The sequence below is a fragment of the Thunnus albacares genome, chromosome 5 (assembly GCF_914725855.1).
Source record: "Thunnus albacares chromosome 5, fThuAlb1.1, whole genome shotgun sequence".
NCBI classification, from domain to species: Eukaryota; Metazoa; Chordata; class Actinopteri; order Scombriformes; family Scombridae; genus Thunnus; species Thunnus albacares.
The window spans coordinates 22,154,133-22,442,490 of NC_058110.1; the positions used below are offsets into that span (position 1 = coordinate 22,154,133).

Sequence of the window (288,358 nt, forward strand, 5' to 3'; positions counted from 1 at the left end):
TCTGGTTTCAAGTCCATGTACTGATAAGCATCTGAACTACTTAAGTGTCCTTAAGCAAAACACTGAATCCCTGCAAGCTCCAGAAGTGCAATTCTGCAACTGACCTTCACCTTTGACCTTGCTGTGCAGGGTGGAGAGTAAAATGAACTTGTGTTACAGTCTCTTGAATATTAACAATTCCCCACCTTTAATTGTTTGTGTAGTAATGTAACACATTTAAACTAAAGCTAAACTAGCTAACTTTAGCTAAACTAAAGCTAATGTAAAAGCAGATGTTCCCAGTCTTTTAAAAACTCAGAATCTAAATCATTTTGTCTGAGTCACTAAAACATTAAGCCCCAGCCAACCGTGCTGCATTGTCAGACTATTGAGTCAGCAACATACTGTGTACAGAGACTTTTTGATATAATTAATACTCTGAATGCCCACTTTGTATTAAAACCTTGTATCCACCGCCTGAAAGTGATGATGACCTTTTTAAAACCCCATTAAAGGGGAGAACGGGGTAACATGAGCCACTTTTTATGTTTGATGATTTTACTGCAAAATGAAAATGTATTTGTTTCAAATAATAGTTACTATATATACCTCAGGTTGTTGTGTACCCATGGAAATTAAAACAAGTTATCTAATTATTATGGTTTTAGAACAATGACCCATCAAAAAAAGTTAGTCCTATGGCACAACTTACCCCAAGGAAGGGGTAAAATGAGCATGGGGATGGGGTAAATTGAGCACTCTATGGGTAAATAGTGTTACCATTAAATTCTGTCCCCTGTCCAGGGGTGAATGCTTGACCCCTACAGTGAGGGGATCTGGTGGCTCTGTTATGCTTTGGGGGGCATTTTGCTGGCATGGTTTGGGTCTACTTGCCCCCTTAGAGGGAAAGGTCACTGCTAATCAATACAAAGTTGTTGTGAGTGATCACCTTTATCCTATGATCAAACATTTCTACCTTGATGGGAGTTGTTTCTTCCAGGATGACTGCAGTGGGAATTTAAGATGAATTCACAGAGAGCAAGTTGTCTTTCAGAGTTTTATTGCAATATCCAGAATACATATTTGCAAGTCCAGATCTCCCAGTTTGTTAGGCTGAAGAGATGTTGAATAAAGTTCAGTGTTGGTACTTGCATATACAGCCACATGCATCACAATCATCACATATTACCCTAACCCTAACAGTTATTTTTAATTAATTCACTGTATCTCTAGGGAGTTTCTTTCAGTCTCTGCTGAGAATTAAGAGTTAAAGGCCAAATCCTTATCTGCCTTTCCTCCCTGGATATTCCCCCTAAAGTTACAGTGACTGAGTCCCACATCTCACCTTTGATAATAACTGTTAGGAACATTTTCATAAGGGAAGCAGAGATCATAAAGTCTTACAATGAGCTTTTGACTATAAGGCAGTGTAACATAATCTTAAGACAATAACATAAGTATATAGTGTATATGTTTCCATTTCAATGACAATGCCCCCATTCACAGGGCACGAGGGGTCACTGAATGTATGAAAATGATGTGAATCATATTCTATGGCCTTCACAGTCACCAGATCTCAACCTATGTGAACCCCTATGGGAGATTTTGAACCGATGTGTTAGACAGCATTCTGCACCACCATCATCAAAACACCAAATGAGGGAGTATCTTTTGGATGAATTGTGTTCATCCCCCTAGAAGAGTTCAGAGACTTGTAGAATCAATGTCAAGGTGTATTGATGCTGTTCTGGTGGCCCAACACCTTACTAAGACACTTTATATCAGCTTTTCCTTTAATTTGCCATCCGTCTGTATGTACAGCATGTTTGTGTGTGGCTTAAACTTAACATCAGTCAACAATTAGGTTTTTATTCATCAAGACTGTAATACTTGTAACAGTGATCAAACATAAACATGAACAGGGTCTCTAGTCTCTAGAAAATCAGAAAATAATTTTTTGGGGTAAATTGAGCCATTGACTCATCTTGCCCCCACATCACTGGTACGTTTTACCCCACTACCCCCATTTTGACAAAACTGTTTCACACAGTGGCTCAGATCCACAGTTATGCTAAGTTTATGACCTTGTTTTGTAGCTTACATTGACTTAAATTTACATGTAATAATGTCCAAAACTTATCTTTTTTAATTAAGATACAAGACTGATAACTTTAGCAATATGATGAATTCACTTGGCATGACAAAAAACATTTTTTTTGCTCTGTTTTGCTGACCACTCTCTCCATGTATTTGAGTCCTAGATGGATTGAGTAATGTGAACTATACTTTCTTAATTTGTGATCCCATGATTACTTTTGCTTATGGTTACCTAGATAAAGGGGGTGGCTCATTTTACCCACTGGCTCTATTTACCCCGTTCTCCCCTACTATGAAAATGTGATGCAACCGCTCATATACAGCGTGTTTCTGGAAAAAACACTGTTATACATGTGTCTACATTAATTATCTTATTTCATTTATTTTTTCCATCACTTCATTTATAGAAAGTGTCACATGTGTGACATCAATACAACAACAGAAAACAATTAGGCATCATAATGAAATAAAGATAACATAAAGCACATGACTTCACTCCCAGTTTGTTGATACAGTCAACATGGTGACAGGACAAAGGCTAAAAGTAATAATAATACATAAACAGACAGAAAAATAACCATAACAGAAAAGGTAGGCTACAAAATCTGATTTCCTGGAAAAAAACCCAAAACCTTAGAGCATACTAACTGTATGTGCTCGTTTTATTTCATAGTATTAGTATTACATTCTTTGGTGTCAAACAATCCTCTTTTTGTCCAGAGTCCTGATGTATAATTAATGATCTTATTTAGTGCTTTTGAGCAGTGGTTGCATTACGTAAGGCAGATGTGGTGGGAAAAAGAGGAAATACAAGTGCCAGTGTAGCGGAAGTGGTACTGCCCTGAACGAGACGCTGAGCGAGACGGAGGACGGAGGCTGAATCGTCCAGAGAGAGAGTGAGAGAAAAAAGCAGGACTAAACGTCGCCAATATTGTAAGTATAATAATCTCACGTTTATGATTAACGCACTCTAGTATCAGATTTCCTCCGTGTGTCAGCGTTAAACGCGCTGCTTCCATCGTGTCCGGTCGGATCCTTTCGAGCAGCCATCATGCTAACGGAGCAGGCTAACTAGCATTAGCTGCTAGCTAGCGAGCTAATCGACGGATTCCATGACACTTTGTTCCGACAGGCTCGGCAGCCTGGGCGGGCCGTGCTACCGCTGCTCGAAATGAATTAAACGCGAAAGTAAAACACAGCAATAACAGATTTTCTTATCTGTTTGTTTTTTAAATAATGGCCCCTGTTGGTTGCCAACACCCTAACCGTGGTTTTTAAATGAAAGTCGCTGGCCTAGCTAACGGGACGTTACAGTCAGTTAGCGAGTGCATTAGACAACGGCGGCTAACTAACCGTTAGCCACCGCACTCGCTTTGCGTTATCATGAATACGACAGATTAGCACTAGAAACGTTATCTAATCCAGTTAGGTTGCCAGCGTCAGTGCGAACAAAACATGATGATGATGATAAATCGGATCGGTCGCATTTTTTTAACCGGTTAAATGTGTGATATTATCAGGGGGGATCCGGGGAGGCTTCGGCTGCTGGAGCAAGTGTCGATTGAAACTTAATGTTAAACGAGTCGGTAAAAACCTGCTGTGCATGTTACATTTTCCATCACGGCAGCTGCCAAGACTGTTGACGAATTGGATTCAGACCTGTTCAGACATAATTAGGTGTAAAGACGATATGAACGAGACAGGATTGGAGGACGCTTTCAGTTAGCCAGCAGCTAACCTTAACAAGTGTATGGTTGACCCACTTGCCAAGGGGCCCAGTGTGCAGTGCTTCCTCCTCACTTCCATTTGAATGCAGTGGTTTGCTTGCATTAATACTGGTGTGTCAGCGCTAAAATAAAGTTCATAGCACATAATTCAAAGCACACAGAAGAGAAATAGACAATATGAAGACAACTGTGAAACAATATTCCTTGTCTTTTTGATAAACCACATATAACTTCTTCTAATAATGCTTTTTTTCTCTGTCCCTCAGTCTAGAAAATGGATAAGAACGACCTGGTACAGAAGGCCAAGCTTGCTGAGCAGGCTGAGCGCTATGATGACATGGCTGCAGCCATGAAGTCGGTGACAGAGCAAGGTGCAGAGCTGTCAAACGAGGAGCGCAACCTTCTCTCTGTTGCCTACAAGAATGTGGTAGGAGCACGCCGCTCATCCTGGCGCGTCATCTCCAGCATCGAGCAGAAGACTGAGGGTAATGACAAAAAACAGCAGATGGCACGTGAATACCGGGAGAAGATTGAATCTGAGCTGCAGGAAATCTGCCATGATGTGCTTGTAAGGGTTTCTGATTTTTTTTCTGTCTTTCTTTTTTTTCTTTTGGTGTTAACACTCCTAATTCATACACCTGTGAAGACAGTGCTTATGTGTAATATAGCCTGATTGTCACAACACTGAAAAATTTAACTATTTTTTCAGGGGCTACTGGACAAGTATCTCATTACCAATGCATCTGCTGCTGAAAGCAAGGTGTTCTATCTGAAAATGAAAGGCGACTATTATAGATACCTGTCTGAGGTTGCATCTGGGGATGCTAAGAAGGGTAAGTGAGAACATCATAAGTTTTTTGCAAAGTAATTTATGACACATAGTAATTTATGTTGCACTAATCAATTTCTCAGTGACAATGGGCAAAATATATTTATGTAATGTGAAAGTGGTTGCTCATTGTAACTATCCTGCCGAGAATTATTCCCCAGCTGGAGTTCCTTTTAGGTATACGTGGCTCCACGTAGCATTTTGTTCACTCTCACCATTCATCAGCTTTGTTTCTAGCAGTTAGAGACAGTTGTTTTTTAGCAAAACAAACAAAAAAACCCTTTTATATACAGACTGTAGGCTATATGCCCTGCATCAAACAGTAGACAGACAAAGTCTGCCCCTAGTTGGTGAACATAGAGGAGCATTTAGCAGGCAAAGGGCCAGATATATCCCTCAGGAAAACTAAAAGGAGAGTGAATATCAGACTTAACATTTTCCAGGTGGACACAAACATGACTCCAAATCATTGCTACTGTTAGTCTGTGTCCACTCAACATGTAATAGACAACTTTTTGCTAACATGTTGTTTGCCATTTCAATACAAGGTGATGTGTCAATTAGCCAAAAAAATATTTAATACTGTTTTAAAATGTACTATAAATAGTGAATGTTAATCCTTTTTGTTCATGTTATTATGCCTACAGATACAGTGGATAACTCCCAGCAGGCGTACCAGCAAGCTTTTGACATTAGCAAGGGGGAGATGCAGCCAACACACCCCATCAGGCTTGGCCTGGCCCTCAACTTCTCAGTCTTCTTCTATGAAATCCTCAACAACCCGGACAAGGCCTGCAGCCTGGCTAAGACGGTACAAACTGAAGACATAGTTTTGAAGCTGTTTAAATGCGGATCAGTTCAAATATTTTTTATTTGTTTTGCTTAGTCACTGCCAAACTATGTTTAGAGGATGATTCAGTATTAAGTCTAATCTCTGTATTTCAGGCATTTGATGAAGCCATCGCTGAACTTGACACTTTGAACGAGGATTCTTACAAAGACAGCACCCTGATCATGCAACTACTAAGGGACAACCTGACTGTGAGTTCAAGGCCAAATGCTGTTTTGCTTCTGATTAATCTCTATTATTCACAGCGAATCATAACATTGTTCCTTCTCTGTTCTCAGCTGTGGACATCAGAAAACCAGGGAGATGAGGGAGAGACCGGAGAAGGGGAAAACTAATGGAATTGCACTGTTAATCCACCTACACTCTTATCTTAAACACAGACAGCTTATATACATCCCCCTCCACTCCATCAGCCCCTCCCTCTTCTGTATGACAAGCAGCCTGAATTGCTCCCGACCAACTAGTTTACCCCTCTCAGTTCACTGTGAGGTGACAGGGTAATTTTCAGTTGTTAGCAAATTCAGTCACTTTTGTGGAAACATGTTGTATTGATTAGTGAGTCCATGTTGCTGTTGTTTTTTTTTTTTGTTTTTTTTTTGTTGGCTTTGTGTGTATGTCTGCTCGTTTGTATGTGACGAGTGAGGACGTGTGAATGGATGTGAAAGATATAGTGTGTGTGTGTATGTGTGTGTGTATGTATGTGTGGTCTGAGGGGGGGAGGGGGGTGTTGTGAATTCTAATCGTCCTTCCAAATTCCTTTGTCCCAGCTAGTTTGTTGTGCATTTTTCATCCCCCCTTCTTTTTTTTTTTTTTTTTTTGTTACTTTTCTTATTTGTGATTCCTCATGATATTTACAGGTTTTATTGTATGGTAATTAAACTGGCAGTTGATTTCCACCAAACACTGTGATGGTAGGTGTTCCATTTGCTTCACAAACCCCCCCTGAAACAGTTTTTGCGTTTTGAATTTTCCAGACACACGTATACAATCCTCTATTCAACTAACTGCAATTCTGCTGTGGGCTCATACAGAAAGGAGGCAGGCTGTATTGTGACACTGACATCTTGGTGTAATGCTCCTCGATCATGTTCATAAATTCACAGTTTTAAAGTTTTAAGGGACCCCTTAAATTGTCATGTTAGATTTGTTCAGACATAAGACATTCCGCATTATTAGGCTTTCGGAAAGGCAGTGCTCCTTTTTGGTTTTTTTTTTTTTTTTTTTTTTTTTTTTTTTTTTTTTTGGAACTAAGTATGGATTGTCTTTATAGTTTTACTCACTGTTCAGGTGCTGCTTGATCTCAGTACAATGAAAATTGTATGTGCGTAACTGTGGTTCCATGTATTTTGCAAGATTGACTATCATCTGTATGTAAAACCTAAAGTAACCTTTTATTGATGTTAATTGAAAATGTCTTACCACACTGTATCAACCCTGCTTGCAAAATATCCCTCTTAAAAGCGGTTGTTTTCTCCAAAAAAAAAAAAAAAAAAAAAAAAAAAAAATTGTGCCTGGCTTTCTCTTTGCAGCCTTTATTTTCATTTTGGTGGCATCATCTGCTTGTTGTTTTCAGAAAACGAACGAGTTAGACCAGACAAACTTTAAAATTGGTCAATCCTGACTTCAGTTTTTAAGTGAGATGCATCACTCTGCTGTTAAAGGTAGCTGATGTGAATTGATCGCCTCAGAAATCAGGTCTGTTGTGAAGGTGCAATTTGGAGAAGCCCAGTCCTCCCAGTTTGGAAAGAAGCTCAGTGTCACAATACCATGTTTATCACCACTACATTCCACATATTGTAGTTGAAGACACCATTCCACATTATAGCTGACAGTCTGTTTACTCTGACAATGCTCCGATGAATTGAAATAATATTCTGTTGAAAAAAAATAATGTCAGTTTATTATTATGCTTGATGAAAATGCAGTTAGTGAATGTGGAACGAAGCCTGTCTGTATATCAGGTATCTACTTGCTTTGTTTTTACTGACAAGTCTTATGGCTAAAAAAAAAAAAAATTTTTGCTTCTGTAACAGTCTATTACCCAGTGCACACACGTGGTTGTGAAAATTTTAGAATAGCTCTAAAAAGCAATGACGAAATGGAGATAAACAATGGTTGGTGTAATTCTAGCTTTGTGTTTATGTATCTTAAAACCATTCTAGTTTCACTATACATGTAAGAAATAGGAAAGTGTCAAAGACCATTCAGTGAAATAAAGTTTCGTTTAAGATAACAGGCAAATTACGTCTTCATTTTTATTCATGAGGAATGCTTTTTATTTGTTCAATCGTGCGTGGCAAGAGATTTTAAGATTAAGCAGAGATTTGATGACAAAGTGTATATGTGCTGTGATTGTAGTCAGGGCCTTGCTAATGTTATGCCTTTTTTGTATGTCACCAATACAAAATAAATGTTACAATTGGGGAAATAACGATTTTGAACCCCTGTTCAGCGGGAACTAGTTTTCCTCGCGGAGCGTCACATCAGTTTCTCTGCCCTCTCACAGTACAACTGAAACAGAACTGCGCGGAGGAGAGATGCAGGTGTTCCACGGTCCTAATTAAACGAAAACAACCTCCCGCCCATGTGTGAAGTGTGAACTCACAACCTGCTACACTGAAAATCACATCGAAACCCAGACGAATCGGCTAGTTAAAAGCTGTAAGTATCGTCAATCCAGGTGATTTTGATTGGATTGTTTGATTGAGATTTACTTGCTTCACCTTCAGCTAATTTTGAGGTGAAATGCTCAAACAATTTATGTAAATTTAGCCAACTTTAAGTTAGCAAAGTTAGCCATCGATAGTTTTTTTTGTTTGTTTTTGGGAACATGGCAGCTAATATTTTTTAAGCTGAATTTTGAACTCAATTTTCCGTAGTCGTGTAAATTGAAGCAAACGTCAAACTTTGGCTAATGTAAGAAGCTAAACATTTTAGTCACACCTTTTTCTCTTGACACAAAGCTAATTTAAACAATCAACGATTATAAATTTTACAATCAAATAGAGCTGCAACGATTAGTCCATCTACAGAAAATCTGACATTGTATAAACAAAGTGACTTGATTGAGAAAATAGATTAGTCGATAATGAAAATAACCATTAGCAAAACTTCATATGACTTGTATTTATCTCCTGGTCTGTGTATTTGCACTCAGTAGCTTTGATAAATTTGTTTGTCTCAAACAACTTTTGTTGAAACTGTATTAAAAATGTATTGATTCAACTTTGTGGTCATTTTGGAAACTGTAGTCAGTGGTGTTGAATTTTATTTAGAGCTGCAAGGATTAGTCGATTGATTAGTTGCCAACTATTAAATTAATCACCAACCATTATGGTAATTGATAATAATTTTGAGTCCTTTTTTTTGGTTAAAGGTTAAATTATCTGATTCCAGCTCCTCAAACATGAATATTTTCCGTTTTCTTGAGTCTTCTCTGATAGTAAACTGTATATCTGCGTTGTGGACAAAACTGGTCATTCGAGGATTTCATCTTGAGCTTTGGGAGACAGAGATCAACATTTTTCACCATTTTCTGACATTTTATAGATGAAACAACTGATCGTTGTATCGAGAAAATAATCGACAGGTTAATCGATAATGAGAATAATTTAGTCGCAGTCCTAATTTTATTGCATTATGTTTAGAGGTATTCTAGATATTTTATCTACCCTCATTAATATAAATGGGGTGGACACAATATTAGAAACAAGCTGCAGCCTCATGTGAGCCTGTTGAGCACACGTAGGAGATGGACAGATGGAAATAGTGAAGGGTGTTTCTGATGTTAGTGTGGCTGTAAAGTCAAATCAACACTTCTTTGTCAACTAAAATTCAATACGATGATCTTTATAAATATAGAAATGAATGCAGGGTTGTTTCGTAGGTTTGCATTAGATGTAACTTGGTGTATTAGTATCAGTTTTTATACAAGTTTACTGTTTAAAAAAAAAAAAAGACTTTTGAGCAGCATTGTTGGCTTTTGTCCAGACTAACAGTCCACAACCCAAAGATATTTAGTTTACCATCATAGAGGACTTAAGAAACCAGAAAATATTCATATTTAAGAAGCTGGAATCAGCAAAGTTGGATATTATTTCTCTTTAAAAAAGACTCAAAACAATTAATTGATTATCAAAATAGCTGTTGATTAATTTTCTGTTCATTCGATTAACTGACTAATCGCTCTAAATCCAACACTCATAACATTTCTTCCTGTCTCTTGAACCAGCTGTTACCCAAGATGAACAGCAGTGGACCAGCATATCCCCTCGCCTCTTTGTATGTAGGGGATCTGCATCCTGATGTTACGGAGGCCATGCTTTACCAGAAATTTTCTCCTGCTGGGCCCATCATGTCAATCCGTGTGTGCCGTGACATTATCACTCGCAGATCTCTGGGATACGCCTACATAAACTTCCAGCAACCAGCTGATGGTAAATTACCCACTTTTTGGCCAAATCCATCTAAGTTAGAAGTTAAAGGACAGGTTCACAATTTTTCATGTCTGTCTTAAAACAATAGTCAGGTGCCCAAATGAACATTGAAATAGGTTTTTCTTCCCATAATCATTCCTCCTCTTCATACTGACCATAAGAAGATCCCTTCATAATGCACTTACAATGTAAGTGATGGAGGCCAAAATCCACAAGCCTCCTTCTGTCCAAAAATGTATTTAAAGGTTTATCTGACACTGATATGAAGCTTCAGCTGTCCAAATGAATCAAATCAAGTAGATACCTTTCAACATTAGTCTTTTTAGTGCCAAAGTCCCTCTTTTTGTTACTATATTTCCAGCACAGCTCAACACTGTCAGAGGAAACACAAAGAGATAATTTTATGCTAAAAATAATGTAAATGTGGCAGATATCCCCTTGATATGAGTGACTCAGACTGCTGAAGCCTCATATAAGCTTCAGATAAACTTTTTAAATGCATTTTGGCATAAAATGACTGTGTGGACACACTTTGGCCCCCATCAATTACATTGAAAGCACATTTGAGGAGATCTATTAATAGCCAGTATGAACAGTAGGAATGTTTACAGTGAGGAAAACCTCTTTCAGTGTTCATATGGACACCTGATTATTGTTTTAAGGCAGACTTGAAAAATTGTGAACCTCTCCTTAAATGCAATTTTTATCACTGAAAAATGGGGAAAAAACAGACATTCTCTTTCAAAGGTCCTTGCTAGTGTGATGAATGTATGAAGTTGATTTTGCTTGGCAGGTACTATGAAATGTGCTGCAATACACTGTGCAAGAAAGTGTCACCCGCTATGGATCTACAACAACGATGTAGAAATACAGAAATGAGACTTTCCTTTTGTCAAGAGACATAAGCAACGGCGTGAAATATGTGATGAGAAGAAAGAAACTCTCTGAAGCTGAATTTTCAAATGAATAAATGTCAGATGTTGTCATCATAGTCTGAGGATGAGGCTGCAAATTAATGAGCAGCTTGCATAACAGTGAAAATTGGGAAATGAAACAGAACATGAAGTCAAACTGGAATTCACCTGATATCCTCAAGTAATTCAGAAATGACCCTGGGAGAAATCTGACATATTGTGGGTACTTATGGGTGGAGCTTTTAGTAGCACAACGTGTTATCAGACATGCACTTGCCTGATAAATGAAATATAGTGGAAAGTACATTCTTAATGGAATTAGAGGCAGAAGTTCAATCCTCTGTGGAGCTGTGACATAGTTTTGCATTGTAAGGAGCTGTGGTACTTTATGACATGTATTGAAAACTTAGTTAAATAGAGATGTATTATTTTAACTAAAATGGACTCTTGGCAATAAGACATGTATTTTGTTTTAGCGGAGTGTGCCCTCGATACAATGAACTACGATGTTATCAAGGGTCGGCCTATCCGAATAATGTGGTCTCAGCGTGACCCCGGACTTAGGAAGTCTGGTGTGGGTAACATCTTTATCAAGAACATGGATGAGTCTATTGACAACAAGGCCCTGTATGATACCTTCTCAGCCTTTGGGAATATTTTGTCCTGCAAGGTAAGTGGCCTTCATCATCATCATCATCATCATTATCTGTCTGACTATATTGCCTGGTTGCCAAAGCTCTGTGGTCTTAGACAGCTTTGTTTGTTCACTGATTATTAAGCTGATGTTTGTATACAAGGGTAGAGCTGGACAGTATGTTTTTAATCAGTGTAAATATAAATATTTTATTTAGCAGTTTATCCCAATATGGAAAATTTCTGAAAAATCACACAAAAAATACTCAGGTAAACCCCTTTTTATACAAGTATACAAGTGTTTAGAATATTTGATTATCACTAACTTTATTGAAAGGTTAATTGTGGAGTTTTTGACCTCGAGTAGTGCTTAACTTTTTATGAGTGGGTCCCAGTTTTGTTTGTCTGGTGCACGCATGTCGGCAGCGCAATATAGTCATAAACTTTTTTTTTTTTTTTTTTTTAAAAAGGATGTTGCCACTGTGACGTCACCCATTAGTTTGTAGACTTCTGTTTTGAAGCCTCAAGTTTGCATTTTGACCGTCGCTATCTTGGATTTTTGGAGCCAGAAGTGACCATACTTGGATGAGAGGGTGGAGCTGACCCTAATGCTAGCTGCTAGCTTGGTTAGCACAGTGCTTTTACAGTTTATGGTTAGCTGTGATAATTCCAATGCTAATTTTTGCTAGCAAAAAACAGGCTTGAAACCATTAAAACAAAATGTACTTACTGGAAAAACTGAACATCCAGCTCCTTAGAGGGTGTTTTAACAACCAACCACTGAACAAGACTTTTTAGTTGACTAAAATGTTACAATTTACTGTCATGAACTAAAAATATACTGAAACAGTGACGGCTACGCCTATACTCTGTGAATCTGAGGTTACACCATGGTTACGTTACCTAACCAACGTTGTCGCCGTGGTAGCGACTTGTCAATCACAACGTAGCTACGCCCTAAAGCATATCCTGCTTTGTTGTCTATTTTACTCTAAATGGTACAATAATTTACAAAAGGAACATCATGATATATTGAAAAAGAGTTGAAACTAGCGATTGAGACCATCAACTCATTAGGAAACTATTTACTGAGGTAATAAATCAAGTGAGAAGGAGGGTCATTTTCTCATAGACTTCCATACAATCAGACTTGTTTTTGGAGCCAGTGGAGTCGCCCCCCTGCTGGCCATTAGAGAAAATGCAGGTTTAAGTCACTACCCACTTGAATACAATCGTACTGATCTACACGGAGCTCAAATGCACCGAGAAACACAGCAGCGCATCAGCAAAGGTAGAGAAGCAGCTCGTAAACAATCAGTTTTGCAAATGTTTAATGAAGAGGGAAACTGATTCAACACGTTTCTTAGATAACAAGGCCACACACAATGAGTTTTGGTGAGTAAGAGTGAATGTAAACAACTTTTTGTTTGTATAAAGGAAAACTCTACAGGGCGCCTTTAACCTGTAATGCAAGGAACATTTTTGCAGCAGAAGTGTGGTGTGATTTAAAGCTTTTGTCTTTGTAGGTTGTTTGCGATGACAAAGGATCCAAAGGCTACGGCTTTGTTCACTTTGAGACTCAGGAGGCTGCAAACCGGGCCATTGACACCATGAATGGGATGCTGCTGAATGACAGGAAAGTGTAAGTAAACTAAATACTCTGATTTGACCAGATAGGTTTTTCAAACAATGGCCAAACAATGCTTTAAACAATATACAATGTAAGAAAAGTAAGTTGAGGCAAAGAGTAGTGCAGAACATATTTGTATGTTAACTATATTAATTGCTGGTGACTCTGTTGAAGACATCAGACTTTTTGCAGATGACTTTCCCGTGTTTTGTTTTTTGCACAGTCGAGAGAAAGGTAAACAGTTGGCATCTGGCATTGTCAACCCAAAGGCCCATATCCTGGGGACAAATTGTCAGTACACCCTGTTTAGGTCAGTGAATTGGTAGGATCTACGTCGAGGTTTGTCGTCTTTGTGTGTGTTTGTAATTTTAGGGCTAAACAGGCAACAGCATTGCGCAAAGCAAGCTCACAAGAGAGCCATCATGTGTTAATACAGTGTAGATTTTTCTTTACTTAATTTAATTTGCAATGGAAGGAGAAATAAAGCCTTCTTATTTGTCCTTAAATGTTGTGATCTGGTGTGAACGATATTTATAGATCTACATTTTTTTTTTTTTTTTGTGATCGTTGTCTGTAAAAGGTTGTCATTAGTGTTTTTTTTGTTTTTGTTTTTCTTTTGATGCTGTGTGGTTAAGCCAAAGCCAATTTTCTACACTGTGGATGATAAAGTTTGGAACTTACTTTCTTTTACCACTTTATTCTCCCCTTGGTGACGGGTGTCATTATGTCTCTAGTTTTGTCGGCCACTTTAAATCCCGCAAGGAGCGAGAGGTGGAATTTGGCACCAAAGCCATGAAGTTCACCAATGTCTACATTAAAAACTTTGGTGAAGACTACACTGATGACAAACTCAAAGAAGTCTTCTCTACATTCGGTAATAAAGAATTTTTTTTTTTAATTATTTTGATGAATTGGTAAAGTAGTCTGTTTATATAAATATCAGAGTGGTTTGTGCTCACGTTCTCAGGGAGGACTCTGAGTGTGCGAGTGATGAAGGACGACAAAGGCCGTTCACGTGGATTTGGCTTTGTAAACTACGCAAACCATGAGGATGCTCAAAAGGTAGAGTGTGGCAAGTTTCTGTCCACTCAGACTGGATGTTGCGTTGAGTTATTGTTTTAGGTTAGTTTAATTTCAGTGCATTGTCAAAGAGTGATGTGCAAATAATACAAACTGTGTTCACACACATTCAAGAATTCAAGTTTCATGGAGTGATGTTTGACTACCAGGAGGCAGAAAGACAAAACAAACCTGCAGTCCTGATACCAATCTGTTTTTATCTGTTTTAGAGAAGAAGTAGCATTAGGGGCTGCAACTAATGATAATTTTAGGTTTGATGACTTTGTCCAGAGCAAGGAACAGACCTGAACGTTATTGAAACCCACAAAGATGAAGCTCTACACTCATATTTACTTATTTCCACCAACATACACATCAGGAGTTAAGAGGCACACACTAAATTAGTGACTACAGCAGACAACAGGAAGTCTGATTCACTTTGTGTAGTGGTTAAACATTTTGGTAAACCCTGCAAGTTCTAAAATAAAACTAACTGGGTGTGGCTGTTAACAGTTTTTCTTTCTCATTCATGTTGCAATTTGTGCGGAAAAAATGTGCAGAATCAGGAAAAAAGAAACAGTGAAATATTATTTGAAGACAAGTGGGCAATAATGACTGTAAACTCTGCAACATTTTAAATCTTAAATGGAATTGATAATAATAATATGATTGTGTTGAAATGAAAAAATTCACTTGATTCAGTTTCAAGTCTTGTTAAAAAAATGTGTAACCTACCCAGAGCTGTAGGAACAATGTGACTTTCTCCCGTAAAGGTAGCGTGTTGATGATCTTGAACTCTTGCTCTGTTTCCAGGCAGTTGATGAAATGAATGGAAAAGAGATCAATGGGAAAATCATCTACGTGGGGCGGGCTCAGAAGCGGCTGGAGCGCCAGGGAGAGCTCAAGCGCAAGTTTGACCAGATCAAACAGGACCGCATCCAGCGCTATCAGGTGCTGCTGCATTATATGTCTATGAGCATTTCAAGACTTGTTAATGACTTTTATTGTTATTGATCTGTGTTCACCTCTTTAGAATGTTGAATGTTTACAGATTATGATGAGATTACAGCGAGTACAAGGGTTTGTTCAGTTGATAAGTTTGGTAATTTGAAGCTTTTATGTCGATCACTTTGACTTACAGAACGGTTCAGAAGCATGAAACTCAGCATTTCTTACTCTTACTGATTCCAGGGAGTGAATCTCTACGTGAAGAACTTGGACGACAGCATAGATGACGACAGATTGCGGAAGGAGTTTTCCCCCTACGGCACCATCACGAGTGCTAAGGTATTGTCATGAGTGGAGACGACTTCTTCCTCCCTCAGAAAACACCAGCTCTGGTTTATTTGAACCAGCTACAGTGTACATGAGCAGTAACAAGTTTTCACAGCGGAGGGGGAAAAAAAATCATCAAAACACAATACAAACTTCTGAAACCCTCCCGCTGCATAATCAGCCTCCATGTCCGTTTATATGCTCGGCAACGATCATATAACAGAAATATATCAAAATATGGACCGAACGTCAACTGTAGAATAAAGTCTGTGCTGCCTTTGTCATCCTGAAGTTCTCCTGCCTTCTTTGCAAGTTGTTATGATTGTTTTTTTTTATACTTTGTGAAGACGTGATGGCTACAGAAAGGATAAATACAGAGCTTCCATACATTGTTCAGTCACCATGTTTGACAGCTGATTGAACAATAGCTGTTTGCACACATTCTGCCTGATAATTTCTATGGAAATGGCCAAATTTGAGGTGACTGTGGAGCCCTGGAAACCAAAGAACTTCTGTTGAAACAATTTTTGACCCCTTTTTTAAAGGTTATCAATGAGCCTTATAGACATACAGTAGTCTAATATAACTTGGCTCAGGAAACACGACTTAAACTTTGACCCCTGTCGGTTCCTTCGGTGTCAATTATCTCGAATGTTTTCTGAACTGGGGCTTCTTTGTTTCCCGTAGGTCATGACAGATGGCTCCCAGAGCAAAGGCTTTGGCTTTGTCTGTTTCTCTTCGCCCGAGGAAGCAACAAAAGCAGTGACTGAAATGAATGGAAGAATTGTTGCAACAAAGCCGCTGTACGTGGCTCTGGCTCAGCGGAGGGAGGAGCGTAAAGCAATCCTCACCAATAAGTACATGCAGAGACTCGCCACCATGAGGACCGTGTCGAGTCCGATCATTGACTCGTACCAGCAGGCTGCATACTACATGAGCGTACCGCAGGTATGCAGGTGTGAACGCTGACGGAGGAGGAGAATTTTTCATTTTTTAATTTGTTGATTGTGTTGTCTTACATTGCATATAGAAGACATTTGGTCAGCTGCATTCCAGCTTATTGATGGGCGACTCTCAAAAACTAGTCAATGTTATGATGACCTTTTTTGATATATCTGCCATAAACACATTTCACCGGACTTTTGTCCTTGGCAGGTCTTCATAATATCTGTTTATTATCGACCAATAATTAGAAATCCCTCAAAGAATCAGGGAAATTTGACCCCATGCAGTTATTTAAGATAAGATAATATTTATCTTTCAGCCTCCCTCTCGCTCCTACTACAACCACAATGCTGTCAGCAACATGAGACCGGTGCCTTGTTGGACGGGACAAGCACCCAGACCGCAGGGTGAATGAATAACTTGTTTGTGTACATATAGATGTATACAGTAAATATGTATTTGCTGTAAATATGCAATATGTGTACAGCTTGTTTCCCATGTTTTTTTTGGGTTTTTTTTAGGCCCGTACTCATCCCAGTTTGGAGGTTCTGTTCCTCGACGCGGGTCGACTCCCATCGCTACAGTCAGACAGGCCTCCACCCAGGCGCCGCGTGTTGTAAGTTCATCACAAAAGACAAGTGAGTACCTGAATCTGCACTGACAGCAGGACGAGCTCCCACCTTCTAAAATGTGCCATTCATATGAGTGGTTGTGTCTTTGATTCAGGTAACATCGGGACTCAGACTGTAGGAGGGCGTACTGACATGCCTGGTGTGACCAGAAGCGGTCAGTACAAGTACTCATCTGCAGTGAGGAACCCGCAGCAGGTCATCACTGTACCTGCACCCATGACAAGACTACAGGTGCTGCTGTTTGTACTGTATTCTCTCTAATTCTGAAAAAAAGGAAACATCTGTCGAACCCAAACAGCCATGTAGTCAAACTCAGTCTGGAGTTTTCTTGTAAACTAAAGTTATGTTTACATTCAGACGCCTTCTGTGTATCCTTGAGGTCTGATAAACATGTTGATATCCTTCCTCCATCATCAGTGTGTTTACATGAACTTAATTAACCCGGTTACAGTCGGTGTTTCTCCAGAAAGCTGATATCTTAACTGTCATGTAAACGAGGTAATCGGGGTAGAGGATTAGAGAAACCAGATTTCTACCAGAAAATGCCAGTTTCTATGTCATGTATACACGTAACTGGGTTTCTAACTGGCTTTTTACAAGTACGCATGCGCATAACAAAAGACTGCAGACAGGGAGCGATGTGTCATTGTAAAACTGAAACTAAAACAAAGTAGTCTGTAGAAGTTTTAAACAAGTCCGTTTCCACTGCTGAACATCTGTTAAGTTCAGACACTTTCGTGCTTAGAGGAAGAACTCTGCTCCGTCTCCCAGACTACTTCGTCAAGCTGTTTCAAAACAGACACCAAAAAAAGGGAAGTGTCTTCTATCACTAATACAGTTTAAGTCTATAAGCCATGTGTCCAAAATAAGGTTGATGGTAGAGGAGAAGTCTGGTTACTGATCTGCTGCATGTATTCAAAGTTTTACAGTAACCGAGTTATTACAGTGCATGTAAACTCGTTACCTGATTAGCCATATAACCTGGTTTCTCTGAATAAACTGGTTACTTAAGTGCATGTAAACACATGGTGTAAAACATTTACAAAGCTGATTTTATGAATATTCCAAATCCTGCATTGTACATCCATGTTTGCCAGCTTGCAGTCTTCTTTGGGTGTCACTGCTGCCAACTGTTGGATTAGTTGAATAGTGTGACACTGGTGGCAGGAATGTGTAGTGTGTCGCCTGTATGCTTGCAAGTGTGCGTCGTCATGCATGTGTCCTGGAGACCTACTTGTAAAAACATTGCTCCATAGCACTACTGAGTATTTTTTTTTTTTTTTTTTTAAAGCATTAAAAGATTAAAGCTGATTTACCATTGATAAGGGCACAAAAAATCTGACTTTTCAGCACAATAAGGACTTAAAGTGCAGTTCTTTAATAAACCAGTACAAATGTTTGAGATGAGTTTGGCCTTGTGGCTGAATGTTAGCTTGAAAATGAAAGAATTTCATCATGATGGCAAAAAACTGACAAAATGTGACTCAAATTCAAAAGAAACAGATTTGACCTTTAATCGTCTCTACATACAACTGTTTTGGCACACAGAATGAAATGGGTCTAATCAATAGCTTTTCTTATTTCTTGTGTAACTTGAATCGATTTTACAGTAAAATTTCACTTGGTATCTCAGGGTGAAAATGTATTTTAAGAGAAACTCTTCAGCTCATTATTATATTACAGAACATCTGTGTTGTACTTGATGTTGTCAGGTTATTCCTGCACCTGTGATGGAGCCACCAGTGCACGTTCAAGGCCACGAGCCACTCACCGCCTCGATGCTGGCCGCAGCTCCACTCATGGATCAGAAACAGCTTCTCGGTGTGGCATCGCTCGCTTCTCCCACCCCCCACTGTTCATTAATGTAGATCGAAACAACTTGGCTGTTTTAGGTTGTTGAGGTTGTTTCTCTGCTGTGATACACAGGTGAGCGATTGTACCCGCTGATTCACGCCGTTCACCCAAACCTGGCTGGAAAAATCACAGGAATGCTGTTAGAGATCGACAACTCTGAGCTGCTGCACATGCTGGAGTCGCCCGAGTCCCTGCACTCTAAGGCATGTAGTTAAGTTCACTTTTCTAAGGGCTTTTTTGTTCTTACCGCAGCAGGGCCGCCGCTAAGCAAAGTGAAGCAAACCTTTTTATAGTTTTTTTTTTTTCAACAAGTGGTAAACATTTTGTTCATATCAGGTCTGTTATTTATTGATTATGCAGTTCATAAAAGTAAGCTGTTTTGTAAAAAATCTAACTGTGAAATGATTTACATGTTGAACATTAATTTAACCCTGCTGATATTTACATTATTCTTACTACTACTACTTTCACAATTGTAATTTTATCCAAGCAATGATCATCACTTAGTGAGGTTGATGGAAAATAACTTCCTTTGGGGTGCAGCTCCACCACTAACGTTGGCCTCAAACTTACTGCAGCTGAAGTTTGGTGAAAGTTCATTCTTGACCTTTTTAATAATAATTTTTACAAAAAAACTGGGTTGGGATGTTCTTTTGTGTGTATATGTCAAACCACAAAGTCCACTTATTAGCTTTTTCCATAGCTTTCAACTGCATCTCATAGTCTTCATGAGCACATGCAAAGTAACAATTGAAGTCTCCATATTTAATATTTATAATCAGTGTATAGACAGTTAATAAATGGTTAATAACACACTATAATGTAGTTTTAGCAGATATGAAACGTGTTAATCAATGAATAGAAGTTTTTGTCAACAATTATAACTTCTCCAATGTTGACATATTTTACATTATTACAAATTTGTTTTGTTTTATTGTCATTCATGATCTGTTCATACAGCAGCTTCCACTTATAGATGTCCACATTTTATTCTATTAGTAATAGAATAACATTGATAAACACTTATAACTGCTTACAACTAAGTCACTGTTACAACCAATTTACTTTGTGTGTATAAATTCACAACAAGGGAATTGTTAACAGAGAGGGATGTGCAGTGGAAAGCTCTGGAGAAAACCTGCAAGTGGACTTCAAGCTATAAATCCTTGAAAGTTTGTGCATTTGAGAAAAAAATCTTAATTAATAGACATGGGTCATTGAAAGTGCATGAACTCATATATTTTGTGCAAGAAATGAATATTGTTTAGCTGTGTTAGAGAAGGAAAGAGACCACATAGTCTGTGAGCTTCTGTAAAGCCTGCTAGTTCTCATTATAATGATTCTGTGTCTTAATACTAATTAACCTTGATTCATGTCTCAAACTATGCCTTGTTTGGGCCTTGAATTTGAGGGAGTTGGGCCTGAAAAGTCCTTGAATTTTTTGCAGTTTACCAGATTTGTTTCACTTAATTTGAGGGGGAAAGACATGAATCTGCCAAGAAATTTGTTTGCACTGTTTAAAACTTTGTTCTTTTATTTTTACATTAATGATCCGATCGTCTTCTGTCCCTCTCCCGTGGACAGGTGGACGAGGCGATCGCTGTCCTGCAGGCCCACCAGGCGAAGGAATGCTCTCCCAAAAAGTGAAGAGCCCTTCCAGGTCAGCAACAGCTTCTCTTCCTCTGTTGAGACGTTCTTTCAGCAGCGGAGGGATCTTTACAGTCTGTTGCTGTATATGTAGTGTGTGTGCACGCAGTATTCAAGGGTTACAGTCAGTGTTTTTTGGTCGTTGAGACTGACCTCACATCATTCAGCACCAACAGGGCTGTGGTGGTTTTCTAATTAACGTCCTGTTGTGGAAAACCTAACACACACGTGCTACTAAGTCCCTCATACCAAATGTCTTGAAAACATCTAAATATTAGAAAAATTAATTCAATTTGACAGCATTGATGAGCGGAACATCAACAAGAGAAATCGATTCTTCCCGACAATCATAATTTGCCATTTCAGAAAAAAAAAATCCTGCACAGCTGTTTCATGGAAAGTGTGCTGTGTTGCCACAAAACATTTAACCATGTCATGTTTTTTCCAGATGTCAACGACTTTCTGGAGGAGGAAAAAAAATATATAAAAAGAGTAAAATTTGGAAAAAAGAGAGGAAAAAAAAAAAGTAAAGAGAAAATGTTCTATGTAGATTAAATTGACAATTAAGAAATATGTGAAGTTAAAGCTATTTTGTTGTTGTAATACCTTTTGTTAGAAGATAAAGTTTACAATATATGCATCAAACCTGTCTTGTGTCATTTGTTTAACACAAACAGTAAATGCAAAAAGTACAGCAGCCACAAGCAGCACTTACAGGATAACGGTACGTTGAATTTCCCATAATTATCCAAGATTGTGTCACGCCTGCTGCTTTAAAGACCACCTGACTGAGAGCGAATCCATGTCTGAAATCACTCCCTATTTTGTTAGCTGGTGATTTATTTTTACTTTCCACCATATAGTCCCCTGAAACATCTTGCTCTCCACATGTTTCCTGTCTGCCTCTTCAGGGATCAATATCTAATAAAAGCATAAATGTCAAATCTTGAAAACAATTGGAACAAATGAGGGATTGTGGCATTAACACTTATTTTTAATACTAAATTCAACAATATGATCCCCACCTTTTGATAGATATGAAAGTTTGTAACATATCTGTGCAGCGAGGATGCAAAATGATCCATTAGTGTCCAACAATCTCAATTTACTACATAATAAATTAAGTGTTTTATTATGTAGGGAATAGTGAACGACACAGTGCAGTAAACATGTCTCAGTGTGTGTGTGTGTGTGTGTGTTCTTTTTGTGCTAACCTGTTGCATGCTGAAACATGGACATCATAAAGTCAGCAGTCTGACTCACACACGTCATTCACACTGCAGTATCTCATGTTTCCTAATACAAACTGCTGGTTACGTCATTGCAAGCTGAAGCATAAAAACCACAGAGTACTGCACTGAGGAAGGGTGTTTTATTTCTTATGAATTCAAAGTAAATTTGTAATCTTTCATAGTCTCATTCCTAGAAGTGTTACTGAATTGTAAGATTATGTGGTGGATGAGATGTTTGGTAAAAGTAAACCGATGTTAATACAATACATATATAATTTTTTACCTGTTTGTATTGTCCATAAGCTCTCTATATAACATGGCTATAACCGGTTAAAATTAAGTTAGCCGTGTCAATTATGAACCTAATTAAACCTCATCAGACCTGTGTAAGTATTATGTTCATGATCCTGATGGAAAACTACACATATGTGGTTTCCATTATTCAAACTCGTGCCTGTGAATTTGATAAATGCCAAACAACCCATATGTGGACATCAACCATGATCTCTATTCAAGTGCCTGTGTAAAATGGTGCAGGTCAGCAGCTCATGTTGTGGGAATGTTACTTGTATCTTGTTAGATGTTTCCATTTATATAAATATGGACAATTCGCACATTAAATGTAAAAAAAATGTTAAATTAGAAACTAAGGATGTTGAAAACCACAATTCTGCAGCTCCCCATCAGCCGCTCCATTTAACTTCTCACAATCTATGATATTAACACTTTCCACATATTATATGTTTTTATATATGATACAATTCAAAGAGGGAAATATTCCAGATCACTCCAAGTCATATTTTAAAACTAACTCTCAGATTCACTCTTACTCAACCAGACAATCATTTAATCTTCATCTTCCCAAACATCAACAACCGGAAGTCAATTTTCAGTCAGATACAGGGGTCCTAATTTATGAAACTGTTGTTCTCATTGGGTTAAAATTTCTTTGTCCTTACAAGTCTCCCTCCACTCAAAAATGTGTTTTTCTTCCTGCTCCTACAGTTGAATGTTTGCATATCATTCTGCTTTCACATTCATCTGCTGAAATTGGAAAGTTTCTCTGTGCTCATTTAAAGTCCAATTTTCAGGGATGCGCCTCTAAGCATGATTTGTGACTTAACAAATAGTTTGGAAGCCAGTCCTGGTCCAATATTCAACTTGGACAGGTGTGCCTCCAGTGCACGAACACTTGAGAATTTACTTAACAGGGAACTAGGAGACATCTTGTGTCCAGCGGGAAAATGAAATGAAATATATTTGCACATTCATGAAGTCTGGAATTTTTAATGTGGTAGAAGGAGTAGATGCCGTTTTAATGACTTTAACAAGATAATTGTTTGTGGAAAAAACTAACAAAACTATTTTATGTACATCTTAAAACATGTATGGAGGGGATCTTTAAAGTTCTTTAGAATATATTTTAAAAAGACCTTCAATTTTGGTTTTATAATCCTATTTTTTTGAATAGTCTGCCTTTGTTCTTGTATATTATTTAGGTAGGTCATCAATAAGCCTAATAGGCTATTTTCCTCTCCCTGCACAATGTTTTTTTTACTTTATTTTGATTTATTTGCACAGGTTAAAATAAAAAAAAATAAAAAAAAACTCCCCTCAAACTTAACCACGTCACTATTCAAAAAGTTGAAACACTGAATAGGTGCAAAGTCCAAAGTATTCTGAGTCACACCCAGCCGCTGCTGTGGTTTTATACAGCTGATAGCAGCCTCATAATGTTGGGCAGCAAGTACTGAGTGAGAAGAGTCGCAGCTCAAACTTAATCTCAGACAAACCAAAAGAGATTTGTTTTGTCTTCTTCTGATTATCTGCGGTGACGTTTTAGCTTGTTTAGTCACATTCATGTCCAGTTATTGAAGGTTACTAAGAAACTCCATGGCAACAAGTAAGAGAGCAGGGCCTCCATTTAAATACAGTGGAGTTACAAATATGAATGCATGTGTGTGAACTAATTACATTATAATAAAAAAATGTATATATTTATTAGCATGGTCCACGTATTCATTTAATAGGCTTGGTGGTTGAATGTTACTGTATATTATAGAGTAAATTTTACATGTATTCATCTATGACCCGACAGACAAAACAATTAAGTGTAATATTTGAATATAAGGACAGATTCAAATAAATGAGTATGATAAGTAAAGACTGTCCTTCTAAAGAACGAACCTCCAACTGGGACATTTATCTTCCTCTTCCTGATATGAGCTTAGATCGACTGTGAAACAGCGTGTTCCACTGATCTTTAACTTTTTATTTCTTGTAAACATTAACATTTCAATGTGTCAAACAAGTTGAGTATGTTCACACTGATTCACTAAGCCCAGAGGCCGACTTTTTTTGTACCCATTTTCCATCAAAATTAAGAGGCTACTCCACTCTGCTGAAGAAATTAAACCATCAACAGAGAAATGTGGCGTCCAACATTGTAAATCAAAGACATTTTCTGAAATTAAACACAAGACTGACAAACCACTTCCAAAAAAGTGACAGAATGACAAAATGAATTGTCAAATTTGCCAAAGTTTATTGGGAGCCTTCATACAAAAAATGAAATTATGGCTGTAAAAAGTTACAAAGGATTATTGTTGACATTGATATACTTTTGGCATTAAGGCCTATTAACCCAACACATTTTTGTAACTCTCTGCAAACCTAAAAGTGTTGTTTTAAACAAGCAGATAAGACGGGAATATTTAAAAACATACAGACCAATAGATACCTGCAGATTACTTCAGTGGTAGTTTTACAACACAAACCCACAAAAAATCTGAAAGCCAACTCAAAAACTGCCTAATTTTCAATGGTGAACACGTGAACTTGAGGCAACTTTTATTACACACAGCCAACTAATTTCAATGCATCTGTTTCAATGACATTTTCATGAATGCAAACAAATGTATGTACACTGACTTTCATAAGCTTGTCTCAGACTATCGACGTGCCGGCATTAGAAGTTGCTTTGCCGTCACTGAATCAGGGAAAAGGTTGTGGTAGGTCGGTAAGGGAACGTAGGCGGCTGTTATCATTTTGCCTGGAAGTCAAACAAGAAGAAATATTAAAGTTAAAACCTGGAACATTTTCTCCACATTATATTTTAACTTATGAGGATTCAAAACTAAAAACAGCATTAATTTATACCTGCAAACCAGCGGCCATGAAGAGCGTTTACAGTTGCCATCGCTGCTGGTATTGAGGGGCACTTCACATACACGTTACCCTGTGTGAACAACAAAGAAGAGTGAAGATTAAAACATTTATCGACAGTTTTCCCTCTGAACAATTTCTACCAAATGATTTTCACAGTGAGGTCAAACGGGACAGACATTCTGGCCACTGCTGTCAATCTTCAACTTACTTGAGCAGAGTTCTTATCGACATAAATGTGAACGATTCCGCCATGTTTGTTGCACTCCTCGATGACATCATCTTGGATCTCGATGGCCCAGCTGGGATCGTTTTCCCTGAAAAAAAAACAAAACCAAAACATGTTCAGTAATGTGAAATTCAGTGGCTTCAAAAGCTTTAAGATTGTTCTTGAAACAAACTGGAGCTTTCGATCATTAATGAATATTAATGATTTATATCCTTACGATTGTGGGTTGAACAGGTTGGACAGCTGAAGGCAGTGTGTGGCCAGCGGCTGTGAAGGGAGGTTCAAGGCTTGGCTTGGAGCTGGGGTTGGAACAGCTGAAGGTGAAAAAAAAATTTATGAGGGTGTCAGTAAATTTTCTAAAAATGAAACAACATCAACAACCCCTCCCCCCGTGGTTTCCATTATCCAGACTCACCTGTTGTGGCGGCTATGTTTCCGAAGGGTATGGACCCAGTCATCTGTAGAGCCTGCTGAGCTGCAGGAGGAATCTTCAGACCAGTTCCTGCAGAGAGAAAATGAAAAATGGTTTAATAAAAGCTAAATATAAGGCATTTAACTAATAGTCTGACAGTTTGGGAAGTAGGCTCGTTTGCATCAAATCCACTGCTGGAAAGGAATAATGGATATTCTGTGTTATGTACATGTTGAGTCCTGTTTACTACACAAAGATAATCATGGTTAGGCATCAAATGAAACTTCTCCAATTAGTCACCCTGACCGCAGACAAGTGCGCCATTGTACTGTTCATAAAAAAAGAAAAGAAAAAAGAAACAGGTTGTAACAAACCTTCTGCTAGACGAGCCATGAGCTGTAGACGCCCTGTGGTGCCGAGGTCGATGCCAGTCCTCTCTAATTCGTCATTGTCCAGGAACGAGCTGGCTGTCGATGAATCTGAGCGCTCTGTAACGTGCCCCACCTTCATCGGACGCCCGGCCAGCTCAAAGCCGTTTAGTTGCTCCAAGGCCTTTTTCGCACACTCTGCATCTGAAAACTAAAAAAAAAAAAAAAGAAGCGGTTAGAGTCAAATACAGGTATCAGCTCACAATATATTCCTCCATGTGTTTATTAATTACCGATATGAAGCCATATCCTTTGGACCGTCCAGTTTCACTGTCCATCATGAGCTGTATTCCTTCAATCTATGGAGACAAAACACACCGAGAGAGAGGAATGTAATGAATGCATCTGCACAAGCAATTAAAACAATTCTCACTTGGTACTGAGACTTGTTCCTGACCTTTCCAAAAGGCTCAAAGATCCCTCGAAGCATTTCTTCAGTAATGTTGAAGTGCAGAGAGCCCACATACAGCCGCATCGGACCTGAGCTGCCCTTCTGTAGATTATTGGCAGCAGCTGCAGCTCTATTTTTCTCTGCCTGTAATTGGATGTAGATAGTGTTACATATTTACATTAATTCAGTGTACAATGTAGAAAAACCTGACGTACTCTGCAGTAAACTAGCTTTCATTTGTAAAAATCTCTTAAATATGTGTGTATTGGCTAACAAGGTATTTCACATTTTATTTAAATAGGCTCATCACTACCTTTTCAGCATGGCTTTGTTCAATTACAAACATTTCATCACATAATAAGTGTCACATCCAGTTGTAGTCTAAATTACCATGATCAACACCCACCTGAGAGGCCTGGACGATGATGGGCACGCCTAAAAGCCGCTGGCCAGTCAGTCCGATTGCCAGCGGTACTGAGGAAGCCTCCACAAACTCAATGTATGCAATGCCCTTTGATCTCCTGGAGTTTCTGTCAGAGATCATTCTCACATCTCTTACCTACAGAGAGAAACAAGTGACAACCTTCAGGGATCGTTTCTACATTCGTTGAATTACACGACAACTGATTGCAAATTGAACTGACTTTTCCAACAGCTGAGAAGAAATCCTCCAGGTCTCGAGCTCTAATTCTAGCAGCGAGCTGCATGCAGAAAACTGTGCGGGCATCCCTCTCTTCTGGTGTTAGATTGTCAATTGGTTGCCTGAAAAAGAGAAAAATTAAGTTTACATGCATCTGGAAACATTGAAACAAGCCATTTAAAGTTACTACAAGGAACTTTCATTTTGTGTTGTTTTTGGTGGCCCCTGTGGACAAAAGCAGTAGTGTTTCCCAGAATAAAGACTGCATTTCCCATGAGCATTACTGCCTCGTTTTGTAAAGATCTGGCTAGTGTGTGCATTTCTTTAGGAAGCGATTGAAAGAAAGACTATTTTTCTGTTTTAAAGTTACTACAAGGAACTTTTAAAACTTTTGGTTATGAAACAGTCTCATGATGCCTCTATATGACCTACATAAGCAAACGAGACCATCAGTGAGAAGATTGGCTGTTTCTATTTAGTTATTCTAAATGCCTGCAACCAGGTCGGATTTCTCATGAAATCAGGTTAAATGATTTACGGCACGCAGACCAGAGGAGCCATGTTTACATTACATGTAGCATTGTAGCATGAGAGAATACAAAGACATTACTAAGACAAGGGGAGGATATTCTCTTCGTTTGATAACGTTAAAAGCAAAGTTAAAACTTGTTTTCAGCTTCTTGACTCATTTTAAAAAAGACAAGAAAAAGAGCGTGAGAAAGATGAGAGCACAAGCAAGAGAGACAGCAGCGGTGGTTGAGCGAGCTAAAGAGTGAATGAAGAGAGCGAGCGGTGGTGTGGAACAAAGGAGTGAATCTGAGAAATAAAATCCTATTTTCTGAGTGTTTCACAGCAGTTATGATCAATATTAAACTGAGACTGTTTCATAACCAAATAAAAACTCCCTGTAGTTTCTTTAATACATAACTGGTTATTAATACATATGACTGTGAATCAGACACGCTCCCTGATTTTGTTACAGTGCCCAACAGCACCCTCATTTCCAGCTTATTTGTATGTGTATATGTCTGATCCAACCAGGGCTTTAATGTTTGGTTCCTGTTTATTTACTGATGATAAAGATTAATGATTAAAGATCTGTAAAATGAGTTAGGAGGAAATCTTTGGATTTGGGGCTGCTGTAACAAAAATCAGGCAACGTAACCTTCGACCCAAAAATAGTAATATTCATATTATATATATAGAATATTCATCTCACCTGATGGGACTCTTCTCTTTTTTGAAGGGGCTGCGACTTTTGGAACGTTTCCGGCTAAAATATAAAGAATAATAATTAACTTTAATATTTTTTTTTTTTTAGACAGAGTCAAAAACATTTAGATGCACACGCACAGTGTGAGAAGATGAACAGGGTTCTGTTTCAGCCTGTTACATGCGCGACTGTGAAAGTACCAACATGTACAAAGATTTTTTTTAAGCCATATTGATTTAATTCAATTTAACACCACTAATAACTACTGTTTTCAATGTTTTCTGAACACTTTTGTTTCTCTGTCCAGGTTAAGTGCAGAAAGTTAAGAAGACAAGTTTATTCTATCCTGTTGAAAAATACAACCAACAAACCAGACAGGCTCACTAGTGATTAATACTTATACACCATCAAGTTTAAAGGGTTACATACACAGGGCTCCTGCGTGCTCTGTACCGCCCAGAACGTTCTTTGCTTCGGGAGCGGCTGCGATGACGCTCTTTGCTGCGGCTTCGTTTTCTTTCTCTGCTCCTGCTCCTCTTCTTGCTCTTCTTTTTGTCTTTGCTTCTGCTTCTTTTCTTCCTAGAGCCTGGGCTCCGGCTCCTGCTTCGGCTCCTCCTTTTCCTGAAACACGTTACGACACGGCTATTCTCGTGCAAACTTAACAATTTTCAATCCAATTAAAACAAATTGCTTTTGGCAGTTTAGAAACAACATGTTGCATGTAAAACTTACTTCTTGTGTTGGTCGTCATGTCCGTTTGCATGAGAGGACTTGATCTCATCCTAAGCAAGGTTGATAGAAGAACATCATGAGGACGTAGATGAAACATTTCAAGTCGTCATGGTAAAGAGGATGGGGTGGGACAAGAGAAAATGCAGAATATATTCAATTAATAATAATACTTCAAACTTCCTACTGTCATGCCTGGACAGTGTCCTTCCACCACCCCAATAGCTTCCCATCCCACTCCTGTCTTTTACAAGACTGCTCAGTACTTAATGCAACAAAGCAAAGTTAAGGGAGAGTGTCCAACATATTAGCTGAGTTCAGGAAGCTTTGACAATAGCCAGGTCATCTCCACCATTCCCCTTCTAATAGGTCGTACCAATGCCACTATTTGTGCCTAATCATGTGACCACGCATGGCCCACGGCCACTAAAAGAGATCCTGTGTGGTTGGTGTCAGTCCAGTGATCTTCACCCATTTTCGTTCTTGGACTGTAAGAGCTCGATGCCACCTCTGTCACACATCTTGCCCTGAAGCAAACAGGGATTCACACTTCTTAGTAATATTGACGCCCAAGAAAATAAATTAATAAAAAAAAAAAAAATTAAAAAAATGAAATAAATCCATTAATTCAGCCACGTGTTACACTACCATTATCTTAAGTTTGCAAAATGAAGTCATATTTTTAACCTTTTGACTTAAAGAAGATTAACTGAAAAGTAACTCACTTTAAAATACAATGATGCTAGATAGAAGTATTTATTTTACAGTCATTCTAGTAATATATCAATATCTGTGGTGTTGTGTAGCATGCAAAATCAAGATGCTGATTCACATTACAGTTGACTAATGCAAAGAGGCAGTATTCATATTTACGAGCAAGAGAATATTGTTCGCCAGTATTTTACCATAAAATCTTGACAAAGCACTATGACGCTGTGCAATGAATTTCTACATTTTCAAGCATACTGTTACACAACTACAACTGTAATTAGAACAGTTATAGTTTCATACGCATATAATTCAGTATCTATTAATTTGGGGGGAGGGGATTACACATAAACACAGAACTCTATCCATTAAGATTCTTGCTTAATTAAAAATCAAATCACTTGATGTGATTGATTCATTCTTGTAAAAACCACAGAGTTCAAGACATTTTCTCTTATTTCAGACCAGGGGTTTAATTCTGATTTCTAAATGTCTATACATTCAGAAACAGTGACAGTATGCAGGTTGTAAATCTGAATACTGCCTCCTTTGCTGGACAGGTAAAGATGGGCTTATCAACCAATTGGCATTCACCTTGTTGCAACCGAATAGGGATTGGATGTTCTAGGTTGAATCTCTTTTAGTCCTAAGGTGAACCACAGTACATCAGTATATGCGCAATAACTACCTTCCTTTTTTTCACAGTTCACAGTGGAATCAAAGATGAATTCATGGGAGTAGAGGTGAGATATCATTAGGGAAGTCTATAAAGAGAGATAGATGCGGATTTATTTATAATTCTGTATTGCGTTTTAAATACTCAATCACACCACACAACATTCAAGTAAACTTTGTCACAGTAGCAAATATAAAAAAGGACTCAAGAGTAAATCATAACAGTGAAACAAGCTTCATTTCTATAACTTTCAACCCACCTTTCGGTATGGAGCCTCCAGCATGGCCTCAACGTCAAAATCATCAGCCATGATGAACCTATGAAGAGAAACAATGACTTTGTTAACATGCAAACGAGAGACTGGATTACTGCGAGTTATCACCTACCCGCAAAGAATCTGATGTTTTGATTAGATTAAAGGATAGGTTCACAATTTTTCAAGCCTGCCTTAAAACAATAATCAGGTTTTTCTTGCTGTAATCGTTCCTCCTGTTCATGCTGGCTATTACAACATACACTTCAAATGCGCTTTCAATGTAAGTGAGGGGGGCCAAAATCCACAGCGTTTAGTACAAAAATGCATTTAAAAGTTTATAAGAAGCTTCAACTGTCATATCAAGTTAGTCATATCAAGTGTATATCTACCACATTCAAAATCCCTCTTTGTGTTTCCCTGTTGAGCTGCAGTGGAAGAATAGTAACCAAAAGTGGGACTCTGGCACTAAAGAGACTGTAACATTGAAAGATATCTACTCGATTTGACTCATTTGGACGGCTGAAGCTTCACATTAGCTTCAGATAAACTGTTACACACACAAAAGGAGGCTTGTGAATTAACCTCCCTCACTTAAATGTAAGTGGATTATGAGGAGATCTCCTAATAGTATGAACAGGAGGAATAATTATGGCAATTTCAGTGTTCAGTTGAGCACCTGACTGTTGTCTTAAGACAGACTTAAAAAACTGTGAGCTCATGTTTTATCCCCTTATTTACACGCAGCTGGTCTGATATCAACCTTGCCTCTGTGATACTTCCGATGTCTTCAGGGTGTTTGTTGTGCAATTGTACATACGTTTTAGAAGAAGCAGCCAAACAAGCGCATTACACAAACAGAAATATCTGGTACCAGCTTTCACGTAACCTAATAAACGATCCCAACGTTTTAGCTTACATGATGTGTTTGCATTTGGTGCCGAAAACAAACAAACAAATAAACAATGCCTGATTGGATAAATTGGTAGTGGGTTAAACGCTGTGAATGAACATCTAGGTTTGCTAAAAATATACATAAATAAGTGAGATGGCAACGATAAAGATTTTCTTTCAGATAACATCATAAATAGACACATATGACCCCGAAAGCGGTAACACTCAAGTTAAGATAAAAGTCATCTAAATTATACCAACATCGATGGTACACGTTCAGCAGAACATGGTATATTGAATGCTAGATGTAGCATAAAGGATAAACATGCGTTGAAGCTAACGCTAACTAGCCACATCAGGAAGCTACATCGCCGTCGTCTCAACGCGAGCTACCGTTAGCTTAATTTCACGGCCCATATTCATAATTAACCGCTAGATTTCTCTAAATTGATAATATCAACATCAACAGTCATGTAGCATGGCGTAGTAAGAATTGATTTGAGACATCTTTACCCCCCAAAATATTTACAGTAGTCCAAGTACGTTAGAAAAATAAGCGCTCAGGTTAACAGTCAATATGGCTAACAGCGTTTCGGCGGCAGCTGGAGTAGCAAACATTGACGTTACCGTTTGAAAAATGCTGAAAATGATGTGCCAAAGTCTAAATATCACGGAAATGTGCTGCTGAAGAGACTCGTCTCGACGCCTCCCTCTTGGCAGATCATACAAAGCGACGATGAAATCACACTTTTCGACAGTTATATAACCTTTTTTATAAAACTGTCGACGGCAGGCGGGTCGTGGCCTGGTTCCTCTTCGTCCTCCTTCTGCTTCCTCTTCTTCTTCTTTAGTATTTATTGCAGGTCGGTAAACCAGCTTAGAGGCGCATTACCGCCACCAACTGGACTGGAGTGTGCAACAAGAGATAATGCAGGAAATTAAAAAAACCCAAACAAATCTAGATTCTTTTAGTTAAATCGGTTTATTTTAAATACTTATTAATGCCGCAGTATATTTTGCCTGCTGTTTTCCCCAAAGACACGTGAAAAGTTATGGTGTTTTGCCTTTTTTTAGTGACTTAAGAAGGTGATTATTTCCCACAATGAAGTAGTACAGGTTTGAGTGTTTCTAGTTGGCTACAGTGAGTGCATTTTCCAGTTGGGTGCTTGCATATTTTATATAATGTATGATTGAGACATGTGTGATCTATTCTCAGATGAGTGATGACATTTTCTTCCCTTCATTCCCAGCCCACCATCCTCCCAGCACCGACGTGTCTTATATACTGTAGATGTCTTCCAGTCTCATTATCATCACCAGTACTCCTGCCATACTGATTGTGCACATGTCCTAATGAATGTCTTAGTTTCAGCTTTGCTTGATGGAAGTTGTAGGTCTATATGCTTAATTCTGAGTATGTTTGGCCAGAATATCCACCTGCTCATTTCCCTCCACACCAACATGAGCAGGAACCCAAATGGAAAGTTTCCCTGACCTCACCTTCAATCTGAGTTTAAGGTATGTACATTTGAGCATGATTTGTCACATCACAACCTTATTTATACAACACAATTCATGCAGAAAATGTAACACAAATTGATTAACACAAAAACAGGCAATCATAACATTTACAATAAAACAATGATAAATACAAATGATAAAAGGATAAAATTAAAATTCATCTTAAAATATGTTTGGAAAGGATCTTTAAGGTACACAACCACTCAGTTCTTTTAGATTGAGGCTTAAAATTCAAATTTATCTTGCACTGTAATATTTTATTCATCTGTTTCTTCTAAAATCATATGTATATGTGTCTTTTCATAATATATTATATTCCTTTTATATTTTGTCTTAAACAGGCTACTTTTTATGTGTTCGGTAAAGCACTTTGAACTGCCTTCACTACCTTTTGCTTTTAGACCCTGTGACGTTTAAGCTGTTGCTTTCGCGCCTTCTGCGAGGCCGCAAACAGACTCTGAATGGCGTCTGACCTTGTATGGCATCATGAGGATGTAAATTCAAAGCCTCTCGTTCAATCTGACCCTCCTCTTGTTCTCCTGTAGAACAATACTGAGGGCATAAAAGCCCCGGACTTTAAAATATCGTTCCTCCTCGCGAGAACACAGTCAGGTCAGTTCGTTTCACGGCCCTCTGTCGCCATCTAGTGACCGTTGAAAGAAATGTTTTTTGTTTGTTTTAAAAATTTTTTTATTTTTTTAAATCGGGTTTAGGTTTATTGACAACATTTGAAACATCAGACTTTGTTAGGGACAAGAAATAAAACTTATTTCCATTGTTGTCCCATTTTCTTCGGTTGATTTTTGCTTTTGTTTTTCCTTTTCCAGAATATTTTCATTAAGCAAATGTCACATAGAAAACAGTGAAGGAATATCAACATAGATTTTTCTTTTAATTGGGCCTATTAACCCTTTCTCCTCCAGCCTTCATATACACTGCTGTTACCATTAACATAGTACAAAAATAATGTTAGATAGGCCATTTTAATATGTAGTAATACAGTTAGAGAAAAAAGAAAGAAAGAGAAGTCATTTATGAAAAAAGTTAAAATTAAAATGAAATACAATTTAAAAAAAGAAGAATAAGAACTTAAGTAGAAAATAAATAAATGCATATATAAGTAGAACCCTTCACACACAGACGGGAAGACTCCTAATTTTATGAAGGTATTGGATCAGGCAGTACCTCTCTGTGCAAACTTTATTTTCTCACGATTCATGATCATCAAAAGTCTTTGAGCCAGAGGGCGGCTGAAAGTTTCCAGTTTAATAATGTTCCTCTTCTTGCCAGTAATGATGCAAATGCTAAAATGTTCTTTAATTTAATGTAATTAACTTAAATGTTGTGATTGATCTTTGTCTGGAACATCAAAGATAACCATCCAAATGTTTAGCCTCAAGCTTCTCATTTGTAGCTTTGGAGAGATGCTCAAAAACACTTTTTGTTTTCAAGTGAATTTGCTTTAACTATCTTTCAAATTTAAAACAGCTTTTAGTTTACTTAGACCGACATGTTCACAACATAGTCATAATTTTTTATGTTGCTGTAATTTAAAACTTTAAATTTAAAACACCATTGGGCTGGACTAACTTGCTCAGCTCATCAGAATTTAATACTTCTTTTCATTAATTTAAATGACTGTTTTACTTGTTAACTTCAGCTGTGTTTTTATGTTTTTGACTGGTTTACTTTCACCTTTCATCATTCATTCATCTGTTCCTTTTGCGGTATTTTAACAGGTTTCATTTCTCAGTACTAAATTTAACACAATTTGGCAGTTTTTACCTCATTTTATGCCTTGTTAGTTGTTTGCAGATGATAGAGATGTGTGGTGGTTATGTGTGTTTGTTATTGCACCTTTTATTTTTATTGTTATTGTTTTTTTAATCTAATTTTACTTCTTTGTTTTGTAGCTGTGGTTGACGATTCTCCCTCTGCACAATTTGAATGATAGATATAATCAATACAAAAATAGTGTGCACAGCTTAAAAACAGTTTATTTCACATCACAAACTTATGACATATAGGAGAAGCGCCATATTGGCCAAGAGAGCCCTCATAATCAATTTCCTTTTATGTTTGCATGTAGGACAATAAATAACACCTTTACTGTTAGATAGTGGTGGACAGTGTCACTGCACTGGCATTGTTCTTCATTTCTATCTATGATCACATGCTCAACCTATTTACAATGCATTTGAAGCAATAGCTACTGTAACACACTGTCAAAGTGATGGTATTGCGAGGGGGGGACATTTGCAACAGTGTCTAATTCCTCCAATCAGAAATGTCATTTTGCACATGCCCAGTTAACCCCTCCCTTTAGCAGGAAGACGGTGGCTAACTGTGACTTTTCCTTTTCCCTCTGGACTTAAAAGATGTTTTAGTGGTATGAAAATGGGAATGAAAAATAAAAAAAACAAATTAAGCTTTCCTGAATTTTCCATTTGCCTGGAGTATTTAAAGAAAATAATGTTGTAGCTTCAAATTTTTGTAACCGTTCAAAAGTTTGAATGTAATTACATTGAAAATTATTGTCCTATCTTAATGAAACATGGTAAGATTAACTGCCAGACAATAGTAAAAGGCCTTCTCTATGCACAAACAAAACAAATTAACTGCAGTTTTCATAGATATAGTACATTGTTTGTAAAAACAGTTAAAATTAAAACTAAGTTAATTAGTACCATTTTAATGGATGTTGCAACCCTCCCTGGAGACTGTTGCAACTGTCCTCAGGCATGGTTTCAGTTGCAATACCTTACTTCTTCTCTTCAAATGCAAATTCTGAATTTATTATCATATGTGGAAATATTTTAATAATGTGGGTACTGAGCTAACATATGGGTTGTATATATTAAAATTCTGTTGTTCTAGTGTAAATAGTCTCAGAATAACAACTGCCCCCACTCTACCCTAAATTCTACTATTAATAAAGGAAAATATAGGCATATTTACATTTTCTTCTTCAGTCAAATGCATTTACAGCACTTGGTATGTGTGGCATGTCAGGCAGCAGAGTCCTCTGTTGTAATGGAGTTATTGAGTGTTGCATCATAGTCCGATGGAACATCAAAAAACAACTCGTCGTCAAAACACGAATCGTCGGATGGTGGTGCGAGGTATGACAGCTTCAAGATGAAGCCTGTAAGGACACCTCCTATCGCTGACACTCCTATGGTGGAGAAAATAGCTGCAACCTGGAAGAGAGCCTGTTCGCAAGCAGTCCTTCCTAAGCCCGGCTGTAAACTGGGAATCAACATCTGGAGCTCAAGCAGCTTCGGGTCCCCTTCCACAGGTGCTCTGTAGGAAAAGATCTCATACAAACTGGGGCCATAAACTTCCTCACTAGCCATCAGTATAGCGCATATCCCTGCAGCACAAGATATCAGTCCCGTTAGACCGTGCAAGTTGTGTATTCCACATTGATCCTGGATCTTGAGGCGCTGTGCCAGGAAGGGGCTCAAGTACTTGTAGCCGAGCATGCATGCAATGCAGCCCATTATACCCAGAGCATACGCAGCTGCAGGCGATATCATCATATCCACAGATGCGCCGACCGTCACGCCTCCAGCCAGGGTGACATTCTGAACATCGGCCATGGTGAGCTTCCCATTTTTGTTGAGCATCGCAGAGAGAGCGAAGGCTGTGAGCGTGGAGGCACTGAGGCCGATGAAGGTGTGGAGGATGGCCCTGTGCTGGTCGTCTCCTTTCAGGGTTAACGCTGAGTTGAAAGAGGGCCAGAACACCCAGAGGAACAAGGTGCCCATCACAGACAGCATGTCAGACTGGTAGCTGGTGTTCTCCTTCACGTGGCCTTCATTTAACCGAGGCCTGTACAACACAAAAGTGACACCCAAGCCAAAATAACAGGCAAAGAGGTGAATCAGAATAGACCCTCCTGCATCGTTTATCTTCAGATACTTCAGCACGGCCCATTCTGTGACTGCAAACACCGGCACTTCCAGCAGAGCCATGACCAGCAACTGCAATGGACTCGTCTTCCCAAGCACTGCCCCAAAAGATATCAGCACCACAGCGCAGGCGAACTCTGCATTTATGAGGTTGATCACTCCAAGGTGGATCTTACCGTCATGGCTGAACTGGAAGTAGCCCTGCACTAGAATGGCCCACTGGATGGCAAAAGTAGCAGTGAGGAAGTTAAAAACCATCCCACCAAAGCCATAGAGGCGGAAAAATGCCAGGAGGCACCCAAAGCCGAGGAATATCATCACCTGTATGTCCGTAAAAAAAGGGTAGTCCCTGTACATTGCATTGTCCAAGGGGTTAGTTTGGTTGGTTTGAAATTTGGCATCAGCATGGTCATCGTAGGTGACAAAGATGGCATAAAGGGCAACAATAACCACCTCTGTGACAAACACAAACACGGGTAACCTCACTCGGAGGCTGGTCGAGCGCGTCTTCATCCTGAGAGCTCTTTGGAACAAATGCCTGTCATTTCTTTTCCAGCCTGGATTATCTCTGTTTAGATAAGACAGGTCCAGGGCCATTGATCAGGCGTGCTTTCTCTCAAACAAACACAAGCAATATCCCCCTCACAGAGAAATACTGCTGTGTGAACTTTGACCAGTGTAATAAGACATTTAACAGCTCTGCTGTTAGAGCAGCATTTTTGTGGTTATTTTACAGCACAATACACCATGTGTGTGTATCTATAAATCCACAATGGCTTGTTTCATAAAGTGTATATGCACCTGACATCAGAAACATTTTTTAAATAAATAAAGTGATAACAACATTAATGCATTTACCACAAAATGAGTGTCCTCTAACCTAAAAATCGTAATGTTTTTACAGAAAAAAATCACAATTTATTTTTGCTTTAAATTTTTTTAAATCATGCTAATTTCTTTTGGAAATATCAAAGAAAGTTTGCTGACCTATGAACAGGCCTCTGGCACATTGTCTCTTAAATTACGGAGTTGGTGATAAAAGCTGCAACTGGCATTTCACAATCAGTGCAGTTCAGCATGTTTTGTCCAGATCAGTCACTTTGACTGAAACATTTTCACAAGAGGTGAGGTGAAAACAAGATTGTGATACAACAGCGGGTCTCCCATAATACATTTATGTAGCCTCATTGATAGCTGCTTCAAGCTACAATTTTCTTTTATTGGGAACATTCAGCTGAACATGCATACTGTTCTCCAGAAATGCTCCACTTAACTGGAAATTGGGAGGTTCTGTGCTTCGCTAAATGATTACTCCACAGGAGGTGTTTAGTGAGGGGAAAATGTAACTTATTTCATCTGTTCAATGCGCAATGGAAAAACCTCCAGGTCAAGCATCATGTCCTCCTGTTTTTATACTAATAGTATAATTATTTGTTATTGTCAACAAATTTCATGTGCATAACCAAACCAACAATGAACTCATCCTACTGTGTGAGTATCCAAACCCTTATTCCTTTCTGCTATATACCTCTGTTGTTGTCCAAAAACTATTAAAAACATGTCAGTGAGCCACACTGTTTCACAGGGTGATATGTTCCTTCACCCCACAAATTTATGTTTGTTTAGAAACAGCTCCAAAGACTTTTAACAGTAAAGTTTTCAGTCTCTGGAGAGTAAGGCAAGTCTCTGTGCAAGGCAGGCGGACAGTACTGTGCATGCACGGGAACATGGTTCTGTTTACAGAGCTTTGCTAGCTTGTGCTACTACATATCACAACCTCTTGGCTTTGTACTAATTTTTGTTTTAGAAATTTACAGTGTACAGTGTACTAAAAAAAAGTCAAAGTCAAGTGATTTGTAGCACAACAAGTTAATGAAGCACTATATATCTGCTGTACACGGAACTACTCTCTGGAGACTGAAAATGCAATCACTGTTATTAGTCTTTGGAGCCGTTTCTGAACAAACTAATGTGCCCATACTCTTCGCGGTGAAGGAACATGTCACCCAGTGCAACGCTGTGGCTCACTGACATTTTTTAAATAATTTTTGGATGACAATGGAGGTCTACGGCACAGAAGAATAAGATATATCAGGGTTTGAATACAAGAACATCACCTAAATAAGTAGATCAATTCATTGTTGGTTTGGCTCTGCACCGCAATATCCTTTAACCATCAAACTACTCTAGTAGAGCTGCTCAGTGGTCATCAGATCAGACTGTGCAGCTTCCAGGTGTGAATGTGTGTTAACTGTGAGTGTGAACAAGTCGTTACTGACAAACGGAGGATTGTTTTCAGTGATTAATTATGAATAATTAATCATATAAATAACAATTAATAACAATAACAAAATGACTTTAAAAATAATGATATTAATACTTATTTCCATATATAGGAGGCTGTGGTAACTGTCTTGTCAAAAACAGGACATCATTTAACCTTTATTGGAAACGTAGCACAGTTAACACACAAATCTATCTGTTCTTGCTCAGATGCAGTTTGTGTTTATGTGTGATGTCATTTCAACTCCAAGCACTATCAAATCTTTATTGTGTGACTGATGAGTTTAGTGATGCTGGGAAAGACGCATGTACAGTCAACATGTGCAAATTTTCAAACCATAAATGTAAATAATCTTGTTACAGACACAGTAAGAAAAGACAGATTCTGAGCTCTCACTCTCGTATTAAAATGATTTGAATTTATTGTGTTTTGTGCCGACATACAAAATGGTTTCTGTTAACCATTACTTGCACGTAATTGTATAAGACATGGTAGAACATAAAATAAAGTTTATCATTTTAGAAGACAATACAAACTGCCTATTTTAGATCTATAAAATGTGTATTGACACATGTTACACTTGTTACCTCTAAGCCTAAAATCACAGATGTATTTACAAGTGTCCCATCTTCACTCGATCTTGTTGTTCAATTACACACATTGTCCTCACTCAAACAAGTGTCAGGTTCACACACACAGACACACACAAAGGAGTAAGAGAGTGTAAAAATTGTGACTTTTGCAGACCAGTGACCAATATATCTACCTGTAAGACTACATCATGTTATTTTGAGTCAAAAATAAACACAAGACTATTCAGATTTGGAAATGTAGTTCTTGTTTTTTCTTGTTGCTAATGTTCTGCACCCACACAGTTATAAGGGAAACATTGAGGGCTGTACAGATTCACCAAACAGAGATGTAATGATGAAATTAGATTCTGTATGCTACAGTACTGAAAACAATACAATACTTACAAGTCTTATGATTTTCTGAAGGATACTGAAGGCTAATAGTTTTCTTTTTGCTAGAAATTGTTGCAGAATGTCCTAATCAGCCAAAGGAAAGAAGGAAATGAAACCAAACTACTGTAAGCATACATTTTTGGACTAAAGCTTCCATCATGAACTATTAATACTAAATGCTTTGTTTGCATATTCTTGGGCCAGATAATACACACTGGCCCAGCTCCTAGTTGATTTTGACAAGTGTTAATGTCTATGAAAAAACAACACATGTGCATCAATTAATGTGTGTTCAAAAATTGCAAAACAATACACAAAAAGAAACTAAACATCTGTTGTATGTACACATACTCACACACACACATAAACAAAAAAAATTCTGGGAGCTGCTTTGCAGGAAAATGTGACTCAGCATAATTCATGCTATAACGATGTAATATGCACAGTTTAATATTTCTTCTGATCTGTAGGTATTATTCTATGTCAAAATCTGTTAGTCTCATCATCACCACAGCTCATTCATTTTAATTTTTAAATGGCATGCATTAGTACAGCAACAGATGACAATAATGAACATTTTAAAGGTGCAGTGTGCAGAATTTAGTGGCATCTAGCAGAACGGACTTGGCAGAAATGGAATATAATATTCATAAGTATCTTTTAATTAGTATATAATCACCTGAAAATAAGAATCATTGTGTTTTTGTTAACTTGGAATGAGCCCTTTATATCTACATTGGGAGTGTCCCCTTCCATGGAGGCCACCATGTGCACTGCCATGTTTCTAGAATGGACAAACCAAACACTGGCTCCAGGGAGGGTTTAGACTTTCGTGTTTTTCGTGAGTTTCGTGGCTACCGTAGGTTCTCCTACACGTTTGGAAGGGGATGGTGAGGGGAAAGGTATTCAGTTGGTTGCAATTTGTAACCTCACCAGTAGATGCCACTAAATCCTACACACTGGTCCTTTAAAGTAGTTGGACATTTTGGGAAATATTCACCTTTTTGCCAAGAAATAGACTCTTAACTGTATAAAATACACTATATTTCAAATTATTTAAATAAATTACATTTATAAACCTTTTTTCTGCTCCACACTGTTGAAAAAAATAAATTCTCTGAGATAAAATTTGTGACGTACTGTTGGAGCATCTCTCTCATCTTACACTTGCTTATTCTGTATAATATCTGTTTACAAACAAAACAAATGTAAATATGGGTAAACATAGTTCATGTTTTCACTGAACTGTCAAAATGAAGTAAATAAAAAAAAACCCTAAAATCCACTAAGTTTCTGCTGAAGACTTGAAGAAGATAGATTGCCTGGTTCAAAATCTTTTGCAATATAACATTTAATTTCTACTTAAAATGTTTGTTTTCACCTGTTTGACTTTATTCTAAAAAACAAAACAAAACGTTGGTATCAAAAACATGTTTACATTATATATTGGCACATTTTGTTCATGAGTATTCAGTAAAGAGTTTAAAGGATTTATCAATCAGAAGAGTTGTAAAGAGGATAACTTACTGAACTTTTTTGTAAATAGATACCATGTGTAGATTTCATATGCTATTAGAAATCATGTATCAAAGACATGTTTTATCCCTCATATATACTTAACAATTTACACATATATTTGAAATATTTCACCATGAAAACAACAGAGAAGATTGAGATCCCAGTGCACCCTCATCAACTAACACAACATCTACCGCGGGATATTTTCTGGGCTTTCTGAGAAGCATGACTACATAACCAGAAGTAATAAATATCAAACGATTAGTGAATGTGCTCAAAAACTGAGTTCATATTGTATTGCAGCATGTCACTGAGTCCATTAAATCTATATGATCCCTGTGCAGCTCTGGGGATAATGAAGTCAGGTTTGGGATCATGATAATCTGCATCAAATCATTTTTTATTTGATTTTAATTTCTGTTGAGCTCTCTGCACCAAGAGAGTGATGTGTATGAATAAATAAAACAGATAAACAGATAAAACAGATAAATCCTTGCTACAGTAACAAGAACGGGCCAGAGATGATACTATTGTTGTTGTCATATTTCCACTGTGAATTAACATCTTTACTCTTCTCTCATCACCTGTGTGCTTACAAACATAGGATTAAAGACGAAAAAGAGACCAGACAGAGACAGACATGATTAGATGAATAAATACATAAATAACATCTATAATAAATAATAGAAAACAAGAAAAAAAAAACATTCTTCATTTACAAATGACCGGGAACGAAAGCAAAGTTGATTAAACACATCAGAATGAGGAGAGAAATTATCGAAAAACTTCCATTTCTGTGAGTAAGTGAAAAGCTTCAGAACTAACCATAAACTCATCTGCTGCTATCAGCTGACAAGTCGAGAACAGAAAGGTGACTGTTGCATAACTCTTTATGTACTCTAACGGATGAAAGGTAAAAGATACAGCGAGGTCCACATAAGGAGATGTCACCTGGAAAACACTGCAGTCTGAGGACAACACGTGGCGACAGGTGACAGGAGGTGTTTTCCTGGAATGACACAAAGCTGGAGGGAGGAGAGGGCAGAGTCCGTTAAAAGACCTTAAAAGCCCTTCAGGAGTAGATGGTGATGACCTCACGTCCGCCTCCGCGCACCAGGAGGACCCGATTGAGACCTTCAGTGAGCACCTCGAGGAACTCCATGTCTGAGAGACGCTCGCAGTGAAGGAAGGTTTTCTTACATAAGTGAGAAAGCGATACATCAATACAACATGCTTCATATTCTTCAAATATGTTATCAATCTATCAATCATTTTGTAATCCTGTTTTTCCATACTGTAATTTTGTATAGTTTGTTATCTTGGGGTGAGTTTTTCCTTATTTGAATCAAGGGTGTGAGGATAGAGGATGCTGTATTATGTACAGATTGTAAAGCCCCTGAGTCACATCTGTGATTTGTGATATTTGGCTATATAATATATATAAAAACTGACTTGGAGAACATCACAAGCTGCTACATCAAGGTACAGAGAATAAGTGATGATCACTTTCAAAGACTGCACATTTCTAAAATGGCACGGTTAATGACTTCAGAAAAGCATCACTTCCATTTTCTTTGACCATTGTTCAATAGTAAGTGGAATCAGAAACTGTGGAGAGCTTTAAGTACTTATATTGAGCTTTGACACTGCACAAGCACACAAATTGATGGTGTTATTTTACAGATACATCAGTAAAACAGTCCTGACCCTCTCACTGATTTGTTGAAATGGGTGGTAATGGAATTTTAAAAAAGTACTGCACTTGTACAGTACAATTTGGTACTTTAAACTAGTACAGAGAAAAAAAAATCTATGTGCAGGGAGGAAAAATCCCAGTAGATGTATTGATTACATCCACCAAAATAATATACATACATAAATATAAAAGAAAACAAAGTCACACTGTTAACTTTTGTTGAGTATTTCCATTTTCTGCTGCTTGACATTTCTACTCTGCCACATTTCAGAGGGAAATATTGTATTTTTCTCCAGTACTCCACTTATTTGACAGCTGTACTTACTAGCTACTTTGCAGATTACACACAGAAATACATGATAAGCTTAATATTACATACATTACAATTACATATCACACATAGACATCTATGAGAGTTATTTCTACTGTAAATGTCTCAGATGGTTTTATTAAATTTTGAGGCCCAAAGAGGTAAAAATCATCTAATATTTCACAAAAAAGCAAAGATTAGAGAAAAGTCTGAAAAACTGTACAAATTTGTTTTGCAGAACTTTCTTTTTTTTCCTTTTTCCTACCTCATTAGTTATCTCACAACCCCTCAGATTTATCTTGTGACCCTTTGAGGGGGCCTGACCCCCTGAGCCACTGGACTAAACTACCTAACTGCAGATACAGTAGCTAAAATGACTTTCACCTCAACCATGCTGCTTACTCACTGACTTTTCAATATTAAAAATCTGATATTATAATATATAATAATACAGTATATCAGTTACTTTTTATGCAGAATGAGTACTTTAACTTTTGATATCTTAAGTACATTTTGGGAATTTCTCCCCTCTGCTCAGGTTTAAATAGGGGCAATAGATTCAAGTTTTTGCTTATTTAGTGTTCAAAAATGCCCTTAATTGTAATATTCCATAAACTGCCTGATTCCTATTCTTATTGTTGCAGTTTTTCTTTGCTCTTATCACATGAAATCTTTATTGTGTTCCCTATTGCATATATAGAGCCAGAACCTTTCTTCAGTTGTCTGATTGTGTTATTATTATGTGTTAATAAGTACATAAGACGAAGGATACAATTTTCATTGCCAACACGGTTCTTGGGTGGTCCAGGCATGTTAAGCAGGACGAGTTTTGCCTCCCTGGACTTCTTCAAGATGACCTCATTGAGTCGCATCGCTGTGTGCATGCGCCTCACGTCTGTCTGGTTCCTGATGCAAGAAACATTCGGCCACATTGGGGTTTAGTTTGGTTTACAAATCAGTCTTTTAGCTGCTCAGCTCACACAGTATGTCTCACAGCAAAATGTTAATACTTACAAGTTCTCCCATTCCCTGTAGCAGCATGCCAGGAGGGAAATAACAATGAGTGAATTACATAAAGGGCACGTGTTCACACGGGAAGCTGCATTTGTTAGTGGTTTAAGTTCAAAGTTTTATTTGTTTATTTATCACGTGCACATGTAACTCTTCAAAACCTGGAGCATGGGTCGATGTACACAAATATTTACCAATGGCCCACGTCATGTCTGCTTCCTGTGCGGCATAATGAGTTGAGAGAAACTGATGGGTCACTCACGGCTTCATGTTGAAGAGGTCTTTGCCTGCCTCAACATTCGCTGCTGTCAGGTTCTTCCCTTTGTCTGCACCCTTGTTGTCTGTCCAGGTGGCAGCGCCCCCTGCAGGCGCAACGGGGGATGTTGGGCTTGTGGGGCTGGCAGGTATGGAGGTGTTCTTACTATGGATCAGCTGAACCTGTTTTGGGTTGGAGACAGCCACAGACTGAGAGAGGGACACCGTGACGCAACATTGTGACAGGGTGAAAGACAGAAAAGAGACACCTGTTAGTAAAGGTGAAGGTGACAAGCCAGTGGCCAGTTGGAAATCACTGAGCAGCCACTGGAAAGAGTAAAACACTGTGTGAAAGCTGCTCTGATGAGATGAAACATGTCTGTTTAAGCCGGGGCGCAGGGAGACAGCAGGTGGAGGGATTGAGGACAAAGGTGTAGGGTCGTGAAGCGGGAGGAGCTATTTCAGATGTCTCTGGATCCAGGAGTAAAAGTCCCCTTCATTTTTCCCATAGACAATATTACATGACTCACTTCTACGGCTTGGATCGGCATGAAACTCTTGCAGTTGAATCATCAGTACAGGAGATGAACAAGAAAATATCTGTTTCTTTGATAAAAAGTGGAAGGTACAAGCCTGTGTACATAAAAACTTTGGGAGAGAATGTGATCCTTACATTATCTGGGTGTGTCCTGTGTTTCTATCTTAGGCAACATTGAGGAGATCGTTTTAAGGAAAAAAATTAAATTGGAATACAGAAAAACACTTCAGAAACCAGCGACTATTGTAAATACAGATGCTTATTTCTATGACAGTACCTCCTCTTCTGGTCTTTCTGCCACGCTGGCTCCTTCGTCAGCGCTGTGTAGGGAGCGCACAGCAGACGAGTTTTTGCGTCGGATGGACCCACGGGATGAATCTGTAATGCTCTGGATCTGTAAAGTTAAAAAAATAGAAAAAGGATATGGTTAAATTTCTGATTTCCCTCTGGAATTTATTCTGTCTTCCCTCAAATCAGTGAGGACAAGTCCAGACTCAGACACCAACACTTCATTATAAACCAACTCACTGCCACAGAGCTGATATTTGCAGCGCACAGAGCAATAATGAAGATGTAAAATTAATGTCACGTTCTTTACCGGCCAGTATGGCTGCATGCAAACTTTTTCTGGCTCACCTCTCTCTCCATCTCATTCTTGGTCAGATGCATTTGTTTGAGGATCTGTGAGCGTTGTTCCATTACCAGTGTCTTTTCATAGGTGTAGGCTGAGATGTCACTGTCATGCTTTGAAAGGAAAACACATTTCCATGCATCATATGAGAGTAAAATACCAAAACATGCATCCTGCAGTATTATGGGACAAGTTTGTTCTGTGCATAAGAGATTATTTCAGACCACAAAACACTTTTTCAACAAAGTTTCCAGAACAAAAATCCTCCCCTTGCAGAATTAGTTTGTGAACTCTGATAATGTGTCAGACAAGTCTCTCACCATCTCCACCACTTCCACTGCAGCATCTATACGCAGGTGATAAAGGAAGGTGATGAGGTCTTTCTTCATCTGGATACTATTGTCATCCAGCTCAGCCACAGTGAAAATGCGCATCTTGCACTTCCTCCACACCTACAGGACAAAAAAGGGAACACTAAGTCTGCTTTCTTTTGTTTAACCTGCTCTAATACAATTTTAACTTTAACTGTTCATTAAAGTTTTCTGCAGACAAAATCACTTTAAACTTTTTTTAATGTAAAGAATATTTCATAGTGTCTTGTTTCCGACCTTGTGCTGGCGCAGCAGGAAGGGCAGAAGCATCAGCATGCCTCCATCGTGGACAATCCACCACACATCTATGTGGCCTTCAGTGAAGCGCTCACCGTTGGACGGGTAGCTGGAGATGTTCTTAGGAACCAACAAGGCCAGACTGGCCACAGTCGTCTCTCTGACCACCTCTGCAGAGCGACAGAACAAATGCATTTACTGTAAAATATAATGGAGTGCCTGGAAATTACTCTGCTTTAGTTAATTTGTTGAATTAATCTCAAGGAAGGGAGAGGATTGTTTCTCTGGCACTGGTGTTAATTATTCATCATAATTAACAAATTATCTTACAAATTATTAATTAAAACATTATTAAATGAATTACTAGCCCTTACTAGCTGCTACTCTCTCACAGGCCTTGACACCTTAAACCCTCAACAGGGGACAAGAAGAAAGTCCCTCAAAAATCAAAGAGATGCCCGTAGGGTAACTCAAAGTGAGACTCCCCTTACTGTATTTATTCATGGATTGGTTGTTGTTGAATGACAGAGGAATACACTTAAATAATTCACAAACTTTTTAGCTGGTTATAGTCATTTTAGGGTTAAAATTAGATTAGTCTGTCCTCCTATTTCTGGCTGCTATTAACACCAATATGTTTTGCTTAGTTCTTTAATGAGACCATTTTGAGCCTAACATTTGAAGTATCTGTTATGTCACTGATATTTACCGATAAAGTTCCTAAATTGCTGGTGGTACTCGGGCTGTTTCCAGTTACGAGGCCAGCTGACCATCACAGTGTTGTGCTTCAGACCTCCCAGTCCTCCGACCTGGATCAGGTGGGACGTCGCATCTCTCAGATTCGAGGAGATGACCACCTGAGAGAAGCCCTTCACCTTCTCTGTCTCCATCAACTTACGCAAAGACTGCAAAGATACAAACGAGTGAGGGCAGTTAGGGGCGGTGCAAAAACATGCGGTATTACATGTCATACTTGTCATTACATGCAGTAACTGGAAATGTGTGTTGTACACACAGTAAGGGGAGTGTGTGGTGCACAAGTCAGAGTTTATGATAGAGATTAGAGGACAGACCTGGTCTGCCCTCTGAGCCTCAGTATAGTTGTCGAGGAAGGTTCCTTGGACTGAGGTGCCAACGATGGTGAGACCCTTCCCTGCTTTCAACTGATTGGTCAGAGAAAGCAGACGAGGCTGCTCCACGTTCTGCTCAGCGTCCACACTCACCAGAACCAGGATCTGAGGCCTGAAGAAACATAAACCACCAAGTCAGTGACTTAGCTCAGACATGATAAACTAGCTACATTTACATTCATCAGGTAAAAGCCATCTGATCATCACATTTCCTTTTATAATTATAACTCAAAACAAGCATCTCAAAATACAAGCTTAACTGGGACTGTTTACTGACCTCCAGTTCTTGGTGTGTGGTGGTCCCTCCTCCAGCCTCATGAGAGCGAATCGTGCAGCGCTGAGAGAGATGCCACGTATCCCATCGCCCCATTCCTTCTCAGCTCTGCCACACAGCACATTAATGAGTTATTTGTATGATTATATATATGATTATTAACATGGCCTCATGTTAAACTCAGTTCAGCTCTGTCATTCAATTAACACAATAACCTCAAGCAGAATAATTGGAAACTAAAGTTAAAGGGGAACTCCTGGGTGTAAAAAGTAGTACGAAGCCTTTTGTTGCTCCAGAAGGAGTTACACGAAAACAAATAAATTTCACTTGTCACTTGAGTCAGCGTTGATTGTGGCTGAAAAAACTCAAGGGGTGTTGAGCTAGAAAGAGGTGAAGACCTCTGTAGTCGTTCCTCATCTCTACTTGAGGCTACATTAGTCGCTACTCACATAATACACCCAAATCTCGGACTGAACTGTCTGTGGTCAAGTTGAATTGTAGGTAATGGAGACGACTGGTTTGGACAAGGAGGAAGAAAATAGACACTATCTCTGGTTGTACTGTATTGATTTTGATCCTTTTTTCGCCGTCAACAACATTATAATGCAATGCTAAATTGGTGGAGTACTCCTTTAAAGATAGCTGGTGAAATACCTATGATTGGCCTAAGCTAAAAGTACTATTCACCCCTTTCTCTCTGTACTTGAAAAAGACACATTTTGATGATTTATTTACAAAATTTGGTGTACTTAAGTTACCTTTAAGCCACATATTTAAGTGTATCAAATTGTTTTTATTACATTTTAAAAACTAATTTTTTAACTGTCCATCAGCCTGACAATGTTATTGGGTGCAATGTTAAATTGGTAGAGTACTGTTTTAAGCTGAATGCTGAAGTACAATCCTATTCTGTGCTGTCATGATGATTACTTACCCACAGAACTCAATGTATTTGTAGATGCAGGTGGCGATGCCCATGGCGACTATTGCGTAATACCAGGAACAGATGAACATAAGCGACAGGCACAAACTCATACCCAGGAAAGACAGAGCCCTGCAGGGGACAGGACGTCACATATTTGGCCCAACTGTGAATTTCAGCCAGCTTCACACTGCTGGCTGGAACACAGCAATGACCACAGCTGTAAACTGGAGATTTTGTATTAATTAATTAAGTCTGCTGCTGCTGCTGCTGAGCCAAGACCAGAACACAGACAGACAGTTTCAGCTTGCACACTGCTCCACTATCATTAGCAAAACTGACCTCACAGATGCCTGCTGTGTCTGATCTTGCTCATTTAAACCAGCTAGAATTTGCATTAAATGCAGGGGAGACAGCATATCTTTCAGCAGGGGTGTAGTCTGAAAACCTGGCTTCAAATCTTAAGCATTTCTCTGAAACAATGAATATTCATGAAAACAACAACGTTAAAAACACATCTTGGTATTAATTATTAAAAGTTTAATGCTCAAAAACTCAATTAAAGTAGCATATTGAAAAAATATGCAATTTTGGTTTTAAGGGCCTTTAAAGTGTGTAACTGTATCAGTATACTGAACTGAATATTTGTGGTTGTGCTGGCTGAGCATGACTTGACAGCATATGTGATGAAATAACCTTTTATTACATAGAGACTTGATGTGTTGTACATATTAAATAGCATTCATGTATGCAAAGGTTTTTAACAGTGACTGGGGGCGGCTGTGCCTCACAGCTGGTTGAGTGGGTTGTCCATTAATTGGAAGATCAGCAGTTCGATCCCTAGCTCTTCCAGTCTGTATGTCAAAGTGTCCTTGGGCAAGATATTGAACCCCAAATAGCTCCCAAAGGCTGTGCCATCGGTGTGCGAATGTGTGTGTGTGAATGGGTGAATGTTGGCATGTAGTGTAAAGCACTTTGACTGGTTGATAAGACTAGAAAGGTGCTATATAAATACAGCCCATTTACCATATAAACTCACCAGTGGTAGAACTTGAAGCGCGGCCTCCAGTTTGGTGTCCTCAGTAAAGTCTGCAGTGCACAGGCAAGATTGACAAACATATAGCACATCAAGAAGAACCTAAAGGAAGATGGACAGATGAAGGGAGAGAGAATCAGAGAGAGAAAGATATAGAAGAGAAGAAAGAGAGAGACAGACAAAGTGAGACAGTGAGACGGATCTGTGTAGCAATGAAGATACAGTACGTACATGTGAATTTACTTACATGGAGAGGATTGGTGCGACTGCATCCAGAGAGGCAATGATGATGCCAATCTCACAGATGCAAGCTGTAAGCAGGAGGGCCCAGGTGGGCTCCCCGTTGGCTTTGCCATGTCCGAACACCTGCAGCAGCAGGAAATGATTAAATTAAGTCAAATTTTCCAGCACATTCTTGAACAGTTAATGTTATACTAATAAATTATGAGATTTAAATAATGCAATAATAATAATTAGTTTCTGCAGCATAAGGCTATAGAAAATGAACGAGCCTCCACAAACAGCCTGGTGCAATTGATACAATATGTTAGTGACAGACATCTGAAATATTTTCTGCTTTTGAATGCTTCAATAACACACTCACTCTAAGGAATGGGATGATGCCATCCCTTGAGATGGCCTGTAGGAGACGTGGAGCTCCAGTCAGACTCTGAAGCCCCGCTCCACAGGTGGAAAAGAAAGAGCCAAACACAATGACCCACGGGGACGGCCATGCCAGAGTCCCAATCACCAGATTACCATTGACCCCTTCACCAAACCTGTGGAGGGAGGTGAAGACAAATGAGCACACTAATAAGACACACACTGACTTGTTCAACAGTCACTTCAGCACATAATCTAAAATAGAGTTAATGCTCTTAATCTGATAATACATAATTTACCGTTTGCTAAACCTCACCCTCTTTGTTGCTGTTGCTACACTTGTCAAGTTTTATTCTATATTATAGGTTATAGGTTATATTGCTTTTGTTATTGCAGATTACATATGCAGTTTAAAATGATAATATATTTCACACTGGGAGCGAGTAACAGTGGTACTGTAGGGTTGCAGTGTTTACATCACATTTTTCTAAGGTAAGAAGTTGAAACCAGGAGTGATTACGATGACTGTTAATTAGCAGTAACTATCACAGGATATTAGCACTATGATTAAAGTATTTGATCTGGAGCTGAATGATGGTTGTCTTTTGTATAGGTTACTCAGTGAATAATGACTTTAATCAATCAATAATCAATATTAATATTGATATCTGAAAGTCACAAAGATTAGGAAACAACACGATGTGATACCAACTATCACATAAGATGTTTCTTCCATTATTAATAACTAAATAATATAGATATTTGAAACACTGATTTGCAATACACAAAATTAGTTTGCAAGGCTGTAAAAGTCATTAAAAGTTGTTTGCTGGTAAATCCAGCTGTTTCCTGTAGAAAACAATGAAAAACAATTCAAAGCAACATGAGTCACATGACCTGCTGTGTTTTTGATCCCTTGTTAGCTAATTAAACTTATGTTAGCTCCATGAGTTGTTTAATGTCCCCAGTTGACTCTTTTGGAACGAGAACCCTGTAAAGGGCTCTTATGTGTGTACTTGATGGCTAGATACATGATATCATATTAAAAGACTGAAGCTAAAGCTAGATGACAGCATAACAGCATCCTCTCCAGCAGATGATCCATGTCAAAACCATACAAATAAAGACACAGCATTGTTCTTGTGTTGTATTGTAGAGCTAGTTAGTCCTCCTAGTAATATAAGTATCATAAGGAAAATCTAAGACGAGACTTATACTTGGACAAGCAACAGGTTAGTTGTTTTGGAGATAATAAAACCAATCCAAACTATGGAGTATCATATACAAATTACTACAGCCCCATACTCACTGCTTTAACGTGTGGAGAAACCCAAAGCTTTACAGGCCCACTGTGCTGAGTTACAGTAGCTAAATTATCATTGGACAATCCCCATTAGAGGGAGGGGTTTCACGAATGCTTGACTCTTTTGGACTTTGATGAAATAGATGAAATTAACACACATTTACAGACTTACTTGTCTCTTAGGACTACTCCTTCTATACAGGCACCAAACAGCACCACACAGGACATGTCTGGGAAACAAACTGTTAAGGAACACATTGTTGGAAATGTTTGAGCCAAATACCAATATAAAATTCATCAATAGTCATTGACTTTTTTCACTTTTTAGCAACCTTGGCTCAGTGAAGGATACACACAGTAGATGTGGTGGTGATGGCTGCAATGGTGCCGATGGGTATCGACTTCTGAGCATCACGCAGGTCTCCAGAGCGGTTGGAGCCCGCCATGATACCTGTGAGTGGAGCAAGATGAAATAATCAGGAGCTTTGCACTTTTAGACTCACAAATCACAAGGTATCACCATTAGGTTCTCAACGGGGACATATCTTCCTTTTGAAAGATGATACAGCTGTGGAATACTTAAAAACTTTATGAATCATTTTTTTCAAAAACTGTTTGGTGCTGGGCAGGTAGTGCCTTCAGAAGTCTCGTCCTACACTTGTCTGGTGCTAACCTGTGACAGACGGGAAGTATATCCCCACCAGCAGGGTGAAGAAGCTGGTGATGTCAGCCAGGACGTAGCGGTTGGAGTTGGTTACGGGACTGTCTGGATCCGCGTCTGATGCAATTCCACGCTTCTCCAGTAACATCCCTTTTTCCAGGTAGTTACCAAACAGGTTTTCTGAAAGACAGAGGAGCATGTAAAACGTAAAACACATGAGATGGACTGATCCTTTATCATATTGATGAGATATTGTCATTTACATTGATGAGGCACCCCCTACCTGCCAGGATGCCACTAGTGACCCCGGGGATGCCCTGTATCTCTGTGACATTGTTATTGATGAAGTATTCATCACAAGTGGCGTTGAGAGAGTCAGAATCACAGAAGGACCTCCACAGTTTGGTGGTGACGGTGTCATTGTCTATTTCGATGACCTTTGCACAGACGTCATAGCTTTTAGAGAGAAGAGTTCGATTTCCCAGAATGCAGACGCTGCAAAGAAAGTCAACAGAGGCATCGTCGTCACATACGACATACAATCAAATCTGTTTTCAAACAACAATGTGGAGCATGTCACTTACGGGAAGACAGGGGGGTCGATGGCAGTCTTGATGACTCCAGCGTAGACAGCCAAGATGGAGAGGATAACACAGGCCAGGAAGACCAGCGCCAGCTTGTTAACATATTTCACCCCCACAAACACCACCAGTGCCATAAAACTCAATACAATGGTGCCGTACACCCGCATGTTATTCAGGAGAGCAAGCTCTGCCTCTGGCCCCTCCAGGCCCTCAATCTTGAAGATGGCTGCCTGAGGAATGATGTAAATCTGACAGAATGGAAAGGTGTAGGAAGAGGACGTAGAGGGAAGGGAATGAATAAGGTGTGGTGGAATATGGTGGAGAAGGGTGGAGGCACAAGGAAATAATAATAAATGAGAATTAAACACAGTACATCCATGCTACATTTTTATACCATATTATTTTATCAATAATTTTGATAAATACATTCCTTCCTTAAAAATTGTATTAGACAGAAACCAAATATTATTTTATTATGTCTCTTTTATGTGCAGCTGACTCATGTGCTTCTAGATAACTTGATTTATTAGATGTGGGCACTCCTCTTAGCTCCTGAATGTGCATTTTCTTACTGTCATCTGAATGTAACTGTAATAATGTATGCTCGATCCTATATATTTGTTCATTATGTGGAAATGAAATAAAACCATCAAAACATCTGAGATCTATCAAGTCATCTACGTGTACAGGATGGCCAGTCAAGTGTGTCCCAGTGAGCTAAAATAACAAGTGGGCACTCTGGCAGTTACCAGAAATATGTCTTACAAGTAGTGTGGGCATCCGGGTGGGAAATAATAAGTGTCTTTTCCTGTGACATGTTTTCCATATTTATAAGGAAAAAAGTATCTCAGCTGCAACAATGACTGAAGGTTAGAGAGAAAAAAATAGAGAAAAGACAGAATAAACTCTTCCATTAGGAATAATGCAAAATATTACTTTGGACAGTCATCTAAGCACACACAGCAATATGTGGTGTCCATCTACTAATGATAATCACATTTAACATCGCATTGCTTAAAAAGAGCAAACTGTAATTTTATATTTATACCAAAAAGGAAGACTTTTAATTCTTTAACAATGTAAGTTGTGATTTACTCCACAAGTTCAGATAACGATTGTATCTTATTTAAAAGAAGATCGAATGTCCTTTGTTCATCCAATATTTCTGTTTTTAGTGGCCTTTAACAAACACCATTTTCCATAAACCCTAGATTATCAGGGATTAAATGTCATGGCTCAACAAAAGAGATGAGTCCATGAGCAACTTGACGAGTCGTTAGTTTAGAAATTTTTGTGATACCAGCAGGAAAGGGATTGATTTATATAGAAAGCAGAGATTACAGCTAAAATGCCAGAAAATTTACTTTAGACAAAAGTGTTTGTGAATACTATGGACATGGATGAAACTAAGTTGCGATGACTTAAGTAACATTATATTTTTATGGGAGCTGTAATGTTTTTTGTGAAACAGAGGATATGCCGGAGATCACGTCATGATTTTGGCAATAGATTTATTAAAATGCTCAATTTCTGCAATATAGCGGTGAAAACACTATTTGATGTGTAATTTTCTCATTATAACAAGGCATTTTATCATTATAACAAGGCAGGTTTTCTTGTTATAATGGCAAACTGTGTTGCAGTAGTGAAAAAAATGTTTTTTTTTTTCTAATGACGCCAATGCAGCTTGATGTATCCATTGGTTCTAATAATGTTAATTTAATAATATATATTATTTAAAGCTATTTATTTATCTCAGTGTAATTGTAACCCACTTATTAATAAGTTCATATTGTGTTCACTGTTTTGTAGAGCAGATGTTATTCCTGAAATCAGGTTTTTATACACACCCATAATGATCATAATGATTTTGTAGTCTGTTGCAGCATCATCTGCCACAGATTAAAGGCAGGACAAGACATGAGCTTATAAGGCCTTAGCAATAAGATCACAGGTGTGAGTAATTAAATTAATGATGCATCTGTTGCATTTAGGCCTCCCAGGGAGTCACATCAGTGAGCTAGCAGCATTAGATAATAGCAGGACCTGGGACTGATGCTACCTGAATGGAATGCAGCCATTAATTAATTATGAGTTACACCTGTGCTTTTCCTGCTAAAATCAACACAGACCACAAGAGCACACAAAGCAAAAAATGTGTGAGTTTGGGCCACTTACCAGCAGAATTTCAATACAGCCAAGAATGTACATGGCACCTGCAAAAGTGGTGCCTAAGTAGAAGCAGATCCCAACAGCTCCACCAAACTCCGGCCCCAGGGAGCGAGAGATCATGTAATATGAACCTCCAGCTGTGAGTCACAAACACACACAAGAGTCAGTGCACTGCTCTGTCACACACACACACACACACACACACACACACACACACACACACACACACACACACACACACAAACACACTAATACGTTCCCTCAGAGGTCCACTCACCTGGAACAACTCCATTTGTTGCGATGGCACTCATGGAAATGGCTGTGAGCATAGTCTGAAAAAAAGAGCAGCACACGACAAAGTCTGGGAGGCAGCAGGAGGAAATTTGAAATTAAGTATGTCTGACAGCGAGCGCTTGGTGAACTGAGGGAGTGAGCAGTGAGAAACATCCAACAGTAGAGAAGTCTCACTCATCAGGTTATGTTGGATGGTTTGGTGCAGGGATGACTGTGTGATACAGCCAGAGTTGGAAAACAACTGATTATTTCAGTTATTCAGTATTAGATAGAAAACAGTTTTGTCATGTGCAAATTGGTTGCTAGGAAACATTTGTAGCGCTGTCCAATAAGAAGCAAACAACTATGTAAAAAGAAAGTCACTGTAGCATCACAAGCTGTAACAAAACCCAAACAGTTTTAGAGGCTAAAAGATAAAATAAATTAACTGCCAATCCTTTATTAATGTGGGTATGACTTTGGCGAAATACTGTATATGTGTTTTATTTAGTAGTATTAAGCATGCCAGCATTATTTGGCCAATTGGTCTAACTTTATTGGCATAAAGTTTTGTAATTTCAGGTTGTCTGTGTTTTTTCTGTGAAATTTAAAGCGTCAGGTCAGATATATTGACATTATTCTATATTACCTCTTTTACTCTTGAACCTAAACTGGTCAGATATAAGCTAACGTTATCTTTGTCGGTTCATCTTACACAACAGTTCCACCTGGTACCTAAAAGGTATAAATATTTAACAGCTAATCTCTACTATACTCTAAGAACTAGTTTGTTTGGTGCAACCAATTTTAATTTAGTGATTCATAAATCTCAACTTAGTAAACACTTGCGTCATAACTAGGCTAAGATTGAACTTATGAATAGCTGATGCAACTGGCTCCTGCACAGTATTTGAGTTGTCTATTTCCATTTTGTAAAACCTTTATTCCACTATATTTCAGAGGGATTTATTTTGAGCCATGCTGGTGGCCATGAGTGTCAATCAGTCTGGTTTGGTCCAGACCGAAATATCTCAACAACTATTGGTTTGATTGTCATGAATGTTTTCTACATAACATCCATGGCCATCAGAGGATGAATCCTTTTGACATGTGTGATTCCCTGACTTTTCCTCTTAATGCTGTTTAGATGATTTAAAATTCATTATAGTCAAAGTGCAATGCTGATTACGTTGTTACGTCTTTTGTCATGCTGGATGGGACATAAAGCAGCATACAAGGAATTCTTCTTTACTTGTAAAATTTACTGTACATTATGAACTACATTTTCTAAACCAGGCTGTAGACAGAGCAGCATATGACAGATTCAAACGGGGAAAAGGTCGTGTTGGGGGTGTTAGTGGGTTTATTGGCAGGATGCCTTATACCAGGATTTACTATGTCACCTTCAGCATCTGCGTAATGCAAATTATAATTATATAGCCTGTTATAGTAGTTTAATCTATACGCCCCTAATTGGGTATGTGTGTGCTGAGGAACCACTTTAGGTTGATAGAAGCTTGTGGATGGATGTTTGTGGCTCTACTGTACAGCATTAAATCAAACAAACATATTTTAATGTAACATCTGTTTCCTGAGTCGACCACAGCCGTCAGCCTACAGAGTGCAGTCGTGTTACACAACAGAAGCAGGGACGTCTGCACTTTCACTCACTGTGGAACAACACATGAAGACAATTATGAAGGAACCAAAGACGCCTCCAATCCCGACCATCCAGGTCATCCGCAGGAAGAGGATCACGCCAAAAATATTCTGGATACACGGCAAGTACACTCCCATCAGAGTGCCGAGCTGTGGAGCCTGAGACACACAAAACAATCAAATGTGAAAAATTATGAACCACATTTTTGATGTCTTAGTTTTCCATCAAATTTTTCTTATTTTCTATGTGAATGGATTGAATTGAGCTATAATCTGTTCGTGTGCACTTTATTGTTCAGTCTTTGTCTCCTTAAATCTATTCTGGCATTTAAATTCATGAAAAGAGGTCTGATTCTTTCATTAGAAAGAAAGGGGTTTATTCTTTTCAAACATATAGAGATGGTAATCCTGCAAAGAGGAAGACAATCTCTTTGTTCATTTGAAATGGGGCTGTTTCCTCTAAGTAACCTTTCTGAAGAGAGGTAGGAAGATAAATGTTTATTGTCCTTTTTCCTCATTGTTTCCGACAGCAAATCTGTAGCTTTAAAATGATTGAGAAATGATATTGTTTTGATGTAGCTGAACAGAAAATCAAATTGTGTGTCTGACAGGTCTCAAATTCTGCGTGAATATTGATGTGTACAAGAAAATACAAAGTCTACAAATGGGGCCAAATGTGTTTTGGCTTCTGTTTGTGTAAGATTAATGTCCCTTTCAGCCCTAAATCACAATAATTAATTAACTACTGTTTGTGGTTTCAGTTCTCACTTGGAAGTAGAAGGCAGTAAATTTAATAGTAACACATTTTAAACTGTCAAAAAGCGACAGTGTAAAGAATACATACAGAAAATGAAATAATTTGTCACGTAAGTCCTTGTTTGCCCCTCTAACGTCCTGATTAAGTGTTTGGGAGTCCGCATTTAAATTCTGCAGAGCACGTTATGGGGATATGTGTGTGATAAAGAGGACTTGAAAGATGAGCTGACGGATGAAAGTCACAGCTCTTGTTCTGTCCTCAGGGGAGAGCTGGTGTGAGTGAGCCCAGTGATGCTCTGACTGCCAGCACTGCAGGAGCCTTCGGATGACTCAGTCTTCACACTGAGTGACCTGCTCCTCTCACAGTGACATTCTCAAATGAGAGCAAAGAGTAACAACAAGCCTATCTGTGTGCAAATATGCACAAACATGTTGAATGATTTACCTGTTTAATTGTCTTGCACATCTATTCTAAATGAATTATGGGCTGTTTTTGTAACATGTAACTTTTAAAAAATATATATTTTTGGCATTTTTTGCCTCATAGGACAGGTTAACAATTTTTCTGTTTATATATAGGTTTTGTATTGAATAGTTTCTAGTTGCATCATATGCCCAGTGAGACAGTGAGTATAACCTGAAAAGGGCAAGTCATTTTAAATGTGAAAAGGGTTTTTACAGAGTAGAATTATTAATTAATAATTCACCTATCCAGTATCCATGAGGTTTTTAATAGACAGACACTCACTGAAGGCAGCGGAGTCAGCTGAGCTTCAGCTAATGAGCTCACTACCTGCAGGTGTATGACCTCAGGTCACTGCCTCCAGTGCTCTGCATGTAGGAACACACAGCAGCTCTTCACCACAACACCGCACATACATTTGTAGGTTGTGAAAATAAAAGACAACATCTGTAACACACCTGAAAATGTCCTTAAAAGCAAAATGCAAACTCCTTACATATCCCTACAAACCTATATGGATAGCTTGGCTACCAGTTGTATCACATGTGGTTCAAATCTGGTCACAATTTTTCTTTTTCATGCATGCTAGGATACTTTTGTGTATAAACTTTGAAAATTCAATAAATTATCTATCTATCTATCTCTCTCTCTCTCTCTTTCTCTCTCTCTCTCTCTCTCTCTCTCTCTCTCTCTCTCTCTCTATATATATATATATATATATATATATATATACATATATATATTATATAAAGTAAGATTTATCTGACTTGTGTTGGTCTATTTTAGATCCTCTGCTAATATCAGTTCACATTTGGTCAGTTTACAGTTTTGAAGCCAAATGACAGATTAGGGCCACCAAAGTAAACAAGAGTAGAGAAAATCCGGAGAGGATGCAGGTTATTGTGCAGCTAACTCTGTCTTATGCTCCACTGAGCACATGCAGGATAACCAACATAAACTCTGATGAGGGCCAATGTGAAATAAGTCCATGGAAGGCCGATTTAGAGCTTCAGCGAACAAATCAGATACAACATAAGCCAGTCAGAAGAAAAAAAGGTCAGAACAGTCAGGTGTCAAAAACAGGATTTAATGAAACTTCTGTAAGAGGACTCAAAAGTCAAATAAACAACTATTAGTAAATATTTACTTAGTTCCCCACATTTTCCATGGAAATTAGAGAGTTCTGTGACAACAAGTATTAGAAAATGCAGACTGTAATCCATCAATTATATGAGACCTCCACCGTAAATTTCCTGTGAAAACCCTGTGCGGTTTTCAGGATTTCCTGTGTCAAAAAGTTAATGAGAAATTAAAGGCATCTGGCTAAATTACACATCATGTAACATCCGGTGACTTACTCCAACGCAGGATTTTTAATCACTTGCATTGTAAGAAAGTTTGTCCTGATGCTCTCTTTCTTTGAAATAACCACACTGAGCAATAACTTGCCACTGCTGTAGCGGATGTCTGCTGGTTTTCATGAACAGAAACTGAACAGAAACTGAGGACAGTGGAAAAAATATTGACCGTTCTTTGACCCTCCACTGACAGCTTATAAAAGTAATAGAAAAGTAATAAAGCCTTTGAACTAAATCCTAACTCTTTTTTTTGAGAAATGGTTAAATTAGGAAGTCAGTGAGGCATGCAACTGTTCATGCACATTGGCATGGTGTGTAATTTTTACTATATTATTAGTAGATAATATTTGTTTGGCAAACACTGATCTTTCTCATATTTCTTCCAATACGAAACCTCCTACATGAAGACAAAAGCTTGCAGACATATTAAAGAAGACATGTAACCCTTCCTGTCTACTGCCTGTCAGTTTCATGATTTTTAATAAAGCTATGTTGTGGTTCAAATGACTGCAGGATGGGTTGAAAGGATCACATGCAGAACTCTACCGTGACAGGTTTTTTAGACGGACGCGCTCCCTCCTCATTATTCTCAGCCTCTTCGTGCTCTTTGCTGCCTGTTGGCAGGTTGGAGTAGTTGGCCAGACTGCTGAGAAGAGAGGAGACCATTGGACTGGTATCCATCTCCTCCTGCAAGCACAAACACACACACACACACACACACACACACACACACACACACACACACACACATACAGATATATTAGTCCTGGGGATCCACTGTTATGAAACTCTCTGCAATTCAGAGGCCCTGAAGGACTGATTTTACATCCAGTGATCACTGATCCCAGTGTGTTTGCTACTTGGATTTGAAAACTGCCCTCACCTCAAACAGAGCCATATTCTTGCCGTCATACTGCTGGCTCTTCTCCACATCACTGGCTGCACTGCTGTTAATGAAAGGACTGCTCTCTTTGGGGTTCCCATCACCTGAAACACAGAAACACCAACCAGCAGCTTTAGAGTCGACTCCTCTTCACACACAGCTGCACATAGACTTTGTAATTAGGTTGCCAATAAAATTAACAGTAGTCCACCTCAATTATTTTGATAGTTATCATGCTACACAAGATGACCCAAAGAGAAACGTCTTTTCAGTCATTTTTAAGAACTATGAACTATTTTTGCACATACATATACCTACATGCACGCACATTACATCCTTGTATTGTTTTCATTTGTCCAGTCAGCACTTTGTTGGAATGCTTGGCTTGTTTGCATCTCATTCAGGCTCATGATTGGTATGACTGTATCTGATCCCTGCAGTGTTCATGCTGCCTGCCACACACACTCAAAGCTCATTTAAATGTGTATCTACAGCAGCAGAGATGGACTCAGCCTGCATGTAATTCCCAGGAAAAACTCTCCTCAGTGCACCAGAGCCACTTCAATAAAAAGTTATTCCACTTTATTCATTTCTGACTTCTTATGTAAGATGATGTTATGATGTAGGCTACAGTAGCAACAAAAATAAGTGCTCTATCTATTCAAAGCATGTAACTACATCTTCTTTTGTCCAGTTGGTCAGAATTGAACAACACATAAACAGAGCCGTTTGCAGTCTGAACTGCCCGTTAATCCCACAGGGAAACCTCTCCACAGATGGCAGGGTCCAACATAATCCATGGCCCGATGGCCCGGGGCCAGTAAAAGTTTATGCAGGGAAAGTTGATTCAGAGTCATTTTAGGAGATGTCAACGTTTTCAAGACATGTGACCAATGAAATGCATTGTGATTCACTGAAATACACATGGGGAAGGCTGCGCTCTTAGCCCACTAGCCTCTTACCGGTGAATCTGATGGGTCACCAAATATGGTGTAACACCATGTCAGCAAAAGAAACTAAGGAGGCTACGAAAAGAAAGTGGGGTTTTCTACTTCCATGGAAGCAACAATACTGCTGGTGGGAAAACAGTGACTGTGTTAGGTCTTGTACAGTTTGCCGGCTAACTCGCTAGCTGGTTAGGATCCTTACTGCGTAGTTTGAAGCTGGCACAGCTGGCATTCAGTCAGCACTGGTATTAGGCATATGAACCGAACATGGCCCGAGTGTGGCAGGGGTGGCACCATCTTTAAGGCGGCAAACAAGATACGGGCCGGTTATTGAGCGTAGTATTTGGCCCAGATGTTAAATTAGAAGTGTGGGCCACATATGTATGGCTGGTCTTGTCCTGCAGTTAAGATGTAATTTTAGATCTTTTTAGGGAAAGGCAAATATTTTCATACACACAGTCAGTTGTTTTCCCCTTCCTGTTTGCAACATGGGTTTAATGCCTTCAAGCTAATCGATCCAACAATGTTGCATCAAATAAAATGCAAGATAAAATAAGTAATAAGTGCAGTCATATGCCTTCCTGGGTTCCATACTCTGACACTACAGAACCTGGGAAGGGACGAATGACTGTACTTTTTTTTAAATTGAGCATGGCTCTGCGATACAACTCACAGATAGGCTTTCTCCTGGAGCCACATTGGAGCCTGATAGGAGGAAGTAGTATGTCTCTATGTGTAGATATCACACCAGAATGTCTGTCAATAGGGCCTGGGTTCAGTTTTAGTGGAATTGTCCTTTAAAATCCAGTATCCACATTAGCTGATGATACAAAAAGTTAATTTCAAACCATGTTTGCATGTATGTTTTAGCTGCTGTGAAGCGTAACCAACCGTCTGACGTCTGGGGCCACAGACCAAGAAATAGACTTCACCATGAAAAGATGGCTACATCTGGCTCCACACAGGGATGAAGGCAGGAGAGAGAGGATGAGGAGAAAAGCGTGTGAGGAAAGTATAGCTGGTTAATGGACTGAATGGCATGGCATGGATGTTCAAGAGTTGCAATGATTAGTTGATTAATCAATGTAGTCCATTGAAAGAAAATTACTTTTTTGATTATTGATTAATTGTTAGTCATTTTTCAAGCAAAAATGCCAAACATTTGATGGTTAAAGTTTCCCAAATGTGATGATTTGCTGTTTTTCTTTATCATAGTTGACAGTAAATTGAATATATTAAAATTTCAGACTGTTAGAACAAGCAGATTGAAGACATCACTGTGGCCTCTAGGAAATTGTGAATGCCACATTTTCAATGTTTTTAAAATTGAACATTTCATAGACTAAATGATTAATTAATGAATTGAGAAAATAATCGTCAGATTATCTGATAATGAAAGTAATTGTTACTTGCAGCTCTAGTTCATTGTCTTATATTGTGCAAACTTTTAAGGCTCTGAAAACATCTTTTCTAAGCCAGATTCTCACTATAGGTGATGAACAGATAATATGTGCCAAAGTTATAAAAGTCAAAATTACTTCCCTTGAGGGATTTCTGGGTGTGTTGTGTTTTTCACTGAGCTCTTCTCACTGGTTTGAAGTGGGTGGAACTTGGAAAAGAGTCGATGTCACATATTTCCATGAAAAATCAATAAATATTTGTTCGTAATGCTGTTGTCATTGAAGCATTTTTCATCTGGGCCAAATATGGCAAGTGTGTGTATTAATGAAGTGGCTTGGTTGAGGTTTAGTTGAGGCTGACATCTGGAGCCAGTGCTGAAACTTGTCTGGTCCAACATTGGGCCAGAATATGGCCAGTTATGGTCATACTGTTTGCTGAGATAGGGCTCTGTCATGGGCCCTATGTGGCCTGTGTTCTAACTACCAGATCTGGATCACTCGTGGACTGTAATTCATTGCTGTATTTGGACCAATTGTAAGTAGGCTGTGTAGCCTGTCACTAGGCCAGAACAATTTGCTATGTGAGTATGTGCAAGTCTTCTGTGTGACAGCTGTCTGTATAAGTGTTAATCACCAAGCATGAAAACATATACAGTTTAGTTAAAACCAACAAAAATGTTTGCTGCTGATCATTTATTCCCAGTTTTGCTTATGTGACAATTTCACACAAATAATATTGTTTACATGGTTTATTGTGTTTGTTTATTTATTTATTTTTTTGATGTGCTGGTACAGCACTTTTTATGTCCTGTAATGAATATTGTTTGGTGTAGTTTATTGTGTTTTTTTTGCTCCTAAGTTGCTGGTTAGGTATTCAACCATCTGACCAACTGCTATTGTTTTGGAGAGTGTTTCTTTAGTTTAGTTTAGTTTGTTTGTTTGTTTCTTTCTTCATTCTTCATTTTTGTTTGCTTGGTTGAATACTCCACTAATTGTATATATTCCTTTTTTTTTTTAATTTTTCAGAATCTGAGAGCCCAAGGTGGTGGGGTTGATGTTTGTAGGTGTTGGTACCTCTTTTCCTGTGTGCTATGTTCATCTGAGCATCCCTGGGTTTTACCCTTCACCACTGTGTGTGCATGTGTGATTCGTGGTCTATTCTGGATACCTCTCCTTCTCCCCGTCCACTGGTAAGCCTCAACAAACAACAATTCATCTGCTCCTTTTTAATGAGTGGATAGTATGTTTATTGGCTCTTTTACTACTTTCTTTGCTATTGTTAAATACAGAATTATTGCTGGATGGAACCACATCTCCTGCTTCCTAGTATAACAAACCTGATTGCCTCTTAGGTTATTGGCACTGGCATGAGGTAACATTTGTCCTTGAGTAAAACCCCCAGGGTGGTGTAGATTCCTTTGATTACACTGATTAATGCCCTACATCTCATTCTCATGCCACACATGGTTTTCATCTGGTTTGATTTTCAAAGCCGTACTGGTCGGCTTCATGGGTTACCTCAAGCAATGCTAACAAACACTCATTGAAAGGCGCCTTGACCCCCACTTGTCTTTTTGTCTAAAGGACTGGGAAGACTTTGACTGGGCTGGAGGTAGCATTGTTGCATTTTATTTTAGTGTGAGTTCATTTTTGAAATTCTAGGACTGGAGGTACTATTGTTGCACATTTTGGGTGCTCCAATGTAAAATCTCGCCTGGGGTACCAAAAGGGCACAACAAGCTGTAAAAACATTATCCTGTTATAAACTTGAAAAATTGTTAGCAATCAGTTGCCAGTTTACACTTTCAGCAGACGTAAGGCAACATTCATTTGGAGTCGTGTTACTGGCCTTCTGATTAACATCAATATTCACTCTTTTAGCTCTGTTTGGTCTCCATCAACTCTTGAGGCGAAATATCCAGCTCTTTATCTGCTAAATGTGCAGCTATGTTCACCAGCTAGTCTCTAACTTTGTTTGTCTGCCATTTGGAGATAGTGTACAGTGCACTGATCAGAGTTTTTTCATTTAAAACAGCTGCTATTTTCAAATTGCACATGGTCATTTGATCCATTGTGAAAATTAAAATATTGATCAAAGCAGCTTTAACTTTTGTGGTCAGGTTTGTAAGTCACCATGACATCTATTGTCTAAATTTCAGATGTCATGATGGATTCATTACAGTTTCCTGATGTAAGCCACGAAAAGCATCCATATTCGTTTTTACTTAGTCCAGATACAACATGGTTTGGACTGTATAGCTCACCAAATGTTGGTATCATTAATCATCTGTTCAGGGATCACAAACCAATAAATAACTTTAAGCACCTCCTCTTTAATCAAAGCCTAACAATCTTATATTTATCTTTACATTTTGGGCATTTAGCACAAACGCCTGTTCCGACTTTGACAAATCAGTTTCTCTTTCTCTAGTATAATGTCATTTAAAAGCTTACAGGAGTCATGAAGAGAGCCACATGAGGTGACTTTTTGGTTGGTCAAAGCCACACAATCAAGTTACCCTCCCAACTCCCCAAGCTGCAGCAGTGTTATACACTAATCTTTAAAGCAAAGAGGAGAGTCAGATGCCAGCCAAACTGCTCGCACACAGCACGTAATCCTTTGAACGACGGACCGTTCTCCTAGAGTTGCGTTGCCTGTCAAATTGGATTAGAAAACATTTCAATTTTATGTCATTCTGAGTTTGCATGAAGGATTAGAGCGTTTATCAGCATTCAGTCAATACCTGAAGACAACACACCCAAAATCACCTGTATGATTGTAAATGTGAAAAGACAATGTGACATTACTTTAACACCAATGTGAACGCCTCATTTTAAAGAAAATAAAACACTTCAGTTCTAGGAGAAGGAACATTTTTGCAACTGCTCTGTATAATAACATGATCTCATGTTTTTATAGCAGACAATAATAAAGAAACCTATTTATTAGCTGCTGTGATGAAGCAACTGGAACTGCATTTTGTAAGATTGGACCCACAGCAGGTCTTCTATTTCAACTCTTAGTTGTAGTTTTATGTTAATCCACCATGATTTTTAAATCTGCATTTTAAAGCTCATTTCAGCTCTTAGCTTAGAGTGAAATCAGCTTTTAAAAAATTGCGATTTAACCATGTTTTACTAAATGCCTTTGTGTGTGTGTGTTTGCATGTGTGTCTGAAAACTACTCTGTGTGCATGTATAAGTACAGTATTGTATGTGTTTGACTTATTTTGTACAGTATAGGTTGTTCATATCCCTCCTTGTGCTGTCTTACTCTCCTCCTGCCTTTAGCTGTGAGCTGTGAGCAACATCCTTCACATCATGAAACTAAAAATATCTCTGTCTGTGTGGCAGAGGAGGCAGATTATCTGAGCCATCAAACCAAACACTTCACAGTCTGGATCTGACCTCTGTATTCTGCCTCCTGACCCTAAAACATTTTCATGTTTCTCACGCAACAAAGCCATGTGTCAAAGTCAGTGAATATGCAATGATTGATCCTCGCCAGTTGCCCCGAGATATTACCCTTGGGAGTGTTGTATAATAAATATCCTTGATTAGACTGCAGAACATTATTACAATAGTAAGAGCTTTCCAGAGCTGATACATTTGGGGGGATTTTTCTACTCAAATTGTCAATATCAGTGTTGGTTTTTCTGCAGCTGTTATTTATGAGCTGGACAAAAAACAGACCTCGTGTGTATTTCTTTCCTCAGATTAGAGACCACCACCTCCTCCTCATCCTTCACTGCGAGTGACCTTGGAGTGTAACCATCCAGTCTCTCTGAAATCAATTCTGATCCATCACTGTGACAGGCAAGGTTACAAAAATATTATGTTTTTCTCTTGTGCTCCTATTATACCACTTTATAATAAGGGTCATGCAGCAACATGTAGATGTCTTCATCTGACTACCAGTTTTATAAAAACAGCTCCATATTTCTATGAGAACAGGTAATATTCTGCTTTCACAGAGGCTGATCACATGCAGTCGGTCTGAAATACCCTTTTCTATAAAACTGGATTCCAGCTATTTTGGAGGCATATCAATTAATGTTTGGTGATGCATTACCTTTTAAATTATCACATAACCCAAAGTGACTTGATCATCTGTTAATGGTGAGGAATTCAGCAGGAATTCATGATACATCCTGCATTGATTCATATTAAATCGTCATAAATAATGTTAAGCATGTGTTTTTATAACCTTATTATAAAGTGTTTTTACTTAACATTGTCACATTGCTGCAACTGTTTGTTTTATGTTTAAAAATGAACAATAAAAAGCAGCTTACTACTTCAAGACATAATGCCTCTCATGCCTTAAGGATGTACATATTTATACATTTACAGCAAATGCCCAGACAATAAATGAAGATTAAATAAATATTTGGTTGCACAGTAGTAATCCTGCACAGGTAAGACACAGTCTAGACTCATTTTCATCCAATTAAACCTGCCTCTTCTCCCTGTCTTCACAAATCCTCCTGCCCAGAGGGGAAAGATGTGCTCCCTGTGAGGGCTCAGCTGTGTGAAACCTCACATATATGAATCTCGTTGTCCTTCATCTTCTGAAGCAAACTACAACTCAATCCTTTACTCCTGCGGGTCTACTTTTGTTTTTCTACAGAGCACAAAGACATGGACTTAGTATTAATTGGACCACTGACATGCAGTGTGAAGACCTCTGAATTTCTGAAGTAAACTTGCATTTCCCAGCCAGAGAAACTCTCTGCATTTCTTTCCAAAGGAATGAAACTGTTGTTGCTGATATAATCAAAAATATTAGACCTGCAACTAACTAATATTTTTATTATTGATAAATCTGTCAATTATTTTCTCTATTAAGTGATTTGTTTTTTGGTCTATAAAATGTCAAATAATAGTGAAAAATGTCAATGTCGGATCACCATTTCACAGCCCAAGATGCAACCTAAAATGTTCTTGTTTTGTCCTGATTAACAGTCCACAACCCAAAGATGTTCAGTTCACTATCATAGAAGACTAAAGAAACCAGAAAATATTCACATTTAAGAAGATAGAATAAGAGAAGTTTAGCATTTATTCTTAAAAAATGACTCAAAACAATGAATCAATTATCTAAATAGCTGATTAATTTTCTGCCAATTACCAATAATATGTGAGGACCAGTTGTAACAGTTATGCTGATGACATGTATTTTTTAAAATTTTCCCAAGCAGGGTGAGTCCTGTAGAAAAAACAGAAAATCTTCACATTTTAGATGTTGTAACAAGAAAATGTTACTGGATAAATTACATGGAATGACTGATTTATAAAACTGTCATTGATTAATCTGATTTGTTTAATCAAGTTATCACTTATACTACCCTGACATTTTGCAGCCCCATTACAAGCTCTGAGTCCTTCTATCATTTGAGTAATATTTCCAAAATGTTTCTAAAATCTGATTCTACATAACTTGCTCTGACCTTTGTGACAGCAGGCTGTTTAAAGCACTTTTCCAGACTTTTAAAAGAAGATCACGTTGTGTTTTTAACTAGACATGATAAAAATGCAGACCACAGATTATGTAGAGGTCATCTTGTAAAAAATATGTTCCCAAAATGTTTTAAAAGTGAGTCAGCTAGTCTGGTAGTGCTGTAGGGGGCTATAATGCAAGAACAAGAAAGCATTTTTGTTTTTTAACCTTGACTATAAAACAACCAGAAGTGCACTGCCGGAGGATTTCAGCCTTTGCTTGAGCCCATAAAAGGCATCTTGGTATAGTAGCTTGGGACTAATCCAAGAAATGTCTTAAAGGTGTTGCCAAAGTGACAAGGTGAACCCAGTAAAGCAATATACCGGTCAGTCTGTCCGAGGCACTCTGGACCACCTGTAGTCTTGGTAAGCCCTGTGAAATTTAGTGCAGATCTGATGAAATCAAAGCACAGACAATTTCCTTTTGATTACACAACACAAAAGAATCATTGCCCGGGTGATTAAAGAGTATTGAAAATGACCCACATAGATAAATTCCCACAACTGAAGAGCACTAAGAGGTTTATAGGGGTGTGAACAGCACTTAAGATTCAGCTGTAAAAGATGGCTGCAATATCTCTGAATATCCGGACATGTTAAGTCGCCACGAAGAGCTACAGCTGCTAAACATCATCACAGCAATGAAAGCGTCAGTTAAGAGCTGGAGCGAAATATAATCTGGAATCAGAAAATAACCCACATAAGGTGCTCATTAAAGCAGCAGGGAACAGACCCTGTGAGTGTATTCGAGGTGATATGTTGCTGACTGTGGGGCTGATGTGGACATGTGAAGCAGCATGCACCACTGTGCGGACTTTGTCTTTAACATATGGGTCAGATCACGACGAGCCACCCTGTCTGACCTATATTCATTGTTTCCACGGCAAATTACTGCTCCAGGAAAGGCTCTTTTGTATTCTTGTGTCGGTACACATGCACTAAAACACTAAAACACACACAATTTCTAAAGCACCTCTAAAACACAAAAATGTATTAATTTTTAGTCTGTATCTTAAAGGTTGGAATGAAAAAGTCAGATTTATTGGCTTATATGAAATTCAATTTCTGCTATAATTAAATGACACATCTTTGACGGTACAATGAACACTCTCAGTATTTAAGTTCAGCTTTTAGTGGCTTGATCAGTCAATTTTTGACCATGAAAATTTGAACATAATTATGTAAATGTTCATGCACAAAATTTTAAAAGTTTCAGTTACAGATAAGATAAGATATACTTATTGTCCCTGAAGGGAAATTTGTAAAGTTTTGAATACAGCTACATATAGAAAAATACAAGGTAAACACAATATAGGTACATAATCTCCATATGTGCATGATACCAAACAGACACAGAAAATACACTATTGTGCTACTGTAGATGGAACATTAGCATCTCATTTGTTTTCAGCTGATCATGACATGAAGATATAGGCTTATGTTACACAAATGTTTTAAAGATGACTGAAATCTCAGATATTCATTCCTCTTAAACTTCAAGCTCATTTGTTCACACAGTGAAAAACTATCTGACCTCCTTGGATGCTGTGGGTGGTGAGACAAGGAAGGAGAACTAAAGGTTGATCACCCAGAAAGAACAATGAATCTCCACCTTTGTGTCGTGATGCCCTAACCGTTACGATTATGCGAAAGAAGTTTTAAAATCTAAGGATTTCAAATAAAGAATGAGCTGTTATCACAACCTGTTAAACCACAGATTGTGTAAATGAAGAGTACAGAGTTTATTAGCTGGATCCAGGCTCTGCTTCTAAATTAAACTGCAACATTTACTACACACAAGATTACAGAAATAAATTGCCCAAATGCACCTCCTTCCTTTAAGCAACACACTTGTTCCTGAAAACAAAACAAAATTTGCAGATAAGTTTGTGACAAACTCAAATGTTCAGGAGCTTTAAATGATTTGTTTGCCACTAATGGATAACCCTTCTGTTTTAGCCTCAGAACAGGCAGCCATTATTGATAAGAAGTGATCAGCTCAGAAAGATGACATCAATGCAGAATTACAAGATCTGAAAATATTTATACTGATGCTGCCGCAGCAGGCGCGACTTGACCGAAGCACGCAGATGAAAGGCAGTGGGTGGTGCAGATTTGTACCCTTGATGTGACATGGCTATTACAAAATGGACAGTTTATACCGGCTTTTAAAAGCTTAATAGGACACAGGCTCAAGGGGATTATCCAGCAGCTGCTGGAGGCCACAGAGGAAGGCAGACATTAACTTCTGCATGGCAGAGAGCTGCACCAATCAGCTGCACAGCAATCTCACAGCTACATCAACCGCACATATACCTTATTCATTTTCACCTCGCCTGCTGTAACTGGGAATTAAAGCTAATTCCATGAAGTCATTTGTCTAATTTAAATTTATCTCTTTACTGACTCTCTTTCACACACAGCCTGTTGACTCTTCGTCTCCCACTGAAATGTGACACTGAAATGTGTTGCATTCTGCCAGAAATGGATCGACTTTAAATATAAAACCATCAAAACAGGAATGAGGATAGAATATTGACTATTATTATTTTCAATAGGGGCAATACTATATGATGAATTATGTCACTTGGATCAGGCAAATACCATCTTCTTTGTATAATGTAAGCAAATATAATCAGTGTTTTTAGTCATGCTTGCAGCATGGATCTATGGATGTCAGTGTTGGTCAGTCGGTTGGTCCACCACTTTGGTCCCTGACTGAAATATCTAAACAACTACTGTGCAAAAGTTTCAGGCACTTTAGATGTTTAGACTCTTATCCATTATGTAATACCATCATAAATGCATCTGATTGGTCCTAAATTTATTCTGCAGCATGAGAATGACCTCAAACACACAGAGTCATGAGGAACTGTCTTCATCAACAAGAGGAACAAGGAGTCCTGCAACAGATGGTCTGGCCCCCACAGAGCCCTGATTTCAACATCATTGAGTCAGTCTGGATTACATGAAGAGACAGAAGCAACTGAGATGTCTAAATTCACAGAGAGACCTGTGGCAAGTTCTCTAAGATACTTAGAACAACTTACCTGCCAAGTACCTTGAAAAACTGTGCGTGGGTATACCAAGGAGAACTGCTGCTGTTTTAAAGGCAGAGCATGGTCACACCAAATATTGATTTCATCTAGGTTTCTTCTTTTTTTTTTGAACTTTGTATTACTATTTATGGTATTATCTTTGAAAGCATTCTCACTTTAATTTTAGTGCCTAAAAGCTTTGCACAATACTGTTGACTGTTGCTTAAGTTTGTACATTCATGGTTTCCAGAGGATGAATCCTACTAACTATGGTGATTCCCTGACTTTTCCTTTAGCACCACCATGAGGTTCACATTTGTGTTTTTTAGTGAAATGTCTCAACAAGTATTGGATGAAGTACCATGAAATTCGGTACAGGTTGGTACAGGTATTCAGGTACCTCTGATGAATTGCAGTTACTTTTGTGATTCCCTGACTGTCACATAGTACCAACATCAGGTCAAACTTTTAATTTGTCCAATACTTTGGTTTATCACTAAATACATGCAAAACTAGTGACACTCCCATCAGCCTCAGCTGTACTTTGTGTTTTACGCTAATTAGCAAAAGTTAGCATGCTCACATGCTAAACTAAAATGGTGAACATGGTAAACTATACCTGCTTAGCATCAGCATTTTAGCATTGTCCAGATGAGTATTTGTCGTCTGACGGAGGTTTGAGAGTGGCTGTCAATTATGACGTAACACCGCCTTTTTATATTGTCAAATAACTAATTAAAAACAAACTTATCAGAAAAATGAGCACCTGGGCAAGGATCAGTTTGATAAGAGCTACCTAAAATGACAGAAACCATCTTTAGGAATAATTTATTTGATGTGATTTGATCTCATGTCCCATCCACTAATTGCTGCCAGCCACCAGGGGGCGATCGAGATGTTTTGGCTTCACTTTTGGGGAGCTGTCATGACGTCCATATTTATATACAGTCAATGGTAAAGATGAACAGAACTGAGGAGTGGAATCCATGAATCTGCATTCAGTAACTACATGCAGGTTATAAAATCACAGTGAGTGTTTCACATTAGCCGTCTCATAGCCATTTGCATAAGGTCCTGATGTCTGTGTGATGGCTATATATAATTTAATCATCAACAACACATCACCAATTCCAAGATGCATGAACAGAGGTGTATAAATTTAAGAGCATCCATCATCTTATCAACAGATTTCATCATGCTGAGTCCAAAAAGGAAAATAAAAGGAAGCAAGGAACTGCTTAAAATACAAACCAGCCTCAGCATTTCCAGATGTGACGCTTTTTCGTGCTGAACAAAACAATGTTGTTGTCTCTGAAATCAATTTGCACTTTTGCTGCTCCAACACATTCAAGCATGTTTGCCAAAGAGAATAGTGCCGAGTTACTGGTGAAAATTGGCATTCCTTGTATAACTTAATGAAATGTGTGTAAATACAGGCATAGCCGATATCTGGAGTTACAGCATACACAGTCAAAGATTAAACAAAATCAAAATTATGTTTCTAAGCCAATATCACATATTTTAACACTTTAAAACATGATGTGTTGATGATACAAACGGCTGCACAGCCAACTGCAACTATGAGCTGAAGCTGCAGAAGACTCACAACCACTGAAGACTATACAGATTTTTATTTGATAATGCAGTTTTATGAGGAGCTTGTGTCCTGTATGTCCTGGTGCACCATTAGCATTGAAGGGAATGTATTATGTTTTTTGTCATTTTCTGTCATTTTTATACTGTTATGATGTTGGATGTCTATGTTAAACATGGTTGAAGGTCCAAAACATGAAGTGAATATATGTAAAAATGCTCCCTATGAGTCAAAAGTCTGGGCTCTGAACACTCCATTTGCAAAGTTGCCTCTACTTCCTCCTCAAGATCATAACAATGAGTCGTCTCTATTCATCCCATTAATGTGGAGTTGGGGTGGGGGGGGTGGGGGTGGGGGGTTGACGGAGAAAGAAACATACACATAATGATGATATAATGACTTGAACTGAGCTTCTCAATCACGATACTTCCCTGCATACCTTACACATGCATTTATCGTCTTGCACATACTGTACAATTAGACTGTCCACAACAAATTTACATTTGTATCTAATTTTGCATTTGTATTTTATCTTGTAAAGTTTGTATATGTTGTGCTTATAGTTTAAATTTTCATAGTTTTATATTTAATTCTCAACTCTTTGGGTCTTGGCTGGAAGGGAGCACCAAGAATTTCATTGTACAGTGCAGTTCACTGTTCCCTGTGCATATGACAACAAAGATTTGATGTAATATACAATATAGACATAGTCATACAATCACAACTGAGGCTGGTAGACAAACAGCTCACAACAACATACCCAAACTTTAACGTATATATATTAACGTATTCTTTGCTTCAGTGACACTGGCACACTTTAACAAAAGCTTCTTTTCATAATTATTAAATATCTTTATGTTTATAAATTCATTGGTACCTCACAGCAAATCTGTCATTACGCAACAGCATGACTAATCTCAAGGATGCTTGAAAAAATGAGTCACCCATCCACCCTGATCTCAATACCAACACTTCCCACAGTGGTATAAGAAAGTGACACCACTTGCTCCTTGAATGTGTACAGCAGGTGGTTTTAAGTCACTTGAATAACAAACCAATGCTGCTGAGAAAAGAGACTTTTGTTTTTGTTTATAACCCTCTGTTTGTTTATCCTAATTCAGGTCTTTCAGCCCCTAAGTCTCTATGTCAGACGGATTAGTGTTTCTCCCTTTGAGCTTTAGCTGGTGATAGAGCTCAGCGGGGCACAGATTCAGCGCAGGAAGTAACAACAACAGCTGCAGATTTTCAACTGGACTGAACTGTACTTTATGTGCAACACCGAAAGGTTCATGAAAACAACAAATTTTGCTGTTAGGTTTGACATTGACCTTTCATGCTCACAAGCAGGATTAGAGATGCATATGTGCATGGAACATAAGATTGCAGTTATGACGCAAGATTTAAACATCCATAAGCAGGGACATGAATGTGGGAAGCAGATTTATCAGTACTTTTGTGGTAAATCATTTACTCTCAATTTTGGATTTTTACCATTTCATCATGTGTGACATAATACAAATGTTTTATATTACAATGTAGAAGTATTACATATGTTTAGTAATGTTTTCACAGACCCTTTAAGTCATAATTTTGTGCATGGATTTTCATATCAAAATGTAATCTTAAGGTTTTGGAGAAATTATGAATCCAATTGCTTTTCAGGCCTCAGACACCTTTTAATAATCATACTACAGCTGCGAAATCTACAGACAAAAATGAAAACAAAACATCCCTTTTACACAGTTTTATACAGCATCACTGAGCAGTAGATGGTGAGAAACTGAGGTATCAGCACATCAGTCCAACTCTGAACCAATAAAAGGAAAAAGCTCTAAAGCTAATTTTCCTTTAATGAATTGTCCATCAACTTATTTGTTACAGAAAAATAAAAATGAGAAAATAAATTAGAGTAATTTTACCACATGAGGTGAATTAAAGGGATCCTCATTATTTACTGAATTACAAATCATCGTCATCTTTCTCTGTTTCTGACGTGCAGTTTGGCATTTATACAATGAACGGGTGCCGATGAAGGCACTATAGCAGTGTGAGAGTCAAAGGAAATGTTTCTGTTAATGCATGTAAAGAATATGACAGAGTTGAGAAAGTAACGTAGAAAGAGTATGCAGCGATAAAGATGAGTAAACTGATGGAGAAAAGAGAAAGAGAAGAGAAAGACAGACAAGTGTTTGTTCGGATATACTCGTCATATGGAGCCAGAACAATATTAAAGCTGCAGCCAACAACTCAGCGACCAGCCTGCGGTCTAATTTACAGAGTAAATACTGGAAATTAAAAGTTTGAGTATGAGTAGATTCTTATGTATGAAGGGTATGATCATTTTAATATGGTTCGCTACAGGCTTCCATACTTATTTATGGCTATTGTGTTCTCAATATATTCCAGGACAAAGTGCATGTCTCATAAATGTTCCTGTTTACTTACTATGTCTTTGTCTCTACAGTCAATTAACACTAATTTGATTATAGATCTGAAGTGAAGTTGTGATTTAACCAAATTACATATATACTAATAATAAGCAACAGAGAAAAGTAATGCTGCCTGCAAACCATTTTTTAAAAATCAATATGACAAAAAAAATGTTTTAATGAAGGTATCTGCTGAGTCACAAAATGTTCAAACAGAACACTGACAAAATATTTCTTCTCAACGACAATGTTTTTTGCGATTATGTTTAGGCACTCAAAGCACTTGATTAAAGACTGTAGCCTTGGTTAAGAAAAAGTCTTAACCAAAAAAAAGAAAAAGAAAAAGTCAAGAGTGAAGCCCAGGGCAGGAAGTGTTAATTAACTAAAGTTATTTATTAACTTTATTAACTTCTAACTGAAGTCACAATCTTTCCCTAACCTTCACCAAAATACTTTTGTCACCAAACTTAGAGAGTCGATCGTAGAGAGATGACAGGAAATGAGGGAAGAGAGAGATGAGGAATGACATGCAACAAAGGTCTCTGTCTGATCTCACACTGGGGACGCTGTTGTTCACAGTCAGCCTCTAGACTACCAGAGTGCTCCCCTTGGCCCTTAAATAAACGTCAACTGACAAGAGTTCACACAAAGTTTGAGCATTAACTCAGGTTTTAACAGCACTAACACTAGACAGTCTAGCTATTTTGAACACTAATGACAGAAAATCTGTGTGATGGGAAACACTGATGCTCTGTTTCATCACTGAAAGTAATGAGGAAGAAAGGATTAGACCGCACTGTATTTCATAATCTCCAATCTCAGAAGACTGGGTGGGAGAGATGTTGTAGCTCAGTGGGAGGATTAGAGGAGAGCTCTGTCACTGTTCTCTTTCTCCAGTTCAACTGCTTCTGGATCTCCAAGTGTTGGCCTCTGCAATGTGATCATGATCTTAGTAAAGCCATCAAAGCTCCAGTTAGTCACTGTGAACTGACTTATATAGGAGGATCTCACAGGGGAGCACAAGAAAGACACGTCTGAGACTGTCCTTACCAGGAAAATGAGAGCGTTGGTTGTTTCTCCAAACGCTTAAATTAACCTGCAAGTGTTTATATTTTTGTGGTCATGCAAATACTGACTGTTGGCAAAGGCAGACATGGTTGTTAGACTGCAGCAAATGGTCTTAGGAGGACGTCTGAGTGGAAGATTTAGTGTGTGAGTTTGACACTGTAGATGCTGGTTTCTTTCAGCTGTAGATTAGCTTTCCACAACCTTAAAGGATAGGTTCACAATTTTTCAAGTCTGTCTGAAAACAGGTCAGGTGCCCATATGAACAATTAACAGTTTATCTGAAGATAACATGAGTTAGTCAAATAAAGTGGATATGCTCCACGGTTACAATCTTTTAAGTAAAATATCCCCTCTTTGTGTCTCGATGGACGGTGTTTTGCTGTTCAGCTGCAGTGGAAGGATCTTTTTTTTAACCTTTATTTATTCAAGGGAATTTCACTGAGAGTAATGCTCTCTTTTTCAGGAAAGTCCTGATCACATTCATACAGTTACACATTCACACCTGGAAGCTGCCCAGTACAATCACAGTCTGATCAGCCGGCCACTGAGCAGCTCCACTGGAGCAGTTGAGGTTAAGGGTCTTGCTCAAGTGCACCTCAGTGGCAGTAATGAGCGAGGGGCAACTTCACTTTCCCCACAATCCCTTGGACCAGCAGATTTATCCTGCCGTTTTTGAAACTTTCAAATGGGTCTTTTTGGAAAACACTGACAAACGTCTAATTTGTCATTTAGTTCCTTATAGTGTCTCTCTTGATATATTTTTGTGACAAGAAACTAAATTGACATCTATAGAATGCACTTGCAACCAAAGGAACCAAAGGTAAGTGCCAAAATAAAGATAATATTTGAGTCATAAGGTAAGACTTACTTTCAGTCCATATTAACATTGTGTCATGCAGTGACAACAAAGTAGTGATGTTACATCATCTACAGTAGGTTATTGATGATGTACTGAAGCTTGTCCAGTAAGAAGACATGACAGTAAATGTGATGTAGGACTGTTTATTTAGATAGAAAATGCAGCATATACACACATTAAACATATTGAATTGGATGAATCTATATAAATGTGTACAATATGTGAAGACCTTCTTAATCCAACTTGGACATTCTGACCTCCTCACTCTGTATGGATTAAAGTCAGCACACTATACAGTCAGAGGTCAGTAATTGATGAGGCAGGACAACACGTCAGAGGATTACTGGCAATCACTTACGGTTGTAAACTTCCGTCACACACTGGAGGTAAAACGCATTAGCCTGACATGTCAAACCTGTATCAGTACTGTTACTGCAGACAAATGGTCAGTATCTTCTGTGCTGAGCCAGTTTATTAAAGCTGTAAATCAGCTGAGAATACATCAGTGAAATTACCAGGAAGCAGCAATATTAAAATTCTTTATATGATATTAAGAGGGCAGCTTTACATAACGCAGCACTACACTACAATGAGATTATACCTGATGCAAAATTACATTGCTGCTCATGTCCACTACAACTTGGTCATAGACGCAAAAGATGAATGAAACACAAACTGGTAAAAGGATTTGGCTGTCAATTTTCTATACATTTCTTATTGTCAACAAATCTCATGTGCAGAGCCAAACCAACAATAAACTCATCCTACTTAGAATTTTTTTTTTCTGTTTGTATGAACACAGCTGTAACAATGAGGAGAGTCTAACTGCCTCGCTTGTCTTGATGCTTTCAATAGCATTTTGCTTTTTCTGCTGCCAGACAGCTGAGACATAAATCTGCATGTCCAATGTCACAATGAAGTGGATTTATTCGAAGCAGGGCTACAGCTCCACTGTAAAACCCTGTGATACAAATGTGAACATGCATATTTGGTCTGTCTGTTTATTTACTTGTACGTTACTTGAGTATTTTTCCACTGTGTGCAACTTATAGTTTCTTATAGATTAGTTCTACTACACTACATTTCAGACAGTGATGTACCTTTTCACTTCACTGCATTTATTTGACAGCTATAGTCACTAGTTACTTTCCAGATTAAAATTTGAAATGTTATAAACTACCAAAAACTAGCTATATAAAGTCGTTAGAATTAGGTTCACCACGGCAGCACTAAAATGCTGATTACATCTCACATGTCCAGTAATATTTATGTTTAAATATATACATCTTTTTTTGTATGAGTAAACATGAATGAAGCATTATTTCTAATTGAAGACAGAGTAAGTTAAGTGTAAGAAATTGAGAAAGTGTCTTAGTTTCTGGTAGAAATGTTGTACCCCGATCAATTTAATAATGATACTACTGCTCTCACCAGATTAATAATAGCCCAGTAATGTGATAATACAACAATGCAACTACAGAGGTGACATATTTGTCCTTCTTTAATTGTCAACAAAGTAAATTAAGGTTATTTTTTCAGCTGCACATTATTCATTCACCTATAATAATGTGTCAGGTGACCCCTCTCTCTCAGTGAAATTACAATGGTGGACAGATTGCATTAACGTATGGGCAATCAGACAAATTGATTCAGATTCAAACACCAGTGGATGAGCTAACGACATCTGGCAAGCAGATTAGTCCATCTCAGTGGGCTGTTAGAGGGCAGGAGGTGCGTATGTATCAGTAACTTTAAAGGACGAGTTCAGCATTTTGTGAAATACACTTACTCGCTATTTTGACAAGTTAGAAGATTTCCCAAAGTGTTGAACCAGTCCTTTAAAGAAAAACTATTATTTATATTTTGGAAATATGTTTGTTTGCATTCTTACACACAGTGAGATGAAAATCAGTATTAATTTAATCTTTGATACTAAAAATCTATTATCATACATATTATCATACAAAATGTTGCAGTATTACTTTAGGTAGAAATAATCGATTTGTTCTCTGTTTATCTTGATGTGTCAACCATTAATCATTCGCCTGAGTGAGGGAGAGCAAGAGTGACTTTGCTGACTGAGAAGCAATTTAGTTAAAACAATCCTGTTGGAAGTGATTAATTTCAGTAACATGCAGTGACTGATAAAAGCAACCAGCATGCTGTGAGGCAGTGGTTCCCAACCTGGAGGTTCGGGACCTTCAATAAGGGTCACAGGATAAATCGGAGAGGTTGCAAAGTAATTAATTAGATTCAATTAACTTGCTCCCGAACATCTATGTTGTTTCTGGCACTTTGTGCACTTAAATGTCTATTTTTAAAGGGGACCTATTATGTTTTCCTTATTTTCAGTCATATATATAATGTTACAATGTCAGATGTTCATATTAAATGTGGCGTCAAAGTGTCAAATAATGAGGTAAATGTATGTAGAAGTAATCTCTGTGAGCAAAAAGCACCGGCTTCAGACTGCTCTGAACACTTGATTTCCAAAGGTTTTTTCTACTTTCAGTCTGATCCGACGTCAGCTTGTAATGGATTATATTTATACGGTCATCTGCTCCACACACATCGTGCAAGTTCACTGCTCCGCTCCGCTAACATTATGGCATTTTCCTGTTGTTTGGGGGGTAGTCACACTAAGCCATGACTCCATTACACAGCACAGCAAAGTAAAATATGTTATCTACCTGTTGGAGGCATGCTGGTCGTGTGCAACTCTTCATCAAACATCATCATCACTGTGGCCGTTTCTGCTTGTACTATTCCTCCTTGAATTATTTCTTACTGATCCGCTGAACAAAGAGCTCCAAATATCTCCATATGTTGTTGTGCCGACTGGTTTTTAGCGCCGCTAACGCCGCAAAAGCGGGAAATGTTGAGTTTTTATCAGCAGTAACTTAACACGACTCTGATACAGCTGCCCCTCAGCAGGCTTTTGGAAAGCTGGTCAATCAGAGCAGAGTGGGCTCATCAAGCAGGGGGCCTTAAAGATATAGGAAATAAGACTGCCTGTTAGAGACAGAGGCTGAACTGAAGGGCTGCGTAAACGGCCAGTATAAGATAAATAAGGAGTTTTTTGAACTATGAATCATGTAAAGCCACTCTAGTGGAGTCCCAGAATAAAAATATAGATCTGGAAATGAGCATAATAGGTTGACTTTACTGTATTTTCATGTTTATTCTTGTGAATTACAGGATATTTTTACTTGTTCATGTCTTTAAAAACATATTCAAATAAAGCAAGGAGAAAAATAACCTTTTGGTCAAATCTGCATGCAACCAGTGAGGAGGGCTGCAAGAAGACATCGCTTTGTTCTATGGAGTCACAAGCCAAAAGGGTTGGAAATCACTGGGATTAAGTCTAACAGAGACTGCTGTACTGTTTTTTGAAGTCCTGTGGTCAATTTGCTCTGACCATACACTATACTATACAATATACTGACAAAACTACTGGCACATTTCTCTGGCTCCTGGACATTTAAAGCCGTTTGTTTGATGATGAGCACCTAGCCAATAGCATGTTTCCTCCATGTAGTGTGTTGTGAGTGTGTATATACTATACTGTTTAGTGTATGTGTGTGTACATGTGTGTGCATTCATCTCCAACCAAGGTTTAATCTCTCAGTCTAAACAGCCCCAAGAGGACAATTCCACACCATCTGCCCCCAGCGCTCATACTGACCAACCAAAACGACAAGGTCACAGAGGTGGCTAGCAGCTTCTGTAGTCCTACAAATGTTAGTAAATGGATTAAAATAAACGGCTGTTCATCCAAACATCTAAAACACACACTTGATACGGAGAGCACTGATCATGAAAACTCAATTTTAAAGTGAAAATGAGATGGAAAATTGTTGTACTAGTATATAACTATACTTTGAATTTTTTAATGATGTATTCTTTTGAGATGAAAGTTTTTTTTCCGTTTGTAAGAACACAACTGTAACAATGAGGATACGCTTTCAAAAGCATCTTGCTTTTTCTGCCGTCAGATAGCCAATACATAAGTCTACATGTCACAATGACGTTATTTATTTGAAGCAGGGCTATTTGTTAACTTAAACAGTATATTTGTTAGAGCTCTTCTGTTTTCATTTGTGTCCTGCATGTTTATTTGTTTTCATCTATCAGCTCCAGTTGTATGATAGAGGCCTCACCTCTGACCCTGCATTGCTCACACATGGTGTCATTACATGCTTTTATATACACTGCCAAAAATTTGACATTGACATGACCTTTGTTTATCTCCTGCACCAGCTGCCTCTGAAATGCAGTATTTTGGTGGCTACAGCTCCATTGTAAAACCCTGTGACACTAATGTGAATATGCAACATGCATATGCATTTTGTCTGCCTTCTTTTGTTTGTATTTTACTTTTTATTTCCAGTATTTCCAGTATACAGTATTTCCACTGTGTGCAACTTTACACTTCTACTCCACTACATTTCAAAATGTAATTTTGTACTTTTTCACTTCACTACATTTATTTGAAAGCTACAGTTACCACTTTTCAGATTAAGATTTGAATTGTTATAGACTAAACTACCAAAACTATATAAAGTAGTTAATATGCTGATTAAATGTCACATGCACAATAGTATTATGTATTATAAATATAACTTTCTAAATGGTTTATACTGTGATATTGCTACTTTTATTTGGTCAGCATTAGTATAAATATTAAATGAAAGATTAAAATACTTCATGCCCCTCTGTGCAGCACCACTAACAACAGCCTAAAATATTACTATGAAGTTTCATCCACAACTTTCAGTGTCAAAAAACAAAAGAAACACAGAATATTTAGTCTACTTAAGCAGATAAACTGGTAACTCTGAGTATATTACTCTGTTGCAACCCAGTCTCAAAAATTATTTTATATTATACTAATTTCCAACAGCAAATATGTTTTAGGTTGTGTTGTTTGTTCTGTATTTGCAAAACATTTACCGAAAACATATTATGGCTGCAACTAATGATTATTTTAATTATCGATCATTCTGCCGATTATGTTCTCGATTATTTGATTAATCACTTTGTCTATAAAACATAAGAACACTATGAAACATGTTCTTTATAATTTTACTTTTACTTTATCAGATGTCTTGTTTGCCAAACCAACAGTCTAAAACCCAACCCAGATAGCATATGGAAGTGGCCGCTTCAGGCAATGATGCGGCACTGCTGGCCTTCTTCTGGCCTGGACAAAATGGATCTGAGCCTGAAATGGCCCACATGTAAAATAGCAAACATGGCTCAAATATCCCAAATCAAACGTGGGCCTTTTTTTGATAAAGATGCAATGCTCTCAGGTATGTGTGTTCTATATGTGGGCCAGTTCTGGTTTATCTGGTTTGTTCTCGGTTGACATACAGCTTGCTTGTGGCCCAGATCTGGGAAACAGGAGCGGACCGCCCAAGTGCCATCATTCCACGCGGTATGTGAGCCAGGTGAAAGTGCCAAAAGTGTTGGGTGTGGGTTGGATCTGGACCACAGCAATTTTGCTATCTGGAAATGGCTCTGAATTTACTATAATGTTAAGACAAAGAAAAGTGGACAATTCTCAAATTTAAGGGGCTAAAACCATCAAATGTTTGGCATTTTTTGTTTGACATTGTTGCTTGAAAACCAATGAATGATTAAATGATGAATCAATTATTGAAATAGTTGCAGATTAAGTTAATGTATTTAATTTGTTTTTCCTACAATATCCACTCTTATAATACAATATTTGCTTGTAGCAACTTAAGGAAAGAGGGAAAGATCATGGTCTTGGTGGAATATTGAAAAAGTAAAAAATGACTTGAAGCAGGAGACACGGCGTGTTAAATTTCTGAACATTTAAACCGAAACCACAACTTAGAACAAAATGCTCTTATTGCCTAAACATAACCATAGTCCTGCACTTTGTACGCCCACCATCCACTCTGACCACCCTCCTAAACCTTGCATCTAGTACAAAAATAAAATATAGTAAAGTAGACATAATTTCTGGGAGACATGATTGTCTATTTCCATGTGATCCCTCTCAGGCGACCATGAGGCAGCTCCCACCCACATGCTACTCATCCATTCTTAAAGACTCTGCCGCCTGTTGTACAAAATGCGAAAATGATAATGTTTATTAATGGATACTCCAGGGTGATTACCAGATTAAAAAGTAATTTATGAATCACAGGATAGAGCTAGCGGTGTAGACACATCAATATGGAGCTGAACAGAAAAATCATTTACAAGAAAAGTCAAAATATAATAAACTTAAATGGTTTTAGGAGGAAACCTGAACCAAGATTGAACCCTATGACAAATTCCTCTTTTAACCTCACAATCACTCCTCTTGAGATTATTGATTAGTATTGATCAATTTTCGTCACAAGTGGACAGTGTGCAGCCTTCGGGGACCTCATAAATCTGCAGTTGTCGAAATCTGTCACCTTGCCCTCTCTGTTAAAACAGGCAGGAATGTAATAAGGTGGTATTTGTATCCAGGTGTGATCCCAGTATGCTCTTGTTCTGTGTGCTCTGTTCATGACACGATAACACTCCAGTGTGCCTACACTTGGATCTCAGAAGCCACCTCATTATTCCCCCCTGTGGTGTGATGGTGTGGCTAAAATCATGACCTTCAAAAAGGAAAAGGTCATTGTTCTCTGTTGTGTGGTCTAATGCACACAAGGAGTTGAAATTCCCGACATATACAGTAATGATCCCATGCAACGCTATTTGTTAAGCAGTTAATCCAAAAATGTCTCTTATAGTTCCAGATCTGGCTCAAGAAATAATGAGGAATTAAATGCGACAGATGTACGTAGGTATCCCAGATACATTTACATTGACAATTTCTTGTGTCATTGTCAGTGCTGATTAATTAGTTCTTTCCCTTGGTTCAAATACTGTTACATGTAAATACATGTTTACATGTTACCAAAATTCAAAGGTTTGTGCCTGAGTGTTCCTCTGGGATATTCATGGTAAATAAAGCATATTAATAATTAATTTGTATTGCTATTACCGGGGATGCACATAACCGAGGCAAAGGCGTGCATGCATGGTCAAAATAAAGGATGTGCAGCACATAATACGAAAAGAGGTGACATTTTTGAGACACAGTTACTTACTGAAACATTAGGATTTTCTCCATATATCACTGGTTAGATAGCCATTATGTGTAAATGTTAATAATCAGTTGTTAATCGTGTAACTTTTAGCCTTTGTTTTTTATTAAGTGGATGTGTTTTTTCCAAGTAAGCAAGATTAAACCTTTAGCTCCAGCAAATAGGTAGCTTACATTACAACTAGTTATTACAACTAGCTTACACTTTCTCATTTTTGGACTTTCATCCATTCACCAAAATGTCCAGGAAACAAGCAAAATTATATAATTACTTTGGTATTTCAATACCTTCAAAGAAACGTCAGACTGAACCTGGACATAAAAAACGTGCATTTACAGAAAAGTAGCTGCAGGACGTAGCCTGGCCAAGATGTGATGCAAAATATGCCGTGAAAATCCCAATCTTGCCGATAAAAGCAGTGCCTTTTATATAGAGGCAATATATAGGGGCAAAAATTTCATCAAAGTCATCCAAACCACATGAGTGTAAACTAGTGTAAACTATTGATAAGAGGCATAGCCAGGATCAGAAATCCAGTCACTCTCTTGACAGGTGGCAGAACAAACTGAATAACAGTGTCAAGCACTGTGCAAGATTTTTCTGTTGGCCTTTCACAAAGTGAAACATGCACATCCTATGCATTTATATGAGGAGGATATTGTGCTTTTCAAGAGGCTTGGAGTTAATGTCGGGAGTGCATATTATTCATGAGAAGGGGGGGGCCACATCATGAAGAGCATCGCACAGGCATTCAGTGCAGAGTTGAGTGAAAAATTGAAGGCAGCTGAATTTTGGGGTGTGCTCTTTGATGGATCAGACATAACAAAGTGGAGCAGGAAATTGTGTACATTGTGTCTGTGTCTAGTAACAGAGATTTTACCTCAGATTTCCTTGGATTATTCATTTGGGTGTGAATCAAACGGCAAAAAGTCGGAAGTCCTTCTGTTGTCCCTTATACTGCCCTTGAGCAGTGCTGCATGTGAAGGAGATTTTCACATCTCAGTATAATAAAAAGCAAGTACAGATCCTGCCTGTCAGACTCTTGCCTCTCATCCCTCATGCACGTCGACTTGTCTAAGATGACAACAGAGACTTTTGACCCAAAGCTGACTTATGGATGCAAACAGCTGATCGCAGGCTCAACCAGGGAGAAAGAAGTAGGCCTGCATCATCATCTACCATGTTTGAAAGGGAGGAAGATAGTGAGGAGAGCAGTCAGCAGGGTAGTGAGGATGACAGCTTGTAGGATAACCCTGCCATGTAAAGGGTGAGTACCAATCAAAATATCTCCAGATGCTCTCTTGAGAACCAGACTAAAAAAGTTATGTGCAGCCCTGGCTATTACAGTCTACTGTGTGGTCAACTACAGTAGCTTTACAAGTTAGTTTCAGTTAAACACTTTGTTGCTAGTAGCAACCACTGCTAAAATAGATCCATAGTACTTTAACTGACATTGTACATCCACCATTTTGTCAGTTACCAAGCAAATATTAATCATCTTTGAACTTATCTAGCCTATAGGTCCTTTATTCTTACTATTCTTATAGCTACTCTGCAATATTAACTGTTAATTATGCTTGGCTGATTGTAACGTTATTTTGTTTTTTGTTTTTTTACTTTAACTCTTATGGATTCCATGTGCTAGATTAATTGCTGTGTTGTACTTCTTGCGAGACTAGGCTATGTAAAGAAGGAAGAAAGAAGAAATACAATTTTCCACTTACAAGCAAACTAAAAGTTGAATTCATAAGCAGTAAAATGCATTCTTGCTCAATTCAATACACTCAAGTTTTGCCGCTACAGCCTGATGTTGGCTAACATTAGCTAATTAGCTACAGTACCATAAGCGACGGGTCATTTTGGTCACTTATGGTAGCTAATGTTAGCGAAATTAATATAGATATTGCTTTACAGCCAGTCTGCTACTGTTACACTGCATTTTATCAATTAGGCTTTGTGGATCGTGTCTAAATGGTAACCCTAGATTTGCGAAACTCTAGCACATGCGCACTTGATTCAGCATAGTAGTGCTTGATTCTGTATGCGCTAGCAATGGCAGATATCCTGGGAGCCACTTCAAAATATTCTTGTCTTGTCGAGTTTGAAGGACAGCTGCATTCGTACGAGGAGAAAACCAAGACTATATTTGTTGCAAAAAGTGAACTTAGTGGACTTTGCTGCAGGAGACTGTTGTTTGCTTCCAGGTGTTTTTTGTACCTAAACCTAACCTTAACCACAGCGTTGTCACAACATAAAACATAATTGTTTTGTACAATGAAAAACAACGCGCACAATGAAGAAAAAACACGTACAAATCTCCTGAGAGTTTCACAGATCTAAATTTACCATCTAGACATGAACTTCTTTGCGTTAATTGTCATTTGTGGCCACAGTGGCCATTGTTGAGCAAAACTTAGTTTCTTTAATGGTTCCTTCACTGAGGATACTTCCTGGTATGATCAGAACACCTCAATGTAAGTTAGTTTAAACATGTATACTTTTCTGAATCCAGTTTACTGTATTAATTCCTTTTTGTAATACCTTCTGGTTTCCAATGCTATAGCCTATGTTATATTTCACTCTCGAACACGTGCTGGGTTTGGTGTCTGCAAACAAAAAGCTGAAATTTATTAAAACCATTAGTCTACCAGAGGCTAAAATGAGAACAGCATTAAACTTCTGCTTCTAATGTGTAACATAATTAAACCCACTGAGCAATTATCATTAGGTAGATGGAAGAGTATGCAAGATAATTACATGTTTTCTGGAGCAACCATGCTTTTTGTTTTCATTAACAGATACATTTGGCCTAGTACTACTAAATAAGTACTACTAAACCTACAGGAGGTGAAAGAATGTGTTTTTCATATATGATCCACTCTACAGTTGGTTATTTTTGAAAGACAAAAAGACTACACTTAATCATCATTAAACCCACACAGCACTAGTGTGTATGCACAGAATATAGATCTTTTTCACAGAAGACATTTTGACATGTCACGCTAAGAAAAGCACAGGTATGAATAATAAAATTAAAAAAGGATGAATTCCATTTAGCTGCTTTAGTTTCAGGGTCCTAAACCATCATTAATGTTACCAGTAAGCTCTGTTCTATCCACTATGACAAGTCAAAATGCACCTGTGCATTGACTTGCAAGTATTTACATCAATAAACAGCTCTTAGAAAATGAGGACTGAATTTCCACTGAGTATAATGTGCATAACTGCTTGTAATCCAATTTTCTGCCTTTATCATTTTAAACAACAGGCCACGGGGGAATGCCAAGTCAGCCAGTCGATACACTAGAACAGAACAAAATCCTCCAATAACAGAAAAGTGTTCCTCTGGCAAATATTAGACATTTCTGGACATCATATTAAAAACTGAACCCACCTAAAACACCCAACAAAATTTACTTTAAACAAGAACCCACAACAAGCAAAAAACAGTCAAAATGTCTGTGACACCTCAAATGATCACACTATATGATGTTAAAATGAATTGTCTCTCTCTTTTCTTTTTGTCTGACAGTGTGGCTCTTTTCAATAAAACAAACTTTTTGAAATGCGCCATGAGGGTGAAATGATGTGAGCAGTACAGTAGTGTTATAAAGTGTGTCTGACAGCTGTGTGAAAAATGAAATGATCAATAGACACTTTAATAACTTGGATTCAAATGATTAAAAACATGTGATACCAACACTGGCTAGGTGGCTCATTGTATTTGGGAAAATCCCTTTGGTTTAAAACAGCACTGGCGTATTTTTATAATTTCCCTTGTTGACCTTACACAGCCTACATAGACACACACTGGAAAAAAATAATTGTTCATAACTAATGAAAGCAAACAGAAAATAAACATACTCTGGTGAATACAAGTGGTTATGTATCCTGAATGTATATCATACACACGTACACAAACACTCAGAGCCACACACTTGCATTACCATTATGAAAGGCAGAAATTGCCCCTGGCGGGATGTTCTTGATGGCAGAGAGACATGAATGAGTTTAAGAATGAAAAGCTGGTTTCCCCAGACTCTCTGTAGGGGCTGCACTCAGTACACTGTAAACCTTTTTGGAGAGTGCTAAAAGTGTTGGACATGGATGTATGAATTTACAGATACAGGCTTAGAACCTCTGGTGGACCGCATCTACTCAAACAGCAAGTCACGAACATGCGGCTCCTGATAAAAACAGCTCATTTTGAAAACCAGCACAAAGGAAGGAAAAAGTCTGAGCTGGTTGAGGTTGATATAATGTATGTAACCCCAGGAGGTGCTCTGTGTGAGAGCCAAGTGAAGGTGCCATGACGGACAGATCCTTGACTGCGCAGGGAGCACCTGTTTCCATTCGCTCAACATGTGGAAAATTAATATGTGTTCCACCAACCTTTAAGACATCAAACCAGGACTGAAAGTCAACTCTTCTTTCCATCTCTGTGTTGTTTTTTACACAAACAAGGCAGATGCAACTCTTATCTTCTTCGCATCCCTCAAATGACATAACACTGTCTTCCTAACTTTGAGCACAAGCGCACACACATGCATATGTGCGCTCACACATTCAACACCCACTCTGACACTCACACACTTACGCAAATTGACACACACTCACACACACACGCTTCTCTCTCATCAGTCTGTGGCAGGTTTCGTCACTCACCCTGGCTGTTGGGTCCCCCCTCTCCCTCCTCACAGTCCGTCATGTTGTTCAGCATCCTCTCTCCTCCTCAGGCTGTGTGCACTGAGCACGGCTCTTGATCTTGTTGCTTAGAATAAGATCTCTGTGGGCTGGAGCCAATGACAAGATGCTCTTTACTTCAGTTTCTCACTGCTTCTTTTCTTGCCACTGGTAGCTCAGTTTTCGTTTTTTTTTGTTTTTTTTAAAAAAGCAGCAGAGAGAGGAGAGCAATATTTTATCCTCTCTTTCACTTGTCTTGTCTGTTGCATGAGTCCCTCTGTCTCTCTTCAGGAGGAGGATAGAGAGACTGAGAGGCTGCAGGGGAGAGTTGATGATGGTGCTCCTCTGAGCACGGTGTCACCCACATGTACTCTCTCTGTTTCTGTGCACCACTCGCCCCCCAGTCAGTTTAAGCCCGATGACTACATTCATCATGTATTCAGATGGTATTATCCCTCTCTTCCTCCCTCCCTCCCTCCCTCCCTATTGCTCTACACGTTCATCATCATCCATCTCATCATGAGAAAGGGATGGATGGAGAGGGATTGTGAGACAGGGGATGCACGTCAGATGACAAAGTACTGCCTCCTGAGATTAAGCATCTCCTTTGATGTTCTTTTCAGATGGAGGACAAGATTCCATTTCATTACTGTGTATTCATCCTTCTTTTGTTATTTTTCCCCCACCCTGCTTCTCTCTTTTATATTTCTCTGCATGGTCATGTCCCATTATCTGTGGGAAGCGCTGCAGGCTTCACTTGTATAACTCTGTGAGCTTAAAATGCAAGTCTCTCACCGTTACCACACACACAGACACACACATTGGTTGAACTGGCCTGGTGTGAGCACACTTTTGGTCTCCTGGATAAGTGTGTGGGAGCTGCTGTTTTATAAATTGTAACTTTTATGTTTGCTTTTCATTTTAAATCTTAATCTAAATGACATCACTGAAAGGTAAAGACAAGTACGTGGCTGCAGGCAGCAGTGTTGTGTTCATTATTTCATCTCTAAATTTAATGGATTCTGTTTTAAAAAAGGAAAGGAACCTTAACTTTGCATTAAGAAGTTGTGTCAAATGAGCGCCCACTGGATCACTCTTCTCAGTACATACTGTGAAGACTTAACCTTTCTGACTGTGAGTGAGAAAAATATCCATCAATGTCAACGAGATGACCCTGAGCTCCAGTGAAATTGCAATTTGTGTGGAAGGCAGCATCACACAGCTGGGGTGAGACGGCTTAATGAGTGGAAATGACAGATTGTTAGAGTAGAAGACGAAGGGGAGGAAAAAAGATGTGGCAGAGGCAAGAAGATGAGGCAATTAAGGAAAAGATGGACAAAAGAAAAACATGCAGGTGGCTGTTAAAGACTAAACTGCAGGATTGTGGATTATACATTCTTGTATGTTGCGTGTATCATCCAATACTGAAGTTTAGAGAGCCCCACTAATCCACACCACCTGCCTAGTGATAAAGATAGCATGGCCAAAAACACAACTGGCATTAAATGGATGAAAGGAGGGGAAAAAAGCTTTTTTAAACCATTAGTATTTGTGTGCTTGATGTTATGTCACAGTTAACTGTGCGCCCATCTCTAGTTAGATGATCTCTGAGTTTTGGCAGATGTTCACATAGACTTTATCCTCATTGACTGAAACCACAGCTACAGACTCCATCATGCATGTTCACTCGTGTCACGTCTTGGTCTCTGGGCCTCCTATCATACATTTTTTTTTAGCTCCACTGCAATTACTGCAAGACAAGAAAATCACATAATAATACATGAATGACAGACAGATGATGGAGGAGAAAGGAATACTAATGTAGGGAAGGACAACTGGGTTGAAATTAGAAAAAGGTTTACAGAGTGGGTCATAAGAGGGAAAGAGGCAATTTATAAGAATAATGGAGCATTTTAGATTATAATCAAGCATCTTACCCCACTGAGAGAAGCACATTCAACAGAAGAATAGACAGCATGCTAGACATGAAATTATGGATATGCGTGAGGTGAATAAAGAAGAAGAACGTGATCATCGACAGCACACTGATCTCAAGCTTTCTTTTCCACAGTGTAAATTCCAGATTTAAAGTGGGGCTAGTTTTATGATACCTGGGTTTACAGTACAAAGTATAACCCTATTTCACTGGTATTTATTATATATTTATTATTATTATTATTATCATTGAAGCCTATATTTATTTTCTGCTCTGTGATCCAATTTAAACAGTACCACCTAAACATGCAAAAAACACTTTTCTCAGTTATCAACCTCTTCCTGCCTGTAATTGCATTAATTGAGACTGTACCTTGTTTATTATGTTATTCTGTTCTGTTAGTGAATCTGTTACTGTTATTTCTCAATGTACCTGTTAACAGGGTGTTGCTGGAAAAGATAATATTTTCTCTGCTTACCCTGTGAGAATAAAGCTTAATATGTAAATACATTTCACTTCTACACATAATGGACAATGTTTAGTGTAAATACCTCCTTATATTATGTCCATATGACATAAAAATCTCTGTACTGCTCTGTGGTGAACCACATATCCAGTCTGCTAACAACATGACACAAGACTTAACAGGTTAGCAAAGGTTGCCTGAAAGATAACTGGTGAATACGAGTTTATGAACTAAGGGTTGCGAAGGATACCCTAGTTCGGTACATGAAATTTGAGCAAATGAACGCTGTATTTCAAAATATTTCAAAAAGTGAAATAGTATGGACTGGACTGAAGAACGCATCCCCTGAACTGGGATGGTCTCAATTTCATCATGGGGTCTTTAAACCTACAGTAACTGATGTTTTGGCTACTTGAGGACAATAAAGATAAGCTGTAAACACCACTTCAACAACCACATTTCAAGTTGACATATTGAACTTAGTAAACAGTTAGCTATTTACACATCCAGCAGCTACAGAGCAAAATTAACAGTCATTTGGAGTTATATCATGTCCAATATTCACTCTCTTTTTAGCTCTGTTTTGTTCTCCACTAACTCTTGAGGAAAATATCTGACTCTTAAGCTGCAAAATACTTTTCATTTCTAACTTTGTCTGTCTGCCGTTCAGTGCTGAGCAGGTAGCTAGTGGGTTTTTACAGCTTTTTTTTCTGAAAACTCTTGCCTGCTCTTCCTGAAAACATTGCGATGAGAGCTGTGTGAATAAACCAAGATAATAAGTTGCCTAAAAATCAAAACAATGAGCTGAAAGATTCTATAAAGCTCTGTAGGCCTGCAGAATTGGGTGATACATTTTTTTGGGTTTCTCACCAAGAATGACACCTTTCCTATACATTTAGTTATTCCATCCATTTTGATATAAAGATATTGATTATAGCAGCTTTAAGTGAATGCCATTTCAAGTACAGCCCTCAGTCTTCGTCTCTGTCCCTGTAATGCTCTGTTACAACTTGTCATATATACTGAACGTGTACATCAAGTATGCGTGTGGCCTAACTCCCCATTTCCCTGCCCTGTCAGTGAGAGTGGGCTGTTGGCTAGGCTTTCATTGGCAGAGAGCCCGAGAGCCATCTTCATCTGGGCCAAGCGGCTTTAGCGCTTAACCCATGGGCACCTCCCTCCCTCCCAGCCTGCCTGCTGCTGCTCCTGCACATGTGGCTCAGGATACTACTGTTCACACACTCATTCACACCTATGTTGGTTTAAAAAAACACTCAAAACACATGCCACACACACACACACACAAACACAATACCTCTAAAGAAAGCCATGCAAGCACACAAATACACACACAAGGATAGACACAAACACACTGCAGGGAACTTTCTGATGCCCTAATCCTGCAGATTAAGGCCATGGAGCGCCGGGCTGAAATCCACTTTTTCTTTTTCCTGATCAGCTCCTCTGGCAGCTGAGCCTGGACTGACATCTAACCTATGTCACACCTGAAAAAGATGATGCTTGTCAGAGCTGAACAACTTTTCCGCCAACTGTTGCCACTAGGAACAAAACACAGGCCAGGTTTAAAGCAATGATAAGTGATAATAAAGAGATTTGAAAGAAACACCTGACGTTGTATCATTTGTCTTAACATTTTAAGACAAATGTTGCAAATACTGTCAATGAGCAATTATATCAAGTCACAAGGTTTGGGGAAAAATATTTTTAAAAATTAACAAAACTCACTGTAATCAGTTATACAATTTATAATGTGTGTTGAGTAGTGTGTCAAACATATTGCAGTTTACAGTAAAAGGTACAAAGTACATTATTATGGCTCACACTGACTCCCCTTTCTCTCCTTATAATTTCATGTTAACATTTTTAAAGCTCAGAAAATTCTGACCCATCACCTCTTCTCTTTTTAATGCCTGATTGTTATCCCATGACTAAATCCTGGTTTACTCATAAGGCAAGTGCTTCTTAAATATGGTCCATGTTTGGCCTCTGACGGCCTTTAGCCTCCTTCACAGAATTTCTATCTCTCCCCTCTTTTCCATCTTAATTCCTAACAATTGTTCATGTAGGTGAATCACTCCTATTGCTGATTATGTTTACTGTGTAATTGTCTGGTATGTTGTTTAATTGTTGTTTCATGTTCTCCTCATATCCTCTCAGAATTGAATCATCTTCAGGATGGTAAGAATGCTTTAGTTTATTTTTGGGGATCCTGTCCTATCTTAATGGCCTACACTTATGAAGATGCCTCACATCAACTAAGTCTAATCTCCAAAATCTCTGTGTTAATAAACATTGTTATTCACTTTCAATTGATCCCCTCTCATTGGAATGAAGCTTTCGCATAAGTTCAATAAGGAAGATCTCTATCATCACACTCTGCCTAAATATCACCCTGTCCCATGCTGTCAAAATCCCTTCATTCTCAATTCTGACATCACCACATCTGACCTCTGATCTTTCTAGCTGCGCTCCTCTAGCCAATCAGACTCTTGGTGCTGCTCTTTAAATATCATTGTAATTCTGTACTCTGTCTTTCAGACCTACTGTTGTGCAACCTATCTCTTCCCCATCACCACCATGACGTCCATGTTGTCAATCTCAGAGCAGCAGTTTCCTCTGTCAGTAGAGCCTGAGAGCAGAGTCGCACCAGCACACTCCACTGGGCCCTGTGAAAGGCCAGGTTAGTGTGACAAGCAGCTTCAGGGACTTTGTGTGCTTTTGTGTGTGTATTTTTCCTTTGTTTTTTGTCCTTTTCCTTTTTTGGTTGGACACAGTTGTCTGTGAGTGACTGCCTGAGTGAGTGATAAAGTTACACCATTGGTTGGCCAGCTGAGTGTTAGAGTTTCCTCATTTGCCATTGCTCTTTCAAAATGAATTGGCGTGAGATGATGGAAGTGGAGGACAGCAGTATTAAGAGCTCAGTATTAAATGCAGCAAAGTCGGCTAAACTCCTGTTTAAACAGGCATGTACCAGCGTCTCTACTAGCCTCTCTTATTTTGATAGGATAAATGACACATCAGGCAGGACATCTAGGAAGTCTGACCACCCCATACAAAGGTATTGCAAATGTCTGTGTTGATTTTACCATATTCTAATGTACATATTTTCTCAGAGAAAGATCCCAGAGACCCAGATTTTGCACACACAGGGTGGGTGGGGCCTGGAACAAGCCCAGACTACAAACTCCCCTGTGTGGCATCTAGGAAAAAAATAGTTGTTTTCTGAGCTACCAAGTCAGGATGGTGTGAGGACTGACTGGTTGAACACTCTCTGTAAAAGTTGGTCAGGCTGGAGAGAATTTTTTTTCCAAAAATGTCACAGCCCTGATTTTTTAGTATGCTGTTGCCACACCAAAATGGGTCACACCCATCTTCGTTCGCACCCTGTAGCACCTAGCATTTCTGTGCAGGAAGTGGGCCACCCCCCAATACATTTGAATGGGAAATTTTGATAGGATAAATGAATGGGAAGTTATACCCATATGGCAACCCTTCATGTGTTCATATTTTCTCAGACAATGGCTCAAATGGATTGAAAGTTGGACCAAACATCCTATCTTGGAACCTACGTTTAGCATATGAAGCGTTGACTCTGTAGACCCTTTGGTGAGAAAACTTCTTTCAGGAGCATCTGTTGGATGTGGTACCAGGTCAGCCCAGACTACAAACTCTCCTCTATGGCTTCTAAAAAAATGGTTGTTTTCTGAGCTATCAAGTCAGGTTGGTGAGAGGACTGACTAGTTGAACACCCTCTGTGACAGTAAAGCTGCAATCCTCCTAGTGGCACTAGCAGGTAGATGCACCTCAGTGGCAGCCTGTGGCATTCTGTCCGCAGTTGAAAGACTCGTTGTCAACCAAATTTTCTGGCTTGTTTTTTTTACAACAGGTCAGCAGCCTTAAGTCTGTTTTAGGATGGTTGTTTACCAACTACATTCAACTTTTTTGTTTTTTATTCATTTTATGTAATTACATCCGCCAAGGAGGTTACGATTTCGCCTGTTTTGAAATAAAAAAGGCACAAAAATACACTCTTACTAATCCTCCGTTTTATTATTGCAAGAGTGAAATTGTGTTATGTAAACATAATCCTCTGTTTTATTATTGTAAGAGTGAAATTGTGTTATGTAAACATAATTGCGTAAACACAGGTTTAAACATAATTGAGCAAACATAAGTTTAGTAACATGTAGGCTACTTAATAAATAAAAAAATACAATTTTGAAAAAAGACGGTTGCATGTTGTTTTCACATTTTTATTTACAAACTTGTTTGTTTTTCACTATTTCATATTTGTTTTTCAATATTAACATATTACATGTAATAATATGATGCACTTCAATACCCTACTGGTTAAGATACATGCTTCATAACTGTAACATCTGTGATTCAAATCCAGCAGTGGTCTTCTGTTGCATGTCACCCCCATCTCTCTCTCCCTTTATATCTACACTGTCCCTATAATATAATATTACAATAATAAAATGGAGGATTTGTTTTTCATTATTGTAGCTGATTGTTATAAATGACTTTAGAGAAGAGTGAGGCATCTACTGGCACTCCTGTGGCAGCTGGTGGTCTGACACTGACATAAGTGGAGCAAATATTAAGGCTTTGGGATTCAGTTGCATCAGAATGAACGTGAGAACAAAAACAAACATTACTTTTGTGTGATTATATTTAAAAAAACACGGACTCACTTTAAAAACTCCAAGAAAGTGCTTGAATGTTTGGGTAAAAGGTCAAACTGTCTCCTTAAACCACAGTGGAGATGTCGACACTTGCTACACTGTGAAATTCCAAAACTACCCCAACCTTCTCCAAACTATTCTAAACACGAGTTCTGCAGCAGCATTTTACAATTAACTCTAAAAAGGTGAAATATTTGTATGGAGTCTGGTGAGAGTTTGTAAAGGATTAGTGAGGCTGCAGCTGGATAAAAATACAATCAAAGGAGGATTTTCTCTGTAAATCAGTGAAAACCTACTTACAGTCTGCAGGCTGACAGACGACTAGACAGACAGACAGAAGTTTAACAAATTGTGGGTGTAATCTGATTACTGTGGGTGTAATATGATTACTTATGAAACCTTTTGCACTTACAGAGTGATTTAAGTCCAAAGTGAGGGCTTCTACAGCAGTTTTCAGATCTCATCATGCTTTTTGTTTATATTACCCAATTTTCCCCAGATAAAAAAACAGTCAGCCATAGTAATTAACTTTAAATTAAGTCCTAAATCTGAACAAAACAAATAACTACTTCGACAAAAAATAAAATAGAAATTAAAACAATCTATACTAACCCACAAAGCCACAATGCGGATGGTCAAAATTGAGAAGTATCTGATTTTTGCCATCTGTTTCAGCATTTTGAAAATAATTATGCAATAGAAATGTATAATTTCTGGGAAAACAGAATGTAAAACTTGCAACGACTACAAAAATCTAAAAACCAAACCAAACCACAACTACTGCTCTCTGGTTTGGTAATCTGTGGCCTGTTAAACACCTGCCATTGCACTTACTGCACTCTTTGTCACAGAGAGACAGTCAACTAAACAGACTGTAATCAGCCAAGATGAAGGAAGAAAACAAGTAGTTCAGTTAAAAGGTAGCTAGCCTAGCTTAGCAGAGTAGCTAACTGCCATCCCAGTTTTTGACTGTGGTGTAATTTACACAATTAGGTTTGTTGAAGTTACCTTTAAGTCCATCCATCCATCCATCCATTTTTCACCGCTTATCCGGGAGCGGGTCGTAGTGGCATCAGACTGAGTAAGGAAACCTAAATGTATTAAACTGTAGATACATTTTTAGATTTCCATATGAACTGTAATAGTAGATCGTCAGACACAGGGCAAAACAGATATACATTTTATCCATATGCAATATGGACTGTAAATAATACAGTGGTTTATCTCCTCAAACAAAAATAAAATGGACAAGAACGAGGAAAAAATGTGCCTTGTTTGTAGATACAGCATTTTTATAAAGGTAGAGTGCAGTATTATATATTTTTGAGTATTATGTAGCCATGGTTATATGATAATAACTTGGAATAGCCAAAAAAGGCATACAATGAAGGCATTATAGCCACACTCTTTGGCTGCTCTCTGGATTTGTAGAGCAGAATATATCAGTATATCTATATATTAAACTGGCTATATTGATGTTTTGTTGTCATACAAGCATCCAAGCTTTTCATAGTGAATTATTTAAAATGAAAAACACATGAAGTTTTGGGGGTCTTTTTGCACACCTCCTATATTATTACTCATCTTATATGTCTGTACCATCTTTCCATCATGAACATCATCATCAGTGACCAACTTAAACCTTTTTTTCATCAGTGGCCTTGATGCAGCGCACACAGTGCTGCAGGTCTTGACAGAGTGCAACATGCGAAATTCCTTTAATACCTACAGGGGCAGATTTGTCATTATTGGCAACAGTTTCCTGGGAGGGTTAAGATTTACGACTGATATGGGGCTCTGGGAGCAGTTGGGAGGAAGGATGAGAGATAGAGCTGTTCTGAATTTGTCCCCAAGCTGGACTCTGCGAGGACATCCAAAGGCAGAAATGATCTCTGGTCCTGCCCCAAACCATCTGTCTGTCATCATCACTAGCATTTCCATGAACAACAGAGAAAGATATATATTTGCTCCCGCCACCTGCCAACCACCCATCCCTTCCCCCCAACCCTAAACGCACTTCAGCAATAAACACTGTCAGAGAAGGATTCAGCCTTGGTCGTCATTATAGACCTCGCTGCTTTCAAAGAGGCACGGGTCAATATTATATCCTGATTCCATGTTCCTGTTAAATATATTTTGTTGATTTTATCACAGGTTCAAATGTTAAGATGTAAAGACTTCTTGCACTTTAATGGAATAATTTGACATTTTTGCTTTCTTGCTGAGAGTAAAATCAGAAATCAATACCAGTTTAATTTTTGTCTTGTGTCCATTAAATATAGTTGTGTCTTCAGACAGAAGGCAAAGCAAATTTTAGAGGTGGCGTGATTGCATACATATGAATAGATGTGAATTCCCTGGAGTCAGCACAAATTGATGCAAATACACGTTCATGCGAGCTGAAAATGTTTCTACTTGAGCAAAAAAAATTTGTGTGTATCCCAGGGCTTTATGAATCTGCTTCACAAACATACAGAGACATGAGGGAACTAACAGAAAGAATCGGAGTCTGTGATTAGTTCTGGGTTCATTCAGAAGCTGAACTGAACACAAACACACTGAAACACTCCCACACACATGGTGTGTCCATTGCTAGCTAGCTTACAGCTAATGCACTGTTGGTACAGTGACTGTTTGGGGCTGTATTAACACCAACGGTCCAGCGGGCATGAATGATGTAAGAAGAAAATTTGCTTTGCGCTCTGTCTGAACATACCGTAAAGCTAACACTAGCAGCCACTTAGCTTAGCTTAGCATTAAGACTGGAAACTGGGGGACACAGCTAGCCTGACTCTTGGTGCAGTGACTGCAAACAACAATTATGGAATCTGGTGGCCTCCAACAGCAGGATCATAGTAACACACAGCCCTATCATTTGGATGCCTATTCTACTGGAATTGATGCACATGTGGCATAAATACACTGTCATATCAATAATGTGTGAAAATCTATTTAAACAGAAGTATATGGTTGAAAGTTGGAGATCACATCTAAGATCATATTTATACAGTTATAATTGACTTGATCCAAACAACAACAAGACTTTCCACATTATCATGAAAGAGCTTCTATATCCTCAAGATTCAAGTTACTCTACCCTTGTTTTTTTCTCTGATGTTATATACCCAATAACTTTCAATAATCGATTCGGCAGAGCTATATCAGATTTCCAGTTAAGTGTAATAAACTGTTCATTGCTCTAACTGCATCTGGGAATATTCTTGTATTTCCATATCACTGGTCATAGACAGACCCTCAACAAAATCCAGATTCAGTACACTCAAAGACACTATATTTTATCACATAAATAATGAGTTGAGATACTAGAAATACTGACTATAAATGCCAAGTTCAGTGATCAAAGTGATGTACTAAGTGTATTAATACTGTGCTCTACCAAATAAGCACGATCCCTGTGGCCACACATCACTCTCCACTCTCTTTGAGAGTTCTTAATAAATGTTAATAAATGAAGACGGCCTTTGAAACTGTGTCTGAGCAGAATGGCTGTAAATTAATTAAGATTAATTTCAACTATTATAAAATAAAAATAGTTGATAGAAGGATGTAAAAGAGAGAAGGAGTCCCAGTTGATGAATTATGCAAAACACTGAGAGATAATCAGGTTGACAATTCATGTTACCATCTCACTTACAATGTCAGTGTGGCTGCATGTGAGGGAAACAAACTTTGGGCAATTCACTTGCAGTGTTGCAAAACTGTAACTGACTGATGACTGACAAATATCCTGCCACTGAATCGTCCAGCTAGTGCGAGCATTGATCACTTGAATAGATGCAATGTCATGTTGGCCAGCGATCTTAGCCACCATGTTTTTATGGTTTTGTCCCCTGAATGACCTCACTTTGATCTGTGACATTGGGATTCTACAAGATGTGCCAGAGGGAGAGGGGGTTCAATAAAGCACTGTATTGAAAAGTATGGATTTCACATGCAAGCAGAAAGAAGGCTGTAAAAAAAGGTGCTACAAAATCCTTTAATAGAAAACTGGATTTAATGGTTCAAAAAGAAAACAGCAAGTCATTGGATGAAATCAAGCACCAAAACAACACTGGGTTAAATTTACCCAGGAGCAATCTGTTACTTTGACCTGGTGTTATATACAACAAGCTTTATGTAAAAACTGTCACAAGAATTATTATTTCCTGTATAAAACATTCAAAAGATACACAAGTTATTCACAATCAGTAACAAACCGTGACATGTAAGTTTAAAAAGAGTAGAGTAGATTATAACATGCTTTAGTTTGGGTAAATAACTCAACAGTAAAATAAAAAATAACAGTAAAACTGGGTCAAAACAACCCTTTGTCTTGAGTGGCTTTCTGGATAACATTAACCCAGTATTGTGTTGGTACCATATTGACCCAAAGTGGGCAAAATTTTAACCCGGTGATTTTTAGTGTATGTACATCACAACATTAAATATTGGCGGGACAAATAATAATGAAATTGAATCCATGAGAACACCAGATGGGTATAGTTTTATGAAACAGTTGCTGGATGAAGCTATAGATAAAACAAAAAACAGACAAATAAACACACAAAAACAAACAAACAAAAAACCCCCCGCTAAACTGGATATTAAGTTTTTAAAGGCTATTCTGAAAGAAAATTACCTTTTTATGGTATAATGGCAGATGAAATTTATGGTTTTATGTTTCTTTTGTGGAATCCCCAAAGGAAAAAATATGTCTTTTACATATTTAATAAAGAATTAAACAGAATCAAACATTGCAAAGAAGCTTTTAAGGTAGATGGAGAGATAACATTTATACTACTGTATATTGCACAGGCTGTCTCTACAGAGTGTAACTTTGATACATCTCTGCCCTCAAATAATCTTCTCCAATCCATGATTCAGCCACATCAATCCCACGAGAACATAATCAGTCCCCAAAAATATTCTGAATTGATCTACCTTCGTCATATTTTTTCTTTTTTTTTTGGTCTCTAATCAAAGTGGTTAAGCAGTTTTGGTCAGGAGAAATGTCAAATGGTGTAATCCTTTTTAGCAGTGCAATCCTCTCAGCATGATGACGTAGCCTGTCCAATGGATCAGTGACTGGCTGAGTTCAGTTAATGTATCCTGCAAAAGCAGAGGGCGTTGGCTGTATTGTAGGATTGTTGAATAACAAGCAGGTATTAGTTCAGTCTGGAGCGATGACAAGCTAAACTTTTTTTGTGCTTTTAAATGAAAAGAAACACATTGTAAAACAATAATTAAGATTGATAACACTCTCATATCTGTCCAATGGGTATAAAACTGGAGCCAAAAGATGGTTAGCTTAGCTTAGCATAAAAGCAGAGGGAAACAGCTTTAACATATTTAGACAAAAGTAAAGGAGATGTTTTGGTTTAATAAGCTGCCAGACTGCAGTTTGGAGGTATTTACTGACCATCAAAAGCCAAATTAGCTTTAGCCCGCAGTGACTGCATGGAGTCCCGTCTTCTCAGTGAAGCTACAGTGTTCTCCAGTAAGGTTACTGAACACACAGAGACCAAGCTTCAAGATTCAAGATTTCTTGATTATAAATTTTCTGTACTTGCATACATTGAAATGAAATTCCATTTCTCCCAGACCAAAAACAGGGCCCTTGCAGAATAAACGATTTAAACAAACTTAACTACTATCTACTAACTACTATCCATAGAGCGCTCTGTTTTGTCCTGACAGAACCCAGCCATCACCCCCTCAGCTGCTTTTCTCCCCCTCAAAACTGATTGTTGGTGATTCCACATCTAGGAATGTGTGTTTCTTTAATGCAGTCACACATTCTAAAAAAGCTCCATGGTTTACTGCCATCAGTCCTGTCCTCAATTAAAAGAGTAATAGTCCACATGGGAACAAATGACACAGTTCTTCAACTGTCTGAGTTCATCAAATGTGATTTTAACAATCTTTTTAATTTCCTAAGATATTGTGGAAAGTCTCTTTTTATCTCAGGTCCCATCCCAACAGTAGGCTGTGGCACTTGTCATTTTAGCAGACTCCTTAGCCTTTACAACTGGCTTCAGTCTGCTTATAGGGCTCACAATGTAGGTTTTATTGACAGTGTGAATCTGTTTTGGGACTGATTGTCTCTCTTTAAGAGAGACAGAATTCACTAACTAGCCACTAACATACAGTATGCATTGCAGTCCTCTCAATCAGCACCGTTGTCACTCCTGCACCTGCTGATGTGCCTGTCTTCTCAAACAAGGATTAGGTTATCTTACCATTTAAAAAGATTTTTTCATCTATTTGCTTCTTTTCTTCCATTGTATACTCCTTATTAATGCTTAATTTATTCAATTATTGATAGACATTTATCCATAAATAAATTTATTCATTTTTATCATTCATTTATCATTCATCATTCATTTATTAGTGAGTCATTGTCTGTGTGTGTTCCCTGTATTGAAAAGAATTACAACTTCTGGTTATGAGACAGCCTAATTTGGTTTATTTATTTCCCTTCAATTGAAGGGTGGTGCCCCAATTTTAACAAGCCCTTTAATTTTTAACTATATCTAATTTCTACAAGTAGTCATATCACTACACTTATTTGCTTTCTTGCCAGGAGCTGAGAAGATTGACACCACTCTCGAGATTGTGCACTAAATATGAAGTAAGAGCCAGGAGACAGTTGGCTTAGCTTAGCATAAAGACAGTGACACAATGTGTTTTTATGACATAATTTCCCATAAAACCACATTTTGGATTTTGTTACCTTTGGACAAACCTGGGCTAACTGTTAAACCTTTAGTTTTTTTCAGACATTTTGCTAAGCTAAGCTAACTGGCTGCTGACAGTACCTTCATATTCATCGTACAGATTGTAGGGTGGTATCTAAATCTTCTCATCTAAATTGGCAAGAATGCAAAGAAGCATATTTTTCAAAATGCTGAACAGTTCTTATAAGCAGACAACCTCTGTGTAAATCTAAGAGACATTTACAGTATTTTCTGCCACTATCTGGTTTTTAAATTAGACAAATATCCTCTGTAAGTGCACCCACATAGAAAAATTGGTCTGGCCCAGTGACTGGCCACACAGCTCACTTACACTTGGCCCAAATGCAGCAATGAATTGCAGTCAACGGGTGGTCCAGATCTGGTAGCCAGAACACAGACCACATATGGCCCATGACAGAGTCCTATCTCAGCCAACTGTATGACTGTAACTGGCCCTATTCTGACCCAATGTTGGACCAGACAAATTTCAGCCCTGGTTCCAGATGTCAGCCTCAACTAAACCTTAACCAAGCCACTTCATTAATACACACACTTGCCATATTTGGTCCAGATGAAAATGACAGTATTATGAATAGATTTTTTATTGATTTTTCATGGAAATATGTGACATCATCTCTTTTCCAAGTTCCACCCACTTCAAACCAGTGAGAAGAGCTCAGAGAAAAACACAATCCCAGAAATCCCTCAAGGGAAATAACTTTTATAACTTTTATAACTTTTGCACATGTAATGTGTTCATCACCTATAGTGAGTAGCTGGCTTAGAAAAGATGTTTTAAGGGCCTTAAAGTTTGCACAGTATAAGAAAATGAACTAGGGCTGCAAGTAACGATTACTTTCATTATCGGATAATCTGCCGATTTTTTTCTCAATTCGTCAATTAATCATTTAGTCCATGAAATGTTAAAATTTTAAAAATGTTGTGAAAATATGGCATTAACAATTTCTTAGTGGCCATGGTGATGTCTTCAGTTTGCTTGTTCTAACAGCCACTAATACAATATTGAAAGGAAATAGTGCTGTCTAGAATAATGGCACCTTAAAGCAAGGTCAATACGCATCATTATGCATGACACAAACACACACGCACTGCACAGTCGGCTGTTGCTGAGGGGGGAGTGGACAGACAGTCACTTCAGTCTTATGTGAAGGCTTGTGGTCTAGACACAGTGTAAGAGATAAGTGGCAAGTTTCTCACTTAGCACTTCTTTGCTGGTTATTATCCCAGTTCAGTCCATTACTGTGAGTGGATAGTGAGTGAATGAGTCAGCACCCTCAACGGCGGGATACTCGTTCTGGTGGTGTCAGCTGTACATTATGTAGCCTTACGTAGCCTACATTGAGTGGACACAGTACGTTGATAAATAGACTGATGATGAAGTTACACCATTGGCTGGCCAAATGTTGTGTGACTGAGTGATGAAATTACACCATTGGTCGGCCAAATGCTGCCACTTCCTGTATCCATTTCAAATGAAAACCCCTTGTTTCAAATTAGAAGCCCTCTAGCATTTCATACCTGGTCCAGCCATAAAGGTTTTGAACTAGACTTCTTAAAAAAGTGGATACGTTGATGTGCTGGATAAGAGATTTCACTGTTGCTGCCAACAACAACCTTTGAAGTTAAATATGGTAGCAATTATATTCGTCAGTGCAAATTGTTGGCACCATATACTTTTCATTCTTTGACAAAATTTTGGCAAAAAAAGGTCAATGACAGTTGACCTGTATCTCCAATGATGTAAATTCATGGCACAAAACTCTTTATTATAATTTATATCACATGGTTCTGTGATGTAAAACAAAAAAGTTATTAAACGTTATTAAACTTCAAACACAATCATTAAAAAATCAGGCAGAATAGTCCAAATATTTCTTGAGCATGAAATGAGACAATCAAACAAATAAAGTTGATGGTGTTTCATACTTGAAATTTAATTTGTGTTTTATTTGATGTGGGTACTGTCCCTTTATCTTGCATTTTATTTGATGCAATGTTGTTGGATGGATTATCTTGAAGGCATTAAACCCATGTTGCAAATATTGGCACCTTTCTCAAAAATATCTGAAATTACTTTTTACAACGGGACAAGACCGGCCATACATATGTGACCCACAGTTCTAATTTGACATCTGGGCCAAATACTATGCTCACAACTGGCCCATATCTTGTTTGCCGCCTTAAAGATGATGCCATTTCTGCCACACCTGGGCCATATTCGGTTCATATGCCTTATGCCAGTGCCGACTGAATGCCAGCTGTGCCGGTTTCATGCCAAATCTGGGGCAAATGTCTCTGTGGGATATACTTCTGAGATCGTTTCATCTCTCAACAACTTAAATCAAACATGATTAAAATTAAGATAATTCATAGTCTAGTTTAATCTGTTGATCTATTTCAATAACAAGAGGTAGAGCACAATAAAATAAACACCGGCACACTATTATGCAAACCAGTACGACAACCCTGCAGTGAATACTTTCACTGTAAAGCTCACAATGTTCAAGTGAGGCTACATCACAAACTATGGCCTCAAATGTCCCCACAGTGATCTCTATGACACAGTTCCAACACAAATGTAACATCACAGCTTTAAAAGGCATTTTATTATAGGCCTGCTGGACTGAATTCACATTTTTGGATCTTCTAAAATGTAACCCTTTATATGAAACTGCTTATGTGCTCTTGTGTTCCTGCTGTGCTGGCTGGTGACCAACAGATGGCGACAGAGACTGTGTGTCTGCTAGTTTCCTGGCTAATCACTGTTAATAATTTGCACCTTTTAATTAGTGTGATTTAGCATTTACTAAGAGCTATGCTGTAAATGTTAAGGTTTACAGTATGATACTGTAGGCTTTTATACTTCTTCCTTTATTTCATGTTTGACATCTGCCTCCTATGATTCTCTTCCTTGAGGTTTATGCTGTTCTGCCCTCATGAGAGGCACTGGAATTTAAATTTGGATACTCATCTGTGTGAATTGTTGGGATTCACAGATCAAGGTTAGCACCAATACCGTGAGAAAAAAAATCGAAAGAGTCATGTTTCATGACAAGCCAGAAAGACATAGCCGTTATGCTAAGAAGGCATAATTTTATCACCAAATGGAATTAACATTGATGTCTATATTGAAAAAGAACACAACACAGAACATACACAACACAGGTTTATTAGTAACCAGTGTTAGTCTTTTTTCATGTTCATGAGCCACATTAGAAGCTCAAAACACTGTTGATTATCAGATGCTATAAAAGGCAAAAGAAATGCTGGTGATTATGGACCAAAACTAGATGAACCAGATTAACATATTTTACAACTACATCCAAATCATTTACTCATCCTCTAGGCTGTAAAATGGACTGGCAGTGATGCACAACGACCTCAGTGATCCTGACGTAAGCACAAAAGAAGCCTCACCACACACCAGCTTACGCAATCAGCAAGTTTGTTATCTAAACTGAAACTGATGCATTAGTTTAAAAAAATAAAAACAACATCAGACATACAACAGTCAGAATATAAAATTTTTCATTTAAAAATATTTAGTCTCCATAGTTTTTTTTATTGCATAGCAAGTGGACATTACTTTTAAAATATGGGAAGAAAATGGCAAAAAAATAAAAAGAAGATATCAAAAGATTTGACCATCCCATAATTTAAATCACTTTCATGTATATTGATTTCATAGGTAGCAAAATCTGCACAAATCTGGCATGAAGTGTTTGATTTAGTGTAACAGTAAAAGGTGAAACAGAGATAATCTGCCACAACAGAATTACACCACAAACACTGACATCATGCCAACTACAGATTTCAGAAATGTTTAAAAACATCTTTCCTAATGACTGGCTTACAGCCTTATGTAACCTCTGAACCACACAGTAATCACAGTCATATTTTGTGCAGTGTTGTTGGCACAGCATCAGTAAACTCAGATATCTCCTCAGTGGGTGGCTGCAGGGAGGAGCAGGGACCCCTGCTGTACGTCGTGCTAAGTAAAGCCAGATCGCTGTGGGCAGCCTGGGAAGAAGCCAGTACATGTGAATTATTAGATGACCCTTCATGCAGCCAGAGACATGAAATCCTCTCCAGATGAGTCCTCTTTACTCTTGCTACAGTTTTTACTCAAAATGTTATAGCACAAAAGTGCTATAACGTTTTGAAGATCATATGAATGAATGCTTTTTACATAACTTACATAATGCCACTCAGGTGTTTGGGTTGACCATGGAGGTGTTGAAGGTTATGAGAATTCAGCTGGAAGGATCAGTGAAAAAAGCTGGAGGTGTGTGAAGCTACAGCTCATCCAAATGAGATTCTTATTTGTGTTCAAACTGACTCAGTCATCATTACTCCACTAGTTGAGCCTAAAATAATGGAGTGCTTGTGCTTTATGGAGAGGATGATATCTATGGCCAGGTCAGAGTCAACTGACTATTAGAGTCATACAGGAAGGTGATGAAGACTTCAGACCATGGAAACCTTAATGCAGTCCAACTGGAAAGAGCCTTAGTGGACTTGTCATGGCAACAAACTCATATGGCAACTTAATCAGAAGGTGAGCCAGTCATCTCTGTCATGAATGAGCTTCCTCCAAACCAAGAAAACCTTCCATCAGCCTTTTTTAATATGAATGCACCATGTTTGAACTCAGTCCTTTATATTGTCCTGGCTCAAACTGGGTTTGAGCCGGGACAATATAAAGGGCATTTCTAGCTGGGGGGAACCCTATTAGGAAACTGATTTCAAATCAAGCCCTGCAGTAAATGTGTATGACCACTAGTTTCATTATTTGTTCTCCTTATATTCCTGGAGCTCTTTCCAGATTTAAGTTTTAGGAACTGGCTTGTTTGATTTAAATTTCAGGAACTGGCAAGCGTGCACTGCCTCTCATTTAGTCAGGTCATCTCAGATTGAGTTAAACTGGCCAATTTCTTAGTCAGTGCTGCCAAAAGCAGCTAACAAAGTTTGCTACATGAACTTCATATCAGACAGCAATGTGTGCAGATGTGCAGGAAACAAGTTTAGGTTTTCTTCTGATTATGTCAATGCATCACTGGGAAAAGTCACAAAGAAGTAATAGCTGTCTCACTCCTGAAAAAAAACCCACATAAAATCTTTTTACAACATAACAATAAATGTCAGAACTTTTGTGTTCAGTTCATCAAAACCAACCCAAATATTAAAACTTCTTCTGGGAAAAGCTGCACACAGTTAACGCCTAGCTGGTAAACATAATGAAGTATTTAGCAGCTTAAGAGCCAGATATTTCCCTCAGGAGATGGTCAAGACCAAAAATAGAGCTAAAGGAGAATGAATATTGGACTTACATTCACCAGGTGAAAAGAAACACAACTCCAAATGAATGATAATGTTGTTCTCTAACTGCTGGATGTGTAAATAAGCAACAGTTTGCTATCTAGTTAATAACTTAAAGGTGATGATATGTCGGTTGAACTTGTTTCCACTGCCCCTAAGGGACCACAAAATCAGTTAATGGAGGTTTAAATTATGAGTTTATGTTGTTCTTTATCTTTGTCTTTAGTTAGCACTAAACACAAGTACAGCTAAGTACAGGCTAACAGGGATGTCATTAGTTTTGGAGGTATTTGTTCACAAACCAAAGTATTGGAGAAATTTACGTTTTTACCTGTTGATGAAAAATAGATAGAGATATTTCAAGCTGGACCACAATGAACAATCGACTGACTGACATTGCTATTCCTTGACAGATCTCTCTTATCAAACTTCTACTACCTCATAGACATAGATAAAACCCAGTTTCATCAAATGAGGATTCGTGGTTTTTCTTCTCCTGTTATCACACTGTCATAAATCCCCTTTAATAATCAACACTCAGCATAACACCAGGCTGTTGACACACTGTCATGGTTTGTATGTTGAGGGGTAGGAGTGACCGTAGGGGATGGGAGTGACCAACTTGTACCTAAGCAATATGTACACATTTAGCGAAGAGGCTTCCATGATGCTGCAGTTCATGGTACAGTCTGTGGTACAAGAGAATATGAGCCCTCAAAAGAAACACTGGATGGTGACACTACAAGAAGTTTTCTACCCTGCCTTAGCAGCTGTGGGCATCCCCTGTAAGTACATCTAAACTCCATGTCCGAGTTACAGCTGTTGGCTGATTTCATACTGTTTTATGGCATTTTGAATGATGCTGTTAATGTGATGTGTGTGTAAAGCAGTGATACTTTTAGTTCTTATGGCAGTTTGAGAAATGTGATGTCTCCATTGACACAAGTCCTTTTCTTAGCCAACATCATCACCTTACTGATCATCTGGAGGAGGAACTGCATGCTCTCCAGGTCCAGCACCTTCTATCTGATGGCCATCTCTGTTGCTGACAACCTTGTACTGATCTTCATTGTGGTTCTTGAGCTTTCTGTTAAGTACCACCAGCAAGAGCCGTTTTGGAGTTACGAGCCCTGGTGTAACCTAAGGGATATTTTTAACTACGGTGCCTACAATGCCTCAACGTGGCTGGTGGTTGTGTTCACAGTGGAACGTTTTGTCGCCATCCACACTTGGAAAATGAAAACCAAAATCTGCACCTCAAGATGTGCAGCATGGACTATCACAGCTGTCTTCCTCTTAAGTCATTTCTTTGCCATTCCTTACTACTGGTCTAATGTGTCAGTCTTCGAGAACAACCAGACCAGATGTATTTACAAACCAGAGGCCCCATCTCATTTCATTCATGCACTCGTTTGGTTTCAAACATTGCAAGCCTACATACTGCCCTTCCTCATCATTCTCACACTTAACGGGCTGACTCTGCGCCTGATCTCTCTCAGCAACCGTGTTCACATCACCACAGATTTAACCCCCAGGGTCCACAAGGTTATGCCCCTGCTGCGCTCCAGGAGGAGAAAATCTGTGGTGCTTCTGGTGACTGTGTCCATGAGTTTTGTCCTGCTGTCTGTCACCCGTGTTATCACTCAAATCATCCTCCGCACAACTCACATGTACACTTTGGATCGTAATGATTATAATCTCCTGATAAATATAGCAGCTGACACTGGCACCATGTTGAGCCTGACCAATGCTGCTGCAAACATGTACCTGTACGTCTGCACCCAGTCCAAGTTTCGCCAGGAGTTCTTAGCCTGCGTCAGACAGGTGTCCTTCTATTGCAAAACAAAAGTCTAGACAGAAAAAAACCTCCAGTGTCTTTGCTACACACAATGACCAGCACATTGGGCCTCATGAATGAATGTTTTTTCTTATTTTTCTTTTATATTTGTTCTTGCACAAAGCAGTAAGAGGAAAATAAGAAAATCCTATGTGGGATTCAACAAACTCTCTTAATTTCCTGAAGTCATAAATCGCTCATTTCAGCCTGATGAATACCACCTGTTCATGAGGAGGTGCGATGTGATCATTAGCATAATCCATGACCCTAAAATTGGCTCCATGTTCCATTCATTGACTGTATATACATATGGACATCATGACAGCTCCCCAAAAATGAAGCTAAAACATCTCAATCGCCCCCTGGTGGCTGGCTGCAGTGTTCTTATCATGCTGATGTATGTGCAAGTGCTCTTTTTTCTTTTAAGTTTGTTTTTAATTAGTTGTTTGATGATATAAAAAGGGAGTGTGACATCATGATTGACAGCTGTGACAGCCGCTCTCGAACCTCTGTCAGCCCGACTCTACTGTGCACTGGCTCCAAATAATGTCACACAAGTGAGATGGCAGCCCCTGAAAAGGAGATATTTTGGCTTCAGTAGACGTAGGAAGTGGAGATGCGTCGTTCATATTTATATACAGGCAATGGTTCCTCTCCATTTGTGGGGGAATTTCATTCAAAAAAAGTTCCCAACGTGCAAAAATACTGCGCAGCTTCAAGCCCTGCTTTCAGAAACCAGGCGACAAACATGTACTGAATTTAGGAGTGTCAGTGGGAGACCCGAAACAATTGATGAATGCCACAAATGTTCTTAAAGGACCAGTGTGTAAGATTTAGTGGCATCTAGTGGTGAGGTTGCAGATTGCAACCAACCTCACCCTCCACTTCCAAGTGTGGCCACAAAACTCGCAACAAAACATGAAAGGTCCTCTCTAGAGCCAGTTTTTGGTTTGTCTGTTCTGGGCTACTGTAGAAACATGGTGGTGCTACATGACGCTATCTGTGGAAGAGGATCCGCTCCCTATGTAGATATAAAGGGCCCATTCTAAGGTAACGAAAACACAACAATTCTTATTTTCATGGGTTTATACACTGATTAAAACATATTAATGAATATGATATTCCACCTCTGCCTAATCTGTTCCTCTAGATGCCACTAAATTCTATGCACTGCACCTTTAAACCACTCGCATGTGCATTTTAACTGAACTGATTGTATGAGTGCTTTTTGCATGAGGCCTATTGTGTTCAAGGAAGTCTGTGCAGGTGCACTTTCCCACTGTTGAGGAACAGAGGAAATGATTTCATGGCAGTCATAACCGGGTAATGACTTTGTTTCTTCCAGCAGACAGTAAGGCCTTTAATTGAACTGCGACTCCATAAAACATAATTTAATTTTCTTTATTACTGTATTACTTGTTTTACTCATTCTGTCCTTCTGTTAAAGGAGGGAGGTGACTTTTAGCCTCCACAATAACAATCCTGACACACATCTGCACTGTTTGACAAGACAGTTTAAATTTCAGAGTTAATTTCCTGTATTGGTTTCCAGAGCCAGAGCAAACAAACAAGAACAAGCACTGACTTGACAGACTTTTTCACTCTTGGCAAGACAGTTTGCAGAGTCAGACAAACAAGATGAACATACTGTATGCCATGCCTGAATATTTCTACCCAGAGTTTTTTAAAATATGGAGATAAAAATACATTTACAATCAAAGTGAATTATACATTTAAAGACTTTTGGAGTTTTTATTACTAAACTGTGTGAACCAATGATATTTTAATATTCAAGCATTTGTTCATATTTGATTTGACTTCATCACTGTAAGAGCAATTGTAGACAGCAGCTCACAACCTAGATCAAAAGATTCACAGTAGATAGAAAAAATAAATATTTTTGATTAATGATAAAATATTAAAGGGCTATAAGCTTAAAAAATATGTGGAATTGGTAATACATGTTTTACTAAATATCTGATATCTTCTTAATTTGTTGGTCACAAAAATAACTCTGATCCCTCCGTTTCACTTCAATAATCTTTGAACACAACTTACTAGTGCTGTTCAGGTTGTTTCTGTCAGTATATCTTGCAAATATTTCTCTATCATTGATCTTTTTTAGACTATGAACTATGTTTAAATAATATGAGAAGAATAATTATTATTTTCATTCATTTATGTGTGTTTTCCCAAATTAAACACTCCCCCAAAAAACACTGGCCATTACAAACTCAATAATTTGACAAGTCACGGTGGATTTTAGTTATTTTCTCACAAAACTCCAATGTATGCTATTTCTCTTCCTATTTGTGTCGCCCAATATCACAAATTTACCTCAGGTGTCTTTACAGTCTCTACAGCAATACAACATCCTCTGTCATTAGACCCTTAATCTGAAAAAGGAAAAACTCCCTAAAAAAAACCCTTCAACGGGGAAAAAAATGGAAGAAACCTCAGGAGGAGCAACAGAGGAAGGATCCCTCTCCCAGGACAGACGCCCGATGTCCAATAGATGTTGTGTGTACAGAACAGAACACAAATTACAGAATACAGCACTGAACAGGATAACATGATTATAATGGACTCTAATATATATGAAGATGCTATCTTAACCATCCATCTTGACATAATACTCCCTAACAATGGTCCATGTTCTGAAAAACATAAGCTGTCCAAAATATATATATATATATATATATATATATATATATATATATATATATATATATATATAATATATATATATAATAATCAGCCATTGCATAAAGGCAAATGTGAGCTATACATCTAAGTTGTTACTGAATAACACTGAGAAATGTACGAAATGTAATGATCTTGCCAAAGCTAGAGAAGGTACAATACTGCACTACTTTCCCCAGCGGCACTGCGGACAAGTCCTAAGCCAACTGAGCCAACTTAGCTTTTCATCGAAAAAGTAAGAGTTTGTGTTCCCTCAAAACTAGTGGAACAATTAAATAAGTACTAACAAAAAAGTATTGCATTTCCCAATAAGTTATGGATAAGTTGAGAGCTACTATAAGAACAAACAACAGGAGTTGGTTCCCAGAACCTCTCCTTGATGCCCTCTCCAGCTATTTGATGTATTCCACAGTCAACACATTTATACATAATTAGTTAAATTTGCTGTTGGCAGCGTGTAACAAACACACTCTAGGGGCATCCCATATTTGCTATTTCAAGGAGAGGTTTAGAAATGACTAAGTTAACTTAGTTTGACAGACATAAAATAAACTGTGTATGAATGAGACTATTTCCAGAGAATGAAACTCAGTGGAAGACATAAAAACATATCTGCATGGAAGAAAATCACTTATAGGTCACTTCCTGAAGGTACAGAAAGTAATCCAGTGAAGTGTTGCCTTAACAGAGTCAAAACAAAGAGAGGAAACTCTGTGTGAAATGGTCTTGTATGAAAACAGCCTCACGGAAAGCCAACGAGAGACTGAGAGCACAACTTACCTAAAGCCACAGAGGGGCTGGAAGGAAGTTTTATAAAGACGACAAAATGTCAGAAAATGTGTTGGTGTTCAAGAGGAGGTGAGGTGGCCATTCTGTCATGGTCTGATGCATTTCCTACAGCGGCATAGAGGATATGGTCAAAACTATGAAAACATTTAGATTTTCTTAGAGAAAACAACAGATTGGCAAAAAAAATGCCATCTTTCACCACTACAACGTCCACAAAAACACTAAAAAAAAATGATAAAGACTTGGAAAGCAAATTTGCAGATGGAACACTAGATTGGTCACCACAGAGGCCTGACCTCAGCATAACTGAGGCTGTGTAATTGCACACAGCCTCAGTTTATGTCGAGTCCATCACTAAAGAAGCACAATAACAACTAAAATCAAATGAAAAATTATGGCAAATCTTGCCAGGAGCTTGAAAGAATTTACCGCAGGAGAAATATAAAGTTTCCTTTGGTGTGGTGACTTTACCAAATACTGCATTTTTGAATTCTAAGAAACCCAGCACAAAATACTGACTTGTTTAAAACGGGATTTTGTTACTTTTTTTTGCATCCATGTTTCTTGGTGTTGCTGCAAATACATATCCTGAAATGTGGTGGTTAATGTGTTGAAATAGAATTATTTATCTGGACAATCAGGTGTCCCAAAACTTAAAAACCTGAACCTGAAAGTGGCTGGTCTAGGAACAGTAGGGGGCGGGGGGGCCTTGCCCTGACCTTATTACCAGCGCTGTGGAGATCTTGTGCAAGGCCACTGATCTTTGACTGTTTAAGTGCAGCTGCACAGTGGCCAGCAGATCACTAAAGTTTTACTGAGCAGCTTCCAGTTGCAAATGTGGGAATACAGGCTAAGAATTGCTATATGGAGGCACCCTGCTGGTCTAGAGGTTAAGTCAGAGCCATGAACCGCAACGTCCCTGGTTTGCGTCCAGCTGGGAACCTTTGTTGCATGTCACTCACAGTCTCTCTCTCACCTCATATGTACTCTGTCGGCTGTTTAATGAAAGCATAAAATGCCAAAAAAAAAAAAAAACAACTTTGAAAAACCAATGGCAGTATTTAAATCTACGTTGTTTTTAAAATCATGAGGAACATGCTTACTCATTGTATATAAGCAATCAGTATGAACACACACATCTTTTTTGCCGAGTCCAAAATAAATTGTTCATAACTTCTGCTTCCAAAGGACACACGAGACTGTAAATTTCCCTCCCTTTTTTTATGTATGTCTTTATTGCATTTAGAAAGAGTACAAATTTTCAAGCCCAAATTGGCTTTTCATCAGGCTGAGGCCTTTTGCATGAATATTTTAAAAAGGGAACATTGTACAGTGTTTTGAGTTTTTGGGAAGCAGAAGGTATTCACTGTATATAGAAACAATTTAATCCACAAACCATAACATTTAATAAAATGTTAAAAGTTGAACACTGTGTGCAGTCTTGTTTTGAGAACATCAACCTAACTGGAGAAATTAAGTCAAATAATTTGAGAAACACTAATGTAATGAAACTTCCTCCTCTTCTGAAATGCTTTCAGGGCCGAAATGTTGGGCATAGCATTAAACTGAGTGTAAGACTGCCATGCTGACATTACTGTTTGATCAGTTTGCATTGAATGTTTAATATGACAGTTTTGAACATCTGAATCTGAGAGAAGAGTTGTCTCCAAAAGTTATCTTTCACCATCAGAAACGAATTACCATGCAGTGAAACAATGCTGGCCTGGTTCAACTAACCCCATCAGTAAATTTACTCTGAAACATCTCTGGGAGCAAAAGGCAGAACAACACAAACAGCCTCTTTCATCAATCTTCAGAGGGTGACAATGAATCAACTTTATTACATGAGTGGCCAACAGTTGTTGTTTTTGTGTTTACATCCAGTAAAGCAGCTCTGAAGACAGTAAATGGTTGGTATAATAGGTTGAAATGCTACTTCTTCTTGCCACTTTTTGGAGCTTTTTCTAATCCTTGGATGTACTTGCGAGGGATTTGATAATGATCTGAAATTGAAATAAAAGATTTGACAAAATTAATTTATTTGTACAAATAAATCGATTGAGAAAATAATTTTAACCTGTAAGATATTAGTGTTATTAAGTTCCAAACCTTGCAACAAATGGCCGACTTGTTGAATCTGGTTGCCTTGGATCTGGACCAGGACTTTGTCCTTGGCCCCAGGAATAGGCTGTAAGACAGAGCTGGCCTGGACTCTGTGCTGCAAAGCAGTGGCCACGACTGAAGGATCCAAACCGTACACTTCCAGGTTCTTTATTAGAGTCACCTAACGGAAGCACATGGAAACAATTACAGTCAAGGTAGCCAGGCAGATATATCAACTGATGTTACATGTTACCGAAGACACACACACACACACAAATATTTGTATGTCAGTAAGTAACAAGAAACTGCGGTAGAAGGTATGTTTGAGGTGATTGAGAAACAGTCTCCATTACATAAAGTGCTTTCGGACCAAACAGTTCTGGGGGCTCCCTGAGAGGAACTACCCACTGGGGAGCCCTCCTGAGAACTACATACCTTCAAAGGTTTTTTTTTCTATTTGCATTCGCACTGCCAATAGGAACGCTGGTGACGTAAGCCGGCCGGCGGTTGGAAAAGGAACATCACTTCTGCACGAGCCACAACAACAACAAGAAGGAGGATGCTGTGATCGGAGCTTTATGTTTGTTGTGTGTCAAGGGTTTCATGATAATAATGGAGTTGGAAAGGAGACGCTTGGATTCAGACTATGCGGTTGTTTACATTGGTTTTGGTGGTTGCCGGTGATACATGTGTTCGACTAATCACAGTACACTTACGTCACTCAAGTTTCTTCTTATGCTGGGAGAGTATCTCCCCTGAAGTAGGAGCTAAACTAGGAATACCACTCGCGGTTGTATGTCTCCGCCAACCAGTCAAGTTGCAGTTTACATTCATGTCTGTCTACACTCATATAATATTTGTACTGAAGACTTTGAAGGAATTTAATAAAATCACCACAGTTTCAAGGTGGGCAACCAAGATTAGTGTCAACAATTCAGTATCTGACCAAATGTGAAATATGGTCATTATCTCCCCTTCCGTTCCTGAGTAATAGCATTGAATAATGGCCAGAAAAGTCTTTTTGCAGAACATTATGACATCACAGTGAAGTTAACCTTATACCTTTTGGATATAAAAAGTCATCACTTCATCATTTTAATCCTATTAGACATCTGTGTGAAATTTTGTCATAATTAGCATAATTAGCATGAATTCTTGAGTTATGGCCAAAACATGTTTTGTGAGGTCAATGACCTTGACCTTTGACCACCAACATCTGATTAGATCATCCTTGAGTCCAAGTGTACATTTGTGCCAAAACTGAAGAAATTTCTTCAAAGCGTTCCTGAGCTATCACGTTCATGAGAATAGGACGGATGGAGGGACAACCCAAAAACGTAACGCCTCCGGCCATGGCTATTGCTGGTGCAGAGACATAAAATGTCCCTCAAAACGGCCAGCCTGTTGTTCAGTCCACCACTTTGGTCAAGATTTAAAAAATAATCTCGACAGTTACTGGATTGCTTGCTATGAAATTTGTGTAGACATTAATGGTCCCTAAAGAATGAAGCCAAATGACTTTTCAGGTAGCACCACCAGCAGGTTGTCATTTGTGGTTAAGACTGAAATGTCTCAACAACTACTGGATGAATTGCCAGACAGACATTCGTGTCTTTTAAGGGTGAATTGTAACCACTTTGGTGATCCCTTCACTTTGGTAACATGCTAACGAAGATGGTTATGGAAAACATTCCTTCTAAACAGCATTTAAGCATTGCCATTGTGGGCATGTTAGCATGCTTAAGTTAGTGTTTAACTAAAAGCTCAGCTATTCCTGAGTACAGCCTCACAGAGCCACTAGCATGGCTGTAGACTCTTGTTAAACTCTAAAATGTCAGTATTGTTATAAAGAATTTTGAAGAAAACCACAATGATCAACAGCTGCAGCAAAATAATGTCATGGATTGTACCAGAAGTTATCACCTTCTTATTGGAGCCTCGAGAAGCCACAGTGATGTCTATGGGCTCAATGTGGCCCTTCTTTATTAACGGTGCTTGTCCAGGAAACACAACTTGATAGCACTCCTGCATTTTTCCCAACGTCCTGTGAAATGAGGAAATGTTTAAGACAAAAGTCAGATGATAGAGAGACAGAGACTGGTGCAGATACTGTTGAACTGTGTCTGCCTGCTATCTATCCATCTGTGTATCTAACACTGTGATGTAAACTAAAGCTGTATTTATACTTTTTTTTCATTTGCTTTCTCAGAGGGTGACAGTGTAGAGGGTTGCACTGGAATTAGCTTTTCTACCTAAATGAAAAATACAAATACAAATAGAGATGATCCCAAGCCATGAAATCCTTATTTACTCTCAGTAATGAGGAATGCACTGAAGAATGCTTTGATACATCACAAAATATTAATTTGTCTGGTGTTACAGAAAAGAATACTGAGCCTTTCTTCACCTTGCCATGTTGTCCTCACTATCAACAATTTCTATTGGCCAAACTCACCAATCAGAGTCCATTGACCATAATGTGTATTTGTATTTTTTGAGGAGGTGCATATCAGCTTCAGCAGTACCTCCCATGGAGCTACACAAAATCTGATTATAATTATAATAAACATGTTTTATCATATCTATAAGAAAGATAATAATTTTCATCTGAAAATTAGTTGATATATGGGTGTTGACCCTAAGACATCTTGGTCATGAACCTTCTGCAGGGTTGGGCTTAAGGACATGTTGCTATGACAACAGCTCCAGATACATTTTAAGCCATCTTTGAAGAAGGGGTGGAAAAACACAATGCAATAAAGGTCAGTGTTGAACTATTTTGCCCAGTTATTAGTACCATCAAATCCCACCAACGCTTTCCCATTAAAGCAGCACATGGATTGAGGCAAAAGGAACTAAAAACATTATGGATCATGGTCCTTGTTTCTTTGATGATTTAAGTTATTTTTCATAGCAACAGATAAAAACCAGATGCTCAAGCGTCAGACCTCAGAGCTGCAGAGATATTGTTGTTTACAGATCAGATTTGGATTACAGATGGCATTGGGATTATGGTGATTATTTTATCCTGCGTCCTACAATGATGATGCTGACTGCCTCCACCTGCCCACATTAGAGTAAACACAGTGTTTTTACATGCTGACTCGTGTTGGTATACATGAAAGGATGATGATGTTCAGTCAATCTAGAGCTGCAACGATTAGTCAATCAACAACTAATTTTATAATGAAATGATCATTAATAATTAATCATTTTAAAGAACTTTCAACTTCTCAAATGTTAAGTCAAATGTTAAGTCTTTTGGTCCAAGTCTGAGTAAAGTCTCAAGTCTCCATCTCTGAAGTGAGGATTTTATGCTTTTCTTTGGGGCTAACTAATGATTATTTTCATTATTGATTAATCTGTTGATTATTTTTCGGGATTGGTTGATTTGTTGTTTGGTCTATACAGTATTATCAGTATTAGGTGAACTGCAGTCTGGGTCCAGACCCAGACGCCGTCCTATCTGGACCCAGACCTATATCTGATAAATTATTGAGAATTCTTGAATTTTGACGGAGCGTTTCCATTTTAACTGGTGCTCTCAATTGACTTTGTATTGAGTGAAGGTGCCTCTTTGTCACTTCTGTCTGCTAGCAAACAACAGAAAAATGTCTAAAAGCTGCTGTGTGGTGGGATGTACAACCAACAGTGTGAAGAACCCAGAACTAAGTTTTTATAAGCTGCTGAACAAATGACACATATACCTGGACACGCTGTTAGTCACAGAGAACACGCAGGTTGAAAGTCAAAACAGAACAGTTGTTTAATTGAAAGGTATTTGTGCAGTATTTGTTGAAGCGCCACTACAAGACAAAGCATAAATCTTTTGAGCAAACATAACACTCAAATCCAAACTGAGAGCACAGAAAATAAAAAATCTAAGAGCCCAATATGATCAATCCACCAGAATCCTAACACATCTCAGATTTAAAATCCTGGCAGGACAAACAGCTCACTTCTCTCACTTGGTTGAGACTGGCAAGATATGAAATGGAGTTAACAAAAAGAGGAAAAAGGGAAACTCAAGCTACACTTTTTATTTCATTTTTCTAAAATTATGCACTTTAAGATGCACATTTTTTAAAAGCTCTCTATTATGTATTTTATTATTAAACACAGCCCCTATTTTACTTGTAATGAGAAAAGAACATTTATTTATTATTAGTTATTATTATTATATAATATATATTTATAGCCTGTCAGAATAGTAAGGATGGGTAGAGCATGACGCATCAAATGGCAACAGTTATGTTTAATATTGCACAAGGTCTCCTATAACATAAAATAAAATACATTTTTTTACCTGCTAAAGAGGTCATCCCACTTGAGAGACTCTATCTCCTGGTACTCTGATTTTTCCAGCAAGCAGTCACATAGAGTTGGGTTTATGGTCACATAACTGGTGGAGCGGAAAAAAAAAAAAAAAATAGTGAAATAGATGGATGGCACTAAACAGGACACACGCTGCCTTGTTAAGCTATGTCAGTGCCATGCTGCATTTTATTTAATTTCTTCCATCCCTCATTATCAATTTGTTACACATCGGAAGATGCACAAATTTTCATGACCTAAGAAGAAACATGAGATGCCTCTTCAGTTTCAGAGTCACATTTATTCATTTTAGCCAATTATAACAGCATCAAATGGCCAAGGGTCAGATCTGTATTTGTTCAGTGGCCATTAAGGTTGCCCTTTTACCACCGCTTATGAAAGGACTGGCATGGTGGTTACACTTAAACCCCAACTGAGCTCGATATTTTTTTACATTTTACACCTATGATGGAGGGTCTTCGTCTTTTTATTGTGAGATGAGAATAAATTCTTATATCTCCATGTATCATAACCTCTACCAAACACTGTTGGTGCAGGTAATAACAACAACGTGCTCTAATGCCTGTGGTTTGTGGTTTCAAAAAGTTAAGCATCTACTTACTTCTTATTATTTTTATCCACCAGTTCATTCTTCTTCACGTACTCTGTGACAATACCTCTCACTTCAGTAGGCTGCAGTATTGTCCCTTTCCTGTAGGTGCAAGAATGAACATGAAAATGTGAGAAATCTATTAAGATATGTTCAGCTTTAAAAAAGGCATATTTGGGAGACCTTTAATGTCTTTGTCATTCTGCTGAATTTAACGCCAATTAAAAAAAAATAAAGAAACAAAGCTGGCAATACCAGCCTATTTCCATTTGAACACAGCTATTTAAAGATCTCCTCCAAACATGGTTTAAGACATACAAAAATACTCTGCTTGGAATAATAATAATGTGCGTCTGATGTGGTTTTTCCACAAAATCAAGCTCAATAAGCTTGTAAAAAATTCTTGAAATAGCATCTCCTCCTTCCCCTTCATTGAAAAATCCAGAATCTATGAAGATGCAAATATTTTTCATTTCAAAAGTTTAACCGCTGGACACAAGATGTCTCTTACTTCACTGTAAAGTCCATTCTCATTGTCTGGAGACTTCAAGTTTCCACCTTTCACTTTGCAGCTGCATACCAGAGTGGCTTCCAAACTAGTTGTGATGTCACAAAGTCATACTTTTACGTATATGTCTTAAACTCAGATTTTCAATGAGCAAGGAGAAACTTTCCCTCTTCAGCAGTTAATGGAAAAACAGTCTTCTTGTGTTGACAAGCGTGTACAACAAAGCAATAGATATACTGACTGGAAAATGAACCATAACTGAAAAAATGGCCTCTGATGACCTCTATTCTGAGGGTGAGATTCATACATTATATTTTGACATGTTCAAGAGGGAAAAGTAAATCATAGAATTAATGACTGCTGTATTCCATTGGGCAGCTTCAGTTTCATGATCCTGGTATTATGAACGCTGCTTAACTGTCACAGCTTACTGACAGACTTGAAAAGAAAGGAGCCAGTGTTAATGTTATTAGTAACACCTGTGCTTTTCCTACTTCCTGACAGGTCAAAGTGTCTGCTTTGCATCATATTTTAAAAATGTCAGTGGTGTGACACTATAGCTGTTCATGATGACACAAAATGACGATGATTCATGAGGAATCTCAAGTAACTGCACCCTGTGGAGTAAACTGTTGTCCGCTTTATAGGGAGTAGGAAATGAATGATCAAGAGAGTTATTTTGGAAACAGCCAAGGATTAAAAAATGTATGACTTGTGTCACGGTAATATTATCTTACCCCCTTCACAGGGAGTTCAGAGGTCGAGGTCAGCAGCAGCGCAGCCCTCCTGTGTCATTCAAGTGAATATGAAACTTGTAAAGGCTTTCGGAAACACAAGCTTCAACTCTTCCTATACCCCCCTGGTGTCTGAACCATGCAAACATGTGGGTGCATCAAAAATCAGGTTTAAGAAACACACACACACACACATACCTCTTGTTTGAATCCACAAAAAGAGGCTCCAGCCGAGCTGACACAGAGTACAGAGTTGTGATCTCAGGAGGATGGTACGGCGTTTCCCCTTCTCCTGCATCCTGCACTGGAGCCGCTTCAATATCAGTCTCCTTGGGAGCAGCGAAGGAACGCAGTCTATAAAGTGTTGATGCAATAAAAAGTAAAAGGCTGGTCAGTCTGAATGTAGGTGGGCTGTGAGTTTGAAATCTCAACCAAGTTTCTTTATGTTGAGGCAAAGCTTGACTCACTCTCGATTATTCCAGTCCACCTCCACGATGCTCTCCACACCCTTGGTCAGTTCTTTCACTCGCACAAGGTTATGCTGCTGCTGCATGGCCTGTAGAAACTTGGACAACTGTTAGAAAAAAAAAATCTTTGAATAAATACTTACTGATTCCAAACTGACTCTTAATAATTATGTTTGTGTGTGTTAAATGTCACATTCTGGATTTTGATATACCTTTTTATAGCTGGATTTTTTGATATCAAGTTGTTTTCCACTTGGGCTGGAAAAAAAATATAAAAGATGTTTTCAGTGCTAAATTTAATCCCTCCTCAGTGCTTCTTAAAAGATGAACGGTACATTACCAGCAGGAGAACATGTGGTTGCGGAGAAATGTGCTGGTCAGCAGAGGGAGCTCTGACTTCTTCACCTTGCTCTTGAGAGCGTGGAAAAAACACTGCAACAGCAGGGCGTCCATTATCTCTGTGAAATCAGGGTATAACTTGGGTCACATCCTTTTTTCTCTGAACATGCTCCCATTTTGCCACATCAGAAAATCTCCAGTTGGATCAACAAAAAACACAACCACATGGTCACAAAAGTAACTCAGCGAGCTCAAAAGCCTGCTCTGCAACATCTTAGTTGTGAATGTCTCAGTTTGATTTGAATCTGGGATAACAGTACTTATGAGGCTGTAGCCGAGTCTTATTAAAAGCAGATTCAGCACAACTGTGGTGATAAGTACCTCAATGCCAGATCCACAACTTCAAACTCTTTTTATTGACATTTTAATACTTGCACTTCCCAACAACCCGTTTACAATTAGACAAATATGAGATGTGACTAAATCTGGTACCTTGTGGTGTTCTCAGGTCATCATCTTCATCTTCTTGTTCATTGCCCTTTTCACCCTTCTCTTCCTCCTGCTCAGTCAGGCTCAGCTCCTCAGTACCAGAACAGACTTGATCAATGACCGTTTCTCCGGGACTCTGCTCCTCCTCCACACACTCCTCAACCTCCTCATCAACCTCATACTCCTCTCCATTCACCCCTTGTCCTTCACTCTCGGCATACGGTAAAGTAGGAGGACATGATTTATCTCCAAAAGCCCTAAAAAAAGTATATAAAAACACATTTGAAATGTTTACTCAAATCATTTTGGTACCAGTTCTACATTTGAGGCAATGTATATTGTAATTTCTATTTAGAGGATTATTGAGCTTAATGAAAGCAAATAAATAATAAAAATGGTGGATTATTTTGATAAATAGTGTGAACTCAATATTAAAAGAATAATTTGACATTTTAGAGTACACTTTCTTGATGAGAGTCAGATGAGAAGATCAATCTCACTCTCTGTCCGGTAAATATACAGCTACAGTGAGCAGCTGGTTAGCTTAGCTTAGCATAAAGACTGGAAACAAGGGGAAATGGTTAGCCTGGCTCTGTCTGAAGGTAACAAATGCCTCCTAACACCTCTTGGCTCACTACTAAATGCTTTATAGCTCGCCTATTTCTTGGCCAGGTGCATTGACTGAAGTCTTGTCATAACCATGAGGTTGCCAGGCAACCAGCTGAAACCTGGTCAATGTGCCTGGTCAAGAAATAGTTTAAATATAATATTAATATTAATTATTAACATTAATTAGTGAGCCATTGAGGTGCTGGTAGGCAGATGATTGAATGGACAGATATGAAAAAAAAACAACCAAACCTTATTTGCTTTTTTGCACATATTTTTTGGTATTCCCAAAATGTCAAACTATTCCTTTAAATGCACAATATGTAATTTCAGCTGCTAGGGGTCTCTCAATCAAAACAATAACAAAAGACAGAGTGTGATGACATTGTGAAGTAGCGTGGTATCATGGGAGTTGTTGTCTTCAACAACCAGCTTCTTTGGGTTAGGATTACTCCAGTTTTCATCGTTCAGGATGTTTGTACCAGGAGCCAAATTATCTGCAGAGGTCTCATCCTCTCCAAAACAAACAGACTCAGTGATTAAAACAGGTAAAAACACTGAATAAAGCAGTTTCACATAAAAAAAATCAAAAAAAAAAATCAGTGTTTCTCTGACGCTGTTCAGTGAGCACAGGACATCAGGTAAGAGCTGCTAGCCAAACTGCTGCTAACGTTTGTGCAGCTTGTTTCTCTGATAACTTCAGATCCAGACATCCCATGACTAAAATCCTTCATCTGGTTTAAAAATATATTTAAAAATGACCAAGATCTAAAAAGTGTATTATAAAAATGTGGCTTAAAACTGAATTCATAGCAGTTTCTGGCAAACAACCACAACGTCGATGTATTATCTTGTATGCGTAAACTCTTTGGTAGATGCCATTGTAGCAGACAAACGATGCAGATGTATGCATCTTGCGCACATATACTCTTTGGCAGAGGGGGTATGACGCCATTGACAGGCGACCACATGAAATGGACCGTTACCTTGATTAAAATTACAGATTTCTCTGGTTTGAAAATTGGGGATAATGTAAGTACATAATGTAAGTACACAACTCAACAAAATAAAAAAAATAACATAGGTCTAGTCATTTTTAGACATTTTAATGCTGAATAGTTACATATTATATCTTAGCTTAGCTATAGCAAAAATATATTTTTTTTAAATGTAGGACGATGGAAGCCACTCACCAGAGATTATCCATGTATGTGTGGAGAACACACACTCCTCTCCCTTTCATGCCCAAACTATGCATTTCTGCACTGGACACTGCAGCAGTGCCAACTGCAACAGGAGCTCTGCAATCAACCAGGAGAACACTGTCACACTTACACATGAGAAGGACATATGAGAGGTCTTTCCAAATATTTTATCATGACTTACCTATTATTCACTAATGTAACAGCACAGCAGTCCCCCTGTCTCACATCTGGAAGACCACTTGAAGGCACCACCACACCTGGGAGCATGAGATCTTTGGAGAAGCACAGTTGTTTAATCTTCAGTCAATCAATCTAAGTACATCTTGATCTTAGAAAAAGAAGCATACCTGCCCCTCCAACCAACTTCTGAACCACAGGAGGCCATGTTCTGAATGTCGGCAGGGCAGAAGGGTAGCGCCAAAGCATATACACTGAAAAATATGACAATGAACAGATGAATAAGTCACTTAAAGGAGAGCTTTCAATACTTTCAACCATCCAAATGCAGTTTAATAGCTGTTTAATACCTGTAGGATAAAGTCGTTTCTCCAGTTCAAAGAACAGTGGATTTTTGTGAAGAACGTAAAGTGTTACAGCATCTCCCTTGTGTGCATAAATCTTCACAACATTTAATTCCTCTTTGTTGGGGACCAGGTCGGACAACTCATCAGCAGACAGTGCAGGAAAGGCTGCAGATATGTCAGCTTTGAGCTTTCTCCTAAAAGTAATAACAAAAACAAAAGTCTCATTTATTGGATAATATCATACATTTTCATTTAGTAATAACTACTGCTACAGACAGACGTTTTGAATGACTGAATATAATGAACTAATACTTTTCACTTGCATACATCTGTACCCTGCAGTAATGCCTTCTGTTGATTTTTACATACACATAAATTACATACACATAAATAACAATTAATAAATAATTAAGCCACACCTTCTGCACACTTCTCGTTTGGCTTAACACGCACAAATTTTTGACTGTAGATACTGTACTGTGTATTTCTTTATTCCAGTAAGATCCACTTGCCAAATAAATATCCTCAGAAACATATCTGTGCATTCAATCAACAACTACTGTTTAGTAATTATTTTGTCTCAGTGGACAGAAATTTGCCATTCATCTCGCCCACTCAGGGTGACATGTCAGCAGTAACTAATAACCAGAAGAGCTGACTTGTTTCTATTCATCACATTAGATTGCATAATGAGAGAGCCAGACTGAAACTGTCATTTTCAAATGGCAGACCAAGTATTTTAGATTTTAGATTACGCTGGGATAAATCTGACTGAATATTTGCTTTGTAGTGTTAGAAAACAAAAGTGTATCAGACATCTGTATTAGTAAAAATTCCAAGTTAATACAACAATAACAAACAAACAATGCCCTGGCTTAAACATATTACCAGTTTGTATGATTGATTCTTTTTTTAATTTTTGCTAAACAGATTACGGTTTAAGATTCAATCCTGATGTACAAAGAAAGATGGTCTGTTGATGTTTGGTACAAACCTAAATTAAGAACATATTGCCTGATGAAAAACAACCACAGCGTGGAGCCTTACGAGAAGCAGAATTTATCTAAAAGTCAAAGACCTCCGTGTGCACAGTTATGTTCAGAAACATTACCATCAGCTATAAAAACAGGCAGGTTTTACTGGTCTCCCTGAAGAGAAAAGACTGTTTGCTGTGTGATTTAAGTGAGACTGGAGTCCATTCTACATTTTATTGCTCATTATATAATCATTTAAGGGCTACACTATTAGTAAAATGCCCTTAATTTCTGATTCATTTTTCTGGATGAATGATTGTAAAAAAAAAAAAAAAACTTGTGCTGTGTTTCAAGAAGGGAACATTTTGTGTGGCTGATTTTAATTGTAGAGGTTGGTACAGAAGACAAAGTTATTTACAAAGTAATGTGAGAAGTTTTGTTCTCGTCTATGTTCGACAAACGTTTAACCAGTGCAGCTGTAATTTGGTGTCTTGTCCATGTGGGCTGGGCACTTGTATGTGCATTACTGAATAAATAAATAAATAAACAGCTGGTACTGAGCTGTATTTTTTGATAAATATTCATTAAGTCAACCGGACGTGTGTTTGCAATTAAAAATAACTAAGCTGCAACTGATATGCTGGGGTCTGGATCTGTTATACTACTATGGACAAACATGAGGCAGGTGGTATTTTCGTACAGCCCAGTGATGCGTTTAAGGTTTAGTTTATGTGGACAGAAATCAAACTGCAGCTATGAATAAATGGCGACAAACAGAAGTGTGGGTTGAGCTGTCAGCAGGCAGCAGCAGGACTGACTCACCTGTCTGATCCTTTGATTACGGTGTTGGATTTGACACGAAACGTTTTGGCAAACATCTTCTCAGAAAATAAAACAATGCTGCGACGAATTCAGCGTTTCCGCTGTTGAGATCATAGGTCTGTTTTCAATACATGAGCTCAGAAATCAGATATAGCCAATTATATTTCTTATTGAGGATTTACAGAACTCAGCCGATCCTCGTTGGTTATGATGGTCCGACAGATATTTACTTCCGATGGGAAACTTCTTCTTCTTCTTTATTGTTTATTGGAGGTTGGCAAACCAGCTTAGAGGTGCACCACCGCCGCCAACTGGACTGGAGTGTGGAACAAGAGATTATGCAGGAAAAAAATCCTCTAGATTCTTTTAGCTAAATCAGTTTCGTTTAAAAACTTAATAATGCCACCGTATATTTTGCCTGCTGTTTTCTCCAAAAGACCTGACAATGAAAAGTCATGGTGTTTTGCCTTCTTTAGTGACTGAAGAAGGTGATTTCTCTTGATGTTGTGTTTCCTACAATGAAGTAGTATATGTTCGACTGTTTCTGGTTGGCTAAAGTGTGTGCATTTTCCGGTTGGGTGCTTGTGCCTGTTTTATATAATGTATGGTTGAGACCTTTATGACCTATTCTCAGATGAGTGATGACATTTTCTTCCCTTCGTTTTCAGCCCACCATCCTCCCAGCACAAACATGTCTTTGTATATCATATACCAGCAGTTTCATTATCATCCCAATACTCCCGCCATATTGATTGTATGTCCTAATGAATGTCTTAGCTTCAGGTTTGCTTAATGGCATTTGTACAATTACATACTTAATTCTGAGTGTTTATGAAGTGGAAGGGATGGGATCCAAGAGGCAAGGGCTGGAAACCATGACTGGAAGATAGGAAAGATTAGCGGAGTCACTCAGGAGGGTGACCAGGCGGCAGGAAAGACGAGTGGAGTCGCTTGGGATGGTGCCCGTAAGGCAGGACAGATGGCCGATGTTGCTCCGGAGGGCAATCAGGGGGCAGGAAAGATGGGAGTCACCGCTCAGGAGGATGAACGGAAGGCAGGACAGACAGCCAGTGTCACTCTGGAGGGCAACCAGGAGGCAGGACAGACGGGCAGAGTCGCTAAGGAGGGCGTCCGGAAGGCAGGAGAGACAGCCTGTGTCTCTGAGGGCAAACGGAGGGTGATCAGGAGGCAGGAAAGATGGGAGTCACCGCTCAGGAGGGCAAACGGAAGGCAGGACAGACAGCCAGTTTCGCTCCAGAGGGCAACCAGGAGGCAAGACAGACAACCAGTGTCACTCTGGAGGACGACTAGACTGGCTGAGCTGCTCTGGAGACCTGCAACATTGGTGGGACTGCTCTGGAAGGTGACCAGACAGCAGGATAGATGGGTGGAGTCACTCTGGAGATAAAGCATACAGCTGAAGGGCCAAACCGGAGGCCGGCAACTGGAGTGCAGGACCAGACCAGAGAAGACAGACAGGTGAGCCAGTGGAGCCAGGGAAACAGGAGGCTGCTGAAGCACAGCCACAGGAGACTGCTGCAGCACTGGAACAGAGGACCCCTGCAGCTCACTACGAACAGGGGACTGCTGTAGCTCAGCAGGAACAGAGGATAGCTGCAACTCAGCAGGAACTGGGGACCCTGTAGCTCAGCAGGAACAGGGCATTGCTGCAGCTCAGGAACAAGGGACTGTGACAACTCTGGAACAGGAGACTGCTGCAGTACAGCAAGTGAGGACCACTGCAGCACAAGAAAAGGCTGAGCCTCAGTAGTGGCACTGGGCAGCAGAAACACTGTGGCACTGAGCTACAGACAGGCCCAGTGGTGTCGGGAACCATAGGGACCACATCTCCTTTTGGAGACTCCATATTAGTCTGTGAAAATGGCAAGGCAAGTCCCTTCAAAGGGTGACCACTGGACATCAGGGTGGCTCCTCAGCTGATCCATATTCAGCTTCTGAGGTTCAGGGAAGGCAGGATCAGGACAGGCAGATTATGGGCTAACCAGCTCAGGACAGACAGGAAGCTGGCTAGCCGGCTCAGAACAGGTAGGTTGCAGGGATATAAACCCAAACCTAATCGACTAGAGTGCAGACTGGTTGTGAGCTGTCCAGGGTGCAAGCTGAAAGCTAGCAGGCTGGAGTGCAAGCTGAGGTGCAGGCTGGGATGTGGGCTGAGGTGCAGGCCGCAGTGCAAGCTGTGATGCAGGCCGAAACACAAAGGAGGCTGGAGTGACAGGCTCAGGTGAAATAGGACGGCTTGGCTGCTGGGGGCGAACCAGTTTGGAGGCTGGATGGCTACTGTTTGGCTGCTCCAGGGAGACATTGGGAGACTCTGAGGAAAACCAGGTGGCTGAAATGTTGGGCCTGGGAGGAACAGCGTTAAAAGTGACTTTCCACCTGGAGCCAGGGCCATCTCAGAATCCACCTTCCAGAAAGCAATGAGGAGCCTAAAAATTCTGGCTCTGTATCAAGATGAATGTTTCTTGGTACACCAAAAGCCTCCCAGGTACTTGGGCTGACACCTGGATTCCACCAGGCATGACTGTGTCATGTTCTGGCTGCAATGTAGTTCTGTTCTTTCCTCCACACAGTGTCATACTCTACCAGGAACATTTCAGAAGTGGAGCACTTAATCCAGCAGTGCCAGAGAGGAGAGAGCCACCCCTCTGCCTGGAGAGGAAGCCAGGGACAGTGTTGTCATGACCAGTTGACTTCTGGCTTGGTGCCACCGGTTACAACGAAATGTTGATGTAGTGATGTAATATACGATTGAGAGTCTGCATAGGGTGTTTTATTTTGAAATCTCTATGCACCTGCTCTATGCAGCTTGACACGGCTCCTGTCAAAAATAGACAAGGCACATATGTTTAGTGGAGTGGAGAGCTGCTTCTGGGCCACTTCTGGGACGCTTCTGAAACACATTGCGGCGCATCTAGTTGGATCACAAGCATTCACTAGAGTAGCCGTGATCAGCTCCATGGCTGTATCAGAGCTGTAATGCAATGCTGACGTACCCAGTGGAATCAAGTCACGAGCAGGTGAATGTCTGCTGGGTTCCTGTCTTTGGCCAGATTGTACTGTTAAGTGGGGGAGAGCAGTTGAACCCAGGTGCAGACACAGACGAGGAGACCGGAATAAGGTAAACTGATATTTATTGCAGAGCATGGGGAAGATGGGCTACAGGCTAGGGGAAGCTTGAGATGGTAGCTAAGAGCCAGGAACTGAGACTGGGGAAGGGGCAGTTACGGGCCTAGGAATCAGGTCCAGAGACGGATACAAGGACACTGAGTATACAGGGTTCCACGGCAGAGTAGCAAGGCTGAGGGCCAAACGGCAGGGCAGACCAGACAAGGGGCAGGAAACAGGGACCGGAGTCAGAGCAGGCAGGACTACAAAGGAAATTGAGAACAGTCTGAGTACTTGCGTAACAGGCAACAAGAACTAAATGCTGAATAGCAAAACTGGTAATAAGTTGGCTTAAAGCATAGAAAACTGACAGGTAGCAGAGTCTACGATCTGGCAGTGTGGAAGTGGCAGAGCTGAGTCTTTGTAAAGGCCTGATTACAGTGATGAGGTCCAGCTGGTGTGGCTCTGCCCTGACTCCAGCACACCTGTCTCTACTCACGCAATCACCCAGACACACAGGGAGAGAGAGGGAGAGTGCCACTGGGACAGCAGCAGCAGGCTAGGGAGACACTGAAATGGAGGTAGAGGGCATGGCAGATGATGTCAGATGTAACAAAATAAATATATTTTACAAAAATGAATAAATAATGAAATCTCTGTATTAAAATTACAGAGAGATTTTGTATAGTGAGGCAATGGATCCTGAGAGAAAAACCCACCACATTAAAGGGGGAGCACAAGGGGGTCTAAGCTTGTCAAGGCATTGGATCCCCTGGCTCCTAAACCATTACAGGTTGACCACTAAGCAGTTAAGGTGGTGAGAAATTGTGGCCCAAACTGTGAAAATAAGATAAAGTTTTTGACGAAGAATTTTTGCTGAAATGTAACTAGCTAAGTGTCTTTGCAAATCCCTTTAAATGATGGAGGGCCATGGAGACAGCAATGTCCAAGTCATCAATCATGTAACATTAAGAAAAAAAAAACACTGGTGGCATGTGATGGATGTCAAACAACCATTTCTTTCTATGTAAGCCCCTACATCGGTGGTGTACTGACACCAAGCCCCAAGAAACAGCACTGATGCTGTGAGGCGATTTTACCGTAGTGACCACACTTGCTAGTGCAAGATCACGCAATGTACAACACCAAAAGGCTGCACAGTGGTTTATAATATGCAGATCATACTTCTGGAAAGTTGTCACAGCAGCAACTACTTTATCTTTCGTCACAATGATTGCAAGGTTAAAAGTAGATACTCTGTTCATGATACCAAGTAATACAGGAATGTGCACTTGCATGTATGTGACTGGTCACCACCTTGCTGGATGATGTCACGTTGTGTTGCAGCCTGGTTAAACCTTTTTGCCAGACGACCCTGTATTTTTTTTTTACCATAGGTCTCCATGTTGGCAGGCCTGCTGCACCTCCGGAATATGCCCATCTATCCTCTCTCTCTCTCTCTCTGTCTACTAAAGGAAGGACTCTCTGTCTGTATGTATGTCCTTTCGGTATTGCTTGATCTATTCATCCGATCGACTCCACACTTGGCAGGTGTATGGCTTGGGACCCAAGGGAGTGCATTTTGAATTTGCTGCAATTTAGACATGCAATGCGTATAATATTAATAAATTGTGAATAAACCAGTGATCAGCGAGCCGCTCCACTCTGTGCAGGGGCAAGGCTCTGCCAACTGACTCCAGCATGTTAGGGAGAGACGAGAGACGAGTCATGACATGAGTCAGAGAAAAGTGGACAGCAAAACTGGTGAAGTTTCTGTCTGGATTTAAACCATTTAATTTATTAATTCCTTATTGTTTTAATTGATACGTTTGTCAGTTGATACATATGTGGTTCTCAAGAAATAATAAGCAATCAGTCTGTTCCAAACAGGCATATTTTGAACAAACACTGTGCTAGTTTAATTTAAAGGCATTATTGACCGATTACACTTGGTACTAATGTTGAGGTGAAAGTTTATTTAATAAAGGCTTTTAAATGGGACTCAATATTTTATTTTTTATATAACTTTGAGCCCATGGTTCTCATGTTCAGAATTTTTTTTTTTAAATTAGCACTGAAATATAGTTGTTTCTGTGATATGCAGTATGCTTTTTATCGAAGGAAGTGATTGCATATCACACATCATCGGTAGTAATTTTTAAACATTTTCATTATTTTCCTTTGCTTGCAATTTTTCCCAATTCCTGCAATTTAATCCCAATAAGAGCACATAAAACACTGTAAATTGTATCATAGTTTCGAGAAAACATTTATAGCTACAATAATATGGTTAATATGGTTAACATATGCGCTTCAGAACCTATTAAGTATAATTGATCTTGGACAGGCTAGGCCCACCTGATTTTCTCTGTGTCCACCATGGATGTAGAAAGAAAACTGGAGTTGGAAGCGGGGCCTCGTTCATTCCTATGAAAGTTGCTCAGTGGGGCATGAAGCTAAAAAAGCCATTTCTCACTGTAAAGACATTACCTGAATGAAAACATACTGTGCATGCTTTATGGGCCATGGAGCATGCTCACTACGGGACTTCCGTTGGCTGAGACGGCTGACTTATATTTCATTGTACAGTGTAACTGCCAATACTGTGCATATGATAATAAACCTCTTGAATCTTGAATAGGGATAAAACAATTCAATCATGTGGCTCTTCTAGACTTTCGAAATGAGATCGGACGTATGGATCAAATTGTGATTGTGAAACAAGTCATTTAGCAGAGGTTGTGACACTCAAAAAAATGTATCCGCTGATTTATAGACATCTCTTTCGCAATGTAAGTCTATGGGAAAAAGTCTCTCTGGGCCAGTGTGCATCACATGACGTTGTAATTGATGCCCTGCGCTGCTCCTGTATCCTGTATCCTGTATCTCTTTATGCATCCATGGTGCTCACACTTCTGCCTATGCTGCCCCCACCGTGCCTGTTTTCCGCGTGTACGCCCCTGGCTGCCATACTGTTGACGAGAGATGCTGCTTTAAACGTCCAAACCATGTCTGCCCGAAAGTTTGAGTATTTGTTTATTCATTTATAATATTCTTTATGTAATTTAATTTAATGTAATTTAATTATTAGGTGATAAGTTTACACCTGTGTGAACTCCGGGCCAAGATGTTAAACTCTCTTTCTGTTTGACAAGAATCACAGTTGACAGAGGACTTCCCGGACAGTCACCCGGCCGGTAACCTGCAGCTGCTGCTTGGCGGAGGACTTGAGTGAGAACTGTCGAGCTATATTCTGACTAGCGGTGGGCTAATATCATACAAGGACAACATGAGTTTATCTACAAATAGCTAAGATACTTAATCAGACAGCGAGAAACGCACCTATCAGACAGTTATCTCACTCATGTGTTGCCGATAGTTAAACATGTCGAACCAGCAGCAGGCGGCTCTGAGCTCTGATCCTTTCACACAATTTGTCGTGAAACCTCTCAGCAACCCTCTGCAAATGAAAAAGACTGTCATAACAGAAGATTACAGGGTAACAAGTCAGGCGCTCGGCATGGGGATAAATGGCAAAGTGCTGGAAATATTTCACAAAGACAGTGGAGAAAAATATGCACTAAAGGTAAACATGTTGATTGTAATATCTTGAAAGTCTTTAACTAAGTTTTATTAGCTACTATAAAAATTGACATCAGAGTGTGTGTTTTGTCTCATAATAGTTGTACTATTATGAGACAAAACTAATGTCAACAACCAGAAATAAGCAAAACATTATTTTCTATTGTGGCTATCATTTTGTATTTGTTTGTAAAGAGCAGCAGTATTTCCATCTTAAATAGGAAATCAACAAATAACTGTGAAATGAGACCTACTTCTAGTAAGTGATAGATATTTGAGCCTGATTCCCTTTTATGAAATAGCAGTTTGAGTTCAGTCGGGGGGATGTGTTTGTATGTAACTCAGGATGTGTCAGAGCTGGTGAGCTCAGATTTGACACTTGAACCAGTCATATCAGTTTCTGTAGGAATCAAATATCTGGGCAGATGCTTCACTGTTGGTTTCATGTAATGATAACCTTTCTATCATCTCTAGAAACTGCACAGTCTTGCACTTTATACAGACAACAGTATGAGAAATATTCCATGGCAAACACTAAATCTGTCTGCCATGTGGTTTAATTTTGACCTACTGAGCCAAATCCATTATGACCACAAATGACTGCAGTTCTGTGGAATATGAATTGGAGATTTATGTGTCTTTGTTGATTTCTTAGCTTCAGAGTGTAAACATTGCACAAGGGCAGCACTACTGGGAGCTCAGCTGTGCTTTGTTTTTCCAAATAATAACAGTCATTTATAAATCAACGATGGAGTTCTGAGAGGGATTGTGGGGTATGTTGTCTTACTCTGGCTGCTTTTAGTTTCAAGTAGAACTGAACGATTAGTTGATTTATCTATTAGTTGCCAACTAATAATTAATTGCCAACTATTTTGACATTCAAATAATCATTTTTAGTCATTTTTTTAAGAAGAAAATGTCCAAATTCTCTGATTCAAGCTTCTCAAGTGTGAATCTTATCTGGTTTCTTTACTCTTCTATGACAGTAAACTGAATAGCTTTGGGTTGTGGACTGTTGTGGACAAAACAAGACATTTAAAGACGTTACCTTGGCCTTTGGGAAACAGTAATTGACATTTTTTCTTACATTTTATAGCCCAAATAACTAATCGATTAATTTAGGAAAATAATCATCAGATTAATCGATGATGAAAATAATTGTTAGTTGCAGCCCTTTTTTCAAGGTCAAAAAACAGTTAAGTACCCAGAAGATTTGATCACACTGAATCGTACCTAAATGTAATCTGTATTAATAACATAAATTTTAACCAAACAGCATTGTGCTATTGATTAGTTTCATGCACATGTATCCAACGTTTTGATTAGTTACTGTGGACTCTTTGCTCCAGTTAGTTTGTTAGCTACATTTCTGTGATTAGAGAAAGATTTGTTGGAAGCCTTTGTGCATTTTTGTGCAGTAAACAGGATCAAAGTCTGGCTATTGATGACTAGCAACCTTCGTGCATCGAGGTTATTTGCTTTTTGTCACATTCTCAGAGCCAATCAAAGAAAGAGCTGTCGAGGCTTAACTCAGCTGAGCTTTGAAACTTAACAGATGCTTTTCTGTTATCTTTGATTTTAGAAAATCTGCTTCCCATACTCTGTTTTCTTTTTCCTTTCCTCCAGACAGTATGCGTCCCTGTCTAAGTCTCAGTTTCAGCCAGTAGGGAGAGATGAGTGAATATGGACAACATCCTGATATTACGCCACTGCATTCCCCTGGGATCAATCAGTCACTCCTGAGGCATGTGTGATGGGTACCCAACTACAGAGTACCTCTGTTGATTGGTGCTTTTGGCATGACAGGCAGTAATTATAGTTCAAACTGCCTAAGTTCACGGGATGGGGTCACTGTTGGCATCAGATGTGAGTTATAGATTTTTTTTTTCTCATGGAAACCTGTCATTTTCTGGCACAACAGATGGCTTTGTCAGGGTCTAATTTCTTTCCCAGAGTTTGTAAATTATATATTGTCTTGTAGGTCTGGCTTCTGGTCCCCATGTTCAAGAGTCTCGTTTTGAAAGAAGAGTGTTGACTTTTCCTATCCAAATGCTGCCAGCCAGAAAGAGAGAGGGGAACATGCCTGTGTCTAAAAGTAGCCTCATGCGAGAGGCCAGAGATGGCTGAGAGATTATGACGTTTGAAGGGGTACAGCATGCAGGACAGGGTGTCATTCAAATGGCACACTATCAGCTTTTATTATGCAGTGAAGGTGTTTTGAGCTGTGTAATCAAAGTGAAGAAACTAGCAAATAAGAAGTCTTTTTACCTAACTTTTGTTTGTTTTATACATGTATGTGATTATTGGGTTGTCTCTCCTTCAGTTTATTTTTTTAGAGCCACATATTTTTTGTAGACTACAGTTGCTAATTGTTTTTTAAGGAGATTATTCCTCTGTTTCTGTCTGCATTTGTCATTCTTCTTCTTGCTAGAGATTGGTGGTTGGAATGGTTATAATAATAGTATCGGACAGATCTTGTCAATGACATTTTTGTAATGTTTTCTTCTAGGAGTATGTCACGTTATATTAACAGTATTATCAAGTCATATGGCCTTTTTTTTTTAAAGAAAAAACCCACTTAAAAAAAAATGCTGAGTTTGACTTTAAGTGGACAGATATGAAGTGTCACAAACTCTTCGGCTTCTGCAGCACCTATATGAGGTTAAACATCCAGTGACAGATTGTGATTCATGATTGACTTCCTCGTCCTCATTTCCCGATTTCTTGATCATCAGTAAACAATTCATCATCTTCCTCTTGCACCTTGTTAGACCTTAAATACGTCAGTGTATTGACTTTTCTTAGGTCTTGTGAAGGCAGCACATCTCAGAAAATAAGAGAACAATTTATTATAAATGTATGAGGCAGACTAATCTACATCTAAAGGTCAAGGAAATGATTGCTTCTGGATGTACCACACTAAATCAAAATCTGAGGTCCTCTGAAAGAGTCTGATGAAGAGGGTTGTCAGCTGGAGTTTTGTTGGGAACAAAACTTGAACTTGGACTTTGATGAGGCTGCTACATATTTATGTAGTGAAAATATCACAGATGAATGCAACTGAAAATCAGCATGCAGCCGTTTTTCATCATTAATATTTTAGCAGTATTTAGATTCTACATCCAAAATCACAAAGTTGTCTACATCCAGTGAATCACTTCTCTCTGTACACATGCGCAATTACAGCTGAGACAAATGTAGATCTGCAACTAACAATTATTTTCATTATTGATTAATCTGTCAATTATTTTCTTGATTAATTGATTAATCATTTTGCCTATAAAATGTCATACAATAGAGATAAATGTATGTTTATAATTTCTTAAAGCTCAAAGCGACGTCATCAAATGTCCTGTTTTGTCTGATCAAATGTCTAAAATCCAAAGATATTCAGTTTACTATCATGTATGACACAGAAAAACTTTAAATTCTCACATTTGAGAAGATGCAATCACTGAATATTTAGCATTTTTTGCTTAAAAATCGTACAACCAATATTTGGTTATTAAAATAGTTGCCGATTAATTTTCTATCAATCAAGTAATTGATTGATCAACTACTCGTTGCAGCTGTAGACAAATGTATCTTCCATATGATTAAAGAATTTTGTTTAGCCCCGAATTATTTGCCAAGAACTGATGCAATCTCTGACCCACAACAGGTAGGTTTGAAGGAAAACAAATAGACCACACTACTCACTCAAGTAGTAAGGATTTGCACAGAGCTGATTTGCAACTGAGGCAAACCTTCCTGTAGTAAAAAGTGACCTTACAGGTCAAAGGTCCATGCCTCAAAATCTGTTTTTAAAACAGATACTTGAGCAAGGTCACGATCAGTATCTAAATCTTATTAATCTTACTCATTCACATCGACCTAGAATGGTGTTTGTTTTAGCTAAATTCATATGAAATAGAACATAAAACCTATAGAACAGGTTTACATGACTACATTCAAAGATAAAACCTTGTCTTACTTTCTTATTTGTTCATTTCTCTGCTTCATGTTTTGTCACCGTGTGTTTCAGATGCTTTATGACTCTCCAGAGTCGAGACGGGAAGTGGAGCTTCACTGGAGGGTGTCATCGTGTCCCCACATTGTACCCATCATAGACGTTTATGAGAACCTCTATCAGGGCAGGAAGTGTCTCCTTATTGTGATGGAGTGGTGTGTTCTTTCGCATATGTACACACACACAAACATACAGATTTTCTTCCCTGGACATTGTTCATCTTTGGATGTCTCCTGGGAGTTGTGGCTTGTGGTAGTTGCTCTGTGTTCTGGTTGAGCCAGCTTTTTTTAATGCACACCAACTGAGATGAATTGTTTCCAGAACACTCCGGGGCAGAAAATAATAAAAAGCAGGCAGAGGCTGCTTTGTCTAGAATATAATAAGGCAGGCGTCTACCTGATGTCTACAGCCACCTCGTATGTTACGAAAGATAGAGAAATGTGCTCAAAGCTGGGTAGGATATGATCAGTGGAGTGTCAATAGGATAATATATGATTTATGATCCATGGCACATCAACAGGATAGGATATGGTTTATGATCAATGGCATGTCATGATTGAATAATCCTGTCCTTGAACATAAAAGTGTCTAATGTTGGCTTTTGCAGGTTTTTAGTCAAGTGTGCAGTGTTTTGCAGCTGTAGTTCATTTTGATCAATCGATTTTAACTTAAACATTTTTTTCCATAGCAAGCAGCATAGAATAGAAAACATACCATCATTTGCAGTTCACAGAAAAAGATGAATATACCCTTACTGCATTACATATCATTATTCTTCTGTCTTTTCTTTTTCAGCATGGATGGAGGTGAATTGTTTAGTCATATCCAAGACAGAGGGAATCATGCATTTACAGAAAGAGGTAAAGAAATTATTATTTCTTAAGCAAGTTAAAGTTATAATCCTTAAGATTTCTGCCGACAACTGCGGTTTAACACTATGGGTTCTTGGCGCATCAGACACTCTTCATAGTAACTACTAGCTAGTTTCAAACAAGTGATTTACTACACCAAAGTGCACCAGAAATGTCTCAGCTAGTAAACACTGGATTTCAAAAACAATTTCAAAAAATAACAGTTATAGAGGCCAAAAGATAAAATGAACTTAATGGCCAGTCTTTTGTGAATTTAATATGAGGTTTAGTGTATTTCTTCTGTGAAATTTAAAGTGTCAGGTCAAATATGTCAACCATATTCCATATTGCCTCATTCACTCTTCAGTCTAAATGGGTCAGATCATAGACTGTATATAAAGATGGATGTAGTGAGGAGTGATGTCACCCACTGGTTTGCATTGGAGCCGGTTGAAGCCAAGTGTTGCAGTTCACAGTCGGCGCCATCTGAGCCGGGACCTTCCAAATAAATAGTATGGAGTGTTGCCTTTCATGCTCTAGACACATGCCCCACTACCTCGGACCAGAGCTAACGCTAGCTTACTGGGAACACCAAGTGAACACTTATTAGCTACTTTAGCTAAATTATGCTAACATGGCAGGTATCGTTATCAACAATAAACTTAAAGATTTAGACAATAGTCCAACTCAGTGCCAGTCCAGAAGCCGGGGAGAGCAGTAGGTCAGTAAACTGTCAATCAACGCCCACACAACAGACACCAAAACTACTATACGTCTTCAAATCTTACTAACAGAGCAACAATTTCCAAAATGACCACCAGCACTTTCATTAGAGGGCCAGAATTTAGCGATTGAGACCATAATGACTTGTTGAAAAACATTATTGACTTAGTATTTTTAGAGAGAAGTTGATGCTTTTTGAATGGGAGTCTATTGGAGCCAGCATCTAGTGGCTGTTGGTGGCTTTGCACTTTAAAAGTACTTCCGCATTGGCTTCAGCCTCAAGCTATGGTAGTTGCTGCTTGGGTCAGATATTTGTCAGCTGGTTCATTCGGCTAGCTTATGCAACAGTTCCACCTGGCAGTTAGTAGATTTCAGTATTTATTAACAACTAATCTCTATGTAACAACTAGTTTTTGTGGTGCAACAGGTTTTAATTTAGGGATGTGTAATCTCCACTAAGTAAACACTAGCAACCAGCTCCAGAAGAGCAGCTGGTGTCTCTGTTGACAGTGCATTTTAATAAAGAAGGCAGTCATAATTTGGCATGGTTCCATCTTGGTATGAGAAAACACAATCTGATTTCATGCTGGCAGAGCACAGTGAAAGGAATTAGTTAGCTTGTTGGGATGTTGGAGGTGTGCAGGGAACAGCTCACTGTGGCTGCTCCTTCTTGTTCGGTTAGTCCTTGCAATATTTAAAACTTATCCACTGTCAAAAAATGGCCAGTGTCTTGTTTTATAGAAGCATTTTTGATGAACCATTGCAGTCAGTGCTCTCCTTTATGACAAATACTTTGCGTTTCCTGTTACTGCTTCACCATGAAAGCCATGTTACGCCGGTTGAACACTCTTAATGTGACACAGCAGCAGCAGGAAATGTTGGATTAGCATTATCAGTAACATAAAGCAGCTTTGATGCAGTGAACAGTATGGGCTGATATCAATTAGTTGAAATTAAAAACAGTAACACTAGATTACACGCTGCATTGTTTCCTGCAAATCCTTCATGAATGCCTCAGTTTAAATTCCAGGCAGGAATGGTGGACTCCACCACTAACAATGAAAACTACTATATAGAAAAGTAATTTACAGAATGTTAATACATTTAATGACTATAGCGGGAAAAACGCAGACTACAGATACTCAACACTTACACTAAATACTCCATGAAAATCTTAAGGATTATAACTTTAACAATCTCAAAATGTGGTGCTGTATGTATGGTTTAATCTACCTGTTTCTGCATTCACTTCATCATGTCCATGTCATTTTTCTTCACTATCTTGCTACTCAGAGGCGTCGGACATCATGAAAAGTATAGGAGAAGCCATCCATTTCTTGCATTCCATCAACATTGCCCACAGAGACATCAAGGTAGTACTTCACTGTATATATACACTGTGTATGTATGTATGTATATATATATATATATGTATGTTTGAGAAAAAAACCTGTTGTAGAAAACAAAACTTTCCAGAAAAAAAAACTTGCAACAGTGGACTATTTTGTGGAAAGAAACATTCATTCTTTAAAAAAAAAAGTGGTGATGATTACATTTTGACAATTTAATATCCTGTGCATGTCAAAGAGCCCATATTGAAGGCCAAGTAGAAAAATCAGGAGCGAAACAAGAGATAAGAGAGATATAAAAGTAGAGTCCTCAGGGCTTTTGTACGTAATGAACCTCTAATTGTTTACGTATGTGGAGTAAGCCAACAATGAATGGCAGCTGATATAGGCGAGGTGGACAGCTCCTAATGGAAAACAAACAGTTCCTTCCATTAACAAGTCCAACACTGGAGGTCTTTCTTTAAAAGTTTTTTATATCTTGATTTGGTCACTGAGCACCATTTTCTTGTCTGTTGTAGCATTGAAGCACGTATGAAGTGTAGTTTGTATGTAATTATTAATTTAATTTACTTAGTGGATAGTTAAGGGTGACGGTAACCATGGAGAGACATGGTTTTTTTAGAGTATTGCTGGAAATTGAAAACAAAACTGATTGCTGAACCTTGTTAATTTGTTTTGTAAATCATTTTGTAACAACGTAAAAAAAAATGGAGAGGCTTGCACATTATAAAGAAATATGCATAACGTATTTTTAGTCTTACATTTGCTATTTGTTATATACTTATATATATTGTACCGGTCAAAAGTTTGACAGTGTCTCATTCAAGTGAATGGGAAAGTGTGTCCAAACCTTTGACTGGTACTGTATTTTTAAATAATTTGCTTCTCTCATGGTTTATGGCCAGTCATCCAAATTCTGTTTCCCAGAAGCTTGATCACTGTTCCCGTCTCTTCCAGCCAGAGAATCTGCTATACACCTCCAAAAGCCCAGATGCCCTCCTCAAGCTGACTGATTTTGGGTTTGCCAAAGAAATCACAACTTTAAACTCTTTGGCAACACCATGTTTTACCCCTTATTATGTTGGTAAGACCACTTGCTTGACTTGCAGAACCATCTCAGCTGTTCACAAATCACACACTTTTCATATCTGTGACACAATATCCCATCTCATCTCTACAGAGTAAGCTCTGTGCTCTTTGGTGATCACAGCTGTGAACATGTAATCTTGTTTTGATTAATATCACATTGAAATGTAGCAGCTCCTGGCAGATTAGACCTCCTCATGGCAGTGTCAGCCATATATGAACCGTGTCATCAAGATAATCTCAGTTCTACACATTTTTGAGTCTGCAAGACAAAAATCTGTGGCTTTCTGTGTGTATGTGTGTGCGTGTTGCGACATATTTTCAATATTGTCTAGGGATTTTAAAAGTCTTCCAAGCGCAAAGCCTTACTTGTCTTGATACTGCACAGAACATACAATACTGCTTTGTGTTATTACAAAATTCAAGCTTCTGGCATGTTTTTAAGATTGTCTCCGGATTTCGAGAGTGTCAGTGTAGTACTTGTTAATAACCAGACTTAAAATGATGACATTGTTTCCATGTGCTTTTTGAAGTGTCACTTGACCCTGTCTTAGTGTTGAGTGCTTTCCCTGAGGGGATTTAACAACAACAACAACAAAATCTGCAGATGGTTTTCTTCCTGTGGAAAATGGCTAGACTGATGTGGGCCATGAGAGGTTATATCCTGTGGACTGGTTGGAAAATCCTATATACACTTCTTTACCTTTACCTTTTTTTTTAACACTCAATTGTTTTTTTTATGTATAATTATCATATATGCATTAAGTGTGAATCAGAAGTTATTTCTCTATTCAAATTTGAATTATTTCTCTTGACACTGTGGCAGCTCCAGAAGTTCTTGGTCCAGAGAAGTATGACAGATCCTGTGACATGTGGTCTCTGGGTGTCATTATGTACATTCTGTAAGTCAAACAGTGACTCATCCTTCACACTGAAGCTTCTCTAACTTGATGTTGCTGTTAATTGATCCTTCTTGTCATCAGGCTTTGTGGATATCCTCCTTTTTTCTCTTATCATGGTTTGGCAATATCTCCCGGGATGAAAAGACGGATCCGTAATGGACAATATGACTTCCCCAAAACAGAGTGGTCCGATGTATCAGAGGAAGGTGAGAGGAAGACATGTTGGAAATATATATGTTTCTCCTGGGAATGATGTACCCCCCCCCCCCCCCCCCCCCCTATTTGTTAGTTTTCCATTTTTTTCACTCTCTAAATTTTTCTAAAGTGGTTCATCTTTCTAAATGGAATCTTTTTTTTTTTTACGTATCTCGATATGATGATCAGTATGAACAGAAAACTCAGTTTCAGTAACTCCAGTAACAGTATTTTCCTTTTGCTTCAATACAAAAGCATAGCAGCAAAGCACTAATAGAGCGGATTGTTTCTTAAAAAGTTTGCCTGTTGTTTGTAGATTGTGTGCATCATGCATTGCCATGCTTTCAAGAAACTAGATTGATGACACTTGGAAGCAACGATTGGCCAAAAATATGTGCAGCTATTGAATGACAATCAAAGATGTGTCTCATGTTTGTGTTTTACAATATAAACATTGACTGATGATGATGATTTGTCGTTGCAGCCAAACAGTTGATCTGCCACTTACTGAAAACTGAGCCCACCCAGAGAATGAGCATCACAGAGTTCATAAACCATCCCTGGATTAATGTGAGCAGCTCCATGTACTGTAGGCTTCATCTGTCTGAGCAGCTGTTGGTTTAGTAAGATGTTTGTGAGATTGATCATCCATATTCCTTCTCAACTGCAGCAATCGGTGGAGGTCCCACAAACGCCTCTTCACACCAGCCGCGTACTGCACGAGGAACAAGATGTCTGGGAGAAGGTAAAGGTAAGTGTTGGTGCATGTGGGTCACTTTTTTGCTAATACTTTAGATGGCAAGAGAAGTTTTTGATGTTTTTGAAACAATTTTGTTTTAAGCTGCTACTCCAAATCCAATCAATTTAAAACTGTATGTGCATGTCATGCATACTGTATTCACCTCGGTCATGTACGATAAAAGTGATATTTTTTGTTACTTTTAGGAGGAAATGACAAATGCCCTGCAAACGATGAGAGTGGACTATGATCAAATTAAAATCAAAACTATTGAAGACTCAACTAATCCTCTACTCTTGAAGAGAAGAAAGAAAACTAAAAAACTCAGCCATACAGACTCCTCGCTAGTGAAATAAAGACTTTTTAACAGGTAACACAAGCACACATGCATACAATTTAGATACACAGTTTCAAGAAGAGGTTGAGGGGAATTGGACATTGTCAAGAGGCCCTAAAGTAATGCCTTCATTATATACCATATTGGAGTTGTTTAGCTGTTTTTATTTCTTTCTGTTAACCTCAGATGATTTTTCTTTTTCTTTAAAATTTGGCATTTTAATGTGCTTTAAGGACTTTTGAACTCCTTCTATGCATTATAAACTGCTCTGTATGTGCATGAAGGCTTCTGAATCAATCCTCTCACCAGAGGAAACAAATCTACTGTATGTGCTGTACGTAAGGACAGCTTTTACTATTTTGATGTACATACTCAGTGAGACATTTGAGAGAGCTTTGTGGGCATCAGCTCACACAAGTTCTTTTTTGGACTGCTAGTGTGTTCACAGTTTTGGAAACCTTTTAGACATTTCGCCTTGAGGATGTTGAGAAAGTTTGCCAGCATCTTTCATATTTGTCTGTTGACTGACCATTACCAGAAAACCACAATGTTTGTTTTATGTGCTGACGTGATGTCAGAAGTGTTTCCTCTTACCACAGAATAGGAGTTTTCTTGCCACCGTGTGGAAGTGGAGCATCTAAAACTTACTTACCATGTATAGCAGTAAACGTGCTTACTATGCCTCTGAAACAGGTCATAGTTGCATTTGATTCACAAAATTGTGCCACCAACTGGACTCTACATGCTTCTGTAGCATTTATTTTCTCCAAAGCAGTGATATAAAAGTAGTGCATGAAGTCTTCCATGTGGAAGGCACGTAACCTTCAGAGAAATGACGAGATGTCGTGGAAACGTCACTATTATCCTGTCTGTCTTGATTAAATCTCACTGATATTCTCAGTGGTTTTGCATGTTGTTTGATCATTCAGATATTCACTATTAGCATAAAGTCAAATAAATGTGCAGCTGGCAAATTGTTTCTAAGAAATAAAAGATGTTTTTCAAGGCATGTTATCAATTAAATTCATATTTTCACTAGATTAGTTGTGCCAGTGAAAATGAAAGAGGCATGAATGCAGGATCGAAGAAGGTGAAGATTTGGCTTTGATATTCCCATCAGATAAAGGCTGTAGATTTGTCACAAATGGAGAGACAGAATCTAGTGAGGTTTCCTAACAGTTGTTCTATGTAGTGTGCAGCTGACATATTTCCAGGTATGGCTATGTAAGAATAATCAGGGTGCAACGACATGATGATGATGGGTTTTTTTATGTCCACTCCATTTTTCACCTGAAGACTACAATCATATGTGGAGTCAGCTAGAGTATTTACATGCTAAAATGTATCTCAGCTAATTTACAAAGCTAAAGAAAAAAAATACTGGAAGTCTAAAGTCCTGTAGCTGCAGCCAGAGACTGTGATGTTCATTACACCACATGTTCGGGTTGGATCATGGAGCAGACAGAGTCTTTTCTCTAGGGTGGCTGAAAGTGAACTTATGAGGGTTGCACCAAATGGAAAGCCTTTGATGAAAACATGGGATTGATTATTGACTTACAGTTTGGTGCGTTTAAGGGATGGTGGGAAGCTCCAATTGTCCAGCTTTCAAACTAAGTCCTGAGAATTAGGTGGCAAACTGCAACCCTTTATCGCGCAGGAAATGATTTAAGTTAGCTAAATGCCAAATATGATGCATTTTCAATTCTTAGCATGTTCACATTGGCATCTCAGCATTCCATCATAGCATTAAACATATTAGGTAATAACTGAGTTATTTTGAGGTATACTGTCATGAACTGAAGTGACAGGTGGACATTTATTTTATTATAAATTTCATGTCAATCCAGTTTGTTAAGATATAGCTAGAAAAATGCTAGCTAAAATGCTAGCTAAAATTGATGCTTTTACAAATGACCAGCAGTACATTTTTTAGTAAATGTGCAAAAACACATTTAAACACCTCCTTAAAATTGGACACATGCAGATACCTAAACATACAAAAATCTGTTTCAAATTAGCATTCAGTTTCCTTATAACAATCCATCCCATATGTAGTTTCTAATGAAAATAAATAGTTTGGGCTTTATCTAATGGCCCACAACAGCAGAACAGCTCTGGGATGCACATTTATTGTGTGTGGCCATATATTTGGGACTCTATAGGCTTTTAGGCTTCTCAGGCTGTGGTTTGATCCGTCAATAAATGACGCCCACACAGAATGTTTTGGATTAAACATGATGTTCTAATTATAAGATAATACTTTCAGGATTTGCATCCTGTTTTAATTCAGACTTTCTTTGTGGCGCATTCAGAGAGACACACACACACAGAAAACAAAGCTGTCTTGACAGATAGATTGAATATGGATTGTAAGGATGTTTGGTCATTGTTTGATCATAACTGTATGATAAATCACTGATAAATCCAACATCAAAGTTTTGAGACAGACATTGTTTTCGTGGGAACTTTTTAATTTCCCCCACCAATTACTACTACTTTGGATACATACACAAGGATGGATTTCCATTTATAAATAATGACAACAACACAGACTGATAGAGATAGCTTCTTGAACATAGGATCACTTGGAGAAATAGAGTATATCAATACACAATATACACCTTCTGTTGCATATTTGTTCTTATGTTTAGACTAAAGGTTGTTTTTTGTCCAAAGAATGTTCTGCTGTGACTAAAAATCTGGCAAATCCTTTGTGCAAAAGAGTCCCATCTGTGTATCCTCAGGTTCCCTCTCCTCCTAAATGGGATGTAATTGTTTAGTGATTAAGGTCTATTACTTGCTGAACGACTTCCATTTTCAAATCAGCACATTATCTCTTACTTCCTCAAAGGGACTGGGGAAGCAGAGTGAGGAAAAAAAACAAACATTATTTCTGTAATTCTGCCTAAAATTTTCCTGCTCCAGTGGAGGATATGAATGACAAGGCCCATTTTGAAAACAGAAGATGATAATGATGCTCTTCTGTCTGCAGGCGCCAGCACAAACATATGTTAACTTTCTCCACAGCTTGAACACTGTAATTAACAAAGTGGTGAGTACCTTGAATGGGCAGGAACAGAGAAAGCGAAAAAAAAAAAAAGTTAAAAGAAGATGATTGTGAACAAATAATGGGGTTTGTCACACTTTGTATATGTTGAAATATTCAGCATATAATGCACAAAAGCACACAACTTAATATTTTAAACTATACCTCAGTTGAATTGTTTTATCTGAGAAGCAACACACTGCTAATTATGTCGTCTAGTCTGGTTCGTTAAATTTTCTATACCTTAACCCCCCACCCTCTCCATAACCTCCACAGCACAATAAACAGCAAGCCAGACTTTGAGTGGCCGTGCTAATGATAAGGCATGACATAGTAAGGGAAAACAAGGTTGTTAAAAAGCAGATGTCTGCACCGGTTCACAGATGGAATTGATATTGACATGGCTGGAGGTGATATGTTGTAGTGTAGGTTGTGCATGCAAAGTGGAAAAATGTATGTGCTTTAATGAGCCTGGGTGGCTGGGGCTGCAGCTGCGGAGAGAGGGGGATATTTACTCTATACCAACAACATATTCCACTCAGTCTGAGAAAGACACACGCAACGTGAGCAAGGGAGGAGGCATCATCTCTGATCAACCAACCGGTAGGTGTACTGTACCTACTGTACATTTAAGAAGTGGAGCAGAGAGAATTAGATGTCTTAAATTGCTACGCCAGCATAATTCAGTGTTAGTTACAAAACATTTCCACAAGTATTGTCAGTGTATTATAGTTTTGGGATTGAAATTTGACTCAATATCAACCTCAAGTGACAATTTTTTTTTTCATGGGTTTTCAATCAGTGATCATGCGGACAGTGGTGCTCCTCCTCATAATGGGAATAGTGGATCTGAGCATCAGTCAGCATTACAGCCAGTTCCAGTGGTTGTCCCAGCTGCGAGGGCGGCGGCGGTATGCCGGCTGGCAGGCTGACGACGTGGACTGCCCCCTGGAGTGCGACTGCCCTTCAATCTACCCCACGGCTATGTACTGTAACAGCCGCAACCTTCAGCACATTCCCTACGTTCCCTCACATATAAAGTACGTCTACCTGCAGCGTAACCAGATCACAGGCATCCAGGATGGCGTGTTTGACAATGCTACCAGCTTAGTCTGGGTTGTTTTGTTTCACAACCAGCTCAACTCAGACAAGATCGGCAAGAATGTCTTCAGCAAGCTCAAGAACCTGGACCGGCTGTTCTTGGATCACAATGAGCTCACCCGTGTTCCTCCCAACTTGCCCAAGTCTATCACGGACCTGCGGCTTGGTCACAACAAGATCTCAAAAATCCTCTCCAACTCATTCGAGGGGATGGCCAACCTCACCAGCCTTCAGCTCCAAGCAAACGCCTTAGAGGACATTGGAGGTGTGTTCAAGGGACTGAAGTCTCTGACCCTGCTGGACATGAGGAAAAACAAGCTGAGGAAAATCCCAGACAATCTCCCGGAGAGGCTGCAGCAGCTATACCTGGAGTTTAATAACATTGAGAGTGTGCCGGCGGGCTTCCTTATTATGTATCCCAAACTGCAGTTTGTCCGGTTGTCTCATAACAAGCTGACTGATAAAGGACTTCCCTCCAATGTCTTCAATATAAGCACGCTGGTCGAGCTTGACCTTGCCTTCAATAAACTGGAGAAGATCCCCATTGTCAGTAGGAACCTGGAGAACCTTTATTTACAAGCCAATAAGATCAAAGGTACGGACAAATCTATGTTACTTTTAGAACAAGAACTTTTAGATCAATACTTCACAGTATTGATCTTTGACATTTTGAAAGGTATTAAAGAGTAACATATACAGTAGTAATAAAGTCAATTAAAATTAAAATAAAAATACCACTAGAACTATTATACGATTATGAGACTTTTTACTCTTTTTTAAAAAGAAAAAACAGCACCATAAATGTTCAACATTGTTTTTTTTATTGTGCAACCAGTCATAAACTGTGTAAAACTTGCTTTGAATGTTTTGATTACAGTTATTATTACTTAATAGTGTATTTTAAATGCCACACTGTACATGGACTCTGCAGCCATGATTTCCAATGCTGAGCTAATGTTGTTGCAGATTCTCCCTCTTTTTTTAAAAAAAAAAAAAATATATATATATACATATATTTTATTTTTCATTTCTGACCCTTTCTTTAAAATCATATACATGAAAATCTACTTCACTCAGGAGTAACTGCTATAATTGTGTTGGTTTGCTCTCTTACTCTGCAGCTCTCTCAGTTACGAAGTGAGCAACAAACAATAAACAAATCTCACAAATCTTTAATGGCACAGGTAAAAGTTTTACACTTATGACCTTTCCTAAAATGACCCGCCAGCTGGATAAGTTAAGTCACAGGACAAAGATGAAAGACGTTTGATTACCAAATAAGGCTTATTAGTTTGCGAGCTAGTATTTGTCTCTTATAGACAGTCACGGTCCCTTCTGTTGTGCATAAGTGTGCTCAACATGCCTGCCCCCCAGAGATTTAATGCACTCCAGTTGCATGTGTGATTTTGCACTGAAGTGGAGTTGAGGCATGCACCAGTTCACCAATATTATTGCAATATTTTTTCTAGCTTCCTTGTTTTCATAGCACAGTACCATTTAACTGTTTTTGGAAGTTCAATATCATCCATCTCCAAATTTAGTGGTTCAACTTCCTTCAACTGAATATTTTTTCTATCTCCATTTCTTAATGTTGGATTTGTTACACATTTCACGCCCAACAGTAATGCAACAATGCACATCACTTTTGGGGCGGAGACAACAAACAGAAAATTTCAACCACTAGATGATGGCAAAATCAGGATTTTTAACTATACGCATCCATTTTTGAACTGATGCTCTTCCCCTGAAGAAGGGGTTTTCCATATATGTTCTGTCCAGTGAAAGCTCATACACAATACAAACACTGTAAAACAAAGTTTAAAATTAACTTCAACTTAAGAAAACTACAGAAAAACCATTGACTGAGTGTAATCGAACAATAAAAATAATTAATATTTTTACTCAGCTTTTAGAATAGCTGCATTATAGAAATGTGAGGATCAACTCTAAGCTTTAGCCACAGACATACTTAAAGTCCCTGGATGAATATATTGTAGTACTCATTCTCATTATGGTTGGCTTGGTTTGTTAGCACTTGTGATGAGAGTACAATGATTGCTGCTTGACATGACACACGGGATAACAGCCTACAAGAGAACATGTAGCCTCCCTTCATATCTGTCTCCTCTCTTCCACCTCTTGTCTTTTTCAGAGTTCTCCTTGAGCAGTTTCTGTGGACATGGCATAGACATGACAAACTTCTCCAAGCTGAGAATGCTGCGTTTGGATGCCAATGAGATCAGTGCCAAAGACATTCCTGCTGAAGCTGCCTACTGTTTGCGGCGTGTTGCCTTTATCGATGTGTAATGCTTCCTGATATCTCTCACTGATGATGTCTCCACTCATCCAGGGTGTTGCTTTCCCTGCAACACCCCTACCTTTTGTCCCATGTCACTATATTTATCTTATATTGTTCACAGTCCTCTCTATCAATGCATTTTTGAGATAATGTGTCCTTTAACTGTTATGAGAGCTACTATTATTAATCCAAATGATTAAACAGTTCCAGTATTAGTCAACGGGAAATACCACAGTTGTATAATCACGTATCCAGATGACAGGCACATGGATGACAAAGAGCAATGAGGAATGGCCAGATGACTGGCATCCTTAAACAAACTAATTATAATATCAGTCACAGTATTCTGGTAAAATTATACTGTAAGTTTAAATAAGTCGTAACTGATGACAACAATTTCTTTTTGTGTCTGTTCTGGCAAATATATAACCTGTATAAAACTGCCAATCATCAGTGAGAGATTCAGTTTGGATCTTTGCCTCCACCATGTGGCACAAGATGATAAAAACAGTTAAGCAGCAACAATCCTCAATGATTCTGACTACTATTATTTGGCAAGGTCACTTTTTAAGCAAAGCTGTATACGATTAATGATGCACACTCAAAGCTGCATTTACTGTTTGACTGTGCTGGCTGATAAATCTATAGAATATGGTAAATAGTAAATGGACTGGACTTCTATAGCGCATTTTTACCTTAACGGACAAAGCGCTTTACAATTTTTGCCTCATTCACACACACAGTCACACACTGATGGCAGCAGAGCTGCCATGCAAGGCGCTGGCCTGACCATCAGGAGCGTCTTGGGGCTCAGTGTCTTGCTCAAGGACACTTGCCTCATATGATATATAATGTCTGTTCATAATCTAACGTTTAAGGTTATATTATCAAGTGTTTGCATCTATAACTGATGAAAAATATGTATTCCTATTCAAATGAGCCTCTGAATTATCCAAAGCTAATCATATACTGTTAAATTTAATCTAATTGTTTTAGTTATTTTTTGTTAGTAACTGTGTTTTGTTATCTTAAACTCACTCACTCTGTAAAAATATTTTTAGGGTGTAATTGTTGAGCCAATGTGTATTGTACTGTATATCACACAGAAATGTGTGTTTGACAGAAAGTTAAAATTAGAATTGGTAACATCTGAATTGACACTATTTAATTTGTATCCACTTAGCCACAAAGCTATGAATAATACATTTTTGTTTGTCACTCTTTTTCTAGGAATTCACCACTTTGTACCTTCTATTATTATAGCGAAGAAAAAAAATCTATTTCCAGAGTTATTTGTTCCCCTGACTGTTGACAGTGGTATATTTTTAGCAACAACAACATGTTGTGTTTCCTCTAATTTGAAGGTAAAAGAGGCAGAGAGGTTGGGAGAGAGAAAAAGGGCGGCAGCCCTCTTGACAATTCTAACTGGTCTTAGGCAGTTCCCACATATTTATTGTTGAAGACAACTTGCCTTTTCATCTTCCACAGCTGCCTTTAATCCTCTGCAGAAAGGCACTAAATTGAATTATAGAAATACTTTCCTTGTTTTGTAATGGAGCAATGTCTTGGGATGAAGAATGGATTTCTGCCAGTGCAACAGTGGTTTGCACACTGATAAGTGGTAGCCTGTGAAATTAAGTGTGTTATAGATCATGTTATATTGCAGGCTGCACATGGTTCTGCAGAGGCTGTGGGGTAGGGCTGTGTGTTTTTCCCCTCCTCCGCTTCCTACACAGATTCTTCAAAAACAAAATAGAGGCCAGCACACATGCACACGATCACATGTGGGAATCTTTTGACAGGGGAATTGTCCAATTCTTCTCAAACTCAGACATTATGCAATTTATTATTATAAAACATTAGGCTGGACCATCACTGAGTAAACATGAGTGAAAGTCATGACAACATGAGGGAATGCACATGCACTGCCTTTTTTCTCTCTCTCACTATTATCCTGTTATGTGCCAATTTCAGACAGTAATGATTAAATGTCGTGCACGTATATGAGTAAACTGTAGTAGCACGTTTTTCCCACCAAATCCTGTCACGCCCTGTGCTTGTAAAGCTGCAGCAGCAACTGGTGTGCATCTATCGTTTCTTCACCTCTCTGCCAGTAACAGCTCAATGTGTTTGACCAATAGCAGAATATTCTCCAGAGTTCATGTTGAAACTATTCATACTGTTTTGCAATAAAACTGGATATACAAATCCTCGGTCATAACTTTTAAAAATTGGTCCCGTGTTAGACTTTGTATTGATTAGCAATGTGGGCTGACAATGAGGGAAACTAAACTACTTTCTAAAGTAGAGGGAAAGATCTCTTGCCAAAGATAAAAGCATTTTTGACTCCTCATAAAGTGTTATGTCAAACAGGATGTAGGCTATAAAATAAAGAGGCCTAAATCCTTTAATGAGGTTATTAGCGACTCTTTAGATGTGATTTCACTGTGTTCATATATGAGTACACTGGTAGCTGGACAGCTGGAGATCATTAAATTTTGGATTTGATATTGATGGTTAACTTTTATTATCAATACAGTGATTGAATAGATCCAAACTAATAAATAAAAATTGTGGAAATGTGGCAAACAACAATACAAACAGTTGGTTAAGTGATAGCAAATGGAAACACATTATTCAACATACATAAGTAGTGTAAAAATAAAACTTTTTTAGTGAACTTGAAAAGATATCTGCAATAGATAACACATAAACATAATATACATAGCATATTATTCCAAGTAAGGTCCATCTTTGCTCTCAGTCAAAGCGAAGCTTCCGATTAAACAGGTCAGCATGATACAATACACACACATTACTGATATGAAAACTTGTTCATGATGGATAAAATGTACAGCTTCACAAGTGCTCCGTCTGCTGCTGCAGTGATGTGCTCTTTACTGCCTGAGGAGACAGAAGAATACTGAAAATACAAAGAATATGAAGACAAATGTGCACTGCAGTCATACTTTACATTGAGCCTGGCACAAGCCTTAACTCAAAACAATGAATCTGTGTGAGCTCCAGCTGTTACAACTGTCCATAACACTTTGATGTAGGTTAAAAGGATACCCACATTATTGTGGCTCCATCTCTATGTCCTGCGGGTCTCTGCTTTAATCCAGATGACAACAGTATGCATTAGGATGAGTTCAATAAACATGGAATATCTGATCATGTTTAGTATGTTTATACAGTATGTTCTTACCTTGTGTTTGTATATGATCTTGATCTGTGATGAATGTGGGTTTTCTGTTATGGAAAGAGAAGACTTCATGAAATAAAACCAGCGGACACTTAAGATGAGCGACTACAGGGTGGTCGACAAAGTAACACACAACTTTTCTTAAATCTTGAAGAAGCTAAATCACTTGCAAACAATAAGCTAGAGCTCTGACTGAAGAGAGAGTAGGAGGCAGGCGACTGGTAGGGTTATATGTAAAGACTGAGACCAAAAACAAAATTAGTCATATGTTGGCAAAAATATGACAGAGTTGGAACATACTGAGCGTATGAATGAACAGAGCAGATGTAGATTTTGCTGCAGGAAGTAGAAAAGTTTCTATGGGTTTTTTTTCCACCGTGGAAACTTTATTAGAATCATTATTAGTCCATCATAATTGCTGCTATGAATCCAAGCTGAACCACAGTCTCCATTCTCCTTGACGGAGAGACTTTTTAGAGCTAACTCTCAAATGTACAGCAGGAGAGCGACTCACACTCAGATCAGTTTTGAGTTGGAGTATCACTTTAAAGTCCTTGGCAATGTCATGTTTATGTTATTTTTTTTCTCATAGCCTGTAGACAAAGCAAAGCTAGATCCTGGTTCCCAAGGTGGGTCATAGGTCAGTTTCAAGAGGATCCCGGCCAAAATGGAACTATCTTTTGAAGTCCCAATGTATTTCCAGTTTAGCACTTTACGATTTTGACATGCCCCCTTGTGCAGGACCAAAGGGAATTCCAGGTATTTTCAAAGACAGTTAGTTTGACCCTGGGCACTAAATAGAGCCGTATGTCTGGCTCCTGTTTGGACCTTCATGCAGTCACAAGCTGGCTTCCAGTAAAGCTTTGATATTAACACAGTCCTATTGCCCAAAAGGTGTGCAGATGGACAGAAATCGCATGTGTCAGAAACGGTTTGGAGTTTATGGCCAAGTTATAGCTGTGAAATCTTCCATGGGGCTCAACTTTCAATAACCTATACATTACGACACCACTCAGAAAATTTGGACCATCTGCCTTTGCACGGGACACAGAGTCCAACTAAACTGGCTACTTTGTTTGTCTTTGCAGGATTTCTTCTTGCACATATACTGAAAAACCAGACGCATACGGTAATTACACAGTTGATTCACCTGATAGCCATTAAAGAATGATTGTGCATGTATAAATACAATTTAATACAATTTAATATGGCATTCCAATTAATTATGTTTGCTAATCAAGGCTTCAGGGTACAAAAAAGGAATACAACAACTCATACAAACATACTGATTCATCAGCTTTTCATTCAGGGGAAACATCTGTGTTGTTTGAAACTGCACTTACTGTAACTGCCAACATAAATCAATCTACCCCAAATAACATAGGATTTCCCAAAATGTTGCCCACTTGTTCATACAGTACTTGAAGCCCCTGCATCCTCCTGCAGCCACACGTTTATACTGAACACAGATTATGTTAATTAAAGTCTTAGAGGGTCCAGTGCTAAGAGCTTGGGCCTTAAGGGGAAGTTTGCAGGGCAATATCTACCCAAACACTGTGACGAAAAGCAACCAAGACAGTAAATAGCGTAAGTATGATCGTTAACTATAAAGCTACAGGAGCATACATGGCTAGCAGCCTAAAAATAGCAGTCCAGCATTCTTCTAAGAGGAGAATCATGCACCTCATCGAACCCTCTATCAATGTCCATACATTCACTGCCAGACTTGCAGCATCCCCTCTACTTTACTGCTTGTATTATGTCACTGCATGAAGTTAGCTTAACAGGGACATAGAGATCAATCCCACCTGTGTCAGTATTTGGCAGATCAAAGTGAGTCAGACTGCTCTCTAAGCTATGGAGGAATCAGTCATAACAGGAAGGGAATACCACTACTCAGAGTCCTGATTGAAATGAATGGGGTGCAAAATTTGGTGTGTGTTAAGCTGATTCAGTTAGCCTGCTGAAAACTTAGAGATCTATCTTAACTCTGACTCTGTTAAGTCTAAACTTGAGAAGTCGGCATCTGACTAAAAAGTAGTGTTATTTGTGCATTAAAGGGGACATATTATGCACATCTCCAGATCTATATTTATATTCTAGGGCTGTACTGGAACATATTTGCTTGATTTACAGTTCAAAAATTCATGATTTATCTTATACTGGCTCTTTATACAGCCACTCAAGTCAGCCTCTGTCTGAAACAGGACATTTTAGCTCCTGTCTCTTTAATGCCCCCCTCTCAATGAGCCCACTCTGTTCTGATTGGTTCGCTTCAGGAAGCTGCAGACTTCCACCAGCGCTGGAGGCCACGTAAACCAACAGTAGTTGTAAGATTTAACTTCTTTTTCTCGTTCCTTACTCAAAATGTCATCTTCTCAAATACATCTGTACATATTCGAGTCAAAATCTGATCCAAAATATGCAAGTAGACAACACCAACAACACATAGAACAACCTTAGCAACAAAGTCTACGGAGGAGACGGCCATTTGTAGGCATGCAGACAATCTGACATCATTTTGACGAGGAAGTAGAGGTAACTTTGCAAACAAAGCATTCAGAGCAGGTTGAAGCCTGGGCTTCTGATTCAGGGAGTATTTTTACATACGTTCACCTCAAGTTGTGGAACTTTTACTATGTTTAACAAAGACATCATAGCAGTATAAAAATAGCAGAAAATCACAAAAAGCATGTTATGTCCCCATTAATTGAGCTAAACAAAGCACTTACATCACACTATAACTGCTTGTGTGGCCATACAATTCACTTGGAAGAATAAAAGCCTCAAAATAGTCATTTTACTGAGAAGAATCTTGCTATATATTCACTCAAGCAAACTACTCAAAAAGAGACATTTGTTTGCCATTAACCCACCATTTGTGTGGAGCTTTAATGTGATTCTGTGCTCAAAGTCACTGATGTAAGCCCTCCTTCAGTTCTGGTGTAGCATGTACTCCGCATGTTCATGTGGCACTACAGTTACGTTCCACAGGCATTAGCAATACTCCTTCAATTGCTTGACCAAAGCACTGGCCTCAGAGTTAATCCCTGAGCTCTTTGCTACGGCTTCCCAATGCTCCTAAATATCTATCTGTGTTGCAGAACACAGATGCAGAACACAAATTTCTCCAAGGGGATCAATAAAATATAGCTTATCTAACTTGACAAAGTGAACCCTAAACACACAACTACAGTCTTGTTTTCCGTCACCCAAGACTTTCAGAAACATTCCAAGCTTTTATGTCAGTTCACACCATAAAACGTTCTTTACATCTCTAGTTGGCTTGTCAGCAGCTGTGTGAGTATGTTTGATTTCCCCACAGATAAATTCTTACAAAAGTACAAACTGTATTGAGACCAAATATAACTAAACCACGGCCAAGTTGTAATTCAAGAAATTGATTCTGCTTTTTTCACTTTTTATCAAAACATTAAGTGTTGTTAGCAGGCCTATTAGCATATTATTGCTTTCTAGAGAGACTTTTTTATTTACTGGAAATGAACTGTGGCTGGTACTGCTTCAGTGCTTTTATTTTATTGGGTTCCTGTGCTCTTACTACGCCGTTTTGTCTGTTTCATGTTTTTACTAGTGCATAAAAGCATTGTTATTACTCTAGTATGTATTTTGTGAAATAATTTACAGTATTTTTTTGTTTACATTGTAGGTTTTGTCAAGGTCATAACTGAGTCCTAATGAATGAGGACAAATGTGGATTCTGAGCCTCGGCCAGTTGAAAACCACCGCTCTGAGTCACACAACGTATTATCTCAAATAATATGGCGCCAATAGCCATATAAATGCACTGTTTTGAATTTACACGTTTGTGCATGTGCTGCTTTCATTTTTCACCAATAAGTCTGGACTCCACCTTGTTTTGTTGTGCTCAGTATTTACCAGACAGGAAGGGCTGGTACTTCTACAAGAGGGAATGCCCCAGAAAGCACAGCCAGGCTGCCAAGGCGTACTTTATTGCAATATAACTGGAATGCATGGCTAAACTTTATAAGGGCACATGTGATCTTGGAATTAACAAAACGGGAGTACTGGTACCTTTTGTGTGATGAGACAGTAGAGAGTGAGTATGAACAGCAGTCCTCCGCAGATGGAGGCGATGATGAAGCCGAGCTTGTACAGGTCTCTGACCGGTCTTCTTTGAGAGGCCTTCACTGACTTCCTACCATAACTGTCTGTAGAGAAGCACATGTGATTTGTGATGTCAGAGGTTCAACACATTTAATTCATCACAGAACTTTCCAAAAGATTGAGGTTCCCACCTGTAAAGTGTTGTGTTGGTGACTCTGTGGATAGCTCTGTAGTAGAGCCAAAGACTTCTGTGTATTCATGTTGGCATCTCCAGTCTACTGGTGTGTCGCTCGTCGTAACCAGCTCCCAGTAAACAGACAGTACCTCTGAAGCCCTCTGCAGGGCCTCTGAAGGAGACCCTCTGTAGAGCATTTCGAAACTCTCTGGCTTATCCTGCAGCAGATTCCGAGAAAGTTACCTTAAATATTTTCACAAGTATTGAAGAAGTTTTCCTGATTTATCTCCTCATGCTGAGCAGTTTCTCATATCACATATTTCTTATATTATAGAAAACTTAATCCTTCTGTCCTGACAAACAAACTGCAAGTTCAGAGTTCAGACACTCACTCACCTCAACCTCTTCATTAATCTGAGGCACACATTTCTGAGAGTAGATGTTAAGGATGAGAGCTCTCAAGGACTGAACGTAGCCATCATTGACTGAACCTCTGCTATATTTGAAGTGGGTGGTGAGGAGCTCCAGGATCCAGGGTAAAGCAGCTTTTACAAAGCAACATTTGCTCTGTGGGAAATCAGAGTGCGAGGTAATAAACATGAAAGTGTGATACAGTTGGAAAAGTTTGGAAAAGTTTGAATTAAAGGCTTCAGAAGGAAACAGTCACATAAACAAAAGTTACCTTACCAAACTTCTCTGTTCTATGAATGTGTAGGTTATCGAGCACCCACTTCTCAACTGGTTATCCATCTGCAGAAACAATAACATGGAGATTTTAGCCAAGACCGCATGGCTAATGTTTCAAACGTAAGTGTTTCTAATGCTGTTTCAACACCTACCAGATGCCCGACTGTCAGCAGGTGCTCCCTAGTGATGGAGTGTCTGCATGGACCAGGGACCTCAGCCATAGTCAGAGGGAAGCTCAGGAACATAAGCACACACAGACACTTAACCTGCAACTGACACAACCAAACATTATCCTCACATCCCTCAGCTCTTCATGGAGGGGCTGACACACATACGCAAGCACTTACTCCCAGGAAAAGAGCTCTGAATCATAAGACAGAATTTTACTCTGCTTAGACATAACTCAACTTACTCAAGTAAATCATTCATCCTAAAACTGCAAAAGTAAGTCTGATGAAAAATAGACTTAACCAACAATTCAACCATGACCCCATGAAAGAACCGATGTCACATGTAACTATTTCAAAATGAAAAACACTCCACATGGCAGTCTCTCTGATTTAGTAATCCCTCCCAAATCCCGATCATCTTTTCCTCATAAGAAAGCTTTCTTATACATTATTTTACAAGGAAAACCATGTTCAAAGGCAACTTAAATGTCATTTCCTTGCAATTGTGCCATAACAGTATAAGAGTGGGCATCTGCGTAAGTAACTCTTGCCTCTCCTTCCCAAATCTGCTTAACAGCCTTCAGAAGAATGTACAATATTGCTCAGTTACAGTAAAAGCACCACTTTCTTTCTACCCCTGCACATTATTTGTGTGTTAAAGTTCGGCTACGCTACTTGGGTCCTGAAAAAGTATCAGGTTTCGAGTTGAGTTTGGGCAATGTGCCTCTTTACTGCGACACCATCAATGACCGACGTTTAACTGTGCATGACCTCAGAGGAACCTAGCTTGGTGTTAGATAAGTTCCAGTTGTGGTCAAATAGTGCCCTCTAACACGGGAGCATGGCCCAGGAGAGCAACATGTCCGCACTCCTCATGTAACTGGTGATGCCTGCTACCAAGCACCTTTTGGCAACTGCAACAGTAAAATGGGCTCCAGATGGACTTAATCCTTCTACTCAAGATTAAAACGTGGTGACAAGCATATGTTCCTCACACTGCAGGCAAAATGTTTGCACTGGAAGGTATTCCTTGATAATCATCCCGTTTACTCTCTTTACCTGTGAGTTTGATGCAGCTTTTGCAACAAATAGTCAAGACAGATGCCAGCCAAACACTGAATTGAAACAATAAAATATGATTTATTTGTTGCGCCGTCAACTTCTGAGATGTATTAAGACACAAAAGACAATTCTTGGAAAGGCACAAGCGAGGAGAAGTATTCTTTTCATATTTTGTTGTCTGTTCCTCATATACTGCTGAGCTGTACAGTTTAACTCTTGTTTAGGTTTTTGAATTATGAAACTTAAACTCCACACAGCTCCTTCACAGATTATGTGACATGATTTTCCATGAATACAAACTGCATGTGCATGCATTTCATTTCCAGGACCCCAGTAAGGAAAAAAAATGATCGCGCCATCCTAGTTTTAACTATCAAAGCAAATTTTGAAGAAATAATAATCTGGTAAAAGTGACATTTAAAGCAGAGGAGAAAAAGTGATTCTCAAAGCAGAGCAAGACTCTACGTGTGAGCTGAAAGACCATTATGTCAGCCTGGGACTGTTATTGGGAGCCCACTTAATGATTGATGATGACACATAATCAAATTAATGTAATCTAATAAAACTATTGATGTGACTGGTATGTGGCAAATGCAGGAGCACATGATGCAAATGTCACCTATCACATGATTTGTTTTCTCCATGCTGTCCATGATATCTGTATGTAGGTCAGCAAAATGTTCTATCAAGCATCAAAATTCATTCACGGACTAACACAAGCATGCTCTACTCTTTTCTTGCATTGCACGGAGAGCGTCGGTGGTGGATTTTTTATTGCAGTTATTATAGAAAAGTTCTCACCTACCTTAGCTTTGCTCTGAATCAGGGTTGACACAAGGATGGTCATCTGGTACGTGTTTGACAATGGAAAACACGTACCAGACTCCTCTGTCACACACATTGAAGCAAAGAGATCCTTTTCATATATTCAGTTCCACTCCACAGAAAAGAATTTGCTGTTAAGTAAATTTGACACTTCGTCATGTGGCGTTGTTCTTCAAAGCATTGCCTGATGTGCTCCTCCTGCACAGAGTGAGTTCAAACCGAGACTAACTGTCTCAGCTGACAGACAGCCCTTTTAAAGACCTCCCACCTCTCTTCTGTTTGACAAGATACAGCGTCCTGGGCTCTGCAGATGTGTTATGACAAATTGTTTTTTGTGCTATAGACTGACTGGATAATGTATTTTTTTAACATTGCTGGAAAGGGTTCTTGAATTTAATCATTTTTTAAAATTTGGCAAAAAAGAGCCTCTTGGTTTTTTTTAGTGGGTACCGGTAACATCTGGTCTTTTTCATAAAACCCTCGTCCCTTGAAAATGACCTGCATTTAAAACACTGCTCCACATATGATCCCTTAGAATAACAGTTTTGATCATGGGCCATGCATCCTCGCTTTCCTCAGGAGAGTTAAGGCTGTGATCGAGTGGACCCAACTGAATGAACGTGAGGAAGAAGAAATGTAATGGACTCAACACTCACAGAGAAGATCCGCAGATCACTGTGGGTGTCTGCACAGGCTGTCAGAGGCAGGTGATGTCCCATGCTGCTCGTGGAATCCTGAACTTGTTATTTTTTATCAATGTCACGTTGTGCAGAAAAGAATGTCTTATTTATTGGGACAGTGGGTGTGTACTACTATTTGTAAGACCTGACCTAACCCGACAAAGAGAGACAGACACACACAAGTTTGCATAAACGCCTTTATGAGCTATTTTCGATGGGAAATTCTTCTCATAACAGATCAACGAACTCCAGCAGAGAGAGAGAAGAAAAAAAAACTCGGCCTGGGAGCTATTAACACAGGAAGTGAATTCCTACACTTTGCATTATGAACACATTCCTAAACCTACCGTTGTAAAGTCATGTATCTGAGTCATTTGTTGCTGTCATACTATGGAATGTGCTTTCTTTTCTACTGTTTTCTACTGTTTAAAATTGAATTAGTGGTGGAAAATAACAAAGTACATTTACTCAAGCGCTGTAATTAGTACAATTTTGAGGTTTTTGTGCTTTGCTTAAATGTTTCCAATTTGTGCTTCTTTTTACTTCCGCTACATTTCAGAGGGAAATACTGTACATTGGGCTCCACTTATCTTGTAGTTATTCTGCAGATTAATATTTTACCTACAAAACATACAAACAACAAATAGAACATGATGCATTGCTGCAGATTAAATTATTCAACAGTATGTATAGTAAAATGAGCTTTTCCTCAATCAGCAACAACATTGTGTGTTGCTTACATGTTACAATATCAATAATCATAATATTAATCCAATATATATGTATATATATATATATATATATATATATATATATATATATATATATATAAAACACTGGAAGAGGCTATTTAGTATAATGAGCACTTTTGATACTTAAAGTAAATTTGGTGATAACACTTCTGTACTTTTGCTGGTAAGTTAAGTTAAGTAAAAAATAATAAATCATTTTTACTTAATAAATAAACTCAGGACTTTTACTTGTAAAAGATTTTTTTTTTTACACTGAGGTATTACTACTTATTATTAATAATTAAAATATTAATTATTTTTCTTGTTGTCAATAAATTCAATAAAAAGACCAAAACCAACAGTAAATTTATTCTACTAAGAAGTATTTCGTAGTAGTCTGATAGTGTTTATCATTCTCGTTACCAGTGTTGGGCAGTAACGTGTTACAGTGATGTGATGACAAAAAATGACATCACTGTTACTGATCCCAGTAACACTGCATTACTTGCGGTCTTCCTGTGTATAAGACAACTTCCAAAGTTGTCTTATACATTCAGGAGTCACCTAACACTAGTTTTGTTCAGAACTGGAGGGTATGTAAATTGTGAAGCTGAAGTCGGGACTTCTGGAGTGTTGTGTGCAGTCACTGAGTAACTAAATCCTACCAAACTGTATCCTGCCTGCTTGTTAAACCACAAACATCTCATTTTCTATTTCTTCATGTGTTAAAAACACATGATGCAGCGTGTGGGTGTGGAGGATTTTGAGTTGTTTAAAGGCCACTTTGACAGAGCTGACGACTGAGTAACAAAAGTAACAAGTGATATAACGTTACTTTTGCTGCTGAGTATTAAGTAATATGATTACTTTTAATTACAATTTTCAAGTAAGTTGCCGAACACTGTTCAACATTACAGCCTGTACTTTATTTTGAGTCAATCCCACGTGCACTGTCTCGTTATAGTAAATGTGTATTAATCCGCTGCTAAAAACAGTCCCCAACAAATGCTACGATTTGAGTGATGTTAAAGTGATGCTAAAAATGTCTGCACCCAGCTGTTTTAGGGAATTATTTCACCTTTTAAAAAATTAGATTATATTATGTTATATTTATGAGCTGTTTTTAAAACTGTATGTCTTTGTAGGAACCAGTGAGCTTTGGAGTGCCACAGAAAGGGTTGGGAAGGAGAAAAGTTTTGAGTGACACTAACTGCTGGTTTTATTGTTTTTCTGGGATTTGTGGACAATAAGAAAAATATAGAATAACACAAGATTTTACTCTAAGTACAGGGGCTTAGTGTTTTTTCCACCACTGAATTTATCTGACAGTATCATTTCTGTGTGATCAAATTCTAAATTCAGGGCATGGGAATAGAAAAGGTGTCTTTAGCCCAGCTTTTTATGTGCCTCATTTTCCATTGTGGAAAAAAAAATTCACAAGGTCCATCAAATTCTTGTGTGACTCCATGCACCAACTGCACCTGAAAAGAAAACCAAATCACGTACAGAGCAGTGTACCGTTAAAACTAACAAAAGCTGACAAAACTCTGTCCAATGTACCATGCGAAGATTTTTATTTAACAGTCATTTTCCATCTGTTTCATATGAACTGTTTTAGTATTTCTAGTATTGCACAGGATGTCCAGAATAAAACTACAGGGGGTTGAGTTATTGCAGCCTATCCTTAAAAGAAAAACAACAGTATAGGTCGAAAATTCAGCCAGCAAAAACGACTTATGGTAACATTTGAGTGACAGACACCATCTAGCGGCTATAGTAATTATGACTCGGAGAAGTGACGCAGTTCAGATGAAGTCAAGACAGGGTGACAAATAAACAGAGGTAGCAGGTTTGGTGAATGGCTAGATAGTTAGAAGGCGAAAAGTGGACTTAGCTGCAACTGACCACTGTTCGCTTCCCGTTTCTAATCGCAAGTCAGGGCAGTTTTTTAAAAACTGTAACTACAGTTGCCGAGGTGTCTTCTGTTGCAATGACAACGAAAGTTTAAGGAAGTAGTAACTTTAACCCACACCAGGTTTCAAGTGATCTAACCCAAACCACAATCTGTTCCTAACCCTAACCAAGTGGTTTTTGTGCCTAAATCTCACCAGACCTAAACCACAGCGTTGTCACACCATAAAACATTTTTTAACTGTGATTTGTAACAGTTTTGGAAAGCACCGATAGAGGTGGCATATCAGAAAATGCTGCTCTGGGTCAGTCTGGAGTGCATGGTACAATCGACCTATGCCGTCATTTAATTATGAGGATGTGTTGAGTTTTGATAAATACCAATAAATTACCTCACAAACTGCTGACATATCTGTAATTTAAGTATCTCACTCTGGCCCGCTACTCCCTTTTGGAACAAAAACTCCCCCAACTGAGATGACAAAAGTGCTGCTGTCTCAAATTAGGGCTGCATGTCAGTTTAAGGAAATGTTTTGACATTTTGGGAAATACGCTTATTTGCTTTCTTGCAGAGAGTTAAATAAGAAGATTGTTACCACTCATATCTGTCCTTTAAATATGAGGCTACAGCTAGTAGCTTAGCTTAGCACAAAGACTGGAAACAAGAGGACACTAGCCTGGATGTGTCAAAAGGTAGGAAAATCCACCTACCAACACCACTAAGGTTGCTAATCAAGTTATATGTCGTTTGTTTAATCAAAAACTGAAGCATCATGGTGTCATAGTTCAGCACATAACCCCCACTGAAAATCAAAAATTGTCCACCTTGTATCTCAATCGTTTAATCCATACAGAAAACTAAGATACGGTTTACGGGGGGTTATATAGCAGACTATTTCTTGGTCAGAACCAGGAGTCTCTGCTGGTACAGTTTCCTTCTTAAACACATAGACGTTATCACCTTCCAACCATCTGTTCTTCATCCCCTTCACTCACATATTTGTATGTATAGGCACCCAGAAAGTTGTTTTTTATTGATATCCTATATATACTAGCTAAATAATTACACTTGCAGGCTGTTATCTAATGCATTACTGCTGTACTGTACAACATTTTTTACACGAATTAAAGAAGCAAGGTGTTAATTAGTTAGCTATAGAGGTGCTCGTAGGTGGGTTTGTTACTTTAAGAAAGAGGAAGACCGGCTGTTTCCCTCTGCTACCAGTCTTTATGCTAAACTAAGCTAACCTGCTGCTAGCTCCAGCTTCATATTGAATGGACATGGCAATTTTCTCCTCTAACTCTCTGCAAAGCAAATAATATCTCCCAAAATGTACAAATGTATGAACTATTCCTTCAAGATGTGTCATTTGTCATGTATGACAGATTAGCTTTGAGACTGCAGCTTTGTACATAAGAGGAGAAAAACCATTTTGTCTTTCATCAGTTATACATTTTTTAAGGACAAAGGTTGAATCCAGAATGACTGTCAAGAGACTAGACAATATTCCCAAATAATATCAATTTGCTGTTGTAACAGCTCCAAGGTCCATAAGAAGCTGTTACAATAATAATATAGCTAAGAATAATACAGCCAGGAATAATATAGATTATATTTTATGAAAATAATGCATCTGTTTTTTGTTTTTTTTTTGTTTTTTTGGTGGGGGGAGGGGGCTGGGATATGCCTGAGTGGTTGTTTGGGCAAGTTTCCAGCCTAAATAGCTCTGTTGACTCGTACAGAGAGAGATGTTTTTGCAGTGGTTTGAATATGCTGTTGATTAAATGCCAGTACAGAGACATCCACCTTCACCTTGCTGTGTACTGACAACAGATAAAATCCAAAGCAGACAATTCATGGATGTGAGATCAAGGAAGTATGTCATCGCCACTGTCACTTCATGGTGGTATGGAAGGACTTTCCTGAACAATAAAGAGAGAAGAAAGACAAAAATATCTGACAAGAGCATCTGATGAATATGTGTACTTTTATTGTTTTGTTATCTTTGACTCTCTTCAGCCTGCTAAGTAAGCAGAAATAACTGTCTTGGTGGGGTCAGTCTTAAGATCCCACTGAAGATACATCTTTTAAAAGAGCCAGGGCTTTTTTAAGATGTTTTACTCTGATACTAAAAACTGGAATTCAGGACCATCGCTACACCATGGTTTGCTTGCTTTTTTTTTTACACCAAAAACATAACTTTTTGCCCCAGAAAAGGAGAGATTCTCACAGTGTCATGGATCTCAAGCTGCACAGAAACTTGAAAAAGGATGATTTGATTTAGAAAATATGATTGTGACATTATATCAAGCCCTCGCTCCTAAGCCCTGCTGTACAGACGTTTCACATCACACTGCAGTGCACATGACTGCCACACGAGACGAATGTGTATCCAATTGTTTTTTACCTTTTTAGCTAATAATATAAACGTTTATATACAGTTACTCAATAAACAATGTCAAACATATCCGTGACTGATCAGGTGTGGTTGATTAAATATGTTACAGCAATCTGTTTTCAACTTGGCCTTGACTTTCACGTGGTCACAAAATTCATTCGATTGACTCGGATGGAAACAATGCATTCATTAATGCAGACAGGATGAAATCCAATTGAAATCCCAAGTAAACAAGTTTATTCTTGTTACGTCAGTACAATACAGATATGGATTTTCACTGTTGCTGTATGAGATTATTCAACAGAGTCACACACAAACACAAAAACTTTGCATTTGCTGGTAAATTCTTATAAATAAAAAAAGCTCAGAAGGTGTTCAGTGCAACTAGTACAAAATGTTATATAACAGGAAAGAAGAAATGCAAGAAATGGAAGGATGACATTCTTTAATGTGCACTCTTCTCTACCTTTTTTATAAAACAAACTTTATCTGGTCATGAGTGATCATAAGAAGCAACTGAAGGGATGACTGGACAAATGGGGAGATAGCAGCAAAGATAGAAAAGGAGACAAACAGAGCGTGACGTTTAGCTTCCTGTCAGACTGCTGTGGCAAAGCCTATTCGATTATTGCGACGGTCAAACTCTGTATAGTAGCGGGCGATGAAGTTGGCTCCCAAAATCCAGATGGGACCTGTAGGTGGTGGCACATCCAAGCCCCTGAAGGTGACAGTGCAGACATCCCCTTCCATCTGTGATTGCTGGAGCCACAAATGAACATTTTAAAATCAAATTAAGCCTGTATGACAGTAATGTAATGTGAAAATGTTCCAGCATTTGTAATCCTGCTTACCCATAAGATATAATCCTCCTGAGTGAGTGAATACTCCTGGCCACCCAGGTGGAAAGTGATACTGGGCAGTGTCTTCACAGTGTCACAATTGACTTTGTACTGATGAACAACATTAAGTAATGGGTGATGACGGGTAATGAATTTTTACAGGCAAATGTTTTCTGTGGGAAACCATGTTGCGTGTGTAAAAACTTACTCCACTTTCATCCAGCTGTGCTCCAATGGTTTTCATCAGCAAAGACACAGAGGAGGCCGGGCCTGTGATGTAGGAGGAGCCGGTGTCTATCACAGCTGTGCAGCCCTCCACACAAAACACCATCTCCGTCCCCACAGAAACGCTGGGAGAATGAAAAAAGTGGTGGAAAATAAAACACATGTTTCTGAATGGGTGCGCACACACACTCACGCACACATGCTGTATAGGGTCTGAAGCAAAGATCTTACCCTTTCATGGTAACTTCCCATTTGCCCGTCTCTCTGGTGTCCATGTAATTGAAGTTTCCGGTGTAGTAGTTTGGGTCAGTGCCGCCCAGCACCAGCTCTCCACCTGGGGAGTGTTTTGGATCCCTGAAAATAATAAATCACATATTCAAGCCCCATTATTAAAGAACACAATGCAGAGCATATTGTCTTTGCTCCTGCTGGTGATTTTCATGTTTTATTTTCAAATGAACTGTAAAATATTCATTCAGCTGGAGCTGAATCCTATGACTTCTGATTCTTACAAAGTCCCCGAAAGGAAAGAAAAACACAAAAGAACAACTCATTTTTTTCTGACTGGTTTCTTCTGGACATAACTGAACATAATAAATGAAAAACAAGTACGAAAAAAGAGACATAATAAATTCATATCTAGTTTGTTATGACACCCTCTCTAGGTCCAAAATGAACTCTTCTTAATTGTTTTTCCAAACTCTTTTTTTTTCTTCAGCTCTGCCTGTCAGATAAAAAATATTAGATTTTTTTTCTCATTGATCAAATTCAAGTCTTAACAGCAACTAAAATCAACAAGAAAAATCTATATTTTCTTGCTAATCTTAAATTATCTTATGAACTTTTCTCTGTACAAAATTATACAGAATCTAGAGCATGTCATTTCGCTCAGTTCAACCCACCTGCTGTAGTAGACAGAGAACACCTCCTCCTTGAGGACATGCTGGGACATGATGCGGTCAAACACCGGAGTGATGCCATCGATGGCCACGTTAGGGTAGCCCATCCCCAGGACTCCATCAAACTTGGCAAAGATGAAGGGCATGGCAGACAGTGAGGTGGCCTCAGCAAACACTTGAACCACAGGGATATCACCAACCTGCAGGAATAAAACAAGCTGAGGGTCAAATATGGGTTGGGAGCGTAACCGCTTAGAGGAAGTTGCAGCATTTATGTAAAAATGAAACTCCTTTATCATACAGGTCACTGATTTTGAACTCACCACGACCACATCCTCGCTCAGAAATCCCCTGACATTTCCAGAGGCGTACTGGATGGAAAACCCTGTTCCGTTCTCGACGTACGTCCGAGATTGGGAGGCATCATACCTGTTGTGAGTGACTAAAAGTTCAAAAATTCATTTGAGTCACAAAACAAAAGTCTTTGAGGGAAGCTTTCATTTGTTTTTTTGTGTACACGTGGACACTTACAGCAGGCAGTGGAGAAAGGAGAGCAGCTCTGCGAGGGCACCCACAGGTTGGCTGAGCCTGTGTCAAACACCACGTTGAACATCTGGGCTGGAGAGCCGATACTGATTTCACCAAAGTACTGTGTCTTTTGGAGGGACAAAAACAGGAAAATGTGTCTTTATGATACAAATTCAGATTTTCCAGTGTTATTTGAGTATTTATTCAAAAACCTTTTATCCTGGAGCAGTAAGGCAATATTATTTGAGGGTAATGTGACATTGAGAGTATGACTCACACTAAGAATATTTTAAAGCACTAATTCAAAGGCAACCGGATCTGCTGTTTTACTCTTGATGATATTCGTCCAAGAGAGCTGGTGAAGGCTCTTGGATTAGTTGCTGTTTTAACCTTCAACACTAAAGTCTGCTTTTGTCTTCAAGGCTAAAAAAGCAAATCTGGTTGTCTTCAACTTCTGAATTTTTTATCACCTGCATGACTCAGAGCCTTCACAAATACACACAAACACAAACACACACACACACACACACACACACATGCACACACAAGAAGTTTCAGAATTTATATTTTAAATATGTAATACAAAACAGATAAAAGTTTCTCACATCCAAGTAGTTGGTTAGAGGTGTGGGAACAGTCCCGTTGTTGGTGTCGCCTGTGCTCTTCTGGGCCAGCTCACTCAACACCTGCTCCACAGAAACGCCCATCTCCTGCAGTGTCTCTCTGATAGATGGCATCTTCTTCAGCGTGATCCTGGAAAGAGAACAGACAAGCAGGGAAAATTCATCTTCACGCGAAAGAAAAACTGAAAACGAACACAAAAGAGGAATTGTCGACGCGATGACTGAGGAGTTGCTGAAGAAGTATGCGAATATTATTTTTCATGCATACATATATGCCTGGTCATCATGCCAGTATAACAATGAGCCCTTAATAAAGTACAGACTGCTTTGCTCTCAGTGCCTAGCCAGAAAAATGAACAAAAACATATGGTAAGCCAATGCTGAAAACATTAGCTTTTATAATGAACCAATAAAACACATTTGTTTTCCTGTCCTTATTTGTTTTGTTGTTTGCTGTCACTACTTTGCTGTAGCATGTTTTGTCTTACGTGGATCCAAATTATATAGTAAATCTGCACTGCTCTTGTTTCTTGAAGCTAAATAGGCAGGTATATAAGAGTTTCTTACCTTCGCAAAGTGTGGCTCGTGGTCACTGTCAGCGACAGAGCAGCCAAACACATCCAATAATTCATCAGTGCGGCCATGGTGACTTCTATAATAGCAGGCGGTATATTCGGGTAAGTGATGGAAGCTGTATGTGCAAAGTTGGTTTCTCCAGTTTTGTGAATATCCCACGTTTATTGAATCTGAGTTTGTGTCTCTCTGTGGCGTCTAGTCCCTCGACTCTTTTTATACCATGTCCTCCTCACTGTGTTCTCACCCGTGGGCCACTGGCTCTGGCTGGGAGCTTTCCTGGAGGTGTCCACTTGAAAACAAACTCTCCCCCCCCCCTCCTCCTCCTCTCCCTCCCCCTGCCCTTCTGTCTTGGTCACACAACCCCTCCTGTGATAAACAGGTCCCAGTGAGAGGTCTGAACTTTGACCCTCTTAAAAAACATTGAAGACAGAAAGCAGGGGTGCAGAGCTCCTGAGATTGCTGACGTTGGTAGGCTGGACACCTTGTCTGTAGGGCTGTGAGAAGCTTTAGAGGGACTGAAAGATGCTCTGAGCAGTCAGGGACAGATTAGTTGGATGTTACTTCCTAAACTCAGTTACAAGTCGTATTAAATCTCAGGTGCTGTAGCCTGCACTCTACAAACGTACTTTAAGGCATGATTTCTATGTTTATATATCCACTTCACTTGATACTGATCTGTTCTGGTCTTATAACTCATTTGCTATAAATGTTTAACTTAAAGATCAGTATGATTTAAAATGTTGATTTCAGTCTTTTGCTGCTTGTCTTGTCTCTTTTTCCCACAGCCATCATGTGCTCATCTGTGGAGTAGACAGGTTTTACACCTCTCTGTTTACACTCAAGTACTGATTCCTCTTCTCATGTAAAGTTCACTGCAGCTTGTGCACCACTTTATTGATTTTCCCATCAAAAGGCTAAGGGTGAAGGACAATACACATCTGTAAGTTCACTTCAAGGTCTTAGACAGAGATCGTTAGCAGGAGATGGGGCCCATGTTGAGTGTATTATGTGGCGTAGGACACTGGCAGTGTTCAGTGTTTTCATACTGCACTGTACTTCTTTCTGTGATGCTCAGACTCAACAAGGACTAACACCTAATCACTCTGTGGTCGTTCTCACTGGGTTTAACCAGAGGGAGGATTCCCACAATATCTGGCCTGTCAGGATGGGGTCGTGTGTTGGTACCGTACCCAGTCAATCCTGGAGATATGTGAGTTTCCATGTCAAGCAAAAGCTCAGACAGCCATAGCTGAGGTCAGAGGTTGGCCACTGAGATAATCCCTGTGGAAATGATAGCATGGTTACACACAGGTTATAGAGGCAGAACTTACTTACAACAACATTCTACTGCGGATTGACTGATAATTTGTGCTTTCTCTCTTGTGTGCAACTTGTAAATATGAAAATATGTAAATAGCCTCTATGTTGACCTGTTATAGATTTTATTTAATGTCTTTTATTGCAGAAACAATTATTTTTGGCCACTTAGAGGCCGTTGAACAAGCTCTAAACATATGCTTCCCTTTTTACACATCCAATAGACACAGCTAGCAACATTAGCATTCATTTGGAGTCATGTTTCTGGACACGTGATGAATGTAAATCAAATATTCACTCTCCTTTTAGCTCTGGTTTGGTCTCCACCAACTTTTGAGGGACATATGTGTTTTTATATATGTTTACTAGTTAGTTGCTAACCTTGTTGTCAGCACTGTTTGGTGCTAGTTAGTAACACAGTAAAGTTGTAAAGACGTCGGTCAGAAAAAACAAAGAAATAAGCTGCTAAAAAGCTCAGTTGAGTGATAATTTTCTGTGGGTTTGTTACTATAACTCATGTTACATGTAGTCATTTGATGCATTGTTATTATAAAAATACAAAACAGCTTTAATATTAGACATTTTACTTAATAAGAGGCCAGTGTACCTGTCTTATCTGTCCTGCAATTAGGCCTCAGAGGCAGATTTTGACAGGACATTTTGGGGACAATCTCACAGACATCTGACTCTTAACCTGGCTGACTAAATGCATACCCATAAGTCTCTTTCCCACACTGCCTACAGGGACCTATGCGTCACTCCTGCCTGGCCTCCCACCTCTCCAGTTAGTCCACTCCACGGGTGGGCATGGGAAATGTGAAAGTGTCTCCTGAAGGATGATTTATGTGATGTTCATGGGTTTTCAGTGCTACTCATATTCCCTTGTAGGCCTGGACAGTACATGTACTGGAAAATCGGAAATAAACTGTACAAAAGTCTTCATTCAGCCTTACAGCTCTAAACGGTAAGATAACTCTCTGGTCTGAAAACAAAATAAACCAAAAGATTTGTGATGATAAAAGAGGAGGGTGTTGAAAAAGGTGCCACAGACTACGCCTCAAACGAGTTTCTGCCGACAGACGCACATCAGAGGCAGAACACACGTAAGAGGATCTTGTAGGGTTGTGAGCTATCTATCATGATAAGAAAGATATGAAGCAGAGCAGTGGTTGTTTGCAGGAAATGAGACTCGAGGGAAGTTATCACTCAAACAAACAAGCCTGACTCCCAAACCCACAAAAACTCAATTTTAAATCCTGACCAGCTGGCATGATCCATTAAATGCTAAGTGTTTGTATGTTTTTGGCTTATTTCTAAGCAGTTGCTTCATACAATGAAGTGCGCATAAAAACAGAGAACAACAATTTGGTTCCACTGATTTTATTCACAGTTATGTTTTTGAATTTGAAGCAATGAACTCCAAATTAGAGATGACGAGACTGTGATTCCATCTGGAGACAATATGTATGAAAATATGTGAGACAGTCTTCGCAACAGGAGGTAAAAAATGTAGGAATTGAGACCAAAAGATGTAGTAAAAACATATTTTATGTGCAACAGTATGATATCCATCCCCAAGAGCACTGTGTTACATTTTTTTGTGGGCTGATTTATCTTATCTAATTAATGTTTTAATTTTTCACATGATTCTTTTTCTTTGGACCGTGTGAAAAGTAAACATGTATCACTGTATCACTCCTGGCCAGCAGGGAGCAGCATTGGACTTAAAAACACATCAGGGCAGAACAGAACAAACAAGACTTCACCTGAGGGAATCATTCTGTACTCTAATCACATGCAACCCTGAAGGAAAACATTTCTTATTGTCAACAAATTCAGGAAAAAGACCAAAACCAACAATCCTACCAGCATTATTTGTCCAAAGCCTGATACAGCTCATTCCTCTGTGTCATAGACCCCCAGTGTTGTTCAAAAACTATTAAAAACAGACCAGTGAGCCGCACTGCTGCACTGAATGACATGTTCCTTCATTAAAATGAACATGGACGCTGTGGTTCATTTAGAGTCAGTCCCACATGGTCAAATACATTTCTGATCTGTTGTTTTGTTATGAAGTGTCCAGACCTCTCAGATCGTCTGGAACAGGTCTGCTTTCTGTCACCAGAGACAAAACTAACCACGGAAAAGCAGCATTTAGTTTTTATGCACCACATATCTGGAACAACTTCCAGAAAGCATGAGATCTGCTCCAAATGTCAGTCCTTTTAAATTGAGGCTGAAGACTTTTTTGTTTTGCCCCCGCCTTTTATTAAATTAAATTTGGGACTGTTTATTCATATCTCACACTGTGTTGTATTTTTTTTATCTATTTTATTCATCTGTTTTAAATTCTATTCTAAATGCTCTATATTAAATGTGTTTTTTATATTGTCTTGCGTTTCTTTAATTGCTTGTCTTAATGCCTTTTATGTTTTATGTGACGCACTTTGAATTGCCTTGTTGTTGGAAGATGTTATATAAAAATACTTGCCTAGTGCACCAAATCAGTCCCTAACCTATACACTTTTTACTCCAGTTTGAGTAAATATTTCTAAAAACCACAGTGCCCAGCTGTTTATGTAGCTGTTTATGGAATTATTTATATTAAAAACTGAAACTAAAGATTTACAAATTTGTTTTTTAAGGTGGCTATAATCAATATTTTTTAAATAACAATGTATCAAATGACAATGTGTAATGTGAGAGGTGTCACTTGTAGTGATGAACAGAGAATTATCATCCGACTCTGCAGCTCCTCTCGGCTTTACAGAGGTTCATAGTGAGTTTCAGCTCATCGTTCAGCTGTCCAGCTGCAACTTTACTGTTGGTTCACTCTCATCGCTCTCATACCGTAGTGTCAATTTTTCAGCCACAGCAGGCAGCTGTTTTCAGAGAAAAAGCTCTAAAAACCACTGCACACTACCTGCTCAGCACCAAATGCAAACAGTTAGCGACTAGCTGGTGAACATAGTGGAGCGTTTAGCAGCTGAAGAGACAGATATTTTCGTCCAGAGGTTAGTTGACCAAACACAGAGCTAGAGTGAATGATAATGTTGTAAATAAGCAACTTGTGTGCTAACAAGGTCAACATGTTAACTTGAAAGCTAATGATTTGTCAGTGTCACAACTTGCTTCCACTGCCCCCAAGTGGCCAAAAAAATAGTTAATGCAGGTTAAAAGAATTACGACTTTAGTAGTAATAATGAATGGGCTCGGGGCTAAGCGCTACAGAGACAGTTCTGAGAGGTCGGAAACTTGTTTTTCATGGGTCTCTTTACAATAAGAAAAATATAGAATATCACCCATTTTCTCCTTTAATGCAAAACAGTAACAAGCAGAAATTAATTAATTAATTAATTAATTAATTAATCAAACAAGAAAATAGAAAGGGGAAGTAAAAATAAAACAGATTAGACATAATTCATATAAAAATATAACTTATATGAAGAAAAAAGAAATTATATATATATATAAATTAAAAACAATATGCATAAAATCAGGTTAACCAGTGAATTTGTGAAAAACTTTCTCTGATCTGTTGCTGGTGGTTCAGCCCTATATTTACTTTTCAAGTTACATTACACAACATGGTGAGTATAAATGTAATCTGTGACTTATCTAGACAAGATAGTGTGTGTAAATACCTGGTTTGTGTCTTGTGAAGATGAGCTGCTGCACTTCGATTCCCAGGGAGCCTTATTAGGAAACAGATGCTCTACAAAGACAGAAAACATCTGGTGAACACTCGAGAAACCATGGCAACTGCACTTGTTGTGCTGCTCAGTGTTTGCGACACAACAAAGTGTGCCAATCCATCACCTGGACACATGAATATTTAATGTGAGCTCACTGGCAGTCACACAGTAATGTACATGTGGATCGCCTTACTACTATTAAGTAGCTCTGATGGGTACTTGTTTGCCTCATATATCTTGTTGACAAGCTGCTTCATTTCCTATTCATTTATACAGTTCAACAGCATACTTCTGTATCTACACATAATAATAATACATTACTGTAAACAAATGACAGGCCTAAAATTCATATTTGGCTTAAATTAAGAAATAAAACTGTCATTTTTTTAAAATGTGTGTGTGTTATGCATGTGTAAGTGAGCATGTGTGTGCATATCTTTATGGCTCTGTGCACAGCATCACAAGATGAAGATACCAAATGCAGCCAGCTGATATAAAAAGACACCCAGCAGTGACAGCACTGGAGCCAAAATGATTCAGTAAATGAGGGAGCAAAGCCATGGTACAAAGCTTTGTGAAGCCAACTGATTTGTACTTCAAAGTCTCACTAATATCAAAAACAAGGCCACTCAGCAGGCTGCCGGCAGTCAGAACATGTCCCATGGCTTATAGAGACGTCCAGCAATTAAAAGCTTGTTGCTTTGTTTAAATTGAGCCATCCTGTGTAATATGTGCAATGTTTACTGCCAACAGACACATTAACATTTACATCAGTTAGCATAAATATGCAGCACAATACCAAATCTTTTAACTGGAAATATGTCCTACTGAAACATCTGAGTCCAAATGTGGCCTCCTACGTCTGATCTCAGAGACCGCAGTGCTAGTGTGTTGTGAATGCTCCTAATTTAAGCCATTAAGCTGGGTGAAGTTATTTTGATGCCCTCATATTCAGGAACATGTCATCTGTTAAATGAGAGCCCTTAAAAACTTACAGGAGCAGAGGAGAATTTGTAGAAGAGGCATTTCATATTTTAAAGCTGCTATAATTATTAGTCATTTTGTCACAGTCATTACAAAACCACTAATTGTTACAGTTTAAACTGCCCAAAAGTATAGTCTATAAACTGGTTGTAATTAGCTCCACCTTGACACGTGACGCTACAACATTAAAATGCATGTTATGGTTATGAATCAGTAGGAATAATCAAGCACTATAATGTATAATAAATAATATAACACTGACTGTTATATAACATAACACATAACACTGGCTATTCTGCACAATGTGAGACATTTTGTGCTTGTACTTAAACCTGCATTAACTGATTTTGGTCTGTATCAGCTCCTGAGGGAAAAATCTGGCTCTTTAGCTGATAAATGTTCCACTATATTCACTAGCTAGTCATTAACTGGGTCTGTTTGCCATTTGGTGCTGAGCAGGTAGTGCACAGAGCTTTTTCGTTGAAAACAGCTGCCTGCTTTGGCTGAAAATGATGCTGTGAGAGCGGTGAGAGTAAACCAAAACAGTGAAGACAGCTAAACAATGAGATGAAACTCACCATTAAGCTCCATAAAGCTGAAGGGAGCCGCAAAGGCAGGTGAGAATTCTCTATAGGTTCATCACTATGAGCGATGCTATAGCTGCTTTAAGTAAGATTTTTAATAAAAGAATTTTACTTGTGCTGGAGCATTTTTATATTGTCGTATTCTTCGTTGTATTTAAGTATACTAGAATCTGAATACTTCTTTAACCACGTGTCTGCTGGACGTGTTAGGACACTTTTTGCTTGCAAATTCTTTATTTTATCGCTATGTTGTGTTTTTAGCTAGTTCTGCTTCCAACCCAGGTGGCAAAAAACAGCAATACATGCAGCTTTAAGGTTATAAGAACTTTATAGGTCAGCATTAAAAAGAACATTTGTCTTTGCAACATGCTCTCATCCCCTGCTGATAACAATTTCTTGCACACCATGAAGTCGTGTTGATAGGCGCATAGATTTAAAAACCCTTGACTGTGAAAGCAAAAAAATCCCAAATGAAAGTCTGGGGAACAAAACATTGTTAAGAAAGTGAGAACAAGTTGGTTATTTATACTTTTTCCCTGTTTAAATAAATTCATTTAATCTATTAGTCATTGGATGGATCTGTGTGGCAGTGAGCAACAATGACAATATCTGTCACCACTATTAAATCTCTAAAGAGTCAGTGCTCTCAAAGTTGTTGTGGTTACCTCGTTCACATGACAGGATTGTGTGCACAGGATATCCTCATTAAAAAAAGGCATCCTCCTCTAATTGCTTAGCTTTGTGACTTCCTGGACAACAAGCTTCCATATCCTTACACCCACCAAACATCCTCTGTGTGCTGTTCACAATAGCTGACTCGTCTCTGAAGGCAGATAATGGAAATGTCTCATTGTTTCAGTTCTATTGTTGTTGTCATCTCTGTTGTCTCTAAGACTTATTTTTTCTTCATTTTGGGAAGAGGCACTTTGCATTGCATTTCCCAGAAATCTGAACTATGTCACCAAAAGCCTCAAACAAACATCTTCTGTTTTAAATATCTGCAGCCTTGTGAGACTGTAATTATCATTACAAAAAAGAAAAAAGCAAAAAAAAAAAAAACAGGAAACAAAACTGTTGAATGAATGAAATTGAGAAACAACTTTGTTTTTTGAATGTACTTACCACTAGTGGGAAAAAAATTTGAGAGTGGCTCCAGAATAAAGGTCACAACCTCTCAGATAGCTGAGGCTAAGTTCTCTGTTAGTGTCAGTGGTGCTTTGATCGGGATACTAACATGCTAATATTAGCATGTCGAGATGTCTTCAGTTGGCATGCTAACCTACATTTTAAGTTATTACCTAACATGCTTGACACTTCAGAGTCAACATCATTTCAGTCATTTTAAAGAAATTGTTTGGTAAATACGTTTATTTGCTGTCTTTCCAAGGGTTAGATAAAAAGATTGATACCACTCTCGTTGAATATGAAGCTACAGTCGGTTAGCTTAGCTTAGCATAAAGACTGCAAAAAATGAGAAACAGCTTGCCTGGATGTTCAAAGGTAAAACAATCTAACTTGTAGCACCTCTAAAGCTAACTAACTAACATATAATTAACATATATACGTTTGTATATACGTATAATACACACAAATACAGAGGTGTTAAAACAACAATTTGTGATAATTTACGGGCAGTTACGTGCTGGACTATACTTCAGTTTTTGATCAAACAAACATCTAACGTGTTCATTAATGAGCTTTAGAGGTGCTGGCAGTTGAATGTTTTTACACCTGGACAGAGCTAGGTTGGCGTGCTTTCCCCTGTTTCCAGTCTTCATGCTAAGCTAATGGGCTGCTGGCTGTAGCTTCATAGCTTCTCATCTTACTCTCAGCAATAAAGTGAATAAGCGTATTTCCCAAAATGTCAAACAGTTTCCTTGTACAACAATTTGTTGACATGCTGTTTGTTAATGCTTCAGAGTCAACAACAGCGATGGTTTTAATTCTAGTCAATTACAGAGTTTTACAAGGGATACTGAAAAGGTGGAATATTTGGGTTGTTAAAGCTCTTGTAAAAGACCTACTATGTTGGGACACAGGTAGAGCATAACAAACTCATTTCAGCTGAAGTCAAAATCATATCAGTCCCGTTCTTTCCCATCTTTGGGTGCTTTTTATGTTGGAAACACATGCTGATGTTCTCTCTACTTTTAGCACAAAGATAATAAATTTGCTTTCCAGCAGGTTTGCTGTAAATAGTTTCCCTCTTCGGGCCTCTGTTGATGTAATTTGACTGTTGTGGGTATTTTTAATATTTGCCTTGGGAGCTACAGTAGCCATAACTCCCAAACAATAGACTTTATAAAAAACATGACTTCCTGTATGCCAAAAGGCCTTTTACCCAAAAAAAAGTGCTGTCTGATTCCAGGTGTTTACATCAGTGAAAAAAGCCTAATGAAGTGGTTCACTGCAAGGTTTATATAAGCCTATAAAACTGTGTATTAATACTGAAGAAATTGGGCCATAAATCACAATGAAAGCAAATCAGGAAGAAGAGATGATAGAAAAGCATTACTGTGAAGTTAAAATATATAGCTGCAATTAAAAGATTCCTCACGGTTGTTTTCTATCTCTTTATTATTGAAAGTGTCTTAATTATGTTACAAATCTTAAAATAAAGTTTAATTACTGTCTGAGGAGGACATGTGATGTTCATGTGGATTTGTGGTGTTTGATGGGAGGGTTGTGACGGCATCTCAGAACAAATGACATACCTCTTTGATGCCTGTTGTGAAAGATCTCAGCTATCGATCTCAGACACAACTACAGTGATGTCTTGATGTAAGAAGTAGCCTAAATAAAAACTTCATAAAAAATCAGTACCTTTATACCACAGATCAGCTATTCCAGTTAATTCAGTTATCATCTATTCGGTTTTCTGCGTTTTCTAAATATAAACTCTGATAAATATGATGTCCCATATAACCTTACCTTCAGTTATTAAACTGTCAGCCTCAACCAGGTAGATTGAAGATGCCTCAAAGGCACAAATGTCCCTTATTTGTCATTCACACCCCCCGAGATAAGCTATTAAAGTAGGTAATATTGGAATATTGGACACTACTGCTTATTAACGTACATTAATAACCTGCAGAACTGAGGGTTTGGCTAACCTTTTGTTTCAAAAGAGATCTGAATGCGTTCATAGGAACCCAAACAAACTGAACACATATACACATATGAGTACAGAGTAAATATACAGAGGCCTTTTTAGACAGGATCTCCAATCCATGAGGATTTTATTTATGTTAACAAACTGCAGACAAGTTAGATGCAATTATTTATTGAAGGTAGTGAATACTCATGTTCAGTTGTTACTTTGTGAGCTGTTGAACACGAACATCAAACATGTGATGTCTGAGGAAATTCACATCAAATACCGTCCACTTCCTCCTACTTACTATTTCCAACCAAGCAAAGACCTTAATTGAAGAGATTAGAGAAAGAAAGAAAGAAAGAAAGAAAGAAAGAAAGAAAGGACACTTGTTTTGATCCTGAAATGTACGGTGTTGCTCACCTCTTGTCCACCTCATTGGCTGAGATGTTTCCTGTTTGTTTGGAACAGTTAGCTGATGACACGTAGAGGTGGAAGAAAGCCGTATTATCTTGTTTGGTGAAATATTTTTAAACCAAGCATGAGGTCTGAGGGTGATGTGAATCTCGTGGTTGGTGATAAAATGCATTAGAATGATATGTGCTCTGGTGTGTTAACGATGCAGGAGGGGAGCGTGTCTGTGTGCGCACCAGTGGAGGAAGAAGTTCTCAAAACCTTTACTTAAAGTAGCAATATGCAACCTCAGTGGAGGTTCTGTTGCTTTCAGCCACATCTTCTGGCCTTCATTGATGGATGGAGTTTGCTTACTTGTCATGGATACAAGTAAAACAACTCCATTACAAGTTTTTATCACAATTAAGTCCTGCATTCAGAATGCTATTTAAGTAAAAGTACAAACGTAGATTACAATTCACAATTTCATTTAGCAGACACTTTTATCCAAAGTGACTGACATCTGAGAGCTGATACAACACAAGCAGAGATCTAGTCAGGAGACAACAATACAAGTGAGTGCCATAAAGCTAAGGTTGAGTCCAATAGGACGTATATGCCAACAGGCAGTGCACCAAGGCAATGCATAGAGTGCATAGATTGCATAGAAGCAGATTTTTTTTTTTTGTATTTTTGTTTTTACCTTACCTTTCTACCTTCAGTCCATCAAGTGCAGAGGTCTTTGCGAAAGAGCTGGGTTTTTAGTATCTTCTTAAAGATTGAGAGGGACTCTGCAGAGCAAACAGAGTTTGGTAATTCGTTCCACCACTGGGGAACTACAGAGGAGAAGAGTCTAGCTAGTGACTTAGGGCCTTGTTGTGGTGGTGGTAACAGGCGCCTTTCATCGGAGAGCATAGTGAGCGACCTGAATGACGGAGTTTAGGTAGGATTAACGGTCCATTAACATGTGAGCAGCGTTTCAATCCCTTATTAAAATATACTTGTCAAGATATTTAATCTGTAACAATGCATCATATTTTATATGTTGATCATACATTTTGTATATAAAATCTTAATCTGCAAAATTACTACAGGTGTCAATGTCAATCATTAATGTAGTGGATTAAAAATACTAAAGTAGTTCAAAATAAACCTTAAACCTGTAATAATTTCCATCCACTTGGGGGCAGCAGAAACAAGCTGTAAACACAACATTGACATATTATTACCTTCTAAGGTGACTTTTTAGCAAACAGTTGCTTATTTACATGTCCAGCAGTTACAGAGAAACATTATAATTCAATTGGAGTCCTGTTTCTGTCCACCTGATAAATTTAAGTCCAATATGCACTCTCTTCTAGCCCTGATTTGATTTCCATCAACTCTGGTGGAAATATCTGGCTCTTTAGCTGCTAAATGCTTCACTATGTTCCAGCAGCGTGTCTCTAACTTTGTCAGAATGCTGTTTGGCGCTGGGAAGGTAGCATACAGTGAGTTTTGCCTGCTGCACCTGGAAATTACACTGATGAGAGCTGTGAGAGGGAATCAAAACTGTAAACAATGAGCTGAAAGCCCTGTAGAGCTGAGGGGAACTGCAGAGTCAGGTGATAATTTTCTGTGGGTTCATCAGCTACATTTTTTCACATATAAATATTGATTAGTGCAACTTTAGGTAAAGTACAGTTACCTCAAAATGGTACTTATGTACAGTACTTGAATAAATACACTTAGTTATCTTCTATCACTGGAGTTCACACATGCATAATGAACGTTATCATAACAAAAAGCACATTGAATCACACACACACACACACACACACACACACACACACACACACACACACAGAATTTGACAGTAACCAACTTAGGCTTTTCTAAATCTCAATGCTCTTCTTTCCAGACTAAAGTCAACACAGCTCTTTTCCCTCCATTGCTGCAATGTTCTCTGTGCCTGAATAATTCAATATTGCTCACTGTCTGCTCCTGTTGTGTACTGCATGGTTAAGAACCAGTGAAGGGGAAGTCTCAACGCATGGGGACAGGCCTTGTTTTCTACGCCCGCAGCCAAGCGTGCTTCTTATGTAAGGGAGGGGGTTGGACGGCCAGAGTACAACATACACTGCATGAAAACTCCTGTCGCTTTGTCATTATGTGTGTCCCCATCCCCGCTCTCACTTCCTATGAGTTACATCCTCACTGATGCCCTAATTTTTAATGAGCAGTCAAAATCATCGTCATGAACGCTCCGCCATCGTGATATCTCATTTTCTGTCATTCCGTTGAGTCGGTCTGTGTTTCCATATCTGCCTTCAGCTCTTTCTCTTTATCTCTCTTGTCCCCACCCCCCACCCTCTCCTTGGTCTTCTCTTAACAGGCAGACATTTTGACAGCAAGATCATGATTACCATTTTAGACTTCTCAAGGAGCACTTCATTTGGTAAATGATGAGTTACCATCATGAAATTTTGCTACAACATGAGCAAATGTTGTTTGTGAATGCACGATATATACACAAAAAATGAAGATTGGGCTCATTAAAATGTAACTGCGGCTCACTGCATCCATTACAGGTTTCTCTAAAAGAGAAGATTTGAACCTTGTATCCTGTGAGACATCTGGAATATGAGGATTCAGCTGGTAACTCTTGCATTATTTAACAAACCCTGCAGCCATCTGATCCTTCGCAGGTGTACATGAGTCTGTTTCTCATGATTTCACTGCACACAAACACCCTCAGATGTTTCTCTGAATTACAAATAGCCAGTGAATTCATCTTTGTGTCAATACACTTTGTACTCCGCACTTTGATGTTGTTTGTTGGGCTTTAGTAACACACAGATATAAAATAGTGCAACAGTTTAAAACATTCATTCATCAAATGTACAGCAATGTGGTTAAACATATGTGAAAAATGCATTGTGTGCATTGCAAAGTCAGGGCATGTGGGCATTTTTTTCATGAGCAACAGAAATAAACATCGCTAAACTCCACTGACCAGCTGTTCACTAATCTCTCTCACATGCACAAGAAGGTAACTGAAGGCATCAGCCTGTCCAGCACACACTCTGCTGGCTGACTGGACTTTCAGTAACACTCACTTAACGAAATTAACTTTTTCTGTCTTTGCTCCATGTTTTCTGGCTGCCCCTTGATCTGGATAAATAGCATCCAACCATGAAAATAACCGACGTCTATGAGATAACAAGCAAGTGGTTTTTTTTGTTGTTGGAGCCATGATAAGAAAGAAAGAATCATCATGTTGGAGTAGGACAGTTTGTAAACAAGGAATCTTCTACAAAATGAGATATACTGTACTCATGCTTACCACTTTCAAAAACACAGACACTTTTTTGGCATTCCTAAACCATGTGATAATATGTCCCATTATAACCATTACTCACACTGTGGAGCAACTTCATTTTCTTCATTTTCTTTGTATGCTTTCATACTTGGCTAATAAAACTGATTCTGATTCTGAGCTCTGTGAACTTATTTATATTGCAGTAATTGATAAGCAGTGTTTCTCAAAGAAAATGGTATGTTTTTCCAAACTCTACCCTAGCTAATTGCTGTATTAAAGTGATGGTTCATGGGTTCATTCTGTTTGTCATGAACATTTGGGTCATCTTCATAAAAAAAACAATCCAAAACTATACATGTAGCAAGTTTCCAGAGCAACACTTTAATTTTAAGTACCATTTCCCGCTTTCTAGTTAGTAGCAGTGTTACAACCTTCTCCTTAATACATCCACGGCTACAACATGCAACTTAACTGTACAAGTAACCTATCGATGCCAGCTGTGTGGGTCATGTGACCCTTACCTTGCACGTCTGAGGATCTGAGGAGTAATATGCTCTGTAAATATATTGATAATGTATTAATTGATAATCAGTGATTCACGAAGAAAGTTAAATTTTTTTCCAAACTCTACTCTAGTTAATTGATGTTTTAAAGCAGCGGTTCCCAACTTGCAGGTTGCAGTCCAAAAGTGGACCGCAAGTTCATTCTGTGTAGGTGGAAACATTTGGGTCAACATCATCAAAAAAACAAAAACAAACTATAAATACAGAGCATTTCCAGAGCAATGCTTTAATTTTAAGAACCATTTCTAGTTGGTAGCAGCCCTACAACCTTCTCAATAGATCCACGACTACAACATGCAACAGTACCAGTAACCTACCAGTGCTGGCTGTGTGGGTCATGTGATCCTCCCCTTGCATGTCCGATCACTGTAGCGGCCTTGCAGAGAAAGAGAAGAAGTTTGTTCCACAGGTTGAACAAAACTGACACAGAATATATTCAGTTTGGTTTTACTAACACTGAACACAAAAAAGATGAAAAAAAGTGAGTTTTAGGCCTGTTTATATTGTGCTGAAAATACAGTTTTGAATAGGGCTGAATTACTGCTGTTGCAATGCTTCTGTTTTTTTAAATATTGGTTTTAAGCTCTATATGCACTCTCTTCCTACAATGCTTATTTTTATTTAACTTTAAGCCTCATTAGTTGTTTTAGTTTTAATTTATTGTGTGAAGAGGCAGTAGCGGTTAGCTCTGTCTCCTGTGTTAAGTTGGTCAATGTTTGGACCGTGACCTGATGTCTGAGAGAAAATCTGCTGCTTGAGGCAAGGAGCAGCTGGGAACAACTATATCGAACACTAGTATATCCTTACTCCAAACTGTCAGAGGTGTTAAGTGTTTGAGTCTGAGAAGTCTGAGTGAATATTTTATTTGGATCCTTCAAGCTTGGGACACCATATGCGTGAAGTGAAGACCTTAATTGTAGATAAATAGAGAAAGAAAATAACAAATCCAAACTATTTTCTAGCTTCTTGAATGTATGGAATTCACTTCTTGCTCTTTTTTCTTTTTTAGTGTTTGTGTTTAATGATTCATAAAACATGAATAAATTCAGAAAGATGATGAATAAGTCAGTATAACTAAGAGAATATTTTACAAAGTGATTGATGAGATTCAACCAAACACCTTGAGCTATCCCAGCATGATCTGTCTCTTTGTTGTCACCAGCGAGAGCTTTGATGCTGTATCTTTTATTCTCTGACCGCCATGACAGATCGATACAATGTTTGACTAGCTGGTTAATATTTAATTACTCTACATTGATTGTGGACTCTTGGTTTGGATGCCCAATTACTGTCACTCATAAAACCAAACAGTCTGTGTTACACAATACTGGAGGCTTTGCATGTATTACTTGACCAGTCATTGCTGTAGGCTCACCTTTATGTACCATATAAAGTGAAGTTTTTCTCATTTGTCTTCACAAAGCGACTGTCTGTTACTGTTTACTTTCTATTATTGTAAAAGAATTTGTTCAAATTGCTAAATCTTGTTTAGAGTCAGTAACTGAATGGATAGAGAAACTCAGAGAACAAATATATATATATAATTATTAACATAAACATTTTAAACTAATTTTACAAAGTACTTCACCCGATACTGTGATACATGGACAGACTAGTGTTGGTGTGATTTAGAGTTGATAAGGTTTCCTGCTGCACTGCAATTACTCTGTCCGGAACTATATGATCTTGATAAATACTGTATCAATGATTAGACCTTGCTTCACAATCTCCTTATGGTGCAGTCAGACCGGACTACAGCTGGTGCTCAGGGAAAAAGCAGTGGAAGGATTGCAAGCATAAACTGCAGGAGCAGAATGAGTGACAACGGCAGTACAGGAAGCTGTGAGTAATACAGGTTTTTTTTTTAATCAAACTCTTTACCTTACATTAACCTCTGTTACTGTCTTTACACTGACTAAAGCCAAGCAGCATTTCTCCTGGGTGCAGAAAGTGAAAGAGGTTGGTCAGTTTGTGACAAACACATCTCACTCTGTTCCTCATAGAAATGAATGGAGAGTGAAATCTGGCCTGACTGCACCTTCACTCACCTGTTGTGTGCGTCATTCTTATTGGTACTTTAAGTGTGATGACATAATAGTTTATAAATTTTCACAGCAGAACATTTTGATATGCAGTAGGAAAAGTACAAGTGTTATTGATAACATTAACAATGGCTCTGTTCCATTCAAGTGTCTCAATAAGCCATGACAGGGTGGCAGTGAGTCAGCATGAACAATGCGACTCTGAAACTGAAGCAGCTAAATGGAATTCAGTCATCATTCATTTAATTATTTACACCTGTGCTTTTCTTACTTTGACATGTCATAATGTCTTCTGAGAAAAAAGGCCTCCTGAAACTGTTATGGTAGGACAAATCACACATTTGTCATTGAAGCAATGGGTTTCGTGACCTTGTTTAATTCATTACATAACTTTGTCCAACTTCAGCCTGAGCTGAGCTCTAATTAGCCAGAATAACTCAAAACACCTGTGTGGGTGTGCAAGGTCTTTAACTTACATACTTATTCACATAAAATTGTATTTCAATTTCTATTAAAACATCGTTTTTTCAAATGAACATGTCAGATATTTTAGCCTACATTTGTGGTCAGATTTATGGATAAATCAATTTTCTTTCATTTTTATTTGCATTCTACAGATTTAGACATATGTGGTTTGATCATTTATGTTTTTACCAATCATTGATGTGATAATTGTCTCAGGGGTTTGAGATTTGACTCCCTTTTTGATTTGAATCAGAATCAGAAACAGGTTTATTACCAAGTAGGTTTGCACATACAAGGTGTCCTGCTGTTCTGGTGCATAATGATATAAAAATAGAAGGTAACAGAAAAACACAAGTACTTATACAAAGTAAGAGAAAAATACAACTACCACAGAAGACAGGTGATATAAATATAGAAATAAAATTTACAATCAAAAACTAAAATATAGTAAAAATATTTGTTGGTTGTTACAGCCTGTGGCTTCAGTTTAAAGATATAGTTGTTATGAATTTAATAACTGATGAAAGTCCATAACCGAAACATTGTACTGCTAATAAAATACAGGGTGCAGAAATTCAATTTTTTCTTGAACATCGGTGCAGCAAATAATCTGGGGCTGTGACACTCATCCATATGAACCGTACCATTATAGATAAAATCTATATGTATGCAGAGGAGTTTCTCAGATGGTGTTTTGATCACAGGGCAGTTTGTTGGAAACAACCTCACCAGTCGGAGCACATCAGCGCCCTGGATGTGTGTCATGTTCAGTGGCCTGCAGCCGTTAGCAGTAAGTCCTCCCCACTAAGAATGTCATGTGACATGTGACTGGAAGAAGAGGGCCCACTTTACAACACAGAGTTAATGATAGCATGTCATGTATGTTGTTTTTCACCATGCAGACAAATACATATAAATCAAATGAATGCAGACACACTTGTGAGAACTGCAAGATAAAAATAAAGAATGATGGCTGTAATCTAGCTGTTTGAGACAAATACCGTCTAGGCTATATGTCATGCAGGAGAGGTAAAAGTGACACAGTTGAGTCACTGTGAACACTCCCAGCACTCAACAGTGAGATGAAATGGGATGGAAAGCTGCCTTTCATACATGGCTTTTCAGGCCACTGCCCTCGCAGCCTGTGGTAGAGTGCCAGTTACTGTACTTTATCTGAGCAGGCAGGAAACACAGAGAGCCTGTTTTCCCCGTGCAGTGGCATGTGTTTCTCACCTGATCCCTCCTCGCTCATTCCAAACTGCAGGCGCCCCAGATATTTGCATTATTGTAGATAATGTTACTGTCAGCCAGTGACAAGGGTTCCTTTCTCTGCCTGAAATCAAATTGGTTTGGCTTTTTTTTAAGGGCTGTTTGACCTACAAAGTGTCAACAACAAGGCTGGTAGGAGTGACGTCCTCATATCGATCAGTCATGCACTGCTTCAGCAGAACAATGTTAAAAGGAAGATGATATAAGTCAGATTGGTTTTCCTGTGAATACATTTAGTTAGTTTTAGTTTGTTATTTATGAAGTTAAAGGACAGGTTCACAATTTTTCAAGTCTGTCTTAAAACAACAGTCAGGTGCCCATGTGAACGCTGAAACAAGTTTTCCTCACTGTAGTCATTCATCATGTTCATACTGACCATTAGAAAATCCCTTTGAGTAAAAATGTATTTAGACATTTCTCTGAAGACAATATGAGGCATCAGCCATTTGAGTTACTAAAATAAAGTTGATATCTTCCACAGCTACAGTCTTTTCAGTAAAAAAAGAAACAAAAAAGATTATGAATCTTTCCTTTAAATGTATAAAACAGTGTCTGTATTTTAAACTGTCCAGGCAACATCCTCCACGGATACACACCATCAGACAGTCTTCTGCCAAATGAATTAACTTCAAAATCATGTATTATTTTAAATCTAAGGTAACCAATGCTTCTTCTACTAATATAACAACAACAATAATGTAAACTCAATTTAAATTTAACATTGTGTAATTCTAAAATGAAATAGAGAATTTTTTTGGATGTTTGTTTTTCTTTTTGTCTGTGAGAAGAAAGTTGTTGAAGTTGTTGAGATGTTTTGAACAAATTAATGCAAACAAATGTAAAGTAGAATTTGTGTTTGCAGCCCTGAAGCATTTGCTCTGAATTTTAATATACAGTAGATCACCACTCTTGTAAAAATAAAAAAAATACAGTACAATACAGTTAATGTACCTGCTGGTTCTGAGTTTGAACCAACAACCTTAATAAACCTGCTGCTCCACATAGAGAGTCCCTGCGGTGCGGCTGCATTATTTATGAATAGAGAGTAAATGCTGAAGCTCCTGGGGGGATTAGACGCGGAGAGCTCTGTAATCCGTTTGGAAACGCGTGCGGGCCGCCGGGCGGGGAGGAGCTTTAGGACCCGGTAGGTGTGGGGTCGGGTAGGATTTTCCCTCGTGGAGTAGCAGCTGGACGCATGCGCCCCCCCTCCTTCCACTTTTCTCCATCCATAGCGCAGGAGCAAATAGGATGAACTTGTCGTGTTACCTGCTTAAAGGCGCCGCTGGTTGAGTGAAAAACTCAAGCAGATCACGGGATAGGTAAAGGTAACAGTTTTTATCTTGTAGAAAGTTAAAAAAGAGAGGAAATACTCGACAGAGGAGGAAGCAGGAGTGGAGGATTAATGAGAAGAAGAGTCTTTGAATGTAAAGCGGGCAATCAGAGAGCGGATTAGATCCCTATAGCGAGGAATCAGAGCGTGCGTTGTTAAAGATGCGGAAACAACAACAAAGGAACAAACAATCTGGATTTTGATCCATCGGGATATTTACATGAAGTGGCAGCAGCATGCCTTGGCTCAGGAGAAGGGTGAAAATGTTCCAACTTGGAGTGACACCCAAACACCCTGAAGTTTTCAGTCTGTTGGGACTATCTCTGTGCTATGCATCGGCTGATTTTTACACGATTCCGCGGAAGTAATGGATTTGGTTTGGATCTGAGTCATCATGTCAAAAGTCATTCAGAAGAAGAACCACTGGATCACCAAAGTGAACGAGTGCGCAATTGTCCGGGACGCGTGCGGGGAGCTGAATGTGGAGCTGCGCGGCGGAGCTGAGAATGGAGAGTTTCCTTTCGTCGGGCAAGTTAGAGAGGATGCTGTGATTTACCAGGACGGTAAACTCATCGAAGGGGAACTGCTCCTGGAAGTTGAGGGGCTACCTGTGTCTGGATTACCCCTCTATGACATTTTAACTGTGATTAAATGCTGCCAAGGTCCCATCAGGTTGAAAACTGTGCGTCAAGGTAAGAGAAATGTGAAATATAGGAGTAAAGGTGTGTCAGAAAGATAGAAAGAGCGTTTGTGGAAGATTAACACACACACATACACACAAGAGGGGAGAAATCCCAGTGGAAGTTGTTTTATAATTGCCATGTGGCACAGCATTATAAGCACATAGCAAAATGGAGATGTGTGTGTGTGTGTGTGTGTGTGTGTGTGTGTGTGTGTGAAATAGGGCACATCAGTGGTGCTGCTGCTGCTCATCTTCCCTCCACAAGCAGCCTGGAGTTTTCACAGGCTTGACATGAAGCTGCCCTGACAGTCCTCCTGCCCTCGTTTGTCTAACATTGCTCAAGCCATTCTGGGTCAAACCTGCAGGGTCACAGATTAGGCCACTTACTGTACAGTGACTAGAGCCCACAACACACACTGTCAATTAGCTTCTCTCACAAGTAGGTGGATCAAATTCCCAAACTTTTGACACCTGACTATACTTTCCTCTTTGCCAAAGACTTAAAGGCCGCTATCTGTAAGTGGTGTGTAATTTTTGTCTGGTGACAGTCCTCAGTCTGCAGTTTAGATTTCACAGCACTCTGTAAATTGTGTTAATGTCAACTGAAGGCTGCAGTGTTTGTGAGTGAAAGACACCTCTCATGTGCAGCTGGGGTTAGTATTTCTTGAAGTGCTCCTTTCATGTTAGATGAGTTTGACCCATTGCTCAGGGTCTGCTGCATCTGCATCTGTCTGGGAGCCTCCAATGTGTTGCACATGGCTTTTGTTGCTCTCTAAACCGGCCAAATGTGTATGTTCTGTGACACCTGAGTGAATATTGAAATGAGCCTATGTTTAAGTTTCATTTTAAGCCCGAAGCATGTGTAGGCCTATATTTTACCTCAGATGTCTGCCATCGGCCTGCCATTCTGGTTTACACACACACACACACACACACGTTGACAGTCTCTCTCTTGCACACACAATATTTGACAAAGCTTTGCAGTGCCTCTCTGGGGAAATCATTAACTGTGTTACATAACAGCGGTTTAGTTCAGTGTAGCATCATTGCCTTTCTGGTGTACTGTATGTCCATTAGCGGCTACACTGTGAATGCTTGACCTCTGAAGCTGAAGTCTCGACCCCTGGGACGAGAGCTCAGCACTAACACTGCTCTGTGTTTGCAGGGCAGGCGTGCGGTCACCCTTTGCTGTCAGTATGAACAGACTAGGCAGATTTTAAACATGCATAAATAGCTTTCTAACTACTCTCCTCTCCTGTGGAAACACCTTGTACTTTTCTGTGGACATTAAGGATATCCTGAGCTGTGTTCATAGTTTCTTGCATGAATCAGCAGATTCTCCTCGTCTCTAATTAAAGGAGCAGGGGTATTCTTTGACTATCTGAGTAGCTCACAAGACTTTCATTGTGCCTCAGAGTCTGTTGGGCTCCCATGCAGAACCAACCTGGGACTGCGATCCGAGCCGTCCCGCAACAGATGACAGGCTGTCTGTTGGGACAATCTCTCTCCTTTCCTCTCCAAAGATCTGTGGCTCATATTACAGGGGGGGCCACATCACCTCAGTACTGTAACTTTATCAGTGTATGCAGGTTGGCAGGTCGTGTCTGTGGTACACCGCAGCAGCCCCACAGGTGTGTTGTCTTCCACTGAGGAATGCAGGAGGAAAACCATCTGAATGAACTCTGAGCATTCCTGTGGGGAAGGTGTAATATTACACTGCTGTAGGTTTTTTTTTTATTAAGCTCTGTAAATAACTCAGGAATAACACAGCAGTGAGGGATAATTTTCCAAAGATGTCAAACATTTATTTACACAACAAACGTATAATGTTACACCAGTATATTTTGCCTTTCAACCCCAGTGGCCTTTTGTAGAATATGTACATTACTGTGCAAAAGTTTCAGGCACTTTAGATGTTTAAATTCTTATCCATAATGCAATACCATCAGGGAGGCCTCTGATCGGTCCAAACTTTATTCTGCAGATGACAATGACCCCAAACATATAATTGAAGTCATAAAGAAAGAACTATCTAAAAACTATTCATGGCATTATTTTTTTAAAGCATTCCCTCTGTACTTTTAGTGCCTATTCAAACTAAAGTACATATGCAAATATACACAGTGACTATGCTATGTGGTCTCCTTTTAGGCTGTGGTCAATTCATATGTCATAATATCAGTTGTACTTTGTTCACTGGGTGAATGGTGAATAGATTTATGGTATGGAATAGTTTTGAGGTGAAAGTACAAAGAGGGAGTACTTTCAGGCACATTAAGACTTTGACCCACCTGTATAGTTCTTGTCTGCTATCATCAGCTGATTCCAACTCACAGGTGAAAGATTATGTCATAATTGTCTTGTCCAGTCATTATTTCAGTCATCACCAGATAACCAGATAAGATATCTAAAGGTGCAAAGGTTGTGCATTACAATTGGTTATATAATGATCAGAGCTGCAACAATTACTTGATTAATCATTTAGTCGATCAACAGAATAATTAATTGGCAACTATTTTGATAATCCGTTTACCGTTTCTTTCATTTTGCAAGCAAAAAGGCCAAATGTCTGGTTTCAGCTTCTCAGATGTGAGGAGGATGTGAGGATTTGCTGCTTTTCTTTGTCATATGTGATGATAGATTAAAAATCTTTAGGTTTTGCACTGTTGGTTGAACAAAACAAGCAAATTGAAGATATCACCGCCAGCTCTTACAAATTGTGAATGTCATTTTTCACAATTTTTTTAACATTTTATTGACAAAACAATTAATCGATGATGAAAATAATTGTTAGTTTTTGCCCCAAGAATGACAGTTGTTGGTTTAAAGTAGAGCTTATGTACAGTATAAACCTTTTGAGGCTGAAATATGTTGCACATGAATAATACAAAATGAAGAAATAGGTATGAACAACATTATTACAATAGTTTCTCTGTTTTACAACTCGTACATTCTTCTTGGCAGTTGAGTTTTAAGTGAATCACAATCTCCTCCAGCACCTAAAGTATCTGTGGGTTTACGACACTCTGATCATGGGTGGGTTTGGCTGGGTGGCTGTCTGATCTCTGGAACAAATGGCCCTGGGTCGCCTTAGATCTCGCCTTCACTTCAACCCAGCCAGGGAGTAATCTGGACCGCCTGCTGGATGCCAGGCATTCCTGAGAAGTGGGGCCAGGAGTTCACTGGTACACCCCAATGAAACATTCATACCCAAAATTCTCCATTTTGATACGGTTTCACCCCTTCTTCTCAGGTCTTGCTTTCTCCGGTCACCCTGCTCACCCCTTGGTGGCAGGGTTGCATAGTGATTAGGCAGACCATCTGTTTAATCATTCAGACCTTCAGGATAGTAAGCATCTGTCCTGCTGAAGTGTCCTTGAGCCAAACTTGGCGTGTATACCAACCAGGGTCACTAACAGCCAACCCTACGCTGTGGCCTCAGGGTAGACAGCAGAGCAAAAAGCAAATCAATGCAGCATCACAAAACTGTTAACCTTTAGACCGGGAAAGGCAATTAAAGACAGACATAATGTTCTTTAAAGTCAAACTGAAAGTAAAATTCTCCTCCCTTCTGTGTAAGACAGGGGTCAGCAATTAGGTTCAACCTTGGGCCAGTTTTTTCAGGATGTTTCATAGGCCGGCAGAGGAAACAAAGGCAGTATGTTTTGTTTATTTCTTTTAATTCATTCAAGAATAAATAGATTTACAACACTGTTAAGGATTGTATCTGAGAGCAGACATCACTTTTCCTATTAGTAACTAGGGGCTTACAGTTACAACTAAAAAAAAAAACCAACTAATTTGGCTAAAAATACCTAATACGCAAATATAAGTTCTGTGTTGCACTTCAAGACTAGAGACGTACTTTACTGGTTATCCGCCCATATTAAACAGCGGCCTGCTTCATTCACAGTTGATATAACGTACTGTTGTGGTTGCCTTATGCTTGCCTTCAATATTGCATGTCACATTGTGCCAGATGCCTGTGATAAAATCTTGGTTCCAATATGTGTCAGCTTGTGTAGTGTCAATTTGAGACAGATTCAGACTGTCAGATTGTGCGCTGAATGTATGGTGAATCTTAGCGCTATGATGTAAACAGAAAAGAGTGTATGAAAGCAGCAGCACATCATCAGATGTTTTGAAAATGCAGCAAAGTTATTTTTCATTTCACCTCCATCAATTTGGTTTTTGTGACATGAATGTATTAAGGAGAATGAGTGTGTTTTCTCCCTAAACTTTATTTAGAAAACTACACTTGTGAAATGTCATACTGGCCTTGTGTATTCTGTGTCATTCCATGTTGTATTCTGATCGATTTGTTTGTAGACGTGGGTTGTAGCAGCAGTCACATTGTGAGAATTTGGGCTTACATTTCTGACAGAATTTTGCCTCAGGCTGTCTGTCTTTAGTTGCCAAAGCTCCTCATCAGTCGTCTGTGCACGTGTCTCAGTGCGATCTAGGACCATTTTACCACGTTTCTCTCATGATTCTCAATTTTGTCACAGACAGCCCAAAATCAGAAAGTGTAAAGGGGCTTTAAGAAAAAAATGGAAAATCTGTTATGGTTAAGTAGTCTAAAGTTGTGGAGGAATTCAATTTCATTGCTGTTAGTTTTAGACTTAATTTCAGCACTATGCATTGATCTATGAGCATGAGGCAGCCATTGCTTTAATGCCTCCCCCTGTGGGGGCAATAGTAGATGTGACACGGTTACATTCATTGGGATTTACATGATTGTATTGTATTTATTTTGTTACCTGCAGCAGATCTGTGATTGTGCAAAATTTTTAATGTAAACTATGAAGTCAAAACTTCTGCTTTTGACTGGGAGCCAAATATTTTTGCTGGAGGACCGGATTTGGCCCACAGGCCAATATTTGCCTACCATTGGTGAGAGGAAATATAAACTATAATCATAATTTTCCATTTTTCAAAAGAGGTTAAAACTGTTTTGGACATATCTGTGGAAATAGTGTCTAAGTGTCTGACCTCTGGGTGGCCGTTTCCCATGGCAACAGTTAACTGACATTTGGCATTGGGAGTCGCTGAGAGACAAGCTGTCAACTGCTGGCTGGAGCATGGACTGTACAAACGTTGATACAAGACGTTTTTTTCCCCCTTTTTCAACAAGCATACACAGTGTTGGTTATGTGCCCATTCAAACATCGGCTCCTAAACGGATGGGTCCTCCCGACTCATCATATGGATGGGTTGGAAAAGGGAAGCTAGTTAACCTAGCCTGCTAACGTTAGCTTAGATTCCCTCTCGACATTATTTTTTGTTCATGTTATTTCAACACCTGCTGAGTCATTGGCAGCTTCTGCATACTCAGTGATGTGTTGGTCCTGCAGTAGGCAGGAGTGGGGTCTATCTGGCTTTCTCTCTCTTTCATGGGTCCAGATGTGGTGATGACAAATGAGCACGCTGTCAACCCCCCCCCCCCCCCCCCACAACAAGTAGCCTAGTTCTATGACCTCAGTACTCCATATGTTACCCTGTGTTACAGGACACAGAGTACCACATGGAGGGCTTGAATAAACCACAGATGGGGCTAAGCAACGGCTGACAATGTCGACCCCCCAGCTGGTTAGCTGACTGTGTGTCTGTTGGAACTGAAGTCATATTACAAACTCTTTTTATTGGATCCGGACCAACAGTGACACTCTGGAGAACACTTATGTAGGGGGCACTATCATACCAGAAAAATAACTAAAACTAAAATTTCTTCTTTTTGGTCATTTCAATTTCAACCAAATAAATACATGTATTATAACAAACCCCAAGGATGAATATTCTGATTTCTTAGTGAAACTGAATTTTAATTTCGGTTTTAATCCTGTTTTTACCGTTATGTAAAGATTGCACTAAGTTGTGTCACTGAAATTGTGTCTGCGGCTTTTGTGCGTGGTTAAGAAGGCTTACACACATCATGAGGATGTGAGGGCTTTGCAGACACAGATCTCCTCTGTGATGTGCTTGTCCCAGAATGCAAGTCCCTTACATTTTCTTATGTATGAAGACTTTGTCAGTCTTGATTAAGTGCATACGACGTATATCCCGAAAGGCTTGTCAAAGGCTTGTGACATGAATCCTACGGCGGTCTCTCTCCCTCCTCTCTGTAGCCTCTGCTTTTTCCTTTTCCTTCCTCAACCACTGTCCCTTTATGAGCGTTGTGTTTTAGGCGGTGAGGGCTCGGTTGTTTTGTTTGTCCTTATCTTCTCATGTGTTCAGCCTTCTTATCCAGAGTCTGACATTATAAGAAACTCTGGTGTGGATGTCTTCAAAGGAACTTTTGTCTACTGATGCACGTACTGTAGGAGCAAATTTTTTTTAAAAGGTTTATACGTTGGAATTTTACTTTGACCTTGATGAAGTGACTGCCAAACATTTCTAACAATGGCAGAATACCAGCAAAGGGGCAGCACCGCCACACCCAAACAGCTCGTGTCATTTAAGCTTCAGCAAGCGGTTGTGTAATTCAGAGACTTTGCCTCAGGTGTTGTAACAGTGAAGTTGGAATAAACGCAGGCCAATAAACATCAGTACTGTGGATGTGATGCTGGAGCAGGCAGAGGCGGTCATTGTTCTTTTTAGTTCAGTTAACTGTGGGGTGATAACAGTGTTTTGCCATGTGTTACATCATGTTTTTGTTACTTTTTTATTATGCTGTATTCAGACTGGGTATCATACCTCATCACTTTATTGGCAACACCGCACAAGGAAACTGGCATCAAATGTTGGGTCCGCTTTGTAATCTTGTTGACTTACTCTTTGATCAGATAGCAACTGATTTTAATCCAAATTTTTGCAACTTTATACAAAGTTAGACAAAATTAGAGAGGTTTGGCTTCTTTTGTTACAGAAAACATGGTTAAGTTTGTAAGGTATCAAAAAAAGTATCATTTTGGTTTCTGTGTTGAAATTCAGGTAATACTTTGGCACAAGTGTAAGTAAAGTTTAAAAAGTGAGTTGATGTTATTGGAGGCTGATATTGAGGTTCATTCTGAGGTACTCGTTACCTTAACTGTATCAAAAATGTGTTAAATTATTACTCGTACTATCATACATCTGTAAGAATAGTTTTCTGACATTGATATATATGTAAAATAACATCACAAAATCAAAATAACCAATATACTGCCTTCCACTATTATGTATTTCATCACAAAACCTCTTCACACATGCAAAACTAAAACCTTTGTAACTCAGTATATTAGTTTGTTCATAAGTTAATTACAATGTGTTTGGAATCATTCATTTGGATGAGAGAATTTCGTAAAATGAAAAACAGTGTTTCATCTTTATCCAAAAAATAAATTTCCTTGTGTTCCTAAATGTGTAATATTCCTCCAGTGCTTGTTGAAGTTGATATGAGCTGGAAGTTTAGTGTGTTTGTGTTTCTTTGGATGTGAGTAAGTGTGTGTGTTTGTCTGGAAGCTGGATGGAGACGTGAATTATTTCACCGGTGCAGAAAACAGGTGTTACCGCACAGGGAGCCAGGAAGTCTCGTCTGAGCCTACGTGTCCCCACACACACACACACACACACACACACACACACACACACACACACACACAGATGTTGTGTTATTAACTGAATGATTCAGTTGTGTTTGAAGTGGCTTCAACATGTGCTCAGATTTTGTATTTCTCATCAGCTCTTATATGTAAAGGAGAGTTTGAAATTAAGAAATTACCTCAGCTTGAAAGGAATGCTTCGGGCGATAAAGGAGAGTAAATCTACGCCTGAACCGTAGGTTCATGAAGAGATACTCCTCCACAGCACGCCAGTTACACTATCAGTAACAAGCATGGGAAGCCCTCAGGGCGGCTAAAGTACATTTGTGTCTTGTGGAGTTCACATGCATCATGTTCACTTCTAACAGAGTCCTAACAGATACATGTTTACCATGAAGCTCAGCGAAAGCAGCAAATAGGAGATGTTACTGATACACTTTAGTTTCCGTAGCAGAACAAAGTAGAATCATGTCTTATTTTTTTTCTTCTGTGTCACACTGCAGCTTAAACTGAAACAAACTGTTGTTTAAATTTAAGTGAACTTGAACTCAGTTTCACTTCAGTGTGATGCATCTTGTTTGGGGAGGAGATGCAGCCTCAGACTCCCAGAGTTCAGTTAAGTCCTCTGTGGGTCAAACCTTGGCTCCTGAAGACACTACTTCTTTTTTAATCTCAAACCTTTTATCAAACCATTTATTAATCCTAGTATCTGTTTCACTCTTGTATCATCAGCATCTAAGCATGTGCTTGTACATAAAGTATAACCACCATTAAAAAAACTACATCAAAATGATGCAACAGTTTTAAAAAATTATGTTTTAACAAGTTTTGTACACTCTGTAGTAGTTTTGTAGTGTGGCACTTAATTTGGAGCAGATGCACGGCCTGTTAGTCCTGTATACTGGTGTGTTATAAATGATCCTTTATTACTGCAGGAGTTTGAAACTATTTAGTCATAGTCAAGTGGCATCTACCACAGCTTGAGGCCGAAGCCAATACTGAAGCACCTTAAAGTGCACTGCCACCGACAGCTGCTAGATGCTGGCTCCAAAAAATCCCTGCATCCAGCAGACTCCCATTTTAAAAAACGTCATCTTCTCTCTAGAAATACTAAGTCAGTCATTTTTTTTAAACAAGTCATTATGCTCTCAATCGCTAAATTCAGGCCCTCTAATAAGTGTGCTGGTGGTCACTTTGGTCGGAGGCAGCAGGACGTGTTTCCACAGTCTGAAAGGCAACACTACGTACTCCTTATCTGGAAGGTCCTGGCTCCAAACGGAAAAGATGGCGCTTCAGACTGGCTCCAATGCAAACCAATGGGTGACGTCACACCTCGCTACATCCATCTTTATTACAGTCTATGGTCATAGTTCCTTCTCCTCATTTTCACTCTTCTCTGGAAAATGCATCCTTCTTTAAAAAAAGGTTTTTAATCGATGTTCAGCTAAAGCATGATAAATATATTGTACAGAACAAATAATTGAAATGCCTCATCATCACAAATATTTTGCCGCTTGACTAACGTATTGAAAGGCCGCTTCTTCACTCGACAGTGTTTGTCTGTCTGGTTGTTTTTCTCAAAGAGGTAAATCACAACAGGTAATTATAATGATCTAATCTTTGTTAACAAGATAACATCCAATGGGAGAAATGTAAACTAGCAAATATGTGAACGTTTTATCTGCTCCAACATGTCAGCAACTGAAAGGGAATTTAATGTAAATGTACCATTCAGCTGTAACATTTACATTGCTGGTCGTAAATGACCATAATTATTATTCATAATGATAATTGTTCTCAAAATGTCAACATTTCAAAAATAAAGACAAACAACCTTTTTAGTTGATCTAACAGATTGTTTATAAGGTTTTCATGTGAACCCATATGATACATGGAGCATGTTATATACTCACATAACATAATGCCATATGGTATTTCTTATATTTTCAGGTGGACTGACATGTTTGCCAATGATTAATTGTGGTCGTGTTTGTTGTCTGAATGTGTGAAAATGTGATGTTGCAGGAGCTGCATGCTGAACTATGACCTCTGACAGATAAGATGCTCTAATTTGCATAATGAACGAATGAATGGACAATCAGAGTGGGTGTTTTTTAAGACCTGCGTAGACAATCTCATCTGTGTTTGGCTCTTTATTACTTTGTTCTGCTGCTGTGATGGATTGATGTGGATATAAGTAGAATCCCTCGATGTTCTAAGGAAGATCTGCCTAATCTGCACTTCACTGAATATTTTATTATATCGAGCGGCGTGGTACATGACAGTTCTCGGGCTTTTCAGTCCGGTAATACAACCAGCAAAATGGAGCCGAGACAGAAATAAAACACATAACACATTATCCCATTAGTGTGAACAAGAACAACCAAACGGCACTAAATAAGATTCTTATATAGTCATTTATATTACAGTGTGTTGTCTCTTATCAGCTGTCTCTCCACTCCGACTGTTGTTTTGATAAAGAATATCAACTGATCAAGTGCGAATATCCCCAAACACCTAAATGACAAGCATGAACCCACTATAGGTTTGATGAGAAAGTGTGAAATAAGAGGATTTTCTGAGCAGCAGTGAAATATAAAGGATGTACTGCTAATGCATGTATTGTTTGAAATTATTTATTTGGTTAATCAACACAGGACTCTGTCTCTGTGAGCTGTTATAAGTGTAAACTCATAGCTGATTAATTAAAGGATAGGTTTGTGTTTTTTCGAAATACATACATACAGTACTGTATGTACATAGAAGCAGGTCTTGGTTGCTGTAAAAATTCCTACTCTCCATACTGGCCCTGAAGCTATTCTCTCTGAATGAGACTATGCTGTAAGAAATAGGGCACAAAATCCACAACCCTCGTTCTGTGTAAATATGCATCCAAAGTTCAGCTGAAGCTAAAATGAGGCTTCAGCAGTCTGAGTGAGCTAAATCGAGTCAGTAGCAAGTCAGTTGCTGAGCGGCGGCGGAGAAATACAGTATGTAAGTTTGTTGATGATACTCAGCTTGCACTATTCAAGACAGCTCTCACTCTGTTTGTAATGTGAGTAAAAAGCCGGTTCAAGCAACAAACCCACACACCACTGCTAGAATATATCCCTCCGCCGCAGCTTGGCAAGAGACGTTCCAGGAGAACCAAGAGAGGGAATTTCCCTGTCAACAGACTGTAACTTTGGAATATCGCAGCTCGATTAAACTAATTCACAAATTGTTACAACGACCAAGACCAATTTCCACATACATATTGGCACATCGGTATCGTTTAAAGAAAGATGTTCTCCAGTGTGAAAGCTTCAGTGCTGTTTGGATTCTCTTCTCCTCTCTGAAGAATATGAAAGTTCAAATGAGGTGATCCAGAACTTGTTCACGATACAGCTTTAACAGCTTGCCATTGGACTCCCTCTCTAAGTCTGTTTTAAGGTGCAGTCAGACAAGATTTGTGATGTGGCAAAAAGCAGATGGGACAGGAAAGAGCGTGGGTAGGGTTGTAAACAGACTAACAGCAGCAGCAGCAGTCATTAACCTCCGTCACTGCCCTGGCACTCACTACAGCCAAGCAGCATACCTCCTTCTCTGCTACTTCTATTATTTTAGGCCTGCTGATAATGATTATTTTCGTCCTTGATAAATCTGTCAGTTATTTTCTTGATAAATTGTTTTGATGTAATTCCTCAGGGCTCATGGTGAAGTCTTCAATTTGCCTGTCTTGTCCGACCAACAGTCCAAAACCTAAAGATTTTTAATTAACTGTCACATATGACAAAGAAAAGAAGCAAATCCTCACATCTGAGAAGCTGAAACTGGAGAATATTTGGCTTTTTTGCTTGAAAAATGACTGAAACAATTATTTGATTATCAAAATAGCTGCCATTAAAGCTTCTGTCAATTGACTAATCAATGAATAATCATTGCACCTCCATATTATTTCACTATGCAGTTACAGTATATAAACCAGGATATAGACAGTCAGTAGGTGGTGGAGGTGGATCATTTCCGAAGCAAATACGTGTAACTCTTGGATGAAACGAATGAAAAGTGAAATCGAGTCTGAAAGCACCATTACTCTATTTCTCTCTGCTGCACTAGCATGCACGTGCAGTGACCTACACGCTCACACATGCTCCTACTAAGTCACACAGTCAATCAAACACACACATGCTCACTGCGAGCGAGTCTCGTGGAGATAAATTGACATTTAAGCTGTGCTCCTCCTAGATTCACACATCTGGAAGGGATTACACACCATTACAGGCTCCGTTTTATACACATGAATCATAGATCTACTTTTAGTCCGTTTCTTTGGTTTTGTTGTGGTTTTCATGGCACAGTAATTACACCTCCCTTAAGATGCAAATAGAGTATGGTGTCAGAAACGTTCTAATTTTCCCGAAGGTTCCTCTGTCATCAAGTTGGATTTAACAGGCTGGAGCAGGATTTTTATACAGGAACCGTCTATGCGCATTCAATTGTTTCTAAAATCAAATGCTTGTACACTATTGTAACATTATTCTCTTTATATAAACCTTGGTGCTTTGTTTAGCCGAGGTGAAAGGTTTTCAGATGATCCTTAGAGGATTTCTCTTGCTGCTGATCTCTCTATCCCTCCCCTCCTCCTCCTCTGTCAATATCCAGAGATTCAGGTTGCTCATAAGCTCTTGAGAGGCTGACCCGACCCTGCTTGGTTTACTAGCGTATAAAACGCTTTATGCACTATCATCTGATATCCTGACACTAATGCTCACACAGCTGCTTAATCTGAAAACACGCTTCTTATCTTCTGTGTATCAAGATGTTATCCTACAACTCAGTTTTGTACGGCCAGTTATCATTTTGAATGCCGAAGCAAAATTACAGCTCCAGAAGAGCCAGATTTAGTTAACTTAGCTTTACGCCTGTTGTTTAACACGTCAACACTGTATCAGCGATGAGCACTTGTACAGTTAAAAGGATAAGAGGTTTTTAAGCCTTTCTATTTGTGTGACGCTGCTTGTTAATATCTAATGAGTTACAGGGTTGGTTATTTAATGTTATAAGGCAGAGGTTTTCAAACTATGAGTTGAAGGGAGGGAGAGATATGAGGCAAATGTACTGCCTGAAGTGAAGGAGACAGGTGCATGCTGATGTTATAACACCAAAAGGAAGTTAGGTACTGTAGTTTGGTGGCTGATTTGGCTTCTTATCAACACGGTCAGTGGTGGCATACAGCTCATGGAGGCAAATAAGGTACTTTAAAACCCTTCGAGTCCGATTGCTGCAAGTCAAAATTTCTTCTGAGGGTCAAATCTGAACACAGAGATGATAAACATACTTTTAGATTCAGTGACTTAAACTTTCTGAAGGTATTATTTCTGTCTATTTCTATATCTAATAATAAACATCACGAAACTCTTGTTCTAAGAGGTTAACTTGACATTCCCTTTGTTTTTTTCTATTATAGCTAGCTAGTAGTGCTTCTGATGTTGTGGTCCTCATGAATCACACTTACTTTATTGAAACAACAGAATAGTGAGGAGGAGGTAGAGGAAGAGGAAATGTTTATCTGAAATGTTTTCATGTGGAATACTTTCACTGGAATATCTTCAGAGAACTGAGCTGTCATATCTGTTCAAGTAAACAAAGTACAGACTTGTGTCTGGTTTAGCATGCAGCCTACAGTCTTGGATGAAGTAGTGATATTTGCAGGTGGACAGTAAAGCTGTTATGACTTAAATAGGTCTGTTTATCCCTTCATGCAATATCAGCTAATCAAGGCATGAAATATGATTTTGTTTGACTGTGGTAGCATAACATTTCATACAGTGTTTTCTTCACGGCTTTGATTTTCATTATGCTCTAAAAGCTCAATTGTAAAACAGTGTTTTTGCTGAAACTTAGTTGTAATTAAAATGTTTTGTGGAAAATAGCTTATACATTTAGACAGATATTAGTCATGACATGTTGAGTAAAGCATTACAAATGTAGCCTTTGTTGGAAACGGTGTGTAATAATACAAACATTCAGTGCAGAGGAAGTGCCCTGGAAAAGCTGGACGCCCTCGTACTGTCGGTGTGTAGCACTGCAAATGTCAAAGCCTTTATTAAATGTCTGTAGGTCTGTTGGCTCACTATAGCATCAGCTGGCAAGAGAGAAGCAAAACACACATTTATTTTTACAAAACATATGGAGATGGTTACTGTACTCCAGACATTTATCAGGTGAAGCTGTTGACAATTAACATGTAGTCTCATGCATAAAACCCTCTAGTGGTAGAATCATGTACTATGATGATGGTGGATCCAATGGACTGAGGAGGGCTTTCATCACGTCACTGACAGATTGTGAGTATAAAAACCAAATGTTTAATCAACATCATTCAGGTGTCTGTTCACACGATGAACAATAGCTCAACAGAAAGGTCCAACTGCTTCATATTACACCTAAAATTTACCATACACACTGCAACGAGGGTCAGGAAGCAGAGCAGGCTTTGATCTTTGAGGTTTAGAGGAACCCAACTAATTTTCCCACGAACTTCTTCACAGAGTTTTTACCCTGGAAAAGGTGAAAAAGTTAAGTCACACCAGAGGACTGACAACTTCAAACAGGTGGAGAAGATGAGTACACCGCTGGCCTCGGGGTTACGGTGCTGACCATAAACAGCAGCGTGTTTGGTTCGTGCCTTTTTTTGTGTATTTTTTGGGAGCTTTTTAAGCCTTTATTACAGAAAGTGGAGAAACATCAACAAATGAAGGAGATAGAGATGCAACAAGAGTCCCTGATCAGACTTCAACTGGTGGGCGGTTCATAGTTGACGTTCTCTGTAAGCTACATCTCTTTCCTGTCATCTCTCTACGTTCCCTGTCAAATAAAAGTGTAAAATAACCTAAATAATTTACAAACAAACAAACAAAAATAGGTGGACAAGAGACTTCTATACTGCTGAGGTTGAAACATTGTGTATATCACAGCGTCTCCTAACATCCATATTATCTCCTCCACTCCCATCATATATCTGAGATGGCAGGTGGAAGGACGTCTTATCTAAATCAAAGCAGCTTTGCAGAAACTGGCTTCCCCCATCTGAGATTCTCATTACTGTCAAGAAGCTTGAAGACTGTTCCGGTTGTTGTGGTTTGAATTAGTCACAGTAGCTGCGAAGAAGTAGGCTACAACAATGAAGATGATAACTAATGTTAAGTAGATTCATTCAATTCTGTTGCAGTTTCTTAAAGGTGCATGAATTAAAACAACAACAAAAAAAGTAATGTCAGAAAAGATTACTATTTCAGAACGACAAAGAAAGTTTTAATAAAGAAAATCAACACCACTCTAGAGTCCATGTGTTCAGCAGCTTTGCACTGTTTGATTGATGTGTTGCATGTAAACAGCTGTGTGTGCAGCTGGAACTCATCTGCATAATACCCATAACACATTTCTCTGTTGAGTGGCACAACAGGCTGATCAATCCCCATCCCGCCACGCTGACAGTGTCGGTTATTTACAAAATGTAACAGGAAAAAGGTTTCTGTTTTGAAAATGTGGCTATCAGTACACAGGCTATCAGTCAGTCAAATTGCTCCCCTAACAGGAAAATGTTGAAATATCTTGGTTTTGTTTTACATTGTAAAGGAATTTCTGTCCCACAGATCAGTATGTCGGAGTCACCCGGATAATGCAATGAGCTCTTTTTTATTATAATCAATGTTCCAGATTTGATTTATTTGATTTTTTACATGTTACCAGATAATTCAGTAGGCCTGATTTGTGAGACATTTGCTTTGCAACCTGAAACATCATTATCCTCAAAAGAAATTGTAAAATAATACTTTATTAAAGTATTTAATTAATTATTATTAGGTTAAGTTTGAAAATGGTGAACTTTGACAGTGTCATTGTGAGGTTAATAGGTAACATTAGAACTTTATTTAACTATTAATCATTCTATCTGTCTTTTTTTTACCTAAAAACCCTATAAAATGTCATAAAACAGTGGAAATGCCCTTGATAATTTCCTATTATGCTAAGGTGACGCCCTTTAAGCTTCTTGTTTTGTCTGATCAATAGTCCAAAACCCAAATATATTAAATTTACGATGATATAAAACAAAGAAAAGCAGCAAATCCTCTCATATGAGAAGCTGGAAACAGTTGAACGGGTACTTCAGAATGATCATAAACAATTTATTCTCTCTTTTTTTGGATGAAGCTCCAAAAAGGGTGGATCCTTCATTTCCCATAATGCAAGTCAACAGTGTCTCTCTTAGATCCTCCCTTGCCTCCCAAATGCCCACTTCTTTCAAACCCCACATATCAAGTTTGTAATATAGACTTTTTGTTAAGAAATTACGATTGATGATGTGAAAAAATGTTTTTTCTCTCTCTCGTTCTCACAGGATCACAGACATTGAATAAGTTCTAAAAAGTGTGGTGCCCCTGTCTTTGAGAAACCATCTACTGTTGTCTCTGAATGCTTGATCTTCCTGTCTATTATTATTATTTTTATTAATTTATTTAGTTAACAAAATTGAAATGATTCTGCTTGTAACCCTCCATTTAATGTGGTGTTATTATCTCATTTTCATATACAACTTTCTTGGTTGGCCTTTTAGTTGAGTTTTATATGTTTGTGGTTTGTGTGCAGCTGGGTTAATGAAATGTTACTTTGATACATTGATATTCAATAAAAAAAACCCCTTTGGACAGTTTAACAGGTTTTAACAGGCTGATTAGTACACATGGGGGCAAGTAAACTGAACTTGTAAAATTGGTGCATAACCCTTTTAATATTTGCATTTTTTTCTTGTCGAATTACTTAAACTTGATGATGATTGACTTACCTTCAATAATTCGATCAATCATATCAACCCTTGTCTTCTTTAAGTAATTGAAAGCCTCCACAGTTCCTCCAGCAGACGTATAGGATTCTTCATTTCTCTGTCCTGCTGCACAAAACTCTCTCTCTCTCTCTCTCTCTCCTAACGACCAGTGGGTAAACATATCACATGAGCCTTCCTAAAAAACAATATTTTCCTTCAGTCCTCTGGCCTGCTTTCACATACAGATTCACCACAATCTGACATATGCCTCCACCAATCAAATCAGTTGCTGTTTCTCTTCCAGTTGTGGTTCTGAATCACTGTATTTCCAGAGTAAATTTAGACTCTCTTGACAAAGTGAGATAATGAAGGGAACTTTTTTCTTGAGCTCTTGATGTCAGCTAAGCTTACTGTAAACACTTAACTTGTGTAACTCGCTCTGCATCATATCTTGTGTTATGCTGCCTTTATAAACCTGACCTGAAACTGACTCAAATCTCAAGGAGCTCTCAGAGGGAAAACAGTGTTTTACTCTTTTATGTTTTTCTCTGTTCTCAATATAGAGCTTCAGTGAGGTTATATATGGTAGCTGAGTCTGTTTAATCAGTTAACCGTCACTGGAAATGCCATGATGTGACTGAAATGTCTTCAGATAACTGTTTTCAAAATGAAGAGCAGAGACAGAGGCGTATTTTTAAAACCCTCAACAGGCCAGATGATAAAAGCTAAATATCTGCTTTTGCTGTTCCTCAAAACAGATACACATGGTATCCTCCAACTCAAACATGGTGTAGATTTGTTCTGTTACGGCCTGGAACTGTTTGCTTCTGTCTGTCCGAGGGAGGGGGTGACCTTGGGCTGCAGCTGTTTGTCAGAAGTTGGCACCATCTGGCTGTGCTGAAGGGTGAGGTGTGGTAGCTGGAGAGTTGGCTGCACTGAGAGGAGAAAAACTTTCTGCTGAGCAGGTCATGGAGGGTAAAATAGAGGACAGGACTGTAATTTGGGCAGCCATTTTTTTTTTTTTTAGGGTGAAATGGAAGGAGTCTAACACATTAAACAAAGGTGAAATTAATGATACTTTCTTAGTTTGGCATGTTGTAGTCTATTAACGACAAATTGTGCACACTTTACATCACTGCCAGCCATTTTGGAAAGATTGATCTCCAGTAGAGTCAAAACACTTATACTGTAGGTAATTCATCACAGTGAACATTTAGTCCTTTCAGAGTTATCAGAACCTGAGGATGCATTTGCAACCAGGGACTGTTCTGAAAACACTCCGCATTGGTGTGTTCAAGGAAACAGTGTTTGTCTTTGATTTGTGATGCCATAGCACACGGGTGTAATGGTTCTTGGCAGCCAACACTGAATGTCAGAAGCTTGGAGCATCCTTGAACTAACATACTAAGAGACATAGTTCCCGTTTGCAACTGAATGTTAGTAACACTATCCAGAGTTCAAACGAGATATTTTCTCACTTACCTCAAGTGGTATCTGGCCAAGCAGATAGATATGGTTTTATTTGCTGTGGTTTTGAGTTATTGCTCTCTGAGATTTCTGCCTCCACTCCAACACAAGTGAGGTGATTAAATTTGCGGTGCTCACAGCATCAAAGTGAGATATGTACTTTTGAGAGAAGAAATAACACATTCTCCTTCTTATAAATGAAAACCAAATTAATAAGCAATAAAACACTACAATAAAAATAAATAAAATACTTGCTCAACTGAAAGCATTCAGAGCTGCATCCTTACTTGGTCTGGTATGACTGTGATCTGTGTACCTCATGTTGGCTAATGTTAGCAAACTTAACTGACACAACTGAGTCAGTTTGCTGACTTTATGACTCTTTTCTACTTGTGTTACTGCTACACTGCATTTTATTTGTGGCCACATTAGCTGCTGGTCAGCAAACGTTATAAAGACTCACTTGAAGGAATGACATGTTTAAAATTCAACATTGTAAGTTTTTGTTAAGTGTAATAAATGTGTCAAGACTGCAAGCCAGAGCATGGAGGATTCTGTCCTAGGAGACGGTTTTACCAGCTGTTCTTAAATTCAAACTTTGCCTAGGTGCAGTGTATGTTGTAAAGGTTTTTAAAGGTTCATTACATTTAAATGGGACTCCACCACACGATAGAGATTAATTGTTCGTAAATATTTACATGTACTAACTACCAGGTGTAACTGTTGCGTAGCTAACTGAACCAACTGACACTGCTAACATTAACTTGCTAATAATATGGTTGAAAAATCTGAAAGGACACTTAATAATAATGTGGAGTTGGAAGATTTTAAATCACATTTCCCCCAAAAAACACAAATCACCTCTAATTACATTAAGTTATGACAATAACGTTAGCATAAATGACCATTTAGAATCAGTTAGGTTAAATGGATATTTCCCGCTAACTCTGAACTGTATGAAGAAACTCTGAACTTGTGTTTCACCATGTATGAATATATACATTTTTAAAAAAGTGATATTTCCATTTACAAAGGATTAGTTTATCATAAATTTCAGTATATCATTCTGCCCCTAAAAGGTTGTTTTCATAAGATATTTTATAGCTTGTGATGCTACAAAACATTTTTTTTGTCAGTACAGATGTTTCTTAGCAACTGTTTACACATTACTAGAGAAGACATCTCTAGTACTTGTGATGAAACTTGATTTGGTAAATCACTTGTTGGAAACAATTTTGTAGTGACTAAGAACTGAAGAAAGACTAACAGACAAACTTAGTAATAGATTCACAAACAGCTGGTGCAACTCAGTCCTGGATCTGTGTGAAGTGCAGCTTCTCTCTGTCTGACACACTATTTTTCAAGGGCTCCTATAGTACCCATCGCTAGTTAGAAGTGTATCATTAAGTTTTAAATACTGTAGGAAGATGAAAGATGTAAGAGTTTATAATTACACAGTGAGTGGTGTAACAGTCTCTCAGTCTTTAATATGTTGGATGATAGAGATTTATTTTATAATAATATATACTAAAAGGATCATTTATAAGTAGGTATGTAAGTCTGTGTTTGTGCATATGCCACCGTAATGTGTGTGTGTGTGTTTTCTACACACACTGAAGTGGCAGAAAGTCAAGTTTTTACCTTTTGGCGATTGTTTTTAATGTAACAATATTAGAAGATAATGGTAGGCAGAAATGAAGATGGTATGATGGTATAACTTTCAGCAGAAGCACTGATCCTGCTGCAGCTGTTATCTCAGTACTGAAAGCTCCTTCTCAGGTTACAGATAGCACAAAAAATGAACCCTGAGCTTCTTAAAATGAAATTCACTCTCAGACTGAAACAGAAGTGGGATAATCTGAGGAACTGTGAAAGAGTAGTTTACTATAAATCATCGAGACAGACTAGAGCTCATTGTTACAGTCAATACTGCAACATTTTACTTTAACCATCTTGTTTGGCATTAATATCTATAATATACAAACACTCTTGTAATTAGAGATGATACCTCGTCAACTAACACAAACTGAGAGTGCATATCATTGTGCAGAGTCGTTTTCAGTCTGTCCTTCTTAAAAATGGAACAGTTAAATTCACCATGAGATAGCCAGAGACATCTCGCCACCTGGAGTCACAACAGTCCCGTAAACTGCAGCAGGTGTGCAGGTAGTGTAACTAATCATGTCACAGTTTACGGGACTGTCGTGTCTCAAAACGACTAATGTAGCCAGTTATCGTCTATGCTGTTTTTTGACTAGAAGTAAACTTATTGTGCATGTCTTGTGCAAGACTTTCACAATTTAGTTTTACACATCATGCAAAAACAATAAATCTAATTAATTCAATATATCATCCAGCCCTACTTCAGATCATATATCGTATCGTATCGTATCGTATCGTATCATATCATACATCATATATTTTACTTGGTGAACAAAGATTTTCAGTATTTTCCAGTCATGTATCTTTCTGTTTCATTGTCCTGCATGGTTTCACCAGGAAAAGCTTTCTAAAAGGCACAAGGTCTTTACTATATTTGGCTACAATTAATACGCATCCTTCCTTCTCTCAGACCTTGAACTCATCATCGGCTTGAATATGCCTGGGTAAGCATTGGAAATTGTCCAGTCCTATTGTCATCGCCTCTCCAGCTCTGGTGGATTTCTTGTCATTAGTATGAAGGATGTGGGAAGGAAGGAATTACTAATCTGGTTTTACCATTTATGTGACAATGGCCTTGAATGCAGTAATGACACCACGGAGGCCAGAGAAGGAGCTTCAAAAGAAGAAATCCAAAATGTGAAAATGGCTCAATTTTAACAGCCAGATGAGGGTCATTTAGAAAATAGAAAGGAATAGAAAATACAGTCAACCAACTGTATTATGTTTTGTCATCAGATCTCTTCATAATTGTGTGTTATACAGTGTGCTGAAACGTGATATATAGATGTCCATTTTGTATGACAATGAGCTCTCATTAAAAGCGAGCTCAAAAGGACGAGGACTTGATATATTATGTCACATCAAACACAATGAATCATTGCCTCGTTAAAGCACTCACAGCAGCCACAATTAAACACTGCAGAGCCAGAATTTGAACGAGCGGGAAGCAGTGCTTGATCTCATTTCAGTGATCTCAACATATTAATGTTAACTGTGATTATGTAATCATGTCTGACCCAGAGAAGTGTTTATTTTATAGTATTTATTTTTAAAACTGTCAAAAAATTCTTTGCACGCATCAAACAGTCAACATCAAGCATTCACAGTCTTTTTTCTCTATGTTTCAAAGGGACAGTTTATGCCACAGGATCCCATTTTATAAGATTTTGTCTGAGCGCTTCATATTCGGTGCAGGCAAACTGTTAAAGCTGGAGGTAGGGAGATAACGATAGGAAGCTTAGAGGCTTTGATCAAAATATTTTAGATGTTCCTGTGTCGCTCTCTCACTTTTTCTTTCTGTTTTGCTCTCTTTTAAGTTTAAATTAGGACTGCAACTAGCGATTATTTTCATTATCAATTTGCCTATAATTTTTTGATTAATGTGTTTGGTCTATAAAATGACAGAAAATAGTAAAAATTGTCTGTCACAATTTCTCAGCGCCCAAGCTGATGTCTTCAAATAGCTTGTTTTTTTTTTCCAAACAAACAGTCCAAAACCAAAAGATATTCAATTTACTATCACGAAAGACTAAACTAGAGCTGCAGCAATTAGTCAACTAAGTGATTAGTCGATCGACAGAAAATTAATTACTTCTCAAGTGTGAATATTTTCTGGTTTCTTTATTCTTCTATGATAGTAAACTAAATATCTCTGGGTTGTAGACTGTTGGTCGGGACAAAGGAAGACGTTTGGGGACGTCACCTTGGGCTTTGGGAAACAGTGATCAACATATTTCTCCATTTTGTTTTCAACATTTTATCAACCAAATGACAAATTAATTGAGAAAATAATCAACAGATTAATCAATAATGAAAATAATTCTCAGTTTCAACTCTAAACAAAACCAGCAAATATTTCCAAGCTGGAACCTTTGAATTTTTGCTTTAATAATGACACGAACCATTAATCAATTATCCTAATTGTTGCAGATAAATTTTCATCCGATTGATGAATTTATCGTTTCAGTTCTACTTTAAATTATTCTTATCATAGTGAAAATAAACTATAAATAATAGACTATATATAAGCTCACAGCCGTTGAATCATCACTGCTTGTCATCGGCACCGACTGCACTCTCCATCTCTCCGTTTCTTTAAAAGGCCTCACACCCACTTCTTCCCCTCGTTCTCTCTCTCCTCCACCTGTTGGTTATCTCCTTTCATGCTTCCATCTCAAATTTCTCGTAATCATCTCTGTGATTGACGCTATCCAGCTGTGAAGGAAAATCTGTGATTTCTTACAGTTTGAAGGTCAGTTGTTTGATGGTTTAACAGTGAGTGGTTTATGAAGGATGCACAGTGTGTGACCGGAGTCTAACCTCACACATGTTCACTTGCAACACAGCAGTTGGACCGTTTGAGGCCGAGATGGGCCGTGTCAGCGGTTTAATGAAAGCTCTAGTTTTGTCTCTTCACTGAGTATGATGAAGTGATCGAAATGTCTTTTTGATGGCACGGTGAACAGAGAAAAAGCCATAATCTTTTTGTATTTCATCTTTATCATTGTGCCTCTGATTGGATTACAGATACATCATTATCTTTTTAGGTTGAAGTCCGTCCATTTTTTTGCATGTTTTCTGTTTCCACACAGCATCACAGAAAGGGACAGACTATTCTGTTCACTAGACCATCTGTTATATCGTCACCCATGGGGGATACTTGGTGGATTTACCCGACGAGTCAATCACGTTGCATCACCAAAAGCCAGAAGCAGCACCCTGAGTTTAGGAAGATGTCGTTCACATCATAACAACGTCAGTTTTTGCCAGTCACATGCTGGTTTACTGTTTGATTGACTGGTTGACTTTTACAGTGTGCTTTACATTTCTCAACAGATTAACTCTCTCTCTGTCTTCTTTTTTTTTTAGAAAAGGAAACAGAACTTTTGTATGCAGTGTGCTGCTACAGTACATGTTGTTGTTGTTGTTGTTGTTGATGATTAGGTTTGAAGAGGCAGGCCTGATATGTACCTATGAAGGTTTGCAGCATCATAACAACAAGGCTCGCTGCCGAGATCCAAGGCCTCTCTTTAATCTTATCTCAGCTGTTCATCCCCAGCTGTCAGTCTGCTGCGTGTTATCTTTGCTCTCAGACAGTTTTGATAGAGACTGAGACGTGTGCCGCGCTGCAAGTGAATCATTCTCGTATTTCTTCCTTCTGTTTGAAAGCTGTTTCCTTAAACTCCACTTTCAAAACTGTAACTCTTCGCAAGGTTGCCTCACTTTCTGGCTAGGAACATTTTTTTTTTTTTTTTTTTGCATATTAGCTAAATCCTCTGACAAACATGCCCAGCTGGCATTTCTGAAATAGTGCTTCCTCTCAGCACAAAATTCTGGTAGCAGCATCCATTGGGTAACTAACTGAGGAAATTCACATGACAGATTAATTTAATGAATCTCCCTGTGGGGCCTCCTGTCTGTCAGCTATCTCCCTACACACAGCCCCGTACATCTGATGGATAGCCCCTCAGTTAGAATGGCTATTTTTGTAAAAGTGGGTGTTCCATATATGTTAATTAATATTAGGTTTATATAGGTCACTAGATGTGTCTCCTTCAAGTCAACCCCACTGATTTGTTTGCTAAAACAGAGCTGGTGTGCCACATCAACTGCGCAAGAATCCCCTTCAATTACAACCCTCAAGGTACAAATTAGTGGTTATTACACCCGGTGGAAAGACTTCTGCCTTTCCACTCCTTCATCCAAATGTATATAAACTATAATTCAAGCCTAGCGTGGTAATTTCTTGTCTTGTGTTTTATTGTGATGCGTGGAGTTTCATCATATTAGCCGGCCAGTGATGACACACTCGTCCCTGTGGTGTGTTTCAGTCTGCCGCTGCAGCCGAGGGAGGGAGAGAGGGAGGGAGGAAGGATGGGGGACGTGTATCTCATCTCCGTCTCATTGCCCGTGGTCATTGGCTCCTGTGAAAGAGGGGACTTTAATGACAGAGGGGCCCTTTGTGTGTGACGGCAAGGCAGGCAATGACATTTAACAGAGGCAGCCAGTTAGAACTGATGGCATGCTCACATACCGATGCTTGATGCTTGATGCTTTCTATCAGCGACAGGGAGGATTCAGCCTGCTGGAGGCTTCAGTGTTTTTACACGTGTAGCCCACGGGAGGAAAAAAGATACAATGGACACATTAAAGTAGCTGCTTTGTGTGCATATTTTAGAAACATGGCACAAAGAAGGGTTTTTCCTTGACTTTAAAAATGAACCCAGGGGATAAGAATAGAGATCCTGCCATCTGGAGTATGTTGTGTTTGGTGTTCCAGTATTTGACAGGAATTGCTGTCCATGTTTAGTCTGTGTTAAAGTATTTTTTACTGCGCAGGCAGAATTTATAAGCAATGTGTGTAGCAATCTGATATGGTTCACTTATCATTCAAAACTGACCCTCCTCTCAACTCTCTCCCTCTCTCACTCTTAATTCTAGTCCTTACAATGATACCAACCTCTGCCTCCTCCCTGGCTCCTTTTTTTCCTCCTCCATCCTTTGGCCCACTCAGCCAGTAGCACGAGCAGAGGGAGCGGTAGGCCTGGGTTCCTCTGGTTATATTTAGCACTGAACAGATGCAGCGCACTGGAGCGGAACATACCGCCTCTGCTCGCCTCGGTGTGTGTGCGCCTGTGTGTCTTTGTCTGTGACTCTTCCTTCATACCAGTTCTCCCATCATGCACTACTGACTCTGACTCAGCAGCACAGTACTGGAGAAATGGGTCAGAACTGGCCCGCCTGCCTCCTGACACAAAACATCCATACCATCCTGTCCAGTAGTCAGAACCAGATGGTTTGTTGTAAAGCAACGTTTGAAATCTGTCATGTGTTGTTCTCTTTAAAAAATTCACAATGTATAACATGTCTACAAAATAATAATACAATCTTGAGCTGAAACGATTAGTTGATTGATTGATTTGTGGGGATTTGCTGCTTTTCTCTGTTTAATATCATTGCAAATTGAATATCTTTGGGTTTTGGTACAAGCAACATTCATGTTTACTCTTTTATGTGGCTTGCAGAATTTGATTTTGTGATTTTCATGTTTTTCTTACTAATTAAGTAAATAATCTATAACTCCTTCAGGATGATTTCAGTCTTAATGTTATGTTTTATTCCTCTTATTCCGTCGCACATACAACAGCACTGCATTCATGAGCTTTGTTGTCCAAAAATGAACACCAGAAGGCAACAGTAAACATGCATGTGAGCCGAATATAGTGAATTTGGTAACTTTTGCAAATATTGCTGTTAGCAGGTAATTGCTCTTCCCACAAGCACGTCAATGTGCCAGCCTAGTTAATTTCTCAATATGTGTTTCCATATACAAGTAAAGTAAAACAGCTGATAATCACACAGCAGCAGGTGATAGAGATGCTTGCTTTGGAGCGCCTGTTGCACTTGTAACCACACTCAACAGTGATGTCAGGGTGTACTGACACACCCTGGAGTACACCTGTACATTACCACTGGAAATACAGCAAAAACAAGATTTCCAACTGGTATTGAATTGCTCTCTGTAATCTATGTAAGGTCATTGTCCTATCATAGTGAATTAATTGATACCATTGGTTGCCTGGAAACCAGATAAAAGCATTCACAAACCCACAAAGCTTTGATAAGCTTTGGGATATGGTCAACAGTGATATAAAGTACATACATTTTTTAGTATGTGGGCTAAAATATTCTTCCTTTGATGAACTGATGCACCGACTTTATGTCAAATTTAAACTGGACTCATATTGATTAGTCTTGTTAGTTCTAAGTTTTTAAAAACTTATTGAGGAAATAAAGCAGTAAAAAACAGTTTTTCTGAATATGAAGGCCTCCTGATTTGGGACTCCTGACTAGTTTCTCCATGGTGCCCCTGGCCCACTGCTTTGGATTGGGAACACATGAAAGCCGCTCTGGGTGTGGCTGGTTATGGGTGTAATTATAGACGCTGAAAGCAGAAGACCAGTCCAGAGCATTACGGCGGACCTCTCTGTGATTGTTGTTTTTTCCTCTCCACCCTCGCCATGCTGATTGCAGGGCTCAGGGAAGGCCGCAATAAGACGGCGGCTGTATGTGTGTGATCGCCAGCAGAAGCTAAAGTCACTGCTTTTATATCTGTGGCTGCTGTATGTATGTATATATATGTGAGAAAAGGAGAGAGAGTGCGTGTATAAGTTTAATTGACATGAGAACAAAACAAGTGAGCTGCTTGTTTAATATCATTATTGTCATGTCTTCTGTGTTAGCTGTCACAAACTCTCTCAGTCAGGATAATGGCTGTGTAATAGCTGGAGATTGCAGCTACGTTATCACACCAAGAGAGCTGAGTGAAGCCCATCACTGAGAGCAGGAGCATTTGATTAGTTTTGTCTATTGCATCCCTCCAAATGTTCACCTCTCTCAGACAGCCCCTCCTCTCTCCTGCTGGATAATGTAGAGTTAAATGCCCTCATCTGTAACTGGAGAGTCCAGTGTTGACTGACGGGATGTCCTGAGACCCACAGGAAGCTGCTGAAACAATGGAATTTACTGTTTAAGAACCAGCATTTCCAGTTCCTACTCTGTGGCCATTATTTGGAATCGGCCAGAGGAAATACAATATTATTTGTCCTCTGGAGGAAATGCCGTCTCTTTGTGCTCAGTTGGAGTTCTGTGCTATCAGCCTGAGATGGCCTCTGAAGTGTATTAGACTATGACAAAGAGACCAGTTTGAAGATTTAGAAGAGGGCCTCATAGAAATAAAGTTGTAAAGGACAGTCAGTGTGATTTTGTGTCTGTAATTGTGTTAAGTTTATCTTGCGCCCATTGTGCCAAAGCCGCACACCAGATAGAAGGATGCAGACAGAGTGGAGCCATCTTAATCAAAATGTGATAACAGACAGGCTTGTGAAATCCCCAACTAACCACTGCGTTTGAGATCTTTTTTAGTTCTGTACAAACTTTGTTTGTAATATTGAGCACATCTGGATGTACTCTTAAGTTACTTAAGTGATAGCATTAAAGAAATAGTTTGATGTTTTGGGAAATAGGCTTATTTGCTCTCTTGCTGAGAGTTGGATAAGAGGATTGATACCACTCGCATATCTGTCAGTTTTAATATGAAGCTGGAGCCAGTTAGCTTAGCATAAAGTTAGCATGGCTCAGTCCAAAGGTAACAAAATCTGCCTGCCAGCACCTCTAAAGCTCACTAAGGGACACATTTTGTTTTGTTTGCTCAATAGGTATAAAAACAGTGTAAAAATGACAATTTGTGGTTTTACATGGGGTTATGTGCCACAATTTATATTTTAAAACCACAGTTTGCTGTTTTTTTGCACAAATTAAACAAAATACAATGTGTTTAATCATGAGCTTTAGAGGTGATATATGGTGGATTTTGTTGCCTTTGGACAGAGCCAAGCTAGCTGCTCTCCTGTGTTTCCAGTGTTTGTGCTGCTGGCAGTAGCTTCATATTTACCATACAGACATGAGAGTGGTATCGATCTTCTCATCTGACTCCCTGCAAGAAAGTGAATAAGTGCATTTCCCAAAATGTCAAATTATTCCTTTAAAGCATGTTATGCTAGTTGCATAAATTCTGAAGAGCGATGGACATTGCACCATCTGGCTGTTTTCTATCCAAACACTTAGATGGGGTCGAGCTTGGGAGGGCGTCTTGTCTTGCACTATAATCCTCTCTGTCATCACTACAGGTGGTGTTTCATTAGGTGGACTTGTGTGTGTGTGTGTGTGTGTGTGTGTGTGTGTGTGTGTGTCTGTCTGTCTGTCTTTCAATTACTGCAGGATTGTCTGTTCTCCTCTACCCAAAGTAAGGGCAACCTGCCTGTCATTTAACACCTCATCTTTGCCAGCGGCACTGTGCAGGGGAGAGAGAAACACACAAAGACAAGTCTGACACACAAGACTGTCGCTCCTCTCAACATGTGTCAGCTCCCGGTGTCCCGACTAGACACTCGCATACAGACTCTTGGCAGGCATCTTTGCGGTTGTTCATGAGGTTTTTATCCTCTCTTGCACAAGCAGAGGCTGGGTCTTTGGTGATGTTTGTGTTAGTTTTGAATCTGTTTTAGTGTAAATAGCAGTAAAACAAAAGTTTGAATGTTTTCATTCTCAGTGTTACAATGCCCATTTAATCTTATAATATGTATTTTGCTTACAGTAATTAGTCATTCACCAATTGTAGAGAATTAAGTGAGTAGCATTCTCCCAGAGAACGGCTATAATTTAGGGATTTTGCATGTGTGGTCTGTTTCTTGAGAAGAAACAGTTGTGTTGATATTTTACCTCATCTATCAGAATTATTTGTTATAGTTTAGTCCCAAACTGTTTGTGTGTGTTATCCAAGTTATTGCCACACAGTCTGTAGGTTACATTTAGGTGCAGCACCTTAGTGGTTTAATGGTGGGAGAAAAAAAATCCTTCATACTTTTCACTTAAAGGATAAGTTCACAATTTTTCAAGTCTGTTTTAAAACAGTATTCAGGAGCCCAAATGAACATTGAAACAGATTTTGCTTGCTGTAATCATTCCTCTCGTCCATACTGGACATTAAAAGATCCCTCCCAAATGCACTTTCAATGCAAGTGATGCAGGACAAAATCCACAATCCTTCTTCCATGCAAAAATATATTTCGTTTAATTTTGTTTATTGCAGGCTAATATGAAGCTTCTGCTGTCCAAATTAATCAAATCTAGTTTGTATCTTTCAAAGTTACTGTTTTTTTATACCAAATTCCAGCTCAACAGAGAAACACTGTCCAGGGCAACACAAAGAGGTAATTCTGTACTAAAAAGACAGTAACTTTGGGAAATATCCATTTGATTTGACTAACTCATATTAGCCTCAGATAGACTTTTAAATACATTTTGCACTAAAAGATAACTGTGGATTTTGTAGCCCATCACTTACATTGAAATTGCATTAGAAAATGAACTTTTGTATGAACATAAGGAATGATTGCAGCAAGAAAAATCTCTTTCAATGTTCATTTTGGCAGCGGAGTATTGTTTTAAAACAGACTTGAAAAATTGTGACCCTATCTTGTAACTGTTTCTGCTGGATGATATGAGAGCAGCTGATATTTCCGGTTATTCTGAATCTTTAATGACTCCATCTGCAACCTCAAATGATTAAGAATCACATAGTTGAAGTCACTTGCAGTCATTTGTAGGTCTGTTTTTCAGACTTGCAAATGTGACTGATCCACCACTGGGGGGCAGCAGCCCATAATAACCACACATGGCTCCTCTCATTCGCCGGTTGGCTCTGGGTTGCTGTGGTAACGGCTCTGCGTGAAGCAGACTTTCAGTGGTGAGCCTGGGAGACACAGAGGGCAGTGTTGAGCTGGAGGACAGGAGATGAATCCCAATCAGCAGCTCAATAGAGCTTCACACACACTCACACACACATACACTCACACACATGTGCACGCACGCATGCACGCACACACACACACACACACACACTGATATGGACGTTTCCTCAAATTAATGTTTGGTCTCTATAAAATGTTGATTTAATTTGCCTACTTGTACATCGAAATAATCAAAAACACCCAAACCATCTAGCACTCTTTTACCACCTGGTATGTTTATTTCCACATGCATGATTGACAGGTAGTAGCAATGGCTTATAGTGATGACAGCTGTTATGTGGTACTATAGGCTGCAGCTGCTTGGCACAGTCTTCTGCTGATATGTTAGGCAGCTACTACCATATGTTTGTGTTCGCTTGCTATCTGGCCAGAGTGTTTTATAATGTAGAGTTTTCGCTCAATTCTCTTCAAATGTCACCTATTATATACTGTGTGCATGAGATATTGTAATCCTCCGAACAACCCAGCAAACATCTCAAATTAAAGTCATATCTTCAAAGCACATGGATGCATTTTCTGTGTTTTCATGTACACAGAAATATATGTGAAAGTGTCAATCACAATCTCCTTAGATGTTTGAGAACATACACTCCTCCCTCCCTTCAGTCCCAAAATGAGACAGGGATGCATAACTAGATTTAAGGTTATGTAATGCTGACTGGAGGCATGGAGGATGGGTATAATCCACTCTTATTTGGGTTAAACCCATCTCTCTCTCTCTCTCTCTCTCTCACACTCTCCGTCTATCTGTAAGAGGACAGGGGCCTTGCGTCCTCACATCTCTCTTCTGTCCAATCCCAGGGCTGAAAAGCACCGATCTCTGTCACACACAGTCTTTTACCAGCCAGCTCCATGAACATCTCAGCTCCCAGGAAACATCTCTCAACACGCTAATGTCTATGGTGTCTCAGATTCTCCCTGATGGGATGATTTCATTGTTACAAGGATCAAGAGTATCCTCTCCAAGCTCTCAAATGATCCATCTTACCGTCTAGAAAACATTCTGATTGTTAGTTATTTCCACTGACAGAACAACATGGCATTTTTTTTTCAGCTGCGAGTAACTATTATTTGAATCATCGATTAGTCTGCTGATTTTTTTCTCGAAAGCAATCGCTGTTTTGGTTTATAAAATCTTGAAAATTATATTTAAAAAAACAGCTATTACAGTTTCTCAGAGACTAAGATGACATATGTATTGTGCCACCAACAGTCTAAACACAAAAGGTAATCATTTTTCTTATAATAAAAATGGATAAAACCAGCCAATATTCAACTTTTAGACTTTTAGGCTGGAACAGGTGCTTTTTGACATTTTTGCATAGAAAAATGTACTACATTCAACATTGTGGCAGAATCCACTGATCATTTCAGCTCTAATTTGTTTTTATGGTAAAAAAAAAAAAATTTTACCAGGGTAAATGTGTTTAAATTAAAAAATCAGAGACACTTTGTCATTATATTTCTACTAATTCTTTCCATTATGACCACAGGTAAAAACAGGGAGTCAGTGGAGTAGTTTCAGTTTTGATTTAAATGTCCTTGTAGACTATTTAACGACAAAGACATATTAGCATTAATACAGATGGACTGATGTTTATGAGTTCTAACATTAAAACATACAGACTCAAATCAAATCTTGACCTGTAACAAAATGTTTAATCCAATAACTTCAGCCCATTTTTGTAGAACTGGAAAACAAAACATGAGTTCAGACTATATTTAGCAGAGACAGACAGCTGTGGATTAGAGGACAAAGTGTATGAGAATGTCCAGCACAATCACAGCAACAATACGCTGTATCTGATTGTATACAATACAAGGATCTCCATTCAATAGACATGGTAAACTGAACAATTCACCATGTGTATTGTTCAAAATCTGTGGAACACTGCAGCTCTGTGGCTGCTGAGCTGAGATAATATCTCCTGCAGTTTTCTCACCACATCTGGTTGTTTTAAAGCTTTGTTTTTGCTGTTATAAATGCTGAGAAAGTAGCTCTAAAAGGGTCATAAAAAAAACCCCAATTGTTTCTTTCTAAAGACTCCAACACCATTTATAAAGCTAAATGTTAAAATAAATTGAAAATGTTGTAAATTGTGCCACATCAAACCATGAAGAGAGGAACTTATTGTTGGTCAAGCAAATAGATAACAGTATGTTGTTTTTTTTTCAATATGACATCCAGAATATCAACAGAACCATAAAATGCTCATTTGTTTAGCTTTGTGATTAAAAATCCAGGCAGAAACTAAGTAAATGGCGTATGAACTGTACACATACATGCCCGCCACAGTGGTATGATTGTAATCTGTGATCCACATGGCTTTAATCCTCATAAATATTGAATATTTGATGACTTTCTCACTGATGGAGCATGACACCTGGGCGGCCCGCCCTCTGCTAGCTGTACGTACCCACAGGAGGGGGGTTGTTCCTGACAGCGGTCCTTATCTCGGGGAAAGCATCTGAGCCAGCAAAACTGACACGGCAGTGAACGCAAACACTTATGTATGTGTGTGTGTTTGCAGCTTGATCTACACATATTTTATTTCTGATGAGGTGTTATTTATATAAACCACAGCACCAAAGCAGAAACTGGGTGGCAGAGGATGCACTGATACCGAAAGATCATACTGAAAGAACGCTTGTATACGTTGTGTGTGTGTGTGTGTGTGTGTGTGTGTGTGGAAGTGTGCTGTTGTATCTGTTTTTCCTTTTACAATCTGACTGCTGCTTGCATGATGGTCGTCAGCACTGGCTGGTTGCTAGGTAACAATTACCTGACTGTGCTTTGCTTGCACTGAATTACACAGCGGGCTGTTTGTCTGTGTGTGTGTGTGTGTGTGTGTACAGCAACGGAAAAATACAGCAAAGTGTACAACAAACCGGTGTCTCCACTTCTGGGTAGAAAATGCTCCACATTAGAATCAGATTTGTGGCAATGATAATATTTGCTTAAGTCTGTTTGTGAATCTGATTTGTACCCTGAATTTTATTTTATTAGCAGTGTGTCTCTAATTTCTGTGTGACAAATGTATCAGTGTGTCTCGTTTTTATATTGCGGTCTGTCAGGATTCATGTTGACCAATGTGTCAGTGGCTGATTTGGTTTAGATTTCCCATTTTTTTCCATCGTGTGTGTTGTGCTTTATCTGGCCTCGGGGCTCCACATCATCTGTGTTCTCACTTTTACATACTTCAGTATTTATAGTCATGTCCGTGGGGCGGAGGAGGTGGATGTGAAGCCGGGTCTGCTATGACAGATGATGATGCCACTGCGGGGCCACACCTCAGGGCAGATGACAAACATTTCACTGCTTTAAGACCATTTTCACTTTTCTCAGCTGCTGCACCGAAGCCTCTGAGCTGTCTGTCCTTTTCCCCGACTACAGTCTCTCAGCAGCACTTCCTCTCATGCTGCGAGCACTTCCTGCCTCGTTTTAGGAGGACTTTCACCCCAAAACCATGACCAAAGCCCCAATTCTAACCTTAAACCATCTCCTTTGTTAAGTAAGTCTTTGAACAAACTCCCAGATTACCTAAGGTCTGCTCCAACTCTCAGTTCCTTTAAATCAAGACATAAAACTTTTTTTATTTTACTTAATGAGGCTGCATCATCATCACGCTTTTTAGGGCTGCAACTAACAATTATTCTCATTATCGATTAATCTACGGTTTATTTTCTTGATTTATCTATTGTTCGTGTGGTTTGCAAAATGTCAATGAATTGTGAAAAATGTCCACCCCAAGCTCCCAGAGCCCATGATTACTCCACAAAATATCTTGTTTTGTCCGACCATTGTCCAAAGCCCAAAGATAATCGGTTTATTATCACAGAGCAGTATGAAAACCAGAAAATATTCACACATGGGAAGCTGGAACCAGTGAATCTTGGCCATTTTTGCTTAAAAATATAGCTTGAACCGATTATTTGATTATCAGAATTGTGGTTGATTAATAATCTTTTGATCGGCTGATCTATTAATGGACTAATTGTTGCAGTTCTAAATTATATTCCTCAATTCCACTTTACTTTGTGATATAGAGTGACAATGGGCTTTGTACATACTTATATACAGTTGCTACATCCTGGCAACGATCTAATTATTGAAAAGGAGATTATTCCCACGCAGTCGTTGTGTTTCCGTTCATTCATTCACAGTGATACAGAACAGCGATCATGGTCAGCAGAAGCTTTGCAGTATCCGAAAGCACTGAGTCAAGAGCAACTGGACTTGTTGTAGGTTCTTAAAGACGTTTCGCCTCTAATCCAAATGTCTTCTTTAACCTCTCTGTGGTTGTTTACACCCCTGAAGTGTAAATGACTCTACCGAGGTTAAATACCTGGGACTCTCCACCAGTCAGTCAGAAGTGAAGAAGCCTTTTGGATGAGAGGCCAAACATCTTCAGGAATCTCCAAGTCCAGTTGCTCTTGACCAGGAGATGTGTGTTTGCATTTTACACACAGCTCTGTATCGCTCCGTCTGCACTTAACCAAGCCCACTTCAAATCTGAAGAATTTGATAAATCCCTCTCGTAACTATACCCCACCCAGATATTCAGATTCACTCAGAAATATGTGGTTAAGATGGTTAAAGACGCTCTAACTGCCATTTCACTGCGACTTTAAACTGTGTTATGATTCCAACTCATTCTAAAGTAAACTCTACCTATTCAGTCATCACACTGACCCTGCCATCCTGAAGCACGGAGCCAAGAGAAAATCTTCCTCTGTGATCGGAGGCCGACAGGAGGCCATGGCACCTCCCCCGAGAACTGCTTGCCAGCTCTCCCAGACATGGATGATATATTTGGAGATCATTAAATGGTCCTAAATGAGACCCTGGCGTGAGAGCGAGTTCTGACCATCTGGCCCCATTGTGAGCGCCGGGGCTTGTGTTCAAACACAGCCAGCAGCATCAGCACCTCTGATTGGATAGTCGCTGAGTAAGCCTGGGAATTCCAGCCAATCAGAGATTCTTTTGATTAATTACCCAATCTCTCTGTATTTCTCTAGATTAACTAATAACTGCATATTATGTGGCAATTGCTTTATCATTTAATGAAATAAATGAACAATTAGTGGAATATCAAAATGTTCATTGTTTCTGTTGCATGTTTGAGTCAGATGGTGTTGAAGTTTTGCCTCACATGGATTATATTCATGTACAAACAGAGTCTATGACAAATGAATTTACTTATTTGAGGACATTTTTTCAAGTTGGCTAAAGCAGGAAGACAAAACATTTCATGGAGGATTTCAACAACAGAACACAACCTTTTATGACCTTACTTTTGTTCAAATACAGCATGTAAACAGCGAGGAAGACAAGCCAATTTTTTTTTATTTTTCAAGGTTTGTTTACTTGAGCTGTTTGTTTGTCTGCTGTTTCCAGGTCACAGGCTCAACAAAGACCTGAAGTGCTACCTGAGCTTGAGGTTTCAAAAGTCTTCCCCCGACCACGAGCTGCAGAAGACCATCCGAGCCAATCTGTATCGCCATGCCGTGCCTTGTGAGTAAAAAGTATTAGTCATGATGATAATAGTGACAGTGGATGCTTAAAGCAGAACATCTGGCTGAAGAATTGTGTGTTTAACCAGTGTTTAGCATCATTTCTTCATCTTTACCCCAATGACCCACTTTCTTTTGGCTTCTTTCTCATTTATTTCATCTTCTATTAATCTCATTCTCTCCGTTCTTTCACCCATAAATTAATCTGTTACACTTAATTTCCTCTTCATCGCTTAAAATTATCACCAGCTCTGCCTCTAACAAATGAAAAGAAAAACAACCCTTGCACAATGTATTACTGTCCATTAAAGACACTTGTGTCTTGACCGCGCCAGAGGACCATTTTTACAGCTGTCTCACATAGCTGTGAAATATACAAACTGTGTGGCTCGAGCCAAACACCCAGCGCCATGCCAGACTCCACAGCTGGGCTTGGTTACATCACAAACAGTTGGATGTGCGGTTAGGTGATGCAGTCCAGCTCTGCTGAGTTCATTTTGCTACTGTACTCATGTCATGTTTATGTTTAAAACAATTTTTTTTCTTGCTCGAGCTGTGATGACCACAAGGCTTAAAGTCTTCCAACAAACACCACAGCGGATCTATTGGGAATATGAGTGTGTGTGCTTTGATTATTACACATTTGCATGACATGATTTAATCAGTGAAGAAAGGGATCATCATTCCCATCAAACACCACTTCTTCCTGTTTCTAGGGCTGTGTGTGTGTTTGTTTGCAAGTGTTTGCATCACTGTGTTCCCTAATAAAATGTGGCTTCTAGACTAGATTATGTTTTTTTTTTTTTTTTTTACTTGCTCTTGTTCTTTCCTTTTTCACTTTCTCTGCCTCTCAATCTCTGTCCCTCTCTTGCGCTCAGCCATGTGACCAGTAAATCCGCCTCTCTGAGCCTCCCCCGGTGCCCTGCCTGGGATTATGATGTTCTGATATATTGAAAATAGATTTCTGCCTGATTATGTGATGAACATGTTGGGCTCGCGCAAAGATCACAGGACGATGGAAAGGCCTCTGTGCATAGAGGACAGCCAGCGTTGACACAGACAAAAGGCTAAAGAAATAGTGTAAGATTAATATCGGATTTATGTTCAGTACTAAAAGGGATGCTGATTTATTTGTCTGCCTTGAACGAGGACCACAATGGAAATAAGTTATCTTTTAACTTTATTGTGTTATCCTCGACATTTTAAATGAATATGCATTTGTCGCAGTGGCATTTTATATATATATCTGTTTTGATATGTCAAATAAATCAAATTAAATCAAATTTAGAAATCACTGTCAGTTACTTCAGGTTGTCTTTAACAATAACAGGATAATCCTTGAGCCGCTGCACATCTGTTACTGTCACTAATTTGAGAGGATAACCATCACACCAGTGCCTGTATTTATTATTGTGGGCTGGTGTAAGCAAGTAGAGAGGAAATGTGAAAGCTTCAGTGTGTTTCAAATGAAGGTCACTGGCAGATGTTAATTCCTCTGAACTCTAAACTCAAATATGGGGCAAAAACCTTTAGGTCAGTGAGGTGTGTGGTTATAGATTAGAAGAGCGATGTGTTGTTCATAAGTAATCAACAGTAAATCAACATTAAATAAGATTAACAACTGCATGACCAAGTATCTGGTTCTTTGATAAAATCAAAAGTACAACACTGTGTAAAATGATTTCCTGCTTTGAGGACACACACACAGCGAGGTACAGACCAGTGTGAGCTGTGTGCAAGTCCATCAGAGTTAAAAACACATTGCGCAACTGTTCTCCACTACACCATGATTTATTCACCAAATGTTTCACCCCGATGTAAATGAGATAGCCGAAAACGTGACGTGTTTTAATTTTGATGGACAAAAACTTTGGGTAGAAGTTAACTACAACCCCCAAGGTGCATTTCAGCAAGAAGCATCCATTCACTGAGTTTAAAAATAAGTTGTGCTAACAGCAGGTAGGAACTAAAGATTACACTGCTGAGAAAACTAATGATAGAATCTGCATCTGAAACAAATTCACTTCCAAATTTTTCAATCTTTAAGAAAAGACTAAAGACCCAGCTCTTTTGCAAACACCTCTGCACTTGATGGACTGTAGGCAGAGAAAAAACAAAAAAACAAAACAAAAAAAAAATGCTTCTATGCAATCTATGCACTCTATGCATTGCCTTGTTGCACTGCCTGTTGGCATCTACGTCCTATCGGTCCCAAACTTAAGCTTTATGGCACTTACTCGTGTTGTTGTCTCCTGACTAGATCCCTGCTTGTGTTGTATCAGTCTCATATGTACTTTGTATTTTGAATTTGCTTTGCATTTCAAAATACAAAGCATTTTGAATTTGCTATAGCTCTGATTGGTGCCTCTGACTGACTTCTCCATGGTAACAGCGGCCAAGGCTCATGGGTACTGTAGTATCCAGAGCCATGCCAGGCATAATTTCTCAAAAACAGAGTTGAAATAATTAAAACTGCTGCTGGCCATAATACAAACATATAGAATTGTTAAATTATCCAGGAGATTCCAGTGTTTCCATGATAAGTAACATTGAGGAGATTGTTTCGACAAAAAATTTTAAATTGGGAATAGAAAATGCGCAAAAAACACTTCAGGAACCAGTAGCTCGACCCACTTTGTGACTCTATTACAGTTTTCTTTTTGTTCATCTTAACAGAGAAGAGCCTTGTTGTTTTCAGCTCTGCTTATCTTTACTGTGCTTCTTTAGTGTGTTCAATGATTTAGACTGATGCACCGACAAGAAAGAACTGACAAAAGTTCAAATGACCAGAAAAACTTGTATAGAGCTACATTAGCTCTTGATGATTAGCAAAACTCTGTAAAAAAAAAAAAAGAAGAAAGAATTAATACAATAGATGTTTTTTAGTGTAAAACAGCTGCATTAAATCCTGAGATGATGTTCGTCCACAAAGAACAGATGTCAGAGGAGGAAAAATCTCACAATGTGTCCCAGTATTTCAGTGCAATCTTAAGCGACTTCCATTTTTATGCTACTTTATACTTCTACATTTCAGATGGAAATATTGTACTTTTTACTCAGCTACATTTATTTGACAGCTAGTTACTTCACAGATTCACAGATAAACAAAACACGATCGTCTTATAAAGTGTGATTGATTGTTATATATTAAACTACCCAACAATCTATAATGTAATCAAAGTTAGCTCCACCTGCATCTGCTACAACATTGAAATGCTGTTTACATGTTAGTGCGTCAGTAATAACGATATAATAATATTACATCTCACTGCATGCCAGTGTTATACTATTATATTTTGATACTAATAATTCTGTATTTTTACTTAAAAATAAAATATTTAATGCAGGACTTCACAACAATTACCTGTGGTGCAAATAGGTGCATGAAGAATAAACACAGTGTAATGTATAGACCACTTGATATCCTGCCTACTGTATCTTCACACCTGAGCAAGTCACCGCTGAGATTGGGCATTAATTGTCAGTTCTTGAAAAATTATAAAAGTGTAGGATATGTTGATGTTCCATATTGCACTTTGTTTGAGGCATAAAGACACTTAATCACCAGAACACACTCATGCAGGAGGAACTGGCCCTGATTATTCATTAATTGAAAATATTCCACTTTTTCTGACTTGTATCTCAAAAGGAAAGCCTCCAGCCTCTCTACAGACTGGACTCACTCTGTAGTTGTACTGATCAATTATTAAGAAGCCTGCATAACGCTACATTTTTTATTTCAAAGTAATGATTCAAAGTCTGTGTACTTTTTGATGGCATACTGTAAATGTACTTTATTAATGACAGAAAACTCAAAAATGGGCCACAACACACTCCTGGTCAGTCTGAAATGTTTACACTGTTTACCCCTCCTCTCTGTCTTTCTGTGTCTTTCTTCCTGTCCCTCCCTCTCTCCCTTTCTTGGTTGACCTACTATCGCTGCTGCCTCCTGTTTATTGTCTCTCTCTCTCTCTCACACACACACATGCAAATATTTTCTTGGCATGACAAGGCAGAATGACAAAAGCTGTCAAATAAAAGCCACACTTCTCAGCCCTCTGTTTCCTTTGTCTCTGTGTCTCTAATGTCTCCTCCCCCCTCTCCTGAGCACATGTGTTGCTCCCTGCCTCCCCTTGCTTGACTCGAACAGGTGCCTTTCCCTCAACCACTGGCCGAGGTTTTTTTTTTTTTTTTAATGTGAATGTGTGTTTATATGAAGGGCACACTTACCCCCCTCACCCCTCTCCATGTCAACCCACTCTCCTCCCCACTCCTTCATAGCCCCGCTGCTACAGATGGCCATTGTTATCATGTGCAGCAAATGTCACAATTGATAGAGAAGTTGCTCTCTCGTGGGATTCATTTCCCTCTCACGTCTACAGCTGCTGCTTGGGGATGAGGGTTATCTCGGCGTTATCCCAGCGTTTGAGCCACAGAGCGAACCAATCCTCCCTCCCCCCACCTGATCTCTCCCTCTCTTTCTCTCTCTCTCTCTCTCTCTCCACTCTCTCTCTGTCGTTCTCCTCTCTTCACTTCAAATCCTCCAGTGAGTGTCAGCGTCCCTGTGGCTCGGCGGTGGCTGCTGCCTTCCTCTGTCACACTCTAGCTGCTCCCACCGTCTCCCTGCCTCTGCTGCTCTCGCCCTCTCCCTCCATCTCCTTCTCTCTCTCTCTCTCTGTCTCTCTCTCTCTCTCTTTCTCCCTCCCCTCCTCGCTGTCCTTCACTCCCTCGCTTCCTTGTTTTCCACTCCACTGCCGATCTCGGGGAAATCATTGTTGGAGACAAAATTCTCTGTTTGCCGCTCACACAAAGAAAGGGATTACGACTTGATTTGCTGGCTCCGGGCTCGCTCTGCACCCAGGCAAGTGGCAGCTCCTTATTCTCTCCTCTTTTTTTTCCTTTCTCACCATCCGCCATCCGTTTGGTGAAGCCTGTGATGTATGCATGGCAGAGAGTGTGTGTGGTTGATGCTGTGTATATAGGCTAAGGGAATCAGGGAAGGTGGGGGTAGGGGTGGGAATTATGTGAGGGGAAAGAGGGGGGCAGGCACACTCGGAGCAGGCACGTCCAACCCAGAGGGACAGATGGCCAGTAGCCCTGGTGCTTTTTCCTCTTTGGTTTTCTAATTCACCCTGCAGGCTTTGTGTAAGGCCCACTAGTACACAGACCTTCTTTTCAGGAAGCAAGAGATGGCTGCTCTCCTTAGCTAGAAGAGGGAGGGAGGGGGGGTATCTGTGTGTGAAGAACGGACAGGGTATATGAGAGGAGAGGAAGGGGGAGGAGGAGGAGAAGGAGGAGGGGGGGTGGGGGGGGGTTGCTGTAGAGGCAGAGCAGGTTTTTAAGAGGAGGTTAGGAGAGGAGAGGAGAAGAGATGAGGAGCTGAGAGGGAACAGAGAGGGGGGTCATCAGCCTCAAATGCATGGAGGTCAGGTCCAGATGCTGCTCAAACAAAAGGGCTTCTCTGGGGGAACGGCAGGGGGAAGCGTGGCACTCGCCATTGTGTGTGTCGCTGCATTGCAGGGTGCTGCCGGGGAGCCTCATGCTAATGATGGCCATTCATTCTTGTAACGGGCGAGTGGGCCCCAGCTTCTGTTTGCCTGCTTTTCACATACGCACGGTTCATATTTTGTTCATGTGACCAAATATCTGCTGTGTTAACACACTGTTCGCTCTGGAAACGGCGAGGGATGGAAAAAAAAACGATTGCTTCAATGCTCATTGAGGAAGCTGAGCAAATATGTGTTTTTGCATAGTAATGATGTATGAAGACAGGTGCAGACTCTGAATGTGTGTGTTTACATGGACTGTGTGTGTGTATGTGTGAGAGAGAGAGAGAGGTTTATGTTTAATGCATGTGTTGGTGTATTCAGTGCCATATTTAGCACATTCCACACACACAGGCAACATTTCTTACCTCTTTCTCATAAAAATGAATTACAAGCAAAACAGGCCAACAGGACTGCAGATCTTCCTTCTTGTTTTATCGCCTGTGTGATTGGCAAGTGGGTGGAAGGTGGAAGTGGAGGCCGTGGTCTCTGATGCTGTTTTTGTTATTGACAATCTCCTCCAGGCCCATTTCCAAGTCATTTTATGGCAGGTTATCCTGGAAAAAACCCATCACAAACAACACAACCTCTACTTCTGTTCCTGCACCTGTAGTTTAGAACAGACTGTACCCTGAGCCTGCTCTCACATTTACTTAATCAATCCTGATGAGCAGCCACTGTGATCATGAATATAAATTGCAGCTCACAATAATATTATTGTCATTCAAAAATCCCTATTCATGTTCTCTCATGCAAAACAATCATCCTTTGATCTTGGGAATACTCAAGTAAGGATGTGCAGATAGTTGGCAGGATCACCCCAGTCACTCAGGTCAATTTAAAGTGATCAGTCCCTGATTAATGAGTCACTATCTTGTCCAACAGCTGCAGAAATGCTTTCTATAGTTCCCTCTGTATAGCTGGGGGGGACTGCAGTCCCTGCATGCTCAGACCAGAGTGATACTTTGAGACAACCACACACTTTGAGCAAAAGGAAAACTGTTGATTAAATTAAAGATTGACGATTATTTTTTTCACAGCTAGCTATCTGTGTTTTGTTGTCAGTGGAGTGTGGTGATGATGACCCTGTCTTTGAGGTCAAGGAAATGAACTGCGCTAATTCACTGAGCGAACAAAGATTCTCTGTTGTCGTCTTGTACAAGACTAATCTGTGTTTGTGAGAGTCTTGTGATGATTTGGATCCAACGTGGGGGCCAGCTAGCCTACATACTGCAGCTCCTAAGTGTTTGCTAGCCTCGATGCCTCCGAGCAGTGAGTGTGGTGATGCCAGTTTGATCTAAAATTGGATACATGAGCTTCTTCACTGAACTTTACTTGTGCTGATGTGTCGGCTTATTTGTTGTGTTTCAATCATGTTTACTCCTTCTGTGAATGAGCATACTTTTCTTATTTGATAGCCTTATTTGGTGTTTATTTATGACATGGCACTTTTAGCTTAATAGTAGCTGTGTCAGTGCACTTTAGAGTTCAACAAACCTATGAAACTCCTTCAGGGTCTTAGGTTTTACAGTGTAGTTGTCACTGAAGGTAATATACAATAACATTCTTGCACTTTGTTAGAATATTTGGAGATCAGAATATTTGAGTAGTGTGTGCAAACTATAAATGACATATGTTACATGAATGTTTGATCTGTCCTCCCACCATGCCGCTGCCATTTTGTCAACCCAGTTAATCCCTAAAGGAATGATTCAACATTTTGGGAAAAACTCTTCTCGACATTCGCTTTGTAGCCAAGTGTTGGATCCTCTCATCTAACTCTTGGCTAGAAAGTGAATATTAAGACATGTTACCAAATACCAAATTCTGCATTCAGAATTATTGTTGATTCATTCAGGAGTGTCATTAAAGCTACTTTTAGCTGTGGTACAATGAGGGCATGTGGCTGAGGTTGGACCATGTGAATCTAAACAGAAAGCTGCAGTCCTCTTCCCTCAGGGCTGCTCCTGGGTTTTGTGGTCAGGTTGCCTGGGCAGCAGTCCATGTCCATGCAGGTACAGACCTGCATTTCCAGGTACAAGCTTTCCTTTGGTCTGCCATCGGGCTCTTAATCTCCTAAGGTCCTAATCAAGTCCAGACTCAGTGCTCTAGTTTGATCAACGTATAGTAAACAAATCCAACCTGCAACCAGCAACCAGCGCTGCATTTGATCAACTGTCATATTTATTCATCTATTTGCTCTTCTGTTCAACAAGCTGGTGACATAATCAGCATCTTTTACACTACATGATACTGTACCCCCTCCCATCTTCATCCACATCCTGAATCTTTACCCCCATCCTTGTCCCGCTGACCTCTACACCCTTCCTTAACCCAGCTTTCACCCCTGGAGAGGTTTTCTCAGTCACGAGACCCGCTCGAAGCGCACGCTGTTTATCAGGAGAGACCATGTGTTAGGTAATGTCAAGAGTCTATATTTATGACTAAGATAGCAGGAGAAGGAGCAGGGAAGAAGAGAAAGACAGAGGAGAGGAGGAGAGAGTAAGAGAGAGCAAGAGGGAGGGAGGGAGGCTGTGGGCGGGAGTATGCGGGGGGCTGTGGGGCTGCAGCCATTGGCCTCAGACAGGAACTGGAGTGTGAATAGCTCACATTGGCTTAGCCTCTAAGCTGGGCTGGACCTCTAATTTGCTCTGCTTGTGGAGCTTTGAAGAAAAACGGCAGCTGCCTACTAGCTGCCTGCCTGAATGAGCTCGCAAGCTGGGAGCTAGCACTCGCTCACAGACAACTGGATGATCCATGGATGGTTTGGATGGAGCGGGGAGAGCAGAATTCAGCCTGCTTGGATTTATCTTTTTGAATATTTCTGTGGAATAACGTGCAGAGAGGAAAGCAGCAGCAGCAGCAGTGGCGGCGGCGGCGGCAGTGTAGAGGTAATTCTGTGACATTTACTTCTGCTCCTGGGAGTGATGCCCTGGCTTCCGGGATTAGATTGGAAGGGATGTGGGTGGGGAGAATAGAGAGATACACACAGGGGCAGAAATACAGAGGCAGGTGGATTTTTTTAATATATATATGAGCACTAAGCTGAGAGAATCAGTACCTATGCAGGTCTGTGGTCTGATATTGATGAGCTGTGATGTGTTGTGCCGTGTGTCTGTGATGATGGCGGATCTGTGTGTGCACACATATGCATGTTTGTCTGTCTGAGATGGTGTTTGGTTAGGGGTTGAATTTAAACACCGATCTGTTGACATGCTCGCCTGCTGTTAGAGGACATTATTCCCCGAGCCTGCCACATCTTCTCCTTCATCTTTTCTGTGTGCCTCTTTTTCTTTCCTCCTTCTCTTCATTTTCACCTCCTTGAGTCACCCTTCCTTGTGCATCAGCTCTCGCCTCTCAGCTTTACTCTTTATTTAAAGCATCTTGCCCCCTGTTTCATCTGGCTTTTTCTCCAGTAAAGAGTGGTTTGTCAGACATGGAAAAAAAAACAAAAACCCTGCCATCTTTTGTGCAATTTTACAAGATTTCCAGCTTAATGACGCCTCAGATTGAATGTGCTTGCCCACTGTTAATTTTCAGCCCCCCTCCCTCATTCTTCTCCCCCATATTGAAAGGGGAGAGAGATGGGGAGGGAGCAGGGGGAACAGCAGGAGAATAGTGGCTGGGACTCAGCTGTGAGGAGTGTTGTGGCGCGAGCTGAAAGAATGGCCTGTTGTGTTGGGCAGTGGCAGTATTGTGTGTCTGGCCTCTCTCTCCCTCTGTCCTGTTCCTCTTTAATGAATAACTCCATCATCCTTTTATTCAAACAATCACAGCAAGGAACCTGCTTTTCTTATAAAAAAAAAGAATAAAATAGGCTCTTTGATGAAGAAAGCTAGCCTTTCCATAAATGCAGGGCTCGGTATTGTTTGAAATATTCTTGATAATAGTGCCAATAGGATACCTGAGATAAAAGACACAGGAACAATACTCTTTTAGATAACTTACATTGAAAAATATAAGCATGTTTTTCTACAAAACCCCTTTTTTTCATTCAACGAAAGAAGCCAAAGTTCTCATATATACAGACAGTCACACAAGTACGTCGCCTAAATAAAACAGTGTAAAGACGGCGAAATCCAGAATTCAATCAAGTCTGATTTAAAGAATAAGTAAATAATAGTATGAATCTGAAAAAATTTTATCCTTCTGTACGTTCTTTGTTGTCAGTACTTTGCACTCCTAGAAAAAGTTTTGAGGTTTGATATCTAGCCCTACATAAAAGTGACACTTTTTTTGTGATATTGCAGATATAGTTGACAGAAAATCTTTTAGGAACTTATTCTGTTTAATAGTGAGTTTTGGAAGTGTGTGAATGGTTACGTGTGAGTGCATGTTTCTCTGTGAGAGGCAAGAAACAACGAACCACAGCTTCATCTCCTTGCGGTTGAATCCTCCCCAACCCCACGGTAGTTAATTGAACCTACTATAGCATGACGTGCTCTGAGCAGCACCCCGGCCCCTGATAGGATCTGGAGTGGGCCTGCTATTTGCTTAATCATTAATCTGAGGGCCTCCGCTACATTGATTCTCTCTCCGTTCTCCTTCATAAATCATTATGGGCCAACAATCCCTTTAATGGGGGGATGGAAGTGCTGATTGAACACAGCCGTGGCACTCAGGACGTAATACTCACCTTGGTGTCCGGGTCAGATAGGCAGGACTGAGGAAACAGGTCCAGCACCTGTCCGTCTCTGTAGCATTAGACTTCGAGCCTTCAAGCATGAAGATGGAGTGATACATCCGTTAGTTAATATAAGTTAAACCCATGTTCAGACCTTTCTTAAAGCCTCAAATTGAACATATTCTGTATTAGTCCTATTAGCATCTTTAAAAAGATTTGTCCCACTGACACCATAATGGATGCAAATGGCCATCTATCCATAGTTTGTGGTTGAGACGCTCCCATCATCTGACCAGTGTATTAAGGGACTACTTGTGTAGATGAGGCCTTAAAGTGCTGCCTCAATCAATGCCGCTCCGGTAATTGGCTTAGAGGCCCAAGAGAGTTCCCTGCTAACTCCCTGTGTGATTGTTTGCTTTCTCTGCTCCTTCTCTGCTCTGTCTGCTCTGAGATATGCACGTAATTTCTTCTCGCGTCACACCTCTCAGTCTCTGTTTTCATAACACACACTTCCCTGTCAACACCAAGCGTGTGTTTATCCTGGAAACACGCCCTAATTTATGCTGTAGCTATGGATTTTTGAGTTTTGACGTTCATTCAAATATATAAAACATCCATTTCATATTACACATTTTAAGAGCATTTCTTAAAAAAACAAGCACATCCCTGCACAATTCATACTCCTTCAATCAGGATAATCTCACTCTCAGGTCAGTTGGAAGTTGCTCGGTCTCACGTGTCCCCCCCCCCCCCCCCCCCCAAACGCCACGCTCACACTTCCAACCAGCAGGGGTTAAAAACAGCAGATGTTTGACTGAACCGGTGTGCGTGTGTCCCTGTCTGTGTCTATGAGTTGTGTGTATGTCTGTGTTAGACAATGAGTGGAAGCTCCCCAGACCATTAACAGCAGGAAGGCGATTGAGGGTATCAGATATCAACCAGAGTACTGTCAGCCAACTGCCTATTGTTAATACACAGGAGGACGTTTTTTCACCTGGAGTTGTCTGTGTGTGTGTGTATGATTGTGGTTGTCTTTGTTTGTGCATGTGGTTTTCTGTTTGTTGTTATTTCACAAACACAAAACATTTGCTTTCACTGGCATTATTATGGACATATGCAGTTTGTGTCCCTAATGACAATTGATGGATGAGTAAAGATCTTAGGAGAGCGGGAGTTCATGCAGGTGTGGATGGAGAGGTATTCAGGCTGTCTTGGCCTCAGGTGGCAGTGGACTAAACTGGCCAGGTCAGGAAAGACTGCAGAGGACGTAGAGATACATGTTACCTTTCAGTCAAAAAGGTGACATTTAAGAGGCTTATTATGACACTCCCCTTGAGAAAAAATGATACAGGTTCTGCCTAACCGCAGCTTTTAGAAAAAATAGAAACAATACGAGCACATTTTTTATTTTTGACTTTTGAAGCATGCATGCATGCAAGTGACTGTATAATGTCAGTTTCAGGTGAAACAATAGTATGAAACACAGTCTACAGATGTGCTGTGTCTGAATCAGAGTTCATATTCAGGCTGTGTTTAGTGATATAGTATAAATAAAGTCCAGTTGTTAGTCTGTGCAGTAAATAGTCTGTGTAGTTGGTGTAAATAAATGCAGTAGAGTGTGCTGTCGCTACTTCTTCTGCAAAGTAGGTGCTCAACTAACAAAGGACTTAATGTGGAAAAACAATGGCAGCAGATTCAGTAAATAGACAAAGTACAGTGTTGACGTGGGTTTTATCACTTTATTAATATTAAAATCAATGATCAGTTATGTTGAATTTATAAAATATGTATATAAACAAAGCTAAGAGTCTATAGCCATGCTAGTGACTCTGTACTTAGGCACAGCACTGATTCAAAACACTAACAGTGACATTGCTAACATACTGATGTTTAGCAGGTATTGTTCACCATCGTGTTTTAGTGTGTAATTTGCCAATTACTACTGAACACAAAGTACGGCTGAGGCTGATGGGAATATAAATGGTTTTGCTGGAATTTGGCCATAAAGCAAAGTATTGGAAAAATAAAAAATTTGACCTGATGATGGCACACGAGGAAGAGTCAGGGGATCACTAAAGTTAGTACAGTTGAGGGGAACATGAGTATCTGTACCCAATTTCATGGCAGTCCATCCGGTTGTAGAGATATTATATAATAAAACCCAAAAGTGTTCACCTCATCATAGCACTAAATGAAAAGTCAGGAGATGACAGAAGTCAGTAGGATTTATGTCTGTACAAAATTTCATAGCAGTCCATCAAATAGTTGCTGATATTTTTCAATCTGAACCAAAGTGGTGAACCGACTGACTGGCACTGCCATATAGAGCCACACGACTAGCATGGCTAAAAACAAAAGCGTTTAAAGGCAGACTCTATCTGAAGACTCAGAAAATGTAATTTGAGATGCGCTTATAACCTGTTCACTGCCAAAATAAGCTCAAAAATATGATTCTCATATTTTAATCCTTCAGCCATCTACTCATGTTCGTACATGTGGATCTCTGGCAGGCTTGAGCCACTTTAAGACAATACAAACATTCACTCAGCTACATGAATGAAATATTTAGTCAGTCTCCACAGATAGCAGCTTCCCTTTTAGTACAAACTTGCACAGGTTGCGTCAGACCAACAGAAAGGGCTGCAGTGCAACTTCGTTTCATACAAAAATGTGTCTTTTTTTCCACATTGTTGCTACACATTGTCTTCTTTTCTTGACCATTTTGCAAATAGTGTCACTTTTATATTAGCTCAGTATTTGTTACGATGAAATCCTGAATAATGCGGAGCATTATAAGAAGGAAAATATGAATTTGTGGCTGCCAAAGCAGTCAAAGTTGAGCCCTGTGCATTTTAAAAGATTCAGTAGCCAGATGGCCTAAGAATCTGCTTTCCTCTGAAGCTAGATGAAAAGGCCTCTAAATGTTTTGTCACTAGAGCTGCAGCTCATGTTTACAGCGTACATTAGCTGAAGCCTTCAAAAACATTTGAAAAAGGAGGAACTCTTCTAGATTTTGTCCCAGTCAAAGTTAATAAAATGCTGATGAAATCAAGTTTAGAGTGATTATTACTTATATGACATGTTTTGGTTCAGGTGGAAGTGAGATTTTAATTAAGTGCAAAAATAGTCAAAAACTTCTTGTTTCCCTACAGTCTCATCTAAAGCAGGTTTATATGTCATTTCACAACAAAACTGCAGTACAATGATCTTTGTCCTAGAAAAATAACTTGTTTTGTTTAGTAATCTAGAGAGAAAATGGACAAATCAATCAGCTGCTGTCTTGTCATGTGTTATGTCTTTACTGTTGGGACATTGTTGCTGCCATGTAGTTGCAGGAAGGCCAACTCCTTCACTACAGCTGCTGTTTGCTTGTTCAAAAGCTCAGAGATAAAGACCATATCAGTCTTATCAGTGCATTTTGCTGCTTTCTGTGACACCTCGCTGAGAGATGATGCTGCTATACTGCACTTCACGTCGGTCTCTTTCTGTGATCCTGATCTTCTCGTACATCCCCTAAACTCTTCGGCCATGACAGAGCTGAAAATGATAGATTTCTCTAGATTGCCAGATTACCAGTTCATATAAAAATGACCGTCATGACTCAAATGCACAGAGCACCTTCTGTACTGTAAGGTGATAACGTTCCTCCAAGGTCTGCAACTCTCAAGGTCTGTAATTAATGTCTTAGGACAGCTTCAGATGCTCCTGCAGTTTATGATGCGTGTTCAGTAGGAGTGAGTGAGTGTCCCAGTATTAGGAGACAGGATGTGGGTCATAGCATGCACTCAAACAGGCCACTTCAGGGACACATGTCCCCTGCTCCGGAGCTTTTTATGAACTGCCAGTGAGGACAGAAACTGGCTTCCACAACCTGCTATTTATAGTCCACATTCTGAATAAACTGTATATGTGTTTACACACTCTTTCTCACTTCTATCTGTGTCTCTATCTGTGTCTTGTCTGTCTCATAGTGTGTGTGTGTGTGTGTGTGTGTGTGTGTGTGTGTGTTGCTCTGCCAGTGTAGATGCTCATACCTGCATCCATATGTGTGTTTACTGTAAATGTCATTCTGCTGCATATTCAGAGTGGTAGCTAAATCAAGCAGAGAACACAATGAGGATGAAAAGTGAGCAGACATGCAACATTACTTAAAGCTTATAGGTTTGGCTCATGAAACAGCTCTTTTTGACCCTCTACTTCCTATATAGGAGGGGACAATAACACAAACACCTTACAGTACAATGCAATCTAGTACAAAAACCATGTCAACTGTGGTCTCAAAATTTTGAGGCCACGGAGTTAAATTAACACCTCTATATTTGGCAGTACTATTGCATTGGGTTGTATAGTAATTCATATTGTGTTCATCCACTTCATGTTTTGACTTTGCCCATGAAATGTAAGAAAATAGTAAAAATGGCAAGCAAATCACAATTTTCCAGAGCCTAAGGTGACATCTTTATGTTGCTTGTTCTTTGTGACCAACAGTTCAAAACCCAAAGATATTTAGTTTAGGGCTGCATCTAACAATTATTTTCATTATCGGTTAATCTGTGGATTATTCTCTCAAATAACCAAGTAATCATTTAGTCAATGAAATGTCAAAAAAATAGCAAAAAATTTGCATTCACAATATCTTAGAGCAATTTGCTTGTCTTGTCTTACTAACAGTCCAAAACCTTAAGATATTCAGAAAAACAGCAAATCACTTCCCATAAGAGAAACTGGAACCAGAAAATGTTTTGTCATTTTTGATCGAAAAATGACTGAAATGATTATTCAATTGTCATGTTGATCGACTGATCAATTAGTTGTTGCAGCTCTAATTTAAATGTTTGACATTTTTGCTTGTTTAGGGTTCTAAAACGATTTCTCGTTTCTCAGAAAGCTTGTCAATTAATTTTCTGTCGAACAAAGTAAATCAATTCATCGATCGCTCGTTTCAGTACTGCAACGCACAGAGAGAGCTCTAGGTTCTGCAGCAGCACAGTGACACATAGAGACCATGTTGATGACGTGACAGAAGCGAGGACAGGCTTGCCTGGACTCCTTTATCCTTTTAGCAGTGCTTAGATCAATACCTCTCTCTCTCTCTCACTCACACACACACACACACACACACACACACACACACACAGGCACGCATGCATGCTCACATCCAGCTTCTTCCTTGTGAGAAAGGGAGCGAGATGCTACTCACTCAATAACACGATTCCCAGACAAGATGAAAGTGGAGATGTGAGGAGAACGAGCACAGAGAGTGTGCCACACAACGAGCCAGAGGTGCTGTGTTTGTGTGTTTGCCTCCTCGGTGGTGTGAGGGTTGTTTGTCAGACAGCGAGAGGTGAGAATAAGGGAGAAAGTGCGAGCTGTTTGTTGAGCCAGGGATTTCACGTGCCCATTAGGTGATTGTTTTTCCTTTTTTTTCTGTTGTGTGTGTCATGTGTCGTCCTCTTTCCCTCTCTCGTCTCTCCGTTGTTCCACCATTCCGCAGATGCACCCTGTCACAACAGCCCTGCACTGCCTCCCTTGTTCTCCCTGTGGGAACGAACTGAGCTGCTAATGGATGTAGTTGTTAAGACAAGGATTGATAATGATTGGATGTTGAGCATTTGGTTCCCCAACCCTCCAAAACATCCATATTGTTATGGACACCTCGTCACACTTAGTGGCTACTGATGTGTCCGCCCACTTAAACCTGTGAATATTTTCAAAAGCAGGAAGACAAGCAGGATTAGAGAAACTTGACTTTTTTGTAGCATGACATGAAGATGAAAGGAGAGGAATTAATGGTGAGGCACAGCAAGAAAAATGAGATACAAACAACGAATCAAGAGATGGTGCGAGAAAGTAGGAGAGACACAAAATGCTCATAAATAAAGCTGAGCATACAGTGAGAATTATATTTATTCATTACGCAATAAAAAGCAAAATAAAACTACAGTCAGCTTTGGTTAATGATTTTTTTTCCCTTTCCTTTTGAAAGCCATATTATGGATGCATTATGTCTTGCTACATTGCCTCTGTTGCAGGCTAATACAACCAGAGATGTCCCAAGGATGGTTATGTTGGTATAAATGGTATAGCAAGATCTCTGATGGTAGACAACTTTCTATCGACTCATGGTATATATCAGCATATTGCCAAACCCTATACAGTAGTAATGAACTATAAGAGTGTGGTGACTTCCTGTTTTGTTGTAAAAAGACGACAGAATCAGGTTGTCATTTTTTGTGTCATAACACAAACGCTGGTATTTTTTAAAAAGGGAATTTGTGAGCTACAAGTCAAACATTGGTGCGGGTTGTACTCTTTTCACAAAATACATGGTGTCACATGACTATTAATCTAAATTTCCAACAATTAATTGCAGCTTATTTTGCGCAAAATCTGGTTAAATTGCAGTCGTGCTGCCATCTCTATATTGTATTTCAGATTTTTTTAGCCACACTTGCAGGTTGGCTCCAGGGATGTTAGTGTCAGCTGGTCTGTCCACCACTTTGGTACCGACTGAAATATCTCAACAACTATGAGATGGATTGGAATTTGGTGCAGATATTCATGTTCTCTCATCCACATCAGAATTTCAATTTGTCTAATACTTTGGGTTATGACCAAATACCTGAAAAAACTGACATTCAGCCTCTGCTGCACTTTGTGTTTGGTGTTAATTAGTAAATGTCAGCATGCTAACATGCTAAACTAAGAACATGATAAATATTCTATCTGCTAAACATCAGCATGGTAGCAATTGTCATTGTGATCATGTTGGCATGCTGACCTTAGCATTTAGCACAAAGCACCACTGTGCCTGTGCAGGCTCACATAGCTGCTAGCATAGCTGCAGGCTATTAGTCTTGTTTTTGAAGAAGGGTCTTGGTTCATACACATGTTGCATACAAGTAGATTAATTAGTTATTGTGGTACAAAATACATTCATAAACTTCCATCCTAAAAAGTAGTTCAGCAGGATGTAACATCTCTGTAACTGTAACCATAGCAACATCCTCCTGTTTCCAGACTTTATGCTAAGCTAACCCTCCCCTGGCTGTATCTTCATAATTAGCATACAAACATTGTTATTATGTAATAAATAAGAATATTTGTACATTCTATCAACACCGATTATTGATCTTTCAGTAAATATTGTTGTCTTAACAGTGTGAGATGGCTGTAAACCTTGACAGTCAGTAATTACTCAGCGAGTGCTGTTACTGCTGAACAGAGACATTGAGTACAGTAAATATTCTGTGATGGTAAAACTTTCATCAGGTTTTACCAAATGCAGTATTGCTGTTGTAATTCGGTGGATTTGAAACAAAAGCTCGAACCAGCAGTAAACATGTACATTCTCAGCTGTAAGTCCATGTGGCAACCCCAGCCTGAGTAAGATCTGTATGTCTGGGGTACTATAATGTGCATAAAGCCTCTCTATCTGTAACAAACGGTCATAAAAACGTGCAAGAGCCTATCACTGTACACTACACTTTTGCTTTGTGTATTGTTTATTGTGCTCTTTATACACACAATAGATTGGGAGAAAGTTGGCAGATATAAGTCTTTAACATGAATTGTCTTTATGTCTCCCAAATGGAAAATTACAGCACAAAGAGAGAAAATATAGACCTTCAATACACTGGAACACCAGATCAATTCTAAGCAAACAAAATCTGTAATAATGAAAAATAAATAATGACACAGACACACAAGCAAGCTTGTACAGTTTCTTTCAGCCACTGAAAAGTGCTCATGGTGCTATCCACCCCTGGCATAAGGCGAGCATGTGTTCATATTTTCTCAATCAGCTTCTTACTATGATCATTGGGCTCTGCCACAGTTTTCATTTGAGATATTTCTGTATTTTGTCACTGGTTTAAAGTGGCTAAATTGGAAAAAGTTGATACTGCATACTACCACACACCAATCAGATTTTAGCAACTTAATACATTTCAGTCAAATCTGATCAAACCATACACACACAGTCCTGATGAAGAAGATTTGCTGAGTTTCTGAGTGTTAAACTCTCACTAAATAATACATAAAGATGTTTTCCCACAAGTCTGTAAAGATGTTGTGCATGTACAGTTAGTGCATACAAGATGTCCTCCTGCACTCTCGTATGAAAGACTTGGCGAACCGGTGCCTCAAGAAGAAGCTACAGAGACTGTCTTCTCAATAAAAACGGCAGCATAAATCTTTTCAACAAATCCCCTTAAACTTACATTTAACTTACATTGAAGTGACCATAATTACGACTTTAGGTTAAGGATGAAGTGGGGAGAGTGTCAGACATCAGACTTTGCAACAGGAGAAAGCTGTTTGTTTTCTACCAACAGTCAATGTTTGTTTCTTTTGACCATGACCATGGTCATTACGTAATCTTAACCACATGGTTATTACTGTAAGCATGACCACAAAGGTCCCCTAGAGGTAATATTAACCCAAACCACAATGTTTACCTAACCATAACCAAGTCGTTTTGGTGCCTAAACCTAACCAAACCTCAGCCTGTGTTGTCTTAAACAACTTGGACAAATGTGATGAATTTGTCTCCTTTCCTTTATTGAATAATCATTCCTACTGACACCATTAAACTTGAACCCCAGTGTGCAAAAGTGTCTTTTCAAGAGTCTATTTGATGCCTACAGAAGAAGACCCGGGCCTGTCATATTTGATTTTTCCAAAAGCAAGTTGACAGCAGAGATCTTAATTTCACCACAGTTCAAAGAAATATCACAGTTCAGTCAGCCAAAAGATCTTTCAGTTGTGATCATAATTATTTTTAGAAATGTATGATGTTGGCTTTATGAAGCTTTTAATGTTGTTCTCTGACGTGTAACACTGGGAAAACCACAGTATTAGAAATACAGGGAGTGGACACATGAAGTAATCTAATGCAATATACTTGTTGTAAATTCTTGTTTGTGAGGCTTATAATGTTTAGTATCAGAGAGATATTGGTTCAGCTCTTAAATTATTTTTAAGCAATAGTTATTGAAAAGAGTTGTATTGTTGTTGTATTGAATTGAATTTTTTTGTTGCTGTTATTGTACCCATCTTGTATACCCAGCCTTTATGAAATCTCTGGACTGATTTTTCCATCAAAGTTCAAGAGAAAAACACCCCTGCATTTTTATACTGTCTTGTATGCTCTCTGGATGAATAAGAGCCCTACTTGTCTTTGAACAAAGATTACTCTCTGTTGGGTCTGGTGGTATTTCAAAACCGAAAACGTTTCCAAATGTGCTTGTGTTACATTTTTCCGTTCATTTGTGCGTTGGCTGGTTTCTCACAGCAAAAGAATGAGCCCATTGATGACTGTCAGTGGAAGTTAGTTCATCAGAGCCGGGGTCAGGGCTGAGTATGGCCAAGTCATTGTTTCTCTGGTCAGAGAAAATAGAGACAATCCACAGTGATAGTAAGGAGATGAGTCTGACCTCACTGGTACTGTCGCACACTGAGAGCATTCAGACTCTCTCTGCTCTGAGCTGCTGGTATTGAACAGGAATTATCTCCCAAACTTGACAGTGTAGTTCATGATTAGAATTGATTGAATAGCCTTTTCTAAAAACACATCACTGGTTCTTTTGCAACAATAAACACCAGCACCACAAAAATGACTATTTTGATGAAGAAATAATGAAATCTCTAGTTTCAGTTGTTTCTCAATTGTGGGGATTTGCTGCTTTTCTTAGTATGTGATGGTAAACGGAAGCTCTTACGGTGTCAGACTGTTGGTCAGACAAAACGAGAAACTGGAGGGCATCACCTCAGGCTTTAGGAATGTGTTATGGGCCTTTCTGACATAATATAGATCTAATGATTAACCAAGAAGATAACTGGCAGATTAATTGATAAGGAAATTATTTGTTTGTTGCAACCCTACCAGTAATAGTACTATATATATGGTACTATGTGGTTGTCATGTAAAGCTAATTTGGGTATCTGCATAGCTTGTGGCCACACCATCTCATCAGGACACTGAGTTGGAACCATCGCTGTCATTGTCTCTTGGACTTCTTCTACTTGTTTGTGCATAATTCACTGCTGGCTGTCAGTAATTTTGCTAGTTGAAATGTAGATTTTCATTTTTTTTAAGCTTCAGAAGGAAAAGATGCTGCAAACATTGTTTTTCAGGGGGTTAGGTTTAAACACTTGGGTCGAGTGACAAGAAGAAGATAATTCTGTGTTTCTGCCTACCGCAGGATGTGGTTTTACAAGTTTAATGTAGATTAAGATCATTTAGTAATTATACAGTGTTTATTTCAGGACTCAATGGTTTTTTAGGCTAGTGTATAATTTGCTTTGATTCGAGGAAGCTGTAAGCTGCGTTGCACCAGTGGAGATCCAGCTGGACGTACTATAACTCAGCATCTCAACAAAGTATTACAGTGGTTGAGCGGCCATGGTTTTGACTTCATTAAAAACGTCACAATTTGGTGACAGTTGGTCGATGATGAAATGTTGCTCCCAATGCAACATCGTATAGGACATATTGGATTGAAATTGGGTAAGATTTTATATAGAAGAAGACTACACTTCTATTTGTAGTCTTCTTCCGTGTTACATAACCAAAGCTCAGCTTAGTTTCGTGAGCAAGTTGAATCATCAAACCACTGCAGTCGTTCTCTAATATATCAACAGTACAAAATAGACATGGAACGTCATCAGGCATCAAATAAAGCTTAGATAAGTTAAGAATGTTCAGAGACAATTGTTTTACACCAAACTTCCGATGACGTAACACATAGCAGAAGCTCAAAGGTTTGTTATAACGAGGCAGTGTTCAGTCTTCAATAATCTGTATTATAGGCACACCAGAATTAGTCATCCTATCAGAGTGCTCCACTGTGGGGAATAGCCTGGAATAACAGCTCCACTCCCTGCATAGCAGACAGCATCATTAGAGCACACTGAGCCTCAGAAACATCTCCCACCATGGGACCACCCAGTCCTATGACTCAAACTCCCAGACAACTTCACTTTCATCTCATTGCGATCCACTGAGGTGAATACAAAGCAGTGTTTTGCCTGTGTGGCGCTGCTGTAAAACGGTCAGTTAGATGAATTGTTGTGTTTTTTAGTTTCATGTGAGGGATTTGTTTTGTCGCTCACAGTCTGAGCACTGTCAACTAAATTGCCTCTCTTTTATCAATTTATCCTGAGTATCATTTTTTTTTAAGTGGCAGGAAGAAAAATAGAATCACTCTTGCCTTTGCAGTGCAGGTGTAGGACTGAGCAGTGCACAGTAAAGACTGGCTCATTATCAGCTGTTTGTGGGCTGGATGTACCCTGAGGGATGGAGTGTGAGCTTTTACATTGGAGAGGCTCAGGTAAACAGTTGAACAAGAGAGAGCCTTGTGTCAATCATGAGCTTTCTCGTCAGTCTTGATTAGAACACAGTGATGATGTTAAAGAGGTTGAAGAGAGATACACTGTTAACTTTCAGCTCTTACCTTCTTTAAAAAAGTGATTAGGTATTTTTAAAATAGTTCTTAAAAAGAAAAGATTACAATATGATCCATGAGGAAGTTACATCTGTTTACCATTACTGAGAAGCATTGTGTCTGACCTACAGTGGTTCACAGAGACGAGTGTGAGAGTACAATGTATTTATGTGTGTGTATACATGCATGCAAACACTCCTGTCCTGATCACAGATGGGTTACAACTTCCGTCAACCATCTGGCCTGTCATCTCATCTCCCTTTTGAGAGACACAATAGCCCCTGTCTCCATTGTCTGGTGTCCTGCTTCAAAGTGTTCCAACTACAAAGTAAAAACACTGCAGACCACTAATCATTAACTCCAGTGGAGGTTTAGGCTCAGAGCAGTAAGGCATGCGAGGGAAATTTTTAATGTTGGTTTACTTTTTCACAGAATTTGAAACAATAGCGTTGATTGAGAATCTCATCAGATCCTTAATCTGCTATTCAGTTATAATGATGTCAGTTATCTGAGTTTGTTTCGTGTTTTCTCTGATTTCACGACACAAAAGAAATCAGTCCTGGTTTATATTGTCTCAGGCTGAAAAGCGTACAGATAAACCTAACAACAGCAAAGAATGCAGTAAGTGTTTCTGTTTAGCAATGGCGTTGTAACAGGAACAATGAACCTACAGTATAACAATCAATAACAGTTAAAGTACATTGGCTCTCATAGTGTTATGTCTGTGCATTTTATGATCTCAGACTCTTTAAGAAGAAATGGATGGACTTCTAATAGTACCAGGACTGCTAAAGGTAGCCTTTATTTTATTTTACAACTTCCAATGAGGCCGTGAGATAGCTCAAAGATGCGAGCCTTAATTTAATTTCCTTACATAATATTTGCAGCCACTCTTCAGTCACTGCACTTCCAATCACCGTGCTGAATTACAATCACACCCTCTTGACTTCCAATTTCTGTCATTTCCTGCTTTGGAAACTCTTCCCCGTGACTGGTCATCATCTCAAAAAGCCGGCTGAATGTTGGGATGCCTTTTAACTCCTAATGATAGGTGTGGAAGTTGTGAGAGGAGCGTATTGAATAAGAAGTGTTTCCTGCTGTGTTTCCAGGAGGAAAATCAGATTTCACCTTCAGTCAACTGTAAGCACATGGCATGAATTTTAACTGGTTATTGGCTGGCACCTAAACTTTATTTGTTTTTTCATGTCCTTAGGTACCACCCGCCCTCCTCGAGACGGAGAGGTCCCAGGGGTGGATTACAACTTTCTGTCTGTGGAGGACTTCCTTGAACTTGAAGAGAGTGGCACACTACTGGAAATAGGAACGTATGACGGTGAGCATGATCGTCATCATGACAATAACTGACATTCTGTGTGACTCATGAGAGCGCAGGTGTCCTGATTCACCACAGATACAATGAGCATAGCAGCAATCAACATTTATTTTTCCCTACATGCAGGAGGGCTGTAAGACTGTGCACTCAGTTGATTCAGATTAGACTGTGCATGATGGGAGTAGATGCATCCAGGAGACAGCAGGTCACTCCACATCTGCCCCTCTCACTCTGATTAGGACAGTGTTGTGCAGAGCTAAGTCTCATACTGACACAAACCTGTGTGTGTAAACATGTGCACACGTGTGTGTGTGTGTGCATTGTGTGTTTGTTTGTGGGGCTGTGTGTTGTGCAGGGCTAAGTCTAACACAAGTGTGTGTGCGGTGTGTGCTTGTGTTCATTCGGGTGGGAGAGAATGTTACGACATTAATCTGCTTGGCACCGGTTCTGCTCTGTGTTGGCACGTTTCTCTCTTTCACGCAGACAATGTCAAATACCTGTCCACAGGAGCCTGTGGCCATCCAGATAACCTGAGGAAGCCTGGATTATTGATTCATAACTAAATCTGATTTTTTTATGGATATAAGATTATATAGAAACATATTTGATTATTAACTTCTCATAATGTACCTCAAAACTTTGGAAGTATTTCTGGAGAGTTGTGCCTTTTTTATTTGATAGTAGTCGGTAGAAAGTTCACAGGAGACTGCATGCAGCAACATTCCCGGTCAATGTCAGACTGTTAAAGAAATGGTTTGACATTTTGGGAAATACACATATTCGCTTTCTTGGTGATAGATAGATGAGAAGATCAAGACTGGAAGACTGGAAACCAGAGACTATATAAGTAAAAAAATAATGGATGGAGCCATCGTTATGTCACCCTTTGGTTTGTGGACTCCCGTTTTGATGCCTCAAGTTGTTTTTGGATAGAGCCATACTAGCTGCTTCCAGTCCTAACTTCATATTTACTAACATGAGATTTAGATCTTTTCATTCAAGTCTCAGCAAGAAAGCCTCTAAGACGTTACTGTGTCCGGTCAAGAAATAGTCACACAACCCCAAATTGTCATTTGATTAAACAAACAAGATATAGGGCATCAATTAATGAGCTTCGGAGGAGCTGATTGGCAGATTTTGTTACCGTCAGGCAGAGCCAGGCTAGCTGTTCCCAGTCTTTATGCTATGCTAAGCTAACTGGTTGCTGCAGCTTCATATTCAATGTACAGACATGAGAGTGGTATTGATCTAATCATCCAACTCTTGTCAAGAAAGCAAATAAGCATGTTTACAAAGAATTGGTGGATGCATGATTGTTATCATACCAGAAAAACTTGACAAATTCTTTGTTTGCGAAAATGCACCAGTAACTAATAGTTTCAGTCAGAGAACGTTACTAAAACAAGCCAGGTGTTGTGAGCTGGTCCATTGTTTTTGCCAGACAATACACCCTGCAGACCATAACACAAACTAGAACCATTCTGCTTTCCCACCAGCTGCTTATTTCCAAGATTTGTGGTTACATTGTGATCCAGCTTTATGTCTTTTCCTCTCAGCAAAAGATTAGGAGGTTTCATAGATCCTCTGCTTGCTATCTCTGTCCCCCACTCTGCCTGTTTTTATCCCCAGCTTCCTCTTTCTGTCTCGGTTTCTCCTTCTCCCTCCTTCTGTGTCTCTCTCAAGCATGCTAATGTCCTTCTTGTTGCCTAGGTAACTATTATGGGACCCCCAAGCCGCCAAGGCAGCCCGTCATTGGGACAGTGATTCTCAGTGATGCAGGCTCCCAGCAGTCCACCCCAAAGCGCACAAAGTCCTACAATGACATGCAAAACGCCAGAGTAGTGCCTGCTGACGACGACGATGACGACCAGGCCACGGAAATGAACAACAGTTTTACAGGTGAGGGCATCGCTGCACCTCTCCGGCCTCTCTTCTGTTTGTTGAAGTTTCTGTATCTGCAGGTTTCTTTGTCTGTGCGCGTGTAGTGTTTTCCATCTGTTTGTTCTCGAGTGGATGCTTGTTCAGGAGTGTCTGTGTATACGTGTGTGCTCAAGATCAGGAGAACAGAAGGAGCAAGATAATGTGTGTATGTTTATGATCCTTTCCTCTGTTCTACGGCGCTGGGTGTCTGGCGGTTACATCATTTCTTTGTGATGCTGATTCCTTTTCTGTGAGCCTCCAAACACTGCCATCTGCCTGTGAGGAGGGGTATAGTGGGTGAAGAAATAGATTACAGGCTACATTGTCAAGATTCATCATTTTCTCTCGCATCTTTTCACTTTTCTCAACTTTACTCCTTAAATTTCCTACAGTATCTGTACACGTTCATCAGGTATTAATGTATCTACCTCAGGTTTTTTTTTTTTAAATTTTCAACCCATTTTTATCAAATTGGCATCTGGATGTAAATGAATTCCATAATATAAAATTTGAAAAAAGAAAAATAGGTGACAACTTTTACGCCCAAGTGTCAGTGTTTCCGATTTTTTTCCTGTCTCCCGTTAGCTCTGTCCTGTTTTGGTGGGTTGAAGAGATGGTGTTTTTTTCTCGTTCTCTCATGATACTTTGTATCTATGCCCTCTCTGTGTCCCCCTGCCAGGCTGCCAGAGTGTTGAATTAGCATTTGATCAACCCTGAAAGGCCCACGGAAGTGGTGGAGGACATTGGGCCAGAACTGGGGAATGAGTGGGAATGGGGGGTTGGGATAGCTAGCTTTAGGAGAAAGAGGCTTAAAAGGGTGGAGAGGTAAAACGAGGTGGGGGTCAAAAGAGTTTGGGAAAGACTGTTGAAAGAATTAACATATTCCCGGGGCCCTCTCAGTACACTAGAAACAGGCTGGAGCCAAAGGATAGGGGGAAGGGGAGGGCTGAGAGTTTGATGTAATTAAAGATGCATGATGTTTGCTAAAGTGTATGTCTGCTTATTTCATGTTCTTTCTTTGCATGAAGGAGACATAAACCATGTTTTTGTTCTTTTTTATTGTTGTTCCGTGTTGTTGTGTTACCCAGGATCCTTAGTGCGTAGTCTCTTCCCCTCTCCTCTGTTGTGCACAGGTAACCCTAACGACCAGGATGAGAGCCGCGGCGGCATCCTCCGGCCGTACCCCGCACGTGACAATGCTCCATCCTGTGGTCTGAACAATGCGGCCACCTCCACCGCAGAAAGTGGGCAGCAGACCCTTGCAGAACCGCAGGTCTCTCCAGAAGACCCGCTGGGCCCGCTGCCTGAAAACTGGGAGATGGCCTACACTGAGAATGGAGAACTTTACTTCATAGAGTATGTATCGACAACCTGCAACACTTCACAGTTTGACCTGCTGAATTCACTCTTAGCACTGCCTGAATGAGCATTTTTTCACCAGAGCTCATACTGTAGTTGATGTTTTCTGTATTTTATCTGCACTATTATCCCTTTTGTTCGTCCAGTGGCTTGTCTTCCCCCATTATTTGGTTTTTAGGCCTCCCCAGCCAACCTGCCCAGCCCCCTGGGTGCCACTGCTTTCCTGTTAATCCCTGCATGTCCCGATCTCTAAAGGAGATCACATCCTGATCACCTGACTACCTCCACCTCTCTGTCCTCTCTGCAGCACAGCAAAGGCACACCACCAGGACATGGCTGTGTATTTTCAGAGCTTGTATGTTCATTTTTCCAATCACTGATTTACTGTATGTTCATGATTTAACAATAGAGGGAAAAGTCAGGTGGCTTATTGTTGATATTCTGCCTGCCTGCTCTGTTGTTCTCATTTCTCTCTGCAGCAGATGCCTTCTGTCCTCTGTAAACTTGCTGACACGGTTTACTTTCTAATTCTTATTGATGCATTCACGCGCCCCTGCTGTGCTTTTATATGTTGGTTTGGCGGCCTGTGTTGAATTATTCTGTTGTCTTGTTTGTTTCCTCTCAGCCACAACACAAAGACTACATCATGGCTGGATCCTCGGTGTAGAGACAAAGCCTCCAGGCCTCTGGAAGAGTGTGATGACGATGGTAAGCTGCTACAGATCATTTACACAATAAAAGTGTACATTGACACTTCTGTGTACTGGTTTAGGAATCAGTAGGTGGTGCTTGAGGTCTCATACATGGGGCTCTTCTTGTGTTCCTAGTGGTCACATTGTGAAGTCCTTAATTTTTCATTGGCATATTTAGAAAACATGTTTTATCTGAGTTTTGATTTGGATTTTATTGTAAGATTTGTTGATTTTTAGGTTCTTTTCACAACTACTATCACACAAAGAAATGACTAATAAGCCCTTAAACAAGAAATGCTTGGTAAAAACAGTTGACCGGTTCAGAATTCAAAACACAGATTGCAAAATTGCACCATCAAGTGGTGAAATTGAAAGTGGCACACCACACCTCTAGACAGCTCAAGTTGTTGTTACATGCTGTTATTATGAGTTTCTAAGGGGTTTCTGTTTCCCTATTTGCTTCTCTCTGGACTGTCACTTCATTCTTTATTTGCTCTTGATTCCTCCATCCCCCACCCACTTCTCTCCTACTATCCATCCCTTTTCTATTCTTCATTTTGTTTTCTTTGTTCCATCCTGCTTTCACCTTGGAGAAGAAGGGATACATACGGAGGACCTGGAGAGTGATCTAGGTAAGATTTTGGAGTTTTGTATTTGACACTGAGGTTATGCTGAGGATTTTATATGGAGCTTTTTTCTTATCTTTACTCAAGAGCGTGGTCTTTCAATTTGAGAACATGATTTATTGATTTCACCCTCAGATTTTGTAATGCTTTCCCACAAACCCTGCCCTCACACTCAAATAGCTCCTGCTTGCGCTTAGATTTGCTCTGCTTCTTTTAAAACTGTATGCTTGCACTCAGATATATTGTTGCTTGCACAGATTTCCTGCTCCAGCTTCAGCCTTTCTCCTCGCACTCAGGCTCGTGAAACATCTGCTCTCAGATATCTGCTCGGTTCTCGGATTGTTTATGCAACAAACCTTGTAAAAATTCCCCAACCAATAGAAGGCCAGGTGTAGCGTTGACCGATGAAATGATCCCTGCCTCCTTGCAGGCGTGTTCGCTTTACTTTAGAGTGTCCTGTATGAGCGGTTTCTCTTTAACCAGGTTCATCCATTGCCGCCTTCAAGGGTTGTATTAAATGTACTTCCCTTGCTTTCTTTACGACTTTTGGAATAAAAGGACAGTTAATGTATATACCGGCGCCTGTACGTTTTCTTTTACTATTATAGTTATATATAATAGTAGCCATATCGCACACTGGCCTCCTGTTGGTGTGCTGGAGGGGAAAACAACGTCACCTTCATGACTCAGGAGCGGAAGTCTAGTGGATCGCTGGTCAACATGGACCACCGAAGTCAAGGACCTCAAGTAAGTTTTTTATTTTAATGGTGCTATTACTTCCTTCAAATTCAGTTGGTTAAAATTTGCAGCACAAGAATACATCCATTGATAATATGCTTGGCTTTCAAGTGTTGTAGCTACTTTATGTACGTTTGCTAGGTAGTGTTTACCCAGCAAACACTGCAACGCTGAATGACCGTTGTCTGAACATCCCATCAAGGCATCCCATTACGATTCAAAAATAGTTCAAAAATGGAAGTTGTGCCCACGTCCAGGATGTTACCAGGCCACCAGCTAGACGTCTTCTCTGTGCGTTCCAGAAACATCGAAATATGTCGTTACCATCATCAACGCGCCTATTCAGCTATTCACTGTGCACGAGATTTATGTACACAGTGTGCGTTCTGCAGCTTTATACATCCTATATGTCCAGATTAACAATTTAATAAGCTAGATGTTCTGAAATGGTCAAACCAACGTCCTGTCTGACCCAGACATCTGTTATACGTTTTAACGTGTCACTTTCAAGATAATCCTGATAATAAATCATATATAAATACAAACACACTGCAAACACATGAAGTATCTTAGTTAATACAAGACATGCAATCATTACTACAGAAACACACTAAGTTTATACTAATGTGCAACAGTATTTTGAGGATAAACCGAGAAAAAGATGATCTGGAAAAGTACAGCTTCTTGTAGATAGTCTAACAGTTTGAATTCTTAACTCTTAATTCCATCTGAATCACTTTGCTCATGTTTATACTGAGGCGCTGCAGCAGGCTAATGCTAATTCCAGGATGTGAACAGCTGCCGACAGTCCTCCTCTGAACTCAGAGGAAAACAGAGATTCTAAATCACTGAACTCTTCAGCAACATGAACATGATAGAACATGAAAGCAAACTTTAAAAGCAAACTTACCCAACAGTTTTATTTCTGCTCAGTTTCTGTTCTCTTGTTCCTGTTTCTTTTCTAACTCAGCTCATTCTCAGCTCTCGTGCTGACTTGCGCGTTTTCTCCTGAGACGGGGTGATGCTTAGTTCATATCAAACATGAATGACCAAAAATATGAAGATATTTGAGTCAATAATAAACCCTTCGTAACTTTTATTAACCCAGTTTAAGACCACATCATTGTCTAACTGTTAAAAACTTGTAATGTACAATGACATTGATTCTATGGGCAGAGGATGTCCGTCTCAGACAATCTGCACTCAACCAATTAATGAATAAAAATAAAAATAAAAAATTTTTGTATGAAAAATACGAAACATCACACCCATAAATGTGTTCCACAGCGAAACTTTGAGAAGTATTTGAAGTGTTTTTGAAGTCAGGTCCAGGTGGACTTTTATTGAACATGGAAAGGACAACACCATCTGCTCACAACAGTTTTTAAACCCAAATTGAACCAGACCATTTTCGTTAGAAGGAGAAATTGAAACTTAGACATGTATATCTGCATTCCAAATATGTGCACATGTCCACTAAAAAGCAATTTGGCTTGGGTTTCATGATTTGCATTTAATTTCCATGTTGCTGTGTTTTGGTGTCCAACTGGAACCATTTTTGGCCATGGACACAACGTCACCAATGTTTGCTGGGTAGTTACATTGCAGACATTAAGCACTAGCTTTACAGTTGAACAACGAGGGGTCTGTTACTGATAAAGATGAAGAAATTCTTAAAGGGATAGTTTGTATTTTTTGTAGTGGGGTTGAATGAGGTACTTATTCATAGTCAGTGTATCCCCTGCCGTAAATGGGGGTTTGAACGCCCCCAGGTTGGAGTAGCAGACAGGAGTATCGGCATGGAAGCTAAGCAATGTAATGCTGTGGACGGGGACAACAGCAAAATGTATTTTAGCCACCTAAATAAAGGCCCACTTAAAAAAATCAATATCAGTTTAAATGCAGGCTAGATTTCTAATATTTTCACAGCTTTACCTTGCCATCAGACAGCCCTTTCCTTTGGCACTACATTTTCTCAACTGTAGAATTTCCATATTCCTACGCATGCCACACACTGTATTATGCCACAACAGCACTTTCTGTCCCAAACAGCTGATCTGCGTTATAATACAGTGCACGGCATGCATAGGAATACAGAAGTTCTACGCTTGAGAAAATGTACTAGTAGGTAGATAGTAAGGACGGAACGAGCAGTCATAATTTCGTAATGCCATGAGCAGTCAGTCTCACGAACTGTAATGTCGGTTGCCCATTCGTCATTTACAGCCATGCAATGCCCGCCCCCAATTGATTCTCCCGTTTTTCTAGTGTTCAAAACAAATCAATGTAAATCCGTCTAAACTCACTGTAATGTCCTCAGACAATGTTTCAGTGAAACAAAACATGCTTGTGTTCAGTTTGTCTGAGCCATATTTGATCAGCTCAGAGAGTTCATCCATTTTATTTCATAGTGAGCGCACATTTTATAGAATAAAAACAGGTAATGGGAGCTTACTTACTCTTTTCCACAACCTCTTTCTAATCCCTCCTCTTGATCCCCCTTTCCTCCGAATGTGGAAACAGACACATCCGCAATCAGGAGTGGCAATGCTGGTATTTTCCAGAAAGCATGTCGTAGCTCCAAAAGGTCAGTCTGGGCATAGTTGAGAGTACCTGGGTTGGTGATGTGTGGATCTGCCGGTGAAATCCAACACGGCCAAGCTGGTTGTAGAACGCATAGTAACATCCACAGAAGTAATGTCTGATGTTTCATATCTGTTGCCTTGCAACAGTGTTCATGTAACACACAACACTTGAGAGCTGAACATATTATTATGGATGTATTTTTGTGCCCCAAGTATGATTTAACCAATTCAATTTGAAGAAAGTAATAGCACCATTAAAAGAAAAAACTTACTTTCGGTCCTGGACTTTGGTGATCTGCTACACTCCTGCTCCTGAGTCATGAAGGTGATGTTGTTTTCTCCTCTAGCACACTGACGGGAGGCCGGGGTGCTATATGGCTACTATTATATGTAGCTATTATAGTAAAAAGTACAGGTACTGGTATATATATGAATACGAGTGGATGAACCCGGTTAAAGAGTAACTGCCTGTCCTATGGGACACTCTAAGGAGTAAAGCAAACGCACTCACAAGGAGGTAGGGATCATTTCATTGGTCAACACTACATCTGGCCTTCTATTGGTTGGGGGTTTTGACAGGGTTATTGCACAAAAAATCTGAGAGTAGAGCAGAAATCTGAGAGCAGATGTTTCATGAGTGCACAGAAGCAGCGTGTGAGGAGTGTGAGGAGAAGGGCTGGAGCAGGAAATCTGTGCAAGCAACAATATATCTGAGTACAAGCACACAGTTTGAGCCGAAGCGGAGTAAATCTAAGTGCTAGCAGGTGCTATTTGAGTGTGAGGGCAGGGTTTGTGGGAAAGCATTACAAAATCTGAACGTGAAATCAATAAATCATGTTCTCAAATTGAAAGACCACGCTCTTGAATAAAGATAGGAAAAATGCCCCCTAATCTTAATAAAACTCATTAAAATGTTTCATCTCTTTGATTAAAAGTTCAGAGATTAATTGTTGTGATAAGTATGGTCACATGATTTCTTCTATTCACACTGTTTGGAATCCAAGCTGCTGCATTGTGTCAGCAGGTTGCGGTGGAGAGATTTTTAATGCATTTGAAAGAAAGATTTTTTTTTTATCACAAGTGGTGCTGTAGAGCAATGTTATGATGTTTGTATTTTGTGCTCTACCAGCTCGCGCTCTGCATGCTACAAGCAGAGGGAGTGATATATGTTCCTGCCAGCTGCAGAGAGTTGACAGTTGGTGGCGATAATGTGCTATATTAGCAAAATTGACTGAAGAAAAGGAGAAGAAGACCACAATCTAATGTAAATAATGCAGGTTTCATTAAAAAACAAGTCAACAAGTCAGCAATGCATTCAACATGTTCATCAGGCCTCAAGACACAATGTATTTTCTTGAGAAGTGCTGCATATAAACAAAACTGTATTTGCTTACCATGAAAACTCCAGAGAGAATCTTCTCCAGATTCATGCACAACAGAAATGGTAAATAAATCCATCTGATGTAAACCTGACCACCATAACCATCATTATGCCTGTGTTTGTTTAAAAATGACTTTGATGCTTTTGGCAGTTTGTTTTATTACATTTCTTGCTCTGCTCTCCAAATCTGTCCCCAGAGAATGTAAGGTTTTAATGTAGCCTCCCAGCACTCATCCCTCACATGTATTCATGTGAGACATACTGTATGTAGTTTAGTTTTGTTGTTGATCTTAGCTCTGTGCCTTTGATTCTAATGTCCATATACAAAGGTTGAGCCTTTTTGGATCATTCAATTTGCTTTTTACGTAACAAATATGGTATTCTGCTCCTGCATGCAGTTCATAGCATGAAAGGCACAACTCATTTATCTAACATGCACAAAACACATTTGGAATATGTTATGCTGAGGACACAGGTTGATATATATATACTTGGAGTTGCTTCACAGGCTGGCAAATGGCTCAGCTGCTGGTTCTCATCCCTTTTGCAGGTAGCACAAACATCCCAGTGATAGAGCGAGCTCTCAGTTTCTAACACGGCCTTGAATGTCTGGCTGTGAGCCTTTATTATTGCTGGCTGCTCAGATGCAGACAGTCTGTGATTATTGATTGTGAAATCCAGTCCCTTATAAAAGTGTTTACTGGACTTGGGAGAAGCCCGCAGTAACACAAGGAGGTAATGTCTTTGTCTGAAATCAAATACAGTGAAGGAAAAATGAGATGGTAACATCTTAACGGGAATGTGTCAGCTTAATAGGTCTCGTCTGTCCACCGATCAAGTGTGTATAGTATGTGTATAGGTGTGTTCACAGAGTAAGGAAATGTTGAGCTGAGCATAATACTGTAGTAATTTTTAGTAAAAGAATTACAGTATTATAAATACAGATATTAGCTCTCATTTTCTTAGATTTCCAGACCCCACCTGTTTGTTAGGTCCGCATTCTGATGTGAAGACGTGTTTGGAGCTGTGTGGTATCTTTGTTGAGTTACTGTGAAATGTTTTAGTCGTAATGAGCAGAATAAATGTGCTTGTAGGCAGCAGGAAGGGATCCAGGTCATGATTGAGTTGAAAATACTTACTGGCAGTTACGCATGCCCAACATGCTGACTAGATTTGTAAATATTCTTAAAACATGTGCGGTACTGGCACAACTAGGATCCTCTGTATCTGATGAAGAGCCAATTTGGGCTCAAAATGTTGTACTTTTATTAATGTTATAAAACTGAGATCTTAAAGGGAGAGTGTAAAAGTGTTTTGAGTCCCTGGAAGAGAGAAACCACAGTTAGATCTTAAAGACCACCGCCAATGAAAATAAAGTTTTTAACTTTGTTAACATGTGGTGTTTTTCATATGCTAAAAGACATATCAGGAGCGAAATAAGCAGAATGAATTACTTTGACTATTGGTTCATCTGCCAATTATTTTCTTAATTAATCGCTTGAAAAAGTCTGTTTTGATTTCCTAGAACCCAAGCTGAAATCTTCAAGTGTTGTTTTGTCCAACCAACACAACACAGAAAAGCCTCAAATCCTCACATTCAAGAAGCTGCAACAAGCAAATATTTAGCATTTTTTCCTTAAAAAAAAAAATTACTAAAAATTTATATCAAAATAGTTTTATCAGTCAACTAATTGTTGCAGCTTTGAACACAACACAACAGATCTAATGTCTTGTAATTGTAGAGAAAGTGTGCTCCAGTAAAATTTTGCATACTGTTTCTACTGTAATTGTGGTTATAATGACTATGTTTGCTGCACTGAGTGTTTAATACTGTGTGCCTTCTGTATTTCAGAGCTGCCTCCAGGATGGGAGAGGATAGACGACCCAGTGTACGGGGTGTACTATGTAGAGTAAGTTAATCACCTTATTGACAACAAAGAAAAACGGAGTATCTCCAAAATATAGGCCTCCTTACAAATCTTTTTACTCCTTTAGTTCAGTCTTTTCACCTTTAGGCCACATGTCGCTGCTTGACTGCAAAGGCTGAACCTTCACGTTGGGAAGAGCACACTTAATGAGCCTTGATACACTGTAGCTGTCAACTCTAATCAATCTTTGCCCCTATTATCTCGCTTTTTCTCTCCTGGTCTCCCTCTGTCTGTCTCAGTCATATAAACAGGAAGACCCAGTATGAGAACCCAGTGGTGGAGGCGCGGCGTCGGAAAATCCTGGAGCAGCAGCAGCAGCCGCAGCCTCCAGAAGGTGAGCGGTATATTCGAGGTTCGTTTCCTGCCCTGGCACGGCACCATTTCTTTCTTTCTTCATGTCTGTGAGTGTCATGTCCTTCTAGTTCGTCTAGTGCTCTCCAGGGTTTGGGCCAGACTAATTCTCCCTGCTTGACTTTAACATTCTTGTCAAGACATGGTGGAAAAAAATAATTTGCTTAACGAAAATGTTGATTCTCATAAGTTTTACTAAAACAGAGCTGGCCCAAGGCTTGGTGTTGTCATTTGGTGTTTAGGTTTTAATTTACATGATTTAAAACCATATATGCTGTACATCATTTTATATTTGCTCATTAAATTTGCTTTACCATGAAAAGGAGAGGAGATTTTCGCTTTAGTCTGTGTTGTCAGATATGTTCATTTTACCATTTTACAAATAACATTATTTCTGCTACATTATCATAATCGAGATGAAATGTTTCTTTGCATTACAAGAATTACAAAAGTATTTTATGTTCAACAAATAAAGCTGATGTAAATGAGAAGCTAATAACAACCGAGGCATAAAAAATGAATCAGATGGCAAGTATGTGCTTTAAGCTCTGTGTGTTTGTACGTGCGTTGCTGTCAAGTGTTTATATGTGTGCATATGTGTGGCATGTAAATACAGCTTTGTGTTGAGTGTGTGTGTGGATTAACGGGGGTGTGATTTGTCTGCACAGAGTGGATAGAGGAGCACTCCTCAGCAGCAGCTCCACTGGCAAACTATGCTCCAAACCACCTGGAGACCTACAGGGACCCGCAGGTCCCCCCAACTCTACCTCCCGGCCCTGCAGGAGTCAAACGTAAATCTTTATGCTAAATAGACCCTGTATATGCTTCATTACTACTGCTTGATTCTTCCAAGTATGTGCTTGTGACAGTGGCGCAATGGTACATTATGTTACCTGTTCAGTTAAGAACAGGAAAACAACTGAAGCAATTTAAAAAATGTTCATTTATGTTTGTTTACTACATCTATATTTTGTCCATTTTCTGGGCAGATTTTTTTTTACTGATTTGTGTACAGCCTTTTTGTCATCAGCAAACAACACTTCTAAAAAACAGACAAATCGATTAACTTTTGTAAATGGTGCTAAGACCCGGGTCCTAATCCTGTCTTTGAGCTTTCACATTTTTATACTCATAAGAACGCAGGCTACAAAGTATGATGCCTTAGATTCAAAATAACCACTATATCCACAAAGGATTATTTCAGGAATGTTACAGAATGAGATTTGTTTTCCGTTGCTCTGCAGGAGGGAAGCCTTTCTTTACAAGAAACCCAGCAGAGCTAAAAGGAACCTTCATCAACACCAAGCTGAAGAAGAGTCGCCGCGGCTTCGGCTTCACTGTGGTCGGAGGTGACGAGCCAGATGAGTTTCTACAGATCAAGAGTCTGGTGCTGGACGGGCCTGCGGCAGTGGATGGCAAGATGGAGACAGGTGCAGTACATAACCACCATCCACAGGGGGCACTGTTTTCATTCAGCAACACACACTGAAGTGTTCCTCCACTACATCCATCCATTTTCTCTACTTCTTATGCTGTTGAGGGTGGCTAAAGTGTATCCCAGCATGCACTGGGTGAGAAGCAGGGTACAACCTCTCACAAGCACTGTAGTTAGATTGATTTATTAAACTGAAAAGTGAAATTTTACCATGACACAACTGTGGACTAACACCAAATATCACCAACAGTGTGACATGAATTTGACTTGATATGTGCACTTTAAACAGCATTAAATAACTGTTACTTATGTAAATGACTGCATCACTAACAGTATCTTTTTGCTTTGTGCAGGTGATGTAATAGTCAGTGTGAATGACACCATCGTGCTGGGCTACACCCACGCTCAGGTGGTTAAGATCTTCCAATCCATCCCCATTGGTTCCATGGTGGACTTGGCCTTATGCCGTGGCTACCCGCTGCCCTTTGACCCTGATGACCCCAACACCAGTCTGGTGACCTCAGTGGCCATCTTGGACAAGGAGCCTATCATTGTCAACGGACAGGAAACGTTTGACTCGCCTTCCAACCAGGCCGGACCCGTTAACGGCATGAGGGAGCCACGGGCGCACAGCCCCTCAGCTGAGGTGGCGTCCAACGGCTCTCATGGCTACTCCAGTGATGTGGTCACCCTGGCCTCGTCCATAGCCACCCAGCCCGAGCTGATCACCATTCACATGGAGAAGGGAGACAAAGGATTCGGCTTCACCATTGCTGACAGCCTGACGGGAGGCGGGCAGAGGGTCAAGCAGATAGTGGACTATCCACGCTGCCGAGGGCTAAAGGAGGGGGACATTCTGATGGAGGTCAACAAGAGAAATGTCCAAAACATGAGCCACAACCAGGTGGTGGACCTGCTGAGCAAATGTCCCAGAGGCAGCGAGGTCACCATGCTGGTGCAAAGAGGTATGTACTACATCTTGATGTCAGCTGATGTCTGCAGGGGTGGATAAACAGATGCAGAAACTGAGGTTTTGACAGGAAAGGATGTGTGGTTAAGTACACAAAAGAATGTACTGTTGTCTACTAAACAGAAAACAGCTTGAATAGTTAGCACGGAAAGAGTGACATAATGAGAAAACAGGAGAGAAAAAAAAACTGAGGAAGAGAGTGGGTGGCAAGTTGAAAACGCTCGGACTGGATGGGCTGAAATGAGGAGAGGTAAAGAGATGGGCTCAGTTAGCATGGTAGCGGATGAGCAGATGAGTGTGGGAAGGAGTGGGAGGCTGGGTAAAGAGGTGAGATGGATGAATGAGAGGGGAGGGGAGGTCAGGGACTCATATATGTTATGAATACAGATGCTGCTGAATTGGGCCCCGGAGACTTTGTCAATCACAGTTGCTATCATCTTATATTTCCTATATGATAACTGGGGAATGGTGAGGGGTGGGACTGCTCATTGTCTGCTCAGCATGCTCGTTTATTTTCGAATTACTGCGCCTGGAATTAATATGTGAGGGGAGATTAAGAGCCTGTGGTCATGGTAACAGAAAAAATTACAGGATTTTCCATTGATTTTTGATTAGAATATTGAATATTCAATCTGCTTACACTCCCGGTTGTTTTTATGCCTGCTAACGTTAATGAGGATTTTTAATGGTGGATGCTACTTTGTCTGGATTCTCCGCCTGCTCACTACTACGCTATGCCGCTCATGTTCCAACTCACGAAACGTTTGGCCTGGAATGACCCAGAGAAAATGTTTTTCTCATTGAAATGTCAAAACAAAACAAATTATTTGCCAGGGTGTAAGGTATCCACGTATACACTGAATGTCATTCGGAGTGTCTCATTTGTGTCCAGTCCTTATTGTTGTTAAATTGCCGACTGACCCCAATCTCTATTAGTGGCAGGTTGGGATATGCACCCCACATCAATTATGCCCTCTAATGAGTTGACCTTGTGCACTGCTGCTGGAATAACACTGCTGTATTGTGTTAAATGTCAGCGTCATTATGAGCCTGTGTGTCTGTGAGAAAGAGAGAAAGAGAGAGAGTGATATGGATGCAGGAGCGGTATTCATCTCACCAGAACACTGAGGGAGAGGTACAGAGAGGGAAAGAGCAAGGCAGAGAGGGACGAGAGGAGAGGATAAGTAGGAAGGAGGCTACAGTCAGTCACTGGGGCAGGCAGGGTGACTGACAGCAGCATAGATCATCTCTGCTAGCTTTGACACCAGCCTGTCATTACTGTGGTCCCAGGTGAGTGGCCAGGTGATGAGGGACAGAAACTACACACACACGCACACACACACACACACACACAGCCAGGGGGTTGATATTCAGGTTAATTAAACTGCTATCTGTGTGGTTGAAATGGTGCAATATGAAATCTGACTTTCAGTGTGCATACTAAAACGATTTTATATACCTACTTTGAGGAATATTAACATTTTTTTCCACATTCATCTCATAAAAGAAGCCAAACATCTCAACGTTAAATACTGTCTGACCACAAACAGCTACACATGAGCTTTGACAACATAAAGTGCAATTTTAAATTGGCAAAATTATGCTTTCAATGAGAAACTATCTGATCAAAGAATAAGTAAAGAACACTACATATTGGGACAAGCTGTTAAATGCTCAATACTGTGGAGACATTTTGGTTGATAACATAAAAAAGTATTGAGCTTTAATACCTAGCGAATAGTATATAAACAGAAAATGAATCAACAAAGTCGGCACTTAGTGATTCTAGTTTCTCAGATGTGAAGATTTGCTTCTTTTCCCTCTTTTTATATCATTGTAAGGATCAATATCTTTGGGTTTTGGCCCATTGCTCAGACGGACATTTTCACTATTTTATAGGTTAAACACTAAACAAATTAACTAAATATACATGACAGATTATTCAGAAATAAAAAATAATTGTTAGTTGCAGCTGTACTTGATACAAACCAGCTCTTGCGACTGAGATTTGTGCTCAGCTCTCTGTCTGAGAATAATGCGGTGACCTTTCAAGTGATCGCTAGCAGCTAGCGCATAATCATTCACAAACAATAATTATGGGAGCTAAGAGGAGAGAGCTAAGGCTCAGATAAGAGGAAAGAGTAGAGGATGAGAAACATGAGGGCTGGGGATCATGTTTTTGAGAAAGTGGAGGTGGAGGATTATAAGAGAAGAGTGTGAGATTTGCTGAACAGCACTAGAAGTTCAGTGAGGGGAGCGTATATGAGGGGATTGGTTTAGAGAAGTACTGGCAGAGAAGAGGATGAGGAGGAGGAACAAGGTGGACTTCAGCTAGCGGAGAAGAAGCCTTAATCTGTCCATCTGTGACTCATCAATCTGCGCTGTCTGACTCATCAATCTGCACTGTCTGACTCAGAGTCAGCAAAGTCCATTTTTAAGAGAGGCACAGAGCGCAAGGTCACACAAACATAACATCACACAATGATTTTCCACAGGGATTGTTTTCTCTCAAACATATTTTGTTTCCCACAGTGATTTATTTCCTCTTAGACATTGAAGTCATTTCAAAACAATTGCTGATATTTTAATTTTGTGTATTTCCTGTGTTTGCATTTGGAACGACAAAATGTATGTAAAATAATATTTCTTGAGATAATGAATATATCCTTCAATTTTTACAAAATGTCTTACTATAGTTTAAAGGGCTATAATTGATATTTTATTATAACAATGTATCAAATTAGAATGTGTAATGCGAGAGGCATCACTCCTAATGATGAACCTACAAAGAGGAGATAGGAGCTTTATAATGAGTTTCACCTCATTGTTTAACTGTCCAGATGCAACTTCACCGTTTTGGTTCATTCTCGTATCGTTGTTTTCAGCCGCTGCAGGCAGCTGTTTTCTGCGGAAAAGCTCTAAAAACCTACTTTACACTTACCTACTCAGCAACAAACAGCAGTCACCGTTAGCGACCAGCTGGTGAACATAGTGGTTCATTTAGCAGCCAGACAGTGTTTAAAGAGAGACAATATTGGACTTACATTCACCAGGTGGACAGAAACACAACTCCAAATGAGTCATTTGCTAAAAAGTTCAACATAGCAACTTCTGAGGTGATAATATATCAGTGTTGTATTTGCAACTTGTTCCTGCTGCCTTCGAGTGGCCAAAAAAATCTGTCATGGCAGCTTTGAGCATTCTTTCAAATTCATATTGAGTTGTCTACATTACGTTTGACATGCATGAAAAAGGGAGAAAAACATCTTTTGTAATACTCCCCCGGTTCAACAGATTATCTTTATTGCCCAGGAGGCAGCATCACTCTGAACTCAACAGCGTCAGAGTAGTTTGCTTGTGGCTAATCTCAGATAGATACACAGAGTTCAGAAGCTTCACAAATTCAAATGTGTTTTGTCACAGAGCATTTGCAGATGGTTGTTATGCATTTTGCCATTACGTTAATGCTCCCTGCAATAGCAGAGCAATGTGCCTGAAATGAACAGAGCCACACTTTGGCTTTTGGATTGCCCAAAAAATGCTCTTTCCAGTATAAATTCTGTGGTCGTCAAACACTTAGAAGAGGCAAGAATGCCAACATGTAATTTGTGCAATAGAAATAGACACGAGGTAGAATAGGTTGTTGTGGTAATAAAGGAATTAGCTGCCAAAAGACTGTGTAGTGACAGTTATTAAAAAGAAAAAACTTAGTTTGTCCAAAGGGGTGTTTTCCAATTTGGAAATTATGTTTTAACCTAACAGTGCACACATTCTGAACTGTCTAATGTTTGGAAATGTATATTAAAACTGTCAAATCCTGCACACTTCTCTTGCTTAGCCTTTTCTTAACCCTCATCTAACAAATGTGTTAATAAGCAAGTGTGATGTGCAGTATCCCTTTTTATCATTTAGTGAATTTGCAGCACACTTGCACTCCAAGCAGTTGCATGTGTAAAAATCGACCTGTTAGAAATATCCATTGTTATCTTAAGCTTTCAAGTCTAGTCCATTTAAATTTTAAAGATAACATCTGGTGTTTTCACACACAGGATCCTCCCCTGTAAAGGAGGCCAGGCCAGCTATGACTCCTCCATCTTGTCTTCCTATCGTTGTTGCCATGACAATCGTGCACAGCGCTCCTGTCCCCTGAGAGACAGAGAGAAAGAAGAGAGAAAATGAAAAGACAAGAGAGATGGGAAATAAAATGTAGAGGAAATGAAGGCAGAGGAATGAAATATGATGATAGTGGACGAGGAAGGGAGAGACAGTATCGGTTGGAGTAGATGAAGAGAGAGGACTGCCGGATAATGAGACAATCTTACAAGAAGAGCAAGGACAAATGTTTACAGGTTTGGCTCAACAAAAGAGAACACTACTCATGTTGCACGCCCTCGAACAATGTATATAGAAAACCTGGAGGAAGGACCATTGACTCGCACTGTGTGGGCTCTGCATAGACCAACCAAGGCCACAGCTTCAACAGCGTATTGAAACACTAGGCCATTCGCCTCGCTGCAGATTCAGTTTGAAAAGCTTTTTTCAGTGCTGTTGCTCCAGGATGAAAGAAAGACACCACTACCCCTACACACACACACACACACACACACACACACACACACATTGTACCCACACAACTATGCATAAACACACTTTTCTACATTTTATTGAACTTGTGCTCAGCTGTTGCCTCTTACCGGTAAAAAAAAAAACCTGCATATGTGGGACTGACAGCAAAGACATCTAGTCAAGACATAGGTGTGACCCACTCACTCACTCACTATCACCAGTACTTGCTTGTGCATACACAAATTACACAAGCTGTTAAGAAGAAAACACTAACTGGCATGTGTTCATATTCCCGATTGATAATATGAGTGTGTTATTTTAGGCTGCAGCTGCACACATGCATGTACAGCATCTTTGTTCCTGCTGCCTTTAGTGTTGTTCAATAATTCCCTCATTAGCATATTTATTTGTAATTTTTTTACTACTTTTAACAGGCGTACTTCACTGTCTATGTCTGTTAAAGAGCCAGCCTCCTCCACACTGATGTTTAGAGCCGGTTTAGGTCATCAAACAACTAAAGGCGTTCGCTTTCTCTTGCAATTTGTTTACTTCCTCTCTCATTTGAATGATAATGGACACAGTCTTTCTGGTAGAAGGTTGCCTCAGTATTAATAAAACCAGGCCTTTCAAGTCATTTTGCATCCTTAGCGATCAATGCAAAGTCTTTTAAAACGCAGCTGTGTTTTGTTGGGGGGGGGTTATTGAGCAGAGTTTTAATGTCATTCAGCAGCTTCTGCAGAAAAAAAAATATATCAGGATTATGGCCCCGGTGCATAATGTAAATGCTGTGTGCGTCTTGTGTATATGTATGTGTGTGCTTGGCTAACTCACCTCTCTGCATAAATAAAGGCTCATCCTCTTGCATACCTGCTTGTGCTGATATTACATATGTATAGCATGCATGCATTTATGGATGTATCCACAGAGTCGCGTGTGTGCAGGAACATGCGATTCCCATATTTCCTTCGCCGAGCTTTCAGCTGCTCATAAATGTTACATCCAGCCAGATTCGATCGACTCTGAATCACACGTATACATCAGCATCACAATGCCAGAGTAAGTTAAGCAGATTTAAAGACTGTATCACGCGTGAAGATGCATTCGCACCATGCAGCATGTAAATCAGCTGTTTTGGCTGACACAAACTGTAGTTGTATAAATGTAGAGCTGGGGTTATATTTCTGTTTAACTTTGCCAATTCCCTTAATCTTTATTCCCCTTTAGTTCCATTCCCAAATTTATGAACCATATGGCCATAATTAAATTCAATTTCTACATGCTTGGTGATAATTATGTTGGCAGTTTCAAGATTTTCAGAGGTTGTTTCAAAGTGAAATGTTTCTACTGACCTTCCACATTGTGTGATTTAGGGCTCCAGGGTCATGTAACCAGCTGTTGTAATGGGAAACACTTATTATTGACGTATGACCTTCTAATGGGTGTCCTTCCGGGGTTAAATACGCTTGCACACGCTCACCAAAAACACGGTCAGCAGCAGAGTTGTTCCAGTTGCTCCAGTAACTGGCACCCCGTAATCTGAGGGAGAGAGAGAGAGAGAGAGAAAGAGAGAGAGAAAATAGGGGGGGATAAATTATGAATCGTGTAGAGAGAGGGGCTTTGCAGCAACAGAGAGTTTTAACATTTAATGATTTTTTGCCAATGCTGCAGAAAGAGCCTAAGATGGATGCTTGCATGTTGTTGCATGTGTTACCTTCCATTAATATTTCCAGTAGGTTTTTCTTTGTGCATGCTGTGCGTCAGGTGTCGTAGAAAAGATCCCGTCTGTAGCAGAAATGAAGGAGAATGAGGCTGTAATTGATCAAAGGTCCACAAATGAATGTAAATGTTGTGTGCTGCTGCGTACTCCTCACATTTAACAAAGTGGACTGTTTCCACTGTATACAGAACTACTTGATTGCCTTGGCAACGGCAACTCTTTGTCCCAAATCCTGCCTGATGTCATTCATGCATTCATTTTTCTATATTTGTCTCAACATACTGTGCTGTAGTGTCAGCCTCAGGACAGAAAAGTAGTTTTCTTGGAAAGCGGTGTGTAATATCAGTGTGTGGTGTAAATAATCAGGTGGAGTCTGAATGAATAAGTTGGTGTTAATGTGATTTACATAGAGGAACCCACATGATGAATTGCTGAGTTGTGATGGATGTGAAACGTAGGAATGTGGATTATTCCCTACACTGGTACACTTTGAATGTTCTCCCCTGACAACTGGCTCCACGTATTAATATTTCATTAGCACAAATGAGATTGATCTTCTGGGTGACTCTCTGTGTTAACTGGTGTAAAAGAGAGAGAGGGAGAGAGAGAGACAGATATATAGAGAGAGTGCAAGCCATGGTGCATGGAAGAAGAGGAGGGGAGGGAACAAGGGGAGAAAAAAAAAGCAGAGAGAGAAGATCTCAATGTAAGCCTTGAGTAAAGCAGAGGAGTGGAGAGGAAACAGCTCTGTAGTTACTGAGCCACTCAGAAGATGTGCATAGTAAGGCAGAAGCTCAGGCTTTCCTTTTGATATAATGCTCAAGCAGCTGAGCTCCTTCACTGTGGGTAATAGTTGAGATTCTGTTGGAGAGCTCACTGTAGCGTCCGTGTTGGAGACAGCTGGCGAGCAGGCTGGAGAGAGGGGGGGAGCAGGGGTGGGGGGTATCTGAGGGCTGGTTGTGGAGACCTGTAGCTGGGACCAGCAGTCTGGGGCTGCTGCAGCATCAGTTGACCTGTCTAATGCAGATAGATCAGTAGCTCCCCTTCTAATAGCGCGGGTGAGAACGCTGAGTGGAGCGGGATACAGCACAGGGGGAGGAGATCACTTAGATTAGCGAGAAGCCTAGGCGCAGTGTGTTGCTCAGAGAGAGAAAGCAACAGAGAGGAGGAGGAAGAGGAGAGAGAGCTCTGCAGCAGGAACCCGGGGTCCATTCGCTTGTCCTGGGGAGTTTTTGATCAGAGGGTACGAGGGACGAGCACCACAGGTCATTAATGCTCTCTCTGTCTCTCTGCCGATGCTTTGCAGGAGTGGTGCCAGCCAAGAGGAGTCCAAAGCTGGTGGTGAGTATCACAATCTTCAGCTCTTTTGTGTGTGTGCATGTTCACTCTACTGAGTGAAAGGAGCGCTATTTAAAGAACAAAAGACACAGAGATATGATATCAAACTCTTGCTCTTCTGCTCTACATCCAAAGCTTCTCTTTTTTGTTCTTTATCCTGCTGCCACCATTACTCTTTACTTTTTTCCCCTCAATCTGCCACTTTGACTTTTGCTTCTCTCTTTTATTGTTTTCTTTCTCTTGCTTTTGTTGCCTCTGTGTTGTCATTTCTGTGTGTTATTTCCTCTCTCTTTCACTCCACTCCTGCCACGCTGCCATCCTGTGACTGATTAAGCATAGCCTGGGTAGAAAAGTGTAACAGTGACCAGCTGTTAGGGAGGGCAGACAGCCACAGCTGAGGGAAGATGGGAGAAAGGCATGGAGCAAAGATAGGAGAAAGGGATGCGGGTGAGGGAGGGGGAACACCAGTGTGGAGATGATTTGTCCCAAAGCAGTGAATCACTGTGATAGCCCACAGGTACAGAAGACGCACTGAGGCTAACAGACATGGAAGAAGGGGGCAATGACAATGGAGGGAGCAGGAAGCAAAAGGAGAGGGAAGCTGGAGGAGAGATTGCAACAGATTGCAACGTGGCTCGTAGTTACAGTAGTGACAGATAAAAGTGGATGGGGGAGAGAGAGGGAGAAAGACCAGTTCTGTGAGCGTTCTGTCAGCACGAGGGTCTCTCTGAGGACAGTGCAGTTACTCAGGAGTTTAAAGAGCAAACGCCTCCTCATTTTTACGACTCATCTCAACCTGATAAAAAAATCAATACAGGCTCAGAAGAAATGCCAGTGCAGCTTTAAATTACTGTCACCCTAATTCACCCCGGAGAGCCGTTGAGTTATAGTAGAAGGACGTTTCCTCCGGACAGGCTCGTGCAAGGTCAGCAGTGGGTTCAATTCCCACCACTTGAATGGAAGAAAACCTCATCCCATGTCTCTTGATCGACATTAAAAACCCTCCCCTCAGTGAGCTGGATATTAGGATTAGGATTAGTTTGCAGTGCTATCAGTCAAAGCTATGGGCGTTACCTATTCAGGTCACATGGTCACAGGGGCTGGAAGAGGAGTGGGCGCTGTAAGGGGGTCGAGTGAGACCAATAGTGGCCCTGCCTGGCTGTCACTTTGGATTAGCTTTCCGCTGAGGAAAAAGCCAGTTTTCCCCCCTCTGTGTTATGTCAGTGAAATGTCATGCTGCATGTGACTTCATGTCAGCGCAGAACAACCATTTTGCCTCCAGTTCAGAATCTAAATAGATGCTTAGAGTAAACTCCCATATGAAAGAGAGACTGCGCTGTCTCAACCCATTAAGCGAGTCCCCAGTGATCAAATGAGAAGTCAATTTCGTACGGCTGTTGTCCTCATTAAGAAGCATTACTGGAATATTTGACCCTTCATCTCGTACAGTGTGATGAGTGAGAAACTGGAGGACTGTGCCAGGACTTCTCAGTCGCTTCATGCCCTGGTTTATTATTCATATCAGATAAAATATGATTCAGTTGTCAAATTTGTGCTTTTTTACAGCCGGTAATTGCATTTTCTCAGTATGGCTCGTTTTTCATAGAGCTGTGAAGTGTTTGTAATGTGCAATCATACACAGTCTGCAAATAATAAGGCGGTAATATTTACATTTTCTGTTTGCAGAATCATAATACAAAGAAACACTCAGCTTATAGAAAACTATAAGGTGCCAAGCAGCACAGTCACAGACTGTAAAAAGAAGATAAGCAGGAGATTAACAGTGAATATTTTAATTGTTAAACAGTTTCTTACTTCATTGTCAAAACCGCAGATACTTTTAAATATCTTCAAATAACTGGCAATGTAATACTCACAATACTTCTCTCCTACCTGCCAGAATTCTTCTCAGCTGTTTGAATTTTACAATTTGCTTTCATGCCAGATTTTACACATTCCTGTTGCAACTGAAACCATCCTTGATTCTGTTTTCGATGCACTAAACAGAGAATCATGGGATTTATAAAAAGCAATATCTTTGTTCAGTAAGATTCCCTCACATTTCAAAGTGTCTTTGTCTTGCAACCATGGAAACCAAGTCGTTTTTCCTCACACTCCAGCAGACGTTTTAGTGAAAGATGTTCTACTGCAATGTCTAAAAAAGATGACCTTGAATGTTTTTCTATCTCTTTGTCCTCCATCAACACTTTTCTCACATCTCTTTTCCCCTCTATCTCACCCTTATCACTGACTCACTTATCACTCTCACTTTTTTTCCCCTCTCTCTACCCTCTACCTCCATCTTCCGCTTATTTCCACCGCCGTCCCTCACACACATACACCTCTCTTTCTCTCTCTTTCTGTTTTGTCCATCCAGCACCAGTTAGAGAGGAAAGACAGCCAGAGCAGCTCCCAGCACAGTGTGTGCAGCCATCGCAGCACCCACACCGATTCTCCCAGCCACCCACCCTCTGTCATGCCCAGTGAGGCTGTGGCGCCCACTCCTGCTGCCCCCACCCAGCCTCTGCCAGGCCTGCCCCCTCAGGACCCTGCAGATGGCACCCTCACCCTCCAGAAGAAGCCAGACCCCTTTAAGATCTGGGCACAGTCCAGGAGCATGTACGAGAGCCGACGTGAGTAGAATTCAGTCCTGACTTCTTTTAGGAATTTCAAGGTTTTGCTGATTTTAGAGTTTAAACAGTCAGCGAGGTTTATCCTCCAGCACTATTACAGACCTTTTAACCCTCTATAAGAATGTAACCTCTGGCAAGAGACATTTGAGGGATGGTTTAGACAGATAAAAGCTAAAAAAAAAAAAAAAGAAAAGAAAAAGAAAGCTCTTAACTATGAAATGACCTGCCAAAAGACCTGATGCTTTATAGCTAACATATCACACTTTTCCTTGATTTTGTCTATTCTATTCCATATTATTCTTATTTCCTGTTTTTCAATTAAGCATTTTGTGAAATCACTTTTACCTAGGTGCTATATAAAAGGTCTAATGAATGATTTTGGGATTATACATGGAGGTCAGGCAAAATGTGATTCAACACAACTTATGAAAACTATAATATCCACTGATTGGATGGTCAGGCCTTTTTGAAAATGAGAAAAGACGCCCCGAAAATACATCTCTGATTGCTTTGCTTAGAGTGCGTTTGCAAATGTATTTCTTCAATTGTGGAGATGTCACACAGGGTACAAGAATCACAGCTGAGTAGTCAGCGTGATCACCACAAGGCACATCTGTGTGTATGTGTGTCTGTTGGTGCCTTTTTGTGTGTTTGCTAAACTATTGTGTGCTTACTGAGTCACAACTGATCCTGTGACAAAAGGTGCCTCCAAGAGGGAAGTGTCCTTGAAACACACAAGTGCTCACTGATGAGTGGTGTGCTGGTATGTGTGTGTCAGCTGTACACACCCTGTTGTTGCCTTCCTCTCTACTGAAGTAAGCTTATAAGTACAAGAAGACAGAGAGGAACATGTGCCTGTGTACTTTACTGCACATCGTTTAAAAACTGACCACATTTACAGTATCAGCAGCCAAACAGCTTGTCTCACGGCCTGTTTTAGTCTCTGGTCACAACAGGGTATCCGAAATCCAAAACTGGAGCACCAGAATGTCGGCAGCCTCTCTGTAAGACTCCTCAATATCATTTTCAGTTACGGCTTATTCTTGCATTATTCATGAGGAAACACTGTGAGGGTGTCAAACCACTTATTTTCTGTTCATAAATAGAAGAGCCTTTGAGGAAAAACAGGATGGATCCTCCAAATAACGGGTCACCTGCCTGTTCTGGCTGAATTACATCTCTCAGACCTCCTGTACTTGATGTTGATATTTAAAACAGAGAATATGTGTGTGTATGCTGTAAAATACATCTCTGTGCTGATTGTATAGGGGTGATGGCAGAGGCAGGTCTGTTGTGTTAGCTTGTCGCACATTTGTGATTGTTGAGGCCGCGTTCACGCTATGCATTGCAGTGTTGGTTGATAATCATGGCTGCCTGTAGAATCTAGGACTGCTGCTGATTAAATATTAACTGGGCCCTGAGAGGGCTGCTTTAAGCTGCGGCTGATTGGTATATCTGTTTGATAACCCCTGAAGGAGCTGCAGCCCCTTTTTGAGTCAGATGGGGAGGAGGGGAGACACAATGAAACAAGAAAGAGACACAGACAAAGAATGACAAAGAGGCCCAGATTCTGTCTGTGTTTTCATATGTATTCATGTGCATGCTGTCACATCCAAGCGCGCACTCTTGAATTTGTGAGTGGGTGCATCCACGCATCCACTGAGTGCGCAAGGAGAGCAATATTTCAGTGTGACGGGACTGAAAGGTGAGCATTTGGGAATTTTGCTCCCCTCAATGCTCTATGTCACCTGTCCGCTTGATGTGGCACACGCCCGAACCGTTTACTGTTAGTTTACATTGAGCTTTGATCGCTACTCTATACACATGGGTCATTGGAGGGTTAATTACAAACCGCAGCAGTTTAATTCACACTGAGCAAGTTATCGGGAGGGGGAACCGGAGAGCTGGAGCTAATGGGTTCACTACTGGCCTTGCGTGGCAGCCGTGTAGACAGCAGGCGGTGCGAGAAGAAATGGCCTGTGCCTCCTGTGTGGACTGGCCCTGTGGGCTGAACAGACTGACGCCAAATTGCCTGTGTCCTCCTCCACAGTCTGCTCCATCCCCGGCGAGATGCAAATGCGTTGGGAGTTGTGTGTGCGTGATGGAATGCAGGAGACACACGGGGGAGAAAGAAGCTAGAAAGGTTAAGTTATAAATGCAGGTTAATAATAGGGATCGCTATCGTGTGACTTTTCATAATGCGGGTTCTGAGAGCACAACGGGGTCACAGCATGGGACATTGCAGCCTAGTTTGTGGTCTACATGCGAGAACAATCTGCTCAACGAGGCAGGGCTGAGGCGAGGGACGGAGCAGCTGTCGATCCTGCCTGTTCTCAATCTGACTCTAATCGGAAAACAAAACACCTTATTGATCAGCAGTTACACAACTGGATGTAGATTGGTGATAATTAGACAAAATGGGTCATAACATGTCAATTAAAGCAACAAGTATTCAGTGATTAGCCTACATAGATGATAATCAGTCAACGCTGAGAGGAGCCTGCAGGCGGATTTGGAGTCCTCTCATTCTTCCTTTTGTGTATTTCAGTGCCAGATTGCCAGGAGCAGGACATTTTCCTTTGGCGGAAGGACACAGGCTTCGGCTTCCGTATCCTGGGAGGAAACGAGCCTGGGGAGCCTGTAAGTATCCTTCCACCTTTGAATCTCATCAATAGCTTATCACAACAAAATCACCATAGATGAAAAGTTAACAGAAGTGTACACCCACACACTTTCACACATCATTCACACTATTGCTGATAAGTTGTTCTGTCCTTTTCTTAGTATCCTTCCTGGTTTTATAAGAGGTTCTTACTTTCTGTTTTGTTTTTTGTCTTTTATTTTCCTCCCACTTTTCTGTTTAGTCTGCCTTTAAACCGGAGTAGCAGAGAGTCCTAACACATCACTCTGTTTCTAACTGGAGCTGTTGTTCTCTGGAGGATCGTATAGACAGCTTGTTAAGAGAGGCAAAGCCCTTACCCACAATCTCTCTGGTTGTGCGCCATATATTTGTCTTCAAAGAAGGGGGCAAGAGGGAGAGTGGAAGGCAGATATTGAGGAAGAGAGGGAAATAAAATGGCAGCAGGCTTCAGGTCTACCCCACAGGAGTTAGTACTTGTTTGTGCCAAAGATGCTGCATGGTAGTTGTGCGCTTTTCTGTCAAAGCTGTGTGTACACTCCCACACAACGCCTTAAGCACACCAGCTTCTCCATGGCCCCAATAGGCTGCGTTGGCCTTCTTTGTTTCTCTGAACGTCAGCCACAAATACCTTGAAGTAGCTAATGCAACAGTACACTCTGAAACGCTGCTCTGTTTAACAGTTTAATTTAAAATCAGGAGGAGATAAGTCACACTGACTCATCATGTTCTCTCTTGGCTGATGGTTTAATTTCCGACAGTTTAATGACTCTTAATAAGCTGCAGTATAATTATTATGAAGCTCCTGTATTCATGTCCCCGTGTTGACATATGATACATTAAATTAAAGCACAATTGAACGCAAATCTGTAATCCATTACATCATGCATTGTGTGTGCTTGCCTTTTACAGATCTACATAGGACACATAGTGAAGTATGGGGCTGCAGATGAGGATGGGCGCCTGCGGTCGGGGGATGAGCTCATCTGTGTGGACGGCACGGCGGTGGTGGGCAAGTCCCACCAGCTGGTGGTGCAGCTGATGCAGCAGGCCGCCAAACAGGGCCATGTCAACCTCACTGTCAGACGCAAGACACCCGGATACGGAGGTGATGAGCTCTTTACATAAAACTTGTGCACGGATATTTGTACATGTGTCATGTATCATCACATGCATGTTATATAAACGATGCACACTGCTTGTTCTTCTTTGGCAGGCCATCTTCAACCTCATCAAGGTTCCTGACATGAGTGCTTGGATGAGAAGTTGAGGAAATGCACGTTGTAAAGTAAAACTTGTCTAACCAGTCTGTTCTCTTCCCCCTCATCCCCAGTTTCAAAAGGGGAAGGCGACATTCCCCCATCGCCGGCCTCCTCCCACCACAGCAGCACGCAGGCACCCAGCCTGACGGAGGGCAAGCGGACCCCCCAGGGCAGCCAGAACTCTCTCAACACCGTCAGCTCCGGCAGCGGATCCACCAGCGGCATCGGCAGCGGCGGCGGAGGAGGCAGCGGGAGTGCGGTGGTGCCTGCCTCCCTGCAGCCATACGACGTGGAGATCCAACGTAGAGAGAACGAAGGCTTTGGTTTTGTCATTGTGTCGTCTGTTTCCAGGCCTGATGCCGGCACCACCTTTGGTAAGTGATGCAGCCCGAGCTGGAGCTAGTTGAGATTGACACAGACTTGAATTCGGCGTGACATGTTTACTACAGGCTGACTCACTTTCACTTCAGAGGATAACATGGTTCAATTTAGACTTTAATCTGCCTCAACAGTTTGATTGTTTAGGCATTAGTAATCTGTGTCGGTGCAAGTTATGTGAGGAGAGTTTTTCTGACGATCATTATTTTTCTCTGATTAATTTGCTCTCTGACTGTGAGCAGCATTCACAAATGACTTCAAAACAGAGCAACGTTTTGGTCTCAAAGCTAAATTCTTCAAATGTTACTACATGGCACTGACAGTAATACTTTTCTGAAAACAATTTTACACTATACCTGTTTTGATATTAAAAACAGCCCCGATCTTCTATGCATACCTCCAGAAAAGAGTACTAACTGAAATGACTAACGCCATCTCCTGGCAGGATAACAATATTTCTGCAGTTACTCCTCACTGAGTTTCCCCCACTTCATGAATAGCAGGGGAGTGGCGTTTGACAGGAGCGCGCTTAATGCCACAGACGGGCCGAGGTCACAAACCTACTATCATGAGCTTAAGGATAAAGAAATCTCTTTATGTGCAGCGCTCATTCCCTCAGGATCAGGCCGGCAACAGCTTTATCACAAACACCGTCATCACAGATTCATGCCTCACAGCTGCCCTCACCAATTCATTCAGCATGTAATTGAAGTCTACTCAGTGCAGTCCATAGCTGTCTATACCATTTACGTATCGCAGCAAAACAGCAGAATTGTGTGTATCAGAGTTGCTCAGGCATTGATGAGCAATTGTAGATGTTCTCCTCGAACAAATTTGGTATTAACCTCAGAGTGATGAATTTCCAACACCAATGTCATGCCAAGGTCTCTTGTATAGTTAGCCATTATGATGATGTACTGTGGTGTGTCACAGGCGAAACACAAGAATGGATGAGATGTTAGCTACACTGACTGGCCAGGGAAAATTTCATTGATCCCTTGGGTTAATGGTGTTATTCTGCAAAATGCAATGCAAGAATGCATGTATTATTTATAGTGACACCAGTGCTAGTGCTAGTCAACAACCTTGTCTAAACGTCTTCGTGTCTTTTGAGGTTCCTGTTTTTGCCACTTCCTCACTGCGCTCCCCCCCCCCCCCGTTCTGCTCTGTCACTATTCCTCTTGGGAGGATGAGATGAATGGACTTTGTGCTTTCATGTGCTGAGCTGAGATCGTACTGTAGCATCCTGCGCTCGTTTCTCCTAATGGATTCCAACCACATGGGTCATGAGCTGAAATCTGACAGAGGAGTGTGTATTACTAAAAAAAAAAAAAAAAAAACCCAACGAAAAAAACAGACTTGGCTCAGAGGATTCTTCCAGGAGCACCAGATGTTTGTCAGTCATGAGAACAAAGCCGTTTCAGCTGATTCAACCTCCCATACATCATGGATACATAAACCGTTTTGCTCCAGTCCACCAGTCCAGCAGGGCCCATCCCCCTCTCGTCCCTTCCTCCTGTGACCTGGGGTGGGTGTTGTGCTTAGCAGATTGAGTATTAAATCCTGGGTACCTGCCGCACCCTGTAATGTCCCATATCTCATTATTTGGATAGAGTGACAGGATACAAGTGCACTTTTCAATCAAGACAGAGGGAGGGCAGCTGCGAGGTAAGATGTAATAAATATGCAAAAAAAAAAAAAAAATCCTGGATGGAAGGGGGAGTGTAGGGAGGAGCGGAGATAAAGGGAGTGAGGTGGAGGGAGGGTGAGGAGAACTGGAGATCCCCAGGGTCTGTTCGGACCTTCTGTGTTAACAAGATGTACAGTTTTGAACACTGTCACTCAGGTGCAGATTGTATTTCTTGCAGTGTTTGCACTGACCATATAACTAGTGTCATATATAAGCTGCAGGCTGCACATCTCACCTCGGTGTCCCTCCCTCTTTAGGAATCCTTATCATTTTCTGAGGCGGTCAGGATCCCACAGCTCAATTACTCGAATGTCTTACACTGCAGCAAAGATTGATTATTGATCTCTGGCAGGGAGGTGTAGGAGGAGGGGACAGTCATGATACTTTGACCAGTGTATTGATAGGCTGTCAAGCATTGGTCACTGTGGGTTCTGACCAGTGGCATATGATTCACAGTGCATTGAGTAACATGTCAAACGATGGGGTCAGATGACCCCGGGCCCATTCTTTTTTTTTTTTTTTGTGGACATTATACAGTTTTTCTCCTCCTTTATGTGGCATGTGGTATGTTGCATGTGTACTGATTGCAACATGCTGATGTGGTGATTTGGATAATTAATATTTCTTTTCCTCTCTTTCTCCATTTTTTTCTGTCTTCTCCTTTTTTATACAATCTAAATCAATACAACTAACACGATCAAACAAATCATCACCACACACTAACTCTAACACACAACTTATACATGCAAACAAACAAAGCTGGAAATGCTTGCGTGGCCATGCCCCACAAAATAGGACGCATCATCGAGGGCAGCCCAGCGGATCGCTGCGGGAAGCTGAAAGTCGGGGACAGAATATTGGCTGTTAACGGCTGCTCCATCACCAATAAGTCCCATTCTGACATAGTCAACCTGATCAAGGAAGCCGGGAACACAGTCTCGCTCAGGATCATCCCGGGTGATGGTAAGACTTTTGGCTTCTAGCCTCACATGGCTGTTTCATAATGTAGCATGATGTGACTTATTCATGGATATGGTGGGAAGGAAAGGGCACCGCTGCTCTTCACTGGCAAGAGCACTCTTCATCAGGGTGTGAACCCTGGTATCTCAGAGAGTGACTCACTGAGTAGGAGTAAGGTGAAGTTGCCCCCAGAAACTACAGTAGCATTTCAACAATTCCTCGATGTCCTTCAAGCTCTCTCTGCTCTTTGTTTATTTTCTTTCCATTTGCAATAGTTTGAAAGGATTAAAAACACCATGCTCACATTTAATTAAATGCTTCCTGTTGGTGTTATTCTCTTCAGCTTAGTTTAGAAAAGGAAATCGAACTGCATAATATTGCAGCACAAGCAGTTTGCGACCCAAAACTCCACATTTTGGGTAAAATATGTTGAGTGTCATAACAAGGGTACTTGTCACTGGTCAACCAGTGAAAACACTGCTGTAAAACCCTACGCAAATAAATAAGACTTCATTGATCCCTGAAGGAAAATTCACATATTACAACAGCACAGAGACAAGTTGAGGTAAGAAACCTGATAAAGAAATCCTTAAATTTAAATGAATAAAAATAGAATAAGTGATTAAAGAAATTATAGAGGTGACAATAGAGGTGACATAAAAAGCTACATATAATACATTATAATACCTTAGACTATATAAATGAATTGTGCAAATATTTGCAGGGAAAAAAAGTCCAGTCGTGCAACGAGCTATATAAAAATATGAGTATAAAGGTATAGATACAGAATTAAAATACCATAATAGAGTATATAATGTCACATATATGTGCAGTATAAAAATACATATACTATACAGTAATAATATAATACTATGTAGTATATATAATAGAAATAAAAGAATACTATGATATGGCATATAATTATACTTGTAAATAAGCACAATAATAATAATAGTAATATAGTATTGTTCAATAGTGATGTAAGTAATATAATGCAATGTAAAGTAAAATAAAGCTTAATGAAAACTGGAGGTGAGAAAGGTGGGAACAAACTCCCACACACACATTCAGTAACTCACAAGCTTGTGCTTCAACATGCACTATACAAGGTTTCCTCGTAAAAAAGAAAATGGTATGGCCTTGTAATGCGGGAATGACGGATTTTATTAATCCACTTTACTCTCATTTACAAATACCATGCAAGACGTGTGTGGTTGCAGTCAGAAAGACAGAGAGGTGGCCGTGAGGAAGTCATACAGTATTTTTTTTGGAAATGAGGGGAGAGTGAGCAAGGAGCCAGAGACAAATGAGTCAGGCTGATGTTCTTGCTAAACACAGACAGAGCTGCATTCCTGCTAGTGTCAGTGGAAACTAACATGTACTGCAGTGTTTTTGCTATGGAATTAAGAAAGGCCAGAAAAGACAGTTGTCCTTGTCCTTTTCCCTCCTGGAGTAGCAAATGAAACAAGTCATAAGGTTTTTTTTTTTCTTTACTGTTGTTTTTCTTTCGTGCAGTGGGGCCAGTGTTGTCCATGAGCAGATGGCAAATGACAACATCACAGGCAGTTAGCATCAGGTTGAATAGAGTAGCCTGTGGGCGGTTCAGGGGACTCTTCTGGACAGTAACATTTTGTTCTCCAGAGTGTCTTTTGAAAACATAGCTATGGGCAAATGCGTTTAACAAAAGCAGTCACTTGATTTTAATTTGTTTCTTTTTTTATTTTATTTTTCTCTCAAGATTCTTCCAATGCTTCCCTGCTCACCAATGCTGAGAAGATAGCTACTATCACTACCACACACACGCCTCAACAGTCTACAGAGTCCCGGTGGGTGATAATGCATCCGTTTTTTAAATATTTATAAATGCAACTGTCTTTCTAGAAGATATTCTTAAATACAGCACAATGTGTATTCATATGGATTTCTTCTTTTTTTTTTTTAAAAGGAATAACTCAAAGTCTAAAGGAGCTCCACCTCCACCACCCATACAAACCCAAACACAGGTAAGAACCGATGTTTTCACTCCACAGTTAAAAATCGTCTGGGTTTCCATTAATTAATCAGTTACCCTCTGTCACATAATACAAATTACAGCAATAAACGGAGGAAAGTCACTAATCATAAATCTATATAAAGCCTTTTTTTAAATAATGGTACATGTTCACTTAAACACAAAAATAACAGCCACATGGACACTTAACATCCGTTGTACAACACTACTGTGTGGGAAAGTATAATAACAGATACAGATAAGTTAAGTCCCATTTAAACTGAGAGTGACAATCAGTGTTCACCTGGAGAAAGATAAAAGCCATACATCAACAAATATGACATATTCTAACACTAAGGTCCTATATATTTCCCTTCAAAAACTAAGTTTCATTGTTATGATCTTCTCTAAGTATTTGACTAGTGTGTTTATAGAAAGATGTCCAGTGTTATAAGACAGACAGTATCTTACCAAACCAATTCAGCAATATATGTGTTTGTGCAGCATGTCAGGGTGTGTCAGCATGTTGAACAGTATTCTTTGATGACAGTTTTAACATACTGTAATGACTTGGTAGTACGCTGGAAGGTAAAGATTAATCGAGTTGTTGTAGCGTCCGGAGCTTAACCAATGAATCAGCCGGTATAAGCTCATCGCACTAGTATTGGCGTCTATGTCAGTTGATAAATGACAAGAAATTGCTGTATAGAAATGCCAAAGATATGATTTGAAACAGTGTCACCATTCTATAATTTATCCACAAGAGAGTAGTGACAAATTTATTTTTCAACGGTAAAACATCCTGCCCATTTCTTGGTTGCAATTGTTAGAAAAACAACACTAATTTAGAGGAACCTTATAAATTTTTTATTATTATTTTGTTTTATTTATGTTATGGGTCGTGTAAAGAATATTAATATCTGCCAGTATATAATTATTTGTTTCTTTTTAACTATCAAATGTCAATATTGGTATCAGCTATCTGTCAGGCTTTAGTAGCATCCTACCTCCAATTAATATCTTCTTGTTACAAACACAAAGTCATAATTCTGATTAATCCTATGTTTTATTAGGGATGTCCTCAAATCACTGTAATATCCTAGATTGTATCTGTTATATATACAGTAAGTCTTAGATACTATCACTATCTTGAAGTAAACATTCAATCTATGAAATCACTCAGTGCTTTGAATTGAATAAAGCTTTGGTCCTGTAAGTACCACAGATCATGATTTTGTTGGAGACCATACTTCTGTTGGGAGAGAGCTTTTGATGAGTATAGCGAGTTTGGGTCCAGCCCTTGTTGTGCCCTTGTTTAGTGATCACAGGATTACACTGCATTAATTATTCATACATTCCAGGGTATTTTACTGTCATTGACATCTTTGTGAGTTTTTGTGGGACATTGCTTGATAAGCTCTGAAGTTTGGACTCACCTTCTGATTCTGTGATTTCTCACTCCTCTGGGGTCTCTCTTTTCTCTCTCATAGGATGCGGAGTTCTACTCTGTGGACCTCGAGCGTGACAGTAAAGGTTTTGGTTTCAGCCTGAGAGGCGGACGGGAGTACAACATGGACCTTTATGTGTTGAGACTAGCAGAGGATGGGGCTGCTGTTAGAAATGGCAAGATGAGGGTATGAAACTATTTTTCTTCAGTTCACCTCCTCTATTCTACTTCCAATTTCCTTTTTTTTTTACACTATAATAAAATATTATCATTAGCTAGCCATAACAATGTCATGTCTGCTCTGTTTTAGGTGGGAGATGAAATCCTGGAGATTAATGGTGAGAGCACAAAGAACATGAAGCATTCACGTGCCATTGAACTGATCAAGAATGGTGGTCGGAGGGCGCGACTCGTCCTCAAACGGGGGGATGGATCTGTACCTGAATATGGTAGGCAAACTTAATGTAAATTACACTGCTAATGCCAGAATTGAAACTATATTTTGTTCCAGCTGTATGTACCGCAAACCAGAAAAAAAGCTTCATAATGTATCTGCTTAGTACATCACAGAGGAAAACTGTTTTAAACTAATTTTCATGAACGTTATAACTGTAAATAATTAACATTTCACAGGAAGACACTTTCTGATCTGTTGATTTAAAATGACTTGTCGTGGTTTCAGCACAAGATTGGGCTGTCAGATATTATTGATTAATGAAGAAATGGTTGCCACAGAAGCTTGTTCAGTGATTTATACCTTATAAGATCTGTAGCACCGATGTTTTATAGCTGAAGTAATATTCCCTCCCAAGAGCTGTATGCTCTGCTGATGGATTATTCCTCTCACTCTCTGAGTCATATTGTTGTATTTCTCAGCATTATCTTCTGGTTTATCTGGGGTTTAATTTTCTGATACATTTTTCTTCCCTCTCAGATGGTTGTTTGATACTGTATAAAGTGTAATATTTTCTTGTCTTTCACAACAAACCCCTTCTTCTCTCTATTAAGATGCACTGTAAAACAGCCTCTTGTCTGTTCTATTTGTTTTCTCCTCTCTATTCCTCTTCCTTTCTCTCTGATTGTCTCTTGTTGCTGGGCTCTTCCTCCTCTCTCCAGCGATGATGGCTCCTCATCTCGCTGTTGGTACAATGAGGAATGACAAGATGGGAGAGCCCTGTTTCTACCTAATGGGCCAAAATCAGACCACGGTTTGTAGCCAAAAGTCTGTCCCAATCCACTCTCCCTGCCATCTTTTTACTTTCAAATTTGATCCACCCCTCCTTCCAGCTCATCCCTACCTGAATCCCACTTTGTGTGTGTTTATGTGCCGGTGTGTTTACATGGTCTACATGCTTTAAGTCTTGTCATGCCTGAATTAAACTTTACTCCTGTGAATCTGTACACGTACAAACCCTCTCCCTCACCCAGTCAGACTAGATATTTTTACTGGGACTAATTTAATGCCACTGCTCGTCACACGCTGCTGCCATAGCAACCCGTCTCTAATTTGGCAGACTTGCAGCCAAACACACTCTTGTTTTTGTTTTTCGCTTTTGGTTTGTTCTTCCCAATGATGCACATTGAGTTGTTCAACATTTTGTTTTGAATGATTTCTTAGGTGCCTGCTGTGTCATTGATAACCCCTGCCCTACACGTGCCGATGTGTTGCACCTGCTGTTGTTGCTGACATCACCTTGTGTTTCAAACTGCAGCCCCATAGAGAAAACATGTTGAAGTGATTTATCACTTCAATGTAATTTATATGTATATGTGTAAAACATCAGTTTAAATTATCCATAGCTGATTGTTTCTGGGGATATATACAGGATATGACAGTGTACGTGCATGCATGATTTCCATAAAACCACTGCATTGACTTTCTGTCATGTCAATGCAAGAGCCCACATGGACAACATGGAAAGTCATGTTTGCTAAACACAATAAATGTCATGTTACTGACATACTTTGTAAAAAATATTCTTCAATCTAATGCTTCTTACAAAAGGTATTTCCAGTCTAGCCTCTCCTCTTTTCTCCTCTCCTCCAGACGGCAGCAGTGACGGGAACCCTCCCACACCCGGGGCACAAAACACTCCGGAAGTGAGAACGCTGCCACCCAACAGCCGATATCACACCTCATTGGAGTCCAGTTATCCACCAGACCTTCACAAACCATCACGCCAGGAGGAGTCTGCGCGTGGCCGAGACAGGGACAGGAACTGGGACAGGGCTGTGTCAGATCAGATGGACTACCAAGGCCGGCAATTTAACCCCCACCATCATCACACCTGGAATAACAATCACAGTCAAAGTACCCCCAGACAGCAGTCTCCAGACAACAGTAACAGCAGTAGCAGTGGCAACAAGAAGAGCCGAGGCCGCAAAGTCAAGAAGTCCGAGTCGGAGAGCGGTATCTCTAAACTCCTAAAGACTCTGAGGAAAGACAGCTCAGGGAAGAAGGCTGCAGCTGCAGAGAAACTAAGGGGGCGAGAGCTCTCAAACAGCAGTTCTACTTTGGACGAGAGGTTTCGTCTGCAGCGCCGAGGCTCCCTTGACCGCTCACCAACCCGAAAGCGCACCTCCTCCCCTGATCGTCGGCGGGCCAAGTCGATGGACCGCAGGGCAGAGCGAGCGCATCGGGACCGTACACCTGAGAGGGAGTATGACGATGGAGGGTTCCTCGCTGTCACCCCTGAACGCAAATTTTACGAGCGGAGGCTCCTCAAGGACTCGCAGATGGCTGGGCGAGTCAGGGAGGCCACAACCCCCGAGCGCACCAACAACAACGGAGATTCCTTGTCTCTTTCCAGGGGCCGTACATATGATAGAGCCCCGAAGAACGGCAACCTCCTGAGAGACTCTTCCTCAGAGAGGAGGGAGGAGCAATATCGGATGAACGGGACACCGGACAGACGATACAGAGTGGAGCGGGACTCTTCCCCTGATAGCAACTACAGCCGGGACGAGCTGAACTATGCAGCAGCACCCAGACTAAAGGACTACTATAGCATGATGAAGAACAACGCTGCACACAACAATGCTGCCTACAACAACACAGGCCATAACAATAACGCAGTAGGCCGCAGCCCAAACCAGCTCCCTGAGCCCAAGAGAAGGCTGTACAAAGAAAGCCCCAAAGACCTCAGCATCTAGAGCAGAGCAGAGATCCCCCTCGCCACTCTCTCCTCTATATGTGCAAACTATGTACCATACACTGGAATTGGACTTCTGAGGATACTAACTCTTGTGCTTTATTTGGTCAACTGGTTTATTTGTTTGATTTGATTGACTTAACTACTTGTGATCCCATCCCGAGATTCATAAAACAGCAGGAGTACAATCCCTCTATCAGTTCATACTGGTTGTTTTGTCATTGTTATAGTTATTTTGAACATAACTGAGGTTGTTGTACTATAGTAAAGGTATTGTATGTGCCTGCATATGAAATCAGTGATATTGCTTTTTGTAGGCATTGCTGACTCTAAATAGTATGTTCCCTCAGAGGTATGAAACATGCTTCCAGTTGTGGTAACTTCTAACTACTAAGCTTGTTTTAATCTTGTTTTTCGATGTCTTTTCCATTCCTGAATTGCTTTACTGAACAAACTATAGCACAAGACACTGATGGTTCACAAGAACTGTGAAAATCACGTTTGACTTCAGGCAAAAAATCTAAATTTAAGATCTAGTGTAAAACTAGAGTGAAAATTATATAAATAATATATGACTTTTTTTTTGCATTTGCTCACTATTTATTTTTAATTTGGCACATATTTTGAGCAAGCTTCATTAAATCTTTAAGGACCATGGTAGAAGTACACACTGTACTTGGGAAAGCATGCTCTACCCTTGTTTGTGTTGCATCTTTGAAATGTGTGGCAGCTCACCCTCCTTTGCTAAATACACCCAAACTCCCAAAATTAAGAAAAAAAAAATCTGATGTGAAAATTGGAAATGGTGGTGTGAGTAGGATTATAAAAGTTAAATACTTGAATACTCTGATCCTTTGTTCCTACTGATGTAGCAGGGAAGGAACTTGACTAACTTTCAACTACAAAACTGTTCTGGTAGATTCTCTGTTGCGTAAAATGAATTATCCAACTTTGTTGCGCATCAAAATTTCAATTTCCTACTTTCGATGACTCTGCTTTATGCCAGAATACCAGCTTGAAGCTGCCATAAAATATGATTTTCAGATATGCCAAAAAAAAAAACAAAAAAAAAAAAACTAAATAAATTTAAAACAAACAAATGTGTAAATGATCCCTGTGCAAGATGCATGTGTAAATTAAAGTGTAGTTTAACCACTTTATCCAATAGATCTGAGTGAGAATAATCCATAAGGAACATGCACTGTAATCCCACGGTAATTGTTGATAATGATAGCCACATTTGCGCACTAACCACCTCTTGGGTCCAGACACAAAGTGTGGTTTGTTGTGTTGGTAACATATGGAGAGTCCCGGTACAGGAGATGACCAATCTGCCATGCTGAGCCATGCTGTCACGCCACTGGAGTCTGACTGCTGCTTTATAATGTGTTTTGTGTGTATTCTCTGTTTTATGTTTCATTAAAGAACTAAAAATATATTGGAAAACCACAACAAATGCATTGTTTGATCACTGTTGTCGCCATGGTACTGTATTTAACAAAAAAAGAAGAAAAACAAAGAAAAGAAAAGAAACACGTTTAAGAAGTTAACCTGTTGGCCATCACCTGTAAAGATTTTTTCCAATGTAACTATTAGGAACCTGTCAAGGAATAAAATGTTGCCTTTTTCTTGTACAAAAGAGAAATTTATGAGAAAACCTCAGCAGTGAGGAATGTGATATTGTGTTTATATCTCTGAAATGGACCTGATGATTTATGGGAAATATGTTGATTTACTCTGGATCAGGTATGTAAAGACATTTTAGAATGAAAGACTGTATTTGGTCAATCAGAAACTGTTTGATGGTTTGAATCTCTCTCGATGGTTAGCCTGCCTTTGTATTATAAAGCACTTGTATGCAGTCTGTGTTCTTCAAGCATTATTTCTTGCAATGTGCTCCGGACATAATGCTGTCTCTGTGTTGATAAAAGCAGTACATGTATATGGGCCAATCTTTTTTATAAAACTATGCATATATAAATACTACATTGTTCATAGCTTTATTTGACCCATGAAGCTATACATAACATTAGTCTAAGTACAAGTAGATGTGGATTTATCCAGCTTCTTTCCTTGAGATGGATTACAATGTATATGTAGCTATCAAAAGAAGTCTGTGAATGCTATTTTTATTATCAAATAAAGTTTTCCATACAAATTCAAAAAGGCTTTCATATTTCTGCATAGCCGTTTTTCACTCACGTCTCTGGGGAGGCCTTTGAGTTTGTTCTCTCTTTTTTTGATCAAATCACTCGGATGTGGGAGTCGTGGTCACGTTACGTTTTAATATGCAGCTTTAGAGACTTCCTTTCATTGAAGATCGACACTCGACAAATATTTACTACATTTAACAGTGACTGTACACTGGTTCACACACAATCCACAAGAGTAACATGGAAATAGAACAATGGAAAAGAAAGAAGTTGGAAGCATGGGCTGTCAACTGTATTGCCTTTTTTGACAGAAAAAGG

General features: G+C 39.3%; 11 protein-coding genes and 5 long non-coding RNA genes across 49 annotated transcripts in view; 7 read left to right on the forward strand and 9 right to left on the reverse strand.

Moving 5' to 3' along the window:
* Window positions 1–2,875: 2,875 nt before the first annotated feature.
* LOC122982036 (14-3-3 protein beta/alpha-2) lies at window positions 2,876–7,715 on the forward strand. The gene is made up of 6 exons (XM_044351000.1): window positions 2,876–3,009; window positions 4,070–4,371; window positions 4,513–4,636; window positions 5,280–5,443; window positions 5,578–5,673; window positions 5,761–7,715. Exons 2-6 carry the CDS (start codon window positions 4,078–4,080, stop codon window positions 5,815–5,817), a joined length of 735 nt encoding a protein of 244 aa, XP_044206935.1. The 5' UTR covers window positions 2,876–3,009; window positions 4,070–4,077; the 3' UTR covers window positions 5,818–7,715.
* A 302-nt stretch (window positions 7,716–8,017) lies between these two features.
* Window positions 8,018–21,152, forward strand: LOC122982034 (embryonic polyadenylate-binding protein-like). Of its 3 annotated transcripts, XM_044350997.1 has the most exons (17): window positions 8,018–8,143; window positions 9,714–9,918; window positions 11,309–11,502; window positions 12,992–13,107; window positions 13,319–13,405; window positions 13,830–13,969; window positions 14,063–14,157; window positions 14,968–15,105; window positions 15,346–15,441; window positions 16,117–16,377; window positions 16,694–16,781; window positions 16,896–17,012; window positions 17,101–17,237; window positions 18,719–18,827; window positions 18,933–19,063; window positions 20,445–20,520; window positions 20,956–21,152. In XM_044350997.1, exons 2-16 carry the CDS (start codon window positions 9,726–9,728, stop codon window positions 20,505–20,507), a joined length of 1,965 nt encoding a protein of 654 aa, XP_044206932.1. In that variant the 5' UTR covers window positions 8,018–8,143; window positions 9,714–9,725; the 3' UTR covers window positions 20,508–20,520; window positions 20,956–21,152. The 3 variants fall into 3 exon arrangements, with proteins under 3 accessions (XP_044206932.1, XP_044206931.1, XP_044206933.1); XM_044350996.1 differs by having other exon boundaries at window positions 20,445–21,152; XM_044350998.1 differs by lacking the exon at window positions 13,319–13,405 and having other exon boundaries at window positions 8,019–8,143; window positions 20,445–21,152.
* A 3,108-nt stretch (window positions 21,153–24,260) lies between these two features.
* Window positions 24,261–32,339, reverse strand: LOC122982444 (RNA-binding protein 39-like). Of its 7 annotated transcripts, none has more exons than XM_044351727.1 (17): window positions 32,105–32,323; window positions 30,590–30,647; window positions 30,343–30,418; window positions 29,323–29,473; window positions 28,950–28,999; window positions 28,647–28,838; window positions 28,224–28,277; window positions 27,009–27,126; window positions 26,771–26,923; window positions 26,371–26,508; window positions 26,207–26,272; window positions 25,920–26,124; window positions 25,549–25,635; window positions 25,351–25,447; window positions 25,116–25,221; window positions 24,899–24,977; window positions 24,261–24,791 (listed from the first exon to the last, which is right to left on the reverse strand). In XM_044351727.1, the coding sequence occupies exons 8-17, from the start codon at window positions 27,069–27,071 to the stop codon at window positions 24,691–24,693; spliced, it is 1,095 nt and encodes a 364-aa protein (XP_044207662.1). In that variant the 5' UTR covers window positions 27,072–27,126; window positions 28,224–28,277; window positions 28,647–28,838; window positions 28,950–28,999; window positions 29,323–29,473; window positions 30,343–30,418; window positions 30,590–30,647; window positions 32,105–32,323; the 3' UTR covers window positions 24,261–24,690. The 7 variants fall into 7 exon arrangements, with proteins under 7 accessions (XP_044207662.1, XP_044207666.1, XP_044207663.1 ...); XM_044351731.1 differs by having other exon boundaries at window positions 32,245–32,289; XM_044351728.1 differs by lacking the exon at window positions 29,323–29,473.
* A 2,586-nt stretch (window positions 32,340–34,925) lies between these two features.
* On the reverse strand, window positions 34,926–89,833 carry slc12a5b (solute carrier family 12 member 5b). Of its 3 annotated transcripts, none has more exons than XM_044352564.1 (26): window positions 89,423–89,833; window positions 60,806–60,909; window positions 60,469–60,609; window positions 57,358–57,504; window positions 55,691–55,745; window positions 55,420–55,550; window positions 53,242–53,489; window positions 52,941–53,152; window positions 52,670–52,837; window positions 52,349–52,447; window positions 52,169–52,226; window positions 50,695–50,869; window positions 50,338–50,456; window positions 50,094–50,192; window positions 49,067–49,186; window positions 48,136–48,240; window positions 47,802–47,970; window positions 47,438–47,633; window positions 46,729–46,898; window positions 46,441–46,572; window positions 46,126–46,233; window positions 45,767–45,883; window positions 44,959–45,161; window positions 44,700–44,714; window positions 44,475–44,591; window positions 34,926–37,300 (listed from the first exon to the last, which is right to left on the reverse strand). In XM_044352564.1, exons 1-26 carry the CDS (start codon window positions 89,475–89,477, stop codon window positions 36,007–36,009), a joined length of 4,557 nt encoding a protein of 1,518 aa, XP_044208499.1. In that variant the 5' UTR covers window positions 89,478–89,833; the 3' UTR covers window positions 34,926–36,006. The 3 variants fall into 3 exon arrangements, with proteins under 3 accessions (XP_044208499.1, XP_044208498.1, XP_044208497.1); XM_044352563.1 differs by lacking the exon at window positions 34,926–37,300 and adding an exon at window positions 39,593–42,843 and having other exon boundaries at window positions 44,458–44,591; window positions 44,959–45,134; XM_044352562.1 differs by lacking the exon at window positions 34,926–37,300 and adding an exon at window positions 39,593–42,843 and having other exon boundaries at window positions 44,458–44,591.
* Window positions 89,834–109,235: 19,402 nt separating this feature from the next.
* LOC122982277 (probable G-protein coupled receptor 139) lies at window positions 109,236–110,482 on the forward strand. Its single transcript, XM_044351463.1, has 2 exons — window positions 109,236–109,413; window positions 109,587–110,482. Exons 1-2 carry the CDS (start codon window positions 109,236–109,238, stop codon window positions 110,480–110,482), a joined length of 1,074 nt encoding a protein of 357 aa, XP_044207398.1.
* Window positions 110,483–115,769: 5,287 nt separating this feature from the next.
* On the reverse strand, window positions 115,770–127,903 carry eif2d (eukaryotic translation initiation factor 2D). Its single transcript, XM_044350342.1, has 15 exons — window positions 127,656–127,903; window positions 125,863–126,053; window positions 125,683–125,766; window positions 125,517–125,607; window positions 125,324–125,431; window positions 123,525–123,778; window positions 123,034–123,151; window positions 122,906–122,951; window positions 122,694–122,800; window positions 122,425–122,580; window positions 120,997–121,086; window positions 120,367–120,462; window positions 117,984–118,104; window positions 116,067–116,241; window positions 115,770–115,960 (listed from the first exon to the last, which is right to left on the reverse strand). The coding sequence occupies exons 1-15, from the start codon at window positions 127,709–127,711 to the stop codon at window positions 115,890–115,892; spliced, it is 1,764 nt and encodes a 587-aa protein (XP_044206277.1). The 5' UTR covers window positions 127,712–127,903; the 3' UTR covers window positions 115,770–115,889.
* A 2,635-nt stretch (window positions 127,904–130,538) lies between these two features.
* LOC122981683 (MAP kinase-activated protein kinase 2-like) lies at window positions 130,539–145,454 on the forward strand. 4 transcript variants are annotated; one of them, XM_044350346.1, is made up of 10 exons: window positions 130,539–130,693; window positions 138,388–138,527; window positions 139,168–139,232; window positions 141,240–141,319; window positions 142,253–142,379; window positions 143,208–143,283; window positions 143,365–143,489; window positions 143,963–144,048; window positions 144,149–144,229; window positions 144,424–145,454. In XM_044350346.1, exons 1-10 carry the CDS (start codon window positions 130,658–130,660, stop codon window positions 144,571–144,573), a joined length of 966 nt encoding a protein of 321 aa, XP_044206281.1. In that variant the 5' UTR covers window positions 130,539–130,657; the 3' UTR covers window positions 144,574–145,454. The 4 variants fall into 4 exon arrangements, with proteins under 4 accessions (XP_044206281.1, XP_044206280.1, XP_044206282.1 ...); XM_044350345.1 differs by lacking the exon at window positions 130,539–130,693 and adding an exon at window positions 133,733–134,367; XM_044350347.1 differs by lacking the exon at window positions 130,539–130,693 and adding an exon at window positions 133,734–134,012.
* On the forward strand, window positions 135,147–136,921 carry LOC122981685. Its single transcript, XR_006403291.1, has 2 exons — window positions 135,147–136,229; window positions 136,345–136,921. It is a non-coding gene; the product is annotated as an uncharacterized LOC122981685 (long non-coding RNA).
* Window positions 145,455–145,650: 196 nt separating the features above from the next.
* On the forward strand, window positions 145,651–152,733 carry fmodb (fibromodulin b). Its single transcript, XM_044350343.1, has 3 exons — window positions 145,651–148,203; window positions 148,403–149,296; window positions 150,854–152,733. The coding sequence occupies exons 1-3, from the start codon at window positions 147,984–147,986 to the stop codon at window positions 151,006–151,008; spliced, it is 1,269 nt and encodes a 422-aa protein (XP_044206278.1). The 5' UTR covers window positions 145,651–147,983; the 3' UTR covers window positions 151,009–152,733.
* csf1b (colony stimulating factor 1b (macrophage)) lies at window positions 151,727–161,463 on the reverse strand. Of its 7 annotated transcripts, none has more exons than XM_044350350.1 (9): window positions 161,191–161,461; window positions 159,306–159,425; window positions 159,154–159,216; window positions 158,863–159,033; window positions 158,483–158,684; window positions 158,259–158,395; window positions 154,209–154,252; window positions 154,077–154,111; window positions 151,727–153,904 (listed from the first exon to the last, which is right to left on the reverse strand). In XM_044350350.1, exons 1-8 carry the CDS (start codon window positions 161,284–161,286, stop codon window positions 154,078–154,080), a joined length of 867 nt encoding a protein of 288 aa, XP_044206285.1. In that variant the 5' UTR covers window positions 161,287–161,461; the 3' UTR covers window positions 151,727–153,904; window position 154,077. The 7 variants fall into 7 exon arrangements, with proteins under 7 accessions (XP_044206285.1, XP_044206284.1, XP_044206287.1 ...); XM_044350349.1 differs by having other exon boundaries at window positions 154,077–154,114; window positions 161,191–161,460; XM_044350352.1 differs by having other exon boundaries at window positions 151,727–154,111; window positions 159,306–159,419; window positions 161,191–161,463.
* A 5,688-nt stretch (window positions 161,464–167,151) lies between these two features.
* On the reverse strand, window positions 167,152–170,877 carry ren (renin). The gene is made up of 9 exons (XM_044351894.1): window positions 170,613–170,877; window positions 170,028–170,175; window positions 169,426–169,549; window positions 169,218–169,336; window positions 168,898–169,094; window positions 168,227–168,349; window positions 167,979–168,120; window positions 167,783–167,881; window positions 167,152–167,690 (listed from the first exon to the last, which is right to left on the reverse strand). Exons 1-9 carry the CDS (start codon window positions 170,687–170,689, stop codon window positions 167,529–167,531), a joined length of 1,191 nt encoding a protein of 396 aa, XP_044207829.1. The 5' UTR covers window positions 170,690–170,877; the 3' UTR covers window positions 167,152–167,528.
* Window positions 170,878–170,995: 118 nt separating this feature from the next.
* On the reverse strand, window positions 170,996–178,824 carry LOC122982936. Its single transcript, XR_006403560.1, has 3 exons — window positions 178,324–178,824; window positions 175,583–175,653; window positions 170,996–171,902 (listed from the first exon to the last, which is right to left on the reverse strand). It is a non-coding gene; the product is annotated as an uncharacterized LOC122982936 (long non-coding RNA).
* A 10,652-nt stretch (window positions 178,825–189,476) lies between these two features.
* LOC122982447 (membrane-associated guanylate kinase, WW and PDZ domain-containing protein 1-like) lies at window positions 189,477–288,053 on the forward strand. 12 transcript variants are annotated; one of them, XM_044351751.1, is made up of 25 exons: window positions 189,477–190,350; window positions 225,066–225,182; window positions 248,012–248,131; window positions 249,842–250,030; window positions 251,140–251,407; window positions 251,718–251,765; window positions 252,036–252,118; window positions 252,699–252,734; window positions 259,285–259,342; window positions 259,600–259,712; window positions 260,380–260,502; window positions 260,956–261,141; window positions 261,500–262,111; window positions 269,706–269,740; window positions 272,115–272,370; window positions 274,919–275,010; window positions 275,921–276,116; window positions 276,342–276,644; window positions 279,134–279,301; window positions 281,037–281,124; window positions 281,244–281,301; window positions 282,779–282,922; window positions 283,046–283,184; window positions 283,852–283,943; window positions 284,783–284,937. In XM_044351751.1, exons 1-25 carry the CDS (start codon window positions 190,053–190,055, stop codon window positions 284,837–284,839), a joined length of 3,879 nt encoding a protein of 1,292 aa, XP_044207686.1. In that variant the 5' UTR covers window positions 189,477–190,052; the 3' UTR covers window positions 284,840–284,937. The 12 variants fall into 12 exon arrangements, with proteins under 12 accessions (XP_044207686.1, XP_044207684.1, XP_044207685.1 ...); XM_044351749.1 differs by having other exon boundaries at window positions 189,478–190,350; window positions 252,696–252,734; window positions 279,098–279,301; XM_044351750.1 differs by lacking the exon at window positions 251,718–251,765 and having other exon boundaries at window positions 189,479–190,350; window positions 279,098–279,301.
* On the reverse strand, window positions 190,533–195,151 carry LOC122982452. The gene is made up of 4 exons (XR_006403455.1): window positions 192,874–195,151; window positions 192,632–192,747; window positions 191,785–192,032; window positions 190,533–190,699 (listed from the first exon to the last, which is right to left on the reverse strand). It is a non-coding gene; the product is annotated as an uncharacterized LOC122982452 (long non-coding RNA).
* LOC122982453 lies at window positions 212,143–215,233 on the reverse strand. The gene is made up of 3 exons (XR_006403456.1): window positions 214,756–215,233; window positions 214,330–214,387; window positions 212,143–214,219 (listed from the first exon to the last, which is right to left on the reverse strand). It is a non-coding gene; the product is annotated as an uncharacterized LOC122982453 (long non-coding RNA).
* The window catches only part of LOC122982450, a 90,094-nt gene continuing 20,734 nt past the window's right edge, over window positions 218,999–288,358 (reverse strand). The window contains exons 2-4 of one of the 4 annotated variants that reach the window (XR_006403454.1): window positions 268,394–268,464; window positions 268,032–268,218; window positions 218,999–219,609 (exon numbers count right to left, since the gene is read on the reverse strand). This is a non-coding gene — a long non-coding RNA (uncharacterized LOC122982450). Of the gene's footprint in view, window positions 219,610–251,278; window positions 251,363–262,061; window positions 262,143–266,176; window positions 266,263–268,031; window positions 268,219–268,393; window positions 268,465–288,358 lie in introns of those variants that run through there. The other 3 variants (XR_006403453.1, XR_006403452.1, XR_006403451.1) reach the window with 3 other exon arrangements.

Coding starts and splice junctions, on each gene's coding strand:
- LOC122982036 (XM_044351000.1), top strand. CDS start 4,078: ATGGATAAGAACGACCTGGTACAGAAGGCCAAGCTTGCTGAGCAGGCT. Junction 4,372..4,512: donor AAATCTGCCATGATGTGCTT/GTAAGGGTTTCT, acceptor CTATTTTTTCAG/GGGCTACTGGACAAGTATCT. Junction 5,674..5,760: donor TACTAAGGGACAACCTGACT/GTGAGTTCAAGG, acceptor CTCTGTTCTCAG/CTGTGGACATCAGAAAACCA.
- LOC122982034 (XM_044350996.1), top strand. CDS start 9,726: ATGAACAGCAGTGGACCAGCATATCCCCTCGCCTCTTTGTATGTAGGG. Junction 9,919..11,308: donor CTTCCAGCAACCAGCTGATG/GTAAATTACCCA, acceptor ATTTTGTTTTAG/CGGAGTGTGCCCTCGATACA. Junction 15,106..15,345: donor ACCGCATCCAGCGCTATCAG/GTGCTGCTGCAT, acceptor TACTGATTCCAG/GGAGTGAATCTCTACGTGAA.
- LOC122982444 (XM_044351726.1), bottom strand. CDS start 30,640: ATGGCTGATGATTTTGACGTTGAGGCCATGCTGGAGGCTCCATACCGA. Junction 28,278..28,646: donor AGAGCACGCAGGAGCCCTGT/GTATGTAACCCT, acceptor TTTATATTTTAG/CCGGAAACGTTCCAAAAGTC. Junction 27,127..28,223: donor AAAGAGAAGAGTCCCATCAG/GTGAGATGAATA, acceptor TCTCTTTTTCAG/GCAACCAATTGACAATCTAA.
- slc12a5b (XM_044352564.1), bottom strand. CDS start 89,477: ATGCTGAACAACATGACGGACTGTGAGGAGGGAGAGGGGGGACCCAAC. Junction 60,910..89,422: donor GGGGGGACCCAACAGCCAGG/GTGAGTGACGAA, acceptor TCTGTGTTTCAG/GTGATGGGAACCCCAAAGAG. Junction 53,153..53,241: donor ATCGACCCCCCTGTCTTCCC/GTAAGTGACATG, acceptor CTTTCTTTGCAG/CGTCTGCATTCTGGGAAATC.
- LOC122982277 (XM_044351463.1), top strand. CDS start 109,236: ATGGGAGTGACCAACTTGTACCTAAGCAATATGTACACATTTAGCGAA. Junction 109,414..109,586: donor AGCAGCTGTGGGCATCCCCT/GTAAGTACATCT, acceptor TCCTTTTCTTAG/CCAACATCATCACCTTACTG.
- eif2d (XM_044350342.1), bottom strand. CDS start 127,711: ATGTTTGCCAAAACGTTTCGTGTCAAATCCAACACCGTAATCAAAGGA. Junction 121,087..122,424: donor TTTGTGGATTCAAACAAGAG/GTATGTGTGTGT, acceptor TTGCACCTACAG/GAAAGGGACAATACTGCAGC. Junction 115,961..116,066: donor AGTCGGCCATTTGTTGCAAG/GTTTGGAACTTA, acceptor TTTCAATTTCAG/ATCATTATCAAATCCCTCGC.
- LOC122981683 (XM_044350345.1), top strand. CDS start 134,167: ATGTCGAACCAGCAGCAGGCGGCTCTGAGCTCTGATCCTTTCACACAA. Junction 143,490..143,962: donor GTCCGATGTATCAGAGGAAG/GTGAGAGGAAGA, acceptor TTGTCGTTGCAG/CCAAACAGTTGATCTGCCAC. Junction 144,230..144,423: donor ATGTCTGGGAGAAGGTAAAG/GTAAGTGTTGGT, acceptor TGTTACTTTTAG/GAGGAAATGACAAATGCCCT.
- fmodb (XM_044350343.1), top strand. CDS start 147,984: ATGGAATTGATATTGACATGGCTGGAGGTGATATGTTGTAGTGTAGGT. Junction 148,204..148,402: donor CATCTCTGATCAACCAACCG/GTAGGTGTACTG, acceptor GTTTTCAATCAG/TGATCATGCGGACAGTGGTG. Junction 149,297..150,853: donor ACAAGCCAATAAGATCAAAG/GTACGGACAAAT, acceptor TGTCTTTTTCAG/AGTTCTCCTTGAGCAGTTTC.
- csf1b (XM_044350349.1), bottom strand. CDS start 161,286: ATGTGTGTGACAGAGGAGTCTGGTACGTGTTTTCCATTGTCAAACACG. Junction 159,217..159,305: donor TGCTGACAGTCGGGCATCTG/GTAGGTGTTGAA, acceptor TTGTTTCTGCAG/ATGGATAACCAGTTGAGAAG. Junction 159,034..159,153: donor TCATAGAACAGAGAAGTTTG/GTAAGGTAACTT, acceptor GATTTCCCACAG/AGCAAATGTTGCTTTGTAAA.
- ren (XM_044351894.1), bottom strand. CDS start 170,689: ATGGCCGCACTGATGAATTATTGGATGTGTTTGGCTGCTCTGTCGCTG. Junction 169,095..169,217: donor TGAGCGAGGATGTGGTCGTG/GTGAGTTCAAAA, acceptor TTATTCCTGCAG/GTTGGTGATATCCCTGTGGT. Junction 168,121..168,226: donor TGGGAAGTTACCATGAAAGG/GTAAGATCTTTG, acceptor TCATTCTCCCAG/CGTTTCTGTGGGGACGGAGA.
- LOC122982447 (XM_044351739.1), top strand. CDS start 190,053: ATGTCAAAAGTCATTCAGAAGAAGAACCACTGGATCACCAAAGTGAAC. Junction 259,343..259,599: donor TACGGGGTGTACTATGTAGA/GTAAGTTAATCA, acceptor TGTCTGTCTCAG/TCATATAAACAGGAAGACCC. Junction 281,125..281,243: donor CAACAGTCTACAGAGTCCCG/GTGGGTGATAAT, acceptor TTTTTTTAAAAG/GAATAACTCAAAGTCTAAAG.